At 42.2% G+C, this 245248-nt stretch overlaps 2 protein-coding genes across 4 annotated transcripts; one reads left to right on the forward strand and one right to left on the reverse strand.

Annotated features, from left to right (window-relative positions):
• The first annotated feature begins 75467 nt into the window (after positions 1-75467).
• Positions 75468-97094, forward strand: PDHA1 (pyruvate dehydrogenase E1 subunit alpha 1). Its single transcript, XM_064278068.1, has 11 exons — positions 75468-75658; positions 86378-86437; positions 86980-87153; positions 88217-88343; positions 88992-89083; positions 89630-89722; positions 90544-90699; positions 90882-90953; positions 92616-92683; positions 93388-93496; positions 93958-97094. Exons 1-11 carry the CDS (start codon positions 75602-75604, stop codon positions 94120-94122), a joined length of 1173 nt encoding a protein of 390 aa, XP_064134138.1. The 5' UTR covers positions 75468-75601; the 3' UTR covers positions 94123-97094.
• Positions 89079-240168, reverse strand: MAP3K15 (mitogen-activated protein kinase kinase kinase 15). 3 transcript variants are annotated; one of them, XM_064278067.1, is made up of 31 exons: positions 229884-230024; positions 227478-227617; positions 223395-223418; positions 202425-202618; positions 195130-195298; positions 192894-193000; positions 151493-151663; positions 146093-146205; positions 145502-145661; positions 141999-142149; positions 139412-139519; positions 132828-132877; positions 130862-130957; positions 126979-127066; positions 124898-125031; positions 124338-124465; positions 122624-122754; positions 122284-122389; positions 108008-108165; positions 107347-107508; positions 104082-104265; positions 103220-103421; positions 102564-102717; positions 101443-101628; positions 100684-100789; positions 99321-99531; positions 97437-97549; positions 96145-96254; positions 95988-96064; positions 95330-95427; positions 89079-89658 (listed from the first exon to the last, which is right to left on the reverse strand). In XM_064278067.1, exons 2-31 carry the CDS (start codon positions 227598-227600, stop codon positions 89573-89575), a joined length of 3900 nt encoding a protein of 1299 aa, XP_064134137.1. In that variant the 5' UTR covers positions 227601-227617; positions 229884-230024; the 3' UTR covers positions 89079-89572. The 3 variants fall into 3 exon arrangements, with proteins under 3 accessions (XP_064134137.1, XP_064134136.1, XP_064134135.1); XM_064278066.1 differs by lacking the exon at positions 229884-230024 and adding an exon at positions 228422-229567; XM_064278065.1 differs by lacking the exons at positions 107347-107508; positions 229884-230024 and adding an exon at positions 239835-240168.
• Positions 240169-245248: the final 5080 nt, after the last annotated feature.

Raw genomic sequence — 245248 nt, forward strand, 5'->3', positions numbered from 1 at the left:
TTTTTAATTCCTTTTTGTTTGTTCTGAGGGAAAAAGATTCTGTGATTTGGCTTCATCCTGCCATCCTTACTTCAAGATCTTACTCTTTCTCTTCCTCACTAAACACTTCTTTGGGTCTTATGGTACAATTTAGGACTGAGAAAAAGGTAGCATCATCTAAGACAGTAATCAGAAGTTTTTCTCTAAGTGCAAACACCGAGAGTTGGAAAACTAGTAATTAAGTACTCTAGTTGAGGAAACTTGGCAAAGACATAATGGTAGAACTATGTGAAAGATTTCAAATAGGCAAAATTCAAGGATAATATGGAGATAATTCACCTTGAAGGAAGAAAGAATAATGTTCTAATCATGAGAATGGCCAGCCTCTTGCACGTTCCCTCAAAAGGAATCATTGAGGGATCAGGTTTGGTGAGAGGTAGCTCAATATACCCAAGAGCATAATTGAGCTGTTCAATTATACACACACACACACACACATATGTAATTTGGGGAGAAAAATTCTATTTTGAGAAATTAAGGATGTTTTTAAAGGATTCCCAGTAAAGAATTCCTTACTGAACCAAATCATAGATCCTAGTCAATATTTTCAATAATTCAGTTGTTCTCAGCCATGGCCAGAAGTTAGTATCACCTGGGGAGTTTTTAAAAAACACCAATGCCAGGACCCCACTCCAAAAAATTCTGATTCAATTGGTCTAGGGTGGGGCCATGACATCACCATTTTTGAAAAAGCTCCCCAGGTGATTCTAATGGGCAGCTAATGTTGAGAACCCCTGTAATAATGTAACATGTAGCATCTTATTAATACTCCAATGAATCTAATAAAATAAATAACCCCTTAACATGGATGGAAATGAATAGGAAAATTGGTAAAGCTCCTGGAGATACTTAAAGAAAGACACGATAATAATCATAATGTTATTAAGATCTTTTTTTGACTGACTCTGCAGATGTTTTATAATTTTTAAAAAGCTGTGCAATGACTTATGAAACCAAAGTTATTAACTGCAATAATAGCCTGAAGCTGAAAACTAAAATATAATGTATTTTCAGTTTTTCTTTTGGGGAGTTCAGAATTGTCCTTGATCAAGGAGATTAGCAAGTCCAGTTATTCATCGGGCTGGGAAAGACCCCATGAAATTCTATCGATGTGTTTTAGTTATGATGGGAGCCAAAATTTATCCTTTCTGAGCAAACTATTTCTCAGGAACACAAATTGAAATTATAAATAAGATTGTGAGGGGGGATCTCTAAAATATTTAAGCAAATAAACTTCTCCAAGGGGTTGATTGATTATAAGGGAATTAATAGTTTTATTAAAAGCTATAATTATCTGCTCACTGAAACAGGGTCCCTGAAGATGTCTTCTACTTTATAGCTTAGATTTAATTATTGTATTATTTTTTAAATTATATATATATATATATATCAGGACTGTTTTGGTTGCAAGTAACAAACACAATTCAAACTAAAGGAGGAAAGTAATGTACTGGGTCAAATAACTGAAACATCCAGAATCAGACTTCAGGCATAGCTGAATCTAGAGGCTCAAACAATGTCATCAGAACTTGGTCTTGTTCTTTCCACCTCTCTTCTCTGTTTTCACTCTAAGTAGACTCCATTCTCACGCAAGCTGTCTTCTCCTGGTAGCAGGATAGCTGCCAATAGTTCCAGGCTTTCATATAACTCTTCCACAACCCCAGTAGAAGAACATCCTCCATCTCAAGAGCCCCAACAAAAATCACGCAATTGAGACTTACTGGCTCAGATTGGCCTGACTTTTGTCTTGTGCCCTTTCTTGAACCAGTCATCATAGCTAGAGGGGGTGCAGTGCTCTGATTGGCCAGACTTGTATCACATGCCCATCCTTAGAACTGGAATTCAGCTGCTTGTGAATTACATCAGTGAGGGTGGGGTGGAGGGTGGTTACCCAATGAAAATCAGATTGTATCAGAAGATTCAGGGATGAATGTTGAGCAAAGAAAAATAGGTGTTCACCGCAATTTAGAAAAACCATTTCAAATTAAAGTTCCCCATCCTTCTTCCCTCCAACTTCCCATTTAGCCATAGCCAGTGAGGCTTCATAGTATCTTAGAAATTATTTTATTTTTCAAAATTCAAACATATGATCCTCTAATCCTTTGGTGTTATGAATAAGCATCTTCTGATTAAAGTTAAGTGCTTAAATAGCAAATGCTGTAGAGGTTTTGCTATATCATGCCATTACTAAAAGTCAGTGTATCACCTTTTTATTTGCGTCAACCGGAGCTAAAAATGTATTTGGCATGAGAAATGCAAGTTTTTAAAGACTCCGGTAATGTGACTGGAGACACGGCTCTCTAAACACTCTTTAGCCACAGAGACAAAAAGCCTTATGTCCAAGTTTCCCTTGACCCCAAAGCATATGCCTTGAGATAATTCTCAAACTAGAATGAGAAAGCACCTAGAATGAATGAGGATATGAATGGATACTACCTCGGAACCACCATCAGCTCCCACAGTTCTGAGGTGAACTGTTGGAAGCAAGTTAGTGACCGGTGTTGAAAGAGTTCATGGTTTGTATTTTGTTAGTCTTGGTCATCATGGCAACCAACTGGCTCTACATAAAGCCTGAAGCCAGCAGACTTGTAATGGAATACATTCCTCACAGTGACTCAAAGCCTTGTTGAAAAGGAAGCAATCACACTGTTATGGAAATAAATTATAAACTCTTATGAACTGCTCAGGACAGAAATAAGCAATTTTTTTTTGGAATCACATTTTTTTAATGATAAGTAACTTGGCAATGCTTCATTTCTGAAGGGACCGTCCATTGGGTTCTTTAAGGAGGGGGATGACAACATGTGGTCTGCCTACCTCACGAGCCTTCAGGGAAAGAGTGGTAAGGGTACTGGGCAAACTGTAATGGGCTACACCAATGTGTGCTAGTGCTGTTGATTAAGAGTCCTTAAAATTCAGAAATGGAAGTGCCAGATATTATTCTAACCCACCCTTGAGCCATTAGAGATTACTTCCTATGACACGCATACTAATAATTTGTTCAGTCTAAAAAGCCAGTGATGAAACTTCTGCTGTCCCCCTGGGGCATTTCACTACTCCACCACAGAGACAGAAAGTTTATGCCAGTAAATATAGTGTTTAATAACTTGGACTTTGGAGTCAGACAGACATGGGTTCAAATCCCAGCTCTGCTGCTTTGTAGCAAGGGGAATTTGGGTGTGTTGATTATCGTCTTTGCATCTCCGGTCCTCAACTACAAAATGGAAGTAATGGTATCTACTTCATAGAGATGTGAAAAGATTAAATAAGATAATGTTAATACAGGCTCCTAGCAATCTCTGGCTCACAGTAAGGGGTGCATAAATGGTAGGTATTATTGTCATCAGATTTATTCACTTTGGGGCATGGCCATCTTTACTTTCTTTCTAATCCATGTTGGAATTATTTCTATCATGTTAATTTTTTTTCTTCTTAGTTTACTCCCTTGCATTTAAATATGACTCTGATACTTTCTGCTGTTTTAATCCCCACCTTTTACTATTATCTTTTTGGTTAGGCTTAGTTTATCCTCGAAAAGTAGACTCCATAATATAGATTGTTAGCATTTTTTGTTACTTCAATAAGTAACAAATGTTACTTATTGCTTCCAATGTTACTCTTGCTTTTGCTGGCTCCAGCTCACCACCATATTCTCATGGATCCTCAGTGGTTCAGAAATGAGAAGGTTCTTAAAGTATCAGTGGGAGAGCCCACTTCCAGTGGACCGGATATTGGGGGATCAGCATGGCAGTCACACACTCCCCCACACCCTCAGCAGGCAGGAAGCCGGGTTTGGATATTTCACAAAAGTCAAGTTGCACAGCTTTGGCAGCCAAGTTTCATCTAGTTATCCATTACTTGATCAACCTGGTTAAATTCCCGCAGCTTGAGCCTATCTGAGCTCTTCATCGTTTGCGTGTTGTCAGCCTGAACAGACCACTTTCTGCTTCTAGGAATGTTTCTTTGGAGAACAGCAGAAAATTCAGCAAACCCTCAAGTGCTCTTCAGACCCCTGAATTGCCAGACCCTTGAGCCGATTCTTCTAATAGACTCAGAAGAACGGTATTTGGAGCTGCAAATTTGCATAGGGTCAGTTTTTCCAAGAAATGTAGTCCTTTGTTTGGATAATTAATTTGGAAAGTTTGGCGTTTCCTTCTACCTGGCCACGTTTGTTTTCTCCATCTTCTTGGAGACTGATCTTAAAATAGTTGCTCTATCTCCATCCTTCCAGCGTTTTCATCTATTCTCTTCCAGCATCTTCATTAATTTTAATACCAGGCTGATTTTTCTTTGCCATAAAAGGCGTTTAGGTTCTTTAATAGCTCTTCAATTTCTCTTGAACTTGCTTCTCCAGCACAAAGTAAAGTTTAACAAAAGGGGTTTTTACAAGCACTCCGTGTCCCTTAGTGACAAACTCTTGGCCTCTTCTTCCACCAGCAAACCCTAATTCTTGGTGGGGGCGGGGGGGGGGAGAGTACAGTAGTCAATTCCCAGAACAGATTTTTTCCTCCTTACTCAAAGACACCTTGAGGACCTCATGTTCAAGCCAGAACTATTTTGGGCAGAAAGGAGACAGGACATTTGATACCTTTGTGTCTGGTAAAATCCTTCCAAAATAGCACTAGTTTCTCATCTCTTCTTTGCAGTTGCTAATGGTTAAGATGCAAATTACACTACCCATGCCTTCATCCACACCCTGAACCTCAGACCACTTTCTTTTGGGCTGGGCAGCTCCTTCATTCGAACTACAGTGTGAAGGGAGAATGCTTTTGATTAGAGAGGCAATTAAAAAAAAAAAAAGACTCTATGTGCTCCAAAAATATTTTATTCCATCCGACCAACTAGCCTGGTTTCTATTTTGAAAAACATCACACTATAATAAACTTGCCATTTTCAAAACACCACAAACTCTAAGGCAATAATATTTAATGAATGATTTATTGTGATATCAGTAAACTAGGGATACCTAACTTAATTGGGGTGTGGTTTTTAAACTGCAGTTATGAACATTACTTAACACCAGTTTCCTTGCTAATGGATTGAAACTTCATGTAGAGCAGGGTTTCTCAATTCCAGCACTGTTGACATTGGGGCTGGATCATTCCTTGTGGTGGGAGTTGGCTTATGCATTGTGGAATGTTGAGCAGCATCCCTGGCCTCCACCCAGTAGATGCCAGTAGCCCCCCCCCCCAGTTGTGACAACCAAAAATGTCCAGACATTACCAAATGTCCCCTGAAGGACAAAATTGCCCCGCTGAGAACCACTGATACAGAGGATCTGGTGAAACAGTCTTTCCCTTGCTTTCCTTTCTGGGCTGCAGAAATCTTAGTGACCAGTGAAAAATAATAACACATTAGGTTCCAGAATGTACTATTTTGATGTTACTATTATAAAATCCTTAACTTTTCTCACTTGAGGTTTTTAGAAAAACAATTAAATTTCCAAATATAGCTACGCTATATAAACATTGGTCCCTGGCACGGCTCACCTCTCTGCTAATGGGCCCACAGGAACAGGACTTTTCATGAGGTTTTCCAAGAGGTTGCAGGGCCCCTCTCTGGCCTCGTTCACTGAGGTCCAGGCTAAAAGTACTCATTAGCAAAGTGACTAATCTATGGGCCTATTAGTTGAAATAGGGAGGGGAAAAGGAGCGTAATGTTTCCTGTGTACTGTTTTCTCTTTCAAAGCATAATATGCAATAGTCTAATGAGTGGCCACAGTCAAGTTAGTTTAACAAATTGGCAAGTTTGGTTTTTGCTGTCCAGTACTTGCTTCCAGATTAATCAGGATTTCCACAGATCCTGAAGTGGAAGGAAAATGGCGACATCCCAGGCACTTTCTGCTCGAATAACTGCCCCTCTACCCCCATTTCCTCCTTTCCTTCTCACCCCCTCTTTTTGGCAGTGTCAGGCTTTGTTGCAATTCTGAGGTGGGTAGGGGAGAAAGGCCCTGAAGGTAGGGAAGCAGTGAGAATTAGAATCACCTGGAGAGCTGTTTTTGGAGCCCTGGTGGCATAGGGGAAACCCAGGTGGAATAGTGGTTAAGAGCTATGGCTGCTAGCCAGAAGGTCTGCAGTTCGAATCCACCAGGCGCTCCTTGGAAACTGTGTGGGGTAGCTCTACTCTATCCTATAGGGTCGCTGTGAGTCGGAATGGACTGGACAGCAGTAGGTAGGGAAATCTCAAAGGAGAGTGCAGTACCTCAGGGCTAGTAACAGTGGGAAACTGGTGTTGGGGAACTATAATTAAAAATAAAATCTACTCCCAACCCAGAAAATCTCCCACAAGAATAGAAGAGAAAGAAAAATCTTATTACTGAGTAAGCATTAAACCAGAATGGGCTGCATCACAGGCCATCCCCTAAAGAGATTGCAAAGACAGAAAAGAATCTGACCCTTTATATAGCTGAGTGGATACAGCCCATTACCTTCATGTGTTCAAGATAAACTTGCTCATTTTCTAGCATCTTTATGGCAGGGTACCTGAAGTTACGCTAATCTCCTTGCCGGAAACTGGGAGGTAGGGGTGATGTTGTCCTTGATGATTACACATCAAAAGAGATGGCTCCCAGGTCCTTGAGGAAACAGCCTTGATTTACATACATTTTAAAGAGACCGAGAAAGAATTTACGATGACAAGTTGTCTAATGTGAATTCTGAAAGAACAGAGAGGAGGGGAGCCTCTTCCCTTACTTTCAATGAGTGAATGAAAACCTCTTATTTTCTGTTTGTATTTGTCCTTACATTGGTACGACCCCTAAGCCTAGAAGGGCAAAGAAGGGGGCGGTACCGAGCCCCAGAAGGGTAGCTGTGGGGGCAGCTGCCTGGCCGGGGCTGTTTCTTGTCAAAGAAAAATTGCACAGGACAATGGTAAAACAGGCAAGGATGACATTTATTCCCAACAAGTGAAGTATGACAGAAAAGGGAAACGGATTCTACAGGTAGAGAATAGTGAGTGCAGACACAAGTCTGAGTACAACTCCACGGAAAGAGTCAGCTGCAAGGTTTCTAAAAGAAAGTTAAGGAGGTTGTTCCCTGGGGAGGGTGAGTGATTTACTAAGTTTACAATTAGGGTTGGGTGACCAGAAATGGTAAAGATGGAGGGAGAGGAGGGTTGGGTAGATAAGGAAGGAAAGAGACTATTCTAAAGTGATTTAAGCAGAGGAGATCTTAAAGCACTTCTTGGTCTGTTGTTGCAGTAAGCCCTTCTCCGGGAACACAGACAAGAGAGGGTAAAATTCAAATTTGTCACTCTTATACCAAACAGGTATACCGTTTGGGATACCAAACGGGAGCCCTGGTGGTGCAGTGGTTAAGAGCTACGATGAGCTAAGGCTGCTATCCAAAAGGTTGGTAGTTCAAAACCACCAGCTGCAACTTGGAAACCCTATGGGGCAGTTCTATTCCGTCCTGCAGGGTCACTATGAGTCAGAATCAACTCGACAGCAATGGGTTTTATGGGTATAGTTCAATTTTTGTTATACCAAATGGGCCAGCAACCCTTGTTGACCTGCCAGGGAGGGGACCTAGAGAATAAATATCCCAACTTCACTCTCCCCATGCCCCCCAACCTCCTGCAAGTACCTTCCATTGGCCAAACCCAACCAGAGGTAGGAGGGCAAGGGAGCCTGGTGATGTCCATATGGGCAGCCCACCTGGGCAGAGATCAGAGCGGAGGCAGAAGGAACAACCAGAAGATCTCCAGGGCACACTGCAATCCCAAGCTTTAACCACTGCACCACCCGGGCTCCTTGGACTTGCCAGCACTGCATAATCCTGTGAGTCAATTCCTTAAAATGAACCAATCAATATATCTAGCTATATAGAGATATGAATACACAGATAAATGTTGTTGTTAGGTGTTCCGACTCGTAGCAACCCTGTATACAACAGAATGAAATACTGCACGGTCCTACGCCATCCTCACAATCCTTGTTATGATAGAACCAGAGATACATCTGTATCTAGGAGCCCTGGTGGCACAGTGGTTATGCATGCAGCTGCTAACCAACAGGTCAGAGGTTCCAACCCACCAGCTCTTCCACAGGAGAAAGATGTGGCAGTCTGCTTCCATAAAGATTTACAGCCTGGGAAACACTATGGGGCAATTTACTCTGTCCTATAAGGTTGCTGTGAGTCAGAACCAACTTGACTGCAACAGATCTGTATCTCTTACTGCTTCTGGTTTTCTAGAGAACCCTAAGACAGTGGTAGGTGGCCTCTCTAAGGAGGTGATGTTTGAGCAAATAGGAGAATTGAGTGAGGGAACAAGCATGAGAGGGTATCTGGAGAGTGTCCCCAGCAGAAGGAATGGCAAGTGCAAAGGCCCTGAGGTGAGAATAAGCTTGATGTATTTTAAAAAAAAAAAGCAAGAAGGCCAGTGTGGCTGCTCTGGAGTAAGCAAAACATGGGATCATGGGGAGAGTCTAGATCATGTAGAAGTATGTAGGCATGGGAAGGCATTGGGGTTTCGTTCTAAGTGGGATGGGTAGCTATTGGAGGGTTTTAAGTAGAGAACGACGAGATCTAATTGTAAACAGATCATTCTGGCTGCTGTATAGAGGGAGACTATGAAAAGGGTCTAAGAAAGATGATGGTTTTCTGTAAGGGTAAATTTGAAGCATATTGAGAAGATCCTCTTGTCCTAAAATATCTTCCCCACCACATGCCATCCATTTATGAAATTCCACCATTAGAGATTCATTTCTTTAAGTTAAGCATTACATTCCTCAGGTATTCCTTGAAATTATAAACACAGAACATCAATTCACAGGCTGCTGAGTACCTTTGAGTTTGTCAGGTCATTTTCCCCTTGAGCAGGCTGGACTGGGGCAACCTGATGGGGGACGCTAGACTCAGCAGAAAGGAAGGACAAAAGGAGAAGAAATTCAATCAGTGGAGGAGGAAGCCTGTAGTAGGCACTGAATAAGTATCTGTTGAAGTAAGGAACTTTCCCCATCTCCCTTGTCTAATCCAGAGCTGAGTGTACACATTCAGTGGGTCACAGTTATCAACAATGGGAATCAGAATCAAAATACTGAAAACACATATGCAGAAACTCAACATCACTGAACCAAATAGTTGGGGAGATCAGCAGACCAAACCCCTCATAGTTGCTCTGGTTTTGCAGAACTGAAAACAGGCAGGCATCTGTGAAGAAACCAAGTTGACTCACCTTCTAGAAGGGCTCTGAGGATAAGGAACAAAGCTGGAAACAACTGGGGGAACCTGGTGGCCTCTGACCCTGTGGCCATGATCCTCTCAAGACTGTGAAGCTGTGTTCCCTCCAAAACTCTGGAAGACAGGCCCACAGGAGGAAAAAGGGGCCTTGTGGACACAGACTCCGAGCTAGAACATGGCATGACACTCTGAGGAGGCAAGTCTCTCTCCACACACTGAAGGACTATCTCTTTGGTTTGCACCATTTTGTTCCACTTGTGTTAGAGAGGGATTTAGAGCCAGACTGTGCCCACCAACAGATCCTGTTGGTCATGGTAATTACAGATAAATCCTTGTACTATCCTGATGTGAGTGTACATACTGGTTTACTCATTGGGTCCCCACACAGTAGCAGAGAAGGCACCATTATTTCTATTTTCCAAGGGAACCCCAGAGAAATTAAGTAATTTTCCCAAGGCCCCAAAGCTAGAACCCAAATCTAGGATTTCTCATGCCAAATCCAGGGCTTTTTTTTTCCATAATTTTAGCTCACAGTACCTGGCATAGTGGGTGTTGTTGTGTGCCACTGAGTAAATTCTGACTCATAGCAACCCTATATGACAGAGTAGAACTTCTCCATAGGGTTTCCTAATCTGAAATCTTTATGGGAACAGATCTCCAGATCTTTCTCCTGTGGAGCTGCTGGTAAGTTCGAACTGCTGACTTTTCAGTTAACAGCCAAGTGCTTAACCATTGAGCCCCAAGGCTCTTTCAGTGTAGTGGGTAGAATATAGCAAATAGTAAATTAACATGTTGGAAACAGGGCTGGATTAAGGCGTGTGAGGGCCCTAAACACTGATAATCTGTGGTGCCCCCTCCTCTGCTTACTCATGCATTCAGATAGGATATGTGAGTTTATATATATGTGCATATATATACACACACACACATATGTATGTGTGTATGTGTGTGTCTTAGCTATCCATGATGTAATTTCTTCTAACTTCTTTTTAAATGCAACTATAATATTACCAATTGAACGCAGAAGTGGCATATGCCATTTTATCGGAATGAGATGAACTGGATTATAAAGTTTTTAGTGAACACAGGGTACTGAGATTTTTACTATATACCACATTTTCTACAAAAAATATTCCACATATTCTACAACAAAGAAAATGAGCCAGTGAGCATAGCTGTTTCAACAATCAATGTAAAATTCTGTTGATCTCCCACAACAAAATATTGACTTTCACCAATTTTGTTTAAATGACTCATATTCAATTCTGATGCTTGTTTTGTAATAAATGGTATAATTATAAATGAACAAATGAAAAGATGTCATAAAAGAAAACTTTAGTGATCAGAAAATATTACAACAAATTATTTTTAGATCTTTCATCTCTAACATGTTATAATTAAAAACATTTCTTTCTATTCTTCGCTCTTACACATTCTTCAGTGATTTTGTCAAAATTAAGTTGCCAAACAGTATTTCCATGCATGATAAGGATAATGGATCATGTCTTTCTTGAATCATTGTTGTACGATGAGGGTTTTTGAGTCTCTTTATGGACGAAAATGGGCGTTCTGTTGTGTAATTTGTGATCATTAAAGTTAGGAATATGTGTAAAGCAGTTTCAATTTTGGGAAATATGCATTGCAAAATTCATGCAAAATGATGCAGAATTTAAGTGTATCAATGACGGTGTAGTATGTGGCTATGCAAAATTGATCTCTGGCATTCAATACTTCTGGAGCACTCTCATCATTTACTTGTTTCTTTCTAATGCTTCTGCAAAGGTGAATTGTTTGATAATAAGTATTTGGCAGTATTTGTCTTACTGTGTTTTCAAAATTTTCAAAATCTCAAAGTATGTAAATACCTTGTTAATGACTGGTAGAGATCTGTGCATGTCTTTAAATTTAGTTCTGAATCTTGGAGAGCTTGAGTCATCCAATGAAAATGCTGCAGTATATTATTCCACATAACCAACATAAATACCTAGTCTAGTGTTTGCATTTTTTTAATTTATCAAATATATTAAATAGTTTATTATTACTTTTGGTGACAATATAACAATTACAGCACCCAAAATCTGCAGTAACCTTGAAGACTAACATTTTGTTTTTCAATTCCTCCTTATAATATCTTTTAATATGCTTTTTTGCACTTAAGTCACCACTTAGCTATGTCTTCTTCAGATAAACATCCCCACCTCATTCAACTCCTGGAGAGAAATGGCTTTCCATTTTTTTAATGTTTCTAGTTGCCTATTTTAGGCCCTGTAAAATTTCTCCATGAGTTCCTTGCTGGTGCAAATGGTTAATGCTCTTGGCTGCTAATCTGGAGATTCTAGTCCACCCAGAGGCACCTCAGAAGAAAGGCCTGGTGACCTACTTCCAAAAAACAGTCATTGAAATATCAGCCTATGGAATGCAGTTCTACTCTGACACTCACGGTGTTGCCATGAGTCAGAATTGACTTGATGATTTTTTTTTAATTTCTCCAAGATTCTTTCAAATGAGAGTAAAACTAGACACTAAGGAAGAGTTTCATCTTGTCTAAATAGAATGACCACTTCACTCATATGACTATTGTGGAAAATATGTAACAAAATACTAAGCAACATGTTTGAAGCTGCCTTGGGGAAATTAGTGCAGATGGTATCAGAATGACTGTCACCACCACAGGTTTCCCACATCTGCTGAGGCTGGTGTTTGAACTCCCTGTGAATAGAATGACAGTGCCAGGAGAGAATGCATGTGTGTCTCCAGAAGTGAACGTGGACCTGGAAAAACTGCCATTTGTTTTATTGTAGCATTTTGGAGTTAATGGTCCAAGAAAGTTAGAATCCATTATTCTGATGAATTCTGAAAATAGGATGCTCCCTCCAGTCAACAGTTTATACTCTTTTTTTTTGTTGTTAGTTTTGTATTTTAGATGAGGATTTACAGAGTAGTTTCTCATTAAACAGTACACATATATTGTTTTGTGACATTGGTTGTTACTCCCAAGGCATGTCAACAGTTTCCCCTTCTCAAACTTGGGTTCCCGTCTAGTATTTGCATTTTGTTGATGATGTTTTCAGATTCTCTTTTGGTATCTGCTTTTTGTGTCTGGTCTTCAGAAATATTTTCTAAGACATCTAGAATCTGAGTGTACAATTCCAGGATTGCACTCATTGCTACAGCATGCGCTTCCCAGCATGTATTAGAAAGACATTTTAATACTTGACCATTGCCTAAATATGTTTTAAGAGCTGTCCATCAGTGATTGGAGGTGGCAAAAAATCTGTAGAGTAACTGAACAGTAGGAAAAAAATTAACCGTTTCCAGATGATACTCTACTGCACAACATCCTACAAGATGAAGTGAATGCAGGGCACATGGTATAAAAATGGCATATTCATTACATTCTAAAATTTTCCGTTGCATGCCTTTATAATGCCCTGACATATTGGCAGTATTGTCATAGGTCTGGCCTCTGCACTTAGAAAAATCAATTTTTCAAACTTCATATAAATAGTGAAGTACTTGATTTGTAATTTCTTCACCGGTATGACTTTTTAAGCTAGTAAATGTGATCAATCACTTGACAGGTTTTCCATTTTTAGAGATATGTATCTTAAAACAATACTTACAAACTACCTAGACACCTGAGCTGAACCCATACAAGAAAAGTGAATGGACTCCTAGGCTGATATACCTGATAACAGCTCTATCCATCTGGTGACAGGATGTTAGAGCTTCAAAGGTGAAAATAATCAAGCTAGCTCATTCAAGCAACCTACCTAGGCAAATCAAAACAAAACAAAGCAAGAAGCTAGGATACAGTAAGCAAACATAAAATAAACTAGTACAATAACTTCTAGATGGCTCAGAGACAACAGTCAATATCAAATCACATAAAGAAACAGACCATAATCGCTTCAACAAGCTCTCAAAACAAAGAATCAAGGGATCTTCTAGATGAAAGTGCCTTCCTGGAATTACCACATGCAGAATACAAAAGATTAATATACAGAACCCTTCAAGACATCAGGAACAAGACTAGGAAGGAGATCAGGCAATACGCAGAACAACCCAAGGAACACACAGATAAAGCAGTTAAAGAAATTAAAGGTTTTTCAAGAACGTAATGAAAAATTTAATAAGCTGCAACAATCCATAGAGAGACAAGACAGCAATCAGAAATTCAGAAGATTAACAACAAAACAACAGAATTAGACAACTCGATAGAAAGTCAGAGGACCAGAATCAAGCAAGTGGAAGGCAGAGTTGTTGACATTGAAGATAAAGCACTTGGCACCAATATATTTGAAGAAAAATCAGATAAAATAATTAAAAAAAATAAAGAAACCCTAAGAGTCATGTGGGTCTCTATCTGGATTACCAGAACAGAGAGGGACAATAGAAAATACAGAGAGAATTGTTAAAAATTTGTTGGCAGAAAACTTCCCTGATATCATGAAAGCTGAGAAGGTATCTATCCAAGATGCTTATCAAACTCCACATAAGATAGACCTTAAAAGAAAGTCACCAAGACATATTATAATCCAACTTGCCAAAACCAAAAATAGAGAACTTTAAGAGCAGCTAGGGATAAACAAAAAGTCACCTACAAAGGAGAGTCAATAAGAATCAGCTGTCAGCAGACTACTCAGCAGAAACTATACAGGCAAGAAGGCAATGGGATGACTTATATAAAGCATTGAAGGAAAAAAATTGCCAACCAAGAACCTTATATCCAGCAAAACTGTTTCTCAAATATGAAGGCAAAACTCGGACATTTCCAGATAAACAGAAGTTTAGGGAATTCATAAAAACCAAACCAAAACTACAAGAAATACTAAAGGGAGTTCTCTGTTTAGAAAATCAATAATATCAGATATCAACTCAAGACTAGAACACTGGACAGAGCAATCAGATGTCAACCCAGATAGGTAAATCACAAAAATAAATAAAAATTAAAAAATGCTCAAAACAGGAAAACAGCGATGTCATTATGTAAAAGAAGACAACATTGAAACAATAAAGAGGGACTAAGAAATGTAGTCATATATCCTTCATATGGAGAGGAAGGCAAGGCGATATAAAGAAATAAATGTTAGGTTTAAACATAGAAAAATAGGGATAAATATTAAGGTAACCACAAAGGAGACTAACAATCTTACTCATCAAAATAAAATACAAGAAAAAATACTCACCAGAAACAAAATCAACAACAAAGAATAAGAGGAAAAGATAATATATAAAGATAAACTACTCAGCACAAAAAATTAAGTAGGAAAAAGAAACTGTCAACATCACACAAAAAAAGACATTAAAACGACAGCACTAAACTCATACCTATCCATAATTACTCTGAATGTAAATGGACTAAATGAACTAATAAAGAGACAGAGAGTGACAAAATGGATTAAAAAAACACAATCCATCTATATGCTGCCTACAAGAGACACACCTTAGACTTAGAGGCACAAACAAACTAAAACTCAAAGAGTAGAAAAAAATATATCAAGCAAACAACAATTGAAAATGAGCAAGAGTGGCAATATTAATTTCTGACGAAATAGACTTTAAATCCACCACAAAGGACAAGGAAGGACACTATATAATGATTAAAGGGACAATATACCAAGAAGATATAACCATATTAAATATTTATGGACCCAGTCACAGGGCTGCAAGATACATAAAACAAACTCCATCAGCATTGAAAAGTGAGATAGACAGCTCCACAATAATAGTAGGAGACTTCAGCACACCACTTTTGGTGAAGGACAGGACATCCAGAAAGAAGCTCAATAAAGACACGGAAGATCTAAATGCCACAATCAACCAACTTGACCTCATAGACATATACAGAACACTCCACCCAACAGCAGCCAAGTATACTTTCTTTTCCAATGCACATGGAACATTCTCCAGAGCAGACCACATATTAGGTCATAAAGCAAGCCTTAGCAGAATCGAAAACATCGAAATATTACAAAGCATCTTCTCTGACCGTAAGGTCATAAAAGTAGAAATCAATAACAGAAAAAGCAGGGAAAAGAAACACTTGGGAACTGAATAATACACTTCTCAAAAACGATTGGATTATAGAAGACATCAAGGATGGAATAAAGAAATTCATAGAATCCAGTGAGAATGAAAACACTTCCTATCAGAACCTTTGGGACACAGCAACAGCAGTGCTCAGACGCCAATTGATATCAATAAATGCACACATACAAAAAGAAGAAAGGGCCAAAATCAAAGAATTATCCCTACAACTTGAACAAACAGACAGTAACAAAAGAAACCCTCAGGCACCAGAAGAAAGAATTAAATGAAATAGAGAACAGAAAAACAATTGAAATAGTTAACAAGACCAAAAGCTGGTTCTTTGAAAAAAATTAACAAAATTGATAAACCACTGGCCAAACTGACAAAAGAAAAACAGGAGAGGAAGCAAATAACCCAAATAAGAAATGAGATGGGCAATATTACAACAGACCCAACTGAAATTAAAAGAATCATATCAGATTACTATGAAAAATTATACTCTAACAAATTTGAAAACCTAGAAGAAATGAATTTCTAGTAACACACTGTCTACCTAAACTAACACAAACAGAAGTAGAACAACTAAATAAACCCATAACAAAAGAAGAGATTGAAAAGGTAATCAAAAAACTCCCAACAACAACAAAAAAAAGCCCTGGCCCAGACGGCTTCACTGCACAGTTCTACCAAACTTTCAAAGAAGATTTAACACCACTACTACTACTAAGGTATTTCAGAGCATAGAAAAGGACGGAATACTCCCAAACTCATTCTACGAAGCCAACATATCCCTGATACCAAAGCCAGATAAAGATATCACAAAAAAAGAAAATTACAGACCTATATCCCTCATGAACTTAGATGTAAATATCCTCAACAAAATACTAGCCAATAGAATTCAACAACATATCAAAAAGATAATTCACCATGACCAAGTAGGATTCGTACCAGGTATGCAGGGATGGTTCAATATTAGAAAAACAATTAATGTGATCAGTCATATAAATAAAACAAAAGACAAGAACCACATGATTTTATCAATTGATGCAGAAAAGGCATTTGACAAAGGTCAACATCCATTCATGATAAAAACTCTCAGCAAAACAGGAATAGAAGGAAAATTCCTCATCAGAATAAAGAGCATTTATACAAAGCTAACAGCCAACGTCATCCATCCTAAATGGAGAGAGTCTGAAAGCATTCCACTTGAGATTGGGAACCAGACAAGGATGCCCTTTATCACCACTCTTATTCAACATTGTTCTGGAGGTCCTAGCTAGAGCAATTAAGTTAGATAAAGAAATAAAGGGCATCGAGATTGGTAAGGAAGAAGTAAAAGTATCTCTATTTGCAGATGACATGATCTTATACATAGAAAACCCTAAGGAATCCTCCAGAAAACTACTGAAACTAATAGAAGAGGTCAGCAGAGCATCAGGATACAAGATAAACATACAAAAATCAGTTGGATTCCTCCACACCAACAAAAAGAACATTGAAGAGGAAATCGCCAAATCAATGCCATTTACAGTAGCCCCCAAGAAGATAAAATACTTAGGAATAGATCTTACCAGAGATGTAAAAGGCCTATACATAGAAAACTACAAGACACCACTGCAAGAAACCAAGAGAGACCTACATAAGTGGAAAAACTACCTTACTCATGGATAGAAGACTTAACATTGTAAAAATGTTTATTCTACCAAAAGCGATCTATAGATATAAAGCAATTCTGATCCACATTCCAACGACATTCACTAATGATAGATAAACAAATCACCAACTTCATATGGAAGGGAAAGTGGCCTCGGATAAGTAAAGCATTACTGGAAAAGAAGAACAAAGTGGGAGGCCTCACTCTACCTGATTTTAGAACCTATTATACCACCACAGTAGTCAAAACAGCCTGGTACTGGTGCAACAACAGATACATAGACCAATGGAACAGAACTGAGAATCCAGACATAAATCCATCCACATACGAGCAGCTGATATTTGACAAAGGCCCAAAGTCAGCTAAATGGGGAAAAGACAGTCTGCTTAACAAATGGTGCTGGCATAACTAGATATCCATCTGCAAAAAAAAAATGAAACAAGACATACCTTACACCATGCACAAAAATGAGCTCCAAATGGATCAAAGACGTAAATATAAAATCTAAAACGATAAAGGTCATGGAAGAAAAAATGGGGACAATGCTAGGAGCCCTAATACATGGCATAAACAGTGTACAAAACATTACTAACAATGCAGAAGAGAAACTGGATAACTGGGAGCTCCTAAAAATCAAACACCTATGCTCATCCAAAGACTTCACCAAAAGGGTAAAACGATTACCTACGGACTGGGAAAAAGTTTTTAGCTAAGACATTTCCAATCAGCGTCTGATCTTCAAAATCTGCACAACACAGCAAAAACTCAACTACAAAAAGACAACCCGATTAAAAAATGGGCAAAGGATACGAACAGACACTTCACTAAAGAAGACATTCAGGTAACTAACAGATACATGAGGAAATGCTCACGATCATCAGCTATTAGAGAAATGCAAATCAAAACTACAATAGATTCCATCTCACTCCAACAAGGCTGGCATTAATCCAAAAAACACAAAATAATAAATGTTGAGAGGTTGTGGAGAGACTGGAACACTTATATACTGCTGGTGGGAATGTAAAATGTTACAACCACTTTGGAAATCAATTTGGCACTTCCTTAAAAAGCTAGAAATAGAACTACCATATGATCCAGCAATCCCACTCCTTGGTATATATCCTAGAGAAATAAGAGCCTTTACACTAAGAGACATATACACACCCATGTTCATTGCAGCACTGTTTACAATAGCACAAAGACAGAAGCAACCAAGGTGCCCATCAATGGATGAATGGATAAATAAATTATGGTATATTCACACAATGGAATACTATGCATCAATAAAGAACAGCGAGGAATCTGTGAAACATTTCATAACATGGAGGAATCTGGAAGGCATTATGCTGAGTGAAATTAGTCAGTTGCAAAAGGACAGATATTGTATAAGACTGCTATTATAAGAACTCGAGAAACAGTTTAAACAGAGAAGAAAATATTCTTTGATGGTTATGAGGGGGGAAGGGAGGGAGGGAGGGAGAGGGGTATTCACTAATTAGATAGTAGATAAGAACTACTTTAGGTGAAGGGAAAGACAACACACAATACAGGGGAGGTCAGCACAACTGGACTAAACCAAAAGCAAAGAAGTTTCCTGAATAGCTGAATGCTTTGAAGGCCAGTGTAACAGGGGCAGGAGTTTGGGGACCATGGTTCCAGGGAACATGTAAGTCAACTGGCATAATAAAATCTATTAAGACAACATTCTGCATCCTACTTTGGAGAGTGGCGTCTGGGGTCTTAAACGCTAGCAAGCGGCCATCTAAGATGCATCAATTGGTCTCAACTACCTGAATCAAAGGAGAATGAAGAATACCAAGGGCACAAGGTAATTATGAGCCCAAGAGACAGGGCCACATAAACCATAGACTACATCAGCCTGAGACCAGAAGAAGAACTAGATGGTGCCCGGCTACAACCGATGACTGCCCTGACAGGGAACACAACAGAGAACCCCTGAGGGAGCAGGAGAGCAGTGGGATGCAGACCCCAAATTCTCGTAAAAAAGACGAGACTTAATGGTCTGACTGAGGCTAGAAGGACCCCGGTGGTCCTGGCCCCCAGACCTTCTGTTAGCCCAAGACAGGAACCATTCCCAAAGCCAACTCTTCAGGCAGGGATTGGACTGGACTGTGGGATAGACAATGATACTGGTGAAGAGTGAGTTTCTTGGATCGAGTAGACACATGAGAATATGTTGGCATCTCCTGTCTGAAGGGTTGATGAGAGGGCAGAGGGGGTCCGAAGCTGGCCAAATGCACACGAGAAGAAAGAGTGGAGGGACGGAGTGTGCTGTCTCATTAGGGGGAGAGCAATAAGGAGTATATAGCAAGGTGTTTATAAATTTTTGTATGAGAGTTCAGCTTGATTTGTAAACTTCCACTTAAAGCACAATAAAAATTAAAAAAAAATTGATTTGGAAGGCGTAATTTTGTTCTTCCGGTCTGGGACAATAAAAAGAAACTGCTTATAAGGCACTTGGAGATAATTTCATTCATTTGTTCTTCTATGATGTTTGTTGGCGGGCCCTTTGCAGATCTCCACAGGTGTTTTTTTTTTTGTCTTGAAATAATACTTAAAAACTTGTGCACTCATTTCTCGTTCTTTGATGCTGTGTTTTCACAGTTCATTGGACCACTGCTGATACCCGATGGGGCCAACAGCGATCACAAAGAACATGATACAAATACAAGGGTATGCTCAATCTGAAGACACATTTTGTTTTGCTTTGCACAGGACAGGAGCAGATACCTCACGAGTCATGTATCTGATTATAGTGCCGCTGGCGCAGTCTTATGTGGTCCATGAGAGAGAACTGAGCATATGGTTACGCCCAACTGGTCCGAAATGAAAAGGAAAATATAATGCTATTGTGTACAGAATTTATAAAACATATATTTTATTTTTTTGTGCAACTGTTCAACACCCATATTTGGAAATACATACTTAACTGATGTAACAATAGCACCACTTCTTGATGAGCAAGTTTGTTTTGCAAGTCATAACAATATCAATTTCTTAAAAGAAAGTCAATGTGAAGGGAAATAGAAAATAAAATACATTTATGTAATTTTTATTACCTAAATATTCATTTAATCAACTTCAAACTTTCTCCATTTATCACGATGTTGCTCATTGGTCCAGTTGTGAGGATTTTTGTTTTCTTTATGTTGAGGTATAATCCATACTCAAGGCTGTGGTCTTTGATCTTCTTCAGTAAGTGCTTCAAGTCCTCTTTACTTTCAGCAAGCAAGGTTGTGTCATCTGCATATTGCAGATTGTCAGTGAGTCTTCCTTCAATCTTGATGTCATGTTCTTCTTCATATAGTCCAGCATCTCAGATTATTTGCTCAGCATACAGATTGAATAAGTAAGATGAAAGGATACAACCCTGACACACACCTTTCCTGATTTTAAACCACGCAGTAGCCCCTTATTCTGTTTGAACGACTGCCTCTTGGTCTAAGTACAGGTTCCTCATGAGCACAATTAAGTGTTCTGAAATTCCCATTCTTCGCAATGTTATCACACAGTTATGATCCACACAGTCCAATGCCTTTGCGTAGTCAATAAAACACAGGTAGACATCTTTCTGGTATTCTCTGCTTTCAACCAAGATCCATCTGACATCAGTAATGATATCCCTGGTTCCATGTCCTCTCCTGAATCCAGCCTGAATTTCTGGCAGTTCCCTGTTGACGTACTGCTGCAACTTTTTTTGAATGACCTTCAGCAAAATTTTACTTGTGGGTAATATTAATGATACTGTTTGATAATTTCCGCATTCTGCTGGATCACCTTTCTTTGGAATGGGCACAAATATGGATCTGTTCCAGTCGGTTGGCCAGGTAGCTGTCTTCCAAATTTCTTAGCATAGACAAGCGAGTATCTCCAGTGCTGCATCTGTTTTGTTGAAACATCTCAGTTGATATTCCATCAATTCTTGGAGCTATGTTTTTTGCCAGTGCTTTCAATGCAGCTTGGACTTCTTCCTTCAGTGCCATCGGTTTTATATATATATATATATATATATATATATATGTATACATAATTTGCCATTTTTTATCATTTTTAAGTGCACAATTTGGTGGCATTAATTACATTTACCATGTTGTACAACCATTTGCTGTTGTTGAGTGCCGTCGAGCAGATTCCAACTCATATCAACTCTACATGACAGAGCAGAACTGCCCCATAGGGTTTCCTAGGCTGGAATGTTTACAGGAGTAGATTGCCGGGTCTTTTTCCTGCACAGCCACTGGTGGGTTTTAACTGCAAACCTTTCAGTTAGCAGCGAGTGCTTAAACATTGCACCACCAGGGCTCCTCTGTGTAACCATTATCATTATCTATTTCCAAAACTTTTTCATCACCCTAAACAGAAACTCAGTACCTTTTCAGCAATCAGTCCCCATTTTCCCCTCCCCTGAGAACCTCTAATCCACTGTCTCTGTACGTTTGCCTATTCTAGTTATTTCGTATAAGTGGGTTCATACAATATTTGTCTTGTTGAGTGTGGTTCTTTCACTCAGCATAGTGTTTTCAAGTCTCAGCCATGTTGTAGCATGTATCAGAACTTAATTCTATTTTATGGCTGAGCGATATGCCATTGTATGGATGGGACCACATTTTGTTTATCCATTGATCTGTTGATGGACATTTGGGTTGTTTCTACCTTTCGGCTATTGTAAGTAGTGCTGCTATGAACGTTTGTGTGCAAGCTTTTGTTTGAACACCTGTTTTCAGTTCTTGAGGGTGCATACCCAGGTGTGGGATTGCTGTTTAACTTTCTGAGGAACCCCCCCAAAATGTTTCCCCAGCAGCTGCAACATTTTACATTCCCATGGTTCCTATGATTTTGAAATTCTTTTGGAATAGCTCAGTTTAAATTTTTGCAATGAAGTGTGCATTTTGGTCGTGTTTATTCCAGTCACAAGAATAGGGGTCTTGGGTTATGCAAGGTCTTATCTCTGGGGCAGCACAAGTTAAACCTGTCATCCTGCACAAGGATCTCAAATTTGGCAGTGGGCCACCTTGGACTATGTGGACCTCTGAAGTCATGGAACAAGACAGAAGGGCCCAGGGCCTCCAACGCTGAGAGCACTGGCCTCTTCCATCAGAAGAGAACAAATCATCTTGTTTGTGCTACTGAATCTACACTCTAACAAATACAGCGAAACCTGTGAGAGCTGGAACTTGACGGGACTGCCTTGTTTTTCCGGGTCTTGCAAGTTTTCCACCTTTGACAGGGTGCAGTCTTACCATTTTCTATTGGTCCTTTTAGTGGAAAATACTTGAGTTTTCCTTCTCTGACAGGTTTCTGCCTTACACAGGTTCTGGCTTTCACAGGTTTTACTGTACGTACTACCCTCTCTTAGAACTTCCTTGGCCCCTGTTCCACACTCTCAGGCAAATGGACTCTAGATACAGCTAAGTAGGGCTCTCACTATGGCCTAATGCAGACCTAGGAGTCAGTGAAACGGTTTCTATCAGCAAATGTATTCTAAAAGTTTCCCATCAGCCTCCGAATTGCCTTCACTTGGCCAATCCCAAGTTTCGTGCACATCTTCCCAGAAGGAATCCCTTTCACGCATTTCTTAGTTCATCGCTATTTTGACCGTGATTTTATCTGCATATAAACATTTGTGGGAGGAGGCAGAGTAAGTAGTAGGGTTCAGCAAAAGCTGAAGCCCCCCTCCGATTTCCCTCCTCTCAGCTACCTGTCCTATTGGAAGGGGTCTGGGAAACTCATTCACCCTTAGATGCTAGTGACTGAGAATAGGCCAAGGTATGTTCTGTTCCCATGGCATTTGCACTTTATGAAGAAGTATAACAAAATCTTTTCTGGCTAACTTAAACGAAGAAACCAAAAAAAGAAATTTTTTAAAGAATACTAGAAACATTTCCACAGTCTTTGTCTTTTCTAACATTAAAATTTTTGAAGAAGGCAGTCTATCCCTTTTTTATTAAATAAAATGTTCTTTGTTTGGAGTTAGTCTGATATTCCCTCCTGACTCAATTCGGCTTTGCATTCCCAGTGAGAACACTAAGTGATGTGTCTGTCCTCAGGGCATCACATCTGGAGGACCACCATGTCCATTTTCTCCTCACTGTGGATGTTCATTTTGATCATCCAGTCAAGGCATTGCCTGATTTCTCCACAGTAGAGTTACCATTTTCACCCTTTCAACTAATAAGCAATCTACGTGGAGATACATGAAGACCACTTAAATATCCCACTCCTGGAAATGTTCCAGATTAAAGAAGACTAAAAGACTTGACTACTAAATGCAATGCCTGACTCTAAACTGGATCCTGTACTACAGGAGCAAAATGTTATAATGGATGTTATTGGGTCAATTGACAAAATTGAAATACAAGTGGTAAATTAGATTTTCAAATACTGTATCAGTGTTACAGTTCCTGATGTTAATAACTGTACCATGGTTGTGTAAGAAAATATCCTTATTCTTAGGAAATGGTCACTGAAATTTTCTGTAAGTTTAAAATTATACACACACACACACACATATATAGTTATACACACATACACACACATAGAGAAAGTGGGTGAGAGAGAGAAAGTAAATGTGGCAAAATGTTAACAATAGGTGAATCTAGATGAATGGTGTACAGGTATTTGTTGTATTGTTCTTGGAACTTTTTGTAGGTATAAAACTTTTCTAAATAGTCTCTAGAAAATTAAAGAAAAATATAATTTCAGAAAAAATCAAGTTATGCCTTCTGTTGTGCACATCACAAAACCATGGTTATCTTTGGCAGTGTAGAAAAAAATGACAAAATTCTAATTCCTAACAGATTTATTAATTGCTTCATTTCATCACTGTCCACAGGAGAAAGATGTGGCAGCCTTGGAAACCCTATAGGGCAGTTTTACTCTGTCCTATAGGGTCGCTATGAGTTGGAATCAACTCGACAGCAGTGGGTTAGTGAGCTTAACAGAGAGGCTTTCTCTGCTGGGAACAGTTGTAGTTTTCATGGAATACCATACAATGTTCTATTTTGAGGTCCTGAGAGTTCCTGTGTTGGAGGAAGAGGAAGAGTCTCATCTCTGCTCCCTTGTCAACACCCCAGGAAGATGGCAAGACCTTGGAGGGCACAGCCATGTGGTACACTCAGGGGCACTGGATCCTAGGGACGGGACTTCCAGCCTTCCCAATGAGCCTCATTAGCCTAGTATATCTTGGAAGAACTTGAACTGCTGGAGGTAGGAGCCTATTCAGTATGGGAAAATTGTCAGTGGCCATAAAACAGCTGCACAACTCTGAGGTGGGGAAGACTCAATAATTGAGTTCAAATTCCATTCCACCATGGCAAGATGGGTGCCCAAAATTGAGTTTAAGTTAGCAAAGCTTATGAAATAACTTTTTCACATTTGAATTTTTACACTGAGAGGCATTCCTACTACATTAGCTAACATGTATTGAAATGTATGCTATGCTAAGCACTTTATACTGATGATCTCATTTTGTGCCCATAACAACTCTCTGACTTAGGTAAAATCATCCCCATTTTACAAATGAGGAAACTGAAGTTTAGAAGGGTTAATAACTGTTTGCCTGGTGTCACACAGCAAGTAATCGGTGGAGGCAGAATTTGAACCCCAGAAGTCTGACTCCAGAGTCCAGGCTCTTATCCCTTCTACTATGCTTTTAAGTGACCACACACCTACCCATAGGCCAGTCTTCCCTGTAGCCATCCCACTTCTAGCTCCCAGGCTGCAGAATAGGGCCTGTGATTTATTAAAGGAAGATGCTACTCTGTCGTATAACAGAGATGGAAGAAGCCTACCCCAGTTCAACAGAGCACAAGAAAATCATTAATTCCACCCCTTTTAATAGGCAGCCAAACTTTCCATACTGCAGATGACTAAAATATAAAGCTAATGGTGCCTGGGAGGGTGTGACTCTACTGTCAAATGTCCTGGCTGGTGATGCTTTCCTCTCCTGCAAAGAGTATGGGTCTTCCAAACGACACAGATGTTCTCCATTCCCCCCATGGATGTGTGACTTGATCAGGTAAGAAGGCCAAAGTCCCACACTGCATCTTATCCAGGACCCGAAAAAGAGCTGGTCCCGCACTGAAGGCAATTTCTGGAACATAATTAATTGCAGATCCTTCTGGAGTTACTTAAGCTCCTTGATGTCTCAGATGTGTGGCCAGGATGGAGCTCTCCTTGGCAACTGAGGCTCCTTCCACCTCCAGCTGGAAAGGGGGTCCAGATGACAGAAACCAAGGGCATCACTCAGATCAAGTTTGGCTTTCTTAAGATTTGGTGGGGTGGGCTCAGATGCATGAATGGGGCCTTGGGGAGCCTACCTTTCAGCAGATCCAAACCACACAGATCACAGAGATCTATGGAAAATAATGTCTTCCTCATGAGCTGACTGAATGTTAGCAATAGTCTTCGCTTGGCTCAGCAGCACTCTGGGTGGGGAAGTGATGAGAGGAGCCTTTTCTCTCAGTAAAAAGGGCAATGTGGCAGCAATGTGGAAGGGGTTTCCCAAGATAGTATTCTCTTTGTGGTCAGAGAAGCACCACTGACTACTTCTACAATTGTAGTGTTTCCAATTATGCTTATTAGCAGATTCCACCACTCATCTATCAGTTTGTCATAGTGTGGTGGCTTCCATGTAACTATGAGGCTGGAAACTATGCCAATGGTATTTCACATACCAGCATGGTTACCCACAGTGGACAGGTTTCAGTGGAGCTTCCAGACTCAGACTAGAAGGAAAGGCCTGGTGATCTACTTCCAAAAATTAGCCAATGAAAACCTTATGGATCACAACAGAACACTGTCTGATTCACTTGCTTTGGACAAGTCCTCAGGAGGGATGAATTGCTAGAGGTAAACATCATGTTTGGTGAAGAAGAGGGCAATCGAGGGCGAGGGAGACCCTCAGTGAGATGGACTGGCAAAATAGCCACAACGATGGACTCAAACATGGTGGCAACTGTGAGGATGGTACAGGACCAGGCAAAATTTTGTTCTGTTGTACATAAGGTCACCACAAGTCAGAGTCGACTTGACAGCAACTATCTATTGTCAAATTGTGAAACTAATATGGATACTGCTGCCTATGAATTTGTTTCTCCCCCAAACCCTAAAAGGTAGTTGTCATATATTCCATTTTACAAATAAGTGAACCATGAAGATGAGTTAATATAAGCCTGAACTGATCCGAATGTTTGTTGTTGTTATGTTGTTAGGTGCTGTCAAGTGGGTTGCGACTCATAGTGACCTTACGTACAACAGGAAAAAACACTGCCCAGTCTGTGCCATCCTCAATCGTTGTTATGCTTGAGCCCATTGTTGCAGCCACCCTGTTAATCCAGGTCTAATCAAAGTTAGAAGCAGAGGACATTAGACAACACAGGTGCATCTCATAGATATTAAATAAAATGAAAGAAGCCAGGCAAAAAGGAGCACACACTGTACAATTCCATTTATAAGAAGCTCAAGAACAGACAAAACTAATCCATGATGACAGAAGTCAGAAGAGTGGTGACTTCTGGGAGGGTGGTATTGACTGGAAATGGGTATGAGGGAGCCTGGAAGGATGCTGGAAAGTTCTAGATCTTGATTTTGGCAAAAGCCAAAACACAAAGTTATATACACAGATGTGTACAAATGTAGAAATTCATGGAGCTGTACTTTTAAAACTTGTACACTCTACTGTATTCAAATTATCTCTCAAAAAAGAGGTCACAATTTTAACAGAAATCTTAGAGAAAATTTAAGAAGCTGTTGACACTAGTGCTTTTGAAGATGCAAAGCCCCGAAGGAACAGTTCACCTTTACTTAGGTAGCTGTGAGCAAATAGTTTTATAACAGCTACCATAAAAGTTAGGTTAATCTATACTTAATCTGCATGTTGACATCATAAAAGTGCCCTTAAAAAAGAAAAGAAAAAATAATAACAAAAAATCTGAAGAAGTTTCCTGAAACCTTAAAAGGTTTGCATTATAGTTCCAAGAAATATTTGTTGACTTGTGAACTTGAATTTAGAGACCATCTGAAGAATAGATTTGACGCACTGAACAGTAGTGACCGAAGACCACTAGGACATCATACATGAAGAAAGCAAGAGGTCATTGAAAAGATAGGAAAGAAAGAAAAGACCAAGATGGATGTCAGAAGAGACCCTGTAACTTGCTCTTGAACGTCGAGCAGCTAAAGCAAAAGGAAGAATTGATGAAGTAAAAGAACTGAACAGAAGATTTCAAAGGGCAGCTCGAGAAGACAAAGTATTATAATGACATGTGCAAAGAGCTGGAGACGGAAAACCAAAAAGGAAGAACATACTCGGCGTTTCTCAAGCTGAAAGAACTGGAGAAAAAATTCAAGCCTTGAGTTGCAATAGTGGAGGATTCTATGGGGAAAATATTAAATGACGCAGGAAGCATCAAAAGAAGATGGAAGGAATACACAGAGTCATTATACCAAAAAGAATTAGTCGATGTTCAACCATTTCAAGAGGCAGCATATGATCAGGAACCGATGGCACTGAAGGAAGATGTCCAAGCTGCTCTGAAGGCATTGGTGAAAAACAAGGCTCCAGGAATTGATGGAATATCAATTGAGATGTTTCAATAAACAGATGCAGCACTGGAGGTGTTCACTCGTCTATGCCAAGAAATATGGAAGACAGCTTCCTGGCCAACTGACTGGAAGAGATCCATATTTATGCCTATTCCCAAGAAAGGAGATCCAACCAAATGTGGAAATTATAGAACAATATCATTAATATCACACACAAGCAAAATTCTGCTGAAGATCATTCAAAAACAGCTGCAGCAGTATATCGACAGGGAACTGCCAGAAATTCAGGCCGGTTTCAGAAGAGGAAGTAGAACCAGGGATATCATTGCTGATGTCAGACGGATCCTGGCTGAAAGCAGAGAACACCAGAAGGATGTTTACCTGTGTTTTATTGACTATGCAAAGGCATTCGACTGTGTGGATCATAACAAATTATGGATAACATTGCAAAGAATGGGAATTCCAGAACACTTAATTGTGCTCATGAGGAACCTTTACATAAATCAAAAGGCAGTTGTTTGGACGGAACAAGGGGATACTGCATGGCTTAAAATCAGGAAAGATGTGCGTCAGGGCTGTATTCTTTCACCGTACCTATTCAATCTGTATGCTGAGCAAATAATACGAGAAGCTGGACTATATGAAGAAGAATGGGGCATCAGGATTGGAGGAAGACTCATTAACAATCTGCATTATGCAGATGACACAACCTTGCTTGCTGAAAGTGAAAAGGACTTGAAGTACTTACTAATGAAGATCAAAGACCACAGCCTTCGGTATGGATTACACCTCAACATAAAGAAAACAAAAATCCTCACAACTGGACCAATGAGCAACATCATAATAAACGGACAAAAGATTGAAGTTGTCAAGGATTTCATTTTACTTGGATCCACAATCAACAGCCATGGAAGCAGCAGTCAAGAAATCAAAAGACACATTCCATTGGGTAAATCTGCTGCAAAGGACCTCTTTAAAGTGTTGAAGAGCAAAGATGTCACCTTGAAGACTAAGGTGCCCCTGACCCAAGCCATGGTATTTCCAACTGCACCATATACATGTGAAAGCTGGACAGTGAATAAGGAAGACCGAAGAATTGATGCCTTTGAATTGTGGAGTTGGTGAAGAATATTTTGGAGTGCCAAAAGAACGAACAAATCTGTCTTAGAAGAAGTACAACCAGAATGCTCCTTAGAAGCAAGGATGGTGTGACTGCATCTTACATACTTTGGACATGTTGTCAGGAGGGATCAGTCCCTGGAGAAGGACATCATGCTTGGCAAAGTACAGGGTCAGCGGAAAAGAGGAAGACCTTCAATGAGGTGGATTGACACAGTGGCTGCAACAATGAGCTCAAGCATAACAATGATTGTAAGGATGGCACAGGACCAGGCAGTGTTTCGGTCTGTTGTGCATAGGGTCGCTATGAGTTGGAACTGACTTGACGGCACCTAATGACAACGACAACAAACTTGGAACTATTCATGCTTATTATAGGATGCTACATTTGTTCAAATGTTTTTATATTTAAAGTTGTAGCCTCTGATTGCTCTAAGTAGTTGATTTTACTCAGTCACCTTTGATGATTAACTAGATGGCCGTAACCGAAATCTAATTCTAAATAACTCAATCAGTATGGAAAAGACCATGTACTTCCGGGAATTAAGAACATAGTTAACAGTATTTCTCCTTGAAAAGACATTTCTGAAGGCAAATAAAGTGACAAAACAGATGCATTTAAAACACAAAAAGAGTCTTAAAACTGAGGTGAGAGAGAACTGGTTCCTGATCTTTTATGCTTTCCCTTGTTCCATGGCTCCGGATTTCTTAAATCCTGTTTTATATTTAAAATGTATGTGTCAAGGAAGGGAGGTTACATGGACACTTTGTCCTTTCTGCACAATTTTTCTGTAAACCTAAAACTGCTCTAAAAAAGAAACTCTATTTAAGAAAAGTATATGTGCATAGAAAAGGTCTGTCTCGATGTAATAAAAGTAGACATTAATAAGGAAAAGATACCCCTCCCCTCAAAAGTTTCCTGTATTGAAGTTTAAAATCATATTTCTCATGAATTCCTAGAATCCCAGATAAAGCGTTAGGACAAGAAAAAGAAATGAGATTCAAATAAAAGAAGTCAGACTATACGCTGAAAAGATGAATTTCAGGAGAATCAATGGAAAACCAGTAAAGGACATAAATAGATTCAAAATGAACAAACATATATATAGCAATAATGAATTATATAAGTTGTAATAGAAAAAAAGATCTCCTTCACAATACCAACAAACACTATTGTTACCGCTAAGGGCACGGATGCCCTCCGGACTCAATGGGTCCTTGTTCTTTCTCTTGTAAGAATACATAGAGGAGATAATTTTGGGTCCAGATCTAACAGGTTTATTTTACTTGTGACAAGTAAAAGGAGTGAGTGGGGGCTCATGCTGCTCCAAAAGACTGACTCAAAAAGGGAAGCAAAGCTAGGGCTTATATGGGTTCAGTGGAGACAATAGATTAATGAATATTTAGTGGGTTTCTTTCAAGGGGTGGGTACTTCTCAGAATGGCAGTGTATACTAATTAGGTTGTACACGCATCTGGAATCCAAGATGGAACCCACTGATATTCAAGATGGAGTCCTCTCAGCAGCCCTTGGCATCACTTATTATGGGATATAGCACAGGCACACTGGTCTTCAGCACTACATCACCCCCTTCGGTGGGCTAAGGAAGGTCGAACATCGGTCACACTTTGTTCTGTGCGTGTGGAGACTGTAGAGAGGCAAGGGACTAGAAAAACACTAAGAAAAAAAGGTAGTAATTCACAGGTTGTTTTAACCTTATTTCATGTTGCCAGGGTGTGGTTCCTGTTTACCCAACTTCTAGATGGTAATCTTTTAACAGCTGTTTTGTTCCGCCAGCACAGTTAACCCTACCTTTCTCACTATTACATATCTTTGAATCAGTCTAACAAGAAATACCTCCATCCCCTTAAAAGAATGAGGAAGATGTACATGTGCTGACAAGGAAAGATCTCCAAGAAATATTTTTAAGTTAAAAAATAATAGGTCACAAAATGATAACTGCCACTTCTGTAGAAGGAAAAAAGACCCCAAGATGACCAATTCCTCTAGATGAGTGGTTCTCAACATGGCTGTATATTAGAGTCACCTGAGGAGCTTTTAAGAATCCTGATGCCCAGGCTGCATCCAACACCAGTAACATCAGAAGTTCAGGGGATGGAACCCAGACATTAAGGACTTTTAAAACTCCCAGGCAATTGTACTGTGAAGCCAAGGATGAGAACCACTGCTGGTGCTTGCTCTTTCTCACACACTTTCATAAGAATACATAGAAAAAGTGGAGGAAAAATACCCCCAACGTTGACAATTCTATAAGAGAACTGAGATTGGATGTATTGATCTAGAGCTGAGGTTAGCAAACAACAGCCCACCGGCCACTGCTTTTTTGTAAATAAAGTTTTATTGGAACATAACCACGCCCATTCATTTATACATGTCAATGGCTGCTTTCAAATTGCAACCGCAGAGTGGCTGAGACAGAGACCATGCAGCCCACAAAACCTAAAATATTTTAAGATCTGAGCCTTTACAGAAAAAAATTGCCAACCACTGCTCTAGAAGAATTTTAATCTGCATTTTTAAAATGGAGAAGGCATTCACATTTGTGTAATATTAAAAGTGCTTTAAAATTTATTTAAAGAGAAAAAACAGATATCCAAGAAGAGGGAAAAAAAAAGAGAAAGGTACGAAAAGATACAGGATAGTAATCAATAATGTTATGTCTATACCGTAAGCTTCTTTGTGATTCTTATTTTCTTTTTCACATTTTTTTGTATTTTCTGCATCGGCTTGTACTGCTTTTGTAAAAAAGAAAAAAGCAATCAAACTTATTTTACCAAAGTCATCTGCGTCTATCAAAATGTCCCATGGGAACCTAAATGCAACTTGTCCAAAACCAAACTCTCCTACGTTGTTTTTCCTTTCCTATGCCCACCCCCACTGTCAATAGGCTCTTTGTCCTGTTTTACTATATCCAGTCACCTTCCACCCAGTGGCATAAGCCAAAAGCTGCAGTCAATTTTGCCTTAGGCTTTTCCATCACACTAACTGCTCTCCCTACCCCTACTCTTCCTCCCTTCCAGCCCATCCTCCACGCTGTTGGCAAAGTAATCTTTCTAAGATGCAAATCTAACCGTGTTACCCCCAGCTTAAAAGGCCACCATTGGTTCTGCATTGTTATAAGACAAAGTCCAAATTCCTTAGCATTGCATAAAAACCCTCTCATGATTTGACCCCAGCCTGTTTTTCCAACTGCATCTCTTCTATTGTCCCTGCTTGCACCCAACACCCCTACTCTGCAGCCACTCAGAGCTATTATTTGTACACTCTTTGCCCCGTCAGGCTTCAGTGTGCCTTTGTACATGCTGGTTCCTCTTTCTGGAACTTTCTTTCCCCTCTTCACTATCTGGTGAATTTCTCTGGCTCCTTTAATACCCAGCACATTTGTCACTTCCTCAGTGAGCCTTCCCCTAGTGCCTCAGGCAGAATTAACTCCCTCTGCTGGGTTCTGTCATACCAAAGCCATTGCTATCCAGTGGATTCCGACTCATAGCAACTCTATAGGACAGAGTAGAGCTGCCCCATAGGGTTTCCAAGGCTGTAATCTTTACGGAAGCTAACTGCCACATGTTTCTCCTGTGGAGCAGCTGGTGGGTTCGAAACGCTGACCTTTCGGTAGCAGCCAAGTGCTTAACCACTGTGCCACCAGGGCTCCCCAGATTCCCTTGTACCTCTGGGTAATTATTTATGTACGCTTGTCTCTCCACTGAACTGTGAACAGCTCATCAAATGCAGGACCTGTGTCATGTTCACTGTTCTGTCTCCATTATCCAGCATATTGTAAGTGATCAATAAATTTTTGTTGAATGAATAAAAGAATTTTTTGAGCTGCAGTGTGGATTATGAACATATAACCCTTAAGTATGCCTGCACGGGAGGGACAGTTATGAACTCTACATGCCCAAGGGTGCCAGAGCCATCTGGAGAAGCACCATCAGATCCTTAGGGTCTAAAAATTCCTGCCCACTCCATCCTGCCCTGTGATAGCAGGCCATGGAAGGAAGACTTGCAGATTTCTTAGAGTGGAGCATCAATAAGCCAAATTAGACTTTTTTTTTTCTAACATTGACCACCTCCCATAGCACACTTTGAGTTGTAATACCATGTCTTACCAAAAGCTCTTATTCTGGGGAGTGGAAGACAGGAATATGGGAGTCGGGTTGGAAGGCGGGGAAGAAAATCCCATTCTTCATGTTTTTGTTATCGTTGTTAGGTGCTGTGGAGTCAGCTCCGACTTGTAACAACTCTGTGTACAACAGAATGAAACACTGCCTGTCCTGGGCCATTCTCACAATCATTATGCTTGAGCCCATTGTTGCAGCCACTGTGTCAATCCATCTCCTTGAGGGTCTTCCTCTTTTTCCCTGACCCTCTACTTTACCAAGCACGATGTCCTTCCCAGGGACTGATCCCTCCTGATAACATGTCCAAAGTAAGTGAGACAAAGTCTTGCCATCCTTGCTTCTAAGGAACATTCTGGCTAAACTTCTTCCAAGACAGATTTGTTCCTTCTTCTGGCAGTCCATGGTATAGTCAATATTCTTTGCCAACACCATCCTTCCATACAGAACCCTTTTCCCATACTTAACATCCTTAGAGATTAACAGGCTCTCCCTAAAGGTCATTGCTAGGTTTTTAAAAGTAAAAGCCACTGACATTTCACAATTGTGATTTCCCTGATGATTAGCATCAAACACTCTCCTGTGCCCACTTTCCTGGCATTCAGAAAGCTCAAATGATTCCTATTCTCTGTGGTCCATAGGGAAGAGGGCATGAAGGTGTTCTGATAGGGGATCTCAATGCCAGACCCCTCCAGAGTCAGAAAATCAACCTCGGTGGTTTTTCAAAGGTCACAAAAATGGAAAAGGGTAGAGAAAACATGACCTTCAAGAAAGGAAAAAGAGACCCAGACAGGACTCTTTGCATAATGTCATTTCAAATGACTGTATAATAAAGGATTCTGAAGTAAACAGGTGCAGAGTTGAATGCCTGAGTCTGAAATAGAATAAATAATTGTATCACTCACGAGCCTGGCAGGAAAAAGATGGCACATGCGAACTGGGTAAGTCGAGACACGTTTAACGAAGAGTTATTTATAAAGGATTTTGCAAGGTTACAGAATTCCACAAGAAGGAGCTGGGGGAATAATGCCGTTGACCCCAGTCAGCTCCCATCTCTTGCTGGTATTGCCCACTGGTTGAACCCAACAGGAATTCAGACAGCTTCAGGTGGTTCATGCAGGTCAGCCTCCTGGGCCCCAGAACGGGTGGAGAAGGTGGAGAATACAATTTAGATAGTGGACCCAGAAGAGATTCAGCACCTTAACTAACCAAAACAGATCCAAGTTCTCCCTGACCCTCCTTTGCTGAACATGCATCTACTTTGAATTTCCCTTCATCAAAACCACCCGCCCATTTCTTGTACATTTTAAAATAGTTTGTGTTTGATGTCCATACAGTCTCGGGGGGCGGGGGGCTCGGTGTCTTACCTGTGTTTTTGGCCATTTCATGATGTCTCTCTAACATAGGAGGAAGGACTGTATCAGTTTAGTTAACCATAGGCTATTGTGGCCTCTAGGAGGAAGTGACATCTAAGACAAGACATGAATCATGAGAAGGAGGCACCTGTGCAAAGATCTGGGGAGACCATTCTATGCAGAAGGAAGAGCAAGTTTAAAGCCCTGAGACAGGGGGCATCTGGAGGGTTAGAAGGACAGACAGTAATGGCACAACCCAATTGACAGAGCTGAATGCTTCATTACTTATCAATGATTATAATGATCAACTCCATTATCCCACACATAAGCACAGGGAGACCTTAATTGTTGCGTGGGGGAAGAAAGCCTTGCTTTGACAACCCATTTCTATTCTGTGGACCTGTTTCCTCATTTGTCAGGTGGGAAGCTTGGCTTGGATCATGTTGGAGCTTACCTCTTAATCTAAAAAGATATGACACTTTCATCCTATAAGGAAGAAAGTTGCAACGCGTCTGTTATGGATTGAATTGTGTCTCCCCAAAATACGTGCCAACTTGGCTGGGCCGTGATTTCCAGTATTGTGTGATTGTCCACATTTTGTCATCTGATGTGATTTTCCCATGTGTTGTAAATCCTACCTCTATGGTGACAATGAGGTGGGATTAGCAGCAGTTATGTTAGTGAGGCAGGACTCAATCTACAAGATTAGGTTGTGTCTTAAACCAATCTCTTTCGAAATATAAAAGAGAGAAGCGAGCAGAGAGACAGGTGGACCTCATACCACCAAGAAACAAAAGCCAGGAGAATAGTGTGTCCTTTGGACCCAGGGTCCCTGCACTGAGAAGCTCCTCGACTGGGGAAGATTGATGGCAAGGACCTTCCCCTAGAGCTGACGGAGAGAGAAAGCCTTCTCCTGGAGCTAGCACCCTAAAATTCAGATTTCTAACCTCCTGTACTGTGAGAGAATAAATTTCTCTTTGTTAAAGCCATCCACTTGTGGTATTTCTGTTATAGCAGCACTAGATGACTAAGACAGTGTCATTAGCGTATTTGAAAAGTGCTGATTGGACATCTACTGTGCATTCACTATGGGGCTGCCATAGCAGACGCTCTCAGTAACCAACAAGAATACCCTTGATGGTCATCATTCCTGGACCCACTGATGGCTTCTTCCTGCAAATGTCTGTCATTCTCCAGCCAGGGGCTTTCTCTGGCTAAAGGAGCATGCTCAGCCCACGTGCAAGGAAGGCCAGAAGTGGAAAGGAGTCATCCCAGGAGGAGCCCTCCATCAATGATGAATGGGAGTGAGTGGATAAATACCCTAGCTCCCTTTCCCTCGGGTGGAACAATGCTGAGGTGTGTTGCACATGCTCTCCCAGAACTTCTCCAGGGGTAGGAAGCTCCAGTCGTCCACAGAGGTAACCTCTGTAACACACCTTGTACTGGCTTCTTTCCCCTCCCTGTCTCTCTTCCTCACTCCTCGACCGGTGTTTCTTCAGAAACCACTTGCACTTGAATCCTAGTCTCAAGGTCTGCTCCTGGGGAATTCCAACCCAAGACAGCAAGTAACAATGAGGAGTATCAAGAAGGGTAAAACATGTCTGTACCCACAAAGGGCTAACCATCCAGATAATAGTTTTTAAAGTAGACATTTAAAACCTTGAAATATAACTTCTGATCCAGCTGTTCCACTTCTAAGAATGCATCTTACAATAACGATTATCGTTGTGTCCAAAACTTAGATACCAAAATGTTCATCTTTCATCAAAGCATTGAGAGTAACAGAGAAAATGAGAAAAAAATGTAAATACCCTACGGTAGGGGGATAATTAAATAAATCATGGTATAGCCATACAACAAAATACAGTGAAACCTGTGACAGCCAGAACTTGACAGGGCTGCCTTGTTTTTCCGGGTCTGGCAAGGTTTCCATCTTTGACAGGGTGCAGTCTCATCACTTTCCTATCACTCGTTTTAGTGGAAAATATTTGCATTTTCCTTCTCTGACAGGTTTCCACCTTACACAGGTCCCGGCTTCCACAGGCTTTACTGTACTATACCTTCATTAAAGAAAAATCACAAAACACTATTTCCAGTATATATAATTTTTGTTAATAGTAATATATATGTGCATAGAAAAAGAAATACTAGAAAACTCAAACACCAAGGCATTAACAGTTGCTAGCAAGTTCTTTTCTCTGAGTTTGTCTGTATTTTCTCAATTTTCTATAAAGAACATGTATTGTCTTACTTTTAAAATAAATACATCTTAGTTTTCATCACCTAAGCCAGAGCTTCTCCACCTCAGCACTATTGACATTTTGGACGGGATCACTCTTTGCTGTTGGGGGCGGTCCTGGGCGTTGTAGGATGTTTAGCAGCATCCCTGGCCTCTACCCACTAAATGCCAGTATCAACCCCCATCTAGTTATAACACCAAAAAATGTCTCCAAACATCACTAAATGTCCCCTGGCAGGCAAAATCACTCCCTAAGACAACTTACAATCATAAAACAATGACACTCGTTAATGACCATGAAGTGAAATAAGATTATTCAAAACTTGTTTCAGACTTGCATGATTTTGTTTTGTTTTGAAGAAACCAGTGTCATGTCAACATTTAACAACAAGAAATATTTATTCCAGAAGATGAGGACACTTCTTCAAATGTGTAAAAGAACAGCAAAAAAGAGGTTCCAAGACCCAGAAGCAATGCCTCCTCTCTGAAGATCATATGTTCAGTTTCAAAGAAGTTTTAGACTTTCACAAGCTGAAGTTGTGCCAGCCTCATGGGGGTGTTCATTTCTCATTTCTCCTCATACTGGATGAAGAAAATGAGATAAACAGAACACCCTGGAATGTTCTATAGCAAAGACTTCCTAACAAAAAAACCAAACCCATTGCCATCAAGTTGATTCCGACTCATAGCGACCTTACAGGACAGAGCAGAACTGTCCCATAGGGTTCCCGAGGAGTGGCTGGTGGATTTGAACTGCCGACCTTTTGGTCGGCACCTGAATTCTTAACCAGTTCGCCACCAAAACTTCCTAAGTACCATCATTTTCAACAATTAACTGGGATTCCATGTACGTGGATGGATACAACAGATGCAAAAAAACCTCCCTCTGGGGAGATTGGCCTGAGTAGAAAATTACTGTATCGACAGGTACTTATTGTCAGTTTGTCGTACTATGGTGGCTTGGGTATTGCTGTGATGCTGGAAGCTACACCACTGATATTTCAAATACTAGTACAGTCACCCATGGTGGACGGGTTTCAGCAGAGCTTCCAGACTAAGACAGACTAGGATGAAAGGCCTGGTGATCTACTTCTGAAAATTAGCCAATGGAAACCCCGTGGAGCACAACAGAACATTGTCCAGCTTGATTCCTTTGGACACGTCATCAGAAGGGATTGCTCACTGAAGAACATCATGTTTGGTGAAGTAGAGGGCCAGCAAGGGTGAGGGGGACCCTCGTGAGATGGATTGGCACAGTAGCTGCAACAATGAACTTGAACATGCCAGCGATCGTGAGGATGACGCAGGACAGGCAACATTTCATTCTGTTGTACAGAAGGTCGCCCTGAGTTGGAATCAATTCGAGGGCAGCTAACAACAACTGTGTGCCTAGCACTGAGCAAGGTTCTAGGGATACAGAGGTGAACATGAAATTCAAGATGTCTACCTTTGGGGACCCCCCATTTTGGTGAAGGAGCAGACAGTAAACATAGACACATATTCATATGCAAGATCAATCCATGGAGAAGATAACTAGAGCAATGTGGAAGAACGTTGCTTGGTGGTGGGGGAGGAAGTGCTTTTAGCTGATGTAGCCTCTTGGAGGATATGACATGTCACCTGAACCCTGAGCAAAGGCAAAGGAGACCGGGAGCCAAGATGGCAGACTAGACAGACACTTCCGTTGAGCCCTCTTTACAACAAAGACCCGAAAAAACAAGTGAAACGAGTATATTTGTGACAAGCTAGGAGCCCTAAGCATCAAAGGCAAGCTTAGACAACGAACTGAGGGGCAGGGGGAGGAAGAGACCCTTCAGAAGTGGAGACGAGTTACCAGACCTGAATCGTGGGGAGCCCTCAGGCACTATTTCTGGAGCGGCGGCGGCGGCAGCGGGCTGGTACTGGTGTTCGGCAGCAGTTTCCTCAGGGAGAAGCAGCCAGACACACAGCCCACTCACACCTCCGGAACCTGAGGAGAGCGCCGTGCTCTCGGTAAAAGCTAAATACTTGCATATATTTTACCACGCCCACCCCCCGCCCCCAAGCTGGCTTCCGCGGCTGAATCCCTGGGCCTGAGATAGACCCTGGTGAGCACCTAGAGCCATCCTCCCAGCCTTGGGGAAGGAAAAAATTTGCGAATTGGGGGAAAAGATAATTTGCTAGCTCCATTAACTGGAGGAGCTCAGGACAGAAGCAGCTCCTGTCCAGGTATAAACCGTCTGTGGACCTTCAGCACCATTCCCTTCTGCATGGACCTGTGTGGGCCTATTTCGGGAGAATAGGCCCTTGTTGGCAAACTCCAACCATTTCAGTGGTGCGGTGGAGAGGTGGGTGTTTGATGTTTGACATTGCTTTGCCTGTTAAACAAGGTCCTCACCTACCAACAACAGGGACCTAAGGACTGGTAGCTCCACTCAGGTCACCCAGCCACCCAAGACAGGGGTCCAAAGATAACTGGTACTTCCCAGTCCTTACAACCAAAAACTTTGGGTGTCCATGGTCCATCTGCAGAGCCCACCCACCAGCACGCTCTAGGGAACAGAGACACATTTTCCTCAGAGACACTTGAGGGTTGGTTCTCAGCACCCTGCCTTGTTCAGAGCGTGACCCCCTGCTGCAATCAGATACTGGTATATACGCCAATAACCCCTGCCCCTCTAAGGCTGTAGGACAGAGCCTGCACGACATACTTGATGATCATCTACCTGGAAACCTGAGCTGAATTCATACAAGAAAACTGAATGGACTCTTAGACTGATATACCTGATAACAGCTCTAGCCAGCTGGGGACAGGACACCAGAGCTCCATAGGTGAAAATAATCAAACTAGCTCACTCAAGCAACCCATAGGGGTATACCAAAACAAAGCAAAGCAAGCAGCTACGACACAGTAAGCAAGCATAAACTAATACAATAACTTAGAGATGGCTCAGAGACAACAGTCAATATCAAGTCATATAAAGAAACAGGCCATGATCACCTCAAAAGGCTCTCAAAACAAAGAATCCAGGGATCTTTTAGATGAAAGCACATTCCTGGAATTACCAGACGCAGAATACAAAAGTTTAATATACAGAACCCTTCAAGACATCAGGAAGGAAATGAGGCAATATGCAGAACAAGCTAAGGAACACACAGATAAAGCAACTGAAGAAATTAGAAAGATTATTCAGGAACATAATGAAAAGTTTAATAAGCTGGAAAAATCCATAGACAACGATCAGAAATTCAGAAGATTAACAATAAAATTACAGAATTAGATAACTCAATAGAAAGTCAGAGGAGCAGAACTGAGCAAGTAGAAGCTAGAATTTCTGAACTCGAAGATAAATCACTTGGCACTAATATATTTGAAGAAAAATCAGATAAAAGAATTAAATAAAAATGAAGAAACCTCAAGAATCATGTGGGACTCTATCAAGAGAAATAACCTACGAGTGATTGGAGTACCAGAACAGGGAGGGATAACAGAAAATACAGAGAAAATTCTTGAGGATTTGTTGGCAGAAAACTTCCCTGATATTGTGAAAGATGAGAAGGTATCTATCCAAGATGTTCATTGAACTCCACATAAGGTAGATCTGAAAAGAAAGTCACCAAGACATATTATACTCAAACTTGCCAAAACCAAAGATAAAGAATTACAAAAGCAGTGAGGGATAAACAAAAAGTCACCTACAAGGGAGAGCCAATAAGAATAAGCTTGGACTACTCGGCAGAAACCATGCAGGCAAGAAGGCAATGGGATGACATATTTAAGAAACTGAAGGAAAAAAATTGCCTGCCAAGAATCATATATCCAGCAAAACTGCCTCTTAAATATGAAAGTGAAATTAAGATATTTCCAGATAAACACAAGTTCAGGGAACTTGTAAAAGCCAAACCAAACTACAAGAAATATTAAAGGGAGTTCTTTGGTTAGAAAATCAATAATATCAGGTATCAACCCAAGACTAGAACACTGGGCAGAGCAACCAGAAGTCAACCCAGACAGGGAAATCCAAAAAAACAACGCAAGATTATAAAAAAAAAAAAAGCCCAAAACAGGGTAACAGCAATGTTATTATATAAAAGAAGACAACATTAAAATAATAAAGAGGGACTAAGAAATGTAATCATACACCTTCCATATGGAGAGGAAGATACGGCAATATAAAGAAATAAAAGCTAGTTTTTAAATTTAGAAAAATCGTGGTAAATAATAAGGTAACTACAAATGAGACAAGCTATCCTATTCATCAAAATAAAATACAAGGGAAAAATATAGACTCAGCAGAAACAAAATCAACAACAACAAATATGAGGAAAGGAAAAGATATAAAGAAAATCTACTCAGCACATAAAATCAAGTGGGAAGCGCGTCTGGGTCTTAAATGCTAACAAGCGGCCATCTAAGATGCATCAATTGGTCTCAACCCACCTGGATCAAAGGAGAATGAAGAACACCAAGGTCACACGATAACTATGAGCCCAAGAGACAGAAAGGGCCACATGAACCAGAGACTTACATCATCCTGAGACCAGAAGAACAAGTTGGTGCCCGGCCACAACTGATGACTGCCCTGACAGGGAGCACAACAGAGAACCCCTGAGGGAGCAGGAGAGCAGTGGGATGCAGATCCCAAATTCTCACAAAAAGACCAGATTAATGATCTGACTAAGACTAGAGGAATCCCGGCGGTCATGGTCCCCAAACCTTCTGTTGGCCCAGGACAGGAACCATTCCCGAAGACAACTCATCAGACATGGAAGGGACTGGACAGTGGGTAGGAGAGAGATGCTGATGAAGAGTGAGCTATTTGTATCAGGTGGACATTTGAGACTGTGTTGGCATCTCCTGTCTGGAGGGGGGATGGGAGGGTAGAGAGAGTTGGAAGCTGGCAAAATTGTCACGAAAGGAGAGACTGGAAGGGCTGACTCATTAGGGGGAGAGAAAGTGGGAGTATGGAGTAAGGTGTATATAATTTATATGTGACAGACTGACTTGATTTGTAAACGTTCACTTGAAGCTCAATAAAAATTAAAAAAAAAAGAAAGCTAAGCACAGTGCTTACCAGATCATCTGTAGTAAACAATAAAAAAAAAAAATTAAGTGGGAAAAAGAAACGGTCAACAACACACAAAAAAAGACATCAAAATGACAGCACTAAATTCATACCTATCCGTAATTACGCTGAATGTAAATGGACTAATTGCACCAATAAAGAGACAGAGAGTGGCAGAATGGATTAAAAAACAAGATCCATCTATATGCTGCCTACAAGAGGCACACCTTAGACTTAGAGACAAAAACAAACTAAAACTCAAAGGATGGAAAAAATATATATCAAGCAAACCACAATAAAAAAAAAAAGAGCAGGAGTGGCAATATTAATTTCTGACAAAATAGACTTTAAAGTTAAATCCATCAGAAAGGATAAGGAAGGACACTATATAATAATTAAAGGGACAATATACCAAGAAGATATAACCATATTAAATATTTATGCACCCAATCACAGGGCTGCAAGATACATAAAACAAACTCTATCAGCATTGAAAAGTGAGATAAACAGCTCCACAATAATAGTAGGAGACTTCAACACACCACTTTTGGTGAAGGACAGGACATCCAGAAAGAAGCTCAGTAAAGACATGGAAGATTTAAATGCCACAATTGACCAACTTGATCTCGTAGACATATACAGAACACTCCATCCAACAGCAAGCAACTATACTTTCTTTTCTAGCACATATGGAACATTCTCTAGAATAGGCCACATATTAGGTCATAAAGCAACCCTTAGCAGAATCCAAAACATTGAAATATTACAAAGCATCTTCTCTGACCATAAGGCCATAAAAGTGAAAATCAATAACAGGAAAAGCAGGGAAAAGAAATCAAACCCTTGGAAACTGAACAATACCCTGCTCAAAAAAGACTGGATTATAGAAGACATTAAGGATGTAATAAAGAAATTCATAGAATCCAATGAGAATGAAAACACTTCCTATCAGAACCTTTGGGACACAGCAAAAACGGTACCCAGAGGTCAATTTATACCAATAAATGCATACATCCAAAAAGAAGAAAGGGCCAAAATCAAAGAATTATCCCTACAACTTGAACAAATAGAAAGAGAGCAACAAAAGAAACCCACAGTCACCAGAAGAAAACAAATAATAAAAATTAGAGCTGAACTAAATGAAATACACAACTGAAAAACAATTGAAAGAATTAACAAGACCAAAAGCTGGTTTTTTGAAAAAATCAACAAAATTGATAAACCACTGGCCAAACTGACAAAAGAAAAACAGGAGAGGAAGCAAATAACCCGAATTAGAAATGAAAGGGGCGATATTACAACAGACCCAACTGGAATTAAAAGAATCACATCAGATTACTATGAAAAACTGTACTCAAACAAATTTGAAAACCTAGAAGAAATGGATGAATTCTTAGAAACACACTACCTACCTAAACTAACACAAACAGGTAGAACAACTAAATAGACCCATAACAAAAGAAGAGATTGAAAAGGGAATCAAAAAACTCCCAACAAAAAAAAACCCTGGCCTGGACGGCTTCACTGCAGAGTTCTACCAAACTTTCAGAGAAGAGTTAACACCACTACTGCTAAAGGTATTTCAGAGCATAGGAAAGGACGGAATACTACCCAACTCATTCTATGAAGCCACCATATCCCTGATACTAAAACCAGGTAAAGACACCACAAGAAAAGAAAATTACAGACCTATATCCCTCATGAATGTAGATGCAAAAATCCTCAACAAAATTCTAGCCAATAGAATTCAACAACAAATCAAAAAAATAATTCACCACGACCAAGTGGAATTCATAAAAAAAAAAATTTTATGCAGGGATGGTTCAACACTAGAAAAACAATTAATGTAATCCACCACATAAATAAAACAAAAGACAAGAATCACATGATTTTATCAATTGATGCAGAAAAGGCATTTGACAAAGTTCAACACTCATTCATGATAAAAACTCTCAGCAAAATAGGAATAGAAGGAAAATTCCTCAACATAATAAAGGGCATTTATACAAAGCCAACAGCCAACATCACCCTAAATGGGGAGAGCCTGAAAACATTGCCATTGTGATCAGAAACCAGACAAGGATGCCCTTTATCACCACTCTTATTCAACATTGTGCTGGAAGTCCTAGCTAGAGGAATTCGGCTAGATAAAGAAATAAAGGGCACCCAAGTTGGCAAGGAAGAAGTCAAAGTATCTCTATTTGCAGATGACATGATCTTATACACAGAAAACCCTAAGGAATCCTCCAGAAAACTACTGAAGCTAATAGAAGAGTTCAGCAGAGTGTCAGGATACAAGATAAACATACAAAAATCAGTTGGATTCCTCTACACCAACAAAAAGAACATCGTAGGGGAAATGCCATTTACAGTAGCCACCAAGAAGATAAAATACTTAGGAATAAATCTTACTAGAGATGTAAAAAAGACTTATACAAAGAAAACTACAGTACACTTCTTCAAGAAACCAAAAGAGACTTACATAAGTAGAAAAACACACCTTGCTCGTGGATAGGAAGACTTAACATTGTGAAAATGTCTATTCTACCAAAAGCGATCTATACATTTAATGCAATTCTGATCCAAATCCCAAGGACATTCTTTAATGAGATGGAGAAACAAATCACCAACCTCATATGGAAGGGAAAGAGGCCCCAGATAAATAAGGCATTACTGAAAAAGAAGAACGAAGTGGGAGGCCTTACTTTACCTGATTTTAGAACCTATTATACCATCACAGTAGTCAAAACAGCCTGGTACTGGTACAACAACAGACACATGGACCAATGGAACAGAATTGAGAATCCAGACATAAATCCATCCACCTATGAACAACTGATATTTGACAAAGGCCCCAAAACAGTTAAATGGGGAAAAGACAGTCTTTTTAACAAATGGTGCTGGCATAACTGGATATCCATCTGCAAAAAAATGAAACAAGACCCATAGCTCACTCCATGCACAAAAACGAGCTCAAAATGGATCAAAGACCTAAATATAAAATCTAAAACGATACAGATCATGGAAGAAAAAATAGGGACAACGTAAGGAGCCCTAATACATGGCATAAACAGTATACAAAACATTGTAAAGAATGCAGAAGAAAAACTAGATAACTGGGCCCAACCAAGCCATAACTGGGAGCTCCTAAAAATCAAACACCTATGCTCATCCGAAGACTTCACCAAAAGAGTAAAAAGACTACCTACAGACTGGGAAAAAGTTTTTAGCTATGACATTTCTGATCAGCACCCGATCTCTAAAATCTATATGATACTGCAAAAACTCAACTGCAAAAAGACAAATAACCCAATTAAAAAATGGGCAAAAGATATGAATAGACACTTCACTAAAGAAGACATTCAGGTAGCTAACAGATACATGAGGAAATGTTCACAATCATTAGCCATTAGAGAAATGCAGGTCAAAACTACAATGAGATTTCATCTCACTCCAATGAGGCTGGCATTAATCCAAAAAACACAAAATAATAAATGTTGGAGAGGCTGTGGAGAGACTGGAACACTTCAACACTGCTGCTGGGAATGTCAAATGGTACAACCACTTGGGAAATCGATTTGGTGCTTCCTTAAAAAGCTAGAAATAGAACTACCATACGATCCAGCAATCCCACTCCTTGGAATATATCCTAGAGGAATAAGAGCCTTTATACGAACAGATATATGCACACCCATGTTTATTGCAGCACTGTTTACAATAGCAAAAAGATGGAAGCAACCAAGATGCCCATCAATGGATGAATGGATATATAAATTATGGTATATTCACACAATGGAATACTATGCATTGATAAAGAACAGTGAGGAATCTGTGAAACATTTCATAACATGGAGGAACCTGGAAGGCACTATGCTGAGTGAAATTAGTTGCAAAAGGACAAATATTGTATAAGACCACTCTTATAAGAACTTGAGAAATAGTTTAAACTGAGAAGAAAACATTCTTTTGTGGTTATGAAAGGGGAGAGGAAGAGAAGGTGGGAGAGGGGCATTCACTAATTAGATAGTAGATAAGAACTACTTTAGGTGAAGGGAAAGGGAGCACGCAATACAGGGGAGGTCAGCACAATTGGACTAAACCAAAAGCAAAGAAGTTTCCTGAATAAACTGAATGCTTTGAAGGCCAGCGTAGCAGGGTTCAGGGGTCTGGGGACCATGGTTTCAGGGGACATCTAAGTCAATTGGCATAGTAAAATCTATTAAGAAAACATTCTGCATCCCGCTTTGAAGAGTGGCGCCTGGGGTCTTAAACGCTAGCAAACAGCCATCTAAGATGCATCAATTGGTCTCAACCCACCTGGATCAAAGGAGAATGAAGAACACCAAGGACACAAGGCGATTACGAGCCCAAGAGACATCATCCTGAGACCACGAAGAACTAGATGGTACCCGGCTACTATCGATGACTGCCCTGACAGGGAACACAAGAGAGAACCCCTGAGGGAGCAGGTGAGCAGTGGGATGCAGACCCCAAATTCTCATAAGACCAGACCTTATGGTCTGACTGAGACTAGAAGGACCCCAGTAGTCATGGCCCCCAGACCTTGTGTTGGCCCAGGACAGGAACCATTCCCGAAGCCAACTCTTCAGACAGGGATTGGACTGGACAATGGGCTGGAGAGGGATGCTGGTGAGGAGTGAGCTTCTTGGATCAGGTGGACACTTGAGACTATGTTGGCATCTCCTACCTGGAGGGGAGATGAGAGGGTGGAGGGGGTTAGAAGCTGGCGAAATGGACACGAAAAGAGAGAGTGGAGGGAGAGAGCAGGCTGTCTCATTAGGGGGAGAGTAATTGCGAGTGTGTAGCAAGGTGTATATGGGTTTTTGTGTGAGAGACTGACTTGATCTGTAAACTTTCACTTAAAGCACAATAAAAATTATTTAAAAAAAAAAGACAAAGGAGCATCCATGCAAAGATCTGGCGTAGACTATTGAAAGTAGAAGGAACAGGGAATGCAAAGCCCTGAGCCAGGAATGCGTTCAGCATATTTGAGGAACAGGTAGATAAGGCCTACATGATTGGACTAGAGAAAAAAGGACGTGAAAAGGGAGGAAGCTGGGAGCCAGATCAGACAGGGCCTTAATAGCGGAGGTTTGGCTTCTGCTTTAACTTCAGTGGGAAGACACTGGAGAGTATTCAGCAGGGGAGGGACAAGAGCTACTTTATGCTTTTGGAAGATCACTTTAACCGCTGGGTGGGGAATGGACTGGAGTAGGAGGACAAGAGTGGAAGCTATGGGACCTCAGCCGAAGTCTAGGTAAGAGATAGACAATGGTGGCCCAACTAGGTTGGAGAGATAGAGGTGATGATAGAATTGGTTACATTTGTAAGAAGATTCAGGAGGAGGGCTGGAAGCATGCACCAGCCTTGAAGATGAGCCAGCAGTCAGGGCTTGGTGAAGGAGCCAGGCTGCCTGAAGCTGAAGCTCCAGGGACTCAGGCAGTGACTAATGGCAGAGGCCATGAATGCCAGGGCCTTTGAAGCCCATTTTTTAGTTTTAAATAGGCTAACAGCCAGTAGGTAGGGCATTTTGTAACTTCTTGGGAGTCAAACCCAAGCGGCCCCAGGAACTCCCAGCTGTGTAAGCAACATAGGCTGCAGGCAAAATACAGCCTGGTTTGGGGGAAGATCCCCAAATTCCTTTTTTTTTTTATCCCTAATCAGATAGTGACTGATGTCTGAAATTCCACCGTTTAAGATTTCTTTTTGATTTAGGTTTTTAGTTCAGGATAAAATCCAAATTCCCTTCCAAAAGACAAAATGGAAGGCAGCAAGAGGACAATGGAGGCTGGGCCTCTAAGAACTGAAATAGGGGAGTCAGGAGGAGAAGCCACTTGGGATAGAAGATTGGGATTTCTGATTTCAAAAGTTTTACAATGGAAGTCATGAGGTATGCACCAGGGAGTGACCGCTAGGGGGAGCAGGTTTGATGGGGTGAAGTGGTGGGACCCTGTGGCCATTACGACCAGAAAGAGCAGGAGGCAGGCGGGCAGGAAGGCCAATTTGGCTTCTTCCCAGGTTTCCTGAGGCTAGCTCTGGCCTCCTGTGTTCTAGTCTGCAATCACAAGGCCTTTCACTCCTCCAGTGGCTCCTGGTCCAGCCCAGTTTTGGGCAAAGCAGGAAGTTCCCTCCAAGATGAACTCTGAGGAGAACCTAACGAACAGCTTTCCCGGACTCCTCTGGGTGGGGAATCCAAACATTTAATTTGAAAACCAAGTCACCTTCTATATTTCAGCCTACCCGTCCAATTGCAAAACACAGAAGCCCTGGGAGTAGAAGATCGTAGCTTTTATTCTATTCATATTTTCTTCCCTCTGCTTGTTTGACCTGTTGCTATCAAGTCGATTCCGACTCATAGCGAGCTTACAGAACAGACTAGAACTGCCCCATAGGTTTTCCAAGGAGTGCCTGATGGATTTGAACTGCTGACCTTTTGGTTAGCAGCCTAGCTCTTAACCACTACGCCACCAGGGTTTCCACATATAGGGTCGCTATGAGTCGGAATCGACTTGACGGAAACGGGTTTTTTGGTTTACTTATTTGACCTTCAGTGGCCTCTCCTACTTTTATTCATTCTTTCTTTCACTTATTTAGTAAATATTTACCGAATGCCCGTTATGCATCAATTACTGTTGTAGAGGCTGAGGAGACACAAAGATTACTTAGCCTCCACCCTAGAGGACCTGTTAGTGATGGGAACACATTATTAAAATGCAATCGAATAAGCCCTATATATGTCCAAAACACTAAAAATATATGTAAAAAACCAACCAAACCCAATGCCATCGAGTCGATTCCGACTCATAGCGACCCTATGTACCAAATTTTAATTTACTAAGTAAGCAGTAAATCCTATTAAGTTTATCTTTATATATCTCATAATTCTATCTCTTTTGCTTAAGTTCCAAACAAACAAACCAAACAGTCTTAAAGCAAATGTTTTCTATTACTTATGCTAGAGTGGGTTTATGCTAGAGTGCTACCTGGTCAAATTTTCAAGTAATTACAAAAAATTTTTTTTTTTTAATTTTTGGCACTGGTTTTTTTAGTACTATTTTTTAAATTTCTTGTGTTTTATTGCCACCCTATGGAATCTTCATGCAATTCCAGACCAGGTATTTTCTGTTTCTTATGTTTTGTTTGTTTTTTTTTTATGTTAGAGCACCATCCAGTGGAATTTTTTTTGTGTGTGCGTATTTATTTATGCAGCAGCCGACCAGGCGTTTTCTATTGTATTAGAGCGCTATCCTGTGGAATTTTTCCTGTAAATGCAGAACACAAAATTTTCTATTTCTTAGATTGCTACCTGGTGGTGTTTCCTGTAATGGCAGATCAGATGTTTTTAAATTACTCCAATTAGAGGGCTACCCAGTGGGATTTTCTGGCAATTGCCGACCAGATGTTTTCCCTATTATTCAAGTTAGGTCCCTGGGTGGCTGTTTGCACTGGGTTATTAACCAAAACGTTGGTGGTTCAAATCCACCCAGAAGTACCGTGAAAGAAAGGCCTAATGGTCTACTTGTACGAGATTACTGCCATTGAAAACCCAATGGAGTGCAATTCTACTCTGAAACACATGGGGGCGCCAAAGAGTTTGGATTGTTTATAACTCAGGTTAGAGTATCACTCAATGGGATTTTCCTGTAATTGTATAGAGATGCTTTTTCCTATTAGGTTTGAGTGTCATTTGGTGGGATTTTCCTGTAATTGCAAATCAGATATGCTCTTCCAATTACTCAGGTTAGAGTGTCACTCGCTGAGATTTTCCTGTAATTGCACACAAATTTTTTTCCTGTTACTAAGGTTGGAATGTCACAGGTGGGATTTTCCTGTAATTTCAGAACAGATAAGTTTCTCTATTTATATTATATTTATATTAGAGTGCCACCTGGTGGAATTTTCCTTCTTTATTATAAAGTATACCACTGGTCTCAAACTCGGCATCTAAGAGAGCTTTTTCAAATACAGATTGCAAATCTTCACCCCCAGAGTTTTTTATTCAGGAGGTTTGGGATGGGGCCTGGGAATTCGCATTTCTAATCGTTCCTTGTTGGTGTTGACGCTGCTTGTCTAGGACTGCACTTTGAGAACCACTGAAGTATCTGCTCTCTAAATTTTAGTTCCACACTTGTAACTGGTCTTTCCCCTGTGTAATTTCTATAGTTGTTTCCTTGTGCAAGGGCTGTACAGATTTGAAACCTTTGCACTCCTGAATGTTTCCAGATAATTAGTTGCTCTTGATAAGTTTTTGCAAACTATCTAAGCTACTTTACAGTGTGGATTTTTGTCTGTTTTTGTTTTTTATCCCAAGAGCCTAGAATAGGTGCTCCCTAAATATCTTTTGGAAACCCTGGTGACAGAGTGGTTAAGTGCTACGGCTGCTAACCGAGAGGTCATCAGTTGAAATCTGCCAGGTGCCCCTTGGAAACGCTGTGGGGCAGCAGTTCTACTCTGTTCTGTAGATTGGCTATGAGTCAGAATTGACTCGACGGCAATGGGTGGTGAAATATCTGTTGGGTGAATGAATTTGGCCCTTCAATGCCATCAAATTGTCTAGATGAATATGGTAACTTCCCACAATTAAAGTAAACCCTGGTGGTGTAGAGGTCAAGAGTTCAGCTGCTAACCAAAAGGTCGGCAGTTCAAATCCACCAGGTGCTCCTTGGAAACCCTATGGGGCAGTTCTACTCTGTCCTATAAGGTCGCTATGAGTCGGAATCGACTCGATGGCAACGGGTTTCACAATTAAAGTAGGCAAAAAAAAAATATTGTAGTGAGTTTGAGGGAGTTCTGGGCGGATGAAGGAAAAATATGTGACCACCAGATGGCAGTGTTGTGGTTTAAGTGCTACGGCTGCTAACCAAGAGCTCCCAAGTTCGAATCCACCAGGTGCTCCTTGGAAACTCTATGGGGCAGTTCTACCCTGTCCTATAGGGTCGCTATGAGTCAGAATCCACTCGGTGGCACTGGGTTTGGTTTTTTTGGTTTATGCATTGACAGAAAACCCTGGTTGCGCAGTGGTTAAGTGCTTCAGGTGCTAACCAGAGGATCAGCAGTTCAAATCCGCCGGGCGCTCCTTGGAAACTCTATGGGGCAGTTCTACTCTGTCCTATAGGGTCGGTATGAGTCGCAATCGACTCGATGGCACTGGGTTTGGCTTGGTTTTGGTTCATGCATTGACAGGAAACCATGGTGGCGTAGTAGTTAAGTGCTATGGCTGCTAACCAAGAGGTCAGCAGTTCAAATCTGCCAGGCGCTCCTTGGAAACTATGGGGCAGTTCCACTCTGTTCTATAGGGTCGCTATGAGTCGGAATCGACTCTACGGCAGTGGGTTTTGGTTTGTATGCATTCACAGGAAACCCTGGTGGCTTAGTGGTTAAGAGCTATGGCTGCTAACCAAAAGGTCAGCAGTTTGAAACTACCAGGTTGCTCCTTGGAAACCCTATGGGGCAGTTCTACTCTGTCCTATAGGGTCACTATGAGTTGGAATCGACTTGACAGCAACGGGTTTGGTTTTGGTTTATGCATTGACATTCCAAAGAAAGGTGATCCCGCAGAATGCAGAAATTTTCGAACAATGTTGTTAACATTACATGCAAGTAAAATTTTGCTGAAGATTATTCAAAAATAGTTGCAGCAGTACATCGACAAGGAACTGCCAGAAATTCAAGTCAGATTCAGAAGAGGATGGGGAACGAGGGATATCATTGCTGATGTCAGATGGATCTTGGCCTGAAAGCAGAGAATGCCATAAAGATGTTAACATAGCAAGGATTGTGAGGATGGCACAGGACCGGGCAGTGTTTCGTTCTGTTCTACATAGGGTCTCTATGAGTCAGAACCAACTTGACTGGCACCTAACAACAACATGCATTGACAGTTGCTACCTGCAGGGGGCAGTCTCCCTCAGCAGGAGACCCCCCCCCCAGGACAATGGGAAGGTGGGGAACACCAGAAGAAGAGGGCAAGAGAGCTTTGAGGGAAGAGGAGAAAACTGGAGTGGGGGGCTTATGTGTCTAGGTGATGTCCCTCAGCAGCAAGATGGGGAGTCCCTGGGTCAGAGAGGTCCGAAGAGTAGCAGCGGCCTGGGATCTTTATAACTACAGGGTTTATGGTCTCTATGGCTCGCAGATGCTGCGTGCAGTTTCCCAGAGTATGCAAAGCAGGCAGCTCTCAATGGCTAAAAATCGGTTTATTTGGGCTTTTTTTTTTTTTAAACAATTGGATGTCTAAAAATTTGAGTCAGCCTGTTATGAAGAAACAATCTGGGGCCATCTTTGGCTCATTTATGTAATAATCCATCCCCTGGCCACATGTTGTCTCATAATCTAAATTGCATGTTCTTTCATCAGGCCTGAGTTGGAACCAGTGATCACGGATCTTCAAGACTCAGAATCCTTCGGTGCCATGTCCCAGGCTACGTGTCACATTTGGTGAGTGTTGTTTACCCACATGCAGCAAGACGTGTCAGTCAACACTGGTGAGGGTAGGAACTTCTCAGGCAATAGAGGAACGGGGGGGCTACCATCAGATGTCATCTGCATCTAGTAGTAAGGGATACGGCCCAAATGGTGTTGCCCAGTTTGAGGCCGGTTAGTTCTTCCTCCTGGGTGTCAGAGCAGATCCGGGGTTTTCCACAGCATCTTTAGTGGAGCGGTCCGTGGGCAGCAGGTGAGGATATCTTTCCAGAAAGTGGGGGGTGGCTTGTTCAGTTTACACTGAATGATGAGAAGATGCAGGCTGAGAGTGGTCCACACCACATCCTTGTCAGGACTGAATGGCAAGTGACTAGGCTCTCCTGTGAAATTTTCACTGAATAGGACATGTCAGCCAAGTCTGTAACTCCAAAGCAGTTACTCATGTCATTTTGAATGTTATCCATTAAGGTGACAATAACTTGTAGAGGGCTCTATTAAAGCGGACAGCTTAGGTTGACTCTCTGTCATCTAAGCCTCCACTCATTCACAGCGGCTTTTAAGCACTGGCTGCCCAGGGAACTGAGAGGTGAGATGGTGGCGACTAGCATGGCTTCTTTGGCTGAGTCCGCTATGACATGCCACATTTACCATCCGCATCAGTAGGTGAAGGCTAACTGGTTCCCATCAGGGGGCGCCCAGCAATAGTGTAAAAGCCAATTCCATGAGGTTACCTGCTGACTGAGGAGGTCCATTCCAATAAGGGAAAAAGGGATGGTCTCAGGGGGAACGAGAACAGAAGCATCTTTTAGCAAAACTAGGCCAATTTTAATAGGTACGTGGGTAATTACTTCCTGGGTTAAGCCTCCTACCAAGCCTCCTTGCTGGGGCCCTTGAAGGCATGAGTGCTTCCCAGGATTAAGGATACCCAGGCAAACCCTGGAAACCCTGATGGTATAGTGGTTAAGTACTGTGGCTGCTCTAACCATAAAGATCAGCATTTCAAATCTACCAGGCGCTCCTTGGAAACTCTATGGGGCAGTTCTACCCTGACCTATAGGGTTGCTATGAATCGGAATCAACTCAACAGCAATGGGTTTAGTTTGGTTTTTTTTTTTCGGTTAGGGGAGCCCTGTTCAACAAGGCCAGCCAGTGTTGTTTATTTTTTGGAGCCCACACTACAGTTAACACAGTAAAAGGGTCTGGTGGAAGTGGCCACCTGGCTCCTATGGGAGAAGCCTGCTGTGGGTTGTAATCTAACCCTAGTATTGTAATTGCTCCACTGATTTATCAGAGATCATCCAATTCAGGACCCCCTCGTTCCTCAGGAAGCCCTGGTGGCATAGTTGTTAAGAGCTCGGCTGCTAACCAAAAGATCGGCAGTTCGAATCCACCAGCTGCTCCTTGGAAATCCTATGTGGCAGACTTACTCTGCCCTATAGAGTTGGACTTAACAGCAATGAGTTTGCTTTGGGTTTTGTTCCTGAGGAGAAGCCATGGTGGCGCAGTGGTTAAGTGTTTGGCTGCTAACCAGAAAAGGTCAGTGGTTTGAACCCACCAGCCGTACCTGGGGAGAAAGATGTGTTATCTGCTCTTGTAAAGATTACAGCCTTGGAAACCCTATGGGGCAGTTCTACTCTGTCCTGTAGGGTGGCTGTTAGTTGGAATTCAACTTGAAGGCAGTGGGTTTGATTTTTTTGGTTTGATGAAAGACAAACACAGAGTCAAGTGTTGCCTGTTAATCAGGAGTGGATTATCCAATTTCACTTTTCACCACATCAAAGATTCTGCTTCTAGGTATGGCTGGCACCATTGCCAGTAAAGAGGACTTCCATTTGTTGGGCACCCCGCTGAGAAACAGTTGGGTGGGCTCAGGTCTCAAGTCAAGTCCACCTCCTCCGGACTTGCTAAGCCATCATCCTGCAACCACCTGTTGCCTGATCAACCTGCTTCAACATCCCCAGCTGATGGAGATCTTTGGCCTCTGCTAATGTTTTCCATTGACACTTGGCCCGGGCTCTTATGAAAACTAACGTACAGGGGCAGCCTGCCATGCCATGAAAATCCACATCAAGTTATGTGTGGCCCAGAGCCCAGAGCCTCCTCTGTGGGTCATGCCCGCTTTTTGCAACAATTTTGCAAGGTCCTTTAGCAGGGATACCATTCTCCGTCCCAGGGTACAGCTGCCAATTGCTCAGTTTTCGCCCCCATTTGGCAGAGCTTGCTCCCTGTCAAACAGCCAGGGAGCCGCTTCCTCATCTGGTTCCCAGACGAGGTCCCTCCTTCTCAGCTCTCCCCTTTTGTTTTTTCTGTTATCACTTTGTGGGTGGGTAATGGCAAACACCTGGTGGTGCAGAGGTTAAGCACTCGCCTGCTAACCAAAAGGCCAGCAGTTTGAGCCCACCAGCCGCTCCCTGGGAGAAAGATGTGGCAGTCTACTTCTATAAAGATTTACAGCCTTGGAAACTCTATGGGCAGGTCTACTGTCCTATAGGGTCACTATGAGTCAGAATCAACTCCACCACCATGGGTTTTAGTGGCAAAGTAGAGGGTAAATTATCCCAGTCATTACTATGGTGACACCGTGTTGCCTCTATCCCTAGGGAATCCTTGTCTGTCCCCCCAGGGTCTTCCCCTCCATCCCTGGGCATCCTCTCTGGTGGGGTCCTGGGAAGAAGCAGGGCCCAGCACGCATCTCGTGGTTTGCAGCACTGTTGGGTAGGTATGAGCCCCCTTTGGAGCCCTGGGAGGGGCACGGATATGTTGTTGTTGTTGGGTGCCGCGAAGTTGATTTTGACTGTAGTGACTGTGTAGGACAGAGTAGAACTGCCCCGCAGGGTTTCCAAGGCTGTAATCTTTACGTAAGCAGACTGTCATACAGTGCATCACTAGGGTTGGTGTCACTGCCCCCCTCGCCCGGGGTGGGTGGGGCTGGCCAGCAAACCCCCTCCCAGTGAGTGGGGCGGCCTGGCCCTGCCTCTCCCCCCACTATGCAGGGCCCAGCACCCATGCGCAACCCCAACTCTCCCGGCCCCACCCCCTGTGGCTCCCCGCAGCTCCTTCCCTCTCCCACTGGCTAAGGAGACCCTCCTCTCTGCCTGATTGCTGATACTGTGACCCAGCCACCAGCACCTTGACTGGTGGGTGATGGAGGGGGGAGGAGGTGATGGTGGTGATGAATTACCACACTGGGTGACACCAACCCTTGTGACTGGTGAGTGATGGGGGGGTGATGAGTTACCACACTGGGTGATGGCTGACACCAAACCTAGTGACACCACTGCCTAGGTGGCCCCTCCTCCAATGGCATCCATTCGCCTGCTGCCACCACTGCTGGCACTGTGGACCCTGGAGTCATTTTGGTGTCACCTCCTCTGACAGTGTCAGGGAGTGCAGTCCGTATCCCCCTAGTGACACCACTGCTACCACATCTTTCGCCCATGGAGTGGCTGTTGGGTTCAAACCCCTGATCTCTTGGTTAGCAGCCAAGTACTTAACCACTGCATCACCAGGGCTCCTTTTCCTGCCTTTAGTCATTTTAAAGAACACTTTAGTTGGTTTGGCGCCTCAATATCCCCCCGGGAAGGGGCTAGAATGACGCTGTCCGCAGCGGCAGGTCTGAGTAAAGATTACAGAGACAAAGATGTCTCCGCCATCTGTGCCTCGACCCAATATTTCTGCCTTATCCACTCACCTGCCTGCCATGGCAGTTCCCTGGGTTGAGGGCGTCCTGTCCTCTCTGATGTCCCCAAATCACCTGTCCAGCTCCTCGGAGCTGCTCTAACTACATGGTTAAGGGCAGCCCACCCTCTCCTTTTCCTCAGGCCCACAGGTCTGACAATGCCCAGCACCCACCTTGTGGGGACCCAGGCAGAGAGCTGACCTCCCTCCCCACAGAGTGCAACTCGGTGCCTCTGACCCTGAAAGTCAGTTCTCATAGCAAGGGTCACTCCAGATACTGGTGCTATCGCTGGCCAGGCCAATGAGGCAGGGTGGACCATAGAAAATACAGCACGCTGCAGAGTAAAGAGCAATGCTTCACCACACTGACACAGACACGGTCCATGTTTTGAGCCCCAACCACTTAACACAGTCCAGGGTCTTTTTGTCAACTGATTGCCCTACTGACTGGGCAGATCCTTTTGTTTTTTTTTTTTTTAATGATCAGGGCGAAAAAAATCCTCTCCTTTTTCTAGTTGCCACTTGTAGTTAATTCGAAGTTCAGGGCTGAACAAGGAAAAACATATGGCCACGAGGTGGCAGTGTTGCACAAGTTATTTTTGGGGGCCTGGGCTTCTCTGGGAAACCCTGGTGGTGTGGTTAAGAGCTAGGGCTGTAACCAAAAGGTTGGCAGTTCGAATCCACCAGGTGCTCCTTGGAAACTCTATGGGGCAGTTCTACTCTGTCCTGTAGGGTCGCTGAGTCGGTAATCGACTTGACAACAGTGGGTTTGGTTTTCTTGGTTTTGGGATTCTTTGGGTGGTAAACATGTTTATTGTGCTCTGCTGCTAACTGAAAGGCTGATGGTTCAAGTCCAACCAGAGGTGCCTTGGAAGAACGGCCTGGCAATCTACTTCTGAAAACACAGCTATTAAAAACCCCATGGAGCACAGTTCTACTCTAACACACAGGGGTCTCCATGAGTCAGGGCATGAGCCAAATGGCAATTGGTTGGTTAGTTAGTTGACAGTTGCTTCATTGCTAACAATTGTTGTTAATAGTTGCTGTGGTGTCAGCTTCAATTCATGGCAATCTTATGCATAACAGAGCACAACGTTGCCCGGTCCTGTGCCATCTTCACAATCATTGGTATCTTAGCCTGGGTTCTCTAGAGAAGAAAAACCAGTGAAGTATATATATAGAGAGAGAGAGAGAGAGAGAGAGAGAGAGAGAGAGATTTATCTCAAGCAATGGCTCATGTGGTTATAGAGGCTGGCAAGTCCCAAGTTCGTGGGTCAGGCATCAGGCTGGAGGTTTCTCCTGACTCCCATAGCTGCAGGGGCTGGCGAACCCAAGCTAGGCATGTCAGGTGGTAGGCCACCGGCTTAAGGGCTGCAGAAGCTGACGATCCAAGATCAGCAGGTAAGATGGCTGGCCGCTGGCTCACAGGCTGCAGATGCTGCTGATCCCAAGATGAGCAGGTAATACAGCAGGCTGCTGGCTCAAAGCCCAAGAACTGGAGGTCAGATGATGATGAGCTACATGTAGGACCCAGAGCAAGCCAGCAGGCTTTGCCAGAAAGTCCATATATATGTTGGAGGCAGGCCATACACCCTGAGGAAACTCTCTTACAACTGATTGGCTGATCACATCAGACCACATCATGGAAAATGACTACATCATTACATAACTGCCAAACCACTGAAAATCATGGCCCAGCCAAGGTGACACACATTAACCATCACAGTTGGTATGCTCAAGTCTGTTGTTGCAGCCACTGTATATTTTGAGTGCCTTCCAACCTAGGGGGTTCACCTTCTAACGCTATATCAGACAATATTCTGTTGTGATCCGTAGGCTTTTCACTGGATAATTTTCAGAAACAGATCTCCAGGCCTCCCTTCCTAGTCTGTCTCAGTCTGGAAGCTCTACTGAAACCTGTCCACCATGGGTGACCCTCTTGAGTACTGTCTTAGTTATCTAGTGCTGCTATAACAGAAATACCACAAGTGGATAGCTTCAACAAACAGAAGTTTATTTTCTCACAGTCCAGTAGGCTAGACGTCCGAATTCAGGGCATCAGCTCCAGGGGAAGGTTTACTCTCTCTCTATTGGCTCTGGAGGAAGGTCCTTGTCATTAATCTTCCCCAGTTGAGGAGCTTCTCAGGTGCAGGGACCCCAGGTCCAAAGGACACACTCTGCTCCTGACACTACTTTCTTGGAGGAAGACTCATTAACAACCTGCGTTATGCAGATGACACAACCTTGCTTGCTGAAAGTGAAGAGGACTTGAAGCACTTACTGATGAAGATGAAAGACTACAGCCTTCAGTATGGATTACACGTTAGTATAAAGAAAAATTCTGACAACTGGACCAATAAGCAACATCATGATAAATGTAGACAAGATTGGAGTTGCCAAGGGTTTCATCTTACTTGGATCCACAATCAATGCCTATGGAAGCAGCAGTCAGGAAATCAAACGACGTATTCATTGAGCAGATCTGCTTCAAAAGATCTCTTTAAAGTGTTAAAAGGCAAAGAAGTCACTTTGGGGACTAAGGTGCACCTGACCCAAGCCATGGTATTTTCAGTAGCCTCATATGGATGTGAAAGCTAGACAATGAGTAAGGAAGACCAAGAAGAATTGATGCCTTTGAATTATGGTGTTATCGGAAAATATTGAATATACCATGGACTGCAAGAAGAATGAACAAATCATCTGTCTTGGAAGAAGTATAGCCAGAATGCTCCTTAGAAGCGAGGATGGCGAGACTTCGTCTCATGTATTTTGGACATGTTTTCTCCAGTCCCTGGAGAAAGACATTGTACTTGGTAAAGTAGAGGGTCAGCAAAAAAGAGAAAGACCCTCAAGGAGATGGACTGACACAGTGGCTGCTATCACGGGCTCAGATATAGCAATGATCATCAGGATGGTGCAGGACCGAGCAGTGTTTCGTTCTGTTGTACACAGGGCTGCTATGAATCAGAACCAACTCGACGGCACCTAACAACAAACGATAATAGTGCTCAGTATGGGTCAGGCACTCTTCTAAGTGCTTTACAAACATTAACCCATATAAGCTTCATAACAGGCCTATGAGATTGTATATTGTCATTGTACTCATTTTACAGATGAGGAAACTGAAGCACAGAGAGGGTAGTTAAATTGTCCAAGGTCACAGAGTTAGTAAGTGGTTGAGCCAGGATTTAGACCAGGTGGACAGGTTCCAGAGTCCAGATAGCACGTGCCTCTCCATAAGCCTATTAGGTTTCCAAAGGCTGATTCTGTTTGGTGATCGGCCACAGAAACTTACTGACAGTAACTTAATGCCAGACTAATCAGCCACTGCCCGTGTGATAGAAAAACGAGCACAGACTTAGAATATGAGGCAATGTGTGGCCTGACAGAAAACTAGCTCAGGATGATGCAACCCACAGATGGAAGGAAGGTGCTGCCCGTTCTTGTCAGGCCGTGGAGAGTGGATCAAAGGTGGTACCCAGCCTGAAATATACCTACTCCTCACTTATTGACTATCTCATTATCTGACATTTTGCATTTCCGACAATAATAAAAAAATCTACTATCTGACTATTTTGTGCACTGATGTACGTCTGGCATTAACAAACTCCGAGGTGCGAGGCAAGAGTAACCGTGGCTGTGATGGTTGAGGTTGTGTGTCAACTTAGCTGGGCCATGATTCTCAGTGGTTTGGCAGTTATGTAATGATGCAGTCATCTTCCATTTTGTGATCTGATGTGGTCATCCTCCATTTTTGCATAACGCTATTTTTGCATAATGACCTGATCTTTGGAACCTAAACCATGTCGATAAGTTAGGAGTGGGTGTATAGCTTTGGCTCCAGCCTTTCATTCTTACATTTTCTCCAGGTTGAGCACATCCACCTTTCAATAGGGAAGATTTTGAGGCCCATTTTTCCATATTTGTTACTTTGGCTACTAGAGATTTTCATACCCACTGTTATTAATAATCTTACCATAGATTCAGGAAATAGGTTTCCTGAACACACAATGGTGCCTCTTTCATTTAATTTCTCATGGAGTCATGTCATAAGACATCTTCTCTTCCATATTTACAAAATGCAAAGTTAATCCTAAAATCCTTCTTTGGCATCCTATTGTTCTTAGAAAAAAAGTCTGAGTCCTTGTTGTTAGCGTCAAGTTGGCTCCAACTCATAGCGACCTTAGGTATAACAGAACAAATCGTTGCTCGGTCCTGCGCCATCTTCATACTCGTGGGTATGTTTGAGTCTATTGTTATGGTTATTGTGTCAGGCCATCTCATGGAGGCTTTGCCTCATTTTTGCTGACCCCTGTACTTTACCAAACAGGATGTCTTTTCCTTAATGAGGTCTAAAGATCCAGAACGATCTACTGCCAACCTTGTTTCAATTTTTCAAAAGCATCCTGCTTTCCCTTTTTCCTAGGACATGTGCCATGCATGCCGCTGTCCTGTCAAGCACCTTTATCCGTCATATACACAATTATATGTAAATTATATGTGTAATGCATCTGCCCACCCCCCCCCCACCAGATCATGAGCTCCACGAGAGTGAAGGTGTCTCTTACACTCACTGATATTTATAACTCCAGTGCCTGGTTCATAGTAGGTGTTCAGTATGTATTGACACATGAATGAATGTTAATAAATGTACAGATCTTTAAAATTTAGCCTCTTACAAACTACCCTACCACAGTCACCACCATCATGGGATTATTTTAAAACAACTCCCAGTCATCATACTATTTCAACCACAAATACTTCAGTATATATATGTCAAAGGACCCTTTAAAAAAATTAATACCATTTGCACACCCAAAATTTTTTTTAAATATCATCAAACATCCAGTCAATTTTTTCAGTTTCCCAGATCAGCTGTAAATGTCTTTTTTGTTGTTGTTGTTCTGTGTCAGAATCCCAACATGATTCATACCTTTCATTTGGTTGATATGTCTCTTGAGTTTCTTCAACAGTTCCCCTTTTCCTCTTTCTTACCTTTCCAAATTTATTTCTTAAAGAAACGAAGTCATTTGTCCTGTAGTTTCCCAGATTTTTTATTTTACTGATTGCATCCCTGTAAAAACAAAACAAAACAAAAAAGACCAGTTGCCATCAAGTGGATTCCGACTCATGGCGACCCCATGTGTGTCAGAGCAGAACTGTGCTCCGTAGGGCTTTCAATAGCTGGTTTTTCAGAAGTAGATTGCCAGGCCTATCTTCCGAGGTGCCTCCGGGTGGACTCGACTTGCCAACCTTTCAGTGAGCAGCTGAGCTTGCTAATGCACCACCCAGGAACTCTGCAGCCTTGTAACAAAAACCAAACCAAACCCACTGCCTTCAAGTTGATTTTGACTCATAGCAACCCTACAGGACAGAGTAGAGCTGCCCCATAGGGTTTCCAAGGCTGTAAACTTTACGGAAGCAGACTGCCACATCTTTGTCCCATGGGTTGAAATCGCCAACCTTTTGTTTAGCGGTTATCGTTTTAACTGCTGCACCATCAGCCTTGTAAAATGGTAGTAGAACTAGAGGCTTGATCAGATTCAGGTTTGATCTGGGGCAAGCCTCACATGTGGTGTAGGGTATGCCTCTTGTATCAGGTCAGCAGGCACAGAGTGTCTGGTTGAGTCAGGTGTTCTCAGCTTGATCCTAACTCAGAATGTTCCCAATAGCTAGATCCATTATTTCCTCAGGGGTTGCAAGATAGGGATATTTGAATACTGTGATTCCTTCTGTATTTATTAGTGTGAATTGTTCTATAAAGAACTTCCCCCCAACTAGTTGTTTACCTAGAAATTCAGTCTGTACAGGAAAGGCAGGATAAAGTCTTGATTCTTTCCCTTTATCAGCTTTAGGAAAAATTACTGTTGGGCTGGTCTTTGCTTCTAGGTCTTTCCAGTGGAGTTAGGATAGGTTCTTTTTAAGAGGAAAATAGTCAGGAGTTTATACTGATCTTCCAATTCCATTCAGGATCACCAGGCTTTTACTTCTTTGATTTTATATTTCTATCTTTTTTTCTCTTGTACGGAAAATCTTGGTCCCTAATGACATTAATTATACATTCACTATAGTCTATAGAGTGTGTGAGTGTGTGTGTGTGCATGTGCGTGTGTGCAGTCTCAAATAACAATGATTGCTGCAAACAATTTAATGCCACCACAGTTCTTTTCATCCTTAGGCTACATCCCACTGAGGATACATAAATTGCTACATTGTAAAGTATTAATAACTTGGAAATAATTCTTCTCTGTGGGGTTATGCCCCAAACTTGATATATGGATAAATGTATTAGTTGCATTTGTTTCCATTTTCATTTCATTTTTGTTTTACAGTTCTGGAAAACAGCTATGTGGCTCCCAAGTCCGAAGGGCCACTAGCTGGAATCCTTCCACCAGTGTGGTGCCTAGCACCTCAAAGACACGAATATTTGCTGACTTTTACTGCATATGTCTACGATCCTTCTGCTCAAATTCACCCACTGAGAAAACCAAAGGGATGTTAAGGACCATGATTTGCCCTAAAGTTCAGCTTGATTTTGTCCTTTTAGGGTGATTTGCAAAGGGAGGGTCAAAGGGCATGTTTCAGGCTCTCCAATCTCAAGCCCTCGCTCCCACAGAGGAAGGATCATAATCTGGCCTGGCAGGGGTTCTGGGGGCGGGGAGAAGTTAGAGTCCTTTGTCTCCACTTTCGCCCAAGGCCTGGAGCCCTCCTTTTTCTTAAGACTTCCTCTTCCTTGGGTCTCTGCCTTTTGCGATTCTTTCTCCATTTCCCTGACCTCCCCTCTTCCTGGTGCAAGAGTCCTTTGCTAATAATTTAGCACATATTAACATTACTATAAACGGAAAAATCAAACCAATTGCCATCGAGTCCCTCCGACTCATGGTGACCCCGTGTGTGTCAGGCTAGAACTGTGCTCCATTGGGTTTTCAGTGGCTGATTTTTTGGAAGTAGAACACCAAGCCTTTCTTTTGAGGCACCTGAGGGTGGACTCGAACTTCCAACCTTTGGGTTAGCAGGCAAGTGTGTTAACTCTTTGCACCACCCAGGAAATGTTACTGTAGTCTAATGACAATTACAATCATCACCTGTAACCACCTGATAGAACATCTGGAAGCATCCCTCACCTTCAAGGTTACTTCCAAGTCTGGCTTTGAAATTTCTGACGAAGAAGACTGCAAAGAGAATATCCTAGTTATTTAAAAATGTTTTACAGAATCTCCCTTGATGTCTGATGCTTTCTCCCTTTTAGATTCAGGTCATGTATCTTTGGACAGAAAACCACAGAAGTAATCTTGTATCCTTCCCAGGGCACCATATCGGGATTCATGTGCTGGCTGGGTGTCCCATTTCTGGTGGTGTTGACTTTAATGACTTGGTTAAGGGGGTGTCTACCAGGTTTCTTCACTATATGCTTACTGTTTTCCCCTTTGTAATTACTAGGTGTCTGAAGGATCACCCACCTTTGAGACGACACAAACATCCTATTTCTCATCATAGGATACACACATACATCATAGTATCCCCACTCATTTTAGTATCCATTGATGATTCTTGCCTGCAATGACTATTACTGTGGTCTTTGCCAAATGGTGAATTTGTCATTCCTTCTATTTTTTTTTTCTACATTAACTATTTGGAATCCTACTACAAGGAAAGGAGCCCTTGTGGAACAATGGTTAAGGGCTCGGCTGCTAACTGAAAGGTTGGCGGTTCAAACACACCCAGTGGCTCCACCGGAGAAAGACCTGGCGATCTGCTCCTATAAAGATTACAGCCTAGGAAACCCTATGGGGCAGTTCTTCTCTGTCACATGGGGTTGCTCTGAGTCAGAATCGACTTAATGGCATCTAACAACAACTACAAGGAAAAGCTGTCCCCTCTCCCCCGTTTCTGTATTCAATTGTGTGTTTATGTCCAGATGGACTTGTGGATATTTATTTGTGTGGGTTACAATCCATTGCTATCATTATTTATCCTATTGCTCAAATAATAGGGGATTGCAGTAACAAGGGACTGGCTAGGAAGAGATAAAGAGACTTCTTAAGAACACAGGAATAGGAGATAGAAGCAGCAGCTACTGCTCCTGGGGCTGGATTAGAGGGGCTGAGGAAAAGCTCCTCAGGGCTGAGAGGCAGAGCATGGTGGCAGCTGTGGCTCACTGCATGGTGAGTAGTTCACTGAGCTGCTATTTCTAGGATAACTGTGCACTAGAGAAAGGTTACTGATACCAAGAAACAGACAACATCATCACGGCCTCTGCTCGGGGCCAGTTACATATTCTGCAGGGCCCAGTACAAAATGAAAATGTGGGACTCCTTGTTCAAAAGCAAGTTCCTGGGTGGCATGAACTTTGTGTGTGTGTGTGTGCGCGCGCGCGCGCGCTTTATATGAAGGTTTACGGAGGACATTAGTTTCTCGTTAAACAATTACTACATATATTGTTTTGTGACATTGGTTGCCAACCCACAACGTGTCAACACTCTCCCCTTCTCTTCCTTGGGTTCCTCATTTCCATTTGTCCAGCTTTCCTGTCCCTTCCTGCCTTCTTGTCCTTGCCCCTGGGCTGGTGTGCCCCTTTAGTCTCATTTTGTTTTATGGGCCTGTCTAATGTTTGGCTGAAGGGTGAACCACAGGATGACTTCATTACTGAGCTAAAAGGGTGTCCGGGGGCCATACTCTAGGGGTTTCTCCAGTCTCTGTCAGGCCAGTAAGTCTGGTCTATTTTTTTTTTTCCTGTTGAGTTAAGATTTTGTTCTACATTTTTCTCCAGCTCTGTGTGGGATCCTCTATTGTGATCCCTGTTAGAGCAGTCTGTGGTGGTAACCGGGCACCATCTAGTTGTGCTGCACTCAGTCTGATGGAGGCTGTGGTAGTAGTGGTCCATTAGTCCTTTGGACTAATCTTTGCCTTACGTCTTTAGTTTTCTTCATTTTCCACTGCTCCAGACTGGGTGAGACCAGTGGAGTATCTTAGATGGCCGTTCACAAGCTTTTAAGAACCCAGACACTACTCACCAAAGTAGAATGTAGAACATTTTCTTTATAAACTTTCTTATGCCAATTGAGCTAGATATTCCCTGAGACCATGGTCCCCAGAGCCCTCAGCCCAGTAATTTGGTCCCTCATGGAGGTTGGATGTGTCTATGGGGCTTCCATGACCTTGCCTTGGACAAGTTCTGCTGGCTTCTCCAGTATTGTGGCACAAACTGTTAAGTGCTCAGCTACTAACTGAAAAGTTGGTGGTTCGAATCTACCCAGAGGTGCCTCAGAAGAAAGGGCTGGTGATCTACATCCAAAAAATCAGCCATTGAAAACCCCATGGAGCACAGTTCCATTTGCACATAGATGGGGTCACCAAGAGTTGCAATTTAAAAAGCAAAAAGAAAGTGCTATTAAAGGTACTAAAATATAAAGCTTTATTCCTTTCATCCATGGTCTCTCTCTGGACTTGTCATGGTGTTTCTCATTTGCTATTTAATGTCATTCTAAGCAAAGAAAAATTAAATATTTCAATCCTTTGCGTGCATTTTGCCATTCGCTTTTATATTGTGCAATGCTAGTTTTAAATGCAAATCTTGTCAGCCTCAATTTACAGATGAAGACACTGAGTACAGAGTGATTCGGTAACCTGCCCAGGGTTTGAACTCAGGCAGCCCGACTCCAGGGGTCATGCTCTTTCCTGCTATGGACGGCTGCCACTCCTAAAGCATCTGCTGAAGGGATGATTGATTGAGAGAAGGGAAGTATGATTGAGATGGCCTCTCCAGCGATTTGAATGAGGGCAGTGGTGGCTGGGTGGTAGAATTCTCACCTTTCATGTGGGAGACGCGCGTTCAATTCCCAGCCAACGCATGTCATGCACAGCCATCACCTGTCTGTCAGTGGAGGCTTGCCTGTTGCTACGATGCTGAACAGGTTTCAGCAGAGCTTCCAGACTAAGACAAACTAGGAAGAAAGGCCTGGCGATCTACTTCCAAAAAATCAGCCAGTGAAAACCCTATGGATCGTTAATGGTCTGATCCCCAACTGATCGTGGGGCTGGTGTGTGACCAGGCAGTGTTTTGTTCCATTGTGCATGGGGGTCACCATGAGTCAGGGCTGACTGGATGGCAGCTAACGACAATAACAAGATGGAAGACGCTCTGGTTCTAGGTAGAGTCTTGGGCAGCTTTAGAACCCTGGGGCCAAGCCAGGTCTGGGGGGAGGAGTTGCTGCCCCATTGATCAAAGGGCTTCCAGGCCTTCAACTCTCTTCTTGACTCACAATCTCGTTCACTCTGCTTCCTGTAATATCTTTTCAGCCTAGTCACGACAACCATGATGGCAAGTACAGTTGTTAAAAAGGTGACATTTTGGCTAACTGTGGTCAGGGAAGCAGCCAGCCTGCTCCCCTTGTGCCCCTCTTTTCTAAGCTTTTGGCTCTAGGTCCTGCTTACACAGTAATGGTACTGTGGGGTAGTAGCAAGGCAACAGAGTTAGAGACTCTGGTTCAAATCCCCTCCATTCCACTATTATAGCTGTGAGGCCTGGCTAGCTATGGTGCTTTTGGGACCTCAGTTTATTTCCTCCCTGCAAAGGCTTAAGAATACATACAGGGGCCGGGGCAAGGAATGAATGGAGTGATTTGAAAGCTTATATATTAAAAAAAAAATCCTGTTGCCATCAAGTCAATTCCGACTCATAGCAACCCTATAGTGACCCTATAGGACAGACTAGAACTGCCCCATAGGGTTTCCAAGGCTGTAAATCTTTACGGAAGCAGACTGTCCGTTCTTTCTCCCACAGAGCAGCTGCTGGGTTTGAACCACTGACCTTTTGGTTTGCAGGTGAGCGCTTAACCACTGTGACGCCAGGGCTCCCAAGCTTATATATATGTACATAGCACTCTACAAAAGTAATGCATTCTACTTATCTATTTGGTATCCAAAAAAAAAGGGGGGGTGACCCTGCACTTCCCCATCTTCCCAGCCAGTCCCACAACCCCACCCACCCCAAAAAGTCAAATGAGGAGAATCCCCCTGGCATCCTCACCTCAGGTCTGACTTGACCTTGGAAACTCACTGCCTCCTCTCTGCCATCTCACCCCTACTGCAGGTTCCACCTCTCTACTCTCCTGTGGTAGCGAGGTCACCCCCTTCTCTATCCTCTGACCTATATGGTCATCTCAGTGGGGAACAATCAAGTGATTCTTGACCTTTGAGCTGAACTCTTCCCTCCTTCAGTTGTGCCCTGTGGTCAGTGGGATAATGGCCCCCAAAGATAGTCACGTCCTAATCCCTGGAATCTGTGAATTTTGCCTTATATGGCAAAGGGTATACTGCAGCTATGATGAAGTTAAGGATTTTGAGATGGGGAAACAATCCTGGACTCACAGTGAGTAGAACTGCCCTATAGGGTTTCCAAGGATCGGCTGGCGGATCCGAACTGACCATCTTTTGGTTGGCAGTTGTAGCACTTAACCACTATGCTACCAGGACTCCATATCCAGATGGGAACCTAAATGTAATCACAAGTGTCCTTGTCAGAGGGAGGCAGAGGGAGATTTGAGTACAGAAGAAGGCAATGGGATGACTGAAGCAAGATGCTATCTATGCTGCTGGCTTTGAAAATGGAAAAAGGGGCCAAGAGCTAAAGAATGCAAGGAATGCAGTTCTAGAAGCAGGAAAAGGCACAAAAGTGGATTCTCCCTTAGAGCTTCCAGAGGGAGCATGGCCCTGCCAACACCTTGATTTCAACCCAGTGAAACTGATTTTGGACTTCTGACTCCCAGAACTGTAAGAGAATACATTTGTGTTGTTCTAAGCCACTAAGGTTGTGATAATTTGTCACAAAGGCAGCAGGTAACTAATATATGCCTTAAGATCCCTTCTTCTCTTTTTCCTGTAATATAGGAAACCCCAAGCTTTAGCTAGTTACATGTCCACGAGCTTACCTCTACATTTTTTCCCAGCCTCCTTTGCAGCTAGGTTTGGCCATGTGACTAAATTCTGGCCAATGGTATGTGAGCAGAAGTGACATACGCACCTTCTAGCTCATGCCTTTAATCTCTCTCCCCTTCACGCTGGGAGAATGAGAGCTGGGGCAGCCATCTTAGATCTTGGGGTGGAAGCTCCAAGTTGAAGACAGTTGAGCAAAGAGAGAGTAGGAACCTGAATCTCAGTTACCTTCAGACTTGAGGCCACCATATTAGCCCTGGACTGCTTGGACACTCCAACTGGTTACCTCTGGAGGTAACCGTCTGCCTTGTTTAAGCCATTGTTATTTTAGCCTTTGTTACAGGGGCTGAACCTATATTGTAATCAATACTCTCACTTTATGTGTGGTTTCCTCAAAGATTTCTCCCAGTCTAGAACAGTACCAAGAGGATGTATAACAATTTATAACAAATCACCACCTTATGCTAACCCGAGCATAAAATAATAAAAATGTCATTTGCTTAGCTCTTTAAACATCCATCTTCATGTTTTGCTCTTGGTAGGCAACAGCCCTCTGTTTTTCTGAGGCAACCAACCTCAATTTTCCTCCTTGGACTGTAAGTTCACGTCCACCTATGCCCTCCTCCTCACTTTCCAGATCAGAGGAAGAAGCATCTTCCCTCCTGTCTTGCTTATCTAGTGCTGCTGTAACGGAAATACCACAAGTGTGTGGCTTTAGTGAACAGAAATGTATTTTCCACAGTTTAAGAGGCTAGAAGTCCGAATTCAGGGTGCTGGCTCTAAGGGGAGGCTCTCTCTGTCCGCTCTGGGGGAAAATCCTTGTCTCTTCCAGCTTCTCTTCCTCAGGTCCTTGGTGATCTCCATGTGGCACCAATCTTTCCCCATTTGTGCTTGCTTGCATCTGTGCCTATTTTGCTCCTTTTATATCTCAGAAGTGATTGGTTTAAGACACACCCTACACTGCTATAGTCTCATTAACACGACAAAAAAAATCCTATTTCCAAATGGGATTACATCCACAGGCGTAAAAAACCAAAACCAAACTGCTGTCCAGTTGATTCCAACACATAGCAACCTTACAGGACAGAGCAGAATTGCCCCATAGGGTTAGAATTCACAACACATATTTTTTGGGGGCACAGTTCAATCCATAATATCTCTTTACTGAGGCTAAACTCCACTCCAACAACCCCTCATCACCTTTCTCTCTTCCAGGCACTCTGCTCTAATGAGCACTCCTTGAGTTTTAATCTCTCCCTCTCTACTACTTCCCCTTTCTCTACAAATATTTACAATCATAAAAGGAAAAAGAATGTCTCCACTTTGAATTAACTGATCCCAAGTGTCATGGATTGAACTGTGCCCCCCCTAAAATATGTGCATCAACTTGGCTAGGCCATGATTCCCAGTATTGTATGATTATCCACCATTTTGTCATCTGAAGTCATTTTCCTATGTGTTGTAAATCCTACCTCTATGATGTTAATGAGATGGGAGTAGTGGCAGTTATGTTAATGAGGCAGAACTCAATCTACAAGATTAGATTGTATCTTAAGCCAATTTCTTTCGAGATGTTATAAAAGAGAGAAGCCAGCGGAGAGACAAGGGGACCTCATACCACCAAGAAAGCAGTACCAGGAGAAGAGCACATCCTTTGGACCCGGGGTTCCTGTGGGGAGAAGCACAGGACTGCTAGAGTGTGAGAGAATACATTTCTCTTTGTTAAAGCCATCCACTTGTTGTATTTTGCTTATAGCAGCACTAGATGACTAAGAGAGTTTGGTATCAAGAGTGGGGTGCTGCACTAACAGATACCTAAAATGTGGAAGCAGATTTGAAACTGAATGGATAGAGGGTGGAAGAGTTTTAAAGTGCCTAATAGTAAAAGCCTAGACTATTGCCTTGAAGAGACTGTTGGTGGAATTATGGACATCAGATAATTTTGGTATGGACTCAGAAGTAAGTGAGCAGAAAAATGGCAGCAGCAGAACCAGGAGACCAGCATGAGACAGTGTTGAGCCGACCCCCTGAGTGAGAAAGCTGAGTGCCTTCTGGCTGAAGTTTACTGGTGGAGTGGGGTGCCTCCAGCCACTTCTCGGTGTAGCTACAGAGCTTTGGAACACTTGCCCCAGGAAGGCAGACAATGGTTTAGAGGCTCGAAGGGCCTAGAGGCCAAGGAACTGGGAAGCAGAAGCTGAAGAGACAAGGAACACAGGAAGTCAAGCTGCCTCATTTTCAAAGGGTATGGCCATGACCTCTAGGGTTTTAAAGCGTAGAGCCTCTTGAGTTTCTAAGGGTGGAGTCACCACTCAGATGGACTAGGAGAATGGTGCATCTAAAGCCGAGGGAGCAGAGTTGCTGCCCCAGTGGGCCTGGAAGGTGGAGCTAAAGCCCAGGACCGAAGGGCCTCCACTCAGAATTGGACAGTGTGGCCAATACCTAGAGTCTGGAGGGCAGGGGTATTGTATAAATGGTCTCAGAGAACAGAGAATTATTTTCAAATCCTTGAGGGCTAAACTAATGTGTTCTGTTGACTTGCTCGGTGCCTGTTATCACTTCTTTCCCTCCAATTTCTCCCATTTGTAATGGAAATGTCTAGTTTGTGCCTGTTCCACCATTACATTTTAGAAGTAGATAACTTGTATTCTAGATTTCACAGATGAAGAGGAATTTTTGGATTTTGGACTTGAAGTTGCTTTAAGACATTTGGTATGATATGATGGGGTGAATGTGTTTTACATGTAGCAAGGACATGAATTTTGGGGGGCCAAAGGGTAGAATATCATGGATTGAATTGTGCCCCCCCAAAATATGTTTATCAATTTGGCTGAGCCATAATTCTCAGTATTGTGTGATTGTCTACCATTTTGTCATCTGAAGTGATTTTCCTATGTGTTGTAAATCCTACCTCTATGATGTTAATGAGATGGGAGTAGCAGCAGTTATGTTAATGAGGCAGGACTCTATCTACAAGATTAGATTATATTTTAAGCCAATCTCTTTTGATATATTATGAGAGAAGTGAACAGAGAAACAGGGAGACCTCATACCATTAAGAAACCAGCACTGGGAGCAGAGCATGTCCTTTGGACCCAGGGTTCCTATGCGGGGAAGTTCCTAGACCAGGGGAAGATTGATGAGGACATGGATCTTCCTCCAGAGCCGACAGAGAGAGAAAGTCTTCCCCTGGAGCTGACGCCCTAAATTTGGACGTGTAGCCTACTAGAGTGTGAGAGAATAAATTTCTCTTTGTTAAAGGCATCCACTTGTGGTATTTCTGTTATAGCAGCACTAGATGACTAAGACACCAAGCAATCATCTTATCCATCTTCTTTCTTTCAAAGCAAAGCTTCTCAAATAGTCATATTTCCTCTCCAATCTTAACCCCCTTAACGTGAGTCCACCTCCACTCCACCTAACATCTAACTTAACCTTTCTGCCTCAAAGGTCACCAGCAATCCTCTAATGGCCAAATTCAGTCATTTTTATTCAGTGCTCATTTCTTTTGACCGCTCTGTGGCACTATCACAGTTAAATACCTTCTCTTTTCTCGGTGTCTGGGCAAACACTTTTAATTCTCCTCCAGTCTTGCCAGATCTTTCACTGATACCCTGGACACTGGAGTGGGCACTGCTTTCTATTTTTGGTCCAGTACCCCCTACTTTGGGGAACTGCCCCTACCCCCCTCCATGTGACTGAGATGGGTGGCCAATTACAGGAGCCAGGAGCCCTGACCCAGGGGAGGACAGATGACCCAGGCTAGGCCATCAGACTCTTCCGTTCAGGAACTTGATTATCCAGCCGAAACACACAGTGATGAAGGGTGGTCAGAGAGAAGTCCTCTGAAGGCAGTATCCTAAAGAGATGGTTTATAAGTGTCTGCTCCTAAGATATCTGGAGCTTTCCTGGTTCATGTCCATCTTGAAGCATGATCATTCAGCTCTTTGGTTTTTTAAGTTACCCAAAATACTTCTAATGAATTCTTGTATTGCTTAAATTAGCTATAGTTGGGTTCTGTTGTTCATAATTAAAGAATATGAATGGCCACAACAGTCCCAAAGGTGTTGTTCTTAGTTCTTGTCTTCTTTTTCATCTAGATCAGTGGTTCTCAATCTTTAATGTTTATGAGAATCAAATGGAGTCACCCTGAAATGCAGATTCCTGGCCCCAGGCCTAGAGATTCTAATTCAGTGGGTCTGTGCTGGAACCCAGGAATCTGCATTTTTTTAAAGGATGCCATATGCTTCTGATGAAGGTGATATGGAGATGTGGAAGAGTCTGTTTGTACTCACTCACTTCCAGTTCTCCTCTTCTTCCTGAGCGTATGGCAGAATTACCCTTCAGAGCCCCCTTGTGATAAGAAGGGACCGTGTGACTATTTCTGACCAATGGGCTAAAAGTAGAAATGCTATGCGTCACTTCTAGGTCAAAGCATTCAAGAGCCATCGTGAGAACCTTTCACACACTCTTCTCCCCTGCTGTGTTGACCAGGGAGGGCATATCCTTCATCCTGGGTTCCTGAGTGATATCATGGAGAGAGTCTCTGGCCAATCCATGTTGGACATATAACATGAGGGAATAATAAACCTCTGTTGTGTGAATCCACTGATATTTGAGGCTAATTTGTTACTGCAACATAATGTAGTCTACCCTGACTAATACAGTGAACTACACTTTGAGAAACAATGACCTACACATTTCCCCTCATTATTCTCAGAAAGTCCTAAGTTGTTACGGTATTTGGGTAGTGATGACACACAAAGGATGTAGGACTCTACTTACTGCAAGGCACAGCACAACTCACATCCAATTTGCTGCTGTCTACAACTATGAGTCCCCCCAAGGAAGCTGACGCTAAGAAGAACTTAAATAACAAATAAACACTAAGACTGAGCTCTTGTCTCCATACGGTTGATTCTCCACTCAGCAGCCAGAATGATCTTAAATGTTAAATGGAAATGAAGTTATGTCACTCTTCTGCTCCCATCAATTCCATTTTCCACCAAGAAAAAAAAATCCTACCAAGGCCCCACCTGTTCTGGTCTCTGTCTCTTCTGATTCATGTTCTGCACTCTCTGCCTCCCTTGTGCCACTATAGTCACTTACTCTTCCTGCTATTCCTCAAATGCACAAAGTTGATTGCTACCTCAGGGTGTTTGTATTTGGAGGTCCCTCAGCCTGGAAAGTTCTCCCTGGATCTTTGTGTAGCTTGCTCCCTGATTGCATTCGGATCTCTGCTCAATGTCACTTCCCCAGAGAAGTTTTTCTGGCCTTCTTATGTAAAACAGTCCAACTCCTCCACCCTGTTACTCTCCAACCCTTTATTCTGCTTAATTTTTCTTCATACTACTTATCACTGATACCTCTTCATATAATATATATTTATATGTACTTGTTCATTACCTATTTCCCCCATTAGACTGTAAGCGCTGTGACAGTAGAGCCTATGTTTTACTTGTCCCTTGCTATATCCCAATGCCTAGTACAGAGCCTGACACATAATAGGTGCCTGATAAGTAGTTGCTGAATGAATGAATGAATGAAACTACAGTGCCACTAGACACATACAACCAATATCACCCCATTACAGATGACTCCCAAATTCCTCTATCCAGCCTTATATTCCAGACCTACATCTCCAACTTCCTGGAGGACATCTTCGGATAGCTGTCCCATCAGCACCACCAAGTCAAATGTCCAAAACCATCCAGACCAGCTTCTTCTCATGACATGGACATCTGGCCTCCAAACTTTTTCATCCCCTTCTCTTCATCCTCCACCTTCAACCAGCAGCAACATCTATGAGGTCATACTCCATCATGTGTTTCACTTCCAACCCTGCCTTTTAATTCCTGTCATGGATTGAATTGTCTTGTGTCCCCCAAAAAATATCTGTCAACGTGGTGGACTACGATTCCCAGTATTGTGTGATTGTTCACCATTTTGTCATCTGATGTGATTTTTTTTCCTATGTGTTGTAAATCCTATCTCCAAGATATTGATAACATGGGATTAGCAGTGGTTATGTTAATGAGTCAGAACTCAATCTACAAGGTTGGATTGTATCTCAAGCCAATCTCTTTGGAGATATAAAAGAGAGAAGAGAGCAGAGAGACATTGGGACCTCATACCACCAAGAAAGCAGTGCTGGGAGCAAAGTGCCTCCTTTGGACCTGGGGTCCCTGTGCCTGAGAAGCTCCTAGACCAGGGAAAGATTGATGACAAGAACCTTCCCCCACAGCTGGCAGAAAGAGAAAGCCTCCCCCTGGAGCTGGCCCTCTGATTTTGGACTTCTAGCCCACCAGGTTGTGAGAGAATAAATTTCTCTTTGTTAAAGCCATCCACTTATGGTAGTTCTGTTATAGCAGCACTAGATAACCAAGACGATCCACCACCCCCATTACTTTAAGGAACATTCTTCTCATGGCAATCTGGTCATAGAGGTGGGAGGAATCAACAAGGTCTTTCAGTCCAGCCTCCTGCCCAGTGCCCAAATCCTTTCCCTAACCATCCTGACAGCTGGTCATGTTTGCACTTCAGCTTTGAACACTTTTGGTGACACTGGCTCTGGCAGCAAGGAATTACCTCATTGAACAATTCTGATTGTTAGAAAATTATTTCTTATATGGAACTGAAATCATGTTATTGATACACACATATGTACATACAGACACAATAGCCTGCCTCCTTCTGGAACATGACAGGCCTGAAAATGTGCAAAGATATGGATGAAATTTTCTGGTTTTACTGTTTTTCCAATTTTCTGGTCTCTTTCCCCACAGGAGGATAAGTGAGAGGAAGTGACACATGTCACTTTTGGGCAGAAGCTTCGAGAGCCAGCTTAAGTGATCTCTTTCCCCTTCACCATGAGACAAGCTCAAGTACAGATAGAGGCTGCTCCAGCAGTCTGGGTTCTGAGAGTGAAGATGACAAGAAACAGAGCTGAGAGGGACCTGTAGTGTGAGTGAGATGACTTGAGTCACTTCAAGTTCTAGAAGAGCTGAAATTTGGAGGTCAATTGTCACCACAACATAACCTAGTCCGTACCAAATTAGTCTGTTTTATTTCTAAATCCTTTCTTCACACAATCTCACTTCCCTGGCCATTCTGACCACTGCCTTTCACCCATTTTTGTCATTCTCTCTCTCAAAATGTGGAATCCAAATCTGAATGCAATATCCCAGGTGCAATCCCACTGGAAGAGAGCAGTCCCTGAGCCTAGGAACTCCTCTGAATAGAGCCGAGAGTTGCTTTTGTGTGTTGCTGGGAGAGTGAGAACCCGCTGTTGTTAGTTGCCAGACAGTCGATTGCGACCCCATGTGTGCAGAGTAGAACTGCTCCATAGGGTTTTCAGGGCTGTGACCTGTCGTAAGCAGATTGCCAGGACTTGCTTCTGAGGCACTTCTGGTGGATTTGAACCGCCAACCTTTTGGCTAGGACTCCAGCGATTAACCGTTTGTGCCACCCAGGGACTCCAGCTCAAGTAGACAGGGCGGCATTTTACAACTGTTAAGTGATCTCTCAAAAACTACCTTGTGGCAGAAGCATATATAAAAACCAAACTCGTTGCCGTCGAGTCGATTCCGACTCATAGCGACCCTATAGGACAGGGTAGAACTGTCCCATAGGGCGTCCAAGGCTATAAAGATGCATATATAGACACCAGGTATTCTTTCTTTTGGCCCCGGCCATGCTGTTAATCTTCATCATCTTGTGTATTGAGCCAGGGGTGCAAATTTGCAGCCCCGGCAGGACTGGGCGCACAGTAGGACTGTCCTGCACGACTTACCGGGTAGTCTGCTTGGCCAGCTCCTGGGAGAAGGCCCTGCGGGAGGTTTGCACTGGGACCCTGGAGGCGGGGCCCCATTCTCTCACGCAGGCGCTCTCGGGTCCCGCCGCCTCACCCGCCCGCCGCTCGGTGAAGACCGGAGCCTGCACCCTCCTGTCTTCTGGCGCCGATACCCAATGGGCGGCCGTGGGTCTGTCAGGGGGCGTGGCCCGGCCGAAGAGCCGTCTCGGTTGGCCCGCGGCCGGGCGCGGCCCGTGACGTCGTCTCCGTCGCGTTGCGATTTCGGCGTTCTGTCCGCTGGGGCACCTGAAGGAGACTCTGGGACACCGAAGCCGTCCCCCTTGGTCCTCTTTTGCTGCTGCTGCTGCTGCTGCTGCCGCTGCCTGCGCTCTATGAGGAAGATGCTCGCTGCTGTCTCCCGCGTGTTGTCGGGTGCCGCTCCGAAGCCGGTGAGGCGGCCCGGGCGCGGCGGGGTGGGGTGCGAGCGGGCCAGGCGGGAGCCGAGGTGGGGCTCGAAAGTCGAGGAGCCCGCGAAGAGCGGGCTGGGCCTCCGGCGCGCGGCGCGAGCCTTCCCGGGGCTGGGTGCCACGCGCGGAGGTGGGCGAGGGTAGCCGCCGACCTTTGTTTTGCCTCCGCGTGGTGCCTTCAGCTCCTGGCTCTGACAGATGCGGTCGTGGAACTTCCTTCCTTGCCGCTGAAGCTGCCGCCCGGCCTGCCGGCGCCCACTGCCGTGCCCGTGTGGAGTTAGCCGTGGCTTTGCCCAGTTGGGCTTCGCGGGGTGCCGGGCATGTAGGTGTGCTCGAGAAGTCTGCATTGGGTTACTAGAGGCAGAAAAGGTGGCCTTGGTTTTCCTGTCGGGTGCCTAAAATCGCCAGCTGACCTCCCTCCCTGCGCCCGCTCATTTTAATCGTCGAACTTCATTCCCCTGGACCGTACAGTGCTAAGTAGTTAGGAGCGTGGAGTCAAGAGACAGAGTGGTTCGGTCCAAACACCAGCCTCACCATTTATATACTAGCCCTGTATGTAACCTTGGGTAGGTTTTCAACGTACCTGTGCCCGGCTCTAAAATGGACAGAATAATTGTAGGGTTATTGTGACGATTAAACGAGTTACGTGTATATAAACCTTTCTGAACAGTACCTGGCACACAGTGGGTGCCATGTCGTGTTAAATATTATCATTTATTTGTTTTTGTTCGAATTCAGCTTTTATGAGATGGTCTTGTATTCCAGCCATTATTTATTTATAACACGTTTTTAAAAATATTCATATACATACACACGTGTATATATTCACTTGGTTTTGTTTTGTTTTTAACTTCCCATTCCCCTCTCCCCCCATTCCCTGGTAACCACTTACCTTCTTGTGTCTACGTAAATGTACCTATTGTAGATAATTCATGTGAGTGGGATCATACAGTTATTATTTATTGACTTCCCAGTTTGGTGTACATATGTTGAGTACCTGTGCGGCTCTGTGGAGGGTTTAGACAGGGTCAGGCTCCTGAAAAACAAGCTTCCTCCCCTTCCCTCTTCCTCACCATTGAGCTTTCTTGGCAGTTAATTCCAGAGCAGTCATGCAGAGCTCAGAGGGAACCACTCTCCCCTGCACATGCGTGCACACACACACATACACACACTCAAGAAGTGAGAATAGCAAGGATTTGGGGAAGGTGCAGGTTAGAGGTTAGCACTATTTATGGCCCCATCTTTTAGTAACTCTCCCAGGACTTTGATGCAACTCTGTCTAGTACGGGCAGAGATTGTCAAAGGGTAGGAAGTGCACCTATCTAGGAATCTTAGTTTCCCAGTACTGCTGTAACAAAAGATACCACAAGTGGGCGGCTTTAGAGAACAGAAATTAATTTTCTCGTAGTTCTGGAGGCTAAAGTCCAAATCAAGGTCTTGGCCACGTGGATTCCTTCTGAGGGCCTCTCTCCTAGCTTCTCGTGTCTGCCGGCAACCCTTGGTGGTCCTTATGTGGCATTTTGTCTTCCTCCTGTGTGTGTCTCTGTGTCTGTTCTGCACTTTTTATAAGACACCTCAGAGGTGATAAGGATCCACCCTGCTCTGCTATGACCTGGCTAACAACGAAAACCGCTATTCCCAGACAGGGTCACATTCACAGGTATAGGGGTTAGGACTTCAACATAACTTTTAGAGGAACAAAATTCAATCTGTAACAGAATCCTGTTGACCAAAATAACTACAAACACAATTTGATTAATTAGTTATTAGCATTGAAATTGTAACTATCTACTTGAGGGAGTAGCACATTTCAGGACATAACATGAAAATACATGTATTTCTGCATATACGCATGATATGGCAAGTATTTACTGTGCTCTTAATATGTGCCAGGAAACCTTGGTGGCGTAGTGGTTAAGAGCTACAGCTGCTAACCAAGAGGTTGGCAGTTCGAATCCACCAGATGCTCCTTGGAAACCCTACGGGGGTAGTTCTACTCTGTTCTAGAGAGTCGCTATGAGTCGGAATCAACTCCACGGCAATTGGTTTGGTCTTTTGGGTAGTATGTGCCAGGGCCCTGGTGGCGCAGTAGTTAAGCCTTTGGCTGTTAACCAAAAGGTTGGCTGTTCAAATCCACCAGGTTCTCCTTGGAAATCGTATGGGGCAGTTCTACTCCTTCCCATAGGGTCGCTATGAGTCCGAATTGACTGCAGTGGGTTTGGGTGGGTGGGTGTGTGTGTGTGTGTGTGTGTGTGTGTGTGTGTGGTGTGTGTGTGTGTGGTGTGTGTGTGGTGTGTGTGTGGTGTGTGTGTGTGGTGTGTGTGTGGTGTGTGTGTGTGTGTTTAATATGTGCTGGGCACTAGAATAGGTACTTCACATGCTGTATCTCTTTTAATCTGTACAACATTTGTTTTTATTTAAATGTAAGTAAATAGAAACATGTATTCAACATTGTATAAAAAATCTCAGGCATGTCTTTTGCTGTTGTCTCATCACAGTGATCTGAACTGTAGTTTGAAATGAAATGCAATCTTGTATAGTAACTGCAAAGACTCAAAAAAAGGGAATGTACCAGTACAGGCTATTTTTAGGGGTACTGCAAGCACCCCAGATTAACCCAGCCCAGTGTTTAGGATGCAGTAAAGCAGTTTCAATGTTTACTTCATCTTAATGTCCTCATCACTAAGCATGCATTTTTCTTTTTTCTAATTGATAGTGGATTTTATGATTTCCTAAACTAACAGCAATTGCTGTAAAAAATTGCTGTAGATTCCTTTGATATATTTGGTTCTTACATTCTTGGTATTATGTTCAGATTTTTATGTTACGTTGAAGAGTTGACTTTGACATGTTTTTATTCTCCCCAACTACTGCTACCCTAGGTTGCTGTTGAAAGTATCTTCTCTATTTAGTTACTTTGAAATTTTGTTTTAGTTACCTTTTGGGTACCACTTGGCTTTCAATTCATTGTTTCTTTAAAATGGCTACAAAGTAGTACTTTCTTTTTAAGTACTGTATTGTGTCCAATTTAAAGGACTACATTAAAAAAAGAAAAACTTTTATAGAATTAATGATGATCCTACGGGAAAAGGAAAATTTGTGTGAGTTTTGAAAATACTGTCACTTCTTTGTCCACGTGAACAGATAGAAGTCACTATTTAAAATCAGAGCCTCATTCCTTTAACTGCCCTAGTTGTGTTTGGTAACCTTCAAGCAATGTATTTGCATAAAATGCAATGGCACTTCATCTTCCACTCAGTAACACTTTGGCCTCTTTCAAAAATCCTGTAAGGCAGTCCCCAGGTTACGAACAACATCGGTGCCTAAGAATTTGCAGGTAAGTCCAAACACTGCATACACTTCTTAATTACCCTTACTTTAGGGCAAGAAAAGGAGCCCTGGTGGTGCAATGATTAAAGCGCATGGCTGCTAGCCAAAGGTCGGTGGTTCCAACTCAGCAGCTGCTCCTCAGGGAGAAAAATGTGGCCATCTGCTTCCATGAAGATTTACAGCCTTGGAAACCCTGTGGGGGCAGTTCTACTCTGTCCTCCTATAGGGTGGCTGTGAGTCGGAATCGACTCAATGGTAGTGACCTTGATTTGGGGTTTTTAGTGCAAGAAGAGGCTGAGAGCCCTTTCAATGATTTAAAAGTGGCATATGCTGCAAGTGAAGGTGATTGTGATGAAGGATTTCTTGGGAGTAGGGTTGGTTCAGTCTTTGCAAAGTGAGGCCAAATTTACATAACAGTAAAGGGCAAAGTACAAGTTGTCCCGTGTCAGATGTTGGTAACCTGGGGACTTACTGCTTCCTGCGGCAGGATCCAAATAGAAATGAGTTTTGGGTTACAGTGATCTGTTGACTGGATAAAACAAGAGTGGAATATAACTTCATTCAGTCAAAAATTCTCATTGAAAGCAAAGACCATTACAGTGAAAAGGAATTCCCCTACATAACCATTTCTTTCTCTTTTACTTTGTTATTTTGATGGGGATGAGGGGCAGCGAAAGGGTGGTTCTGTACTTGGAGTAACTCAGCTTTTTGCTTTTTGGCTCTTTTGCATGTTTATTCTGTTGCCTGCATACGTGGCATTAATCATACTAAGGCACAGGGAAAGGTTTTTCAGAATTATGTATTAAAATTATGTGTGTCCAAGAGCTGACGCCTTGTTTAATAGCTCCCCCTCCAACGAAACAGAGCAAAGTAATCAGTGTTTCCATTAACTGTTATAATTGATGCGATGTCCCCAGAGTGCTCCTTGCACTTCCGCTCTTGGATCTAATGTGCTTATTGCTTGTTTATTAACTCCAGTCTTGCTAACAAGGCTGCTTAGAGTGTTTAAAGTGTGTGTTTTACAATCATCATAGACCCATACTTTTTATTTTTCACCCATAATTTTTTTTTTGTCCTTCACAAGCCTTGTTTTTTTTTTTTTTTTATTGAGGTAAAAATGCATATAACAAAACATTTGCCAGATGCTTTTACATGTACAGGTCAGTGATATTATGTTCATCATGTTGTGCAACAATCACCACTGTCCTTTTCCAAATTCTTCCGTCACCATTAACAGAAATTCAGTGCCTCCTAAGCAACGATTCCCCCATCCCCCTCCATCCCACCCTTGGTAACCACTAATAAACTTCGCCTTTTTTTTCTAGGTACTCTGTATAAGTGGGATCATACAATATCTGTCCGTTTGTGACTGATAATGCTTCACTCAGCATAATGCTTTCAAGTCTTATCCATGCCATAGCATGTATTGGGACTTCATATCTCTTTATGGCTGAGTGACAGTCCATCGTATGGACACACCACATTTTGTTTATCCAGTCATCTGTTGATGGACGTTTAAGTTGTTTCCACCTTTTGGCTTTTGCTAAAAGTGCTGAAATGAACAATGGTGTACAGTTTCTGTTTGTGTTCCTGCTTTCAATTCTTTTGGGTATGTAGCTAGGATTGGGATTGCTGGATCATATGGTAGTTCTGTGTTCAACCTTTTGAGGAACTGCTGAACTGTTTTCCACAACCAAAGAAAAAAAAACCAATCCTGTTGCCATCAAGTCAGTTCCGACTCATCTATAGGACAGAGTAGAACTGCCCCATAGGGTTTCCAAGGAGCGCCTGGTGGATTCGAATTGTCTGCCTTTGGGTTAGCAGCTGTAGCTCTTAACCACTATGCCACCAGGGTTTCCATGCTTTCCACAACGGCTGTACCATTTTACATTCCCACCAGCAGTGGATGAGGGTTCTGGCTTCTCTGCAGTCTCACCAACACCTGTTGTTTGCCTTTTTAAGAAACATCATTAGAATAATGAAAGTGAGAGTTGATACCTAATTTTGGTTTTGATTTGCATCTTCCTTTTTTTTATGGCTAATGACATTGAGCATCTTTTCAGGTGCTTGTTAACTATTTGAATATCTTCTTTGATGAGATATCTGTTCAAGTCCTTTGCCCATTTTTTGATTGGATTGTTTGTCTTATTATAGAAGTTTTTATAGAATTTGGGTATTAGACCCTTACCAAACATATGGTTCCTGAAAATTTTCTGCCAATCTGTAGGTTGTCTTTTCACTTTTTTGATAAAGTCCTTCGATGAACAAAAGTATTTTCTATGAGGTCTCACTTATCTATTTTGTCTTTTAAAAAATAATTTGCTGTTGACATTGTACACAGCAAAACATACACCAATTCAACAATATTCAGTGACATGGATTGCATGCTTTTGTTGTCAGATCTGATAATCCATCATTAAAAACTAGGCTCAGCAGACATACTCCGTATTTTCTTCTAAGAATATTGTGGTTTTAGTTTTCACATTTAGATCCTTGATCCATTTTGAATTGATTTTTACATATAGTGTGAGGCATGGATAGTGTTTCATTTTTCTGCATATGGAAATCCAGTTTTCCCAACACCATTTATTGAAGAGACTCTTCCTTCCCCATGGAGTGAACTTAGCACCCTTGTCAAAAATTAGTTGACCACGGATGCATGGATTTATTTCTGGACTTGCAGTTTTATTCCATCCGTCTACAGTCTATATGTCTGTTATTATACCAATACCAGGCTGTTGTAACTACTGTAGCTTTATAGTATGCGTTTTAAAATCAGGAAGTGTGAGTCCTCCTACTTTATTATTCAAGATTGCTTTAGCTATTTGGGGTGCCTTGCCGTTTCGTATAAATTCGAGGATTTGCTTTTCCATTTCTGCAAAGAAGGCTGTTGGAATTTTGATGGGAATTGCATTGAATTTAGAGATTGCTTTGGGTAGTATTGACATCTTAACAGTATTAAGTCTTCCAGTCCATGAATATGGACTGTCCTTCCCATTTATCTGTTGTTGTTGTTAGCGGCTGTCAAGTCAGCTCCTGCCTCGTGGCGACCTCCATGCACAAGGGAACGAAACGCTGCACGGTCCTATGCCATCCTCATGACCTGTTGTGGATCAAACCATAGTGATCCATAGGGTTTTCATGGGCTGATTTTTGGAAGTAGATTGCCAGGCCTTTCTCCTTTTGGTTAGCAGCTGTAGCTCTTAACCACTATGCCACCAGGGTTTCCATGCTTTCCAGAATGGTTGTACCATTTTACATTCCCTCTTAGTCTGAAAGCTCTGCTGAAACCTGCTCAGCGTCATAGCAACCCAGGAGCTGTGTTTGAGTTGTGTTAGCTGGGAATCAAACCATGGTCTCCTGCACGGAAGGAAGAATTCTACCACTGAACCACCAAGGCCCCTCCATTTATTTAGGTCTTCTTTAATTTCTTTTAGTAATGTTTTATAATTGTCATTGTATAAGTCTTTCACCTCCCTGGTTAAATGTATTCCTGGGTGTTTTATTCTTTTAGATGCTGTTGGAAATGGAATTGTTTCCTTAATTCTTTTCAGAATGCTCACTGCTGATGTATACAAACCCAACTGATTTTTGTGGCCTGACCTTGCACCCTGCCACTCTGCTGAATTCATTTATTAGCTGTAGTAGCTTTTGGTTGGGGTTTCCTTGTATAGGATCATGTCATAATGCAAAAAGGGATGATAGTTTTACTTCTTCCTCCTCAATTAGGATACCTTTTATTTTTCTTGTTTAGTTTCTCTGGCTAGGACTTCCGGTCCAATGTTGAATAGCAGTGGTGAGAGCAGGCACACTTGTCTTACTCCTGATCTTATGGGGACGGGGGGAAGCTCTGGTCTTTCTCCATTGAGTATGATTTAGCTGTGGGTTTTTCGTAAATGCCCTTTATCTCATTGAGGAATTTTCCGCCTATTCCTATTCATGAAAGGGTGTTGGGTTTTGTCAGATATCTTCTCTGTGACAATTGAGGTGATCATGTGATTCTTTTCTTCTGTTAATCTGGTGGTTTACACATTGATTATTTTCTAATGTTTTCTATTGTTTCTAACCACCCTTGCATTTCCTGGGTTACATCCTACTTGATCATGGTGTATAGTCCTTTTAATATCCTTTTGGATTTGGTTTGCTAGTATTTTGTGGAGGATTTTTGCATTTATATTCATAAGGATATTGGTCTGTAGTTTTCTCCTGGTGTCTTTGACTACGGTATCAGGGTAATGCTAGTCTCACAGAATGAGTTAAGTGTTCCTTTGTCTTCTATTTTTTGGAGAAGTTTAAGAAGGATTAGTCACCGCTATAAATGTTTGGGAGCTTTCCCCAGTGACATCATCTGGTCCAGGACTTTTTTTTTTTTTTTGGTTGGGAGGTTTTTGATTACTGATTCAATCTCTTTACTTTATGGGTTTCTTGATTTTCTGTTTCATCATCGTAGGAAGTTTGTGTTTCTAGGTATTTGTCCATTTTCTCTAAGCTGTCTAATTTGTTGACATACAGTTGTTCATAGTATGTTCTTGTGTTCCTTTTTCTTTCCGCAGGGTCGGCTGTAATATCCCCACTTTCATTTCTAATTTTATGTATTTGCATCTTCTCTGTCAGTCTAGCTAAAGGTTTGTCATACAGAAAAAGCAGAGAGCCCAATATAAGTTCAGTGTAAGTTACTTTGAGGTCTTGTGATTTCATCTTTGAATGTGGTTGATATTTTTTTTAAAGTTCTGTTTCATGGAAGAAGATGGAATTGCATTTGAAATTTTTATTCTTGGTCTCATTGTTTGTATTTCTGTTATGACCCCTTCTTGTGTAACTCATTTTTGTGAGATCTTTATTACCAGTATTCTTTCTCTTTTTAATTAGTAGGTAAGATTTTTAACTTACACTGGTAGAGTCTAGAATTTCAGAAGTATTTTTCTCTTTCACTTGAATGGTTCCCATGTATTAGGAGCTTAAAGTTTTTGTTTTTCACAATTTGAATGGGTTATCCATGGCCTTTGTCAAAGAGGAATCTCATTTAACAGAGAATCTTTCTATGACTCTCCTGAGAAAATGAATGGTAAAGTTATGTTTTCAACAATCTCATAGTTAAAAAGTATGACACATTCACGTACTAATATGACCTTTAGCTTCTTTAATTTAACTTGATTCCTTTCACCATTATGTCAGCGGTTCTACTGATTTTTGAGATTCATTAAAAGTAATGGTACAAGGGGAGAAAGTAAGTAGTTTCCTGGCAGTCATAATCTTTGACCTTACCTTCTCGTTCTCTATTATCTAGTACTGCCTATCATTCTTCGTTGTTTTTACCTTACCTGTTACCTGTTGCTGTCTAGTCACTTCTGACTCATAGCAACCCCAGAGGACAGAGTAGAACTGCCCCATAGGGTTTCCAAGGAGTGGCTGGTGGATTCGAACTGCCAACCTTTTTGGTTAGCAGCCGAACTCTAGCCACTGTGCCACCAGGATAGGGAAAAAGGATTCACCTTTTCTCTGTTACTGTTGCCTGGCTGGTTTGGTCTCTAGTTTTAAACTGTTCTAAGAAATGCAGTGTCTGTAACTGTAGCTGGAAATTTATTGTGCAATACAGTAAATATTTCTGGCTCCACAAAATAATTTACTTGCCAAAAATAATACGCCCATTCCATGATTGCCAAATGTAACTTTTCCTGTCCTACCTCACCCCTCTCAGCCTTACTTCTTCCCAAATTTCTGAATTTCCTCTACTTATTCTTAGATGCATGTGTGAACTCTCTACCTCTAACTTAACTGAAGCAATTTATTTCTAGTAGTTAAACTTTTTCCTCCTGCAGTCTTAGTGTCATTACATGTTGGCTTTATCAGACAATGGCATATTGATAGATGAAGAGGTAGTTAGATATTAGCTTTCTGCCTATTGCTTGGTACATTTAGAGGTAATACTTAGAAGGTAAATCTGTTTTTTTGTGTGTGTGTCTTTAACTGTACTTTAGATGAAGGTTTACAGAACAAACTAGCTTCTCATTAAACAGTTAGTACACATATTGTTCTATGACATTGGTTAAGAACCCCACGACATGCCAACACTCTCCCTTCTCTTTCTTGGGTTCCCTATTACCAGCTTTCCTCTCCCCTTCTGCCTTCTTGTCCTTGCCCCTGGGCTGGTGTGCCCCTTTAGTCTTGTTTTGTTTTATGGGCCTAATCTCTGGCTGAGGGGTGAACCTCAGGAGTGACTTCATTACTGAGCTATAAGGGTGTCCAGGGGTCATACTCTTGGGCTTTCTCCAGTCTCTGTCAGGCCAGCAAGTCTGTGTTTGCTTGTTTTTGGTGTAAGAATTTTGTTCTACATTTTCTCCAGCTCTGTCTAGGACCCTCTGAATTGTGATCCCTGTCAGAGCAGTTGGTGGTGGTACCCAGGCACCAACCATCTCTAGTTGTGCTAGACTCAGTCTGGTGGAGGCTGTGGTAGTTGTGGTCCATTAGTCCTTTGGACTAATTTTTCCCTTGTGTCTCTAGTTTTCTTCATTCTCCCTTTGCTCCAGATGGGTTGAGACCAGTGGAGTATCTTAGATGGCTCCTCACAAGCTTTTAAAACCCCAGACGCTACTCACCAAAGTAGAATGTAGAACATTTTCTTTATAAACTATGTTATTAACAAGTAAATCTTAACCCTTCTCAACAAAATCAAGTCTAGTCTTAGGAGTTGGATAGTGAGGTGATACACTGTATGAAAGTACTTTTTATGGGATCTGATGAATATGCTTCAAGTCTCCGTGAAAAGAAATGGTGCTGGTTTACATTTCAGTGTGTGAAAATGTTTCCAAAGATGACATAATCCAGAATGTGGCTAAAACAGCACAATATACTAATTGGTTGCATTTTTTGTATCTAACCTGGACCATAGCCATCCCATAGAATACTTTTGCTCTGAGCAGGTGTGTTCAGTTGTAACTGTGATGGCCACCATCAAGAAGGGAACACATTGCTTTGGAGAACATGCCTCTCTTCTGGGGCTTCAGAAGGATCCTTCCCTAGATTTAGGCTGTGCAAAGTAAAAATCTAGTCTCTTCCATTCAGCCGTTCATTTCCTCATGTTCTCAGCTATAATTCCTTTGACACCAAACTTTCCCTTTCTGCTGTTTGCCTTCAGATGGAGGGACAGTGGCATTTCATTGGCCACAGCATGGATTATTTTGGAAAACAAGATGCAGCATAATGAACAGAATGGAAGCTGAGCCCATGAATATGTTGGGGCTTATTAAAGTCAAAGTCAGGGCTTACTAAAGTTCCATGACTGCATCTTGATAACTGATTAATAGTAATGACTTTCAAAAATAAATGCCTGACGATTAGAATGTACTAATTTATGTATTTTGTTTCTCCAAGGCTAGTAGAGTGCTGGTTGCATCCCGTAACTTTGCAAATGATGCTACATTTGAAATTAAGGTAAGAGGTGTTTTACTTGGGGTTAGTAACTTTTTACATAGGTACACTTTGATACTGCAGTTTCATCTTTGGAATAGAACATTTTGATATTCATACTTTTTCACCATTTTCTTCGTAACATCCCAGAATCACAGGTTCACAGGGAAGTTTAGCAAAAATTAGAATGGATTATTCTTTCTTAGTGGCTTGCTGGTGTTCCCTAGTGGAGAGCTAAAGAAAATAAACGACTTAACCCCACAAAAATTTGAGCAAGAAAATTCGTAGACTGTTTCTTTGAAAGTGTATCTTTCAACCTGTAACTTGGTTCATCTCTAGTTTTCAGTGAAAGTCTTCTTTGAGGGGAAAGATTTCCTTCCCCAAAATACCCCATGGCCTTGCACAGTCAAGTTCCTAGATGTAAGGAATCAGAACGTGGAACAGTTCTGATGTGCTTCTTTGCTGTTTTTGAGTTACCACATTATTTGAGATTGAGCCAGATAGATTTTAGAGTGAGCTCGCAGTGTTTACAGTGTAATAAATGGAAGATAAATGCCTTATTTCAGAAATGTGATCTCCATCGGTTGGAAGAAGGCCCCCCTGTCACAACCGTGCTCACCAGGGAGGATGGGCTCAGATACTACAGGATGATGCAGACTGTCCGCCGAATGGAATTAAAGGCAGATCAGCTGTATAAACAGAAAATAATCCGGGGCTTCTGCCACTTGTGTGATGGTCAGGTGAGTGGGAGCTTTCACTTCAAGACAGAAGTCTGAGTTTTTCTGTGAAATTTTCCCAGTATTTCAAGGTTAACAGCTGCTGGGAAGATCAAATCCCATTTCTCTGACACCTAATTATGTGAAAATCAAAATCAATTTATTATCAATTCTGTTATGTTCCCAACTATTCTGACACCACCAGCCCATGCAGCACTTTTTCCCTTGACCGTAACCACCCAGAGCTAAAAGAGACCTCACAGGTTAAAGGGCATAGTCGTCCAGTCTGCCAAGTCTGCCCAAGCTTGGAGCTGCCATGACACCATCAGCACCCCACCCCCCTTGCTGGCTCCCACTACTCCCTCCAGTAGAATGACTCCCTTCGCTAGAATGGCTGACAGAACTCACGGAAAGTGCTTTACTAACAATTAGAGTTTTATTGTAGCAAAAAAGGAAGAGACACATAGGGTGAGGCTCTGGGAGGGTTCCCAGCACAGAGCTTCCATGTCCAGAAAGTGACGCACTCCCCTCCCGCATGCATCAATGTCTTTTACCTACCAGGAAGCCCGTGAAACCTCAGTGTCTAGAGCATTTATTGGGGTCTCATTGAGTAATTCAAGCCCTTGTCCCCTGAGGTTGGTGGCTATCACAAGGTTGGGTCTTTGTGGCATAGTCAGCCCCCACCCAGCAGGAGTCATAAATCCTCAGGTGTGGTCTGGAGGCCTCATCAAAGAGGCTTTAATCACTGGGGAAGTCCAGGGTTTTAGATGTTACTTCTTAGGAGTCAAGGGCAAAGAGCAAATTTTCTTCTGGTAAAGTTAACCTCTTTACCCTACACATCTGATTGAGGGTTTTTTTTTTTTTTTTAAATCACTGTGCAGGCTAAAGAAAACAACATATCTGTTTGTTGCCCGTGTATGGCTTCTGGTTTGGGCCTTATCTTCCACTGTGTTTTTGACAAAAACCAATTCCTGTGGTTACTGATGAAGTGTTCAGCTAGTCGAAATGTTTCACGACAATCTAGGAGAGCTTTTTATCGAGAAATGTGTGATGTATTGACTTGCTGTTTCTTCTTCCTTTAATGTAGGAAGCATGCTGTGTGGGGCTGGAGGCCGGTATAAATCCCACCGATCATCTCATTACAGCCTATCGGGCTCATGGCTTTACCTTTACTCGTGGTCTTTCTGTCCGAGAAATCCTCGCAGAGCTAACAGGTTTGCTAGTGATTTCCAAAAAGGTGAAATAAATGAACTAGGTTTTCAAGTATCTCCTGTAAAGATGCTGTTATGAGTTAAAAAAAAAAAAAAAAAAAACTCCCTTTTGTTGACCACTTTTGAGGTCATCTGGCCCCTCAGGTAAATGTTTAAAAAGGTTAGCTATATAAAACCAGAATAGTGTTTCTTTCATCACTCAAGCATGCCAACAGAAGTCTAGCTGTCATAGAAAGTAAAAAGGGTAGACGCACTCCATGGTATGTAATTTAAATTCCAGGAATCTTAATATTCCCTTTTTCCTTGTCCTCCTTGACTCTCGAAGTATATATAGTATACCAGTACAGCAGGAATTGGATATTTGTTAAAAAAAAAAAAAAAAGTCCAGGATACCAAGCTAACACTTGAAGGAAACGGCTGAGAAGGTTGGGTCTGAAACATCAAGGACACGGTAGTAGTCTGACCATTATAAAAAAGGACAGGGATACAAGGAAGACCATGTTTACACAGAGAGAGGGACAGATACTCAGATAATTGAATAGACCTAGGAGTTCCAATGGTTGTGCTTTCTCAGTGAGTGACTACTTGGGGTGTGGATTTGTTTCGTGTATTTGTTTTTTGATGCATGTGTGTGTTTTCTGCCGCTTCTAGGACGAAGAGGAGGTTGTGCTAAAGGAAAAGGAGGCTCAATGCATATGTATGCCAAGAACTTCTATGGGGGCAATGGCATTGTCGGGGCTCAGGTAGTCTATTTATGGCCCTGACAAGGATGTGCAAGAAGTGTCCTGCCTTCCCAGATTGGCTTGCGTCTCCCCAAAATTTCACCCCCCCCCAACAACTTTTTAAGTACATAAATGGCTTTGTTGCCTCAATGTAGTCCTGCCTCACTGCTTTTAGACAATGCTAGCATTGGGGCTAAGCTAGAAGAGGCAGGCTATCTCGGGCTGATTTATAATCCAAAGCCAACTTCTGTGTAGTGTCCTCCTTGGTCCCATCGATTAGTGGACAATCGAGTTTTAAGAAAAAACCTAGGTTTTATCGGTTTTATCTTGGGGTTGTTTGGGATTAGTAGTTGAATTTTGGACGGCAGAAACAGTTGAATACAGTATTTTATTCATGTCACTTTTTGGGTTTCTTTAAAATACTGGGGGTGGGGTAAGCAAGGTCTAAAGAGAGTTTGCAGCAGCTGTATAATTTTCCAAATTCTGGCCAGGAGTTAAGACGCAGAGCATTTAATTTCCCTCCTCATGGATTTCTGTGGTTCCTTTCTGGGTTGTCCTTGATGTCAGGTGCCCCTGGGAGCTGGCATTGCTCTGGCCTGCAAATACAACGGAAAAGATGAGGTCTGCTTGACTCTCTATGGTGATGGCGCGGCTAATCAGGTACATGTGTAGCTCTTAATTTTCTGTAACCAATTACAGTTTTATTTCCAAATTGTTGACTATTCATAGTTGAGTTTGTAAAGTAGTAGCATATTGCTTATTAGCTGAGACAGAAATTACATGTTATCAGCATGTTTTCACAAGTGCTTTGTTTCACAAGTGCTTCACAGAGCCGTATTGCTGTGCAGGAACTTCCTTAATGGCCTACATCCGTGCTCCCCAAACTACCTGTAGGTAAAGGAACCCTCCCCCTTTCAGCTTCTAACATCGCAAGCCAGTACAGACTCCTCCTTTTGGACACCATGGCAATGTCTGTAGTTTCTAAAGTTTCTAAACCCTGGCTTGTACTTCCTGCACTTATTCTTGTCCTGGCCCCAGTAGTCAGCAGTCCATGGGGCCAGCCCCCATCCATGGACTGCACTACTGTTCTAGATGTAGAAGCTGAGACACTGGTTGCCACTGGGTATCCAGTGGGTCTGATAGAATTTTTAAGAAAACATAAAACTAGATAAGCCAACATTTTTCATGTTTATCTTTTTTCCATTGTATTCTGTACTCACATGGCCCCATAGAAACAAGTGGTATAAAGTTGGTTTGTCACTTCCCTTAGTTGCAAAGAATATGATACTCGCTGCTTCTCCCCACTTCCCCCAACACAAACACTCCTTTTTCTCAACTACCAAAAGCTTTGTTTTAGAAGACCTTTCATCCTTTATGAAAAAGCTTTCGCTGCTACACAGCACAGCAACGGGTAAGGATAATGAAGTCTAGAGAAAAACAACAAAATGAAAGCACTTGAACTTTTTTATGAATACTTCCAGGGTCAGATATTTGAAGCTTACAACATGGCAGCTTTGTGGAAATTACCTTGTATTTTCATCTGCGAGAATAACCGCTATGGAATGGGAACATCTGTCGAGAGAGCAGCAGCCAGCACAGACTACTACAAGAGAGGCGATTTTATTCCTGGGCTGAGGGTAAGGGCACCCACTGTAAAGCCAAGGCCACCCCCACTCAGCTAGATGCCTTTGTGCATACTCTTGACAAATACAGGAAAATGTAAGGGTTTCATTTTCTTCATGCGTGACCAGGTCATGTAGAATGAGCATGGTTTGGGTCCGTTTGATTTACGTTCTGTTCATTACCCGTTTATGAACAGGTAGATGGAATGGATGTCCTGTGTGTCCGGGAGGCTACAAGGTTTGCAGCTGCCTATTGCAGATCTGGAAAGGTAAGACTTTTCTAAGGACTTTCTCTTAGGCCACAGAGCTAAAGATCCCTAATGACATTTGTCTGTCTTAAAAGAATGCTTCCCACATGCTTCTTCCATTAGAGCCACGAAGAGGGTAGCTGCTAACTGAGGTACGTAACATAGAAGCAGTTGTCCCCCATTTATAGTGCTTTCTGAGCATTTTGCTTTCATGGTGTATTATTTTTGGTTCGGTTAATCATAGGCCCTTGAGTGAACAGATTGGGCATCCCCCACGATGCCCTGCACAGAACTTTGCTTAGAGAATAGGCATTCGATACAAGTTTTATATAAATTAAATATTATGGTTTATTAAATATTGCTATTTCAGTCCTAAAAATCTTTACCTTTATCAATGTATGGCAGAACAGTAAGCTTGGCCTAAGTGTTTTAAGTACATTCAGAGCCAGTATAAAGATGTTCTCCCTAAATCAGTTCCACAGCTCAGAAACCACACCCCTGAGGTTTAGCTTTCAGTGACATGGCTTGTGTGTGTGTTTGGGCTGGGAGTCAGTAATGCAAATAAGATTTAGCTAGCAGTGATGCAATGCCAGCAAGGGAGAGAGTGAAGCAGGGAGAGAAATGTAGAGGAAATGAGAATAATAGAGGACTACTAAGAACACAGGTTGGTTACAATTAGTTAGACAGTACTATGCCAGAATGCCAAGACTGAGGAATCCAGACCTTGGGTGTTAATCACCATCTCTCCCAATTCCTGAACAGAAGAAGAATATGTGGGGTCCAACCCTAGATGGAAAAGTAAGTCTGACCAAAGCCTTGTCCTGGAATTTGGGAGGAGGGTCTGGAAACTCAACCAACCCAGTGTGCTTCCAAATGGAAAGAATAGGGGACAGTACGTTAAGGTAGGTAGGTATGACTATTTTGCAGATGGGTAAAGTGAGGCACAGAGAGGCATTAAGGATTGGAATCCAAACAGTTGGATCTCCAGAGCCCCCTTTTTATTACACCAAACGACCCAGGGAGCCGAGATCCATCCCTTCTCCTTGGTAGTGTTCAAAGTCATCCTCTGGAAATGGGCTCATGTATCATGAGCAGCAAGGCACTGGTGAAGCAGAGCCAGGGAGGTTTGGTGTTTGTTAGAAAGCAATTAGTGGCCAGCCCCTAAGAAACACATTAAGCAGGAGATGGAAATTTACCTACCCAGCCCGTCTTTGGTTCTCTTTTGTCAGAGTTTATATTGTTTTGTCTAGCTTTTTGAATTGCAGAATGTTTATCGACCAGATAGTCCACTGGCCCTGAAGATAAGCCATCACCTCTCCCTCTGCAGTAGCTGCTTTGTATAATAGGTTTTCGTTTTAATAAACTAAAACTTGTGTTTATTTTCTTTAATATCAGTGGGCTCTATAATAATCTGTTAAATGCCTTTTTGGCTCAAAACAAGCTGTGTGGCAGGTTGCCTTATTGAAGTTTCTATTAAAATTGAGGATAAAACATGCAATAAATGAATGTTAGAAATGAGTAACTTAAGAGTCAATGAATAAAGAAGCTTATTTAATGTAGAGCTAGTTTTTTTTTTTTTTTTTTTTTTTTAGTGAGAGTATTATTTGATCCAGAAAGGGTCTGCATTTGAGGCTATGGGTTGTTGGTGTGCTGAGCCCTCATTTCTCATTGTTTCTGTTACAGGGGCCCATACTGATGGAGCTGCAGACTTACCGTTACCACGGACACAGTATGAGTGATCCTGGAGTCAGGTAATGGGAAACCTGAGTGTGATTTGGAATTTCAAAATGTTCTTTTGACTGGAAAGAGCCAGGCTCTTTATCATATTGGACACCTTATATCAACCAAAAAGGGTAGGTTACACTAGGAAGATAAGAGTTTTTACTTTGTCATTAATTGAAAGAAAAGTAGATTTAGTAAAACTAAATCTTAACAAGCTTTTGTTTTTGTTTGTAGAATGGAATTCTAAGAGTAAATTTTGTAGGAAGAAATTGTGTGGTTCCATAGCTAGAATCAAGAATTGGACTTTGGCATCCAAGTTTCTTTGTTTCTTTTTTTGCTGGGGTCTTCAGAAAGGAGAAACCAAAAAACAAAACAAAAAACCTGGCCTTCGGTTGTCTCAACGGCTGTGATTTCCACACTACCCCAACCCATGTAAAATATAGGAGCCCAAAAGTTATGTTTGCCACATAACATTTATAACATTTAAAGAGGGCTCCACCACTTCCTTCCTACCCTTACATCTAGATCAAAAAAAAAAAAAACCAATGTGGTCCAGTTGTCCAAATGCTCAGTTTCCTGTATGAGCAACTCTTACAGAATGCTATTTTGAGCACCAAAACTATCAAGTTGGATTAAATATGTTGCTAACATCTTTTCAAAGTATAATGCCCACAGTGACATACGCGCAGACCTTTATTTCAGAAGCAATATCATGATGTTTCCCTCCATACAGTTACCGTACACGAGAAGAAATTCAGGAAGTGAGAAGTAAGAGTGATCCTATTATGCTTCTCAAGGATAGAATGGTGAACAGCAACCTTGCCAGTGTTGAAGAGTTAAAGGTACAGACACTTTTGGTGGTTTAAAAGTTGGTGGTTTAAAAGCCAGAGTTTGTCTAAGCCCAGAAAGTGCATAACAAATTTATACATTTATACATTTCCTTAGACTTTTTTTCTCAGAGTTATTGTATTACTCTTTATTAAGAAGATTGTGGTGAGCGGTAAAGTCAGTGACATGACTTAATCATTGCAAAGCCTTTATATTTCCTTAAAATGTACCTTGCATTTTTAATACGTAAGTGTTATAAGCAATGATGGCCGCTTCTATTACTACTGGTACAGTGGTTAAGAGCTGGCAGTTCGAACCCACCAGCTGCTTCCTGGAAACTGTTGGAATTGGGAATTGAGGGCAACAGGTTTTCTCTTCCTAGTAGAAGAGCAGTAACAGGTTCAGAGTATAACTGTAGTTGGTACCCAAGCTGCTGTTTATTCTAAAACCTCTTGAACTATAATCTGATTTTTAGGAAATTGATGTTGAAGTGAGGAAGGAAATTGAGGATGCGGCTCAGTTTGCTACAGCTGATCCTGAACCACCTTTGGAAGAATTAGGTCATCACATCTACTCCAGTGAACCACCTTTTGAAGTTCGTGGTGCAAATCAGTGGATCAAGTTTAAGTCAGTCAGTTAAAGGGAGACCACATGTGAATTTCTTACTAGACCTTCAATGGGATAGTTCTCATTACATTAAGCCACTGTTTGTGTTTTAAGGAGGAATAAAATCCACAAAATAAGTCTTATAAAATTTGCATTAAGGCTAAATAGTATGTAGATTAAAGGGATATTTGCATGCAATTTGTACATCTTAACATTGAAACATGTTAAGAAGTACTTAACTGTTTCGTGTAAAGATTTTAGATTTATAACAGGTCTAAAATAAAATAGGACATAGGAGCCTTGATGGTGCAGTGGTTAAGCACTCGGCTGCTAACTAAAAGGTTGGGGATTTGAACCAACCAGCCATTCCACATGGGGAAGATGTGGCAGCCTGCTTCTGTAAAAATTACAGCCTTGGAAACCCTATGGGGCAGTTCTGCTCTGTTCTTTAGAGTCGCTATGAGTCAGAATTGACTCGACGGCAACGGGTTTGGTTTGTTTTTTTTGTTTTGGTTAAAACAGGAATTACAGTTTAGCGCTTCCCCAATTTATCTCCTAATGCAGTTCTAATTTGACTTAGCTGTATGCTATTTTAATACTCTTTTTAGTTACTAAAAACAATTCCTTTGTATGTATGCCTGCTCCAACTCTGCCACCTTTTTGGGGGGGAGGCTCACTGCCCTGAGGTAGCAGTGCTCGGCAGACTCACAGGAAGCAGCCACTAGCACAGCTTTGTAGAGTAGCAGCCCCCGTTCTACAGTGCAGCACTGGTGCGGGAGCCTGCGACACTGGCCGTGGGCCATCCTCTCCTCCTCCGTGCCGAAGCCTGGCGTTTATGATCTTACAGGCAGGAGCAGAAGGCAGTACCGAGCCCTCTTCATCTGCAAAGCCCATTTGTACATTCAATATGAAGATATTTTCTTAATTGTTTTGTATTTACATTCATATCCAACATCAAACGCAAGGATTATTACCTCTTTTTCAAATTTATGTGCAGTATGAATGAATCATACCGTATAAATCTAAAACAGATCTCCTAGCCTTTTCATTTCTTTAAATAAAACAACTATGGTTTCGCCTCTTCCAGCAAGTGCTATATAGGGTATGCTGACTTTCTTTTATTGAAGTAAAAATCCATCTTTAAGAATTTCAAAGACTACCCTGGGATGCCAAAACTCAGACTCACAATCATTGTGCACGTACGTGAACAGAAGCTTTAACAACAAAGATGGATGGTGTACCTGGCTGTGATTCCGCCTCCTGCTCGGTTTTGGGGGGCTCCCGAGCCCGTGCTCTGTACTGGGAGACAGCCTTCCAGACCCTGCAGAGCAGGCCACCACTACAGGACAAAGAAAAGCACCCCTTTAGGGTTACAAGAAGGACCTCATTCAAAGCAACAAGGCAAAAATACTTCTTTAGGAGCCGTTGGGGCAAAAGTAACAGCATCTCATTCTAGATGTCTTTATAGCGGACATCTAGTCTTAAAAAATGCACCCCTAACTCAAACATACCAAAAATACCAATCTGTTCCTCTTCACGTGTGGAGGTGACACTTGCGCCCCAGCAGTAGTGGGACATGGACTTCGAGGTTAAGTAGTGTAAAGGAAAATGTCTGTTCCCCGGGCATCTGGTTCCTTTCCTCACCCCATTCCCAGCCAGGCTCGGGCTGGGAAAAGCAAACTATGGAGAGCAGCTCCTTTCTCCTCTCCCCACTGCTGCCACCCTCTCTGAACCCGGCAACAGTCCAGAGTTTGGATGGAGGCTGGCTTGTTTTATTTTCTGGCTAAGCCAGAGGAAGGGGGGTTAACGACAGTTAGAGGAGGCCAGTTACTAAAACTTCAAAGGGTAATCATGCAGGAAAAGTAGTTTTCCATTAAATGGTTTTGAGGCGATTCTTACCGAAGTCGAATGCATCTTAGATCTTCCTTAGTGATGTCGTGAAGAATATTATAAAGTGTATAACCCTCTTTAGTAATCTGAAACAAAGACCAAATATACAGACACGGTAAGAAGCTTTAAGAAGAGCATATGAATAGCTGTATGATTACTGATTTACCTTTTCAATTGTCTCAGCATCTGCTCCTTGTAGTTTCAGCCAGTCTTCCAGCTCTTGATCTCCTCTGTGCCCGGGAAACCCAGGACGGGGTGCTGGGTCCTCCGTACTACCTGTAAATTGATTAGAAATATGTTTTATTGTATATTAATGTTAGCCAGTAAAACTCTTCCCAGGATAATAACCAGTTGGGTGTAGTAAACTCTTCCAGAACACAAATGGGGTGATGTGAAAAGGAAATGAATTAAGTCTGTATTACTCAGTTGCTCTAATACATATTAAACAACGATTCATAGTTCTTGGATTCTGTTTCCAGAGCATAAAATAATCCTTACCTGTGTTGCCTTGGTTTAGCTTGGAATTTGACATGTTTTCTGCCTACCACCTCATATACTTATTATTCCTTTGCCTTTAAATGCCTTTTTCTTGGGAATCATATCCCTAACTGCATTGACAGTCAAGTGAGGAAAAAGATTTCAGTATTATTTGCCTCAGTTTATTCATCCCACATTCTAAGAGGTAGCTATAGCTCTTTCCCACGTGGGACAAAATGAAGAACTCAGGTTTACTGAGGTATACTTTATGCAGTAAACCAGCCTTTTTAGGTAAACCAAAAAACCAAACCCAATTCCATCTAGTCGATTTTGACTCAAAGTGGCCCTACAGGATAGAGTAGAACAGCCCCATAGTGTTTCCACAGACTGCTGCATCCTTCTCTTTTTTTTTTAGGTATACAGTGCTATGAACTTTGACAAATGCCAATAACCACTACAACCAAGATAAAGTAATTTACGTCACTCCAAAAGTTTCCTCGGGCCTGTTTGTAATCCCCTTTGCACAACTCCAGCCATTTTGATTTGTTTTCTTTATAGTTTTGCCTTTTCCAGAAGATTGTATAAATGGAATCATAGTATGTAGCCTTTTGAATCTGGCATAAAGCAGCATAAAGCAGATGCGCTTTACCCCACGTTGTTGAATATATCACTGGAGAGCTCAGTTGCTAACCAAGAGGTTGGCAGTTTGAACCCACCCAGCAGCTCAGCAGGAAAAAGACCTGGCAATCTGTGCCCATTAAAGATTTGAGCGCAGGAAACCCTATGAGGCATTTCTACTCTGTCACATGGGATCGCTGAGTGGAAATCGACACTACACACCCAACATTCTAAAACCTACTGGAATACAAGTTTAATAGAGGATAACCTACACTGTTGTCAAGGTTGAGTACAATATCTATTAGCCAGATTTTAAAACCATCTCTCGTACACACAAATCAGACCAAGTGGAAAATGACTCACCATTAGATTGGAAATGTAACCGGAGCTGATACAATTCTTGAGTTTTCTGTTCCAGAGTTTGCCGTAGGAAATTCTGGTACTCTCTCTCTCTCTGAATCAGGTGTTCCAAAAGTCTGGTTTAAAGAGAAAAAAAAAAAAAACCATCATCCAGACAGCCTGACGAATACCTTAACACCATTCAATTCAAACATTTGTTGAATTTTAGAGATTGAAAAAACAGCACAAGCCCAGCAGTCAGTCTGGTGAGGGAAGCCAAGGTGGCGTTTCTAAAAGTTCTGTGAATCAGGTTGCAGCCTGTATATGGGAACCTTCCTTGTGTTTTTCCTTCACTTGAAAACAAAGACCAACACTCAGAGAGTGGTTATATTTTGTCCCAGAATGTATCACGAACCAAAAGTTCACTTGATGTTGATTGGTGGAACTCAGCCAGAAGGATGGTCTGGTTATTTAAACTTGTCTCCCTGTTAAGATAGAGAAGCTGAAGGGAAGTTAAGTAATTAGCCCAGAGTCATACTGGCTGGGCTCCTCCCATCAGGATGGTCTCCTGACACCCAATCTTGTTCCTCCTTCTCCCTGGGACAAGAAAGACAGGCATGGGCATAGCTGAGCCAAGAACATTCGATTCACCACCACCCCCAATGCCAGGGATCACAGATTACAGGCTTTTCCAGCTTTTCTTGTTTGTGCAGGCACCTAGGCAGTAAGACTCTTTTAGCTTTTAACTGCATGCTTTTTTATGATCCATGCTGGTGGTGGACTAACTTTTACATCATTGACTCTGCCCTCCAAAGTCAGTCTGCAACAATATATAAACAAATCCAGGCAAAACAAGGAGCAAGCATGTTATCTGGGTAATTTGGTGGCAAAAATGGGGCATGGATAGAACACTTTTGGCCCAGGGAGCAACACAGGAAATGCTGGTGGCTCAACAGGTAAGGAACCCTGAAGTCATTTCCCATCTCTACCCCTGCCTGCCTTGTCCTTGTCACTCAATAATTCCACCACCTAAGGAGGCAGCTGCAGTGCTCCAAGTGGATCCTCAATGCACCCTCAAGCCCATTTCGATTGGAGAGTGGGCTCAGTAACCAGCTGTAACTGAGTTTACGGGCAGAAGGGGCTCGTGGGACTGTCACTGGGACTGAGCAGATACTTCCACTCAGCATCGTTCTGTCCACGCCTCCTTCAGCTCTGCCCCAGCCTCGCACAATAAGGTATCTCCACAGCACAAGGACAGGCGCACTATAGAGGGACTGCAGGCTTATTAGCAACCGGCATTCACGTGCTGGCTGATACTTTACCGATTGCTAATTTGCCTGAGATGAAGACAGCAGAATGACTTAATAGTGGAGAGGACTAACTTTTGAACACAAAGACAGCACTTTATTGATTAGCATCACCAGTGACCTTATGGCTACAAAGCAACATTTGGAACAAGTACCAACTAGTTTGCTATGGCTATGGATTAGATATACATATAAAAGCCTATTGATAATAGGATCCCCCAGAGCAAATGGGACTCACTTCCTTCATTTAACAGAAATTTAGGGAGCACCTACTGTGTGCTCCTGGTTGGGAGGCAGCCCACAACTGCCTGCTGAAGGATCATGGAAAATCCTGAGGAAGAGAGTCAAAGATGGATGGGAAAACTTCTCGGGGCCAGGGTTGTGGGGTACCCACCTGTATTAGTCCCTCAGTTTAATCTGAGAATACCCCCTTGCCCAGTTCACAGATGGTTAAGATGCTTTACAACACACCGCTTCTGCTTTACATGGCTCCTGTGAGACCGAGGTGAGGCACTGTCCACTCAACAATTAAACCAATCACCTTGTCAGTCCCAGACATTCTCCCACCCCTCTTCAGGTACATGGTGTAGGAGATTCTTACCTGGAAGTCTCCTGTCTGAGCTTGACCAGTTGGAAGCGCAGGTGCTGGTGGGGGTGGATCTCCTGGAAGGCTGCTGAACCGGGTCTGTCCCCTCCATAGGTGGCAGGCACTTCACTTCCACGTGGGTCTGCAGGAGGGTAGTCCTCTTCCATCTCTCCATCCTTATCTACCCCCTCCATCTCAGACGTAGGCTCGAAGTGTGCTTGTAGCTCTGCAAAATTGTAGAAGAAGAAATGACCGTGGTCTCTGGGTGGTACAAATGGCCAGCGTGCTGACCTGCAAACTACATGGTTGGGAGGTTTGAGCCCACCCAGAGGACCCTCGGAAGGAAGGCCTGGGGATCTACTTCCAAAAAATCATCCACTGAAAACCCTATGGAGCACAGTTGTACTTTGACATACGAGGGGTTGCCATGAGTTGGAGCTGACTCGACAGCAACTGGTTTTTATCAAAAGAGCATTTCCACAAGGTCAGGGCTTGGTGGAGCTTACATCCCATCCCAGCAAACCAGGCTGTACAGAGGCTGGCCTGGCCAATGCGACACTATCAGGGCCGCTGACTTCCTAAGTGGAGAAAGGAGACTATTTGGTTCTCTGCAGTGTAAAAACGATCCCCCCGACCCCCACCCCCAGTTTACGAATGAGGAGAGCGAGGCTTAAAAACACGTTGAGTTAGCCAAAGACAGCTTAAAAAAGGTACAGCCAGGCTTCCAAACAGGCCTGGGTACTTTTACTACAGAAAATTGCCTGCTTGGAGTGGGGAAGTAATGAAGCGTTGCGTTTTAACAAGCCTTTCCTGCAACCTCTGTTAAAGACAGCCTTCAGAAGGACACACAAGATGACCAGAGATCAGAGTAAATAGAGGAAGTGGTAGTATCAATAAAAAAGGTTTCAAGTCACCCTTTGTAGGAAGAAGTCACCACAAAAGCAGCATCGACTTTGGTATTAAGCTGCCCTAACATTTCAAAAACAGAGGCTACAAAAGCCAGATTTCTACAGCTACCACAATGATTCTTAGGAGTCCGAGTGTTAAAGGATCAAGCAACCAGGAATCCTTTGCTGAGCTCACACTGAAATGGATAGTGAACACCAGCGGACAGCAGGATCCTCACCGCAGGCTCAACACTCCCCTCAGAGATCCACCTGCAGTCAACTTAGTTACGCCAAGGGAGCCAATAAACAGAGCCATGAGATTCTTAGAACACAGAATCTTGGCTCCAGGAGGAGTCTGTGACAACATTCACCCAAATGCAGGAAGTACATAGCCAAGACGGAACAAAGAAAGCAACAGTGGTGCCTGCAGAGGACATATCTGATCTTTTCCATAGCATGAAGCTGACCTTGACCACAAAGAAGGCACTTACCTGGGATGAGAATGGTGACCGCAGCCTGCACCGCTCGGCGGATGATGTTATCCATCGCAAACATCCAGTGGGGCCTAATTAAGTGGTTCCTCAAAATTTTATTTACCTAAAAATCACAAAAATTCTTATTTCTGGCCTAGTAGACTTTTAAGACATATGAGTTAGTCCTTACTAATTCTAATTTGCTTCTACTCTGTCTAAGATAAAAGTGTCAACCAAGCTGCCCTGGTCTTTGACCTACTTGTGTTTTCCTTCCTCTAAGTTGGCCCTAAGTCATGCTGGGGTCTGGGAGGTGGGTACAGTGATCAGATCAGCCTTACTGGGCTCTTCATTTGTTTCTTCAACAAGCATGTACTGAGCACTTATGAAGTGTCCAGCTCCATGCTGGGTGCTTGGGACACAAACATGAACAAGACACATGGTTTCTGGCCTGCAGGAGCTCCCTTCTGTTTGGGCGGACATATAAGCTTAAACCGCACACCCACTACTCTATTGGCAGTTGCCACACGTACCCAGATCCTATACTCATGCTCTACGGCCAAGCACAAATCAGCACATTCACTGAGATGACATTTCACATACTTGCACACTCTGTGTTTAGAGGGTGCTGCAGAAACTTGGCACTTCAAGGAAAACAGGTGAGAAGAGATGGGGATGATGGGAGAAGATAGTAATCAAACTCTATGGTCTTAGCTATGAGCTACTTCAGTGGGCTCCCTGCCTTCTAGTATGTTCTGTAGGGCCAGAGGTAACACTTACAGCATCCTGAAATCCAAACAGTACCAGGTGAATCTGATTGATGGATGAGCTATCAAAGTCCAGCTCCACCTTTAGCTTTGATATTGTAGACGCCATCACCCTGTGCTCTGGGGAGCGTATGAAGTCCCTGAGGATTCCAATTACTTGCTTGATGTGGCCAACTGAGAGATGCAACTCTTCTGAACTCTGACCTCCCCCCCAAAAATAAAGAGTAAGTCAGAGAGAAGGTGGGGAAATTCAAGAAATACCAAGGGAACAAAAAAGCCTGTTGCTGTCAAGTTGATTCCAACTCACTATGAGTAGAACTGTCCCATAGGGTTTCCAAGGCTGTAATCTACAGAAGCAGACTGCCACGTCTTTCTCCTATGGAGCAGCTGCTGGGTTCGAACCACTGACCTCTGGGTTAGTAGCCAAGCACTTAACGACTGTGCCACATTGATGGAAACTAGGTGACAATTATCTAGTTAATAGAATTGTGGGACTCCCAGGTAAGAAGAGGTCTCCATTTGCTCCTGGAATTCCTTCCAGATCTTTCCTGTATGAGGGTTATCTGGCCCTTGCTTTTCCCTGGCCTGTGTGTGTATGCACACCCACTCTCACAGTTAAGCCCCATATTAAGGAGAAAGACTGGGGCCTCATCAGAGGATACGGCTCACACCTCTATGATGGGGCAGTGGCCTCTTCATAGAAGGACCTTTCCCCAGGCAAAATAAGGAAGGGGGGAAATCAGTTTGCCATTACTGCTTCCTAGTTAAAACTTTCCTTCCAGCTTCTGAGGGCAGCACCCACAGCTGGAGGAGTACCTGGGCTCCCAAAGGCTGGGAGGCCCTTCAGTACCCCTGGGCTTTGTGCCACCATCTGGCTGGTTTCACCACCAGGTGGCAGCACCACCCCACCACTGCCTGGACTCACTGCAGTGTTTTGCAAATTCATGTTTCAGTGGGGTTTTTTGGTTTTGTTTTTCTCTTGCTATTTTGTTTTATTGAGGGAAGGAAGGAAGTTGGGAAACATGGTGATTATTTTAACTATGTGAATGTTCCAGTGTAAAAAGTACCTCCTCGGTCCCTCCTTGACAGGACAGAGGGGGCAAGATCAGCAGGTGCCCTCACTCAGGCCTGTACCTGGGCCACGCACTCCAGCAGGTTGGAAGCCACCTGGCTCTGCTCCTCCCACAGGATTTTGTACAGGATGGCACGGCGCTCGCTGTCCTTGCGCAGCAGGAAGAGGCCCGGGTCCCTGTCCTCCGGGGACGGGGTGGCGCTCTCATCCGCAACGCTGTGGGCAAACACACACAGATAATGTCTGCAGTCCCCAGGCACCTTCTCCAGAAGTGTCACAGGCTAGGGCCCCATGGGGAGGGTAGGTGTGAAGAGATACTCTGCAGTCCCCACCACAAGAAGATGGCACGGCAGGGGAAGGTTGGAGAGTACAGGAGGAAGGTGAATCTGAAGAGAAATGCAATGTTTTCTCTAACCCCAGAGCTCCAGTGCTGGGGGTGGGGGGTGGGGGGGATGAAGGAGAGAAGAGGGGACAAGAAGGGGAGGGGGAAAGGAGTGAGACTTGAGGTGGGGGAGAAGAGAAAGAGGTGAGGGAGAAAGAAGGGGAAATAAAGAGGGGGAGGGACAGCAAATGAATACTCTCTCCTTGCTGGCACAGTGCCCACGTGGCCCTATACTGATGTAAGCCCCTGGAGCACCTGGATTTTGCCTGCAGGTATTTTGCCCCTGAGGCACATGAGTACCTCTTGCTGCCCAGGGACCCAGGCCATACCACATACCTGAGAAGGTGACTGAGGTGGTGCTTGGGTGGAGCCTCGGAGGGCAGGCCACGGGCCTTCTCGAAGAACACGTCGCACTGGGCCTCCGAGTCAGGGGAGATGGAGCTGGGGGAGATGGAGCTGTGCTCGCTGCTGCTGCCCCCACCACCGCCTGCTATCTCCCCCAGTGTTGGCAGGGCCAGGGAAGCAGCTTGGGCCCCCTCTGTGCGGAAGAGAGAGGGAGGTAGGCGGTGAGCTCCAGGGAGCCTATGCCACTCAAACCGGGATGTCCAAACAAGACACCCCAAGTCCTGTGACAATGAGGATTTCAATTCAGTAGGGCCTGCGAATCTGCACTTCTAACAAGTCTTTGGGCGGGGGCGGGGCAGGGGGGGAAGCAGGCAGCTAGTTGGAGGACCACGCTCTGCAGAGCAAGACGCTGAGCCTTTCTGTTATGGGTTCTAACCCTGATCCACAACAGAAAAATGAGAACAAACGACCTCCTTTTCACGGGTCTCCCTTAGGTCACTGCCATCGGGATTTACTGCAGGAGTCCTTTCAAACTCCCCTGACACACCCTTTAATCAAGGTCAGGAGCAGCACAGCAGGCTGGTTCCCACAATGGAACCAGGCTCTGCACAGGAAGACAGGAGACCCCAGCCAGGACACCTCCCTCCTCGTCACCATCTCAAAGGAAAGACATAACAAGGGGGTAAGACCACAGTGCCTAAGGGGCTGTGTGTGCCTCTGTCAACAAGTCAGACAGACATGCAACGCTTGGGCTTTGACAAGCCCCAAACTTGCTACACCAATCCCTGCCACCCTTCACCAAAGTGGGAAGCTCAGTACAGCCACCTGGCCCAGCTGTCCAGGTAGGCCTCACCTGAGGGCTTGAAAGCAATTCGGTTCTTCTTGCCCTTGTTCACCTGCCTTAAGAAACTCTCTCTGAGCAGGCCAGCAGCCGTGACACGTTTGTGGGGGTCAGGCTCAAAACAGGATAAAATGAAGGCTCTGGCTTCCGCCGAAAGGGCTTCTGGAATCTCTGGGTGGATCTTAAACATCCCCACCTGCATTTAAGGGAAAGGTAGCCATATCTGTGTCAGTGAGGTCTCAGGTAAATCCGGGTGCACATTTTCAATACAAAGCTCTACATCCACCATTCTGTGCAGGGCTAGTGACAGGTTGCAAGAGTGCCCCAAGGAACCTCACCTGTGTCCCCACCCCTTTGCAATGTTGTGTTGCTGCTGCTCCCCTCCTGAGGTGGACTCTCTTTCCCCACTCCCTTAATCTGGGCTGGCCTCTTGGGCCTTAGTTTTGACCAACAGAATATGGAGGAAGTAATACTAAGTTTCAGAGCCTGGGTCTCAAGACCCTTCCCTAGCTTCCACTCTAGTCCTCTGGGGACCCAGAGACCACCATGCAGTGAGGAATCCTGGGGTGAAAGAACACAAGGGGAGCAGGCCCAGCCATCCCAGCTGCAACCCTGGCCAGGTGGGAGAGGCCATTTCAGACCAGCTGCCTAGCCATCCACTGGGTGCAGCCACATGAGTGAGCACAGGAGAAACCAGTGGAAGAACTAACCAGTCAACCCACAATCATTCCTTGAAGCCTCTAAGCGGTGGTTTGTTCCACAGCAGTAGATAACTGAGACAGGACTTGGGCCACAGCCTGTAGCAGGATATGCTAAAGGAGGGGACTCAAAGGCAGCTGTTATCTGTTCCCTAAAACACAGCTTCTCTAAGAGATGCCCCACACACCTCACAACCCTCTCAACCTCTACGTATTCACAGCCGAAACTTCCAAGCTCCAGTTCTAAACCACGTGCACACAAACCCTTGTGGATGGGAACTCATAGACAAGGAACTAATCATCCAAAGCCAAACCCACTGCCTGTCCCTGTTAGCGCTTGTCTTAGATGTCTAGTTGCTGCTGGAACACAAATACCACAAGTGGGCAGCTTTAAAGAACAGAAAATTATTTCCTCACGGTTCTGGAGGCTAGAAGTCCGAATCAGGGCCTCAGCCATGTGGACTCCTTCCTTGTCCATAACCTGGGTGTTCCTTGGCTTGTAGACAGTCCTCACATGGCGTCTGTCCCCCACCCCTCCCGTGTATGTGTGTCTCTGTGTCTAATCTGTTCTTTTTATAACTCAGAAGTCATTAGATTTAGGATCCACCCTACTTGGGTATGATCTAATTAACATAGATACAGGATTACATCCACCAGTGTAAGGGTTAGAACTCCAACACAGATTTTGGTAAGACACCCTTTAATCCACAACAGGGTCCCCTGCTAGAATTTCTGCTTCAGCGCCCCTTTCTGGCCAGCGAATCATTGTCCTGCTAAAGGCTGTCTGTCCCTATGGCCCGTAAGGGGAGGCAAGAGTTGGGTTGAATTGTCCCATCTCACTGTGACATGGGAATGCTTCTACTGCAAGTCCTACTCATTCATCCTGCATAACTGTCCCCATTAGGGGTGGCTCTCTTTTCTTTTTAGGAGTTGGCATCTTAAAGTATGCCGTCTTGTTTCTTTCCTAATGATCCAGGGATGGAAGCCATTCAGCCCACCAGGTCCATCCCCACTCCCAGCTCCTCTGCAATCTCAGGCCACCTCAGCCTCATATGTCCCCATAAAGGGGATCTGGGTGCTGTAGAAAGCAAACTGCAGAGCCTGCAGACTTCAGATCCTATAGTGTCCCTTGACCAAGCAGGGGCACACTTATATTTCAAACACAGCTCAAGAATTTTCAATCTTCAGAACACGAAAGGCTGGATAGATTCAAACTACCATGATTTAAAACACAAGACCCATTACAGGGGCTAGCCCTCTGAGAGTAGGGAGAGGAGTTGGCAGTGCCCCTAGGCACAGGGGGCAGAGGCAAAAACTCAGGACAAGAACCCAGTGCAAATGGGTGGCTTTCCCTCTAGCTCTTAGGAAGGAAAAAGCAGATGTGGGCAGCCCCCTAGCACCAGGCAAAGACATCACTTTTAAGGGTACTTTGGTGCTGCTCAAAAAGTCTCTCTGGGGAGGGGGAAAGGTCCCCCTTTGTTTCTGATGCTGCCCAAGTTTCCTGAAAATCTCCTGAAGGATTCGAGATATCCCAGAAATGATATCTACGGTCTTTGCTCAGAGAACATATGGAACATTATTTACGACAGTAAATTTCTCATTTGCAATACAAATAGACTTTTTATGCTGTTATGGATTTAACTGTGTCCCCCAACAAGGTATGTTGAAGTCCTAACCCCTGGTAACCTATGAACATGACTGTTTGGAAATATGGTCTTTAAAGATGTTATCAGTTAACTTGAGGTCATATTGAAGTAGGGTGTGTCCTAGATCTATCTGAGTGGTGTCCTTATAAAAAGAGAGACAAGACACAGAGGAAGAACAACATGTAAAGATGGAGGCAGAGACTGGAGTTACACTGTCACAGCAACGAACACCTGTGACTACCAGAAGCTGGGAGAGAAGAGGAAAGATCTCCTAGAGTCTTCAGAGAGAGCACAGCCCTGTAGACACCATGAACGTGGACTTCTAGCTTCCAGAATGTTGAGAGAGTAGCTTTCTGTTCTTTTACACCACTTGCTTTGTGATCCTTTCTTACAGCAGCCCTAGGAAACTAACACATGTGTCATCTAAGAAAATATATTTTCAAAAAATCTGTATACCTAAGGAGCTAACCAGAACCAGGAGGAAGAAGAGCTGGAGGGAGTCACTCGTGCCCTAGGATGAAGGTAGGGACCCACAGCCTTCAGGTGGGTGTGCCTAAGTTTACACAGGAAGTCACCAGCAGAATGGAAAACAAATAGCCCTGGCTCTCAGGTGGCCCAGATGTTTTCCTCAGCCCCAGGTGCTATGTGTTCCAAAGGTCTGAGTTTGAAGCTGCAGATGAGAGCTTACACGGCCCCAACTGGGTCCATCATGAATAGACATCTAAGTACTGGGAAAGGTCATTGCTGTCCTCCAGCCCCACTGCTCAAGGTCACATTAAGACCAGTTGCTAGAGATCTTTGTTGACTGGGGTTCTTGTCTGTGGAGCTGCCTGTGCAACTGGTGTGAAGGTGGTAAGGTCTCAGTGCCTTCTACAGGGGCCCAAGTTCTGGGGCAAGGCCAGGTCAAGAAGAGCAGCAAAGGCAGGGACTCACAGTACATAGCACTCGGAGCGGGCTGAACGTCCTGCACTCATGCCTTTGAATTCTTTCTGGTGAAGAGGCCAAGCTGGAGGGGCTGACAAAGATGTAGGCAGTGAGGCAGGAACGAGTTGAGAGAGGCCTCCACATTGGCAGAGTAGCCATGAAACAAGGACTCTGGAATCACATCATATCAAATTGCTTTGCTGCACTGTAACCTCATTATCCACAAGCAATAGCCATTTGGCATTTTGCAACCCCACACTCTTGCTTCTCAGCATTGGGGGGAATAAAACTACTTCATGGGAAGTCAGGGCTAGAGACCGTCTTAAACTTGTCTAAGCATACACGGAACCAGAAGCTGCAGACCTGACCATGGACACAGAGGGCTTTCCTGGCATGTTTCCCATGGGGTCTCAAGCAAGCATGTCACCACCCAAGGTTTCAGCCTGTCCATTTGTAAAACCCCCAGCCATATTGGTCAATCAGAACCATGTTGGCCACAATACGTGGCTTACCCTTCCTGTTAACTTGGGAGGGTTTTCAGAATCACAAAGATTAGAGTATCTGATACCCCAAGTCCCAAAATCCTGTCAGAAACCTTTCCTCCAAAGACTGAGACTCCACATGGTCTCTGCACCTTGCCCAGCAACCTAGAGTACCAAACAGCTCTTACTTTGAACATTGCTGCCTGTGGTTCACCGAGCTCATGGAACGGAGGCCTGCTGGTTGCCATCTCAATGATGGTGCAGCCCAGGGACCAGATATCAGCTGGGGCACCATACCCTCGAGGTCCCTGATCAATAATCTCCGGTGCCATGTACTGCAGAGTGCCTATTTGGAGAAAAAACAAAGATCGTGGGTACCATATTGCTGAAAAATGAAGTGGACCATTAGTAAACAAGTGTGTGAACTTGAACCCCCTCATTCATGATGGATGGAGCCTTGCTCCATGCATAAATAATGTGGCCATATCTTTTCTTTGACAAGAGACATGCAACATGCCTTCCTTTAATACTGGTTACACTGAGAGGATTTCTTAGCCCCTAAAAGGATGAGCCCAATTCAACTCAATAAGTATATATTAGTGCCTGACCTCAAGGAGCTGCCCAGTGGAGAAGACAGGCATCATGATGATAGCAGCATGGGATAAATGTGACAACAGAAGAGTCTAAGAATGCTACAGGAACATGAATGAAAAAGTGCTTGATTCTAAAGGGGGAGGTTACTGCTTATGGAGTACCGGCATTTCAGTGTACGGTGACGGAAAAATCGCAATGATTATAGGTAGAGTTGCATAGCTGAGTAACATAATTGCTGTCAATAAGATATACACCTGAAAAAGGTTGAATCGTCAAAAGTTGTATGATAGATAACGTTTACAACGACAAAAAGAAAAGTTGCTGAGGCTTATATTACAACCAAACACATCATGGGATTTGGCTTTTTGGTTTGGAGGCTTGGGGTCATGAATTCATGGCACATCCCAGCTAATTGGCCTAATAAGGTGTTTAATACTTCCATTCCTTGTGTAGTGCCTGGGGTCTTAAAAGTTTGCAAGTGGCCATCCAAGGCAAAACAATTGCTCTTTATTCTGGAGCAACAGAGGAGAGAGTCAGGGATAAGACGAGGAAATGGAATATATGGCTAGTTGCTTCCATGAACAACAGACCTCTTTTGCCATGAGACCAGAACTGGATGGTGTCCAGCTACCATTACTAAACATTTTGATCAAAGATTCTATAGAAGAATTTTGATCAAAAGGGAGAAAATGCAGAAGAGAAATTAAAATTTCTCATGGAATCCATACTTTCTGGAGCCATGGAGGCTGGATGAACCTCTGAAATTACTGCCCTGAGATGATCTTTAAACCTTAAATCAAAAATATCCCCCTGAAGTCTTCTTAAAACCAAACGATAGACTAGCTTAATGAGTAAAGAATATCTGCCTTGAGCATTACACTCTTTTAAAATCTATCTATATGGGATTAAACTGACAAAAGCAACGGGAAAAATTAGATAGGAACCTTAGGGGGAATTGAGTTTATGTTAATGGGGAGGAAAAACTCCAAAAAGGAGGGTGAGAATGGTTACACAACTCAAAGAGTGCCATCAATGTCACTGAATTATACATGTAGAAACTGTTGAATTGGTGTTTGTTCTGCTGTGTATATTCTCAAAAACAAATAAATATTTTAAAAGTACTTGATTCTGCCTGGTTTGAGTCAGAGAAAGCTATGGCAAAGAGGGCCGTGTCAATTCAGATCCTCTGAGAAGTAAATGCCAAGATGAGATCAGACAGAGATTTATTGGGGAGAAAGCCTAAGAAGGATAAAGGGGGAGGGAGCAGGAGTAGACTGGGCGAGCTGTCAGTTGCAATGCAGGCCTGACATCTGGGAAGGGAGGGGAGGAAGGAAGGCTTGGGAAGGAAGTTTCATATGGTAGACAGCTCTGAGAACACTTCAGACACGCCACCGGGGAATCCCTGACAAAAGTTGCCCGTTGGATGAGTCCCATATTAGTTCCAGTACCCCCACCATGCTCAGCCATTGGCTGGAAGCAGCCTGGGTAAAGCATGACCTTGATATGAATATGGTGGTAGACACAAATGGGTGGCAGCTGGGGCTCAGTGAACTAGGCTCCTGCTGTGAGGGTCAAAGAGGTAGACGACGGGATGGGAGGGCTTCCAGGTAAGGGGAACAACTTGAGCAAAGGCACATGCATGTGAAGTATATCGGAGTCCAGGGAACACGCGATGTTTGACACAGGGTAGGGCGTGGGAAGAAATGAGGAAAAGCAAGTTGTGTGTTCTGAAAGCTCTGGCTTTGGCCTTCTCTCCTGTGGGCCGTGAGCCACTAGAGGTTGCCACAGGGAAGGTGGTGATGAGATATGGCAGCAGATGGGAGAAGGGATTCTTGAGGAGAGAGATAGGGGACAGGGAAGGTCAGTCAGGGCTCCGTGAGTAACACCTTTGGTTTTCCTCGAAACTAGGCTAGACACTGTGCTGGAGAAATATGGAAGCAACATCGCCAGATGCTATGCGCCCACAATGAGTTTTGAAATCAGACAGCAAACTCAGAGATGACCTTGGCCAACGTGAGAATAGAGAACACTGACACCCTAAGAAAAATCAAGGATCTGTCTCAAGATCACACAACCAAAGCATGTTTCCAGACTCTTTTTTTTGTGTGTGTGTGCTTTAGGCAAAAGTTTACAGTTGAAGTTAATTTCTCACACAAAAATTTATACACATATTGCTTTGCGACATTTGTTGCAATCCCCACAATGTGACAGCACACTTCCCCCTTCCTTTCCACCTCAGCTTGCCTGCGTCCATTCAACCAGTTCCTGTCCCTTCTTGCCTTCTCATCCTGCCTCCAGACAGGAGCTATCCGTTTGGTCTCCCGTACCTGATTGAACTAAGAAGCACACTCTTCATGTGTATTATTTTTTGTTTTATAGTCCTATCTAATCTTTGTCCGAAGAGTGGGCTTCAGGAATGGTTTCGGTTCTGGTTTAACAGAGCGTCCAGGGGCCATGGCTTTGGGGGTCCCTCCAGTCTGAGTCAGACCAGTAAGTCTGGTCTTTTTACATGAATTTGAGTTCTGTGTGACTTTTCTCCCGCTCTGTCCCAGACTCTGTTGTGTTCCTTGTCAGGGCAGTCATTGGTGGTAGCCAGGCACATCTGGTTCTTCTACTCAGGCTGGTGCAGTCTCTGGTTCATGTGGTCCTTTAGTCTCTTGGGCTAATATTTTCCTTGTGTCTTTGGATTTCTTCATTCATTTCTGGTTTATTAGTATTTGAAAGACTGAGACAGCTGTGACCAATAGAGCTTCCTGCAATGATGGAAATGTTCTATTTGCTGCAGTCCAATACAGTAGCCACTAGTCTCAGGTAACTGTTGGGTGCTTGAAATGTGGCTAGTGAGGCTGAAGAAATAAATTTTAGATTATTTTAATTTTATTTAATGCTAACTAATTAGAAGTTAAATATGAACCTGGTTGTATCAGTGAGCTTAACAGATCCGTAGGGCAGAAATAATGGCTTTGGTCTCCAGAGCTGAAGGGGAGGTGCTCAATCAATTAGTTGCAGGGTTGAGCAAGACAGAGATACATAGCACTTGCTGCACTGTTAGGAAATCCCAGAGCCCCAGGAAGGGAACTTCCAGTGATACAATATCCCCTTACAGGCTCCTGCTGCTGTAAATTACAGATGGCAAGGCCTTGGCAGGTATCTTTGGCTGGATTCTCTAGAGAAGCAAAACCAGTAAAGTATATAAATATATATAGAGAGAGATTTATGTCAAGGAAATGGCTCACACGGTTGTAGAGACTGTAATGCCCCATATCCATGGGTCAGGAAAGAGGTTTTTCCCAATTCACATAGCTGCAGGGCCTGGCAAACCCAAGATCAGTAGGCCAGAGAGCAGGGCTGTTGCTCACAGGCTGTGAAGACTGATGAGGCAAAACTATAGGTAAGCTGCTAGCTCAAGTCCCAAGAACCGGAGGTCTGAAAATCAAGAGCCAGCTGCAGGATCCAGAATGAGCAAAAGCCCAGAGCCCAGCCTGAACGTCCACTCACACTCCATGCAGACCACACGCCCAAGGAAACTCCTCTTCAACTGACTGGCTACTCACAGTAGATCCCATCATGGGGGTGATCACATATCAATTCTCAACAGGGAAGTGATAAGGACATTATATGAGTACCAAAACACTGAGAATCGTGGCCCAGCCAAGTTGACACACAATCTTAACCATCACGGCAGCGAATTCACCTTCTAACTAATCTGCAAATCACTCATTAAGGCAAGATTTGACACTATTGCTGGTTATTAAGCTATTATCTCTCAGCTCTCCTTGGTGGTGCTAGGCCTGGGACCTGCAAAGCACATTTCTGCTTTGCCTGCTGCTCGGTTTTTTTTTTTTTTTTTTTTTCGGTTAGGATCTGCCACTAGGTGGTGCCAGAAACAGCTGGGAAGGATGGGGGAGGGAGAAGGGACTTGGTCCTCTGGGTCTGCTAACTGTTCCTGCAAGCAAACTTCACTTTGGACCCCCAGCTGGTTCCAAGAGCAGCACTTGGTTACAGTCTTCAGCCTTTCTTGTCCCCTCACATTTCCAGAACCAGCCTCATCTTGTCCCCTCAGGGGTATCTGCTCCAGTGGGTGGCACCCCTACTCAGAGGTCCAAGTCCTACCACAGAGCTCTCACCCTTTGCTCCCTCGCCCCCAGGGGTGTAGATGCTTCCTGCTACCTCAGTGCCCCCTTTTTGCCTTTTCAGTTCTCAGTACCCAGTAAAACGTTCTTTATATTAAATGCTCTACGTAAATGTAACTGGGTGAGTTCTCTTTTCCTGTCTGGACTCCGACAATCACTGAAAGTTAATTGTTAAAAGAGAGAATAGGTACCACAGGGACATCGCCAAGGAACCGGGAAAAGAGTGCTAAGAAGCTGAAACAAGGATGTCCCCTAGAGTGGGCAGAGGGCACCTTCAACTAAAGCCAGCACCCTGAATTTGAGCCCTGGTGACACACTGGCCAAGTGCTTGGCTGCTAACTGAAAGGCTGGCGGTACAAACCCACCCAGTGGCTCTGTAGGAGAAAGACCTGGCGATCTGTTCCCGTAAACATTACAGCCAAGAAAGCCTGTGGGGCAGTTCTGCTCTGTCACAAGGAGCTGCCACGAGCTGAATCAACTCAATGGCACCTAACAACAACAAACTGTGAGAAAATAAATTCCTGTTTGTTAGAGCCAAAAAAAGAATAAATTAATAAAGTTATACAATAATGGAAAATAGTGCTAAACCAATTCATGATGGCTTATTTGCCCTGGTCAAATAACTGCCTTCCCCCCTTAGTACAATTATCTTGTAATCAAAGTCTGTTTATTTAGTCTAAAAAAAAAAGTCTAAATTATGCCAAATTTGAAGATTTTTTTCCTATGGCTTCATAGCAAACACCACCCTTCCTAAAGGCAGAGACTTAGCAATAAAATCTGTATTAGTTGTTAACTGCTGCCGAGTCCGCTCCGACTCCTGGCACCCCCATCTACAGCAGAACAAAACATGACTCTGTCCTGTACCATCTTCACAATCACTGGAATGCTTGAGTCCATTGTTGCGGCCACTGTTGTATTTTGAGTCCTTTCCAAACTGGGGCTTATCTTCTAGCACTGTATCAGACAATATTCTGTTGTGATGGAAAGGGTTTTCATTGGCTAATTTTCAGAAATACATCTCCAGGCCTTTCTTCCTAGTCTGCCTTAATAGGGAAGCTGCAATGAAACCTGTCCACCACGGGTGACCCTGCTGGTACTTGAAATACCAGTGGCATAGCTTCCGGCATCATAGCAATATGCAAGCTACTACAGTACAAAAAACTGACAGACAGGTGGTGGAGTTGTCCATTACTGTGTAAGAACTTACCCTAAAACTTCGCAGCTTAAAAAAATAAACAGTTGCTATCTCACAGAGTTTCTGTGGGTCAGGAATCCAGAAGCAGCTCAGTGGGTGGTTCTGGCTCAGCGTCCCTCAGGAGATTGCAGCCAACATGTCAGTGGGGGCTCCAGTCATCTGAAGGCTTGACTGGGGCTGGAGGATTCACTTCCAAGATAGTCCCCTCAAGTGGTTGTTGGTAGGAGGCTTTAGCGTCTCAGTACATGAAATTCTCCATAGGGCTACTCAGGACATGGCTTGTCCCAGAGCAAGTGTTCCCCGAGACAGCGAGCAAGAGGGATGCCACATTGCTTTTTATGACCTAGTCTCCAAGTCACACACCATCACTTCCGTCATCTTCCGTCCATCAGAACCTGATGCCATGGAGTTGATTTTGACTCACAGCAACCCTACAGACAGAGGAGAATTGCCCTGTAGGGTTTCTAAGGCTGTATTCTTTATGGAAGCAGACTGCCACATCTTTCTCCCACGGAGCGGCTGGTGGGTTTGAACCACCCACTTTTGGTCAGCAGCTGAACACTTAAATCACTCCTCTACCAGGGCTCTTTCCATTCATTAGAAGCTAGTTACAAAGTCCAGCCCACACTCAAGGGGAAGGAATTACACAGCAGCTCAAGTACCAGGATGTGGGGGGCATTACAGGCCACCTTGAAGGCCGCCTGCTACAACTGACCTCTGGCTAACACAGCATCTTCATGTAGCATTGTCCCTCTGACTCTCACAACTCCATAAGGTCCAGCAGAGGAGGCACAACCTATTATTCTCATGTTACATACACACGAGAAAACTGAGGCTTAGAGAAGCTAAGGAATTTGCTCAAGCAGAAAAGCCAGAGCTAGAACCCTGGTCTTCTGCCTCCAAGTTCAGGCCTACTCACCCCGAGGTCACTGATCTATGTAATAAATCAAAGGGCCACTGAAGGAAAAGCTGAGGCAAGGAATTCCAAAGCCATATGTGACTGGAAGGTGTGAAGCAAGCATGGAAAACTAGGTGTTCCCTTTTATTTACTACTGTCTTCACAGAGAAGCATCCACTCACAGTAAGGAGCCAACAGAGAGAGGCAGCTCCACACAACTATCTCACGTAATCAAGTGTCTTGGGTTGGGTTGTCTAGAGAAGCAAAACCAGTATAGCATATGAACATATACAGAGATTTATATCAAGGAATTGGCTCATGTGGTTGTAGAGGCTGGAACGTCCCAAGTCTGTGAGTCAGGATAGAGGCTTCCCCTGATTGATACAGCCGAAAGGGCTAGGGAACCCAAGATTTGCAAGTCAGAGAGGAGGGCTCTTGCTCACAGGCTTCGAAGATGGATGAATCCCAAGACTGGCAGGCAAGATTTCAGGTAAGCTGCTAACTCAAGTCCCAAGAACCAGAGGTCAGAGGAACAGGAGCCAGCTGCAGGATCCAGGACAAGAATAAAGCCCCCGAGTCTTGCCAGAATGTCCACTCATATTCAATGCAGGCCACACACCCAAGGAAACTCCCTTTCAACTGACTGGCTACTCAGCAGATCCCATCATGGAGGTGATCACATTACATCAAATCCAATCATGGAAGCGATCATAACATCATATGACTGCCAAACCACTGAGAATCATAGCCCAGCCAACTTGACATACAACCTTAACCATCACATCAAGGCAAGGTCCCCAGGTGGTGTGTATGATGTGGGCACAGGTCAGCTGTACAGAAGGTGGGGTTCTGTTTAAGAAAGGCAAGGGACAACACCATGCGGGACATAAGAATAATACAGAAATCCTGGAAAACTTGTTTGCCTTAAATCTGCCTCTTATAAGGGCTTCGTATCCTCATTAAACTGCCCTCCACCAAAGTGTGCCCCTACACTGGTCACTGAGTGGGCCAGCCACGCCTCTCAGGCACCCAAATGCACCCATCTGGCCCCCTTGGGATGTAAAATCCATTGGGGACTATTGGACAATTGTCCAAGCAGGGTTTTCAAATTACCAGCAGTCTTAGCTTCCTAGGGCTGCCATAACAAAATAACACAAACTGGGTGGCTTATAAGGACAGAAATTTATTGTCCCAAAGTTCTGGAGGCAAGCAGTCCAAATTCAGGGTGCTGGCAGGGCCATACGCTCTCCCTCCCAAGTCTCTTAAAGGTCTTTTCTTGTCTCTCTCAGCCTCTGGTGGCCCCAGGAGTTCCTTGGCTCGTAGATGTATCTTCACATGGCCATCCTTCCTCTGTCTCTGTTCCCTTCTTTTATAAGGACACCACTCAGATGACATTAAGACCCACCCTACTCCAGTGTGACCTCATGTTAACTGGTAACATCGTCAAAGACCTTATTTCCAAATGAGGTCACATTCACACGTACCGGGGGTTAGGACTTAAACATATCTTTGTGGGGGTGTACAATTCAATTCATAACACCAGCAAAGAAAACACATGGACTAGAGCAATAAACTAGAACTTTTGACTACAGCACCAAGATATGATATGGATACCAAGGTCAGGGGCCAAACAGGGACCAAAAGGCCCGCACTTTCTAAGGAATCTCGTAGAACTGGTTATACAACTCTTGGGCCCCTTGTCCAGGGAGTCCCACTCAGATCAGAAGTTAAAAGGGTAGAGAGAGTAGAAACCCTTTGGAGGTGACTTCTGAGAGAGCTATGGGACATCTCCAGAAGGCAGTGGGTCCCTTGAAGGCTCGAGCAACTCAACATCAACTCAAGAATAATCGCACCTGGAAGGCGGCCACATGTGGTAGCATTTTTCATAGATTCCTTGAGATATCATTTGTGCCCAAAATTTCACACTTTCACCTTACTGCTATACAGAAAAGAGACCAACCCAGTTATCCTGCCCAAGGGATAGGCCTGTGGGCAGGGGGCAGGGCTTTCTCCTAACCCAAAACCTTTGAGGGGATCTGTGTTGAACCCACTTCGAGCTCGCCATGTCTGCGTTCCCTGTAGGTAAGTTGCACAAAGGACAGGTTCCTGGGGGAGCCAAAGCAACTTCCAACAGCAGAAGGGAGGCCATATAAGTGGGTAAAAGATGCATGAATCCTGGACACCAAGTATGGGACCCACTGTGGCAATTCCGACTCACAGTGACCCTAAAGCACAAAGTAGAACTGCCCCATAGAGTTTCCAAGGAGCACCTATCAGATATGGGTTTAGGGTCTTTTAAAATCGATTTCTGCCCAAAGTAGTCTGCCAGGGCCTGGGCTCCTCAGGAGACAGACACTGAAGGGTGGGTATAATACAGGAGAAAGAAGGTGGGTGTGGGGCATCAGGCAAAGGACAGGCCCCTGCCCATGACATAGGAGTTACATTCAGAGGGACTCAGCTGAAGTTACTAGGAAACATCAGCCAGGCCCAGAGAACACAAAGCCAGCTTATAGCAGTCCTAGTCAAGCAATAAGAGGCAGTGGTGTTTCAGTGACAGAACTCTCGCCTTCCATGCAGGACATCTGGGTTTGGTTCCCAGCCAGTGCACCTCGTATGTAGCCATTGCCATCTGTCAGGGGAGGCTTCCGTGTTGCTATGATGCTGATCAGGTTTCAGTGGAGCTTCTAGACTAAGATGGACTAGGAGGAAAGGCCTGGAGATCAACTTCTGAAAGTCAGCCAATGAAAATCCCATGGGTTACAACGGTATGATCCGTAACTGATCAGGGAATGGCGCAAGACTAGGAAACGTTGACCGCATGCACAATACTGTGCATGCGGTCAACATGAGTCTGCTGACACCTAACAGTCAAGTAACACACCTTTCCATGCCCCTTCTCCCTCTTGCAGTTAGTGGCCGGCGGCAGGGAGGCTGATTGCAGGTAACTGCCTGATGAGTGAGGTCCAGAGTGCTGGCTAGTACAGCCTGTACCCTTTGAATCACTGAATTCAGACTCTGTATTCAGACTTTCTCTGTTATCTAAGGAGACTGGAAAAGTCCTGGGAAAGGACCACAGTTGTGGGTGGATTTGAAGGAGCAAATAAAGTGGCTTTTGTGACCACACCCTTGGAGTCCTACAGGTTCAATGTGTTACTTACACACATATCATTGTTATTAGTTGCCTCCAACTTGGCTCTGACTCACGTACAACAGAATGAAATGCTGTCCAGCCCTCCACCATTGTCTCAATCATTGGTCTGCTCCAGTCCATTGTTGCAACCACTGTGTATTTTAAGTGCCCTTCAGTCTAGGGTGCTCATCTTCTAGCCCTGTCATCAGGCAATATTCTGCTGGGATCCATTGGGTTTTCACTGGCTAATTTGCTAGTCTGTTTTAGTCTGGAAGGTCTGCTGAAACCTATCCATCATTGGTGGCCCTGCTCCTATTTGAAATACTGGCAGTATGGCTTCCAGCAACACACCAGCCCCCACAGTTTATGACAAACTAACAGATGAGTGGTGGAGTTATACACATGAACTCCCTTATCTCAAAGGCTCTTTTCAGCATTAATAAAACCTGTCACTTGTAAATGCGCATTAGTATTTAGTTTATTTATTTAGTTAACTAACACTTCCATTGCACTTGCTATAAGCCAGATGAGGAGCCCTGGTAGCACAGTGGTTAAAGTGCTCAGCTGCTAAGCCAAATGTTGGGGGCTCGAACCCACCAGCCGCACCATGGGAGAAGGATGTAGCAGTCTGCTTCCGTTAAGATTTACTGCCTATGGGGCAGTTCTACTCTGTCCGACAGGGTCGCTGAGTTGGAACTGACTCAACAGCAGTAGGTTTTTGGGGATGATCTAGGTACCAATCTAAGCACTTCATCAATATTAACTTATTTAATCCTCATTAAAAACCCTATAAGGCACTACTAAGAGCATCTCCATTTTACGACGAAGAAAGTGAGATACAGAGAGGTTAAGAAACATGCCCAAGGTTACACAGCTAGCAAGTGGCTGAGCCAGGATTTGAAGCAACGATGTTTACAGTCGGACCAGAGCAGAATTCCTGTCCCCAGAGACTTCAATGAGTCCAGTGCCCAAAAATAAGGAGGGCTGCAGCAATTCCGTTCATAGTACCTACCCAAGAGGAATGAAAATACACATCCACACAAAGGCTTACACGCGAATGTTCACTGCAGCATTATTCACAATAGCCCCAAAGTGGAAACAGCCCAAATGTCCATGAACTAGGAAATGGATAAACAAAATGTTGTAGACCAGTACAACTGGATTCGCTTCAGCAGCAAAATGGAACAGACTACTGATACCTGCTAACTAACCAACCAGTTGTTATTGATGAGATTCCAACTCACGGTGACCCCATGTGGGTCAGAGTAGAACTGTGTGCTCCATAGGGATTTACATGGCTGATTTCTTGGAAGTCGATTGCCAGGTGTTTTTTCCAAGGCACTTCAGGATGGACTCAAACTGCTAACTTTTTGGTTAGCAACCAAGCAGCATTCATCATCTGTACCACCCTGGGACTCCAATGGATATTCGCTACAAGATGGATAAGCCTCAAAAATATCATGCTAAACAAAAGATGCTAGATGCAAAAGACTACATGTTGTATCATTCCATTTCTGTGAAATCTATAGAACCAGAGAGGAGAACAATGTTGCCTGGGGTGGGAAGGACTGCTGGAAAGGGACACAGGGATCTCTCTGGGGTGAGGGGAATGTTTAGAAACCAGACTGCGGTGATGCCAGCACAACTCAGTAAGTTTATTAAAAACCACTGAATCGTATACTTAAAACGAATATATTTGATGATATGTAAATTGTAGTTCCCACCACCCATCTGTCAGTCTGTCATATTGTGGTGGCTTGCGTGTTGCTGTGCTGCTGGAAACCATGCCACCAGTATTTCAAATACCAGCTGGGTCACCCACAGTGGACAAGTTTCAACAAAGCTTCCAGACTCGCAGACTAAGAAGAAAGGTCTGGCGATCTACCTTCAGAAAATTGGCCAATGAAAACCTTAGGGATCATTAACGGAACACTGTCCAATTGGCTTTTGCATTGGCCATGTCATCAGGAGGGATCAATCGCTGGAAGAGGACTTCGTGTTTGGTGACGTTGAGGGTCTTCGGTGAGATGGCACAACAGCCACAACGATAGGCTCGAATGTGCCAGTGATCCTGAGGACAGCACAAGACCGGGCAACGTTTCGTTCTGTTGTACATAAGGCTGCCACGAGTTGGAGAGGATTCAGTGGCAGCTATCTATCTAAATTACAGCTCAATAAAACTGCTAAAAAAAAAAAAAAAAGGCACGGGGGCTACCCCTGGTTTTTCTAGGTAGTTTACACTGACAGGGGTGGGGTGGTGGGCTCAAGGCCAAGAAGCTGCCCAAAGTCTCTGCCTCTCCTCCCAGCTATGAAACCCTCCATCGCTTTTTGGGAAAGCCCCACCAGACCCATGTGACGTGAGGTCCACACCGACCAGATCAGGTGTCCTTACAGAACCGCTCTGTTTTGCAGAGTATTTACATGCAGGGGAATTTCCTAACCAAAATGAGACCCCTTCTTTATGATTCCCCAAACACCCCTGCATTATTTTGTAATCCAAAATCCATGCCTCCTCAAGCCAATTACTTGGGGAAATGGGATATGCAATAATGAATTATACATGTGTCGTTTTTGTGAATTTTTTTCTTCTCCTCAGGGATGCTAATTATGAGATAAATTTTTGGGAGTTTTATGTCTGGAAATAACTCCTTGTCATATCAGAGCCCTTTTTGCTATGTATTGCAAAGCTAATTGGTGCCATTCAAAGAGGAAGACATAACTCATTTTCAATTAGGGCAATCAAATGCCCAAGGAAAAAATGTGCCAGTCATACATACACATATATATATATTCATATATACATACTAACATAGGCTATGTATGTCCATATGTCTGTGTGTGTGTGTGTGTGTATACCCTCAACAAAGAACAAAAATCCAACACACACTTCCTGTGGGAGATTCTGATGGAACCCTTGGTGTAGTGGTTTGCCATTGTGAGATGCATGTACCTTCTCTTGCATTGCAACCGAGAGATCATTCTCAATGTATACAAATTCCCTTTAGATAAAGGAATATGCCTCTACGTGGGCATCCAATGTGGCCGAGAAACAACAACTCTCTTGTTGAAGAAAAGTCTTTTAAAGCCGAGCCATTATTCCCAGAGAATAAGGCCAAAGCTGTCCACTCCGCAGCTTGGGCGACTACTGGGATAAAGGACAAGCATTTGTCTTTTTATAGCTTCTTTCACAGCTATAATGTTATAAAAGCAGTTTTGGAATTCTACTGAGCCAGACCGTTGTGATCCTTATGCAGCTCCTTGTTGCTAGTTTCCATTGAGTTGGCCCTGACTCATGGGGACCCCATGAGAAATGGAAAAAAAGCCACCAGGTCCTGTGCCATCCCCATGATTGATTGCAGACTGGATTGTTGTGATCCATCGTGTTTTCACTGATTTTCCAAAGTAGATTCCATTGCCATAGACTCAATTCCGACTCATGGCGACCCCATGTGTTACAGAGTCCAATAGCTCCATAGTGTTTTCTTGGCTATAATCTTTACAAAAACAGATCACTAGGCCTTTCTCCAGTGACACCGCTGGGTGGGTTTGAACCACCAACCTTTAAGTTAGCAGCCGATTGCAAACCTGCTTGTGCTACCCAAGCAGGTTTCATGTTACTCCTTCACACACACACGCACACACCCGTTGCCGTCAAGTTGATTCCAACTCATAGTAACCCTATAGGAAAGAGTAGAATTGCCCTATAGGGTTTCCAAGGAGTGGCTGGTGGATTCGAACTGCCAACCTTTTGGTTAGCAGACAAGCTCTTAACCACTGTGCCACCAGGGCTCCATGCTATTCCTCAGGGGACCTAAAACTTTTACTTATTCCAAATCAGGACTTCCAAGGATCAAAGTTTCTGCTATAGTTGTTTAAAGTAGTAATTTCAAAATGGCACAGGATAGCTTTTGATCATTATTCTACCCGTTGGTCTTGTAAATGTAAAGCTAGCTGATAATTTTATGCCACTCTTTGAATTCAGTCCTTCCCAACACTAAGATTATTGTCTCTGAAACATAGAAAAGAAAACCCATTTTCCTCAAACACTTTCAGAATATCATATTCTCCAGAACCAGCCTCCACAGAAAACACAACCATATCAAAACATAAGGGACCAGAATTCACTAAGATGGCAGGCTGTTTTTATGACTATTACAATTTCCTAATAAACCGTCTGAGGAAAGGCTGTTATTTGGAATTACCCACTATTTGGAGTAATGTAGTATTGATTTACTGCTTGAGAAATCCTCAAAAAGCCTTAAGCAGAGCGCTACACCTACCCAACTCTTGAAAGGCGAAGTAGAAAGTACGGTAATCCTGTTGCCACAAGTAGCTGGCTAACTACTTCATCATGAAAGTTACAATTTGCTGTTGGAGAATACATTGTCAACCTCAAGTATCAATTACCCACTCAGCACTGAGAAGGTACTCAGTAAGTAACTCTTGAATGATCGTATCTTCTGCAGAAAGCAAAATTTCAAGTTGGCTGCCCACGCCAAGCTTGTTCCACTTACCAGCAAAAGTCTCTGTACACGGATTGACTCCTGCCAGACGTTTAGAGGTTCCAAAATCAGAAATTTTCACCACTCCACTGTAGGTATTTACCAGAACATTATCACCCTTTAGAAAAAGAATAACATTAAGCACCGAAAGACACACTTAAACAAACTAATGTAAAACAGATCGGGACTTTAAGAAAACTGCCATAAGTTTCTAGGAAGACTGGACTTCCCCCTTTGGGGACAATCATGCAAAATCATATCCCTTCTGGGATGCAGTCAGGCAGCAGGCACTATCGACAGTTGTCATCAGATATGATGAAAAGGAAACCTTGTGGCTTGGAAAAGCAGCTACCTTTATGTCTCTGTGCACTATCTGGTTTTCGTGGAGATACTTCAGGCCTTCTAGGATCTGCCTGGTGTAAAACTTGATAGTGGGCTCCTTCATTGGCCCCCATTTCGATCGCAGAAGAGCTGAAAGGCTTCCTAGAAATGGACATAGCAGAAAACTTGTCAGGGTGACAAAGTGTCAATTATAAGAGTTCGGGGATGTCTTAGTTATCTAGTGCTGCTGTAACAGGAAAACCACAAGTGGGTGGCTTTAACAAACAGCAATTTATTTTCTCACAGTTTAGGAGCCTAGAAATCTGAATTCAGGGTGCCGTCTCTAGGGAAAGGCTCTCTCTCTGGCAGCTCTGGAGGAAGGCCCTTTGCTCTTTTCAGGTTCTGTTCCATAGTCCCTTGGTGACGTTCACGTGGCCTGGCATCTATCTACCCATCTCTGCTTCCTTCTCTGTGCCTAGTCAGCTTGGTTTATATCTCAAAAGTGGCTGGCTTTAGACACGCCCTCCAGTGATATGGCCTCATTAACAAAGAAAGCCCTATTCCCAAATGGAATTAGATCCACAAATTTAGGGGTTAGGATTTACAACACATTTCAATGCAATTCGAACAAAGCAAGGTGATGTTTCTACCTAACCTAAGCAACTACCCCAACATCATTGCCTCTGGGCCAAATGCAATGTGTTTTCTCATACCTTGAGTATCAATGAATACTAGCAGCAACTTACAAATTTTGTACTAAACTATGAGCAACCTGAAGGAAGAAAGTGTACTTCCTTTATCCCTAACGTAGCCCTCAAAATCTAGCCCACTACCTGGCTCATAGTGCGCTCTCGGTAAGCGTTGGTTGAATAAATGAATGAATATCATCAGACTTCTAACTGAAGAGTTTGTGTTTGTATACAGATAATAGTAATAATAATGATTAGTTATATTATTGCTATTATTATATTTAATAATACCTATTGTTACTATAGGATCCCTGGTGGTGCAGTGGGTAAGTGCTTGGATGCTAACTGAAAGGTCAGCGGTTCAAACCCACTATGTGCTCTGCCGGAGAAAGATATGGCAGTCAGCTTCTTACTATTATTTCAACGAACACTTACTCTTGCTCTCTGCCAGGCACTGTTCTAAGACTTTTACATGCATTATTTGACTTAATCCACCCAACAATTCTTTATTTATTCAACCAGAAAACTGAGAGCACAAAGAAGTAAAATATTTTGCCCTAGGTCACACAGCTTGTAGATGAATGGTCGAGATTCCAACTAGATGGTCTGGTTCTAGATCCAAGAAAGTCTCAACTCCTGCAGTGTCTGCTTGCATTTGGGGAGTTTGTGGATACAGAACTGGTGTTTGATTTAGTTAACAATATATGTATTTTTTGTAATGCTGTTTTTAAAACTACGTCCCCCTTCCCCATCCTTTTCTAGCCATCTTTAAACTCCTAGACTGTGAGAGTCTCAAGGTCAGAGATCAGGCTTTTTTCACTTATACATCTCCAACTCTCAGCCCAACCACTGGCCCTTACAGGAAATATCTGAATGAACAGACAAACAAACCGGAAACAGACTGTTCATATAACATTGGAAAGTGTCTTTTGAACTCTTTTTTTTAGAGAGAAATGCTTTGCAACATTAAAAAATGGCCAGACAGGTAAGGATGTTCATGTTATATTTACACTTGTGATTTTTCAGTGTGAGACCAGAAGCCTGGAGATTACTCACCTCCTGGCACTTGCTCCATGAATATCTTAATGTAGCCGTCCTCTGAAACTGAGCCCAGGTACTGGACAATATTGCGGTGCTTGAGGTACTTGTGTAGGGCGATCTCCTCGTGCAGAGGCTGAGAGTACCTGTTAAGAAGAAACAAAGCCAGTGTCACCTGCCAAAGGATCCAGGTCTGTGTCACACCTTGCCAGGACCTGTTGCCACTGCTGGCCATCCCTTCTTTCTGAGAAACTCTCTTCCTTTGGCTCCCATGCTACTACTCAGCTTCCCATCTGCACAATAGGGATCATCATACCAGCCCTACTGGGCTGCTAGGGGCCAAAAATGTCTCTTAAAATATGATCCTCTGCGATCCATATGCCTCTGAGGTGGTTCCATTTTCTTAATCCAGTTACAATACAGAGAACAAGAGCAAATCATCCTGATGACAAGAGAATTACAAACTTTTGGATGATGTAACTCTTCTATTCATAATCCTCTGGACAATCAGTGGTGGACACGGGATTAGGGGAATTGAAATGGTCACTGGAGAATGCAAGATGGCCGCCCCGACTTGCCTGCTATCTCTCTCTGGGACTTCTTTGATGGCTATTCGCACTCGATTACTCAAATCTCTTCCAGCATACACGATCCCATAGGTGCCTTTCCCCAACACAACTCTCTCTCCGTTCACATCATGATCATACTCATACTAAAAAGGATAAAACAACAGAGCAAAAAAGCATACAAGTTGTAGTGGAGATTTCTCCTCAAAGCACAAACATTGCCCAGAAATTTCTAGATTTATACATAACCATTTGAGCACAAGGCCATCACCCTTCTTAAGTCACGTACTTTTCATTCAATCATTATACCTTCTCCTCACTTATCGACTATCTCATTATCTGACATTTTGCACTGACGACAATAGTAAAAAATCTACTATTTTGTGCATTAACAACATACCTCTGGCAGTAAAGAACGCCCAGGTGTGAGGCAAGGGTAACACTGGCGGTAATGGTTAAGGTTATGTGCCAACTTCGCTGGGCATTTTTCATCAGGGGTTTGGCAGTTATGTAATGCTGTAATTTGGCAGTTATGTAATGATATAGTCATCCTCCATTTTTCCATAACAATTTTGCATAACGACCTGGTCTTTGTAACCTAACCACATTTATAAGTGAAAAGGGGGCTTACTTTAAAGGGGTAGAATTCTCAGTTACTTGCATATTCATAAAATGATTTTATGAAAGGGAATCCAAGAAATTAAGAAATATGGCTCACCTTTTAGAGATTTTCCCCCACTTTAAGGCTGCAGTTTAAAAACGCTTCTGAGCATGTAAAGTACCCGAACACAGGTGTCATCCTGCAGGACTCATTATATGTCAGGAAAGAACCTCTTTCTATAGCCCAGGATCAAAGGTCAATCAAATTAAAATGGTCTCACTACCAAGAATGTATGTTGGACTCTCTCCTTTTTTAGATGGCTAGATCTAGTATTGAACACATACTGCAAAATTTCAACCTACAATTATCACTGATATTTTGTTCCCCCAAACTTACTGCCTAAAGTGGTCATGCACAGCTGTACTACAGTTGATGCCTCTTGATGATTAAAACAATGGTAACTCTAGGCTGAGCAACACTTATTCAAAGTAGGGAGGCAGCAATGAATTACTTCTGTTGTTTTACATGCTCCACTGTGTTCACTTACAGAAGTGCAGCTTATACACAGAACAGGCGTGTATGTGTGTCCCTTTACACCTACCTCTAGGGATGCTCATGCCAATTAAGATTACTAGCAAGTACCCATCGCTATCTGATTTCCTTAGAAACCAGCCTGCTCCACAAAAGGCTTTTCTCTCACACCTTTCTCTGTCCCTCACTGTTACCTTCAAAAGTACACCCACCACTCGGTTCATTTCTACAACAAACTTTTTGACTTGTAGTACCTGACTCAATTATTAAAATTAATCCCTTTGATATTTTCAGAAAGAAACCTTGAGGAATTCATTCCAGTCTAACTTGAAAGTATAGCAAAATCTCATTAAACTGCAGTCACTGGGAGAACCTGACTTAGTGACAAATTGGAATAATTGTGCAATAGTTAAATGAAGCTATCGTGGTGGATTACCTGTGGACTCCGACTGCGCTGTCTAAAACAGCTTACGATGATCCTACTTTCTTGAAAATTATTTTTAAGATTTTATATTTAATATACTATAATATGTGAGAAGATATAACTAAAGCCATTTGAGGCATAAATGAAAAGTCTTGTTTCTACTTGGCTAACTAGTTCTCATAAACAATATTAATCAGCTTAGCAAAATTTTTTCATAAAAAAATTTGAACTAGTCTATGGACAAATCTTTCTTACAATCTCTGCTGAGAAGATCCCAAAGTAATGAGGTTTTTCTACAGAGACACAGTAATCTCCGAAAGTCATGGGTGCTGATGGCTGGCTGGTTCATAAATGAGTATTCAAAATATACATGGTAAAGAATTTCACATGAAGAATATGAAATTTTCTTTAAGTGAAGACACAATAACTAACCTTTTCTTCTTCCGTTTTATGCTTCTCAATCAGGAGATTAAGAAGTAGAAAGTTAAAAAAAGAAGAAAAAAGTGTTTCCATGTTCTAGGTCTTCCCATGACTCACCTCTAAGGTATCTCCATCAGTCTCTCCCTCCAGCTCCACCGTACTGCCCATCACATTGGTTATCATCTCTTTGACCAAAGAGCAAAACCTAAGACAGCAAGTAACACAAAAATGTCGCTAATTATCATCACTCTTGTTCCAAGTCTTAAGTTGAAGGTTGTGACCCAAGGGTTCCCTATTTGATATTTACTTTGATCGCTAAATATGTTGTGATTATGTATTGTCAGACACAATGAACTGAAATTTTCTTAAATTACATGATAAAACACTCAACAAACTAGGAATAAAAGGGAACTTTCTTAATCTGATAAAGGGCGCCTATGAAAAATCTAAAATCATACTTAACAGTAAAAAAGTCAAGGTTTCCCCCTAAGATCAGGAACAAGACAAGAATGTCTGCTCTTGTCACTTGTATTCAACATTATACTGGGGATTCTAACCAGGGCAATTGAGCAAGAAAAAGAAATAAAAGCATCCTGATCAGAAAGGAAGAACTAAAGCTATTGCTGTTTGCAGATGACATGATTGTATATATAGAAAATCTTAAGAAATTCACTAAAAAAACTTATTAGAGCTGATTAAGTTCAGCAAGGTTGCAAAAATCAAGATCAACATACAAAGATCAAGTATATTTGTATGTACTAGCAATGAACCTTCTAAAAATGAAATTAAGAAAACAATTCCATTTGCAATAGTATCAAAATAATAAAATACTTAGCTCTAAGTGTAACAAAAGAAGTAAAGACTTACACATTGAAAACTATAAAACATTGTTGAAGTAAATTAAAGAAGACCTAAATAAACGAAAGACATCATGTCATGGATTGGAAAGCTTTATTCTGTTAAGATGGCAGTAGTCCCCATGTTGATCTGCAGATTCAGCGTAAGCTCTATCAAAAACCCAGGCGAATTTTTTTTTTTAATTAACAAGCAGATCCTAAAATTCATATGGAAATGAGAGTACCCAGAATAGCCAAAATCATATTGAAAAAGAAGAAAGTTGGAGGACTTACACATCCTGATTTTAAAACTTAGCTCAGACGTACAATAATCAAGAAAGTTTGGTGCTGGAATAAGGATAGACATACAGACCAATGTCATAGAACTGAGTCCAAAAATAATCCCTTATATTTATGGTCAACTGATCTTTGACAAGGCTGCTAACACAACAAATGGTACTGGGACAACTAGATATCCGCATGCAAAAGTATGAAGCTGGACCCCCTACCTCATGCCATATACAAAATTAATTCATAATAGAGCAGAGACCTAAATGTATGTAATCACTAAAACTATTAAGATTCTTAGAAGAAAACATAGAAAACCTTTAGTTAGTCAAAGCTTTCTTATACTTGATACTAAAAGCACAAATGACAAAAGAAAAAAATAAACTGGACGTCATCAAACAGAAAACTTTTGTGCTACAAATGTTACCATCAATAGAACGAAAAGACAACCCAAAGAATGGGAGAAAATATTTCCAACTCATGTATCTGATACAGGACTTGTACGTAGAGTATGCAAAGAACTTTTACAACTAAGTAATAAAAGATCTAATAAAAAATGGGCAAAGCCTGAAGAAACCTGACAAACGCCGCTTTCACCAGGTGATCCAAGTTAGTATCACCAGTAAGGAGACAAAGGTATCACGTACCTCATGACGTCAGGCACTGAGGACACTACATCACTTCTAGGGTTTCCCTGCCCCAAATGCACAACACTCATCTAATCCTAGGGAACCTTCAAACAAAGCCAAATTGAAGGACTACAAAATAAATTGCCTGTACTCTTCAAAAGTATTAAGATAAGAAAGAAAAAGAATAATGATGAAGTGTTCCAGATGAAAGAATATAAAAACCTGACAATTATATGCAACATGTAATCCTGGGTTGGATTGTAGACCAGAAAAAAAAAATTAACTTTTGTTTTGCTATAAATATAGAACACCAGTGAGACAATAAGTGAAATTTGAAAAAGGTTGATAGATTCAGGGATAGCACTATCTCAATCTTAATTTCCTGAATTAGTTAGCTATTGTGATCGCGTAGGCGAATGTCCTTGTTTTTAGGAAAAACACATGGAAGTATTTAGGAGTAATGGAGCATTACACATCTACAACTTACTCTCAAACAGTTCAGAAAAAATAATCACATGCCTATAGAGAGAATCATAAAATAAACGTGGTAAAGTGCTGTTGTTGTTAGGTGCTGTTGAGTCGGTTCCTACTCATAGCGACCCTATGTACAACAGAACGAAACACTGCCCATCCTTTGTCATCCTCACAATCTTTGCTATGTTTCAGTCCATTGTTTCAGCCACTGGATTGGCACAGTAGCTGCAACAAAGGATGGAGTGTTAACTTTGGGGTATTCTAGGTGAAATGAATATGGAAATTCTTTGTACTGGTCTTGAAACTTCCCTGTAGGCCTGATTTTTCCAAATTAAAAAGTTTAAAGTTTTCTTAAAAATTATGCAAGGATTTCTGTAGACACTTCTCCAAAGAAGATATACAAACAGCCAACAAGCACATGAAAAGATGCTCAGTGTCATTAACCATTAAACCAAAAAAAAAAAAAAAAACCCTTTGATGTTGAGTTGATTCCGACTCATAGTGACCCTATAGGAAGGACAGAGGAGAACTTCCCCATAGGGTTTCCAAGGAGTGGCTGATGGACTTGAAGTGCTGACCTCTTAGTTTGCAACCCTAGCTCTTAACCACTGTGCAACCAGGGCTCCAAATAGGTATACCAAAAAAAAAAACCAAAAAACCAAACACACTGCCATCGAGTTGATTCAGACTCATAGCCATCCTATAGGAGAGAGTAGAACTGCCCCATAGTTTCCAAGGAGTGCCTGGTATATTTGAACTGCTGACCTTTTGGTTAGCAGGTGTAGCACTTAACCACTGTACCACCAGGGCTTCCCCAAATAGGTATAAGTGAAACATTATTTCTCTCATTTGTTCCCCTAACTTATTTGTTCCTGTATAAAAAGGGTTAGCCTCATCCCAGAAGATTTAGCCATTAGGGAAATGAAAATCAAAACCAAAATGAGATACCATTTTACACCCACTGGCATGGCTATGATCAAGAAGAGGGACAATAACAAGTGTTGGTCAGGCTGTAGAGAAACGAAAACTCTCATACATTGCTGATAAGAAGGTAAAATGGGAGAACAATCTGGCAGTTTCTTAAAATGCAAAACACAGAGGTACCATATGACCTAACAATTCCACTCCAAGTGAAAAGCATGAGCACATACAAAAGCTAGTTTATAACAGCATTATTCATAACAGCCAAACAGTGGAAACAAAGCCAAACGGTGGAAACAATTCATATTCTTCAACTAATGAACAGATGAATAAAATGTGGTCTATCCATATAATGGAGTATCATTTACCCACAGAAAGGAATGAAGTACTGACACACGCTGCAATGTGGATAAACCTTGAAAACACTATGCTAAGAAGCCACACACAATGGACCACATAATGTATGTTTCCATTTATATGAACTGTGTACTACAGGCGAATCTATAGAAACATAAAGTAGATTAGTGGTTGCCTAGGTTTGGTGGTGGAGAAGGTTGGGAGGAAATGGGGAGTGATTGCTAATGGGTTTGGGGTGATGAAAATATTCTTAAATGAGACTGTGGTCATGGCTCCACAACTCTAAATCTACTAAAAACCATCGAGTGTACACACATCAATGAGTGAATTGTTGTTATGTGACTTACATCTCAATAAAGCCGTAAAAAAATTTCCTTATATTAAAAATTCAAGAAAATCAATTTGACAAATATATGTATGTATTTTACAACAAAGGCCTGGTAAAAGTGATTCACCATTGTTAGGTTGTAAATACCTGAATAATCTATAACTCACCTACTACACCGGTCTTCGGTAGAAAAGTAGATTTGAAAGTCATCAGAGTTATCATGGACGTAAAGAAAACAACACCGCTCATCAAACTTAGATATGCTGTAAAATTACAATAAATAAGAATAATTGTTAAACATAAGTTACAATACTAATTTTAAATTTTTGAGAAAATCTAATAACAGTTTCTTCTATTTGACACATTTTTGAAGATTCATTACTCTTCTAACAAATCTCCCCCAAATTTGCCTTTTTTTCTATGAAATTTAAATAACAGGAACATTTATCTTGCTTATGTTTGAGCTGCATTCATCAACTGGCTTTAACCAATATGTATCAAGAACTTACCATGTATTCATTCAGTGCTAAGCAAAGCAACTGGGCAACAGAAAAGAGAAGAAAAAATATGGTCCCTGCCATGGAGGAATTGAAAATTTCACCGAAGATGTCTTGGCCATCTAGAGCTGCTATAACAGAAATACCACAAGTGGATGCTTTAACAAAGAGAAATTAATTTTCTCACAGTCTAGTAGGTTACAAGTTCAAATTCAGGGCGTCAGCTCCAGGGGAAGGCTCTCTCTCTCTGTCGGCTCTAGAGGTTTTCCTCGTCAAATGGGCTAGGAATCCCGGGTCCAAAGGATGCGCTCTGTTCCCAGTGCTGCTTTCTTGGTGGTATGAGGTCCCTCAACTCTCTACTTGCTTCCCTTTATCTCTTGTAAGATAAAAGGTGGTGTAGGCCACACACACACACAGAGGAGCAGAGTGTGACTGCTGTTCAACCTTCCTTAGCCCTCCAAGGGCTGCTGAGAGGACTCTGTCTTGAATATCAGTGGGTTCCATCTTAGATTCCAGATGTGTGTGCAACCTAATTAACATACACCCGCCATTCTGAGAAGTACCCGCCCCTTGAAAGAAGCCCACTAAATATTCATTATTCCTATTGTCTCCATATAACCCACATAAGCCTTAGCCTTGCTTCCCTTTTTGAGTCAGTCTTTTGGAGAGGCTTAGGCCCCCCTACCCCCGACTAATTTTGCTTGACTCAAGCAAAATATAGCTTGCTGAAGATAAAATTTGTCTTTCGTGTGTATTCTTACTTGGGAAAAGACAAGGACCCTTTGTGTCAGATTGGCAATTGGTAACACTATTACTCAAATGCACTACTCTAAATCTTAAATTATGTCTGTGCCTTTAAAGTGACATAAACATGATTCTGATTTAGGCACTGCTCTGTTCAGGGGAGGATCATGCTGTGTCTGAAGGCGACTAGGGATTTGGTTCAATGCTTATAGTTGCCTTAGAATCAGAGGAAGGTCAGGGAGTTCTAGTCCAAGCCTTTTATTTGATAGATAAAGAAGCTGATATCTGGTTGAGAGACTTTCCCAAGGTCACACAGCAGAAGAGGAATTAGAACTCAGATCTGCTTCAGAGCAGCTGTCACCCTTGGATGTGCTCGCATGATCGCGAGGTATAGCTGCATTGTGTTAACCCCACTTGGGGAAGGGAGGTCATCAGTCCTGACTCAAAGCCACACCTCTCCTTGGAACACACCACCTCACTCCCTGGCTAGTAACAATATTCCAGGTTGTTCCATTACTCCACCCAGGACACACTCCATCCAAGCGTCACCAAATAACTCTTGGCTTCAGATCTGAGGGTCCCTGAGCACTCTGGACATGGCTGGCTCAGAGAAGACACATTTTCTTTCTATGGATCTAATGTTATTCTTAAAAAGCTTGAGAGGAGAGTTTTTATCTGCTGGGTAGAAGAAAAACTACTTTCATAACAAGCCATGAAGCCCTGACAACGGCACATTATGAACCAGCTCAGGCTGGGCAAGGAAACAGAAAATAGTCCATTTTGGATTCCAGTAAGAATGAGAACATTACGTATTATAAATAAGTGGAAACATTTAAATGCATAAAACATCATCATCATTTGTAGAAAAGCAATTGTTTTCATATGTTCTTACCTTATTCCCCTAATGGAAGAGGCTGTAAAATTCCATTCGTGCATTTGTTTCTGCAAGTTTATCAAAGGTAGAAGTCAATAGATTTTTTTCAATGCAAAATGAAGAATCAGGTTTTTTTAAACTTTATTGCACTTTAGGTGAAAGTTTACAGCACAAATTACTTTCTCATGCTAAAATTTATACACAAATTGTCTTGTGACATGGGTTGTATGTAATCCTTGCAATGTGTCAACACTCTCCCCCCTTTCACTCCAGGTTCACTGTGTCCATCCGTCCAGTTTTCCTGTCCCTTCCTGCCTCATCTTTGCTTTTGGGCAGGTGTTGCCCATCTGCTCTTGACTTAACTAAGAAGCACGCTCCTCACATGTGTTATTGTTTGTTTTATACGCCTGTCTAATCTTTGGCTGAAAGGAGGACCTTGGGTGTGGCTTCAGTTCTGAGTTAGCGGGGTGTCTAGGGGCCATAGTCTCAGTGGTTACTCCAGTATTTGTCAGACCACTAAAGTCTTTTTTGATTTTCATTTTGTTCTACATTTTTCATCTGCTCTGTTCAGGACCCTCTATTGTGATCCCTGTCAGAGCAGTCAGTGGTGGTAGGCAGGCGCCATCTAGTTCTTCTAGGCTCAGGCTGGTGGAGGCTGTGATTCATGTGGTCCACTACTTCTTTGGACTAATACTTTCCTTGTGTCTTTGGTTTTCTTCATTCTCCTTTGCTCTGGACAGGATGAAACCAATAGATGTATCGTAGATGGCCGCTCTCCTAAGCTTTTAAGACCCCAGACGTTACTCACCAAAGTAGGATGTAGAACATTGTCTTTATGAACTATGTTATGCCAATTGACCTACATGTCCCCTGAGACCATGGTCCCCAGCCTTAGCCCCAATAACTCGGTCCCTCAAAGTGTTTGGATGTGTTTAGGAAGTTTCTATGACTTTGCCTTGGTCAAGTTGTGCTGACTTGCCCTGTGTATCGCATGTTATCTTTCCCTTCACCAAAGTTAACCCTTGCCCGCTATCTAGTTAGTGACTTCCCCTCCTCTCTTAACCATCAAAGATTTTTTTTTCTGTGTGTAAACCATTTCTTGGATTTTTATAATAGTGATCTCCTACAATATTTGTCTTTTCGTGATTGACTTATTTCACTCAGCATGATACCTTCCAGATCCACCCATGTTGTGGGATGTTTCACGGATTCATCACTGTTCTTTATCGTTGTGTAGTATTCCATTGCGTGTATGTACACTAATTTGTTTATCCATTCATCTGTTGTTGGGCTTGTAGGTTGCGAAGAATCATTTTTTATTTCATTCTATGGTCAACCACTTCTGCTATTTTACTTTCAATAGGGACTTAAGGGGTTACGGCAATATTAACTTGGAACACTAAAAAATTTTCTAATGTATTATAAAAATTCATCTGTAGCTTTAATCCAGTTTAGGGGAAATTTAACTAAATTTAAGGTAAGGGTCTAAATTTGAGATAGAAACAATAAGAACATATTTTCTGTCAACATATTGTTGTTAGCTGCTGTGGAATTGGCTCTGACTCATGACGACCTCATGCACAACAGAAGAAAACATTGCCTGGTAAGCACCGCCTTCATAATTGCCTGGGCGTGCACTATCTTCATGAACATTGGCATGTTTGAGTCCATTGTTTGGGCTATTGTGAATTTTGAGTGACTTCCAAAACAGGGGACTCACCTTCTAGCGCTATATCGGACAATATTCTGTTGCAGTCCTTAATGTTTTCATAGCCTAAATTTTTAAGTTGATTGCTAGGCCTTTCCTCCTAGTCTTGTCTGGAAGCTCTGCTGAAATATGTCCACTGCGGGTGATCCTGCTGGTATTTGAAATGTCGATCGCATAGCTTCTAGCGTCATAACAATATGCAAGCCACCACAGTATTACTAACAGACAGATGGGTGGTGGGTCAACATATTAGCAAACCCTAAAATGAGTTTGAGAATAGCCCACGTAGGTTGAGTGATCTGCAAAAATGTTTGGAGAAGCAAAACAGTGGCAAACACTGCTCAGTGTTCACCAGTCTCCACTTCCTCCTGGGAACAGAGCTAGACTACATTTCCCAGCCTCCCTTGCAGCTCGGTGAGGCCATAGTACTGAATTCTGGCCAAGGGAATGTGAGCAGGAATGATGTTTGCAACCCTTGGGTCTGATTCATAAAAATCTCCACAGCAGTCCTCTACATTCTCTTTTCCCATCACTCAATACATGATGTAATAGTGCCTTCTGCCAACCTGGATATGACGTGAGTCAAAAAGAAACCTTTATCATGTTAAGGCATTGAGAACTGGGGGGTAATTGTTTTAGCAGCTACCCTACCACGACAGTTAAAAAGACTGACTGGGATTTCCATCTGTGCGAGATTCATTTTTTTAATAAAAACACTGTCACTCTCCACAATTCGTTTCCCTTAAGCTTAACACAAAACTAAGCCTCAGAAAGAATGTCTAAAAAATCCATTTCAGAAGAGCTGTAGGCTACAAGACCAATACATTACAACAACAGAAGATATTTTTATAAATAGGGAAAGATATTTTTATAAATAGGGAAAGATATTTGGTTGGCCTCATGAGTATCATAAATGATCACCTAAGCCACCAAGGGAAGAGAAGGGTAAGAGCCAAGTGACCGAGCATGTGGCTCAGGAGGATAGCTGCAAGTAGTTGAGTGACATGGTTTCCACCATCCTGGATCAGCAACAATAAGAGCAGACAGGAGGATGGTTCCCCGCAGGAGAACTCCATTCATTCACGTGCCAGGGAAGGTACCAGGCACTGAGGACATGGCAGTTAACAATAAAGTTTCTGCCCTCATTTGAGCGAGGGGACATGGACAATAAGTCACATGGCAAATTATATAGCTGGGTGGAGGGTGAAAAGTGCTACCATGAAAAACAAAGCAAGGAAGAGCATTAAGGTAGCATGGGAGGTCATGGTGTTAAACTAGATCCTCAGGGAAGGCCTTCCTGGTGACTTTTGAGCAGAAAACTAAAGGAGGTGAAACAGTGAGCTCTGTGGATATGTTAAGATTCCAGGCAGAAGAAAGGGCAAGTGCAAAGGCCCTGAGGCAGAAGTGTTGCTTGACATGTTTGGGAACAGCAAGGAGGCAAGTGTGCAGGAGTAGAGTGAGCAAGGAGAGTGGAGGAGAGGAGACGAAGTTGGAGGGTTAATGAGCCTTGTGGATCACCATCAGGACTTCAGCTTTGACTCTGTGTGAGATGGGAAGCCACTGAGGGCTGTGAAACATGAAAGAGCAAGAAAACATGAAATCAACTAAATAGGATTCGACCTCGTAGGAAAGGCCAAGTGTGTCCAAAGTCACTCAGAGAAGGCGGAGGTGGAGAGTAGGAGCCTGCCTTTGAATCTGGGAACAGAAATGTGAACCAGGGCAGATTCAAGATCTGGCCCACACATGCCTACAAGAGGCTGCATGTATACAGAAAGCTAAGCCCTCCAATTTTCAAACTATTCTCAGGGTGGCAGGTTTACTCTAGGGAACTTCTCCAATTGGGAAGACGTTTTTGAAAACTAATAAACAGTAGGACGGCCTCTGTGCATGATAGAGACAATCGGACAACTGCAGGCATTCAGTGGAAGGAATGAAAGGGTGCTGTTGAGTCGATTCCAACTCATGGCGACCCCACGTGTGTCACAGTAGAACTGTGCTCCACAGGGTTTTCAAGGGCCAATTTTTCAGAAGTTGATCACCAGGCCTTTCTTCTGAGATGCCTCTGGGTGGACTCAAACCTCCAACCTTTAGACAAGCCATCAAGCGTGTTATCTGTCTGCACCACCCAGGGATCTTGTGTAAGTATATAAAAGGCACACAAAACACAAAAAGAGCTTTTCAAAACCAGCAGCCCTGCCTGAGTGGGCAGCACTGGAAGCTGCTGTGTGTGCCTGTCGGTGATGTTAACGGTCCAGAGAAGCTGAGGGAGCAGTGATGAATCCTCTCCTGTTCTGTGGGGGTCTCCTTGCACCGGGTGCTGAATGCAGCTTGTAGAGGCAGGGGAAGGCCAACTGCCTGCGCCGCTTTCTAACTCCAAGTTCAGCAATCAAATGTTGGTTGCTTAAAATTGACCACGGTGAGCGTATTTACATCACAGAAATCAGTCTACACTGCAATTCAGGGTTTCGCCTGCCTCCCTTCTTGAAGAGCTGGTTGTTATTTACCAGCACATCTCTGCTGCCTTACTTCCACCAAGTGTAAATGAAGGCAAAAGCTTCCCTCCCCCCAACTCCCCAAAAAAGACGAATTTCTGTTTCTCTCAGATGTTTCCACTGACAACTACAAGCAGCTGTGTGAAACACTCCACTAGTTAAGGAAAGCTAGCATTTGCAGCTTATACACTTCTCCTCCATTTCTCATTATGGACTATATACAAACAAGGCAAAACATTCACAACTAGAGGGAGATTATGTGTACCAGTGAAAATTTCCGTTAATGACCTGTAGCCACCACCAAATTCAAACGAGAAGGGCAGAGTTTGGAGAATTCCAGGGGATCAAAATCCTCTTGCTCTGCAACTACGAACAGTTGCTTTAGCTGCATTAGTTGTTTCGGAGACAACTTTTCAAAGTCTGAGGGGTTCTGTGCCAATGTCAACTAGCGAGTGAGATTATGGATCATAATTTTGAACATTCTCTTGTACCACAGTGAAGTCAATGACACAGATAGGCAAGGTGGGTCCCTAGAATGAGAATTCCAAAACTGGGAACACAGTACAATTAGGCCCGGACCTCTGACATACTTGAGTTAGAACGAACAGCACTTCAATGAACACCTGGTTTTGATTTTTGGTGTTTCTTATTGTTAGTAATATACACTACATACAATGTGAAAATATATCTGTAAATTTGTATCTAATGTTTCCAACCCGCAAAGAAAAATAAATATCCGATTTATAAAGACACTTATAATAAAAGGCAATAGTAATGACAAAGAAGAGGTACTGACTTACCCAAATTTTTATGCAAATAATGTGCACTTTCTATGGTTACTGGCTTATTTCTGATAAGTTTCTACTATAAATTTGAACTTATGCTTATTCTCCAACATTGCATTTTATTTTGGAAGATATTGTTTATTTTTATGTGATTAAAACATAATTGGAGACTTGGTGGCACAATGGGTAAGAGCTTGGCTGCTAACCGAATGGTCAGCAGTTTGACTCTTAGCAGCTGTTCCTTGGAAAACCTATGAAGAAGTTCTACTGCATCCTATAGGGTCGATATGAGTCGGAATCGACTCCACAGCAAAGATTTGGTTTTAAAACATAATCGTTCACACTCTTGCTTCCCAGAAAAAAATATCCTTAGCCAAGTTAATGTCAATACTCTCCCATACTCCATGAAAACGTGATAGTCCTTTAACTGTGTCTGCAGAGGTAACTCATTAAAGGCGCCACATCTCCTCATTACTGCAAAATATTTCATTAAAAAAAAAAGCTGAGGAGGTGCTTTCAATAAACAGAGATGAAAAAATAGCCATTACCACAAAATATCAGGTCCAGCTCAGCATTTCTATAATCTCTTTAAAGGGCAATTAAAATGTTTCCTCTCCTCTGTTGGTGTATTATGTTGGAATGATACGTATTTGGCAGTAGCTATCTAAGTTTTAAACACAGATAACCTTTAACCTGAGAGACCCTGGATGGTGTGAACATTCGTTTAACACAGCTGCTAAACGAAAAGGTTGGAGGTTCAAGTCTACCCAAATGCACCTTGGAAGAATATCCTGGAGATCTAGTTCAGAAAAATCAGCCACTGAAAAGCCTATGGACCACAGTTCTACTCTGAAGCACATGGGGCCACCATGAATGAGAGTTAACTCCACGGCAACTGGCGCCCTTTAATCCAGCAGGTCCATTCCTGGCACTCTGTCCTCCAGAAACGCTTTACTTGAACGTAGTAGGACAGAACTAGCAGGATGGGTACTGGCGGCTCAAGTGCAAGTGTACAAAATCTGAGACCTAAATGTACATTGGTTGGAAAATGGTGAAAGAAATCATGGTTCATGCATACCGGGAAATACACCACAGGACGAGGGACAGGGCGAATGCCGCGTTAATAAACTCGGGCGGCTCAGAGTGCGCTAATGCGGAAAACTGTCTAACACGCAGAATGAGTTCAGAGACATAAGCGGCAGAATAAACACATACTGCGTGACTTCACTTTAATGAAAATGCCTCTCACTCTCTAGATACATGTACACAGACACACACACATTATACAGATATAAATGAGTTTAGGAAAAGAAATAAATGGATATAGTCACGAAATCATTAGGAATGGTGGTGGCAATGGAGGGACTCTTCCTTTATCCCTTTCCTTATGATTTAACTTTAAAAAGGCCTTTTCAGTTTTATAACTCAGGTCACATATATGAGATAATAAACATAGATTTTATACACATATTTGTGTGTGTGCGTATATAACCTGCTACCATTCTTTCACCTGTGATCATACTATCTCATATATTCCCATAATTCATACGTTACGCATAGGTACATGTTCTTTCAAATACTACAACATAGACTCTGCTGCTTGATTTTTCTTCTTACCATTTCCACGGGTGAGACGTGCCATAAAGAAACCGTTCTCTCCTCAGCTTCGCTGTTTATGGAGATATAAGAAGGTTGGTAGACTTTGGTTGGCTCTATCACCAGAACCTAAAATACGAACACATCTCTGTAACGCATAGGAGTCTAAAGCACAGGATACCCTGCCCAGAGAGGAAGTAGAAACATTTGTATTCAGCAAATACTCATCCAGTACCTACTATGTGCCAAGTGTGAAGGGTTATGCTCTCAAGGGACAGAGTAACATACAGATCCCAGCAAACCAGTTGCTGGGGAGTTGACTCTGACTCACGGCAACCCCACGTGTGTCACAGTAGAACTGTGCTCCATAGGGTTTTCAATGGCCGTTTCAGAAGGAGATCACCGGGCCCTTCTTCCAAGGCACCTCTGGGTAAATTCAAAGCTCCAATTTTGGTTCAAGTATGTTGACACTTTGCACCACCCAGGGAGTCCAACAAACAGATAGGAAGGTGCAATGTAACAACATGGAAAGTGTTCTGAGGAAAATAAAAGAGTCAAGTGGGGGCGCTTCTTTAAATGGGGTGGCCAAGGCAGGCCTCTCTGAGGAGATGGCAAAGAAGAGGGAGGTTACAGTCTTTGTAAGGGAACTGAGAAAGCAGACAGGGTGGTCCTCAGGTACCAATTGTTGGTAAAAAATGCAAGGAGATGAAAAGTCAAAAGACATTCTATCAGAGAGACAGAGAGAGAAGGAACAGGGGTGGGGGGAAACAGATCAAGATTTCCAAAGAAAATAAAGCAAGATGTTTAATATGCTAAACCCAAGGAGATTACATAAGTGTCCTATTACTTTTTACCTTTCAATAGGTTTGAAACATTTAATAATTAAAAGAAGCTTTCACACCTTATTATTCAGGAAGAAAATAATCATCATAATGATTTCAAGCACCTCAATCCTTTATTAGATGCTTATTGAAATTCTTAAACTCTGCATGTTCTCAAAATCTCACGGCATGAATAGGAAACATAGTTATCTGAAGTTCACTTTCCAGGCTGCTTAGATATCTTACTTATGACTCCTTATGAGAAGGTCACAAAATTTGAAGAAAAAGTCAGTGAAAAGCTCAAAGCAATTTTGCTTTTCAGTAGTTTTAAAAATTTAGTGGCATTCGAGGCAAACCAAAGTTCAACAGGAAACAGCTTTTGAATTGCCACATTTCACTATCAGCACTGCACTGTTTTACAGCAAGGTTTCTCCACCTTGCCCTAGTGGCGCAGTGGTTGACTGGTTAAGAGCTCAGGCTGCTAACCAGTTCGAATCCATGAGCTGCTCCTTGGAAACCCTATAGGGCAGTTCTACTCTGACCTACAGAGTCACTATGAGTTGGAATCGACTCAACGGCAACAGATTTGGTTTTGTTTTTTCTATCTCAGCGGTATTGACACTTTGGGCTGGATAATTCTTAATTATAGGGGAGTGTCCTGTGCATTAGGAGCCCGGGTGGGATGGTGGTTAGGTGCTCAGCCACTAACCAAAGATTGGAGGTTCGAATCCACCAGCCGCCCTGTGGGTAAAAGATGTGGCAGTCTGCTTCCATAAAGATTAAAAACAAAAAACCAAACCCATTGCCATGGGGTCACTCCGACTCATAGTGACCCTAGAGGACAGAGTAGAACTGCCCATAGGATTTCCAAGGCTGTAAACCTTTATGGAAGCAGGCTCCCACATCATTCTCTACAGAGCACCTCGTGGGTTTGAACTGCTGAACTTTCGATTAGCAGTCAAGTCCTTAACCACTACACCACCAAGGCTCCTCTGGTAAAGATTACAGCCTTGGAAACCTTACGGGGCAGTTCTACTCTATCTTATAAAAAACCCAGGGCCGTAGAGTCGGTTCCGACTCATAGAGACACTACAGGACAGAGTAGAACTGCCCCATACAGCTTCCAAGGAGCGCCTGGTGGATTTGAACTGCCGACCTTTTGGTTAACAGCCATAGCACTTAACCACTACGCAACCAGGGTTTCTTATAGGGTAGCTATAAATCAGAATTGACTCGATGGCGTCCGATTTGGTTTTAGGTTTGGTCCTGTATATTGTGGGATGTTTGACAGAATTCTTGGCTTCCACCCACTAGATGTCAATACCATCCACCCCTCCAGTTATAACAACGCAAAACATCTCCAGACATGGCCAAGTGCCTCTTGGTGGACAAAATCACCTGCAGCCGAGAACCTCGTTTTAGAGGATACAACCCCAGTAAGCTGATTTCCCACTTGCAGATTCTACATAAGACTAACGCTTAAGCTAACATTTTAAATTGCTCTAAGGGTTTCTTCCTTTCAGAGATGCAATAATTACAACCAGTTGCTGCCGAGTTGATTCTGACTCACAGTGACCCCTCGTGTGTCAGAGTAGAACTGTACTCCACGGGGTTTTCTATGGCTGACCTTTCAGAAATAGATCTCTAGGTCTTTCTTCTGAGGCACCTCTGGGTGGACTCGAACCGCTCGTTACCCATCTGCACCACCCAGAGACTCCATTCAGCAATTAGACACCACCAATCCCAACTTTCTATTATCGTAAAGAAATGGAGTTAGCATAGCTTACTGGAAATCGGAGTCCACTCGTAGCTTCGTTTGTTGCTTCAAAAATTACATCTAACCAGAAGTGAAGCCGTTCTTGCCTGGGTGAATATTCATTGACGGATTTCTTAAAGCGCTGAATTAATACTATGTTCTGAACTAATGATCTCAGGTACCTAGAAAAAGTATAGACACCAGTAAATTAGATTCCTAAAGAAACCGAATTCACTTCTACCCCCTTTAAAAGGAGCTTCACAAACTCTGTAATTATTTACTCATACAGGGAAACCTTCTAGAGCCGAAATGCAAGGAGTCTGCCTTGTTTTCCCTGGTCTGTCAAGTTTTCCGCCTTTGACAGGGTGTTGTCTTACCACTTTTCTACTGCTCATTTTAGTGGAAGATATTTCAGTTTTCTTTCTCTGACAGGTTTCCGACTTACACAGGTTCCGGCTTTCAAAGGTTTTACTGTATTTTTATTACATAATGAGTACTTCTTAAACAATCCCTTAGTGGTTGCGTAATTAATTAAAAGGAACCCAAACAGAGGGCTAAATAAGTCAGCCTAACAAAATCAGACAACATGGCTTTTTACCAACACTGAGCTAAACCTCAATTTTGGTACATAATGTCCACAGTGTAGGGATTGGCAGGAATTTGATAGCTTTTAATTAAAAAGAGCAATTAGTTTAAAATTCAGAGCAATTGCAAAGGGACGAAATTTCAAATTCATTGTCTTTTTCTTTTATTTAAACTTTTAGAGATAATTGTAGGTTCACATGCAGTTAAGAAATAATACAGAGAAATCCCATGTGCTCTTTACCCTGTATCCCCCAATGGTAACATCTTGCCAAAAAAAAAAAAACCTATAATACCCTATGATAATTAGGATATTGACATTGATACAGTCAAAATGCAAAACATTCCATCACCAAGGATCCCTTTTATAGCCATACCCACTTCTCTCCCATCCCCATCCCCTCCCTTGTCCCTTGGCAACCACTAATCTGAAACTCATTGTCATTAAAAAATATATATATTAGACTCCACCAGGTAGATTTTGATGTTATAAAGTCTTGAATCTGACCACACCTGTCCTGTCTTTGAACTAACCTAACTCCTTCAAAGGAGTCAGGCAGTGGCGGTCACACCCTCTCTGGTACTGAGTGAAAATGATTCAGTTGAAAGCATCACAGTATTATTTCACCCTTCGGGGATAAAGTCTGGAACTATCCTGGGAAACCAGTTAGACTCCCACTGACCTTACTGGGTCGCAACACAACCAGGCCTGATGCCAATGTAACACAACTGTACCCGACCCTGGGGTCTCTCCTTCCTGGAATCAGTTCCTTCTGGTCCACATACAGGCAAGTGCCTCAAGGGTAGGAGATTACATTCTGGAGACAGCCAGGCAGTCCAGGAGGGCTGGAGGACCAGCCTGGCTCTGCATCCTCTCAGCCTCAGAGAACTTTGAAAAGGTTGATATGGTTTGGGGGCCAAATTTATGGTCCTCCTGACTGAGAAGAAGTAGAGTCAATCTAGATCTGTCTGAAGAAATTCCTAACCCTAGGAATCCAGACTGGCCCACTGAGCTGAGATGGCAGACAAACATGGATCATTCAAAAATAAAATTGTTTAAATTATATAAGTAATCCAAATGCAGTTTTGAAAAATCAAAAAACAGAGACAAATAAAAAAAAAAACTGGGTCATGGTTAGCTCAAGATAGGAACCATTCCCAAAGCCAACTCTTCAGACAGGGATTGGACTGGAGTATAAGATAGAAAATGATACTGGTGAGAAGTGAGCTTCTTGGATCAAGTAGACTTGGATCAAGATACTATGTGGGCAGCTCCTGTCTGGAGGGGAGATGAGACAGAAGCTGCCCGAATGGACACGAAAATAGAGAGTGGAGGGAAGGAGTGTGCTGTCTCATTAGAGGGAGAGCAACTAGGAGTATACAGCAAGGTGTATATAAGTTTTTGTATGACTTGATTTATAAACTTTCACTTAAAACGCAATAAAAATTTTTAAAAAATCAAAAACTTTTTAAAGGGCTACCTTCCTGAGCTAACCACTGTCAATACTTTGGAGAAAATCCCTCCTTCATTTGTTAATTCCACAAATACCTCTTGAGCACCTATTATGTAAAACAATAAGATAATCAGAGACCTAATGAAGCCTGGAAACCCTGGTGGTATAGTGGTTAAGAGTTCCACTGCTAACCAAAAGTGTGCAGCTTGAATCCACCAGGTGCTCCTTGGAAACTCTATGGGGCAGTTATACTCTGTCCTGTAGGGTCACTAGGAGTTGGAATCGACTTGACTCAATGAGTTTTTTTTTTTTTAATGAAGCTTAACATCTATTGCGGTGAGTCAGACACTGCCCACCTCTCCCAGACATGTCTCTATGAATCACATACTAAAAACATATTTTTAATTAAAATGAGATCATATAGAATAGTGGTTCTCAAAGTATGGTGTCCAGAGCAGCAGTTATCAGTTTATGTTTGTAAATGCAAATTCTCAGGTGCCATCCCACACCCAATGAACCAGAAATCCTAAGGGTATGGCCCGGCAATCTGTGTTTTCATCAACATGCTGAAATTTGACAACCAGTGAGATAGAATATACCCTGCAGCTGGCTTTTTTTACTCGGTAATCAACCATGAACACATTTCCATTTCTGAGTATTCTTTCCTGCACATTTTAATGGTTGTATAATGGGTTAACCCAGGGCTGTTATTGTGCTACAATTTTCTTGACCATACTCTATTATTGATCTTTTAGGTCAGTTCCAGTTTTCGTTGGTGATGAACATCATTTTCTTGGTGTGCTTTTTAGTTTGACTATCTGCTTTCTCCCTGATGTACTAGTACATTATCACAAGTACACTATGAACTAGTACCAAAGAGTGGAGGGAGGAGGTGATTCAGCGGTAGAACTCTCACCTTCCACGTGGGAGACCTGGGTTCTATTTCCGGCCAATGCAACTCAAGCGCAGCCACCACCCATCTGTCAGTGGAAGCTTGCGTGTTGCTATGATGCTGAACAAGTTTCAGCAGAGCTTCCGGACTAAGACGGACTAAGAAAAAAAGCCTGAAGATCTACTTCCAAAAATCAGCCAATGAAAACCCAATGGGGATCACAATAGTCCAATTCCATTGTACATGGGGTCACCATGAGTCTGGCGCTGACTCGATGGCAGCTAATTACACTTAAGAGTGTTTTGCTCCTGAGGACCTAGATAGCCTGAAGAAGTTAATATGATTGACAGCCCAATCCTGGGGATATAACATGTAGGGTATATATGATGTATGTGCGTGTTCTTGCCTCCCTTCACATAGAATAAAAGCAAGTGAGTCCTCAGAGTTGATATGTCTGCTCTAAATTTGCTTTAATGAAGATGTCAGAAGGAGACACATAGCAGTTGTAATTGCTTTTTGGATTTACACTTCGTCTACCTGAGGCAAACATTTCAGAACAAGATCAGATACTGAGATGGATGAGGCCAAAACACAGACGCGACTCACCAGACGGGAGGATTCAGCTTGAACAACTTCTCGGCTGCCTGGACGGCCTTCCCAGCATCATTGGCCAACATGCTTACATTAAAGAACTGCCCCACATCCCAGTAGTTGTTCATTTTCTCCAAGCTACCTTTCCGTCCCAACAAACTGTTCAGCCGGACACCTTAAGGAGTTGAATGTTAGAAAAGTTATAAAAAACCTTTCTTGCTTCTATCATTAGCAGGTAAGCCTTCAGAAACAGGAAAAGCAGGCATTTTATCTGGGTTACTGCCTCAGGTGTGCTGAGAGAAACTAACTGTTCCTTTTGGAAAAGAATGCTGGTTGTTTTTTAATGCTGAACTTGTATAACCCAAGCATCAACATCTGCAAGAACAAATAAACAAAAACGAGCTGCTGTTGAGTCACAACCCCATGTGTTTCATAGAACTGTGCTCCATGAGGTTTTCAACGGCTGATTTTTTGGAAGTAGGTTGCCAGGCCTTTCTTCCAAAGTGCCCTTGGGTGGACTAGAACCTCCAACTTTTCAGTTAGCAGCCAAGTGTACTAACTGTTGGCATCACTCAGGGACACCCCCCCGATAATGAATAGCATTACCTATTTTCCTTAGTTCCATGGAAGTTTCAAATTGTTGTCCAGCCACTATCAGCAAAACTGCAAGGTTAATTCCCGAATAGAGAGATGACTGGAGCTCAAACCCTTTGCGATACCTGTAATTACAGAGCCATCAAATTCTTATGTCATATTATATTAGAACAACAAAAAACAAGATGTATAAATAATGGTACAAACCAGCCTTCATGAATATTTCTAGTATTCTAGTTGACATTTTCAAGTTTTCCCCCACCTTTACAAACAGTTCCACGCAGTTCTTAAATTACTTTTGTAAAAATATCATAATAGCAACACCGTAACTCATACCAGCGAGTTTTTCACGTTTTCTTTGTGGGGTTTATATTTTGATTATGAAAGCCATGATTGCCGTAGAAAATAAAGAAGTTACATTAAAGCATGCAAAGTGAGGTTAAAATCTATTATAATCCTCTCCCCAAAAGAGGATCACAATTTGATGTCTAAATCTCATTTTTAAATTAGACTCCATTTGCATATCATTTTTATTGTATAGAAACTGTGTCAATTGTAGGTTCTTTCTCTGAAGATCATTTGTTTGTTTGCTTATCTGCTTGTATCCCAAAATGGAGTCACTTTCCTCATATGAAGTGGTATTCCCAAAATCCTGGATCCCAAATAGCTACAAAGAAATGGCATTAAGTGAGGTAAGCTGTGGGGACCTGTTACATTAGGATAAAGAACAAGATACCAAACAGGTAATACCAGTTTTATACCAAAGTATTAATAGTGCCATTTCTTTTTTACTCTCCTCTTTATCGTTTTATATGCAAGTTGTCCCATATTTAAGATAGAGTTCCATTCCTACAACTCTCTTGAAAGTTGGTTCTGACATAAGTCGAATACTTTTTTTTTTAGTTCTCATTATTATTCTTCTATTATCAGTATCTTTATAAATCCAATCTTTAAACATCTGCAAGTAAACATCTAAGGATGATAACACCAGCAAACTAAAGGCTGCAATACTGTAGTACATATTAGTAACATTGAGATGCACCAAAAAAAAAAACACCCAGTCGTAAGCACAGTTTGTCATAACTTGAATACATTGTAATTCAGGGACTACCTGTACATAAAAAGTTTTCCCTCCCTTCCATGAGTAAGTATGAATATTACAATCAGGAAAAAGAACTCAATCAATGGAGTAACGACACAAAAATGTCTTTAAATGGTACCATTCATATCAAAGACTGTCAAAAATGGAGTAATTTTATCACCCATGTGACAACAGGAGAATTCAACACTAAATATTAATTCTGGAAGGAGAAGTTAGGTCAGTTAAAATCTGGTTTTATGAACTCTGGGGTATAGTACAAGAACCCTCAGGTGGACCAGAGGAAGGACAGCAAGGCAGTCCTTCCCACCTCAGGCTTTATGCCACAAGCCAACAAAAGCCCAATCTTTTTTTTTCTCTATATGTATGTTTTGAGGATTTCAAATTCTATATCCTTCTGAATATGTTTTTTTTTTTCATGTGCTTTTAAAACAGTTAAGTCCCTGGGTTATGAATGTCTGACTTGTGGACAGTAAACCCCAAAAAACCAAACTCACTGCCATCAAGTCGATTTTGACTCATAGTGACCCTATAGGGTAGAACAGAACTGCCCTCAAGGAGCGTGTGGTGGATTCGAACCACCAGCCTTTCTGGTTAGCAATCGATCTTTTGGTTAGCACCTATAGTTCTTAACCACTGTACCACCAGAACTCCCCTTTAATGTTATATAAATTTGCCCTAACTTTGAAATGTTTGAACCAACCCCCACCCCACAAAAATTCATCACAATCGCCTTCACTTGCTATACATAAGCAGCTTTTAAATCATTGAAAAGGCTTCTTCAGGTCTTTTCTTGCACTAAAGTAAGGCTAAATAAGAATCACATGCACCTGTTCTGACTCACCCACAAATCTGACTTAAAGACACACTCAGGAACAGATCTCATTCCTAACCCAGGGAGACTCTACTATGAAAAGTTACATTGGGAAGAGGGAAGAAGGGGCTATTTCCCCATGACTTTTATCTGTAAATTAGACAGGCCAGCGTGGGGACAGACAAGATTTGAACTTGGAGTCAAGACTGTAGACCCAACTTTGCTTCTGACCAGCTGTGACCTTGGACTAGCCAGCCACCCACCTCCCTGGACCACATGCTCTACATATATACCTGAGGGTTTGGGTAAGACGGTCCCCAAGGCTTCATTCCGAACCACCATACTCTGCCCAGAAGACTGGGCATCATTTGCTCCTCTACCCACTGCCACTATCTTCTGAAGTGGGTGGAGAAAGACTCCTATGACTTTCTTGAAAGAGCCATAGGCAGTAGTTTCTTGACATAAGGGTTGGACTCTTGGCCACCATGGCGAAAATACAGGTTTCTGTTTTTGTTCTACCAAACATTAGCTTCTTTATCTTCCTTTGCCTCCAACACCCTGAGTGATACTCCTTTACCATGCAGTGTATTAAGTACTACTGGGGATGAAATAGGAACAAAACAAGGTCCCTGTCAGGTCCCTTTAAGAGCCCACACTATGATGGAGGTGGGGATGGATAGGATCCATACACAATTAGTGAAAATACAAGCAAGGGTGTGGAAAGTATCCTAAAACCATGCAAACCAAGTCTAGGGGGATTCACAGAAGAGATCTCTCTAGATATCTCTAGATCAAGTTCTGACTTGAAGTATGCCATGAAGATGGATAGAATTGTGATGTGGGAAGGGAAACCCCAGCCTAAGAAATGGTAACAGCAGAAATGGGAGGTTGAGGAGCTCCTGAGGGAACTTGCACCTTAGTTAGATATATACGGGGTAGTGGGAAATAGAGCTAGAGGTGGGTTGGGGAAAGTTTGCAAAGCACCTTGAATGGCAATATAAGAGTTTGGATTTTTTTATTTAATAGCAGTTGGGGAGCTGTGGTGGATTTTTTTTTAATTGTGCTTCAGGTGAAGGTTAACAGTTCAATTTCTCATTCAAAAATTTATACATATATTGGTTTCTGACATTGGTAGTGGTGGGTTTTTGAGCTTTAGGAAGAGTAAGCTAAAAATCTGTGAAGGATGGACTGAAGAGACAACAAGCAGGGAGCCAACTTGGGATAATGCTACAACATTCCCGGCAAGAAAGTTACAAAAAACAAAAACCCGGGACTAATTGGGGTGGGGTGATGGGAAAGGATTGGCAGGGAGTCAGGGAAGACTCACAGAAGGGTTGGAATGGGGAAATGACTGGATGGGGAGATAAGTGAAAGGAATGTAACATTAACACAAAGCTTAAGCCTTGGAGGCTAAAGGATAGTAGTAAGAAAGCAAGACATTGGAAGCCATAACTTGTAGAGAGGAGGAAATGGCTTCTGCCTTCAACATGTTGAGTCTTACATACCAGCATCATCTTGAGGCAGAACAGGTCAGCAGAAAGGGGACAATGTGGGGCCACAGATGAAGGGAAGAGGTTGAGCTGGAGATCTCAGCTAAGGGTCCCAAGGTGTGGGAATAGCTGGGATAACCAGGGAAGTGTGTGCATGGAAAGAAGACAGAGGGCAGAGTCTCTCATTTGGATGGAAGGAGAAGACACAGAGGACGCATTTAGAATTAAACTAGATTGGGACATCAGTACCAAGAGCTCTCACGATTGAAGTGGATGATGTGGGTTGTTGGTTCTATCTCCAAAATGCATCCAGACTCTGTCTTGTTGTTTTCATTACTACCACCCTGTTCTTCCCTGAATTACTGCAACAGGCCCCTAACTATTCCCTGCTTCCATCCCTGCCCCTGGAGTGAATAGTTTAATGGCCACAAATTCCTCCCATTCCAATAGGCATACACCTTTGAAATGCAAACTTCTTCCCCTCCCACCAGAGATTGAAGCTATTTCCCCACTTTCTTGAATTTGGGCTGGTCTTGGATTGCCTTTGACCAATAGCTTGTGGCAGAGGTGACACTGTGTGACTTCCAGAGCCAAGGCCTCAAGAGGCCTTGCAGTTTCCACCTTCCCTCTCTTAGAATACTGCCTATCTCATAAGTAAGCTGGTCTAGCTGGATGAAAGGCCACATGATGGAGAACCAAGTCAAACCATCAATAGCCAGCACAAGCTGCCAAATGTGTATGGGGCCATCTGGGGCCTTCCAACCCCACTGACACTCCAGCCAACTGCAATTCTAAGACTGAGCCCATGTAAAGCCAGCAGTGGAACTGCCTGGCTAACTGACAGAATCATGGAAAAGATAAACTGTTGTTTAAGCCACTAAGTTTTGGGGTTGTTTGTTATGCAGCAAAAGATAGCTGATATATACCCCCATCAGTTTATTCTTTGCACAACAGTGAGAATATCCTGTTAAACGTATGTCAGGTCTCGTCACTTCTCTGCTCAGCATACTCCAATGCCATTCCACTCAGAGGAAAATAAAAAATCCTTTTTATAGTCTACAGGTCCTTCCTGGTCTTCTCCCCTCCAATTTCCTGTTACTCTCCCCCTTGCTCACTCTTCACCCCTACACACCTCCTCCCTCAGGGTCTTCGTTCTTTTTGTTCCCTCCACAGATAACTGCAAGGCTCTCTTCTTCACCTCCTTCATGTCTTTATTCACCTCCACTGACCACACCATTTAAAACTGCAGACCACCCCTCCTCACCCTCCTTATCCACTCCCTGCTTTACTTTGGCTTCATAACCCTCGCCAGCAGCCGAAAGCCTATGTGTTCCCTTTTTATCCATCTGACTTCCCTTACCAGGTATGTAAGGTCCATGAGATTCATGTCTGTCACGTCTGTATCCCTGTTGCTGGTAGTTTTAGACTCACAGCAACCCCTGTGAAAGAGTAGAACTGCCCCATAGGGTTTCCTAGGCTGTAATCTTTACAGGAGCAGATCGCCAGGTCTTTCTCTGGTGGAGCCACTGGGTAGGTTCAACCAACCAACCTTTCAGTTAGTAGTCGAGTGCTTAATCATCTACACCTCCAAAGCTCCTGGTCTGTACTCCTACTACCTAGAAAACTTTCTAGCACAAGTAGGCCTCCATTAAATGTTTGTTGAATAAATGAATGAATCGACAGCTCACTGGGAAGGTAGTGCCCAAGTGGAGGTGGAAAAAAGTTCTGAAATAGGCAACTGGGAAGGAGTGTGCTGAGCCTCCTCCTTGCCCCCATAAATGAGTGGGCCTGTGAGAAAATGTCAACAGTAGAAAACCCTGTTTCTAATTGGTTCCTCTGTGAAAGGCATTCTGGAAAATTCCATACCACATTTTTTACTTTTTTTTTTTTTCCCTTCACTTGCTGGCAGACGGGCACATACACAGGTAGGAAAAAGACCTGGTCCCTTAGCCCCTGCAACTGTCCTTTGCAGAGAAGGACATGTTACTTGACTAGGGCTGAGAGCTTACCACTCAATGGCACTGTCTCGGCTGGCATAATCTTTATAGTTGGAATCCAAGAAGATGTCTTTGTAGATCCTCCCACACAGGCAGAACATGTCGGGGGCTGGGCGGTCACAGCTCTGCAGAACCTGGAGCATGACCTGAAGAGCCTTCTCACGGTCACCCACATTGCTTCTCCTGAAAGGTGAGTATCACAGTATCACAAACATTAGAATTGAGACACAGGAGTAAGTACACATTCATTCTGCCAAAGAACTGGGTGTAAGGGATGCTGTGCTTTAGCAGGGTAACAAATTCTAAATAATACTACATTTTTAAATGTAGCAACTGCTTAAAAGCCACACCAGTAAGTGTCATACAATTATTCTCAGGTCCCTACTTGATCCTTTCTCTTTAAATGAGACTCGCAACTGTTAAAGGAACAAATTGCCGGAGTTTGTGTTCTTGTGAAAGGCTGGAAATAAATGTTCATTGGTAGCGAGGACTGTTGAGTAAACTCTGATACATCCACCCAACGATAAAACTCTAAGAAGGAATAAGACAACTTTTCCATGACACTACTATGGCATGAGTTCCAGAATATATTGTTTTAAAAAAAAACAGTACTGAATAATGTACACAGAAGGCTACCTTTTTATAAGAAAGGAGGGAGGGCGTTAATACACACATTTGCTTTAATTCATTCAAAATGAAAGGATAAACCAAAAAGTAATAAAAGTGGTTACTGAAGGGTAGAGAGAGGGTGAGGATGTGGTGAAGAGGGCAAGGACAGAAGTTGCACTTCTCAGAACTTGACTCTGAAATGACTTGTTTTACATAATTACAAAAGAAAAGGAAATAAATTTTTAAAAGTGTTCCCTGAAGACACTGGTTGCCTATAAGAATATCACCTGAGTTTGTGGCTGGGGCAAAAAAAAATTGAATGAAGCTATCTATCTGGCTGATGGCTTAACCACAATGGAGTGAAACTATTTCATCTCATTTTAAAGGACAGCAATTTGGCTGTTATTTCCCTAGGAGGATATACCCTAAGGAAAAAAAAAATAAACACAAAGAAATCATAACTTGATTTCAGTAATCCTATCGTTAGTGATAGCATTAGTATTGGTATTTGAATAATTACAATAATATTAGGAACCAGATTTTTCAACATAAAAGAAATACAAATGTAAAATTATAGAAGTAAAAATCCTACAGTGTCTAAATTTGAATTGGAACATCAATATGAAGCCAGGAAATGGTTTCCATTAAATATAGCAAAAAGAAACAAACAAACCTGTTGCCATCAAGTCAATTCTAACTAACAGTGACCCTATGAGACTTGGATTTGAACCGCTGACCTTTTGGATAGCAGACTACGCCACCAGAGCTACTCCCTTAATTATGTATAATTTTCTAGCTGTGAACCAGTAGCAACAAGAACGTCTAAGCCCTGACTGGGGTCTCTAAATATCTTCCGCTAAAAAGAATCAAGGCTCCTTGGAGAAATGGCCAAATAAATGTCTAAGACGATCCTGTGTAACATCTTATTACACTAAGATCATATCAGAAAGACTCATGAGCCAACTTACTTCAGTTTCTGGCCAAAGATGGCACAAGTTTTATATCAAGAAGAATAATGACAACAAAGGATTGAAACACATCAAATATTTTAAAATGATGAGTTCATAATGATTTTAGAAAAACTCACCAGTCATCTTTGGAGGATGCTAAGAAGCCAACTGATAAAGATCAAGCATTTATTCTCCTTTTCCTATACAAACTGCACATCAGAGTAACCACGTTGTTGATGAGGGGAAATTTCTCTTTGTAAAGTACTTGCCCTAATAAGTTAGAAAGTAACTATCACATGGAATTGAAGCTATTTCTGCGGGTCACCCTTCAGCCCACAAATTGGCTTATAAAATAAACAGTATCATCTTTGAGTAATTGGTTCCTATGAAGTACATAATATATAAGACCAAATGGTCAACATTTACCCAAAAGCAAAGGTGAGAAGGCAAAGAGGGGCAGGGAAGCTAGATCAATGGAAACAGAACAAACAGAATGGAAACAATGACAACGTTGACACGCTGTAAAAACTGTAAACAATGACATGGAGCAATTTGTATAAAAATTGTTAAAGATAAATCTAATTTGCTCTGTAAACTTGACATAAAACACAATAAAATATTATTTAAAAGAAAGAGAAAGCAATGATCAAATTCAAACATCATTATTTTGCAACCCCTAATGAAGTAATGGAACCCTGGTGGTTCACAGCAGTTAAGAGCTCTGGCTGCCAACCAAAAGGTTGGCAGTTTGAATCTATCAGCCGCTCCTTGGAAACCCCATGGGGCAGTTCTACCCTGTCCTATACAGTTGCTATGAGTTGGAATTGACCCAACGGCAATGGGGTATTTTTTTTAATGAAGTATGGATCTAAGCAATGATTATCAATGGCTGCTAGCATCAAAAAAGAGAACCCAGATGTAAGTACACACCATCGATTATTAAGTATTCTTTGAAAAAAAAAAAATCAAACCATAATCTCAAATGAGCCTCCAGGTGTAACTACTAACTTGTACGAGGAATAAAAAGACAGAAAACTAATTAAACCACATCAAGAGATATGGTGAGCAAAATCCAGAATGCTGGAAGTTATACAGGACAAAAGCTTCTTCAACAAATAAATCATAAGGAAAACAAAAAAGAAGAAGAGGAAACTTATATACGAAAAACGACAAGAGAGTCATATTAAATAAATGCAATGTACGGATCTTGATCAGATCACAATTCAAAAAAACCAAATGCAAAAAAAAAAGTGTTGGAAAAATTTTGAACACTGACATTTAGAAAGTTTTAGGTACGGTAACATAATTGAAATTATTTTTTTTTAATGTGTTTAACTTTTGGAGACATGTACTGAACTATCTATGGATAAACTGAGATGTTTTTGCTTCATAATAAAGTCAGTGTTGGGGTAATTCAGCATTCAGGTAGCAGATGGGGTATGGAGGAAACAAGGCTGGCCAGTTAATGGTAATTACTGAAGTGGATAAGGAGTCCATTGTACCATTCCCAAAGCCTTGGTGGCACAGTGGTTAAGAGCTACGGCCACTAACCCAAAGGTCAGCAGTTCGAATCCACCAGCCAATCCCTGGAAACCCTATGGGGCAGTTCTACTCCATCCTATACGGTTGCTATGAGTTGAAATCGACTCGATAGCAACAGGTTTGGTTTTTAGTTTTCCACTATGCCCTGCTTTTGACTGTTTGAAATCTTCCGTAATAAAACAAAAGAATAACAGGTACCTACCATCCTGAGTCAACAATTCCACTTCTAGAATCTATAACACAGAAAAAGTTATATACATATCCAAAAATTTTTAAACAGAAATGTTCATTACATCACTATCTGTAAAAGTAAAAATACCCAGGTGACTCAAATCTCCATTAACAGAAGAATGGCAAAATGTACTTTGTAGCAACCAAACTATGGAATACCATGTAACTCTTAAGAGGCAGATACATATATAATTATATAGACAAATGTCTGTAACGTTTCAAGGGAAAAAGCTTGCTGAACTAGATATATAACATGATCACATTCTTTGAAATAAACAGTTTATATATGTTTATGTACACAGACAAAAGTCTGGAGGGGTACATATTAAACTGTTCCAGAAACCATTGCTGTGATTGGTACAATATGGTCCTGTATGTATTTCATGAATACCTATTTCAGTTAACCCCATACATCTCTCAGTTTGTCCTACTGTGGAAGCTTGAGTGTTGCTATGATGCTAGAAGCTATGCCACCAGTATTTCGAATACTAGCAGGGTGACCCATGGTGGACAGGTTTCAGCTGAGCTTCTAGACTAAAGACAAACTAAGAAGAAGGACCTGGCAGTCTACGTCTGAAAAAATTAGCCAATAAAAGCCTTATGAATAGCAGGGAATGTTGTCTGACACAGTACCAGAAGATGAGCCCCTAAAGATAGAAGGCACTCAAGATACAGCTAGGGAAGAGCTGCCTCCTCCAAGTAGAGTTGAACTTAATGATACAGAATGAGTCAAGCTTTCGGGACCTTCATTTGCTGATGTGGCGTGACTCAAAATGAGAAGAGACAGCTGCAAACACCCATTAATAATCGGAACGTGGAATGTACGAAGTATTAATTTAGGAAAATTAGAAATCATAAAAAATGAAATGGAATGCATACGCATCGATATCCTAGGCATTAGTGAGTTGAAATGGACTGGTATTAGCCATTTTGAATTGGACAATCATATGGTCTACTATGTCAGGAATTACAAACTGAAGAGGAATTGCATGGCATTCAGAGTCAAAAAGATATTTCAACATCTATCATGAAGTTCAATGCTGTCAATGATAGGAAAATATGAATACGCCTTTGAGTAAGACCAGCTAATGTGACTAGTACTCGAATTTACTCACCAACCACTAAGGCCATAGAAGAAAAAAATTGAAAAAAATTTTTTTACCAACTTTTGCAGTCTGAAATTGATTGAACATACAATCACCATGCATTCATAATTACTGGTGATTGGAATGCAAAGTTGGAAACAAAGAAGAGGAAAGAGTGGTTGGAAATATGGCCTTGGTGATAGAAACGATGCTGGTGACCACACAATAGAATTTTGCAAGACCAATGAGCTATTCACTGGAAATACCCTTTCTGAACAACATAAAGGGCAACTATATGCGTGGACGACACAGGGTAGACTACACAGGAATCAAATCGACTACATCTGTGGAAAGAGACGGTGGGGAAGCTCCGGATCATCAGTCAGAACAAGTCCAGGAGACAACTCCAAAACAGACCGTCAATTGCTAATGCGCAAGTTCAAGCTGAGAACAAGTCCACGAGAGCCAAAATACAACCTTGAGTATATCCCACCTGAATTTAGATACCAGCTCAAGAATAGATTTGATGCATTGAACACTAGTGACTGAAGACCAGATGACTTATGGAATGACATCAAGGACATCATCCATCAAGAAAGCAAGAGGTCACTGAAAAGACAGGAAAGAAAGAAAACACCAAAATGGATGGCAGAAGAGACTCTGAAAGTTGTGCTTAAATGTAGAATAGCTAAAGCAAAAGGAATCATGAAGTAAGAGAGTTGAAAAAATTTCAATCAGCGGCTTGAGAAGACAAAGTATTAATGTGACATGTACAAAGACCTGGAGTTGGGAGACCAAAAGGGAAGAACACACTTGGCATTCTCAAGCTGAAAGAACTGGAGAAAAAACTCAAGCCTCGAGTTGCAACACTGAAGAATTCTGCAGGGAAAACATTAAATGACTCAGGAAGCATCAGAAGATGGAAGGAATAGTCACTGTACCAAAAAGAATTGTTCAATGTTCAGCCATTTCAGGAGGTAGCAAATGATCAAGAACCGATGGTACTAAAAGAAATGCGAGCTGCGCTGAAGGCACTAGTAAAAAACAGGGCTCCACGAATTGACAGAATACCAACTGAGATGTTTCAACAAACAGATTCACTGCTGGATGTGCTCACTCCTCTATGCCAAGATTTGGAAGACAGCTACCTGGCCAACTGACTGGAAGATATCCATATCCGTGCCCATTCCAAAAAAAAGGTCATCCAAAAGTATGCGGAAATTATCAAACAATATCATTAACATCACACACAAGTAAAATTTTGCCGAGGATAACTCAAAAGCAGCTGCAACAGCCAGAAATTCAAGCCAGATTCAGAGGAGAATGTGGAATGAGGGATATCATTGCTGATGCCAGATGGATCTTGGCTCAGAGCAAAGAATACCAGAAAGGTGTTTACCTGTGTTTTATTGGCTATGAAAGAAAAGGCATTCGACTGTGTGGATCATAACAAATTACGGATAACATTGTGAAGAAGGAAACCCTGGTGTTAAGTACTACGGCTGCTAACCAAGAGGCTGGCACTTCAAATCCGCCAGGCGCTCCTTGGAAACTCAATTGGGCAGTTCTACTCTGTCATGTAGGGGTCGCTATGAGTCAGAATCGACTCGACGGCAGCGGATTTTTGGGATTGTGAAGAATGGGAATTCCAGAACACTTAATTGTGCTCATGAGGAATCAGTACATAGACCAAGAAGCAGTTGTTCCAACAGAACAAGGGGATATTTGCGTGGTTTAAATTCAGGAAAGGTGTGGGTCAGGGTTTTATCCTTTCACCATACTTGTTCAATCTGCATGCTGAGCAAATAATCTGAGAAGCTGGATTAATATGAAGAAGAACGGAGCATCAGAATTCAAGGGAGACTCATTATCAACCTGCGTTATGCAGATGACACAACCTTGCTTGCTGAAAGCAAAGATGACTTGAAGCACTTACTAATGAAGATCAAAGACCACAGCCTTCAGTATGGATAACACCTCAACATGAATACAAAAATCCTCACAACTGAATCAATAAGCAACATCATGATAAATGAAGAAAAGATTGAAGCTGTCAAGGACTGCATTTTACTTGGATCCACAATCAACACCCATGGAAGCACATAGAAGCAGCAGTCAAGAAATCAAAAGACCCATTGTGTTGGGCAAATCTGCTGCAAAAGACCTCTTTAAAGTGTGGAAAAACAAAGATGTCACCTTGAGGACTAAGGTGCCCCTGACCCAAGCCTTGGTGTTTTCAATCACCTCATATGCATGCGAATGCTGGACAATGAATAAGGAAGAACAAAGAACTGATGCCTTTGAATTAGGGTGTTGGTGAAGAATAATGAATATACCATGGACTGCCAGAAGAAGTCTGTCTTGGAAGAAGTACAGGCAGACTGCACCTTAGAAGCGAGGATGGCAAGACTTCATGTCAAGTACTTTGAACATGTTATCAGGACGGACCAGTCACTGGAGAAGGACATAATGCTTGGTAGAGGGTCATTGAAAGAAAAGAAGACCCTCAATGAGATGAATTGACACAGTGGCTGCAATGATGAGCTCAAGCATAGCAATGATTGTGAGGATGGTGCAGAACTGGGCGGTGTTTCATTCTGTTGTACACAGGGTCACTTTGAGTAGGAACTGACTCAATGGCACCTAACAACATTTTAATTAAATGAATGAAGAGATTATTCTTTTTAATTTCTTGGGAATTCTATAACAGGCTCTTTTATGCTTTTTTTTTTTGTTTTAAAAATACATAAATACAACTTTTGCCGATTCAACATTTTTCAGGGTACATTTTAGTGATATCAATATATTAACCACGTTGTACAACCATCACCCATAATCATTGCCAAATTTTCCATCACCATAAATAAAAATGCACTGCTTCCTAAACAATGGCTCCCTCTCTCCCTAGCCCCTGGTAACCTACACTTTCTTTCCCCAGGAAATCTACCTCAAAAAACTACTGACAGAGTAGTAGCTAAAACAGCCTTTCTCAACCAGGGTTTCCTGAGAGAATTAAGCTCTACAGATAATGATTTGCCTATTTGAGGGACTATTTTCTTAATTAACCCAACGATGGTACATAAACAGTCCCATTCTGGATGCTAAGAAACCCAAAACCAAACCCACTGCCGTTGAGCTGATTCTTGTAATGACCCTGTAGGACAAAGAAGAACTGCCTCTTAAGGTTTCCTAGGCTGTAAATCTTTCTTTATGCAAGCTGACTGCCACAATCTTTCTCCTGGGGAGCTTCTGGTGGGTTCAAACTGCCAAGCTATTGGTTAGCAGCCGAGCGCTAGAACCACTGCTCTGCTAAGCTCCTTGGATGTGAGAGAGTTTAATTCATTTTATTCAACGGATGCCTTCAGGCATAGGGCTTAATTTTCTTCTGGAACCCTGGTTGATCTAGGGCTAATCTAGAAACTTGGCAAACTTCAGGGAGCCTGCAATAATTAAGCCTGTATTTCAACTCAGACTGTCCATTTTTCTACCTTGGTCCTGTTCTAATAATAATACATTCGATCTTTTTTCTCTTTGTCTTGTAGAGTCCAATTTACTCAGCCTGAAAACCAGATCTCTTGATGAACAGCATACCCATGATATTCTTTAATTTTTAAGAGCCAACAGATACCAACCAAACTCATTTTACTAAAGCATTTAAATAATTTCTAGAGACTGTGATGAGAAAATGAAAAAGATTAAAACTTTAATAAGGTACAAAATTTCTACATCTCTAATGCGCCAACTTTTGAGGTGTGTGAAACATTCAGTATTCTGCAAAGAATGTACTTAACTCTCTTAAATGCTTAATTATTGACGTGATTTAAGGTTTATCGTAGGTTTTTTTGTTTAGGGATTTTTTTTTTTTGGTCCAGTTACATGTATATTTCCTTAAATTTTTTTTCCATTAATTTCAAACTGAACATTATGACTCAAAACAACAAGTCTTGAGCATGAACAAAACAAAACATAAAAAACGTTTACGGCCATCTAAGATACTCCACTGGTCCCATCCTGTCTGGAGCAAGGGAGAATGAAGAAAACTAAAAACACGAGGGAAAGAGTAGTCCAAGGGACTAATGGACCACAACTTTCACAACTTCCACCAGGCTGAGTCCAGCACGACTAGATGGCATCCGGCTACCACCACCAACTGCTCTGACAGGGATCACAATAGAGGGTCCTGGACAGAGCTGGAGAAAAATATAGAACAAAATTCTAACTCACAAAAAAAAAAAAAGATCAGAATTACTGGCCTGACAGTGACTGGAGAAACCCTGAGAGTATAGCCCCTGGACACCCCTTTTAACTCAGTATTGAAGTCACTCCCAACCCTTCAGCCAAAGATTAGACAGGTCAATAAAACAGAATCAGACTAAAGGGGCACACTAGCCCAGGGGCAAGGATGAGAAGGCAGGAGGGGACAGGAAAGCTGGTAATAGGGAACCCAAGGTCGAGAAGGGAGAATGCTGACCTGTTGTGGGGTTGGCTGCCAACCGATATCGCAAAATAATATGTGTATTAATTGTTTAATGAGAAACTAATTTGCTCAGTATACCTTCATCTAGAGCACAATAAAAAAAATTTGCAAAAATGAAAAGGAAGGAGTAAAAGCCACTTTAAGACGGGTACTAAATAGCTCATCCCTTTAGTGGTTAATAATTAGCTTTCAGATCTGCTTATCATTTTCAGATCCCAAGGTATCCAAGGACAAGCCTATAGATGGATAAAAGCTCTGGTGTTTAATTAGGCAGCAACATCTGTTTCTGGCAATAAGGCCATTCCACAATTAAGAGAAGGAAATGAACTAAGACCCACTAAGACAGTGGGGCGCAACCCTGACTGCATATTAGAATTACCTGGAAAACTTTAAAAATCCTGGGGCCTAGGCTGCATCCAGAACAATTAAATCAGAAATTTCCGGAGATGGGACCCACATGTCAGTGTTTCTTACCCTCGGCAAAGTTTGGGTCATTGCAAAATCCACTGATAAATTCTTAGCCCTCATCTTATTTGATCTGCCAACAGCATTTGACAGTTGGACATGTCTTCCCTTCTTGGATCATTTTCTTCAATTGGCTTGCAGGACATCACAATTTTCTTGGTTTTCCTCCTACCTTAATCTACTTTTCTGGTTGTTATGATGTGGAATAGGTTTCAACAGAGCTCCTAGACTAAGATAGACTAGGAGGAAAGACCTGGTAATCTACTTCTGAAAATTAGCCAATAAATCACAAAGGTGCAGTCCTCAACAATCATGAGGATGGTACAGGATCGGGCAAGCATTTATGTCTGTTGTGCACAGGGCCAACTCGACAACAACTAACAATTCATTACTTTGACCCCCTAGGCACAAATCGTGGACCTTTCCTTCTGAACTACAATAGATCCCTCTATTACATCATCCAGTGTCTTGACTTTTAAAACCATCTATATATATTCTGACGACTACCAAGTTTTTATCTCTAGGCAAGACCTTTCCTCTTAACTCCTGACTCATATCCAACTGCCTTCTCATCATCTTACTTGGATGTCTAATACCTCAAACTTCACAAATTCAAAGCCAAACCAAACTTAACAGGTCATGATCCTCCCTTCACACGTGTTCTCCTCATAGTCTTTCCCCCGTCTTTATTTAATGGCTGGTCCATCCTTCCTGCTGTTCAGACCAAAAACTTTTGGAGTCATGCTTGATTCTAACACCGCTAATCAGCAACTTCGGTCAGCTTTTATTTCAAAACAGATCCCAAATTGCCCCACTCCTCTTAACTTCCAGAATACTGTCCTGGTCCAAGCCATCAACATCTGCTGCTTTCACCTTCACCCCTCTACAATCTATTCTCAACAGAGCAGTCAGAGCAATCCTGCTGAACCATAAGTCAGATCACATTGCTCCTCTACTCAACATTCACCAATGGTTTCCCATCTCAGAGCAAAAGCCAGTTTTCTTACAATGGCCTACAAGGCTCTACAAGATCTAGTTCCCAGTGACTTCTCCAACCTCGTCTCTTAATTTCCAACCCCATGACCTTCTCTGCTCCAGCAGGACAGGCCTCCTTGCTGTTCCCCAAGATAGCTGCCACTGCCCCACCTACAAACCTTTGTACCTGCTGATCCCTCTGCCTGGAATGCTCCTTCCCCATATATTTCCCTCACCTCTTCCTGATCTTTTCTCCATGTCATTTTCTACTAAACGAGTCTTGCCTGAGCACCCAACTTCCTGCCTCTCACTGCTATAATTCTACCCTGTTTCATTACACTTTCCTTATCTATTTATTGTCTCTCCGCTTTAGAATGTAATCTCAAAGAGGGAGGGATTTTGTCTTCTTTTGTTCGCTGCTGTGCCCCAACACTTAGAACTGGATCTGGCACATAGTATGCACTCAACAAGTGTCTGTTAAATTAATGACAAACTGAAGCAGGACTATATGCACTAACATGAAGAGATCTCCAAGTATTTGTTGCTTAGTGAACAAAGAAAACCACAGAATACCTCCTACATAGTTTTATATATATACACACATATATATGTGGAAACCCTGGTGACATAGTGATTAAGGGATACAGCTTCTAACCAAAAGGTTGGCAGTTCGAATCCACCAGGTGCTGCTTGGAAACTCTATGGGGCAGTTCTACTCCGTCCTGTAGGGTCTCTATGAGTCGGAATCGACTCGACGGCAACAGGCTTATGTGCATGTATATATATACATACATGCACATGAATCATTCATATATCTATCTAGATATATATTTTTTAATCAGTAAAGTTTCAATGATTCTTTTTCCCCCCCATGGTGAAAATACATACAATAAAACATAAGCCAAATCAACAGTATCTAAACATATAATTCAGCCGATCCTATAATTTTAAAAGCTTGCAATATTACGTATTTTAACAATATGAAAATCACCTGAAAGGAAATACAACAAACTGATGAGAGCAGTTACTTCTAGAACATGAATGAGACTGGGGGTTAGAGTTAAAAGAGATAACTGCTTTAAACATATTCTTTGTAATTTTTTGCAATAAGAATACACAAACATACTTATGTATTATTTACACAATAAAATGGTAAAGAATAAAACTAGAACACTGCACTGGGAATCATACAGAGCTAAATTCTAGTTATTTCACAGCATTAACCAACCACTTGATTTTGATCAAGTGCCTTTATCCTTTCTACGCTTCAGTTTTTCATCTGAAAAATCTGTCTGCTTACCTCACAGGATTACTATGAGCTACAGGTCTGCTAGAGCATTGATTTGCCACTAACTACCCTGTCTGCCTGCCCATCTTTTGTATTCTGTTGTGTGACTATAAGAGGAAGTTCATAGGGTGGGAGATGGACATGGGCCCAACTCCTAAGACAGCTCTCAGCATTAATGAGCAGAAGGTCTCATTAGACAAGTGTCCTTTGTAGAACAATCTCTGCCTTGGGTCACCCATCAAAAGCCTTTGAAGAATGAATGGATAAACAAAATGTGGTATAAAGGAATATCCAGCAATTTAAAAAATAAAACCAGTTGCCACAGAGTTGATTCTGACTCCTAAACATAGCACCCCTATAGGATGAAGTAGAACTGCCGGATAGGGTTTCCAAGGCTGTAATCTTTACAGAAGCAGACTGCCACATCCTTCTCCTGCATAGAGCCTGGTAGGTTCAAACTGGATATTTTGGTTAGAAGTTGAGGGTTTAACCACTGCGTCACCAGGGCTCCTTATTCAGCCATAAAGAAATATAAGGTCCTGATACATTCTATAACACAAATGAACCTTAAAAAGATTATGCTGAGAGGATAGAGCTAATATGGCACCCTAGTCAGACGCAACATCCCGTCCCTCTGCAGAGAAGACCCAAAAAAACCAAGTAAAACAGATACAAACGTCAATCCTGGAACCCTAAGCATCAAATGAAGGGATAAAGAGCTAGAGAAGGTACCAAATGGAAGAAAAAACTGACAGAAAACAGAGAACAGGGAGAGATAAGGAGGTCCCTGCCACTAATACGGCACAGGGCCGCCATCTTAAAGCACAGTAAGCAACAGCCCCAGACAAGGAGTACTGGAAGGCAAATTTACAGAGGTCCTAATAGGAGACAGAGGACCTGGTAACCGAAGAAACACGCTTTCCCACCCCTTACCTTTCTGGTGAGTAGAAGCAAGAACCCCGGCCCCATTCTGGCAATGCCTACTGCCAGGGTCCACAATATGAATTTCCCCCAGCCCACTTTCTTCCCCTCCTGCCACATGGCTTTTTTTTTTCTTTAATGTTCCTTTTCTTTCTCCCTCCCACCTATTCCCGTATGCCACCTCTGCCCCCTTCCTTCCAGCCACCAACCTGCTGCCACTCCGAGTCCACACTGTGCCCACCCGCCAGCTCAAGCCACACGAAAATTTTTTTCTTTCTCCTTCCCACCTAGTCTCGTACACCACTCCCCCCATCCCATCAGCCCTGGCCACACTGTCACAGCTAGAGCATCCCCGGCACTCAGGCCTACTGCCACACCAGGTCCATACCACACCTCCCCTTCTGCCACTCAACTAGCTGCAGAACAATGGGAAGCAAGCCCATACCACTCCCCAGTTGACACCCCCAACAATCTGATGGGGGCTGTGAACACCTACACCACTGGACCATATCATGAAGCAGACAATGCCTACCCAGTCCACCCTCAGCCACCAAGCCAAACCAACATATGGCAGAGAGGGCTTGCCGTGCCTACTTTTGCCTTACCCACCCAGACGAGGTGGTGAATGTTATCACGCCCACAGACAAGCAGGTAGCAAAGCACAACTGGACAGCCAGGCTGACATTTCAAAACAAAACAGAAAAGCAGGTCGAAATAAACATACAATTCAATGAATAAAGAAAATAATACCTCAAGTCTTGGAGACAGCAGACAATATCAAAACAAATTTTAAAAAAGGAAGATAAGATGGCTCCAGCAAGCAATCAAAATAAAAAATCTGATAACCTTCCGGTAGAAGAAAAGACAGTGGAAAAACCTTGTATGGAACCCTAATATTTAGGGCTCTCTAAGAGATTTTTTTTTCTAAGAGATTAGGAAAGAGATCAAGAAAACACAGATAAAACCAAGGGAAAAAAAGATAAAATCATGGAAAATAGAGAAAACGAATAAAAAATCAAGGAAAACACAGGGCAACAGAAGGGTTTAGGAAAATACAAAAACAAAACATGGAGATTAAATATACGAGTAGAAATTATACAAAAACAGCAACCAGAAATCCAAAACATAAACAACAGAATTCCATTCAGAAATGGACAAAGCAATACAAGATTTTAGCAGCAAACTTGAAATAGTGGAAGACAGAATCATCATGATTGAAGACAAATCCATGGATGACACTTTGTATAAAGAAAAATCACAGGAAAGAAAAAAAAAAACCTAAGCATTACGTGGTACACAACTAAAAGCAAAAATTTCCATGTCATCAGTTCCAGAACAGGGGGAGAAACAGAAAACAGAGAAGATTGATAAAGATTTGCTGGCAGAAAACTTCCCGTATGTCCTAAAAGATGAAAAGTGACCATCCAAGAAACTCAGCGAACTTCTTATAGGACAGACCCCAAGAGAAAGTCACCAAGACATATTATAATCACACTGGCCAACATCAAAGACAAAGAAAGAATCCTGAGAGCAGCTCCAGAAGAAAAATTTACTTACAAAGGGGAAACAAAAAGACTAAGCTCTGATTACTTGGCAGAAACTATGCAGGCAAGTATGCAATGGGAAGACATACCTAAGACTTTAAAAAAAACTACAACCAAGAATAATATATCCTGCAAAACTCTTAAATACAATGGCAAATTCAGGACATTTCCAAATAAAACAGAAATTAAGGGAATTAATAAAAACCAAACCATTATATAATGATTAAAGGGACCATCTACCAAGAAAACATAACATTAATAAATATCTATATACACAACGACAGAGCTTCCAAATACTTACAAGAAACTCTACAAATGGATGCCCATCTGTAAAAAAAAGAAACAGAACTCATATCTCACATTATACACAAAAACTAATTGAAATGAATCAAGGACCTAAATATACAACCTAAAATGATAAAGATCATGGAAGAAAAAGTAAGTACAACAATAAGGGCCCTAATACGCAGCATAAAGAGAATATAAACCACAACTAACAATTCACAAACATTAGAAGAGAAACTAGATAGCCTCCTAAAAATTAAACATGCTCATCAAAAGACTTCAACAACAAAGTAAAAAGTGAACCTACAAACAGGGAAAAAATTTTTTTGGCTACAACATATCTGAAAAGGGTCTAATCTCCAAAATCTATAGAAAACTTCAACACCTCAACAACAAAAAAAGACAAATAATCCAATTAAAAAATAAGCAAAGGATATGAACAGATACTTTACCAAAGAAGACGTTTAGGCACTAACAGACCCATGAGGAAAAGCTTGTGATCATAAGCCATTAAAGAAATACAAATCAAAACTACAATGAGATATTATGTCGCCCAGACATTCTGACAGAAATCAAAAGAACAGAAAATTACAAATGCTGGAGAGGTTGCAGGGAGACTGGAACTCTTATGCACTGCTGATGTGAATGTAAAATGATACAACCACTACTGAAAACGATATGGCACCTCCTTAAAAAGCTAGAAAGAGAAATACCATACAATCCAGCAATCCCACTCCTAGGATCATATCCTAGAGAAATAGGAGTCTAAACACGAACGGACATATGCGCACCCATGTTGACTGCAGCATTATTCACAATAGCAAAGAGAAGGAAACAATGGAAGTGCCCATCAACAGACAAATGGATAAACAAATTGTGGTACATACACACAATGCAATAAGACACAAAAATAAAGAACAATGACCAATCCTCAAAACATCTCACAGCATGGATGAATATAGAGAGCATTATGCTGAGTGAAATAAGTAAATCACAAAAAGACAAACATTGTGTGAGACCACAGCTGTAAAAACTCCAGAAAAGGTTTATGCACAGAAAGAAACAATCTTTGATGGTTAGTTACAAGGGACAGAAGACGTGGGTAGGGGCAATCGCTAGATATTAGACAAGTGGTAACTTTGGTGAAGGGAAAGACAACACAAAATATAGGGCAAGTCAGCACAACCTGGTCAAGGCAAAGTCATAGAAGCTTCGTAGACACATCTAAACACTGTGACACACCAAGTTACTGGGGTTGAGGGCTGAAGATCATCTAGGTCAACTGATATACTTCATAAAGACAATGTTCTACATCCTACTCAGGTGAGTAGTTTCTGGGGTCTTAAAAGCTTGCAAGCAGCCATCTAAGATACATCTATTGGTCTCAGCCCATGTGGAGCAAAGAAAAATGAAGAAAACCAAAGACACAAGGAAAATATTAGTCCAGAGGGCTAATGGACCACATGAACCACAGCCTCTATCAGCCTGAGCCAAGAAGAATTAGATGGTGCCCAACTACCGCCACCTACCACTTTGACCAAGATCACAATAGAGGGTCCCACATAGAGCAGGAGAAAAATGGTACCTGACTACCATCACCAACTGCTCTCACAGGGATCACAATAGAGGGTCCTGGACAGAGTGGGAGAAAAGTGTAGAACAAAATTCAAATTCACAAAAAAGGACCAGACTTACTGGTCTGATAGAGACTGACGAACCCCTGAGACTATGGTCCCTGGACACCCTGCTAACTCAGAACTTCAGCCACTCCCAAAGTCCACCTTTCAGCCAAAGATTAGACAGACCTATAAAACAATGATACACGTGTGGAACGTGCTTCTCAGTTCAATCAAGTATACAGGACCAGATGGGCAACACCTGCCCAAAAGCAAAGACAAGGAGGCAGGAAGGGACAGGAAAACTGGTCAAGCGGACACAGAAACCCGGGAGGAAAGGGAAAAAGTACTAACACACTGCAGGGATTGCAACCAGGGTCACAAAACAATTTGTGTATGAATTTTTGAATTAAAAACTAATTTGCACTGAACTGTCACTTAAAACAATCACATCCCCCAAAAAGAAAAACGAAAAACAGACCAGACTTACTGCTCTGATAGAGACTGGAGGAAATCTGAGACTATGGCCCCTGGACACTTTGCTAACTCAGAAGTAAAGCAATTCCTGAAGCCTACCTTTCGGCCAAAGATTAGACAGGCCTAAAAAAACATATAATAACACACGTGAGGAACGTGCTTCTTAGTTCAATTAAGTCTATGAGACCAGATGGACACCTGCCCAAATGCAAAGGCAAGAAGTCAGGAAGGAACAGGAAAACGGGACACAAGGACACAGGAACCCGGGGTGGAAAGGGGGAGAGTGCCGACACATTGTGGGGATTGCAACCAATGTCACAAAACAATTTGTGTATAAATATTTGAGTGAGAAATAAACTTGAACCGTAAACTTTCCCTAAAGCACAATAAACAAATTATGCTGAGGGAAATAAATCAGACATAAAAGGACAAATATTGCATGATCTCACTTATAGGAAATATTTAGAATAGATAAATTCATAGGCAGAATGTAGATTAGAGTTTACCAGGGGCTGGGGCATAGGGAAATGGGGAACTATTGCTTAATGAACTCAGAATTTCTCTTTGGGGTGATGAAAACATTTTAGAAATATACCCGGTCATCACTTATCAACAGGGTTAGGTTCCAAAGACCAGGTCATTACATGAAGAGGGTCGTTATGCAAAAAGGGAAGTTATTTTTGTTTATTTTCACACCATCCATTTGTCAGATTCTTTTATTTAGAAAACATGATCATAGAAATAATTGCAGCTAAGATTTACTCATGTGCTCATCACTGTGATTAGTCCAGTTAGATTATTCCTCTGGAGGAGGCGAGGAGAAGACAAAGCTGGAGGCTGTGTGACTAGTGGGCCCACAGCTTAATCATTTCATCTTTCTGAGCTGGGTCAGAGATTCCCTCACAGCACTGGCTCCAGGGCTCCACCCCCACCCCCAAAAGCCCTGAGTTTCCTATCCAAGAGCCTGCTCTGCCCTCTGGGCCTGGCCAGTGACCAAGAGGTGTGGGTGGGGCTTCTTGCCAGGGTCTTGGGAGCACCTGGCTCCTCAGGAGGTGGAGGCTTCAGGTCCAGTTCAGCTCATTTTTGGATGTCATTAAACTTGCACACATTTTTTCCAAGCATCCTCTTCAATGACTCTTTCCTTCCAGCCTTCCCAACCCCCCAGCAATTTTGAGCTACAGGGCTTCAGGATGCATAGGAGCTGGGAGCCCAGAACAGGCAGGCATCCAGTGGCTCGATTCTGCCTGCGTACATCCACCACGACAGGACGCCATGGCCATGGAGGAGGCTGCCCTATGGCAGCTGGACACAGTGACTCCACCAGGCAGCAAGGCCCAGCTTCCCAGAGGCCTCCAAGAGACCCTCCTTGAGAGAGCGGATGCTCCACAACTGTCATCACCATGCCAGCTGCCTTGTTAATGAGCAAAATAGTGGGATGGTACTTTTTTTTTTTTACTGTTTTTGTAAATGAGAAATGTCGGATGAGATGTTAAGTGAGAAGTAGGTGTGTTATCATAGTGATGGTTGCACGGCACTGTGAATGTAGTTAATGCCACTGAAATGTACACTTAAAATGATTTAAGCGACAAATGTTATAGGTGTATTTTACCACAATAAAATTAAAACAAAAAATAATCTGCTTCCAGTTAGGATGCAGAAGACTGTGGAAGACTTTCACTCTTATGGTAACAAAACCCCAAAGACATAAAAACCATACTGAATGGAAAGTCGCATTTCAGAGAAAAATAAGCATTTCTGAGGTGACCAGAGAGCCATGACAGCAGCTTCACCACAGTTCAGGCTCCTTCCAGGTGATTCTGACTCCTGGTTCAGGTAATATCACCTCTTCCTTGGGTCTCTCCAGTCAAGGGGTGGTAAGCAGCTTCCTGCTGATGCTACTTCCTGGGCTGCCTCTCAGTTTCCTGTTTGGTTTCTCAGCTCTTCCACTGCCTGTATAACCATTTTTCTGTATCCAGCTCCCTCTATTTTAAAGACTTAGAGTGGTTTCTGTTTCTTGATGGGACGCTGACAGATATACACCTGCCACAAGACAGCAGGTGCCCTACACTGGCCAGATGCTTCATATTTACATAAAGAGATAGAACAATTAGAGTCAAGCTGGGTTTTAGTGTGAACAATGCCCAGGGCCAAAGAAAACACACAGACCAGCAGGGTTGTTTTCCTACTCCACAGAGCAGCCCTAGGTACCTCTGTGGGGCACTTGTGTTAGTAGGTGCCCTCCAAACACTTCCAACTCATAGTTGACTCCACGCACAACAGAACAAAACCCTGGTCCTGCACCATCCTCACAATTGTTGCTTTGCTTGAGTCCACTGTTGCAGCCGCTGTATCAACCCACCTTGTTGAGGGTCTTCCTCTTTTTTGCTGACCCTCTACTTTACCAAGCATGATGTCCTTCTCCAGGGTCTGATGCCTCCTGATAACATGTACAAAATATGTGAGACGTAGTCTCCGCACCCTTGGTTCTGAGGAACATTCTGACTCTAAGGAACATTCTGGTTGTACTCTATTAAATCATCCCAAACTTTCCTGTCTCCTGGGATCACAAAGCAATCTGTGAAGGTTTGGCTGTACACTGAGCTGGAAGGGCTGCTATGGAGCTACGCTGTTCTCGGGCTACCTCTCCATTCTCACCAAGGAGCGGAGCTGAACAGTCCCTCTCCCTGAACTCTTGGTTCTAATATATGATATGTTCCTAGTGACCTCCATGCTGACAGACCCAGTTACAACTCTCCTCCTCATTCCCAAGTGCTAGCAGAGACTAGAACGTGGCCTTTTTTTTTTTCCTGGGCACTCAGCCAGGCTATGCTCTTCCTTTTTTCTTATCTGTCTGAAGGAGATATGGGGGCCAAAGTTTATTGGTGGTTACCAGGGGCGGGATGGAGTAGGAAAGGGAGAGTCACTGCTTAGGGCTAGGGAGCTTCTGTTAAGGGTGATGGAAAAATTTGGAAACTTATAATGGTGATGCTGGAACAACATGACTAACATAATTCATGTCACTGAATTGTCCACGTAAAAAAAATCACTGACATGGCAAATGTTTTGTGACATCAATTTCATCACAATAAAAAATTTTATAAGCCACAGCCTTCCCCATATGTGCAAGGGGGAGCTGGTTTCCCACCGCTGTGGCTCTACCCCTTATGCCTTCCTCATACCCGAAATGCACAAGAGAACTAGCAAATGGACAGTTCCTCCCACCATGCTTCCTGAATCCCTTTCAGTGCACTCTTACTGTCCAGGTAATAAGAACCCATGGATGGAGCAGAAAATAGCCCGAGGGGCTCCTGCTTGATCAGAAGTTTCTTTCATATGATTTACTGGGCAACTATATTTCTAAAACTTATTATAAAAGGGGGGGGGCAACTGTTATTAAAATAATATTTAGTGCACTTAGTCTCACATCACCATGGGGCCCACTGTGTGGGTGACAGGGTAATGTACACTGACATCCTTGGATTTAGAAAGGGGTTACCTAGAGTTGATCTGGTAGTTCTCTTCAGAACTTTCTCTAGGTAAATATGAAAGGCAGTCTCCTTTTACTCCTGATCAAAACCAAACCCGCTGCCTTCCAGTCAATTATAACTCTATAGAGTAGAACCGCTCCATAGGGTTGCCACATCTTTCCCCTGTGGAACGGCTGGTAGATTCGAACTGCAAACCTTCTGGTTAGCAGTCGAGCACTGAAACCACTGTGTCACTGGGGCTCCTTTACTCCTAATGAGCATCCCTATTTCAAGGGCAATAGTGACAGGGATCAACACATGTGAAGTTACTAAATGTACACTCAAAGGCATAAGAGGCTAGACCTACTCTCTGTGTTTCCCAAATTGCAACATGGCATTTGTCTTTTGTTTGAAGTCCTCAGACAGAGAAGGTAGCTTTCCCCAGGTTTACAAACTCCTGGACTTCCAGTTTGGTCTTCCAGATTCAATATGGCAACAGGGACTTTAAAATGTAGGTAATGAGACATGTTCACGCGGTGCTTATCCTGAGTGCCAAGAAAACACCTTGGAAGTAATTTACATTCTGCTCAGAATTTTCCTCAGGAATGATTAATAATTAATGGTTCACTTTGTGTTTCCAATTTTATTACAAATAAATTCCCAGTCCTTAAGAACTCAACTGATATCTGATGCTGGTACATGCTACCACGAGCCTCCAAATGTTCATAAAGTGAGCAACTGGTAGGACTGGTTATCACTGGAATGTTCTGGATGCCAGTTGCAAGGACAAAATATACATTAAAACAAGGCTTCCTGCATCAACCTTAATTATTATGAAAAACAACACATTAAATCACTGGAGGTACTTTTTCCCCCCAAAGCACACATACAAAAACAGAAACACAAGCAACACCGTTCTTAAATCTCATTGATGGGAAGTTGGGTGTTATGTACGTGCCATGGATTGAATTGTGTCTCCCAAAAATATTTGTCAACTTGTCTAGATCATGATTTCCTTGTATGATTGTCTACCATATTATCTTCTGATGTGATTTCTGTATGTGTTGTAAATCCTATCACTATGATGGAATACGATGGATTAGTGCCAGTAATGCTGATAAGGTCTACAAGATTAGGTAGTGTCTTAAGCCAAAGAGATAAGCGAGAAGACATGGGAACCTCATACCACCATGAAAGCAATGCCGGGAGCAGAGCTTCTCGTTTGGATCTGAGATTCCTGTGCTGAGATGCTCCCAGACCAAGGGAAGACTGATGCATCACAAGGACCTTCCTTCACAACCAAGAGACAAAAAGCCTTCTTCTGGAGCTGGCGCCCTGAATTCGGACATTTATCCTACGGGACTGTGAGAGAATAAGTTTTTCTTTGTTAAAGCCATCCACTTGTGGTATTTCTGTTATACCAGCACTAGATGACTAAGTAGGGAAACTTATCCTCCAAAGGCCTCTACTGATTCTATTTAAATACTAATAATCTTAACTCTCTTGAGGTTGTCATTGTCTTAGGCTGAAGAAAAAGTTGGCTATAACACTGTTTTAGGTTCATTCAAGATTACAGTTCATTGAGATAACATTAGTGGTTGGCATTCTGCTGGGAAAAAGATGCATCTTCTATGTTCCAGGCACTGGGCTAAGTCTTTCACTTACAATTTTCTTTAAGTAATATTTTATCAAGTTTTCGGTGAAGGTTTAGATAGCAGTTTGTTCCCAGTCAACAATTTCTACACAAATCGCTCAGCCACAATTCCTTACATTTTTCTCACTGCGTAAGCATTCACATTGTTTCTGTTCTACTTGTTATGTTTCCATTAGTTTTCCTGCCCCCTTACATTTTCATGTTTATTTTGAAGTAATTGCTGAATACTTGGCTTGTATAGGTGATTTTTTTAAAATAATTTTTATTGAGATTTAAGTGAAACTTTACAAATCAAGTCAGCCTATCACATATAAGCTTATATACACCTTAACCATACTCCCACTTACTCTCCCCCTAACGAGTCAGCCCGCTCCCTCCTTCCAGTCTCTCCTTTCGTGACGATTTTGCCAGTTTCTAACCCTCCCATTTTCCCTCCAGACAGGATATTCCAACACAGTCTGAAGTGTCCACCTGATACAACCTCACTCTTCATCAGCATCTCTCTCCAACTCACTGTTCAGTCCCTTCCATATCTGATGAGTTGTCTTCGGGAATGGATTCTGTCCTGGGCCAACAGAAGGTTTGGGGACCATGACCGCTGGGATTCCTCTAGTCTCAGTCAGACCACTAAGTCTGGTCTTTTTATGAGAATTTGGGGTCTGAATTCCACTGTTCTCCTGCTCCCTCAGGGGTTCTCTGTTGTGCTCCGTCAGGGCAGTCATTGGTTGAGGCCGGGGACCATCTAGTTCCTCTGGTCTCAGGATGATGTAGTCGCTGGTTCATGTGGCCCTTTCTGTTTCTTGGGCTCATAATTACCTTGTGACCTTGGTGTTCTTCATTCTCCTTTGATCCAGGTGGGTTGAGACCAATTGATGCATCTTAGATGGCCGCTTGTTAGCATTTAAGACCCCAGACGCCACATTTCAAAGTGGGATGCAGAATGTTTTCATAATAGAACTATTTTGCCAATTGACTTAGAAGTCCCCTTAAGCCGTAGTCTCCAAACTCCCGCCCTTCCTCCACTGACCTTTGAAGCATTCAATTTATCCCAGAAACTTCTTTGCTTTTGGTCCGGTCCAGTTGACCTTCCCTTCACCTAAAATAGTTCTTATCTACTAACGTAAATAACCCTCTCCGACTCTCCCTCCCTCCCCACTCTCATAACCACAACAGAATGTGTTCTTCTCAGTTTATACTATTTCTCAAGAACTTATAATAGTGGTCTTATACAATATTTGTCCTTTTGCATCTGACTAATTTCACTCAGCATAATGCGTTCCAGGTTCCTCCACGTTATGAAATGTTTCACAGAATCGTCACTGTTCTTTATCGATGAGTAGTATTCCATTGTGTGAATATACCATAATTTATTTAACCATTCCTCTATTGATGGACACCTTGGTAGCTTCCAGCTTTTTGCTATTGTAAACAGAGCTGCAATAAACATGGGTGTGCATATATCTGTTCATGTAAAGGCTCTTATTTCTCTAGGGTATATTCCAAGGAGTGGGATTTCTGGGTTGTATGGTAGTTCTATTTCTAACTGTTTAAGATAATGCCAGATAGATTTCCAAAGTGGTTGTACCATTTTACATTCCCACCAGCAGTGTATAAGAGTTCCAATCTCTGCACAGCCCCTCCAACATTTATTCTTTTGTGTTTTTTGGATTAATGCCAGCCTTGTTGGAGTGAGATGGAATCTCATCGTAGTTTTAATTTGCATTTCTCTCATGGCTAATGATCGAGAGCATTTTCTCATGTATCTGTTAGCTGCCTGAGGATCTTTAGTGAAATGCGTGTTCATATCCATTGCCCACTTTTTGATTGGGTTGTTTGTCTTTTTGTGGTTGAGTTTTAACAGAATCATATAGATTTTAGAGATCAGGCGCTGGTCAGAGATGTCATAGCTGAAAATTTATTCCCAAACTGTAGGTCATCTTTTTCCTCTTTTGGTGAAGTGTTTAGATGAGCATAGGTGTTTGATTTTTAGGAGCTCCCAGTTATCTGGTTTCTCTTCGTCTTTTTTAGTAATGTTTTGTATTCTGTTTATGCCTTCTATTAGGGTTCCTGACGTTGTCCCTATTTTTTCTTCCATGATCTTTATCATTTTAGTCTTTATGTTTAGGTCTTTGATCCACTTGGAGTTAGTTTTTCTGCATGGTGTGAGGTATGGGTCCTGTTTCATTTTTTTGCAAATGGATATCCAGTTATGCCAGCACCATTTGTTAAAAAGACTATCTTTTCCCCAATTAACTGACACTGGGCCTTTGTCAAATATCAGCTGCTCATATGTGGATGGATTTATATCTGGGTTCTCAGTTCTGTTCCACTGGTCTATGTGCCTGTTGTTGTACCAGTACCAGGCTGTTTTGACTACTGTGGCTGTATAATAGGTTCTGAAATCAGGTAGAGTGAGGCCTCCCACTTTCTTCTTCTTTTTCAGTAATGCTTTACTTATCCGGGGCTTCTTTCCCTTCCCTATGAAGTTGGTGATTTGTTTCTCCATCACATTAAAAAATGTCATTGGAATTTGGATCGCAAATGCATTGTATGTATAGATGGCTTTTGGTAGAATAGACATTGTTACTATGTTAAGTCTTCCTATCCATGAGCAAGGTATGTTTTTCCACTTATGTAGGTCCCTTTTAGTTTCTTGGCACTACTACTTTGTAGTTTTCTTTGTATAGGTCTTTTCCAACCTTGGTAAGATTTATTCCTAAGTATTTTATCTTCTTGGGGGCTACTGTGAATGGTATCGATTTGGTGATTTCCTCTTCGATGTTCTTTTGTTGATGTAGAGGAATCCAAGTGATTTGGTGATTTCCTCTTCGATGTTCTTTTGTTGATGTAGAGGAATCCAAGTGTATGTTTATCTTGTAACCTGAGACTCTGCTGAACTCTTCTATTAGTTTCATCAGTTTTCTGGAGGATTCCTTAGGGTTTTCTGTGTATAAGATCATGTCATCTGCAAATAGAGATAACTTTACTTCTTCCTTGCCAATCCAGATGCCCTTTATTTCTTTGTATAGCCTAATTGCTCTGGCTAAGACCTCCAGCACAATGTCGAATAAGAGCGGTAATAAAGACCATCCTTGTCTGCTTCCTGTTCTCAAGGGAAATGCTTTTAGGTTCTCTCCATTTATAGTGATGTTGCCTGTTGGCTTTGTATAGATGCCCTTTATTATGTTGAGGAATTTTCCTTCAATTTCTATTTTGGTGAGAGTTTTTATCATGAATGGGTGTTGGACTTTGTCAAATGCCTTTTCTGCATCAACTGATAAGATCATGTGGTTTTTGTCTTATTTATATAATGGATCACATTAATGGTTTTTCTAATATTAAACCAACCTTGCATACCTGGTATAAGTCCCACTTGCTGGTAGTGGATTTTTTTTTGGTATGTTGTTGAATTCTATTGGCTAGAATTTTGTTGAGGATTTTTGCATCTATGTTCATGAGGGATATAGGTCTGTGATTTTCTTTTTTTGTGGTGTCTTTACCTGGTTGTGGCATCAGGGAAATGGTGGCTTCATAGAATGAGTTGGGTAGTATTCCATCATTTTCTATGCTTTGAAATACCTTCAGTAGTAGTGGTGTTAACTCTTCTCTGAAAGTTTGGTAGAACTCTGCAGTGAAGCCGTCCGGGCCAGGGCTTTTTTTTGTTGTTGTTGGGAGTTTTTGATTACCTTTTCAATCTCTCCTTTTCTAATGGGTCTATTTAGGTGTTCTACTTCTGATTGTGTTAGTTTAGGTAGGTAGTGTTTTTCGAGGAATTCATCCATTTCTTCTAGGTTTTCAAATTTGTTAGAGTACAATTTTTCATAATAATCTGATATGATTCTTTTAATTTCAGTTGGGTCTGTTGTGATATGGCCCATCCTGTCTCTTACTCGGGTTATTTGTTTCCTTTCCTGTATTTCTTTAGTCAGTCTGGCCAATGGTTTATCAATTTTGTTATTTTTTTCAAAGAACCAGCTTTTGGCTTTGTTCATTCTTTCAATTGTTTTTCTGTTCTCTAATTCGTTTAGTTCAGCTCTAATTTTTATTATTTGTTTTCTTCTGGTGCCTGATGGATTCTTTTGTTGCTCGCTTTCTATTTGTTCAAGTTGTAGGGACAGTTCTCTGATTTTGGCTCTTCCTTTTGTATGTGTGCATTTATCGATATAATTGACCTCTGAGCACTGCTTTTGCTGTGTCCCAGAGGTTTTGATAGGAAGTGTTTTCATTCTTGTTGCATTCTATGAATTTCTTTATTCCCTCCTTAATGTCTTCTATAACCCAATCTTTTTTCAGCAGGGTATTGTTCAGTTTCCAAGTATTTGATTTCTTTTCCCTAATTTTTCTGTAATTGATTTCCACTTTTATGGACTTCTGGTATGAGAAGATGCTTTGTAATATTTCGATGTTTTGGATTCTGCAAAGGTTTGGTTTATGACCTAATATGTGGTCTATTCTAGAGAATGTTCCATGTGCGCAAGAAAAAAAAGTATACTTTGCAGCTGTTGTGTACTGTATAAGTCAATGAGGTCAAGTTGGTTGACTGTAGCAACTGGGTCTTCTGTGTCCCTATTGAGCTTCTTACTGGAAGTGCTGTCCTTCTCCGAAAGTGGTGTGTTAAAGTCTCCTACTATAATTGTGGAGGTGTTTATCTCACTTTTCAGTTGTTAAAGTTTGTTTTATGTATCTTGCAGCCCTGTCATTGGGTGCATAAATATTTAATATGGCTATACCTTCCTGGTCTATTGTCCCTTTAATCATTATGTAGTGTCCTTCTTTATCCTTTGTGGTGGATTTAACTTTAAAGTCTATTTTTGTCAGAAATTAATACAGCTACTCCTGATCTTTTTTGCGTGTTGTTTGTTTGATATATTTTTTCCCATCCTTTGGGTTTTAGTTTGTTTCTGTCTCTAAGTCTAAGGTGTGTCTCTTGTAGGCAGCATATAGATGGATCGTGTTTCTTTATCCATTCTGAGACTGTCTCTTTACTGGTGCATTTAGTCCATTTACATTCAGCGTAATTATAGATATGTGTTTAAAAAGTGCTGTCATTTTGATGCCTTTTTGTGTGTGTTGTTGACAATTTCATTTTTCCACTTACTTTTTTGTTCTGAGACATTTTTCTTTGTAAATTGTGTGTTCCTCATTTTCATAGTACTTGAATTTATGTTTGCTGAGTCGTTATGTTTTTCTTGGTTTCTATTTTGAGTTATGGAGTTGTTATACCTCTTTGTGGTTACCTTAATATTTACCCCTATTTTTCTAAGTAAAAACCTAACTTGTATTGTCCTATATCGCCTTGTTTCCCTCTCCATATGGCAGAGTTCTATGCCTCCTGTATTTAGTCACTCTTTTTGAGTATTATGATTTTTACATACTGACTTCAATGATTCCCTGTTTTGAGCATTTTTTTTCTTTTTAAAATTAATCTTAATTCGTTTTTTGTGATTTCCCTATTTGAGTTTATGTCAGGATGTTCTGTTCTGTGACCTTGTGTTGTGCTGGTATCTGATATTATTGATCTTATGATCAAACAATTTCCTTTAGTATTTCTTATAGCTTTGGTTTGGTTTTTGCAAATTCTCTAAGCTTGTGTTTATCTGTAAAAGTTTTAATTTCACCATCATATTGAGAGAGAGAGTGCCGTTGCCTGCGTTGAGATTGTCCCTGAGGGTCAGGCCCACTTTCCATGCTCGTGCTGTCTCAGAAGCTGTGGTCAGTTCCTCCACTCCTGTTCCAAAGCCCAGCGCCAAGGTTCCCCGGCTGGGATGCTGCACTCCAGGCTCCAAAACCAGTCGCTGCCTCCCGGTGACTTCCACTCCTGTCAACCCCGTCACTGCGCTGCCTGCGTGCACTGGCTGGGCTTCCCCGGAGGTCACTTCTGGGGGCTAGGGCTGCATACCGTGTTTGCGCTGTCTCAGGATGCCGTGCTCAGCTCCCGTGCACCCAGTCCAAAGCCGATGCCAAGGTTTTCTGACTGGGATGCTTGCTCCAGGCTCTGAATGCAGTCGTTGCTTCCCCGTGGTTGTTCGTTCTCAGTCTCTGTCACTCAGGTCAACTCTTTAGATCTGTGTTTGATGGTCAGAGTTCGTAGATTGTCATGTATGTGACCGATTCACTTGTTTTTCCGAGTCTTTGTTCCAAGAGGGATCGGAGGTAGCTTCTACCTAGTCAGCCATCTTGGCCCCGCCTACTAGGTGATTTTTCAAAGGAGCACAGTACTTATGGGTGATATTCATTTTATGAGGCAATCTGTTATTTAGCTACAAGGTGGCCTCAGGGGTTAGTTTTGGTTCAAGGTTTGTAGAGTATCTCAGGGCAATAGTCTCTGGGAGTCCTCCAAGTTTTACGCAGTCCAGTAGATCGGTTGTTTGTTTTAGAAATTTGAGGTACATTTTTCTGCCATTCTATCCGGGTCCTTCTACTGTAGCCCTGATTAGAGCTATCGGCAGTGTTAGCCAGTTACCATCTCGTTCTTCTCATCGCAGGGTAGATGAGGCCGTGGTTCCTGTAGACTAGTTTCTTCTTTGAATCTTTGGCTTCCTTCTCTTTAGCTCTAGATGAGTAGAGACCAATGTCTGTATCTTATATGGCTGCTCACAAGCTTTTATGACCCCAGACACTATTTACCAAATTAGGATGTAGAACGTAACTTCATGAACTATATTATGCCAACTGACTAAGATGTCCCACGAGGCGAGGCCAAGATGGCAGACTAGGTGGACGCTACCGCGGATCCCTCTTGCAAGAAAGACTCGGAAAAACAAGTGAATCGATCACATACATAACAATCTAAGAACCCTGAACAACAAACACAGATTTAGAGATGGAGAACGAACAAATACGGGGAGGCAGCGATTATTTTCAGAGCCTGGAGCCAGCGTCCAAGTCAGCGGATTTTCTGGAAAACCTAGTTTCCCAGTGATGGCTTGGAGACAGCAGTCCATATCAAACCACATAAAGAAGCAGACCATGACAGCTTCTACAACCCCCCAAACAAAAGAATCAAAATCTTTCCTAAATGAAGATACAATCCTGGAATTATCAGATACAGAATATAAAAAACTAATTTACAGAATGCTTCAAGACATCACAAACGAAATAAGGCAAAAAGCCTGCAGAAAAAGCCAAGGAACACACTGATAAAACTGTTGAAGAACTCAAAAAGATTATTCAAGAACATAGTGGAAAAATTAATAAGTTGCAAGAATCCATACAGAGACAGCATGTAGAAATCCAAAAGATTAACAATAAAATTACAGAATTAGACAACGCAATAGGAAGTCAGAGGAGCAGACTCGAGCAATTAGAATGCAGACTGGGACATCTGGAGGACCAGGGAATCAACACCAACATAGCTGAAAAAAAATCAGATAAAACAATTTAAAAAAATGAAGAAACCCAAGAATCATGTGGGACTCTATCAAGAAGGATAACTTACCAGTGATTGGAGTCCCAGAACAGGGAGGGGGGACAGAAAACACAGAGAAAATAGTTGAAGAACTCCTGACACAAAACTTCCCTGACATCATGAAAGACGAAAGGATATCTATCCAAGATGCTCATCGAACCCCATTTAAGATTGATTCAAAAAGAAAAACACCAAGACATATTATCATCAAACTTGCCAAAACCAAAGATAAAGAGAAAATTTTAAAAGCAGCCAGGGAGAAAAGAATGGTTTCCTTCAAGGGAGAATCAATAAGAATAAGTTCAGACTACTCAGCAGAAACCATACAGGGACGAAGGGAATGGGACGACATATACAGAGCACTGAAGGAGAAAAACTGACGGCCCAGGATCATGTATCCAGCAAAACTCTCTCTGAAATATGAAGGCGAAATTAAGATATTTACAGATAAACACAAGTTTAGAGAATTTGCAAAAACCAAACCAAAGCTACGAGAAATACTAAAGGATATTGTTTGGTCAGAAAACCAATAATATCAGATACCAGCACAATACAAGGTCACAAAACAGAACGTCCTGATCTCAACTCAAATAGGGAAATCACAAAAACAAACAAATTAAGATTAATAAAAAAAAAATAATACACATAACAGGGAATCATGGAAGTCAACAGGTAAAAGATCACAATAATCAAAAAGAGGGACCAAATACAGGAGGCATTGAACTGCCAGATGGAGAGTGATACTAGGCGATATAGAATGATACAAGCTAGGTTTTTACTTAGAAAAATAGGGGTAAATAATAAGGTAACCACAAAAAGGTATAACAACTCCACAACTCAAGATAAAAGCCAAGAAAAACGTTTAACGACTCAACTAACATAAAGTCAAACACTATGAAAATGAGGATCTCACAATTTACTAAGAAAAATGTCTCAGCACAAAAAAGTATGTAGAAAAACGAAATGGCCAACAACACACATGAAAAGCCATCAAAATGACAGCACTAAAAACTTATTTATCTATAATTATGCTGAATGTAAATGGACTAAATGCACCAGTAAAGAGACGGAGAGTCACGGACTGGATAAAGAAACACGATCCATCTATATGCTGCCTACAAGAGACACACCTTAGACTTAGAGACACAAACAAACTAAAACTCAAAGGATGGAAAAAAATATATCAAGCAAACAAAAAGCAAAAAAGAAGAGGAGTAGCAATATTAATTTCTGACAAAATAGACTTTAGACTTAAATCCACCATAAAGGATAAAGAAGGACACTATATAATGATAAAAGGGACAATGGATCAGGAAGACATAACCATATTAAATATTTATGCACCCAATGACAGGGCTGCAAGATACATAAATCAAATTTTAACAGAACTGAAAAGTGAGATAGACACTTCCACAATTATAGTAGGAGACTTCAACACACCACTTTCGGAGAAGGACAGGACATCCAGTAAGAAGCTCAATAGAGACACGGAAGACCTACTTACAACAATCAACCAACTTGACCTCATTGACTTATACAGAACTCTCCACCCAACTGCTGCAAAGTATACTTTTTTTTCTAGCGCACATGGAACATTCTCTAGAATAGACCACATATTAGGTCATAAAACAAACCTTTGCAGAATCCAAAACGTTGAAATATTACAAAGCATCTTCTCAGACCACAAGGTGATAAAACTAGAAATCAATAACAGAAAAACTAGGGAAAAGAAATCAAATACTTGGAAACTGAACAATACCCTCCTGAAAAAAGACTGGGTTATAGAAGACATCAAGGAGGGAATAAGGAAATTCATAGAATGCAACGAGAATGAAAATACTTCCTAGCAAAACCTCTGGGACACAGCAAAAGCAGTGCTCAGAGGCCAATTTACATCGATAAATGCACACATACAAAAAGAAGAAAGAGCCAAAATCAGAGAACTGTCCCTACAACTTGAACAAATAGAAAGCGAGCAACAAAAGAATCCATCAGGCACCAGAAGAAAACAAAGAATAAAAATAAGAGCTGAACTAAATGAATTAGAGAACAGAAAAACAATTGAAAGAATTAACAAAGCCAAAAGCTGGTTCTTTGAAAAAATTAACAAAATTGATAAACCATTGGCTAGACTGACTAAAGAAATACAGGAAAGGAAACAAATAACCCAAATAAGAAATGAGAAGGGCCACATCACAACAGACCCAACTGAAATTAAAAGAATCATATCAGATTATTACAAAAAATTGTACTCCAACAAATTTACAAACCTAGAAGAAATGGATGAATTCCTGGAAAAACACTACCCACCTAAAGTAACACATTCAGAAGTAGAACAACTAAATAGACCCATAACAAAAAAAGAGATTGAAACGGTAATCAAAAAATTCCCAACAAAAAAAAGCCCTGGCCCGGGCGGCTTCACTGCAGAGTTCTACCAAACTTTCACAGAAGAGTTAACACCACTACTACTGAAGGTATTTCAAAGCATAGGAAATGACGGAATACTACCCAACTCATTCTATGAAGCCACCATCTCCCTGATACCAAAACCAGGTAAAGACATTACAAAAAAAGAAAATTACAGACCTATATCCCTCATGAAAATAGATTCAAAAATCCTCAACAAAATTCTAGCCAATAGAATCCAACAACACATCAAAAAAATAATTCACCATGATCAAGTGGGATTTATACCAGGTATGCAAGGCTGGTTTAATATCAGAAAAACCATTAATGTAATCCATCACATAAATAAAACAAAAGATAAAAACCACATGATCTTATCAATTGATGCAGAAAAGGCATTTGACAAAGTCCAACACCCATTTACGATAAAAACTCTCACCAAAATAGGAATTGAAGGAAAATTCCTCAACATAATAAAGGGCATCTATGCAAAGCCAACAGCCAATATCACTCTAAATGGAGAGAACCTGAAAGCATTTCCCTTGAGAACGGGAACCAGACAAGGATGCCCGTTATCACCGCTCTTATTCAACATTGTGCCAGAAGTCCTAGCCAGGGCAATTAGGCTAGACAAAGAAATAAAGGGCATCCGGATTGGCAAGGAGGAAGTAAAGTTATCACTATTTGCAGATGACATGATCTTATACACAGAAAACCCTAAGGAATCCTCCAGAAAACTACTGAAACTAATAGAAGAGTTTGGCAGAGTCTCAGGTTATAAAATAAACATACAAAAATCACTTGGATTCCTCTACATCAACAAAAAGAACACCGAAGAGGAAATAACCAAATCAATACCATTCACAGTAGCCCCCAAGAAGATAAAATAGTTAGGAATAAATCTTACCAAGGATGTAAAAGCCCTATACAAAGAAAACTACAAAGCTCTACTACAAGAAATTCAAAAGGACATACTTAAGTGGAAAAACATACCTTGCTCATGGATAGGAAGACTTAACATAGTAAAAATGTCTATTTCTACCAAAAGCCATCTAGACATATAACGCACTTCCGATCCAAATTCCAATGTCATATTTTAAGGGGATAGAGAAACAAATCACCAATTTCATATGGAAGGGAAAGAAGCCCCGGATAAGCAAAGCACTACTGAAAAAGAAGAAGAAAGTGGGAGGCCTCACCTTACCTGACTTCAGAACCTATTATACAGCCACAGTAGTCAAAACAGCCTGGTATTGGTACAACAACAGACACATAGACCAATGGAACAGAATTGAGAACCCAGACATAGATCCATCCACGTATGAGCAGCTGATATTTGACAAAGGACCAGTGTCAATTAACTGGGGAAAAGATAGCCTTTTTAACAAATGGTGCTGGCATAACTGGATATCCATTTGCAAAAAAATGAAACAGGACCCATACCTCACACCATGCACAAAAACTAACTCCAAGTGGATCAAAGACCTAAACATAAAGACTAAAACGATAAAGATCATGGAAGAAAAAATTGGGACAACCCTAGGAGCCCTAATACAAGGTATAAACAGAATACAAAACATTACCAAAAATGATGAAGAGAAACCCGATAACTGGGAGCTCCTAAAAATCAAACACCTATGCTCATCTAAAGACTTCACCAAAAGAGTAAAAAGACCACCTACAGATTGGGAAAGAATTTTCAGCTATGACATCTCCGACCAGCGCCTGATCTCTAAAATCTACATGATTCTGTCAAAACTCAACCACAAAAAGACAAACAACCCAATCAAGAAGTGGGCAAAGGATATGAACACACATTTCTCTAAAGAAGATATTCAGGCAGCCAACAGATACATGAGAAAATGCTCTCGATCATTAGCCATTAGAGAAATGCAAATTAAAACTACGATGAGATTCCATCTCACACCAGCAAGGCTGGCATTAATCCAAAAAACACAAAATAATAAATGTTGGAGAGGCTGCGGAGAGATTGGAACTCTCATACACTGCTGGTGGGAATGTAAAATGGTACAACCACTTTGGAAATCTATCTGGCGTTATCCTAAACAGTTAGAAATAGAACTACCATACAACCCACAAATCCCACTCCTCGGAATATACCCTAGAGATACAAGAGCCTTCACATAAACAGACATATGCACACCCATGTTTATTGCAGCTCTGTTTACAATAGCAAAAAGCTGGAAGCAACCAAGGTGTCCATCAACGGATGAATGGGTAAATAAATTGTGGTATATTCACACAATGGAATACTACGCATAGATAAAGAACAGTGACGATTCTGTGAAACATTTCATAACATGGAGGAACCTGGAAGGCATTATGCTGAGCGAAATGAGTCAGAGGCAAAAGGACAAATATTGTATAAGACCACTATTATAAGATCTTGAGAAACAGTAAAAACTGAGAAGAACACATACTTTTGTGGTTACGAAGGGGGGAGGGAGGGAGGGAGGGAGAGGTTTTTTTATTGATTAATCAGTAGATAAGAACTGCTTTGGGTGAAGGGAAAGACAACACTCAATACATGGAAGGTCAGCTCAATTGGACTGGACCAAAAGCAAAGAAGTTTCCGGGATAAAATGAATGCTTCAAAGGTCAGCGGAGCAAGCGCGGGGGTCTGGGGAGCATGGTTTGAGGGGACTTCTAAGTCAATGGGCAAAATAATTCTATTATTAAAACATTCTGCATCCCACTTTGAAATGTGGCGTCTGGGGTCTTAAATGCTAACAAGCGGCCATCTAAGATGCATCAGTTGGTCTCAACCCACCTGGAGCAATGGAAAATGAAGAACACCAAGGTCACATGACAACTAGGAGCCCAAGAGACAGAAAGGGCCACATGAACCAGAGACCTACATCATCCTGAGACCGGAAGAACTAGTTGGTGCCCGGCCACAATCGATGACTGCCCTGACAGGGAACACACCAGAGGACCCCTGAGGGAGCAGGAGATCAGTGGGATGCAGACCCCAAATTCTCATAAAAAGACCAGACTTAATGGTCTGACTGAGACTAGAGGAATCCCGGCGGCCATGCTCCCCAGACCTTCTGTCGGCACAGGACAGGAACCATCCCTGAAGACAACTCATCAGACATGAAAGGGACTGGTCAGCGGGTGGGAGAGAGATGCTGATGAAGAGTGAGCTACTTGTATCAGGTGGACACTTGAGACTGTGTTGGCATCTCCTGTCTGGAGGGGGGACGGGGGGATAGAGAGAGAGGGAAGCTGGCAAAATTGTCACGAAAGGAGAGACTGAAAGGGCTGACTCAATAGGGGAAGAGCAAGTGGGAGTACGGAGTAAGATGTATGTAAACTTATATGTGATAGACTGATTGGATTTGTAAATGTTCCCTTGAAGCTTATTAAAATTTAATAAAAAAAAAAAAAAAGATGTCCCACGAGACCAGGGTCCTAATCCTTCAAGTCCAGAAATCTAATCCTATGAGCTGCTTGGTTATGCCTACGAAGTATCTGTAACTGAGCCCCCTATGTGACGGTACTCTTATTTACTTCCTGCAGTTGTTAGCTGCTATTGAGTTGGTCCCAGATTCATTAAGACCTCACACACAATAGAAGGAAAAGCTGCCCAGTCCTGCGCCACCCCTGCAGATAGACTTTTGTCATCCACAGGGTTTTCATAAGTAAATTACTAGGCCTTTATCCCTAGTTCAGCATCATAGGGAGATGCATTGGCTGGGTCTCCCTCATGAAATGGAAAAATTCTACCACTGAACCACCACTGGCCCCCTTATTTTAACTCTTAGGAAAACCATATTAATTCCTATTATCCTCATTTTTTCACAGAAGTCCACTCCGTGGTTTTATGGGTTGTAAATAGCAGAGTAGCTTCCAAATATTTTTCAAAGCATTCCAAAGTTGTATGCTCTCCGGACAACCAACTCTTAACTCTTGGTCGGTTAAGAGCTATGAGCAAATTTTTTTTTTTTTCTGGCTAAATTACAGGATTTTTTTCTTGTCTACTTTAAACAATCATAATTCTTACAGACTAAGCCAGTAAATCACTTGGTACTTGCCATGTTGACTCTGCAACTTTTTTTTTTTTACATCGCACTGTGGTATCTCTCCATTAGAATAAGTCATTGCTGTGGTAACCCTATGTGTTACAGAATAGAATTGCTCCACAGGGTTTCCTTAGCTGTAGCATTTACGGAAGCAGATCACCAGGCCTTTCTTCGATGGAACCACTAGGTGAGTTTGAACTGCCAACCTTTAGGTTGAGCACAAACCATTCCACTACCCAGGGACCAGGATTAGAATAAAGAAGTTTAAGAAGGACAAGAGGATAAGGGACAGAACTTTTAGTAAATGCCTTCTAGCTGCCAGGTGCTGCTCAGGCTATTTACATATGCTCTTTCTTAGTCTCTTCACAAGAGGCCCCACCAGCCTGGTTTTTAGACAGGGCTTTAAACTGATTCATTCAGGTTCGAACCCCTGCTGAAAATTTGCATTTCTAACAAGTTCCCAGGCAATGCTAATACTGCTGGTTAGGAATCAATTCTGAGAACCACTAATAGAGCAGTGGTTCTCAAAATTTATTATATGTAAGAATCACCTGGGAACCTGTAGCTTCCAATATAGTCCATCTGGGGTAGAAATGTAAATTCTCAGCAGATGTTCAAACTGGAATGAACTGCTTTTAAGCCCTGTTTATAGATGAGGAACCTCAGGCTTAAGGAGTTTAATTATCTTGTCAAAATCACATCCCTGGTAACAACAACAACAACAAAAAATGAAGATGAAGCCCATTACAGTCAAGTTGATTCCAACTCATAGCGACCCCATAGGACAGGGTGGAACTGTCTCATGGAGTTTCCAAATAATGTCTGGTGTATTCAAACTGCCTTCCTTTTGGTTAGCAGCTGTAGCTCTTAACTACTAGGCCACCAGGGTTTCCAAATTGCTGGTAAGTCATTCTAAATTCAAAGCGTACACTCTTTCCACACCCCACACTGCCTCTCTATCAGAATAGTGGTTCTCAACCAAGGGCAATTTGTCCCCCCTGGGACACGTGGCCACGTCTGGAGACATTTTTGGTTGTCACTCCTGGAAGGGGGTTAAGAGCTACTGGCATCTAATGGGTAGAGGCCAGGGATGCTGCTAAACATCCTACAATGCACATGACAGCCTCTACCACAAAGAATGATCTGGGCCCAATGTCACGTGTGCTGAGGTTGAGAAACTCTGCTCTAAAGTAACAGACTGATTTTTACCAAACATACCATTCTTTCTTTCTACAAACATCTACACTCAAATGAACCCTGCCCGCCATTCAAAGCAGACACCTAAGAGGGCCACGTACTTATTCCAACAATGTTCTCATGCTAACAGCACTTTCATAAACTTCTGTATGAAATTTTCTTCAAAGCCCAAGGGATGATCTTTGAAATCTCTTCCATGGCCAGGCGGGTCTATGGTTAGCTAATAAACATGATATTTGGAAAGGATCAGAAGTTGTTACGCAGCAATAGTAACTGCCACAGGCAAGCACCTGCTCCATGCTAGTACTCCTCCAAGTAATACTTACTACATGGTAGGTGTTAGGATCCCTTTTTAAGGATGAAAAACTAATGTTTCAGGAGACTAAGTGGCTTGACTATATCACTAATGTGATGGAGCCAGAATCTGTCCCAGATGTCTTTAAACTGCACATAATTGTACAGACTTCCTATCCCCCTTCTAGGAGTCCTTGGGTAGCGCAATTGGTTAACACGCTTGGCTGCTAACTGAAAGGCTGGAGGTTCCAATCCACACAGACCGTCTCAGAAGGCCTGGTGATCTACTTCCAAAAGTTCAGCCGCCAAAAACCCTGTGGAGCACAATTCTACTCTGACATGTATGGTCGCCATGAGCCTGAGTCGAATTGACGGCGACAAGTTTATGTGCCTTGGAAGTTGACTCAATGTAATGTCAAAGAAAAAAAATCCCTTCTTGACTGGAGAACCCCCAGAGAGTATGACCCCCGGACACCCTTTCAACTCAGTAATGAAGTCACTCCTGAAGTTCACCCTTCATCCATAGACAGGCCCATAAAACAAAAGGAGACTAAATGGGCACACCAGCCCAGGGGCAAGGACGAGAAGGCAGGAGGGGATAGGAAAGCTGGTAACGGGGAACCCAAGGGCAGGAAGGGACAGTGTTGGCATGTCATGGGCTTGGCAACCAATGTCACAAACCAATATGTGTATTAGTTGTTTAATGAGAAACGAATTTGCTCTGTAAGCCTTCATCTAAAGCACAATAAAAATAAATTACTCTAAAGCAAAGATGGGACTTTAAGGAGGCAGGGAAACTAGGGTACTGAAAAAAAAAAAAGACCAAACTTACTGGTTTTACAGAGACTGGAGAAACCCCAAGAGTATGGTCCCCGTATACCCTTATAGCTCAGTAATGAAGTCACTCCTGAAGTTCACCCTTCAGTCATAGACAGGCCCATAAAACAAAACTAGACAAAAGGGGCACACCAGCCTAGGGGCAGGGACTAGAAGGCAGGAGGGGATAGGAAAGCTGGTAACAGGGAAGCCAAAGTTGAGAAGGGGAGAGTGTTGAAATGTTGTCGAGTTGTTAACCAATGTCAAAAAACAATGCGTGTACTAGCTGTTTAATGAGGAGCTAGTTTGTTCTGTAACCCTTCATCTAAAGTACAATAATAAAAAATAAATAAAAGAATTCTTAAATTGGTTATATGCGAAAGTGATCACATTTTTTACTTATTGCTTTAAATAAAAAATAAATATAAAAAAAAAATCCCTTCCTCCTGCCAACACCAGAATATTCTGAAAAACGGCCCCAAAACCCATTGCTGTCTCATAGCAACTGTAAAGGACAGAGTAGAACCGCCCCATATGGTTTCCAAGGAGCGCCTGGTGGATTCAAACTGCCAAACTTTCAGATAGCAGCCGTAGCTCTTAACCACTACGCCACCAGGGTTTTCCTGAATAATGGCAGCGCTATCAAAATAAATACAGAGCATTGCACGGCCATCAATTTGAAGAGAACAAGTTCATTTGTAAAAGTTCAACTGTATGTGTGTGTACATACATACACATGTGTGTTTATATTTTTAATCCTCATTAATTTCAGGCACACCCCGTAAGCACTCACCTTCATGAGCTCATGGGCCTTCCACTGATGTCAATCAGTCCATGAGGGAGGAGGGACCAAAGGGAGGGAGCAAGAAGGAAGTAGACAGAAAAGGTAGCTATCCTAGTAGCAAGGAGACCAGTGGGTAGGAATGAAGGCAAACTGAAGTGGCAAGTCCTTTGAATAAATATTTTTCAAAAGGAAAACATGTATTAATGGCAAGGCCAGTGATAAGGAAAACAAAAAACCTAAAATGAGCTTTTCGCTATAAAAAGTATACATTATGACCTTGAAGTGAAACTACCCCTTCAAGTCACCTTTTAGCTAAATAGGTTATCTCATAAAGCAATGAACATCCCCTTAGAGTACTGTGTTCTTTCAAAAAATCAGCCATATGAGACCAAATGGTCAACAAATACTCTAAGGCATAGATGAGAAGGTTGGGGGGCTGGAAGACTAGGTTAATTGAAACATAAACAACGAGAACAAAAATAATGCGAATGCTGACGCAATGTAAAGAATGTAACCCATGTCAGTCAACAATTTGTGCAAATTGCTTAATTTCACCGAATATACAATGAAATATTATTTTTCAAAATTATGTATTATGAAAGTGGCTTCAATATTCAGCTATCATCTACGGAATTCTCTCATTCTATATGACAAGCCAGGACATATAAAGGGATAGGATTGCAAATGGAAGCCCTTGGCTTGTTTGGTTTGCGTTCCAGGCCAAAAAAAATCTAAACTAAAGCCTGCTGGGAAGAATTTGATTCTATCATGGTATTATGATCAGCAGCTTAGAAAACTAGTGTATGCAGAGTACTGTGCTAAAACCTGGAGTTCTAGTCCCAGACCTCTTGCTGACGAACTGTTGTTATACTTTGGGCTCTTGCCTTTCTTTGTTCTTCCTCTCTAAAATAAAGGGTATGGACTAAAGGATGTCTTATAAGTTTGCAGATTTCATGATTCTGTTCCCTGCCAGGAAAACAACAGCCCGTATGTATTCTTTGGCGACATGCTTTTAGGTACCTGAAGACAAGGCACAGTAAATGTGGGAAGACGGCATCTTTTTGTTACTGCTGACATGTTACAAAGAATGGATATTTATAGAAACACAAATTTAGGCAATGAAATCAGAGTGAACATAAACAGAAGAGACAAAGAAAAGGATGCCAATGGCTACTGTCAAGGTCAGCCCACCATGCCCTCCTGAGGGCAGGTGTCCCTCCAGCAGAATAATGACCTGGTTTGAAGCCCACTGGCTAAGGATGAGGCAACTGATGCAGGCTCTAGAAAAAGCTGTCTCCTTCCAGCCCTTATGGTGTAGGCTGGATTCAGTAGCACTCATCTAATATGCCCCACACCCACCGTTCCAACAGCCCACAAGGCAGCTTTTCTCTCCACAGCTATCCTTAAAACTCATTTAAGCCACAGAATGACACATCAGACAGTCTAATAAATGTGTCGCGCACTCACTTTCATCTCCACTTGCTGAGTAATTCGATGAGTTAAATTTCGCCAGAGTTGCTGCTGGTCTTGAATCAAAGATACAGGAAATAGAAAATGAGCAAGTTCCTACTTTGTGATAGGCAAGTTTTGTTTTGCTTTCCAGCTACAACTTTGGCTTCAATACTCTCTGGACCATCCTTCTGCCTGAGTCCCTGGTCAGAATCTTCCAACTGTGTTAGCGGATCTAACAAAGACCTGTCTGTAACAGCAACAGTAAATAAATATTGCTCACGAAGAACTCCATGCTGTTGAGAGGCAAGCAGATTTAACTGCCCAATGGAAACTTGAAGCAGCTTTGAAGGGCTTGTGCGTGCACTGAAGTGGAAGGTATGAGGGAAAATTGGCCAGCTCAAGCCAGCTTTCCTAGTAACACAGAGAACTTGCCATCCAAGTGCCAAACATCATTCATTACCGTCAACCTGTAGAAACTAATTTATGGACATGATTTGCTTCACTTCCTAAGAGTTAAAAGACAACTGTAATGCAGGAAAATTCAGTATTTGCCCATCCCTATTTTCTGCTTTATAGATACAAGGTAACTCCATAAACTACCTTAAAACTATCCTACTGCGACTATGTTGACAGCTGGCCAAGTTAAACCCAGAGCCAAGCGGCGACTGGACCTCATGTATCAACACTGCAATATTCAGAAAATGTCTAGTTTGGTGGAGAAGATGAGGTTCTCAGCATCAAGGACCCTGCTCTGGCCTACAACACAGAGCCATTGTCTCATGGCAATTTGTGTTCTCCAGTTCTGCTCATAAATACGGCACCCTTCTTTTCTATCGTGCAATGATGTTAACTCTACTTCTTAAACGAGTCCCCCTCAGTCTACAGTATCCATCCCTTATCGTGTACACACGGTACCATTAGCCACGTTTGGCTCCCTCACTTGTGTCTGCTTCACCTGCACTGGATGCTCCCTGAGTGCACCTTGCACGCGAAGAAGTCTTTGCTCGTACTCTGTCCTGTCTACATGTAACGGTCTTGTCACCATCCCCCGCCCATCCCACACTCTCTCAGGTCCATGGGGTCATTCTTACTAATTCTTCAAAAACCTAGCTCCAAAAACGTCTGAGAAGTGTCTCTAAAACACGCAAGCAAGTGAATTCCTCCCATAACACTTTGGACAAAGCTTCATTACGACATTTATCTCTCTGTGCTATGAGGATTTATTTACATGTCAGACCTCACAGCTAGAAGATATGTTCCAAAGACAGACTCCTTGAGGACAAAGACCATACCTTATCCATCTTCATAACCTTGGCATTTAGCACATGACTTGGCACATATTCGAACGTAGAATGAAAGAAGGAAGCAGAATTTAAAAAGTGGCTTGTTTCAAAACCCTAGACATGCGTTGCCATTCTTACCTATTCAGTGCAAATGCATAGTGGAACTTAATATTATGCTGATCAGCCAAGTCACACGTAGGCAGCATTTCCAGTGTCTCTACCAGCTTCACCATCGCGTCATAGTCCTGTTGGCAAGAGATCTCAAGATGAGAAAGGGAGAAATCACAGCTCTTCACAGATTATTCTGAACAGTTATAAATGTGAGATGGCCGTGACATTTAAAGACAGGCCTTTCCTTCCAGGGGGCATTTAGTGAAGTTACCTGTAGCCCTTAGTAGCACAAAAGATCAGAAAACAAGACAGATGAGAGAGAAAAGGACAGAGAAGGAATCCCTATTATCAAAGACCGCACAAGGACCAAATAAAAAGGGTTAAACCTAAAGGCAACAAGAGAGCAAATGAGCAGAGCATTCAGGAAAAGAGCTGTGAGTGAGAATGAGCTGGACATAAATGCCCAAGAAAACTTACCTTTCAAGTAAAGGGAAGTTCCTCCTATTTTGCCAGAGGCAATCGAGTCCATCTAAACCAGGATTTTTCAACCTCGGTACTATCAACATCTGGGCCGGTTCATTCTTACCTCTGGGGGGCTGTTCTGTGCACTGTAGGATGTTGAACGGCATCCTTGGCCTCTACCCACTAACTGCCAGTAGCATTCTCACCCCGACCCCAGTTGTTACAACTAAAAACGTCTCTAGATTTTGCCAAATGTCCTCAGATCGGCAAAATTGCCCCTGGTTGAGAACCCCCGCTCTAAACTACAATAAACTACCCAGGGAAAAATTGCTACCATGTCTGTCTCAGCTGAGTTCCCTGTTAGCAGCCCCACCTGCTACCCTCTCAGCCAGCCTTAGAATCATGGGTACTAGCCAACTCCCTAACAACCAGCTCCAGTTGCCCAGGGGGGCATCCCACCAAAATCCCAGGCCCATCTCGTGGCTCTGCACCTTGATGCTGGTGGCCCACAACATCTTCCAGGAATCTCCTGGCTCACCTAGAGCTTGAGAGTCCCATCAATGGAAGGTGATGAAAAGAAGAGATGCATGAAAGCAAGGAGGAGAGGAAGCCAGCAGCTGAAGGGAGCAAAAATTTCAAGAAAAGCTATTCCCATTCTCTTGTTCCTTGGGGTATACATGAATCATTGCCACAATCCCTAATTGCATCTGCTATTAAAACCAGTTACATGCATTCGTTTATCACTAGGGGCACAAGTTCCTTAGTTTTTGATTTACCACATTTCTCCAAAATCTAAAAAAACATCAGGTTATGGATGGATATCTCTCACTTAAAGACCTGTGGCCACCAACCTCCAACATGGCTTTGCAGAATTCTGCGGGTAGGGTACAGTATCTGTGTTCCTCCAAAGAGAAGGTAAGCTAGACACCTAAGTGGCTCAATGACATTAAACTTATCCATTGCTGTTGATTCCAACTCACCCTATAGGACAGACTAGACCTGCCTCACAGGGTTTCCAACGAGTGGCTGATGGATTTGAACTGCTGACCTCTTGGTTAGCAGCCAAACACTTAACCACTGCTCCACCAGGGCCCCGGCATTAAACTTGGAGGGAGAAGATGCCCCATTTCCTTCATGGTACCCTACAAGCCCTGTCTCAAGAACTCTCCAGAAGCCTCTGACACTTGCCTTGGAATAAACATCTGTGTTTCCCTGGGTCCTCTATTTGCCTCTGCTACCTCCTGCTCTCCTTGTCCCTGACAGGTGGTAGCAAACAAAGAAGATGACAAAGATCTAAAGGAAGTGGCATAGCAGAGAGAATAAGAGCGACGATAACAGAGCCACGCTGCCTCAGTTTGAATCCTAACTTCACCAACTGCTCTGTGACCTTGGGCAAGTTACCTTCTTTGTGCCTCACTGTCCTCACTGATACAATGGGGATAATCACAGCATATATCCCAAAGGGTTGGTTAAAAGGATTAGATGGATTAGTATTTGCGAAGTGTTTGAACAATGCCTAGCGTAACATGCATATACTCAGTTAAAGTCTGAGTTCCTTATACTGAGCAGACTTGTACACGAGGTCTCCTTGGAGTGGCCTTCTGAATGCATGCCATCCCAGATGTGGCCAAACCCCCTCCAATGTTTCCGCCACAACAGATTCACTGGGTGACAGATGACTTAGCTATGTCTATGAACAGCTGCCTTACTATACACACAGGAAGAGAGAACTTCATAGTAGTAGTTTCTTAGGCGAGGAAGGACTTGGCATATTTGAGCCTCATCTGAACATAGTTCATACCTGGATATCACGGTAGGACAGCAGTAAATTAATGACGATGTCTGAAGTCAGAACCTCAGTGTTATCCATGCGGAGTTTGATCCGAGCCAGCTCCTTTGCGAGTTCATCACCCTGGTATTTCTCTCTGGCTTTCCGAATGTCATTCAACAAGGTTTCTTTGTAATAAGCACTGGAGAGGGAGACACGAGAACTTCTTGTCACATTACATACACCCAGGTCTACCTACTTCCTTTCGTGGAGCAATCAAACATGGTTCTCACTGAGGTGGCTTATGCTAACACATGGGGGCCGCAGCCCAATCCTGAGACTCCCTGTGCTAGTAAACGGGGGACACTTGCTATTTCGATACTACTTGCTACTTAGATTTATCAAAACTAAGGAGCACAGTGGCACAAACGGGTAAGCGCTTGACTGCTAACTGGAAGGTTGATGGGTCAAACCCACCCAGTGGTGCCTCAGGAACAAGCCCCTGGTAGTCTACTCCCATAAAGATTACAGACAAGCAAACCCTATGGGGTAGTTGTACTCTGTCAAAGGGGGTCACTATGAGTTGAAATCGACTCAATGGCACCCAAAGACAATCACCAGTAAATGGAGCCTCTGGGTGGTGTAAATGGCTAACGTGGCAGACCTGAGTTGAAGTCAACTCATAGCAACTGTTAACCAGTAAATAGTTAAAAACAAATCAGTTCATTTGAACCTTGAAAATACTGTTAAAGTTGATCCAATCTGCCTTTGGAAGACACGTGGGACTTGCAACCCAACTCATCTCCTCTGGTATCTTCAAACACACAGAGGGCAAAAAGGTACCTTACCTGACTATCTCTTCCACTAGTAACAGAATATCACCAAGCCAAACAGAACCCCAAAAGCCAAAAACATAGTATAATGAGGACTTCTTTAAAAATTATTTTCTCTATCAGGTGTTCCATGCTCATAATCTCAAAACTTTTCCCAGTGATCGAGAACCTGGCAAAACTAGTCATGGCCTCAAGCAAGGAAGACACACAGAAGCCAGGGGGAAGCTTCTAGACAGCCTCGTCTTTGGCCCCCTCTCACTCTCCTTGTCATTTTGGACTGTCAGAATGGTTTTATGTAAAGTAAAATATAAAACTTCCTTCTTGTGGGCTGCTCCGTAAGGTTGTCTTCGCTACAGTCTAATGGAAGCAGATCATCAGGTCCTTCTTCTGTGGCGCTGCTGTGGGGTTTGAACCGCCAACCTTGCAGTTAGCAGTCAAGCACAACCGTTTGTGCCACTAAGGGACCTTAGATACTAATGGTGACGTTTAAAAACATTTAAAGCAGCTGAAAACCACACTGGGTCATTGAATTGTGGATGTAGACACAGTTGCCTAATGTTTGGCTGTGTCTGAACCAAATTAAAAAAAATTTTTTTTTTAATAACAAACAACAAAAAACCACGTTGAAGTATTTTGCCATATCCTCTTAAAGAACCAATGCTAGTATCTGGTACTTGGTTTAAAACCTTTATAAATGACCTATTTTGGTGTCCAGAGGCAGATTTATGATGACCATACCAAAAAAAAAAAAAAACCGTTGCCACGGAGTCAACTCCAACTCACAGCGACCATACAGGACAGAGGAGAACTACCCCATAGGGTTCCCAAGGAGTACATGGTGGACTGGAACTGCTGACCTTTTGGTTAGCAACTATAACTCTCAACCACTATGCCACCAGGGTTTCCACAATGACCATAGGTTGACCTAAACATCTTGTCTGTGCACTGCCTGCCAAGCACTGTCAATCCATTAAGTAGCTGAAATGATCTAACTGTAGGGAACAAAATTAAGTTACTCATTGAGGAAGTAAACTACATGAAATTAGTCTCCAGAAAAGGAGAAACACTAAATGAGAATGAACAGGAACAAATGTTATTTACTTTTACTAAGTATAAATAAACTTGCAGACCGTACACAGCCTGGTCCTAGCCTCAGAAGATGACGATGAAGGGGTGCCCCACAGCAGTGGCATCACTAGGGTTGGTGTCACCCAGTGTGGTAGCTCATGGTGTGACACCCCCCCCAACGGGCCTCCTCCCATACCAGACCATGCAGAATCCTTAGTAATGTTTTTGGTACTGTTGGTCATGAATTATAATTCCTGTATATCACTCCTTCTTTCCCTTTAATTACTACTTCATTCTCAAAAAAGGTATTGATATAGGTTCACGAATACTAATTACCACAATATTGTAGCTATAACACCAGAAAATTTGACAAAATCAGCAACTATAACAAAACAGCAGCAATGAAACCACAGCGTGTGCTTATAGCGTGTGCAGAGGAAACCACCTGATTCGAAGCATCGTTGTACTTGAGTAATAACGACAGCTATGACTGGAGTGCATCAGAGGGTTCTAAGAGTAAATTACCATAGTCTTAGCCTTGTTTGATACATGTAAGCAGGGCTTATGAAAAATGTTTTTGTTGTTATAACTAACTACAGGGATATTTTTATTAAAAAATAATAAATTTCTCATCCCATCCAGAGCAACAGAGAATGATGAAAACCAAAGACACAAGAAAAATATTAGCCCAAAGGACTAAAGGACCACGTGAAGCAGAGACTCCACCAGCCTGAGACCAGAAGAACTAATGGTGCCAGGCTACCACCACCAGTGGCTCTGACAGGGATCACAACAGAGTCCCAGACAGAAAGAGAAAGATGTAAAACAGAATTCAAATTCATGAGAAAAGATCACTTACTGCTCTGACAGAGTCTGGAGGAACCCCTGAAACTACAGCCTCTGGACACTGCTAACCCAGAAGTGAAACCATTCCCACAGCCCAGTTTTCAGACAAAGATTAAACAGGCCTATAAAACAAAAAATAACACACGTGAAGAACGTGCTTCTTCGTTCAATCAAATATATGAGACCAAATGGGGAACTCCTGTTCAAAAGCAAGATGAGAAAGAAGCGACAGGAGCTGACTGAATGGACATAGGGAACCTGGGGTGGAAAGGGCGAGCGTGCTAACGCATTGTAGGGATTGCAACCAACGTCACGAAACAATATGTGTATAAATTTCTGAATGAGAAATTAACTTGAGCTGTAAGCTTTCCCCGAAATCACAATAAAACTAAAGTAATAATAAAATTCTGCTGAAACACTGCACAAAAATTCTGGACAGTCATTTTGGTATCACCCCGTCAGTGCCACCCGCTGTGGTCTGCATCCCCCACACGATCCCTAGTGACACCACTGCCCCACGGGAGGGTTCTGATATAAAAATACCAATGCATTGCTGTCATTGATTCTTTCCTTCTTTGTCTATTGCTTCTCATCCCAATGATGAGCAAATTAGCAGATCCTGCCAGGTGTTTAAAGTTTGATCACTAATCCCATGAGCCATTAAGTTGGGCAACAGCTGCTGCATTTGGTGGACAATAAAGGTATCAAAGCTATTAAAGTATTATTAGTTTAGCCTGACAAGTAAAAAGTTATGCTATAGTTTAACCTTGTTTTCATGAGTAATTCTGAAAAATAGTTTTAATAAGCTAGGAACCACTAATAAGTACAGTAACTTATAAGTAAATCAACCCAATACTAAAGTAAGCATCGCTCAGGGACATCAGATATGTAATAAACACATGGCCATTGCTCCTTATGGTAAGCAGGGAAGATGTTGCTAATCAATGTGAACTTGGAAATGGCTTCCAAATCCTTTCAGCCACCCAGGGCTCCTTTATCATCTATCAGAATCAGCATTTGAGCTTAAAATCTACAGACCAACCCTGTTAAAAAAAAAAAAAAAAAAGCCCCACTCATGGAGACCCATGTGTTTCTCAGTAGAAACTGCACATAGGGTTTTCAATAGCTGCGATCTTTTAGATGTAGATCCAGGACTTTCTACCAAGACACCTCTAGGTTAGTAGCCCAGTACTTAATTGTTTTTGAGACCCAGGGACTCCACACTTAACCAAAAACCAAACCTGTTGCCGTTAAGTCGAGTCGATTCTGACTCACGGCAACCCCATATGTTCAAAGTAGAACTGCTCCATAGGGTTTTCAAGGCTGTTAGCTTTCAGAAGCAGATCACCAGGCCTCCCTTTCAAGGCATCTCTGAGTGGGGTTGGAACTACCAGCCTTTCGGCTAGTAGTCAAACACAACTGTTTGAGCCACCCAGAGATTCCCTATCCCTGTTAGGCATGTTTTAAACCACAAGCCCAATGTACCCTCTCACATTATCAGACATCTGCCAGTTCATGGGGTAGGAATACGCCAACAGGTCTTTCAAGTCCTTTCAAATTAAACCAAAGTCCAAAGAGTTGTTTTCCTACCAATAACATCCATAAGAAACAAACTTGCATTTCTCGCAAAGACCTGGACTTAACCTGCAGATTCAAGCCAGCCTACACCTCCTTTCTCAGACCTGAAAACATGGTATTGGGAGAGCTTTCTCTCTAAATTTCACTAAAATGTTAGTTCTGCAATCAGAGAATACTTAGCAAGAGGAGGCCAAGTGAGGTTTTCCTGGAATGTGCTACCAAACATCCCATTTGCTTTCAATGTTCCATGTGACCACACGCATCTGGGATTCCAGTCTTATTTTCCCTTTACCTTTGGTAGAAGAAATTCTCAAGTATATGTTATGGGACTGAAAAAGACAGTGCACCGTTAACAAGTGTGTTGTTATTGTATTGCCTGGAGTCAATTTTCAACTCATGAACCAAAAAACCCAACCTGTTGCTGTTCAGTTGATTCCAATTCATAGCGACCCTATAGGACAGAGTAGAACTGGCCCACACAGTTTCCAAGGAGCAGCTGGTGGATTCAGACTGCTGACCTTTTGGTTAGCAGTCTGAGCTTTAGAACTGCCCCATAGGGTTTTCTAGACTATAATCTTTATGAAAGTAGATTGCAAGGTCTTTCTCCCATGGAGCTGCTGGGTGAGTTTCCAACCGCCAACATTTTGGTTAGCAGCTGAGTGCTTAAGTGTTGCACCATTGGGACTCCTTAACCAAGTGAGTACCTCATGCAAATACTACGATATTAACACTCCACGATAAGGGTGCTACAATTTGGGTCAAACCTTAACGTGTGGAACTTTAAATTTCTTCCTAAATTCCTTCTGCCAATTATTCAGATTTTCATTTGTTTTAGAAGGACAAATTCTTCTTGTGACATGACCGCAGGAGTAAATCCTGTAAATTGGCTGCAAGTAAAAACAACTGAATTCTCTGGTTAAGTAGATTCATTTTTTTTTTTTTGCCCTTAGCTTTAAAATAAGAAAAAGATTTTTAAAAATTTGATTCTAGAAAAATATATATAACAAAACACTTGCCATTTTATGTGCACAATTCAGGGACGTTAATTACTTTTACTCCCTTGTGTAGCTATCACCATACCCATTTCCAAGGGACAGAGTGAGAACACTTTAAGGTACAGTTTCTTGAACACGGAGGCTCCAAGCAGTGAGCTGACTTTTACAAGGCTTCACAACAAGAACTGCCTGACCAAAGACTCCCACTGTATCCACTTCTAAATCAGCATCACACAATTTCCAACATAAATCTAAAAAGAACTTACCACGGTACATCCTAAGAACCTCAGCAACTGAGGAGGGGTTAAATTAGGCCCAGAAACTATGCTAAAACAGGAAATCTTCAAGGTGAAAGAGATGAATTTCCCAAGGTCACACAGGAGGCAGCCTAATCCTGGCCTCCTACCTACCTCCACGTCCACTCTCTTTTGGCTACAGTTCAGTGGCCCAATTCAGTGAGGAGTGAGGGGCCATGAGGAGCCCTGGTGGTGGAGTGGTCAAGAGCTTGGCTACTAACCAGAAGGTTGGCAGTTCAACTTCCCCAGCTGCTCCTTGAAAACCCTGTGTGGCAGTTCTACTCTGTCCTATAGGATTGCTATGAGTCAGAATTGACTCGACAGCAATGGGGGGAGGGGCAACGAAGGACTGCAGTATGACTTAAAAATAATTGGCCGAACATATACCACTTCATCCTATTAGTAGAATAGCAATTAATAAGGAAAAAGAAACAACAGGTGCTGACAAACTTGTGGAGAAACTGGAACCCTCAGCCATTGCCAGTGGGAATGTAAAATACTACAGCCACTGTGGAAAACAGATTAGCAGTTCCTCAAAAAGCTGAATATAGAATTACCATATATGACCAGCATTTCCACTCCTAGGCATATACTCAGGAGTAGCAGAGGCAAGAACACAAAGAGAAACCCGTACAACAGTGTTCATTGCAGTACTCACAACAACCAAAAGGCACAAAATCTGAGTGTCCGTCAACAGGTGAATGGATAAACAGAATGTAGTATAGGCATACAATGGAATTTCACACGACCACAAAGAGAAATGAAGTCCTGAAGCGTGCCACAACATGGAGGAATCTGAAAAACACCACGCTGAGCAAACTAAGTCAGGGGAAAAGGATACTGTATGATCTCACTTATATGAAATAAGCAAATATATAGAAACTGAAGATTATTAGTCATTACCAGGGATGGGAGGAAGGGGGAGCTTTTACTTAGGGGTCACTCAGTTTGTCAGTGGTGACGGGATGATTTTAGAAAAGGACAGTGAGAATGGCTTCACGACTTGAAGAATATATCGATGTTACTGAATTGTACATGTAGGAATTATTGAAATGGCTGTATTTGTTTATGTAGATCTTGACCAGAATAAAAGCAAAAAAAAAATTTGGTCCTAGGTATATACCCAAAAGGACTGAAAGCAGGAACGCAAATGGACACTTATACACAAATATTCACAAGAACACTATTCTTAATAGGTGAAAGTTGGAAACAAACCAAGTACCCATCAACAGATGACTGGATAAACAGAATGTGGTACCTACATAAACAGAATAAAACTCAGCCATAAAGAGAAATGAAGTCTTGATATATACCACAACATGGATAAAAGCCTTCAAAACATTCTGCTGAGCGAAATCAGTTATGAAAAGATAAATATTATATGAAATATCCAGAATGGACAAATATGTGGAGACCAAAGCTTAATAGTGGTTACCATGGGTAGGCGGGAGGGGGAAAGAGCAGCCACTGCTTAGTGGGCAGAGAGTTACTGTTAATGGTGAAGGAATAACTGGGAATGTCGCTAAATTGTACATATAAAAATGAACTGACAGGTATTTTGTATTATACATTTTTAAAACAATTAAAAAAGATATTGGCCAGAGTTCCCCATTCTCAGGGCACTCTGGTCACTTGAGGAATAGCACCACCATGAACATGAAAAGAAACCTGTGGCAAGGCTCCAGGGGATGCTGGTTCCTGATGGGAATTACCATGAGGTTACGTGGATGTCCTTGAGGAGGCTAATGAACCTGTCCACCAGGGGCACACACAGTGGGCCTAGGACGGTGTCCCGGTTGGGATGCACGTACTCCGACGCACGCCTCTGGGCATCGCTCTCACAGCAAAAATAATCCTTGCCTGGCGTCACAATGTACGGGATGAAATAATAATTTCCACTAGATGCCTGGAAAAAAGAAAGAAAAGTGTTTCAGAAAGTAATTGATGCAGAAGTACAGCTGTGGTTTTGGGCAGACGGGACCCTGATGGAAATGATGCCTGAGTTGATGACCTACGTTGCAAAATCATTATATATCCATTAGGCTACAAAAACACCACACGTCTGTCAGTCTGTCACATTGTGGTGGCTTGCGTGTTGCTGGAAACTATGCCACCAGTATTTCAAATACCAGCAGGGTCACCCAAGTGGACAGGTTTCAGCTGAGCTTCCAGCCTAAAATAGACTAGGAAGACCCCTAAAAAAAATTGGCCAGTGAAAACCTTATGACTAGCAGAGGGACATTGTCTGACATACTGTCAGAAGATGAGGCCTCTCAGGTTGGAAGATACTCAAAGTACGACTGGGGAACGGCTGCCTCCTCAAAGTAGAGTCAAACTTAAAGACGGACTCCAGCTTTCGGGGACCTTCATTTGCTTAGGTGGTACAACTCAAAACAAGAAAAAGCAGCTGCAAACATCTGGTAATAACAGGAAAGTACCACGTATGAACTATAAATCTAGAGAAATTGGAAGCTGTCAAAACTGAAATGGAATGCATAAACATCAACATCCTGGGCATTAGTGAGCTGAAATGGACTGGTAGTGGCCATTTTGAATGGGACAATCACATGGTCTACTGTGCCAGGAATGACAAATTTAAGAGAAACAGTGTCACATTCACTGTCAAAAAGATTTCAAGCTCTATCCTGAAGTACAATGCTATCAGTAATAGGATCATATCCCTATGTCTATAAGGAAGACCAGTTAATATGGCTTTTATTCAAATTTATACAGCAACCACTAATACTAAAAGATGAAGGAATTGAGGATTTTTTATCAACTTCTGCAGTATGAAATTGATCAAGCATGCAATCAAGATGCATTGATAATTATTGGTGACTGGAACGCAAAAGTTGGAAACAGAAGGAGGATCAGTAGTTGGAAAACATGGTTTGGTGACAGAAATGACGTCAGAGATCACACAATAGAACTTTCCAAGACCAACGACCTGTTCACTGGAAATACTTTTTCAACAACATAAACAGCAACTGTACACATGGACCTCACCAAATGGAACCCACAGGAATCAAATCAGCTACATCTGTGGAAAAAGACAATGGATAGGCTCAACGTCCTCAGTCAGAACAAGGTCAGGGGCCAAATGAGGAACACACCATCAATTGTACAAATGCAAGTTCAGGGTGAAGCTGAAGAAAATTAAATCAAGTCCACGAGAGCCAAAGTACTATCTTAGCATATCCCACCTGAATTTAGAGACCATCTCAAGAATAGATTTGAGGCAGTGAACACTAATGACTGAAGAACAGATGAGTTGTGGGATGATATCAAGAACATCATACACAACAAAAGTAAAAAGGTCATTAAAAAGATAGGGGGGAAAAGGCTAAAATGGATGCCAGGAGAGACTCTAAAACTTGCTCTTGAAAGCAGAGTAGCCAAAAAGAAAAGACCAGACTTGCTGGCCTAACAGAGACTGGAGAAACCCTAAGAGTATAGCCCCCAGTGACTCAGCTCAGTAATGAGGCCACTTCTGAGGTTCACCCTTCAGCCAAAGATTGAACAGGCCCATGGTAGAAAACAAGGCTGAAGGGGCACACCAGCCCTGGGGCAGGGACTGGAAGGCAGGAGGGAATAGGAAAGCTGGTAATAGGAACCCAGGGTTGAGAGGGGAGAGTGCTGACATGTCCTGGGGTTGTTAAACAATGTCATAGAACAATGTGTATACTAACTCTTTGATGAGAAACTAGTTCTGTAAACATTCATCTAAAGTGCAATAAAAAATAAAAAACTAGAACACACACACATGATAAAAATAGAGTAGCTAAAGCAAAAACAAAATGATTAAGTAAAAGAGCTAGACAAAGTACTACAATGAAATGTGCAATACTTGGAGTTAGGAAGCCAAAAGGGAACAACACACTTGGCATTTCTCGAGCAGAAAGAACTCGAGTTTCAATACCGAAGGATTCTACAGGGAAAATATTAAATGATGTAGAAAACATCAAAAGAAGATGGAAGAAATACAGTCACTGTACAAAAATGAATTGGTCGACATTCAAATATTTCAGGAGATAGCATATGATCAAGAACCAATGATGCTGAAGGAACAGGTCCAAGCTGCACTGAAGGCATTGGCGAAAAACAAGGCTCAAGGACCGCCCTGAGAGGGAACACAGCAGAGAATCCCTGATGGAGCAGGAGAAAAGTGGGATGCAGAACTCAAATTCTAGTAAAAAGACCAGACTTAATGGTCTGACTGAGATGGGAGGAACCCCAGAAGACATGGCCCCCGAACTCTGTTAACCCACAACTAAAACCATTCCCGAAGCTGCCAACTCTTCATAGATTAGACTGGACTATAAGACATAAAATGATACTCATGAAGAGTGTGTTTCTTAGTTCAAGTAGATACACGAGACTAAATGGGTAGTTCCTGTCCGGAGGCGAGATGAAAAAGCAGAAAGGAATAGGAGCTGGTTGAATGGACACGGGAAACCTGGGGTGGAAAGGGGGCATGTGCGGTCACATGATAGGGACAGCAACCAGGGTCACATAACAATGTGTGTATAAATTTTTTTATGAGAACTTGAGCTCTAAACTTTCACTTAAAGCACAACTGGAAAAAAAAAAGTCTCCAGGAATTGATGGAATACCAACTGAGATGTTTCAACAAACAGATGCAAAGCTAAAAGTGCTCACTCATCTATGTGAAGAAATTTGGAAGACAGCTACCTTGCCAACCAATTGTAAGAGATCCACATACATGCTTATTCCAAAGGAAGGTGATCTAACGAAATGCAGAAACTATCATTAATATCACACACAAGTAAAATTTTGCTGAAGAAAATTTTAAAAATGGCTGCAGCACTACATCAACAGGGAACTGCCAGAAGCTCAAGCCAGATTCAGAGGAATATATAGAACCAGGGATACCATTGCTGATGTCAGATGGATCCTGGCTGAAAGCAAAGAATACCAAAAAGATGTTTACCTGTGTTTTATTGAATGTGCAAAAGCATTCAAGTGTGTGGATCATAACAAATTATGGATAACTTTACAAAGAATGAGAATTCCAGAGCACTTGTGTTCATGCGGAAACCGTACATAGACCAAGAGGCAGTCGTTCAGATAGAAAAACGGGATACTGAGTGGTTCAAACTCAGGAAAGGTGTGCACCAAAGTCGTATCTGTTCACCATACTTATTCCGACTCAATGTGATCCTAGAGCACAGAGCAGAACTACCCCATGAAGTTTCCAAGGCTGTAAATCTTCACAGATCTTTTTCCCAAGGAGCAGGTGGTGAGTTCGAATTGCCAACCTTTCAGTTAGCAGCCAAGCGCTTAACCATTGTGCCACCAGGGCTCCTTAATACTCAGGTAAAACTATCTTTTTTCTAAGGGGTAATTGTAGCTTGGCTACTAATCGTGATGATCTTCAAAGAGCATTCAAGGGGTGCTCAATTTCAAGCTTATCTAGAGGATTAAAATTCATTCTTACCATTACATTCGATCTTTGGTCTACACTGCCTCTGTGAAAAAGAGGATTTTGACAAATTTATGTTACGTGCTGTCACGGATGCTGGCTCAAGTGGCAAAGCCATGGCAGCAGAGGCTGGTGAAGGCTTCTCTCCACAGCTAGAAGCTCTGACCCTCTGAGAACCGTTTAGCCCGTTAAGAGAAAACTGAGCAAGAAAGAGAGGGACTCCATGAACACTGAAACCAGCTGAGCAAGTTTAATGAACAGGACTAGGGAGATGGCAGGAATCTTGGGAAAGGAAAAACACCTCCACTGAGAAAATCTTCTAAGTAAATGCTCCAAAAAATTTTTTTTATTGCACTTTAAGTTTACAAATCAAGTGAGTCTCTCATACAAATTTATATACACCTTGCTATGTACTACTCCTAGTTGCTCTCCCCCTAATGAGACAGCACACTCCTTCTCTCCATCCTGTATTCCCCATGCCCATTCAAAGCCAGCTTCTGTCCACCTCTGCCTTCTCATCTCACCTCCAGACAGGAACTGTCCACATAGTCTCGTGTGTCTACTTGATCCAGGAAGCTCATTCTTCACCGGTATCATTTTCTATCTTATAGTCCAGCGCAATCCCTGTCTGAAGAGCTGGCTTGGGGAATGGTTCCAGTCTTGGGCCAACAGAAGGTCTGAGGGCTATGACCTCCAGGGTCCTTCCAGCTCTCAGTCAGACCACTCAGTCTGGTCTTTTTATGAAAATTTGGGGTCTGCATCCCACTGCTCTCCTGCTTCATGAGGGATTCTCTGTTGTGTTCCCTGTCAGGGTACTCACAGGTTGTAGCCAGGCACCATCTAGTTCTTCTGGTCTCAGGCTGATGTAGTCTCTGGTTTATGTGGCCCTTTCTGTCTCTTGGGTCATAATTACCTTGTGTCTTTGGTGTTCTTCATTCTCTTTTGCTCCAGGTGGGTTGTGAATATTCCAAAATTTGACGGAACAAAATTAGGACTAATGACTAAATTTTAAAAAGCGATTCATGAATTACAAAATGAAAGCAGAGGCTTTTGAATGCATTACTTTTGTTCTTTTTTTTTTAATCTATTTTGTTGTTGAGAATCTACACAGAAAAACACAACAGCAGTTCAACCATTTCTAATGTACAATTCAGTAACAGCAAATACATTCTTCTGAGTTGTACAACCACTCACCCTCCTTTTCTGAGTTGTTCCTCCCCCATTAACAGACTCACTGTCCCCTAAGATTCCTATCTAATCTTTCAAGTTGCTCTTGTCAGTTTGATCTCATATAGTTCTTAAAAGAGCATAATGCTTAAGGCAGACATTTTTCACTAGCTAAGCTAAACTATTGTTTGGAGCCCTGGTGGCACAGTGGTTAAGAGCTTAGCTGCTAACCAAAAGGTCAGCAGTTGGAATCCACAAGCCACTCCTTGGAAACTCTATGGGGGAATTCTACTCTTGTCTTACAAGGTTGCTATGGGTCAGAATTGACTCAAAGACAACAGGTTTTTTGATTTTGTGTTTTTAATTGTTTGTAAGAAAGACTTCAGGGGATATTTTTGGTTTAAGGCTTAAAGATTATCTCAGGGCAATAGTTTCAGAAGTTCATCCAACCTTCACGGCTCCAGGAAATCTGGAGTCCATAAGATTTGAAATTCTGTTCTGCATTTCCCCCTTTCGATCAGGATTGTTCTACAGAATCTTTGATCAAAATGTTCAGTAATGGTAGCCAGGCATCATCCAGTTCTGGTCTCACGGCAAAGGAGGCAGTTGTTCGTGGAGGAAATTAGCCACACATTCTATATCCTCCCCCCTATTCCTGACTCTCCTTCCTGTATTGCTCCAGGTGAACAGAGGCCAATTGTTGTGCTTAGATGGCCAATTTCAAGCTTTTAGGACCCCAAGCAGTACACAACAATACTAGCAGGTAGAACAGAAGCACTAAAAATTAGGCCAATGAACTGGAATGTCCCATGAAACCATGACCCTAGTCCTCCAATCAAGAAACCAAATCCCATGAAGTGTTTGGTTGTATATAAGCAGCCTCGGCAGCTACTTTTTTAAATTGTTGTAACTATATCACAGAACTTTTGCCAATTCAACTTTTTACAGGTGTACAACTTACGGACAGCAATTACAATAATTAGCTGTGCAACCCTACCCTTAACCAATGTGATAGTTCCATCACCATTAACCCTGCTGTTTCCCCTCCCTCCTGCCCCTGATAACCACTAATAAAGTGAGGTCATACAATATTTGTCCTTTTGTGATTGACTTATTTTACTCAGCTTGATGTTTTCCAGCTGCATCCATCCATAACACGTATCAAGACTATCACTTTTATTCTTACAAAGAAAAAGGGACCCAAACATCTTTAAGTGATAGAACACATTCAGACATTTTTTGGTGGGGAGACCAGAAATGAAAAAGAAAAAACATTGATTAGCGTAACACATGTTCAAGAGTGAACTAGGATCAGATATTCTAATTGGTACATTTAGAAATGGAAATATCTGGAGAAATTAGCTCATTAAAATAAATTTAGCAATGGCAGCATAGTTTCCTACATAAAGAGGCATTAGAACCAGTATGCTAACCACATTAATATGTAAACCCTTATTCTAAACACCCTCTCCAAATATTTCCAAAAGGATGATTCCGATACAGTAAGTAAGGGCAGAGTCAAAACCACTGAGCCCTCCTGCTAACTTGGCCAAGTGGAATTTCCAGAATCATTACTATCTACAAATGTCACCACCATGAAAAGAATGTCCTATTATATCACTGGGTTAAGGCATAGGTACAGGTTAAAAAAGTTCTCATTGTAAAAGTGCAATTATAGTCTTAACATCATACTTTTTAAGAGCTCCCTAACACTATACCTAAAAGGAGCCCTGGTGGCACAATGGTTAAGCACTCGGCTGATAACCAAAAGGTTGGCAGTTTGATCCCACCAGCAGCTAAATGGGAGAAAAGACCTAGTGATGTCTTCTGTAAAGATTACATACAGCCTGGGAAACCCTATGGGGCAATTCTACTCCATCTCTGTCTATGGGGTCACATGAGTCAAAATCGACTTGATGGCATACAGCGACCACAACACTCTTACTCTATCTGGTAAATATGTATAGTATACTTAACCATTCTCCTATTGTCTGACTTTGTTTTGAAAATTTCCTTACTGTAAATAACACTAAGATGAACATCTTTGTGCATCTGTTATCTTTCTTTATACTGTGGTCTTAAGGACAGCTTCCTCGGAGTGAAATTACTAGAGCAAGTTTAAGGTTCTTGATATGTGTGGCCAAATTGCTTTCAAAAAAGGATAAAGCAATTTACATTTCCACTAGCAGAACGTGAGGGCATGCCTATTTTATCATCCTCTGGCAGAACTAGATAGTGTTTCATTATTCACATTTGCTAAGTTAGGTGAAAAAGAAATACCTTATCAACACTGTAACAGGAAGTCAGTACAATCTCAATTCAAGCATATCAAGGTGGAAAGAATTCAGAGGAGCCAAGGACTGAATCCTAGCTCTGCCCCATAGTAGATGGATGACCCTGGAAAATGTACTGGTCTACATAAACTTCAGTTTTCTCATCTTTAAAATGGGGTTAATACCATCTCTATAGGGCAGTTCTACTGTGTCCTGTAGGGTCGCTATGAGTCGGAATCGACTCGACAGCGCTGGGTGTTCTTTTTTTTTTTTTTATACCTCATAAGATGGTGGAGGCTTGAATGTTGCTATTTGTATAAAATGCTTTACACACAGTAGGTATTCGAGAAATAGCTATGTGTATTAGCTCTAAGGAGCCCTGATGGCACTGTGGTTAAAGCACTCAGCTGCCAACTGAAAGGTTGACTATTTGAACCCGCTAGCTGCTCTGTGGGAGAAAGATGTGGCAGTCTGCTTCCATAAAGATTACAGCCTTGGAAAACCTATGGGGCAGGTTCTACTCTGTACTATAGGGTCATTATGAGTCAGAATCTACTTGATGGCAATTGGTATTTGTCAATACCTCTCGATCAAACTGAGGGTTCAATTCATTCTTGGGGGTCCATGAACTTGAATGAGAAAAAAAATTACATCTTTATTATTATTTGCCTTTCACTGAAATAATACTTCCTTCTATTAAGGATGTAGGTTATCACATCAGTTAAATTAGCCAACAGCTTCTATAAAGATTACAGCCAAGAAAACCCCATGGAGCAGTAACAGATGGGGTCATCATGAGGCAGGGCCTATTGACAGCAGCTTTTTTAAACAACATCTTGTAATGCAAATGGGGTATAAATCCTTAGTGAAAAAATGAAACTAAAGAGCCCAAGAGATTGTTTCCAAAAAAAACTTTAGGGAGCAAATGAACTAACACGGGGCAATAATCTTTTTAAAAAATTATTCAACATGCCCATGTTTGACAAAGTCAACTTATTAAGAAAGAAAATCCAGTTGGATGCCACTCAAAAAAAAAATTACAAAATCTAAGCCTAGCAATAGAGAATTCTTTGTCTAGCCCGTTAAAGGAGAATTTTTTAATCAGCACACATGCACATCCAGGGAAAGGCAGGGGTTTTCTTTATTTTTAATGTCAATGTAAATAAAAACCTATTCTCATGTCGATTCCAACTCACAGCCACCCTACAGGACAGAGTAGAACTGCCTCATAGGGTTTCCAAGGCTGTAACCTTAAACCTTTGCGGAAGCAGACTGACACATCTTTCTCCAGCAGACCGGCTGGGGGGTTCGAATAGCTGACTTTTAGCTAGCAGCTGAGTGCTTAACCACTGTACCACCAGGGCTCTTTTAAGGCAAATAGCATTCTATACTACTGCTTTTCTAACTTACCTGGTGGGTGGTATAGATGGCTAAGCACTGAGCTACCAGGGAAAAGGTTGGCTGTTCAAATTCACCCACAGGCACTTCAGAAGAAAGGCCTGGCAATCCACTTTGGAAAAAATCAGCCATTGAAAACCCTCTGGAGCACAGTTCTACTGAAACACATGGGGCTGCCATGAGATGAAATCGGGTCAACTGCAACTGGTTCGCTTGTAAACTTTGGAAAGAGGAACAAATATACAGAAGCTGAATGACAATCTCAACTAGAAAACCAGGCTATCGAGTCAGTTAAAGGTAAATGAAGCTATCCCTGGCTGGAAACATGCCATGTGGTGCCAACTGAGCTAGTATCATAGTTCATTGGCTTTGTCCAAACAACTGCCGTGGCCACCATAAATCACAGAATTACTTTAGAGCTGGCACAAATCTCAGAAATCACCTGAGTAACCTTCCTCATTTTATAGAGGAGGAAACAGAGCCAGCAATGTTAACCAACTGGCCGTGACACGCATACGTGTGCGTGCACGGAGTCCCTGGGTGGTCCAAAGAAGAACCCTGTTGGCACAGTGGTTAAGTAAAGATTACAGCCTTGGAAACCCTACAGGGCAGGTCTACCCAGTCCTACAGGGTTGCTATGAGTTGGAAGCAACTAGACAACAATAAGTTTTTGTTTTTGGGGTAGCGCAAATGGCTAACATGCTCGGCTGCTAATGGAAAGGTTAGAGGTTCAAGTCCACCCAGAGGTGCCTCAGAAATAAGGCCTAGCAATCTACTCCGGGAAAATTAGCCATTGAAAACCCTATGGAAAACAGTTTTACTCTGATACACATGGGGTCACCTTGAGTTGAAACTGACTCCATGGAAACTAGTTTTATATATACACACATATACATATATATGTACACAGACACATACATATACATACGTGGTGGTTGTTAGAGGCCATCGAGTCCATTTTTGACTCATAGCAATCCCATGTGACAGAGAAGAACTACCCCATAGGGTTTCCCAGGCCATAATCTTTAAGGGAGCAGATCATCAGGTCTCTCTCCTATGGGGCCACTGGGTGTGCTTGAAATGCAAATCTTTTGGTTAGCAGCAGACTGCTTAGAATTCGCTCCACCAGGGCTCCTCTACACATACACATGCATGTTTAGATACACACAAATGAAGACATACGCACATATGAGATACATACATGTATATAAGAGGGAGATGTCGGCAGCAATTGTCTCACAAGACTGTAGTGGCTGCCATGTCCAAAATCCATATACCAGGTAGGCTGAAAGCTCCCAGGATTATGTGTGTTATAGTATTCGGGCAGAATCCTTCTCTTGGGAGCCTCAGTTTTTGCTCCTAAGGCCTTCAACTGACTAGATGAGGCTCACCCACATTACTGAGGGTAATCAACTTTACTTAGTGTCAACCGATGATAAATGTTAATCACATCAACAAAACTCCTCCACAGCAACAACTAGTGTTTGACGGAACAATGGGCAGCAAAACCTAGCCAAGTTAACAAGAAAAATGAATCATCACATCCTCCCCTCCCTTCCCAGGATTCTTGTCATTGTCACTTTAGCTTGATTTCAAAATACTCTTAAATAAACAAAACTGTGATACATAAAACAAAATGTAAACTGCATCTCCAAAAAAAAAAAAAAAGAAGTTAAGAAAAATCCAGATGGGTGTCATGGGATACCAAAGGCTTACTCAGTTGATAGGCAGAATTACTGTATTTGTTTCGCAAATAATGCATGCCTTCTATGTGTTTGCCAAGCACCCCCCCCCCCCCGGTTATTTTCATATGTATCCTATGCTAATTTTTTACAGCAACATATTAAAAATGGCATATCTTGGCATTTATGAAATGAAAACAGCTCGCAGTGAGGAGGGGCATCTGGCAAACAAATGTAGAAGAGCGTTATTTGCGTAAAAATATGGTAAATGGTTTTAATTTAGTCCAACACCAGCCCTGTGATATTCAACATTACCCCTCTGTTATCCAAGAAGTACATGGATACAGAGAAAAGTTTTGTGGTCCCACCTCCAGACTACTCCAAATTAAAAGACAACAAGAACACAGGCATGCAGAAAGAAATACAAGAAAGAGTTGAACAGAATTTAAGATGAGGCAGCGATAATAAAAAATAGGCACACAAATCAAATAAACAATCAAATAAAGAGAAGGGATTTTTACAGAAATCATGTTCTGTGTGGGAAATGAAATTCTCCCTCTCCATCTACTATGGGACATATCTTTCTTGTTTGAAACTGAGTCTTCACTAATAAAAGTGTTAAAAATCTTGAGTGTGAACTTAGAACACTCAAGGGATGTAGAAAGGAGAGAAGAGATGTAATTGTCCTTTTGTAAATGTAAATAACCCCTACAGGGTCCCCAGGCAATCTCTACCATCTTTGATAAATGTGGATCTCAAGCCAGAGCAAAGTGTAGGACTGAGTCAGGTAGGAGAGAAAGACGAGAAATTCTGTTACCCTGAACTCTAGGCTTAAACATGCTTGTAAACCAGGCAAACAACTTCCAATATTACAGGCATTGCCCCAAATAGTGCCAAGGTCTGTTTCTTAAAGAACTTACAATTTATAGGCCATTTTGGTGGGAACAGTAAGTGTCTCTTAAATCTCACTCACTTTCCAGAAAAAATAATCATGCAGTCTAGAGGTCAAGAACCAGATTAGTTTTTAATAACTTGTATTAGTTTTTAATAACGTGTATTTTAATAACATGATCCTTGCTTGGAAATTTAACTTTGTTTTGTTTTTAAACAACTGTGAACTCTAGCTGTAGGACGTAACAAATGAAAGTAAGGTCTACTCTTCTTTTAATAGAGTCCCTGGGTGGCACAAACTGTTAACATGCTTGGCCATTAGCTAAGAGGATAGAGATTTTTGAGTCAACCCAGAGGCACCTCAAAAGAAAGGCCTGGTGATCTACTTCTGAAAAATAGGCCACTGAAAACCCTATGGAGCACAGTTCTGCTCGGACACAAACGGGGTCGCCGTGAGCTCAAATCAGCTCAACAGCAAATGGTTTGGTTTTTAACAATCCCCTCTACAGTGAAACTTGTGAAAGCTGGAATGTGATAGGACTGCCTTTTTTTCCTGGGTCTTGAATGTTTTCCACCTTTCACAGGGTGCAGGCTTATCACTTTTCTATTGCTCATTTTGTGGTACATATTTGAATTTTCCTTCTCTGACAGGTTTCTGCCTTACACGGCCTATGGCTTTCACAGGTTTTACTGTTCAAGTATTGGGTGAACATATCTTCCCCCAGTAATTCTCCCGGGGGACAGGGAAAACACATGTCCCCACGTTTCCTTTCTGGAGAGGCGACATAACTTTCGGGTAAGTAGAGCCACCAATTCAATGGAAAAAGTACTTCTGTACCTATTGGCCTTAAACATACATCCCAGGCATTAATCCAAAAAACACAAAATAATAAATGTTGGAGAGTTTGTGGAGAGACTGGAACACTTATACACTGCTGGTGGGAATGTAGAATGGTACAACCACTTTGGAAATCAATTCAGCACTTTCTTAAAAAACTAGAAATAGAACTACCATACGATCCAGCAATCCCACTCCTTGGAATATATCCTAGAGAAATAAGAGCCTTTACACGAACAGACATATGCACACCCATGTTCATTACAGCACTGTTTACAATAGCAGAAAGATGGAAGCAACCAAGGTGCCCATCAATGGATGAATGGATAAATAAATTACGGTATATTTACACAATGGAATACTACGCATCGATAAAGAACACTGATGAAACCGTGAATCATTTCATAACATGGAGGAATCTGGAAGGCATTATGCTGAGTGAAATTAGTCAGTTGCAAAAGGACAAATATTGTATGAGACCACTATTATAATAACTTGAGAAACAGTTTAAACAGAGAAGAAAATATTCTTTGATGGTTACAAGTGTGGGGAACGAGGGAGGGAGAGGGGTATTCACTAATTAGATAGTAGACAAGAACTATTTTAGGTGAAAGGAAGGACAACACACTAAAAGCAAAGAAGTTTCCAGAATAAACCGAACCATGGTTTGAGGGGACATCTAGGTCAACTGGCATAATAAAATCTATTAAGAAAACATTCTGCATCCCACATTGGAGAGGGGCATCTGGGGTCTTAAATGCTAGCAAGCGGCCATCTAAGATGCATCAATTGGTCTCAACCCACCTGGAGCAGAGTACAATGAAGAACACCAAAGATACAAGTATAAGCCCAAGAGTCAGAACCAGCCACATAAACCAGAGACTACATCAGACTGAGACAAGAATAAATAGATGGTGCCTGGCTACAACTGATGACTGCCCTAACAGGGAACACAACAGAGAACCCCTGAAGGAGCAGGAGAGCAGTGGGATGCAGACCTCAAATTCTCATCAAAACACCAGACTTAATGGTCTGACTGAGACTAGAAGGACCCCAGAGGTCATGGTCCCCAGACCTTCTGTTAGCCTAAGACAGGAACCATTCCTGAAGCCAACTCTTCAGACAAGGATTGGACTGGACTGTAAGACAAAAGGAAACCCTGGTGGCGTAGTGGTTAAGTGTTACAGCTGCTAACCACAAGGTCAGCAGTTCACATCCACCAGGTACTCCATGGAAACTCTATGGGGCATTTCCACTCTGTCCTGTAGGGTCACTATGAGTCAGAATCGACTCAACGGCAGTGGGTTATAAGACAGAAAATGATACTGGTGAGGTGTGGGCTTCTTGGATCAACTAGACACATGAGATCGTGTGCAGCTCCTGTCTGGAGGGGAGATGTGAAGGCAGAAGGGTACAGAAGCTGGCTGAAGAGACACGGAAACACAAGGCGGAAAGGAGTGTGCTGTCTCATTAGGGGGAGAGCAACTAGGAGTATATAGCAGGGTGTATATAAGGTTTTGTATGAGAGACTGACTTGATTTGTAAACTTTCACTTAAAGCACAATAAAAATATATTTAAAAAAAAGATACATCCCATAGTCTTGGGCTGTGTATGATCTTTATATTTTTCAAATGAGATTATTATAATGTGGCAGACATGCTGATATGCCACCCAGATCACCCTTTAAGGAAGGACAGGTTGTTCCAGCTGCTAAGAGCACTTCCGCTATGCATCCCTGCTGTTGGTCACTTTTGGAATTGCCTCAGTTGCGGAGAGCACCTCACTCAAGGTCACGCTCCTTCCACTGACTGAGGAATGCGGGAGTATGATGGCCTGGCCTTCTCATTCCAACTCAGAGCAACTCCGAAAGGACATTCCAGCTCAGGGCTCCCCAGGTGGTCAGCCAAGACTGTCACTGAACCTACATCCCAGTCCACTTCTCCCTCTCCCCAGTGCTGTTTCCCTGCCTTCCCCAGGAAGTTCCAAGGTGAACAGATAAAGCAGTCTCCAAAAGAAAACAAAAACCAAACTGGATGCTGTCAAATTGATTTTGACTCGTGGCAACCCCATGTGTTACAAAGTACAACTGCTCCATTAGGGTTTTCTTGACTGTAATCCTTACAGAAACAGATTGCCAGACCTTTCTTCTGTGGTGCTGCTGGGTAGGTTCGAACCGCCAACCTTTAGGTTAGTACCAAAAAACCAAACCCAATTCCCACTCGTAGTGACCCCATAGACAGAGCAGAACTGCTCCATAGGGTTTCCAAGGCACACCTGGTGGATCTGAACTGCTGACCTTGTGCTCAGCAGCCGAACTCTTAACCACTACGCCACCAGGGTTTCCTTAGGATAAGTCAGGTGCGAACCATTTGCACCACCCAGAGACCTAAAGCAAAGGAACCATTTTGCTTTCACAAAGACACAACCTTGTGTCACCGAACAAACATGTTTTCTAAAGCGATGAAACACTGAAAATGGCTACCATTGCTGTCTCTAAAGCAGCAGAAAAGAGCACAAAAATTCAAACACCAAAAAAGCAAGTCATTTTTATTGAACTCAGATCAAAAACTGAATTACATTTTAATTCAGATAGAGAATTACAAAGTAAAATATGCTAATAGTGTTAAAGATTTCAGAATTTAAAAAAAAAAAAAATCTTTAAGGAATGTTTCTAATGTACAAGAAATTAATTTTTCTCACAAAATCAAATGGTGTATTAAACACAGCAGAACTGGTAATGTCCATTTTGCCATCTGAATTTTAAAATTCTATTTTTTTATCACTAAAAATGTAAACGACTACAGTATCGGGAAACAAATACTGAGTGTGAATAAACATATTGGCATCAATTTTACAGTGGTTCAAATCCTGGCTATGCCACTTGCTAGCTGTGGGACCATGGCCAGATTACTTAACCTCTCTGTGCCTCAATTTCCTCATTTTTATGGTGACTAATTATATTCACTACCATATCAGCTTTTCATAAGGAATGAGTTAATATTTTTTAATCATATAAAACAGTACATAGCACTCAAGACTCCATATTTTAGTGTGAAAATTAAAAATAAAATATATTAATACTGACATATAATTACCACCACCCTCCTCATGTTAAAATGAAATCACACTACAATCCAAATTGAGAATCATGATTTAATTGTTATGATTTAAAATATATCAGTTCTTAAATGATTTAAAATATATCAGTTCTTAAATGCTAACAAGCGGCCATCTAAGATGCATCACTTGGTCTCAACCCACCAGGATCAATGGAGAATGAAGAACACCAAGGTCACACGACAACTATGAGCCCAAGAGACAGAAAGGGCCACATGAACCAGAGACTTACATCATCCTGAGACCAGAAGAACAAGTTGGTGCCCGGCCACAACCGATGGCTGCCCTGACAGGGAACACAACAGAGAACCCCTGAGGGAGCAGGAGATCAGTGGGATGCAGACCCCAAATTCTCATAAAAAGACCAGACTTAATGGTCTGACTGAGACTAGAGGAATCCTGGCGGTCATGGTCCCCAAACCTTCTGTTGGCCCAGGACAGGAACCATTCCCAAAGACAACTCATCAGACATGGAAGGGACTGGACAATGGGTTGGAGAGAGATGCTGACAAAGAGTGAGCTACTTGTATCAGGTGGACACTTGAGACTGTGTTGGCATCTCCTGTCTGGAGGGGAAATGGGAGGGTAGAGAGGGTTAGAAACTGGCAAAATTGTCACGAAAGGAGAGACTGGAAGGGCTGACTCATTAGGGGGAGAGTGAGTGGGAGTACGGAGTAAGGCGTATATAAGCTTATATGTGACAGACTGACTTGATTTGTAAACGTTCACTTAAAGCTCAATAAAAATTATTAAAAAAATAAATCAGTTTATGTTTTTGAGCAGCCCACATTTGTTTTTAGTAACTGATGAAAATGTTTCAATTATTTTATACAACATGTCCACACCAAAAATTTTCTAATCACCAACTTCTTAATACCCTTATTGAAAACTTCCCTAATTTTAAATAAGTCAGAAATTACTCTGTTGTATCCATGACGTTAGTCCACCTTTGGAATGACAAAAGACAATGGGAAATTAAGGCCATGGTCTTTTTGAGAAATTCAATTTGAATTATTTTGTTGATTTTTTTAATCCATTCATACCAACATTCCAAGGAATTTTGCTAAACACGGTTCTGTGTCCTACATGATTCTCATCACTGATGACTACACTGAAATGATCTAGGACAAATGCTCGCTTTAAACAAAATATAATACCATGTTTCCGATGTTAAGATGTTTAAAAAAAAATTTTTTTTTTAGTCTTCATATATGGTAAAAAAAAAAAAAAATTTTTTTTTTTTGTACTTCCCGCTTAAGATCACAATAGAGATACTCCTACTTTTGTTCCAACTTTCTGAAAGGTGAATATTAAAACCTTATCATCAGGCTTTCAGGTGAGCCATTATTTTAAGGCACATGTTCAATGTTTGCTTTAAAGTGTATAAAAAAGAATTAACAGGTTTACCAGCTGTTAGATTTATAACAAGGTAGAAGGGGGTGGGAGAACGGCCTGGCAACACAATCTCTATCAAAATCATAGGCTTTTTGAGAATAATGACAAGCTGATCTTCAAATTCATATATAAAAGCAAAGGACCCAGAATAGCCTAAACCCATTTTGAAAAAGAACAAAAAGTTGCAAGATTTACACTTTCTGACTTCAAAACCTAATATGAAGCTACAGTAATGAGGGTACTGGAGGACTGGCCTAAGGACAGACATACAGATCAATGGAATAGAATTGAGACTCCAGAAATAAACCCTTACATTTCTGGTGAGTTGATTTTGACCAGGATGCCAAGACTATTCAGTGGGGAAAGGATAGTCTTTCCAACAAATGGTGTTGAGACAACAGGATTTCTGATGCAAAAAGAATGAAGTTGGACCCTTACACCTCACGCCATACACAAAAGCTAGCTTAAAAATAGATCAGAGACCTAAATGTAAGAGCTAAAACTATAAAACTCTTAGAAGAAAACATAGGAGTAAATCTTCATGACCATGGGTTAGGCAACAGTTTCTTAGATACGACACCAAAAGCACGATCCATAAAAGAAATAATTCATCAAATAAATATGTGATAAAGGACTTACTTCTAGAATACATATAGAACTCTTATAATAAGAGAACAAACTAAGGGGCAACAGGTTTGAGTAGACATTTCCCCACAGAAGATTACATATGGATAATAAGTGCAAGAAAAGATCCTCAGCCTCATGAGTCAAAAGGAAAACGCAAATTAAAACCACAATGAGATACCAGTTCACACTCACCAGAATGGCTATAAAGAAAGACAGACAACCAAGTGTTGGTCACGGTGGGGAGAAACTGAACTCCCCTTGCTGATGGAAATGCAAAATGGTGAAGCCACTTTGGAAAACAGTCTGGCAGGTCCTCAAATTTTTTGAACATAGAGTTACCATATAACCCAGCAATTTGACTCCTAGGAGAAATAAAAACTTATTTCTTATGTCCATACAAAAACTTGCATGCAGCTGTTCAGAGTGGCATTATTCATAATTACCAAAAAGTAGAAACAATCCAAATGTCCAACAACTAATGGACGGATAAATAAAATGTGGACTATCCATACAAGAAAATTTAAAAAACCCATGGCCGTTGAGTTGATTCCAACTCCTAGTGACCTTACAGGACAGAGGAGAACAGCCCCATTGGCTTTCCAAGCCTGTCAATCATTTACAGAAGCAGACTGCACATCTTTCTCCCAAGGAGTGGCTGGTGGGTTCGAACCCCTGACCTTTTGGTTAGCAGCCGAGCACTTAACCACTGCATCACCAGGATTCCTTATACAATAGAATACTATTCAGCAATAAAAAGGAACAGACTACTGATGATTGTGCTACAACATGGGTGAACCTCAAAAATATCATGTTAAGTGGAAGAAATGAGACACAAATGACCACATGCTGTATGGCTCCGTTTCCATGAAATGACCAGAAAAGGGAAATCTCTAAAACATAAAGCAGATTAGTGGTTGCTTGGGGATGGGAATAAGAACAGAGATGGTCAGCAAACGGAATTCTGAGGGTGATGAAAACATTATGAAACTGGATTGTGGTGATGGCTGCCCAACTGTGTAAGCTTCCTTAAAAATCAATGAATTGAGCCCGTAAAACGGGCGGACTGTATGGTCTGTAAAGCATACCTAAATAAAGCTTTCCTTCTCCCTTAAGCCTGCAACACAGGAACGTGCTCATCAACCTGAAAACCAGGTGATGACCAAAGAGGATACAAAGAATTCCAGTATGGCTGCGGGGCTCCCTTTACAACCCTGCCAATCAACTAGTCTGAGGAATAGGTGCAAACATGCCGGTCCCTTTGCCAAATGAAGCTGAATTCAACACGTCACCAAGCACAATTCTAGAAACATCAAATGACTTCCTGAAGAACAAGACTGTCAAGCATCTTGGTTTTCATACATTCACGTTGTTGTTGTGTGCCATCAGTCTATCTTCGACTCATAGCAACCCTACGTAACAAAGTAGAAGTGCCCTATATAATTTTTAATTTTTCTAGGCTATAATCTTTAGAAGAGCAGATTACCAGTCTTTCTCTTATAAATTCCTTCAAACACCCAGCTGCAGGTTCAGATTGTGGCATATAATCTGTACACTTCACTCATGGTACTTTATACTTCACCACTATTGACCATACCTTTAAAAAAAAAAAAAAAAGCTTTCCAAAATGATCACAGATGTACAATTTTCTTAGATTCTCTCTCAGAACCTCTGGGGTCACACCATCTAGGCCCCTGCTCCCAAGCAATGTCAAACCAGTCCATGTGTAGGGGGCAACCGAGCAAACTTGCCTCATGAGTCCTCAGAGTTACGTTGACATTTTCATGTTTAATCACCCCTAGCTGCAAGATGTCCATTCTGTTGAGCCATCTTTTTTTTTTTTTTCCCCCATCTGCCCTAGTTTCAGTCTACCTGCAATGGAAGGAACCGACTTCCTACTTTCAGAAAGGGAATACCACTCCACTTGAAGATGACCATTAGCAGTACCTCTCAAAGTTTATTTCCCTTCAGTCTTTACCTTCAGATGCTACTCTTTTTGTTCTTCTAAAAGCTCTAAATTTTCACACCTCACCAAACATGACAGCCAATAGTGGGCACAGAATTCTAAAGTAATGCCAACTATTGTAGAGAGATTAGTTGCCAAATTCTTTAGAGTAAGTTTATTCGCTTACCCCCAACCCCCCTCCAAAAAAAAAAAAAAAAACAAGGAGAACAGTGCCAAGATACATTTAGAACAAGGAGAACAGTGCCAAGATACATTTAGAATTACCAAGAACATCAAGAAATTCCTCGGTGTTTAGGAAGGAGATCTGGTGGTGTAGTGGTTAAGGGCTACAGCTGCTAACCAAAAGGTTGGCAGTTCAAAATCCACCAGCCATTCCTTGGAAATGCTATGATGCAGTTCTACTCTGTCCTATAGGGTTGCTATGAGTTGGAATTGACGTGATGGCAATGGGTTTTTTTTTTTTTTTTTTTAAGGAAAAAGGGGATAGATGTACCAGAGGGGAGGCCACTGGCCATCTAAGAGACAACTATTGGTCCAGAGCAAAAGAGAAAAAAGGAAACTCAAAGAAGAAACTAGTCTATAGGACTAATAGTCTACATGAACCACAGCCTCATCTACTCTGAGACCAGAGCTAGATGGTGCCCGGCTACCACTACCAACAATTCTAATCAGGGCCACAATAGATAGACCCTGATAGAATGGGAGAAAAATGTGGAACAGAGCCTCAAATTCCAAAAAAACAAGACAAAACAGATCTACTGGATTGATTAAGACTGGATGATTCCCCAATACTATTGTCCTGAGATACTCTCCAAACCATGAACCAAAACTAACCTGAGGTCACCTTGTAGCTAAATAACAAATTGGTCCCCAAAATAATGAATATCACCCATAAGTACTCTACTCTGTGCTCCTTTAAGAAAACTCACCTATAAGACCAAACAGTCAACAATTACTTTAAAATCAAGATGAGATGGTGAGGAGGCATGGAAACTAGATTAATGGAACCGGAACCACTACAATGAAAACAGTAAGAATATTCACACATCGTGAAAGCGTAACCAATGTCACTGAACGATTTGTGTAGGAATTGTTGAATAGGAACATGCTGCGTAAACCGTCACCGAAAACACAATGAATTAATATTAAAAAGAAGAAGAAGAAGGGAGGCCATGTAGAGAAATCGTACCAGAATGACGCTAAGTCTGTCTCCTGGTGGACAAGCTATTTCTAAGCTCTGACAGACTCAATAGTCAGGACAGAAAAAGAAAGTTTTCTTCCTTGCTCCGTGCCTTAACGCAACTCTTCTTGTTTTACGGAATAACTTTTTCATCTCTAGAATATTCATATGAACATGGAGATATGGCAGGAACATAAAAGCCAAATCAGGAGACTTCAGCACACGAGTGGGACAAAATGAAGTGAAGTTATACCCACTCCTTTTCAGACAGTGGCAGGGAATTTTGGGCTAGGCTCCCATATTAACTGGGGTACAAGTTCCGCATCATTAGGGAAACTTTGTTGGGAAAGCATGATGGGTACAAGCTCCAGCAAAAGGAATCTTGGGGTTGGGGGTTCATGGAACACCACCTTACCTCAGAAGGAGCAGCTACCTGGATGGTTCCAGGCCCAAAGCCCTAGGGAGTAAGGCAGAATGTGCATTTGTCTGACCTTACCCTCTGTCCCACACCCTTGATGCCTGCCTGAGAAGGGCCTGAGCCAGCTGGTAGCTTGCAGGATAGGGGTTTTTAGCTGTCCTCCTTAGAAACACAACTAACAAGCAAGATTAGCAATTAACTTTGCTATTTTTTTTTATCTATGTTATTTTTGGACAAATGTTTTACTATTTCACAACCAAGGCTAAAAATCAGAAAATGTAATACTTACTGTATTTTTCTGTGTTACCATATCCTGAAAAGAAAAAGAAAATGTAAGATATAGTTTATTTCCATAAGCATTAGCCAGCATTTTCTCCCTTATCGTCCAGCATCATCTCAGAGCAACAATAAATCTTGGAAGCCCCTGAACAGGCTCTAGACAGGAAGAACCTCTGAGAATTGTAGAATTCATAAATACTAAGGAAACAAAAAAATAAAGCCATTGCCGTTGAGTCAAATTCTGACTCATAGCGTCCCTATAAGACAGAGCAGAGCTGCCCCCTAGGGTTTCCAAAGAGCGCCCGGTAGATTTGAACTGCCAACCTTTTGGTTAGCAGCTGTAGCACTTAACCACTATGCCACCAGGGTTTCCATACTAAGGAAAATCTATCATAATTGGCTACTTTTGGAATGACTGGGGGGCATTTATGCTTATAAGGAGTTTCCCATCTATCACAGATTGGACTCTGTTCTCCAAAAAGATATGTTGAAGTCCTAACCGCTGGTACCTGTGAACATGACCTTGTTTGGAAATAGTCTTTGATGACGTTATCAGTTAACATGAAGTCATACTAGAGTTGGGTGGGGTCCCAACTGAGTAGTGGTCTTATAAAAGAGAAAGGACAGGAGAGAGAGGAAAAGAGAGACAGAGACAGAGGAAGGATGGCATGTGAAGATGCATTGACAAGGCAAGGACAGCTGAGGCCACCAGAAGCTGGGAGAGACAAGAAAGGGATCTTTCCCTAGAAACTTTTGGGGGGACCATGGCCCTACCAATGCCGTGAATGTGGACTTCTGGCCTCCAGAACTTTTGAGAAGATAAATTTCTATTCTTATAAGCCACCCACTTTGCAGTATTTTATTACAGCCGCCCTAGGAAATTAATGCATCATAGCAATGTTTTTTGCCCGAAAGATATTTTGAGATTCAAGTTTGGGGCCTGTGACTGCATCTTGTCTTCCCGGTGAAGGCGACATGATTGTCAGCAACAGCTAATGCGCCTGGGAAGCACCTTAGGAGCCCAGGATCTGGCTTGCAGCACGTGCTCAGTAAGTATTTCTTGGTCAAGCAATGCGAAGGCCACTGGCCACCCCAGTCAGCCTTCCTATGGAATGAGTGTGGCTGCTCTGATCCCTGACACTCCATTAGGATTGTCTAGAAATTTTCAAACTTTATGACAACAATTTTAGCCAGTTACCTTAGTGTGATGGTTATCCAGTCATTGGCTGTAATCATTTAAGCACTGAAACACCAAACACTTGCCCCCCAAATATATATATATAATTTAACAGGGCTGCCCTGTAAAACAGGAACCCTGGGGGCATAGTAGTTAAGAGCTACGGCTGCTAACCAAAAGGTAGCAGTTCAAATCCACCAGGCACTTCTCCATGGGGCAGTTCTGCTCCATCCTATAGGGTCGCTATGAGTCGAAGTGGACAGGCTCAATGGCAACGGGCTAGGTTTTTGGTTTGGCTCTGTAAAACATGGTTTACATGTATTGAGATTTCTATGTTCTGATGATCAAGGCAGATTGCATCTTCCGGTGTCAGATACAATGGACTACGGTTTCCATTTTAGGCAACATTTTTCCATATCATCAAAAATTAAAACTTTTATCTAAGTTATAGGACTTTCCAGAGGGCTTCACTAAGGCAACTGAGTAAAAAATGTAGTGAATTGAGAAAAATACTTTCTCATTTCATGTTTCTCATCAAAATGTAGGTTAACAAGCATCTTGGTTTCCTAGGGCTGCCTTCACAAGATACTACTAAGTGGAAGGCTTAAAAGAACACAAATTTAATTTCTCATAGTTGTGGAGGCTGAAAAGTCCAAATCTGGGTCTTGGTGGTGATTTCTTCTGTGGGCCTCTTCCCTAGTTTCTGATGACTCCCGACAATCCTTCCTGTTTCTTTGCTGCTTATAGATGTATTTGCCACTGAGGTCACATGGCATCACCCCCTGTCTGTCTCTATGTCTGTCTCCCCTTTTATAAGACACCGCTCAGACAGGATTAGGTTTAGTACCCGACCTACTCTGGTATGACCTCATTAACATAAAAACCCTATTTTCAAACAGGATCACATCCATAGGTACCAAAAATCCAAACCAAATCCACTGCTGGCAAGTCGATTCTGACTCATAGCGGCCCCATAGGACAGAGTAGAACTATCCCACAGAGTTTCCAAGGAGTGGCTGGTGGATTCGAACTGCCCGTCTTTTGGTTACCAGCCAAGCTCTTAACCTCTACACCACCAGGGCTCTTCCAAAGGTACAGGGGTTAGGATTTCAACATATATTTTTGGAGGACACAATTCAATCCATAAAAAATATGAAGGTGTAGCTTATTGTTAAGTTCCAAACATTTGTAACTACCTTCATGAAAAGCCAGGCAAAGAAAAAAAAACCTAAATATTTTAGTAATGTAGATTGACTTACAGCCTTTCGAGACACTATTCTACAATATAAAATACAACAAAGTTTCTTCTTTCACTATTTTAAGTGGGTTGACTAGTGTTCCCCAAAATTCATGTCCCCTGGAACCTCAGAAGGTGATCTTATTTGGAAATAGGGTAATTGCAGATGTAAGTAGTTAAGGTGAGATCACATGGATTAGGGTGGGCCCTAAGTCCAATGACTGGCATCCCTATAAGAGGAAGGAAGGGGGACTGGATACAGACACACGCAGAGGAGAAGGTGATGTGAAGACGGAGGCAGGGGTAGAAGCAACGCATCTACAAGCCAAAGAATGCCAAGGATTGCCACCAGAACCTGGGAGTGAGGCACAGACAATTCTCCCTCAAGAAGGAGCCAGCCATGCCAACACCTTGATTTTGAGCTTTTAGCCTTGAGAACTGTGAGAGCATAAATTTCTGTTCTTTTAAGCCACTCAGTTTTTGTTAATTTGGTACAGCAGCCCTAGGAGGCTTAGGCAGCTTTCACATGAATTACTTCCTCAAATGCAATGCTGTGTTGTAATTACAGATTTACACTTCTGTGTAAAGTATCTGTCGTGTATAACACAGACAGGTTATGCGTCTGAGACAGGTGCTATTTCCACCAGGAAATAATCCCAAGCCATTACAGAACCCGCAACAGCTGGTTAATATTCAATTTCAAGAAAAACAAAAATGGCCAATATTGGCATCACAAAATTATAGTATTTAAATACGAGTGTTTTTAATACTGAGGAAGCTGGACATTCAGAAACAGTGTCTATGAAGGCTGGCTCTTTGAACCACTGGTTCTCATACCTGGCTGCACACCGGGAGGTCAAAAAATCCCAATGCCCAGGTCTCACCCCCCACAGATGGTGACATAACAGGTCTGGGGTGTGGCCTGAGTATTGGGATATCTGCAAACTATTCAAGTGATTCTAAAGTGCAGTCAAGGCTGACAGCAATGCTGTCAACAAAACTTATCTTTTATTCTTTGACGCAGACCAGGATTTTCTGACCAATGTGAAGCTATTTGACCTTGATCTTAGCTGAATTTTGGAATAACTCACTTGAGGCATTTACATGTTACGGATAAAAGCATTTGTAAAATGAACACTATGGTATCCAAAAAAAGTTGTATCGAACTTGCAAAAATGCATTTTAAAAATTCTCATCACTGAGCTGTGCAGACACACATTTTCAGTGTCACTTTGCTTTAGGCTGAGGGAAAATTTAACAGATTAAATACTGATGAGGTCTATGCTAAAACTTTCGATCCATTTTGGCAACTGCTAAATGTTTTCATGTGATTAATCAAGTGCAGATTTTTTTCTTTTATGTGTAGATTTAGACCAAATTGTCCATCAAGGGACTCATAAAGGTATCCTTGCTTCAATGGAAACTATAGGGGTTTTGGCCTTCGTTTCCTTAGGAGTCTAGAAAGGTCTACCAATGCCAGTCTATATAGCACACATGTGCCCACAGTGGCCCGGAAGTGGTCTGATGGGCTGGAACCTGTAGTGGGAAGGAAGGGATTACACAAGCAAATCTGTATTTTTTTTCCTCCATCCTCTTCTGCTACAGTTACATTTCAACTGAAGAATAATTCTGCTTCCCCAAAATGCAGTACTCAGGGGAAGGTGAACAACAGCCTTTACCTTCAATGAGAAAGCAGTGTCGGCGTCCATGTCGTGGTATAGGATCACGTTATTGGCCATGTCGAAGCTTTCGCGGACGCCAAGATGGTAGAAGAGGGAAGGCTGTCGGGAGACATCACTCATGTCCACCACGGCGACATCTGCAATGGAGAACAGGGTGAGGGCAGAGAGACAGCATCTATCTACTTCCTGTTTACTTAATTCCTGATCATCACCAGTGGGAGTTCCTGCAATTTGTATTTCTACCATCAGTCTTTTAGGCAAAGCAGCAGTGAGAGATGATATGATTCAAATTATGCCATGAACTGCGGAAGAAAGGCACTAAGAATAAAACACAAAACCCTTTGCTTCTTGAAAGTGCTGGGAATGCAGCCTTATTTACAACTTGCTGAGAGATTTATTTTTAATGTTATTTGTATTATGAAATATACATGCAAAGAATATGTTGAGCCTATATATAGAGTACAATAAGCCCTGCAAAAGCTGGAACCTGTGTAAGGTAGAAACCTGATAGAGAAAGAAAATGCCAATATTTTCCACTAAAATGAGTGGTAGAAAAATGGTTTAAGACTGCACCCTGTCACAGGTGGAAAACTTCCCAGAGCCAGAAAAATCAGGCAGTCCTGTCAAGTTCCAGCTCTCACAGGTTTCACTGTATAATGAGTGAAAAACCATGGACCAACCAGGCAGTCCAAGACACAGAGCATCACCAACCCCACCATACCCAGCTGCCTCTCCCTGCTCATAACCTGCCTTCCCTCCTGCCCAGGGAAAATCTCTATCCTGGCTTGGACCCTAAGCCTCCTCAGCGGTGTCCTCCCCGCAGCCTGTGAGGGGACTGAGTTCAAGTTCATTTGGTGATGCTGGTCCTTGACACATTGCTGGATAGAGAGCCATTTTTCTTTATCCCATCTCCCAATTTTCTTTTTCTTTCCTTCCTGTACCAATTTCCTTATTCGTAGGTGGATCTTTAAGAAGGAATGTGCAGATCTTCTGATTTGCATAACGCATGCCTCAATAGCCAGAATCCAGTCTTGCAGTGGCCGGAGGGGATTCTTTTAATTTCAACAAGTTAACATATTTGCGCAGAAGGCTCTTGGAGCGGCCTCGTCCTAGACAAATAAATGACGGGTGTTGATGGGATGAACAGCATCCAAAGAGTGAACTTTAAAATGATTTGGTAATGGTGGCACAACATGAAAAATGTAATCAATGTCACTCAATTGTAAATGTGGAAGTTATCTTGGTATAAGTTTTGGTGTATTTTCACAATTAAAAAAAAAAGATTTGGAGAACCAGAGGGAAAGACGGAAGGAAGCAGAAGATGAACTAGGAGAATTAAAGACTCTTTCTCACAGCATCATCATCCTCATCCTCCTTCCTCCAGCATCCCTGCCCATTTCCCATAATTCTCTTTACGCCTCCCTGCCTCGAGCTCATTTAGGGAAAGAGGAAGGTGACCATCTCTTAGGTGGGTAGTTCCCCTCCTTAATCGGTTCTTCTGAGAAGGATGAGGGCACATCTTCTTTAGCAGGTAATGAGTTACCTACTCTGTTCAAGGGCACAGGTTTACGTTCCTCGTGAGTTAGCCCAGATTCCACTTCCAAGAGTCCCTTGACTTCCACACACCACATAGCTAGCAAAACTGAAATGGTAAAGACACAGGATCACAGAATCCTCAAGAACTTGGGTAAAGGACTGCGTTATGAAGGCGACAGGATGCAGAGTAGCTGCACTCGTCACCTGGGAAAAGGCAAATAATAAATAATCAAGGTGCTACACTGACAAACGTCAACATGGGAAGGGAAACCAAAGTGCCGGTAATTTACATTTTTCTTGTTTCGATATGAGGAAAATTAGACCTTCCTATTTGGGTCACCAGCAAAGCTGATGCCACTGAGAAGCTACACAGGCCTCCCAGGTAATCCACATGCCTTTCTCACCAGCTGATATCGCTCATTTAAAGGCTTCTTTTTCCTGTGCCCCAGAAGTTTGCAGAAGTATCCTGCAGCGTGTTTTCCGTATACAGCCCCACACACGGGGACGTGTACTGGCTGCTGTGTGGCGTTCTGCAATCAGCAGACTTTCCTCCTTTGAGGGAGCAAGTACATCCAGGACTACAAGATCAAGGGGTATGGTGGCCAAGGGAAGCCGACTATCCGCCATCCCATCCCCCACAATTATGGAAGACCTGAGGACTCGGATACCCATCATGAGAGGGTTGCTAACAGCTGTACTTGAAGCCTTCCCACTAAAGAGGAGCTGGGAGAAATGGCAGAGGAGCACCTAGAAGACGGGTGAATCCCCCAGTGATTACCATCTGTGGTCTGTTGAGGATTTCTCAAAATTGATTGGCCTGGATGTAAGGGAAGATCAGATTTATCACCCTCTGGTGGTGGTAACTACCTTGCCTCTGCTCTCTTGTTGAGTATCCAAAGTTAAGGAAAAAGGTGGTAGGATGGCAAGAATAGACTATTACTCAAATCTTAGCAGCAGCTACGTGCTCCATTTTGGGACATCCTAGAGAAAGAAAGAAATGAACAAATGTATTAACTGCAAGATCCCAGGTGGCACAAACCGTTAAGAGCTCGACTACTAGTCAAAAAGTTGGTGGTTTGAACCCACCCAGTGACACCTCAGAAAAAAGGCCTGGCGATCTATTTCAGAAAGATCACAATCTTGAAAACCCTATGGTACAGTTCTACTCTGCAACATGTGAGGCCACCATGAGTCAGAATCTACTCAACAGAAACTGGCTTTCTGGTTTGGTGTTAACTGCTCAGAACTATTTACTAAAGAGCCAACTCTTCAGACAGGGATTGGACGGGACAATGGGATAGAAAATGATACTGGTGAAGAATGAGCTTCTTGGATCAAGTAGACACATGAGACTATGCTGGCATCTCCTGTCTGGAGGAGAGATGAGAGGGCAGAGGGGGGCAGAAGCTGGCCGAACGGACACGAAAACAGAGAGTGGAGGGAAGGAGTGTGCTGTCTCAGGGGCAGAGCAATCAGGAGTATATAGCAAGGTGTGTATAAATTTTTGTATGACAGTCCAACTTGATTTGTAAACTTTCATTTAAAGCAGAGCTTTTTACTAAAGAAAATAAGCCTTACTCCGGCCAGCCTAGGAAGGGAACAAAGGAAGATGGGAAACTGTCATTATTGACGGAAGCCAGGATATCTGAAGATGGGTGGTAAAAACAAGGGAAACTCAATGGCATCACTGACAGACTGAAAGAAGTGAGGTCATGTGAAGAGGGAAGATAGAAAGCGACTCTGAAAGATACAGAAAGTACTGGAACGAGGGAATTAGGAAAAGTCCAGAAAGCTAAGGAGTATAGGACAATGGCTGAAAATCAACAGATTTAGGTTTCAGAGGTTGATCCATAATCAACACCCACGGAAGTAGCAGTCAAGAAATCAAGAGACGCATTGCATTGGGCAAATCTGCCACAAAAGACTTCTTTAAAGTGTTAAAAAGCAAAGAGGTCACTTTGAGAACTAATGTGTTGCAAGCAATGGTATTTTCAATCCCTCACATGCATGCAAAAGCTGGACAATGAATAGGAAGACCGAAGAATTGATGCCTTTGAATTGTGCTGTTGGCGAAGAATATTGAATATACCACGGACTGCCAGAAGAACAAAAAAATCTAAGAAAAAGTACAGCCAGAGGGCATCTTAGAAGAGAGGATGGTGAGACTTTGTCTCACATACTCTGCACATGTTACCAGGAGGGACTAGTCCCTGGAGAAGCACATCATGCTTGGTAGAGGGTCAGCGAAAAAGAGGAAGACCCTCAAAGAGATGGATTGACGCAGTGGCTGCAACAATGGGCTCAAGCAGAGCAGTGACTGTGAGGATGGCGCAGGACCGGGCCGCATTTCACTCTGTTGTACACAGGGGTCGCAAGCCAGAACTGACTGTGCAGCACCTAACAACAAGAGGTGGGATCTGGTGATGCTGGGGATGCTTATCACGCAGTTTCCTGAGGGAATTTCTCACTTTGCATCTGGTCAACACAGGCTGTTAGTATTTCAGGTCAGCCTTGTTCCTTTTCCTACTTTTTCCCCCACAGAGGGGTCCTCCGACTGAGGAGCAAGTTTTCTTTCTTTTTCCTAAATCCTATGATCCTACTGGGAGCCACCTGCTGTGCTACATAAAGGCTATCCCGGGTCTATAGAGCTCCAGGGGGAAAGCATCTGATTTGGTTACAATGTGCCTTTTGGAGGGGTGTGACAGAGAGCAGCAGTCTCACACCACGCTGGACAAGCACCCCAAGCTGGAAGGATCGTTTGGGCCCTTAGGGAATAAGGTTACTGGTTTGAGATACAAAACCAATAAAAATACATTACCAAAAGAATAAGGCGTGGTCCTGTGTAAAATGATATTCTTTGTCGAGCTCAGTTAGAAGGAAGAATACCAGTTATAAAAGAATTCGATCAAGGGATGCTTTAAAAATAAGATAAAGGGCCTCTCACCCTGTAATCCACCCATACTTCCAGTAGAAAAGGAAGGTAAAATTAATAAAGGTGGCTGATCACTATACAGCTTTGTACGTTCTTAAGAAAGTAAGTAAGAGTTCCATTTACCCCTGCAGTTCCTAACCCTGCAACTAACTGTTCTGACTTCTCACTTCGGTGATGTTGTCTGCAGTTTCCCTGTATTTGATCTGTTTTGATTTTTCTTTCTGTCTGTCTAGCTGATGAGTCTAAATTCTTGTGTTTGTTGACTAAGAAATTATTTGTGGTAAAGGATTCCTGAAGAGTTTGAAGACACCTGCTATTTTCTCTGGTCATTCATAGGAAGCTTGGAGATATTTGCCTCATCACCAGAGGGTTCTATAATTAATACTTGTAAAGTCCAACATTAATTAGCTATAAAACAGCTCCAAGATAATCATCATTAGTTTAGAATTACACAATTGTTCATATTTAAGGAAGCAATTGGATATTGAGACCACAAAGAACCAAAAGAGAACAGCAAAAAGACAGTCCAATCAAACTTGAATGGACATTTCACCAGAGAGGATATTCAAATGGCCAACAAGCATGGGAAAAGATGCTCAAGTCATTAGCCATTAAAAACCCAAAAACCAAACCCATTGCATTGAGTCGATTCCAATTCATAGCAACCCTATAGGACAGAGTAGAACTGCCCCACAGACTTTCCAAGGAGCACCGGGTGGATTCGAACCGCCGCCCTTTTGGTTACCATCCATACCTATTAACCGCTACACCAGTTTCCCATTAGCCGTAAGTGAGGTGTGAATCAAAACCACACTGAGATACCCCTTCATCCCACTAAAACGGCAATGGTTTTTTAAAAAAGTAAAACAATAGGTGTTGGAGAAGATGCGGAGAGACAGGAACCCTCACCCATTGCTGGTGGGAATGAAAATGGTATAGTCGCTGTGGAAAGTAGTTCAGCAGTTTCTTGAAAAGTTGAACGTGGAACTACTATATTACCCAGCAATCCCAGTTCTAAGTATATACCCAGAATAAGTGAAGGCAGGAACGCAAACAGAAATGTGTACATCCACGTTCATTGTAGCACTTTTAGCAACAGCCAAAAGGTGTAAAACAACCAAAATGTCCATCAAGCCAATGGACAGATAAGCAAAATGTGGTCTATACACACAATGAAATATTACGCAGCTATAAAGAGAAATGAAGTCCTGATGCATGCCACAACATGAATGAATTTTGAAAACACAATGCTAAGAGAAATAAGTCAGCCACAAAAGGACAAATACTGTATGATTTCACTTATATGAAATACTAAAATATATAGAAACCAAAAAATAATAGTGATTATCAGGGGAGGGAGGGGGAAGGGGAAGGTTTTGCTTTGGGGGCATTGAGTTTATGTTCATGGTGGTGGAGTGATTTGGAAAAGGACAGTGAGAACAGTCACACAACTTCAAGAGTGTAATCAGTGTCACTGAATCATACATATAGAAATTGTTGAGCTGGTGTTCCATTTTGCTGTGTATGTTTTCACGACAATAAAAAAAAAAGAACTAATCTAATTAATAGGCAAACAGAAGTCTGGCTTTTACAGACAAGAGACTGCAGAAGGCAGGTCTCCTGTCACTAAATTAATGTTAGGATACAAGTTTGCCCCAGTCTAAGCATAGGTAGATAAACAAAGGTGGATGCCTGTTTTTCATGGAGATTGAATTGACTGTTATAATAACGCAACTACTGATTCAGACCAATGTGAAAAATGGCCTATGGGGTGGCTTTGTCCCCAAGAATTAAAACAGAATCAGAGCTATGCGTGTTAAACACTGAAAGTTCAATCTGTACTCTTCAACCAAGCAATGCCCTCTAATAAGGCTGACACTGGATAATGGCATGGGTGTCTTTGTATCTGGCATCTGGGAAATACTTATTCGCGAAGATGAAACAATTACTAAAAGGCCTGAGTTACCATTTAAATGTGTTTACTGATATGATTGCCTAAAACTCAGGAGAAATCCGTTAGACCTAGAAAGAAGAACTCTTAGCTAAAAGTTTAGGTGATCAGGCTCCAGGGTTAAGCTACTCCTTAGGCTTGCAATGGATAAAACTGCGTGATGAACTGCAAAATAGTAAAGGCAACCATTAGAAATCACAAGCAGTAAAGACGTCATAACAGCTAGGAAAATCAAGGTGATGAAGAATGTGTGCACATAGCTACAAGAATCTGATAGGCTTGTTCTTTCACCATTGGTAGGGTATTTCAAGGTTATTCTCCAAGGTAGGGCTTGTACTGAAATTTTTAAAGCAACTTATCCTAGTTTTGACAATTGCTTTGCAGTTTACTATGGACAGACATCCTGGATATTTAGGCAACTCTAACTTGCCCAGAGAAAGGTAGACACAGCAATGGAGATAAATGTGAACTATTTTATAGTAACACATAGGGGAGGTTACAAATTGCAAAGAGGTTTTCATTCTCCCCTTTGAATACAAAGGAAGAGGGGCTCCCTTCCTTCCCGTTCTTCAGAATTCACTTTAGACAACCCTAAATTTTTCTCTCTTAGAAAAGCATGTAAATCCAGGCTGTTTCCTCAGGGACCTGGGAGTCAGCTCTTTTGAAATGTAACCATCAAGGAACATCACCTCTACCTCCCAGTTTCCTGCTTAGAGTTTAACATAACTTCAGGTATCCTGCCATAAAGGTATTAGAAAATTAGCAATTTTATCTCGAACAGGAGAATTGAATGGGTTGTAGCCACTCAGCTATGCAAAGGATTAGATTCCTTTCCCGCCTTGGGAATCTCTCATAATGGAGGGCCTGTGAGGCAGCCCATTCCGGTTTAATGCTTATTCAGGAATAAAGCCTTTTTTTTCTTTTCCTTTTTTTTGTGAAGAGGTTTTCTGGGTAGGGAGTAGATTTTGTTTTTAGTAACTTTACCCCACACATCGTCAACTGAAGAATGGCTAAGCCAGCTGTGGTATATTCACATGGGGAAATAGCACTTAGAATGAAAAAGGAGCGACCTACTGATATGTGTAACAATACAGACAAACTGCAAAAGATCCTGCTGAAAGAAAGAAGCCAAACACCGAAGACTACCTGTTGTATGAACCCATTTCTACAAAACTCTTGAAAAAAGTAAATCTATAGTGACAGAATGCTCGTCAGTCATTGCCTGGGGTCAGAGATAGGAGTGGACTGGGAACTGAATGTTGAGGAGGGGACCTGAGGGAACATACTACATTGTTCTATATTGATATTGGTTTGAGTTGCACAGGTGAGCGTATCCAAACCTCCATTGCCAACGAGTCGATTCCACCTCATGGGAAACTGTACAGCTAAGACGTGTGCATTTCAATGTATATAATATTGTACATGAAAAAACTTAAAAAGTGTAACAAAAATCAAGTAAGGGCAGGGCGGGGAGTGGGGAAAGCATAAGAATGTAAGGATGTTAGTCATTGTTGAAGCTGGGTAATGTGCCTGTTTGAAACTTTGCATAATAAAAAACAAAATTAAGAGAAGACAAAGCCAGCTTATCTAAGGCTGCCTGCTTCTCTGTGCCTTCTCTCCACCTCCCATCCCCCTGCATCCAGTTCCACCCAATCCCTGGGCTGCCTCCTCCCCCAGACCCTGAGTCCTGTGAGAGCAGCTTCCTGCCACCAATCAACTCCCTTCTGCTCAGCAACCCCCACTGCCACCCCCAACCAAGTCCCACTAACCACCAGGTGTTTCTGCCAACTCCCATCACACCAAAGAGCTCAAAGACTGTGCGAGGAATTGGGAAACACAAATTTTTCCAGTCCCCTCCGTAGACCTTCGGTCCTACCCCCACTGTATCATTTGACCAAAAATTAAACAGCACCTGCCTCAGAGCCCGGTCCACAGAAGGCTTAAAAAACAAAGTTTATGGTTTGTATTCCAAAAAGGTGTTTATAAATTGACTACTAGTAACCGAAACCCCATTTTGCCCTACTAATAAAATAATGCACAGCCAGTGGGGTAGCAGGCCAGCCCACAAATGCACTCCAGGCTCAAGGAGCAATGCCTCAATTAAATGCTGCAGGAGCAATGCTTCTTTCCTCAAAGCCAGCCCACCCACCTAACCGAGAGTTGAGGAAAGTTCCAGGCTCAATGCTGAGTCAGTGGCAACAGCAACAGCTGAAGGAAGGAGGCTCAGGGAGGGGACCCCGTGGTCAAGCAGGAGACAGGTCCAGCAGAGGTTCGACCTGGGCCTCATGAGCCTGGTTCCTGGGCATGAAGTAACCACTGCCCGGCCCGGGCAACCTGGCCACTGTCCCCAGCAACAAGGAGGGAGGGAGAAGCCTTTATAGCAACAACGCCATCCTTAATCTACTGAGCTCATTTTAAATAAAATTCACATGCATACTATAGTAAGTAAGACACATGATGGAAAATGCGGACAAGAATTTTAAAAAACCCTGTAATCTGACCACAAAATTGAAACCACTGTTTCTATTCTCGTGTGTCCAGTGAGAGTTCTTCTAGTCTCTCCTATTATATGCATCACTGAGGACAGAAACTTTCAGACTCAGAAATATATCATTCGGATGGATCTTATTTCTTAATAAAATCATAACCACACTGTGTCTCTACCACCATTTTCAATGTGGTTTCTATGCGAAAATGCATTCTGAAGGAGCTGGACAGATATCTTCAGGAATCACTCAAACAGTAGCAAAGATTGCTCGCTGGCGGCCAATTGTTTGTTTCATCACAGTTGTGTTAACTGTTGCCATCCAGTCTATTCAGGCTCTAGAGGACAGAGGAGAGCTGCCTCACAAGGTTTCCAAGGCTAGAAATCTTTATGGAAGCAGAATGCCACATCTTTTTCCTGCACAGCTGCTGTAGGGTTCAAATCGCCAATCTTCCAGTTAGCAGTTGAGAGTTTAACCACTGTACCACCAGGGCTCCTGTCTTTAAACCATTATACATCCTATGGTTGGAAACGGATAAGAGAGGACAGGGAAGACCTGTCACATAGGTCAACACCTTGGCCCAACAGTAAGTAACATACATTTCTTCTACTTACATACATTTCATTGGCCAGAACTAGTCACACGCCCCACCTGGGCACAAAAGGTGCTGGAAATGTATCAGGAAGCAGGAATCTTTGGTGGTCACCCAGCTATTTCTGCCACACTTTGTATCCCTCCCCGCCCATGTGACTTTTGTATGAAACAGCCAGCCAGAAAGGGGGACTTATCAGGAGAGAGCAAAGCCAACTGATGAATCTGCAGCTGGGGAAATCCAAGGATTCCCTGTTGTAGGTAGTAATACATCACTTTTTAAAATCACTGTAAAAATCATTTAAAACCACTGTAAACATAGCTGAAGAAAGAAAAAAATTTCAGTGAGGTTCCAAGAAGGGAGAAGCTAAGCAAAGCCAAACACAGCAGGTCTCAGTAGGTAACTTGTGCCTGGGGCAGCTCCCTTTAGGGCTTGACCAAAGGGGCTGTCCTTGTTCATTTGTATGGTTAATAGCTAACTCAAGATGTCTGAAAATTAGCATATAGGTGGAGGCCCTAACTTAGATTGGTTATTAACTAACCACCAAACTAACCCGAAGAGTAAGCCTACACTGATAATAAATAGGTGGGAGATGAGGCTCTACCATACGGACTACTGTTACAGCATCCAGAACAGGGCTTCCGTGGTGAAAACATGAGCCAAAGTGGCACAGGTTTCCTTCCTACAGGATTTCTCAGACTTTCATTTGTCATAAGCACTGAGAACGCCCAGGAGGGAGACACCGTACGCAGTACAAAGAAAGTAGAGGAGGCTCCTCACAGTAGCTATGGTCCAAACGTGTAGAATTCAGCCAGAGTCAAGACTATGAATTCTGTAACAAGAGAGGAGAGGGATGAACAATTACACAGAAGGAGCTGAGACATGTCTAGAAGAGGAGGGTTCTTCTGGATAAAAAAGGGGAAACATGTTTTGTTCTCCAAATACCGAAGTAGCCAGGTGATTGGCTCCCAACTTCCTGAATTTTTGACAGTTCTGTTGAACTCAAGACTCCAGTCTTTGGAGATGTATGCTAGATGTTAAAAATCAAATCACAACAGTGTCCACATTTTCTTGCTTAGGTTAAAAGTCTGCTTGTGGCTGTCCTGGAAACCCTGGTGGCGTAGTGATTAAGTGATACGGCTGCTAACCAAAGTGTCGGCAGTTCGAATCCACACCACGCTCTCCTTGGAAACTCTATGGGGCAGTTCTACTCTGTCCTATGGGGTCACTATGCGTCAGAATCGACTCTCCACAGCACCTAACAACAAAACAGCAGCTGCCACTTATTTAAACAAGACTGACCCCCCCCACCCCTTCCAGGTGGGGAAGATTTGCTTGGCAGAAAAATAGATCTGGCTGCCCTTAGGCAAAGAAGCCAGATAAACTTATCTTACTATTAGGGAATGGTGTGACCAGGGTAAAAGCGCCACCCCATTGGTCTTCTCATATGCTCTTAGGGTCCAGGTAGGCACTGTTACTCACTTTCCACCAGCAGAGAAACTGAGGCACAAGACTCCCAGGTAATTACTGTCTTACATACAAGCTTGTGAATGTCACCCCAGTGCCAGAAGGCTTGTCACACAGATACCAAAGGGGTGACAGGAAATACAGCAACAATTCAATCCACACCTTGTCGGTTTGGAGAAGCTCTTGCCCATCAAAAGTACTGATTTTAGCTACTGGTTTTGGTTTTTTAATGTAGTGAACAACAAACCATTCGCCAACTCAACAATTCCTACATGTATTAATCCAGCGACACTGATTATGTTCTCCCATGCTGTACAACCATCATTGTCCCTTTCCGAATTAATCCACCACCATTCAAAAAAAAATTTTTTTCCCCCTCCAAGACAGGATTCTTTATGACACTCTTATTACAGTGACGCTGGACATCTAGTGTCCCCCCTTCGACAACAGTAGAGACCCTGAACCCCCAAATACTTGTGCATTCTGGGGTAAAACATACCCAGCACACCGTCATCGTGTGTTCTGGGCAGGAATTAAAATATGCAAAAGAACCCCGTGAATTTTCTAAGAGGAACCCCGCCCCCACCCGCAGACACCCCCCACACAACTGTAAGACACTCTGGGCGGCACAACGGAATCACCTGGGAAACACTAAACAGGCCCGAGGGTTGGGATGCTGATTCTGGGTGCAGCCTGGGCCCCAGGACTTTTTTTTTTTTTTAATGCTTTCAGTGAAAGCTTACAAACCATGTCAGTCTCTCATACGAAAATTTATATACACCTTGCTAGGGTTGGGTTATATCCTCCTAGTTGCTCGCCCCCTAATGAGACAGCACTCTCCTCTCCACTCTCTTATTTTCGTGTCCATTCAGCCAGCTTCTGACTCCCTTTGTCCTCTCATCTCCCTTCCAGACAGGAGCTGCCCACATAGTCTCACGTGTCTACTTGATCCAAGAAGCTCACTCTTCACCAGTAGCATTTTCTATCCCACAGTCCAATCCCTGTCTGAAGAGTTGTGGGCCCCGGGATTTTGAAAGCTCCCCAGGTGATTCTAATGTGTAAGCGAGCTTGGGCCCCACTGCTGTAAGGGACAGGCCAGAAGTGAGACAATACAAGATGGATGGCTGGGGGACGGGGGGCTCAGCCCCGTCTGGGTTATAGGTTGTGGGGCAGAAGAATAAAGGGTCTCAGCGCCAGGGGGCTCCATGTTCTTCTCCGTAAAAGGTGAAAATGCTACCTAGTCTAACCTCTCCAAAGGTTCGGCGGTCCTGTCTGAAGAGTCAGGGGCGCAAGGATGGGGAGCGGACCAGAAAAGGAGGAGGGCACGGGGCCGGGCGCCTGCGAGGGTAAAGAGGCAGGCAGGGTGGGGAGGGACAGGGACCGTCCTCACCTGCGTCGTAGAAGGCGTCCAGTACGGCCGTCTCCCCGAAGTCGAGCTCCCCGAAGGACACGGAGGCCAGCTGCGCGCCCTCGGCCTCGCAGGCCCGCAGCAGGCACTGCCGCGCCCCCGCCTCGGGCCCGCACGCCGCACCGCCCGCGGGGCTCTCGCTGCACACGTACACCAGCCGCAGTGCCCGCCGCGGCCCGCCTGCGCCCTCCGCCGCCGCGCCCTCGGCCGCCCCGTCGGGCTCCGCGGGCATCGCCGAGCCCTGGGTCCCCGGCGGCGGCGGGCACTGCGGGGCCTCAGCCAATGTCCCTGCCGGAGCCGAGCCGCCGCTCTCCATGCGCACCCGGTCGGCGCGCGCCTCCCTTGGGCCGCCTCCGCCCCGCGAGGCTGCAGCCAGCACCTGCTCTGGGCGCGGTGGGGGCGCTGGGATGCGGAGAAGAGCGACACGCGCCCCTCGCTGCCCACGGACCTCCGGCCCCGCTGCCCCCAGCGCCCTTTGAGGTCGGGTGAAAAGGAGGGGGCGGAGACGTCAGGACGAGCCCGGGGGAGGAGGGCTGGAGGGCCGCGGGGCAGGAGCCGGAGGGCGCCCCCTGCCGCCTCCCCGGGGCAGTGCCCAGGGCCCGTTCCACCGCTAGGAACTCCAATCACACTTTTTTTTTCCCCAATTTCTTTTTCTCAAGACAATTTGAGGTTATTGAGAGAGCGAGTTGCTCCCCACATCATACAGGGTGAAACCTTTCCAGCACTAGTTGAATATATTCATTTCCAAACCAAATACAGACGTCGTTTTAACCGAGCTTCAGGATTCCAAAAAAAAAAAAAAACTAAACCCACTGCCGTCGAGTCGATTCCGACTCATAGCGACCCTATAGGACAGAGTTAGAACTGCCTCCTAGTTTCCAAGGAGCACCTGGCGGATTTGAACTGCCGACCTTTTGGTTAGCAGCCGTAGCACTTAACCACTACTGCACCAGGGTTTCCACCTTCAGGCTTAAAAAAAAAAAAAAACAACCAACGGGTGCTTATTTAAAGCACCTCTGATTTTGCTGTGCTGAGCACAGTTGCCAAGCCAATAGCCCTCCTGAGTCCAGCAGGTCCGCTTGCCCTGACTTTCATCGTGACCTTGACAGAGCCCCGGGATGCACCAGCTGCAAACCAAGTGCGCTGCCTGCTTGGCCTATGAAATGCTGTGACTCCATCGGGGTCTTTACCCTGTATTTTACCCACCTCACGATTCAGACCCAAATATTTTAAAGTAGTGTCATCACTGCAGCTAGTACCGCTGTATAGAAAAGATGGGATGCACTGGGCGAGTCACAAGCCTTTAAAAAAAAAAAGCTTTATTGAGATATAATTCACATATACAATTCACCCATTTAAAGTGCACATCTCAGCCCTGTTTAGGATAGTCACAGAGTCGTGCAGCCATCACCACAATCGATTTCAGAACATTTTCATCACCCCAACAGAAACTCCATACCCATTTAGTCATCCCCCATTCCCTAAAAAAAAAAAGTTGCCATCGAGTCAATTTTGACTCATAGCAATCCTATAGTACAGAGTAGAACTTCCCCATAGAGTTTCCAAGGCTGTACATCTTTATGGAAACAGACTGCCATGTCTTTCTCCTGCAGAGCGGCTGGTGGGTTCAGAGCACAGACCTTTCAATAGCAGGTGTAGTACTTAGCCACTGCATCACCAGGGCTCCTTCTCGCCCTGTAGGTAGCCACTATATCTATATTATGTCTCTATGGATTTTCCTATTTGACTCTGGATATTTCATGTAAGTGGAATCTTACACTATATGGTCTTTTATGATAGGATTTTGTCACTCAGCATAATGTTTCCAAAATTTTTTTATCACCCCAAAGAGAAACTCTACCCATTCCACAATAAAACCCCATTCCTTCCTCTTCCCCCTCCCCCTAGCCCCTGTGGTTGTTGTTAGGTGCCATCCAGTCCGTTCTCATAGGGACCCCATAGGGTTTCCAAGAAGTGGCTGGTGGATTTGAACTGCCAACCTTTTGGTTAGCGGCCAAGCTCTTAACCACTACGCCACCAGGGCTCACCTAGCCCCTGGTAACCACTAATAAAGCATTTCCCTATTCTAGATATTTCATATAAGTCAGATCATATAATATTTGTCCTTTTGTGTCTGACTTATTTCACTCAGTATAATGTTTTCAAGGTTCATCTATGACATAGCACGTATCAGGACTTCATTTTTCTTTACGGTGGAATACTATTCCAATGTATTTATATACCACATTTTGTTTCCACCTTTGGCTATTACGAATAATGCTGCAATGAACATTGGGGGGCAAATACCTGTTTGAGTCCCTGCTTTCAATTCTTTGGGGTCTATATCTAGGATTGGGATTGCTGAGTCCTATAGTAATTCTGTTTAACTTTTTGAGGAACCGCCAAACCATTTTCCACAGAAGCTGCACCATTTTACATTCCCACCAGCAATGTATGAGGCTTCTACTTTTTCTCCACATCTTGGTCAACACTTGTTATTTTCTGTTTTTTTCTTATCACAGCCACCCTAGTGGGTGTGAAGTGCTACCTCATTGTGGTTGTCATTTGCATGTCCCCAGGAGTGAGCATCTTTTCATGTGCTAATTGACTGTGTATCTTTGGTGAAATGTCCATTCAAGTCTTCCTCTATTTTTAATTAGGTTATTTGCTTTTTATTACAATTTGAGTTCTTTATATATTCTAGATGTAAGTCCCTTATCAGATATATGATTTGCAAATATTTTCTCCCACTGTGTGTGTTATCTTTTCACTGTGCTATAGGCTGGGTGGAAACCCTGGTGATGTAGTGGTTAAGTGTTAGGGCTGCTAACCAAAAGGTGGGCAGTTCGAATCTGCCAGGCGCTCCTTGGAAACTCTATGGGGCAGTTCTACTCTGTCCTATAGGGTCGCTATGAGTCGGACTCAACGGCAGTGGGTTTTATAGGCTGGATAAGATTGACTTTCTAGAACAATCCTTTAGCTTCTTTAGGTTTCCGTAACAATACAGCCCAACCCCCCCAAAAAAACGGAAACTGCCTGTATACGTCCTTGACGAAGCCCCGCCCTAAGTCCAGCCTTAGTAGGAATTCAGAACTCCACAAGTGGCATCCCCCTCTTTTGTGGCTGATAAATGGACGACGGATTGGAGGAAATCTGTAAACACACACCGACCGGAGTTGGGAAGAGGAAGAGCTGGGGTAAAGGTCCAACACCTCTGATCTAAGACTTTTTTAATATGATGCTATAAGAGGGACTGCACTGCATAATAAAATTTCCCTAATGTGCCTGCTCCCCTGAGATCATTCTAGTGCCGGACATGGCCTTCAGACGGGCCAAACCCAACCCAAAATGGGCAAAAGACGCCCATTTTAAAATCACTTGCCAGCGTCTTGCTGTTGTCCCCCGTCCCCCGTGCATCTCTCTTCATTCCTTACAGCTCTCCCCTGGGGCCCTGCTGCCTGAGTATCACACACAGACACAGACACACACAGACACATACACACACACACACACCCATTGCGTCGGAGTTGATTCTGACTCATAACAACCCTATATGACAGAGTAGAACTGCCCCATAGGGTTTCCAAGGCTTTAATCTTTACAGAAGCAGACTGCTACATCCTTCTGTGGAGAAGCAGGTGGGTTTGAACTGGTAGCTTTTCCGCTAACAGCCAACGCTTAACCACAGCGCCACCAGGCTCCTTCAGTACAACATACAAGGATCCTTCGTGAATTCTGCCTTGAATAAGTATCCTGCTCCAAACGCAAGCCCTGCAGAGTAAAAAGCCCAGCATTCACCAGGCTAAGGAGCACCTTCCCCGAAGTTGGCACACACAGCCTGGCTTCTCATTGTCACCAGAAATTCTCACACCTGAAACTGCCCTTGCCTCTTCCCCCAATGTCCCCACTACCTCCCCTGAGCCCCACTGGTATAAATAAATAAATAGCAAAATGCTGGATTAATCTTTTCCGTTTAATTGAACAGTTGTTCCGTTCTTACCCTTGGCCTTGCCTCTTACTAAGCACGTGTCCTGGAAACCACTCAGCCCATAATGCAGAGACACAGAGGTTGCTGGATTCAATTTCCTACTATTTATTGAGGATTTTTTTTTTTTATCTAGGTCTATGAGGAACATGGATCTGTTGTTTTCATTTTTTGTACTGTCTTTGCCTGGTTTTGGTATCAGAGTAATACTAGCCTCATAAAATGAGTTGGGAAATGTTCTGTCCTGTTCTATTTTCAGAAGCCCTGGTGGTGCAGTGCTTGAGCCTTTCCCTGCTAACCAAAAGGTCGGCAGTTGGAATCCACCAGGCGCTCCTTGGATACCCTATGGGGCAATTCTACTCTGTCCTATAGGGTCGCTATGAGTCAGAATTGACTGGACGGCAATGGGTTTGGGTTTTTTTTTTTGTTTTTTTTTTTTTTGTTTTTTCTGTTTTCTGGAAGATTGTGTAAAATTGGTGTTAACTTATTTAAATATTTGGTAGAATAAGTTAACACCAATTTTACACAATCTTCCATCTGGGTGTTTCTTTTTCAGGGGCTTTTTAATTACAAATTCAATTTCTCTAATGGCTATAGAACTATACAGATACTCTGTTTTATCTTGGTTGAGTTTTAGTAGCTTGTGGTTTTCAAGGAATTAGTCCGTTTCTTCTAAGATGTTGAATTTATGATTGTAAAGCTGTTCGTAGTATCCGCTCATCCTTTAAATGGCTGCAGGATCTGTAGTGATATCCTGTTTCATTCTTGATTTCGTGATTTATGTCTTCTCTCTTTTTATCTTTGTCAGTCTTGCTATATATTCAAGTAAATATAAACAGGTCTGCTGGTAGGTCCATCAAAGGCAGTCTTCATTTCTGTTAGTTTTTTTTTATTTCTAGCATTTCTATTTGATTTTTTTTATAATTTCCATCTCTTCTGAAATTAACTATCTGATCTTGCACATTGTCTACTTTTCCATTAGAGCCTTCAACATAGTAATTGTAGTTTTTAAATTTCCCTGCCTGATAATTTCAACAGCTGTGTCATATCTAGGAAACCCTGGTGGTGTAGTGGTTAAGAGCTATTATGGCTGCTAACCAAAACGTGGGCAGTTCCAATCCACCAGGCGCTCCTTGGAAACTCTATGGGGCAATTCTACTCTGTCACTATGAGTCGGAATCGATGCCAGTGGTTGTTTTTTTTTTTTTTTTGGTGTCTTATCTGCATCTGGTTCTGATGATTGCTTCGTCTTTTCTGACTGATCTTTCTTGTCTTTTGGCGTGCCCTAGTTTTTGTCGATAATCAGACATTTTGTATACGCAGTAGATCCCGAGGTAAATAAGGCTTTAGTGTGAGGATTTATGTGAATCTAGACCGGAGTTGGGTTGTGTTGTGGTTTGTTGTTCCTGTG

Source organism: Loxodonta africana, chromosome X (assembly GCF_030014295.1).
Source record: "Loxodonta africana isolate mLoxAfr1 chromosome X, mLoxAfr1.hap2, whole genome shotgun sequence".
Classification (NCBI taxonomy): Eukaryota; Metazoa; Chordata; class Mammalia; order Proboscidea; family Elephantidae; genus Loxodonta; species Loxodonta africana.

Bases quoted from the DNA above. Each gene is read 5' to 3' on its own strand.
- MAP3K15 (XM_064278065.1), bottom strand. From the start codon at position 240,168: ATGGAGAGCGGCGGCTCGGCTCCGGCAGGGACATTGGCTGAGGCCCCG. The intron at 193,001-195,129 runs GTATGAACTATG...TCTTGCCAACAG, and splicing joins TGTCCTACCGTGATATCCAG to GACTATGACGCGATGGTGAA. The intron at 95,428-95,987 runs GTAAGAATCGCC...TTTGTCCTGTAG, and splicing joins CTAAGATGCATTCGACTTCG to TGGTGGCCTGCTCTGCAGGG.
- PDHA1 (XM_064278068.1), top strand. From the start codon at position 75,602: ATGAGGAAGATGCTCGCTGCTGTCTCCCGCGTGTTGTCGGGTGCCGCT. The intron at 89,084-89,629 runs GTAGTCTATTTA...CCTTGATGTCAG, and splicing joins ATGGCATTGTCGGGGCTCAG to GTGCCCCTGGGAGCTGGCAT. The intron at 93,497-93,957 runs GTACAGACACTT...TCTGATTTTTAG, and splicing joins CCAGTGTTGAAGAGTTAAAG to GAAATTGATGTTGAAGTGAG.